This window comes from Peromyscus maniculatus, chromosome 21 (genome assembly GCF_049852395.1).
Source record: "Peromyscus maniculatus bairdii isolate BWxNUB_F1_BW_parent chromosome 21, HU_Pman_BW_mat_3.1, whole genome shotgun sequence".
Classification (NCBI taxonomy): domain Eukaryota; kingdom Metazoa; phylum Chordata; class Mammalia; order Rodentia; family Cricetidae; genus Peromyscus; species Peromyscus maniculatus.
In genome coordinates, this window is record NC_134872.1 from 11,377,652 (window position 1) to 11,664,676 (window position 287,025).

Here is a 287,025-nt window from a genome sequence, read left to right on the forward strand (position 1 = left end):
CCTGTGGACCGAAGTCGGTGTCCAGGGAGGCTGATGCTGGGGCTGTGATACAGGAGCCCCTGCCTCTTACTCTAGCCCAGAGAGGGGACCAGAGCCATCAGATGCTCAGAGGCCAGGGCACCCTTGGGCCCTACTCCAACCCTGGAGACCAGGAGACCCTAAGTGTGGCAGAATTTTTCCATACCCAGCCATGGAGGAGAGAAGTAGAGCTGGGGGGTCCTGGACATAGTTAGGATGATCTGTTGTTGAGGAGATTCTGTCTTCTGGATGTCAGCTCAACAGGTTAGTTATCCTTGGAGCCCCAGGGGACAGTGGGCAGGAAGCTGGCAGTGACTGGGAGCACAGAGCAAGCTGTTTAGACAGGGTCGAACAAGTACCGCCATAGATCACTGCAGCTGTAAAACAAACTTAGCCTTGTGCTAATATTTTGGTTTTGTTTCCACTATACACACCTAGAAAAATGTGCGCGTCATCTTGGCTCACGACGGCGGCGGCATGCCTCCGTGTCCCATGCCAGCGCTGCGCCTCCAGCTGAAGGGAAGGAAATCCACAGTGGGCTGTGCACTTGATGACAAGGGCAGGGCTGTGAAGTCAGTCCGGGCACAAGGCCAGCACCCTTGCTGGTGGCCAGGCTGACCTCAGACTCTTCCTCTTCCCCATGTACCACTGCCAGGTGCCCAGGTGGCCCGTTTTGAAAAATGGGGAAACTGAGGCACAAAAAGTTCACTCTTCCTACCTGCCTAGAGCCATGGGGTCCCACGGGCATGGTTGGCATGGAGCTGGTGAGCCACCTCGCTCTGCCCCTGTGGGGGCACTGCCCACCTTATCCCTGCTGGAAGCCAAGGCTCCTGTCACAAGTTCCTCCTCAGTGCGTCGCTCTGTCGTGAGGATACGGGTGTTTTCTCCATCCTTCCTTCCTAAGGGCCAAGGGAGTGGCCCAGGGAGAGGACGCAGGTGTTTCCCTGGCCCCATTCTTGAGGGTCACAGCCTCTGGCCAAGGGTTAACTTTCCGAGTGACTGATCAAGGAGGTAGAGGCTCCCTTCCTTGGTCTACTGGAACAAGACCTTAGGACCTTAAGCGGTGGCCAAAGCTGGGGGTAGCTGTCCTCCAAGATAGCTCCCCGTCCTACTGGTACCTGCCCCCATGCAAATGGAGGTCTCCATTTGGCCAAATGTGTCTGTGACCAATGGCAGGCATGTGCAACTGCCACTTCCAAGATGAGGTTGTGAAACTCCAGGCTGGAGTCTAAGACAGCACTGGGGGCAGATGGCTGGGTGAGGCCTTCCTGCTGGCCTTGGGAGGGAACCTTCCTGCAAGCAGCCTGCCAGCCCACTGGGCCTTCAGGAGATACTACCTGGGTGTCTGGCAAGCACCTGAGCTGAACATGCTGGCCTTAGAACTTATGGGGCAGTTCACTCACCATTTTGAAGGATGTCTGTTTGGGGCAGTACCATGGTTCTAGTTGGTGCCAGGTAGGAGGGTACGAGTGAAGTCCTGAATGAGTGTGTGTTTTTGACGTGAGCATGGCTATGTCAAGGACCCTGTCTTAGTCACCACTGTATTGCTGTGAAGAGACACCATGACCAGGGCAACTTAGAATAGAAAGTATTTAATGGGGGGCTTGCTTACAGTCTCAGAGAGTGAGTTTCCTGGCCATCATGGCAGGGAGCATGGCAGCAGGCAGGCATGGTGCTGGAGCAGTAGCTGATTGCTTACATCTGACCCACAAGCAAGAGGCAGAGAGAGACAGACAGACACACGGGGGTGGGGAGTGATTGGGCCTTGCGTGGACTTTTGAAATCTTAAGGCCCACTCCGGTGACACACTCCTCCAACAAGGCCACACCTCCTAAACCTCCCTAAACAGTCCATCCATTGGGAGCCAAACATTAAAATATATGAACCTATGGGGGGCCTGTTCTCATTTAAACCATGACAGACTCCCATGTCTCAAACCTATGGGAGTGGCAAAACCTTCAGTGTGAGAAGCTCAGAGACATGGCGAAGCCTTCCTCTGGTCTGTGTGCAGAAAATGTCCACTGTAGTTTTCTCCCCGCAGATATTTGCAGCCTGGAGACTGCTCTCCTATAGAGTCTGCTCCAATTGAGGTTAGCTAAACCTGCTTCCTTATTCAGCTGTATATAATAACCCTGCCTCCTGCACCCCATCACCCCCCCCCCATTCCCTGCCTTGCCTGTCACCAGTCTCAGCTCTTTAATGGCCATGGACTGTGAGGGATGAGGAGAGCTTCCAGAAGGATAAAAAAATGTTTGAGGACAGCCGTCATGCATGAACGCATCAGCCATAAGAAGGTTGTGTGCGCTTATAAGCAGGAATCCTAGGGGCAGACTTCATCGGAAGTGACATTTCTGTTCAGTATTTCTGTGAATGTGCTCTGGTGCTGAGACGGGGGCCTGCCCTTGAATGCAAGTGTGAGACAGCGTGGGAGTGTCTGGTGAGGAGGTGTGTGTGTGTGTGTGTGTGTGTGTGTGTGTGTGTGTGTGTGTGATTTGCCTCTGAGTGTGTATAGGATGGGTTTGTTCTTTGTGACATGGTCTCACTCACCCTCTTGCCTCAGCCTCCCAAAGTGCTGGGTTACGGGCCTGTGCCGTCATGCCTGGCTTGCCCGTCTCCTTGAACTTGACCCAGATGTGCTAGGCTGCACATGTGTATTTGCTTAGGGCCAGCCTCAGGTTCTGCGGCCAGTTAGGGCACACTGAAGCTTTGCAGTGGTCTGCCCTCTGAAGAGATTGTCCAGATTCCAGCCTGGAAGTGGAGCTGGAGAAGCCTGTACTTCCTCATCGGTGGTGGTACAGCTCGCTGGGACTCAGGCTGGTCCAGCAGAGCCTGCGTGGGCAGACACAGTTCTAAGAAGCCAGATCACAATCCGTTTTCTGGAAACACCCAGTGTGAGCAGCCCATCTCACAAAGGGGGAGAACAAGATGATGCTGGGACCATGCTCTGGACCAGGCTGAGTGAAGGGACTGGCTGGGCAACCAGCATGTAGGGGGTAGCTTTGCATGTAGAGGCCCCAGGAAACAGCATCCTGCACACTGCTGTGTGCATACAAGGGCCTCAGACTTTGCTAGGCTTTCATGGCAGGGGCTAGAAGCCAGACTGTTTTCCAAGGCTCAGAGGAAAGGGAAAACAGGGGTGTCTTGTGACCCCAGGAATGACTAACCCTTAATTACTGCTTCAGCCTGAGCACTTAGCAAGGCCTCGAGGGATACCATGAGACCAGCAGGCTCCAGTAGAGGCCTGGGCAATGCATTGGGACCATGGGCCCCGCCCTAGAAACAGCTGGCCAAAGGGAAAACTCCTCCAAGCCAGGCTCTTATGTGGGGAGTAAGGGACCCCACCCTAGAGAAGGTTCTGTGGCCTCCTCCCTGGCTCACCCCACTGGGAGCATGCTGGTAGAGCCTCGAGAAGAGTAATAACTCAGAAGCACAGAAGGGTTCTTAGAATTTCCTGCAGAAAAGTTGATTGGCTTCTGAACTTCAGCTGGCTGCAGAGACTTGGAGAAACCACTGTGCACAGCGAGTCTGGGTTTGATTTCTTTCCCTCTGCTTTGCCCATGACCAGCTGACCCAACAAGCGGCTTGTGGTTCCTGGTCTGTGTCTGTGGAGGCTTGCAGCCCCTGGCAGGTAAGAGATGGGGAACAGGAGTTGACAGGTTCCAGTCCTGCTCTGGGGAAGGGCGTCCCCACAGAGAAGCTGAGTGAAGGGTCCACACTCAAGTTCCCATTCTGAGGCTGAGTAAGAATCCTGGGGGAGAGTTCTATAGAGGGTGAGGTTGGCTAGACATGGTGCCCCCAGCTGCATGTCCCTGCGGGGCATCCTGCCTGGACAGCCGTCATGGTGGGAGGTGGGAGCAGGGCTGGCCCAGACCTCAGCTGGCCTGAACCCACAACCCCTGCTCTGGGCCTCCTGGTCTTTTGCCAAGTCACATCTTCCAGGAGCCTCAAGGAGCCGTGAGTATGTGGAGACCCTTGTATGACCACAGGGTGAGGAGATGAAGAGCCCCCCCCCCCCAGCGTCAGCATGCTCAGAGGACACTTAGGGGTGACGTCTCCTCCTATCACCCCCTCCCTCACCTGCTTGCCTCTTTCACTGGACAAGGATATCCACGTACACATGGAGAAGTTTCCCATGGGGCCTCTGGATTGAGGCAGAAAAAAATCCCTAGAAGGGGCCCTTGCTGCCTGCACTAAGCCCCTTCTAGCAGCACTGGACATGAAGCAGGGGTGTGGGTGTGTTGTGCCTGCAGCCTCTGGCCGCGAGACAGGGTTTCACGCAGTCTCTAGTAGCCTGTGAGACCTGAGAGCCAGGGCCAGTTGGCTCTGCAAGCCCTAGCCTCTTGCAGTACAGGAGGGGTGAGGGGTGTTAGCGCAAGCCTGACTCTAGCGCCTCTAGGAGAAACACCTGTTATTTTTAGTCTGCATTGTCAGCTTTGTTGGTGCACAGAGGGTGAGGTGCCGCTGCGATTCCATTTTTAACACACCTTGGAGGAGGCTGTGAGCGGTCCTGATGCCTCTTGCATCCCTGGATATATATAGCTTCTTTTTAATACAGTCAGTGTAGGAGCCCGGGCTGGCCCCGGGGACCCTGGGGTTATAGATATCCAGATGTGCTGGGCTGCTGAGCTTCCCAGCGGCTGCTGGGCTTGCATTCCACAGGGCAGGTAGAATGGGCTCTGAGCGCCCTCGAATGGGAGTTGACAGTGAGCAAAAACCCTGCGAGAGAGATGCTCCTCTGGTGAGGCTATCCCTGCTAGCAGGTATGGTGTGTTGGGGGCTGTCAGGAGATTCAGCAGGGCCCAAGAGCCTCCCAACTCCTGCCTGGAGCTAAACATAGGCTGACACGCTGTCCTTGGAAGCCCTGTGCCTTAGCTCCTGCAAGGTGGAAGGGGCACTAGGCTCAGAATCACTGAATCACTTACTACTGGGCAGAGCAGGATGGCCAGGCAGGAGGATGCATCAACCTGTGAAACTGCATTCACAGCCAGGAGCACTCATGTCCAACGCTCAGGATCCCAATGAAGCGGGATCGTTCAGACCAGTGAGGGGTGCTTACATAAGGCCCCAGAAAGATCAAGTTGAGGTGGCTTAGATGGCCGCAGAATGTTCCAGCTGGGTGCCTTCCTAGCGGCCGCCTCCGCCCACGTGTCCTTCATTCACCCCGTGTAGAGCAAGCTCAGATTCTGTCACCACACGTCCCAGAGGAGGGCTGCATATAGGTCTCGCCTGAGCCAGACACAGAAGTTCCTCCACCCATTCCAGAGAAATCTCAGGGCTGCAGCGTACCGACCTCAGTCTGTGCCGTAATCACCTGGGAGCTCAGTGGCCTGGGCTGCACAGCTAAGGTCAGCTAGTGTTAGTCAGTCGGGTACCTCCCCGCCATGCTCCATGCAGGTTCTCAGGGACCTATACCTACCCCGGATCTTCAGAGGAGGGGCCGGGCCCAGCCAGGCCCTGCGAGTGGGCAGATGAGCACCAGTGCCTGTGGAAGCAGAATCTGGCCTGGCAGAAGGGAGGCTGTGGGTGGGGCGGTCCCCATGCTGCAGGGTGTCAGGAGAAGAGTGTGGCATATGTCACTCGACAGTCTTTCCTCTAAAGTCAAAGGCCCACATCACTCTGCCTAGTTAGCCTGTGGTTACCTCAGAGTACTTCTGGTGGGAATTGACTTCATGTTTACACATAGGAAAGCTTGGTCTTTGACTTGCCCAGACTGCTAACAAACAACTGAAAGCAAGTTCTCAAGACAGTATAGAAACCTACCCAGAGCTGTTAGCTCACGTCAGTCAACAGCCAGGCCCAAATGCATCAGTCAGAACTAGCCCCAGAGGCCTGTGGTCCCATCACCAATGACTGACTGTTCGCTAAAGGAGACACCATCTCCCACCTGGAATGCCAAGAGGTTGGCTGGGAACATGTGAGGACTGGCGCAGAGCAGAATGATCTCACTGCCTGGGCTCCAAAGTGAGCTGTACCCTGCACAGCGGAGCGATCCACCAGGAGCGAGAGATGCTCCCTGCCTACGTGCCAGATCTTTTTCCTCCGTTTCTTTTGTCTTGGTGTGTAGCCCAGGCTGGCCTTGTTCTCACAATCCTCCTCCCTCAGCTTCCCATGTGCTGGGGCTGCAGCCTTTCTGAGTGGAAGAAGCCAGACTCCCCAGGCTACACAAATACAATCCTATTGATGAAATACACTGGAAAAGACATCAGCCCACAGATAGAGGGCAGCCACTAATTGACTGTTGGTTTCTGCTGCATCTCAGCTGAGGCTTTTGTATGAACTGAAACCCAGTGTCACGCAGGTTTTCTGACCCAGAGTTTTCAGTGACTCCAGCATGGGTCCCAGACCCCCCCCCCCTTGACACAGTGGGACTGGTCTGTGAGTGGCCAGGGTAGAGGGTCCATCCCTTTAGGTGGCTCCTTCTGTCTTCTACTGCCTGAGAATCCTAAGAAGCTGAGCCAGTATGAAAACCTGGGGCTCCATCACCATGCCCAATCTCAGGATGTCCACTTCATTTCCTAGATGGGTGGTGGCCCTGGGTGTTTCATGTAGAGAGGTAACAGTGTAGACAGGCCAGGGAGCAGTCTCACTGTGGGGAGAAGCTCCTGTGGAAGTCCAGGCCCTGCCAGCTGGTGGAGACCAAGGTGGAGGAGAGGCCTGGATACTGGTGACTTAGCTGAGCCCCACCTGGATGGGGCAGCCCGGTGTGGTCCCTGCCTGCCTATGAGACTAGGCATGGCCGCAGGAGCCAGGGCATGGGAACTGACAGGCTCTGAAATCATCCCGTTCAATAGCCCCATGGACGGCCCACTTGCCAGGAAAAAAGCAGGTTCTGGACTAGCCCAGGATTAGGATTCTGTGTCTCCTGGATTCCAACAGTGCTGTCCCAGGCCCCTTCAAGGGTCTGAATAGACACCCATAGGTAGTGTATTGGCCCTCCATCTCCTGAGAGTGGAGGTCCAGAGACAGTGGGTGGCCTATAGGCTGTCTACACCACCATATGTCCAGACTTCAAGCAGTCAAGCACAGCAGATACCGAGCTAAGGGTCAGGCCAGCTACTGAGCTATACAAAAACTTTAGTCCCTGGCCCCAAGCTTGGTAGGACAGCCAGCGTGTGTGCTGAGGGGGTACAGCTGGCTGAGGCTGGAGGTCCCCTTTATAGCTGTTGAATCAGCCCCATCACCCAGGGGAAGGGCTGGGTACTTATCTAGTCCCCAGCCCTCCCTACATCCTTCTTGAGTCCGATGTCTGCTCATTAAATCCCTGCAGGCCGCCCCAGAGGGTGAATCCATCTCACTACACCATAAACACTGTCCAGAATCGATGGCAGCTGGGGTAGATGGGGCCTTGGAGGGCTCAGGAGCTGTTGGGAGCCGGCCAGAGTCTGTGTTGTCCTGGCAAGATGCCGGGGCACTTGGCTCAAGGGTATCCCTGCGATGTGCCGGGCCAGGCCTCTCCAAGAGCCGTGGTGGATAGCACAGTGTTCGGAGTCCCTTCCTCCTGGGGTGTGTGGGTCAACGGCTCCCAACACTGGCACCAGTGCCCTCCCCTGGGCCATGGAACACAGAGGTGTGGCCGGCATGGGTGTGTCCCCGTTAATCAAAGTTTCCATTGTTTTAATCTTGTCTGCTACAGAATTTGAAGAGTAAGGAACCGTTCATATCCGTGGACTCCGGCTGTTACAGACAGAGCAGCGCTGTGGACAGCTGACACACGCTAGTTCCACAGTTCTCATCGTCGGAAATGGAAGTTCCAGGACTCAGTGGCGCCCCTGTCACATCCCCCTTCTTCCTCCTCTCACCCCGAGCGACCGCTGCACCAGTCAGCCTCTCTGGTGCCATGACAACACCTGGCACGGGCAGCCTGAGGGAGAGGACTTGCTTTGCCTGCCGCTGCCGAGGGTGCAGTGCATGGTGGTGGGGAGGGTGAGGCAGAACGTAGAGGCTGACACCATGGAAGCCAGCAGGCAGAGGTGAGGGTGCCTGCCTACCACACTTTTCTCCCATCTGCCTTTTGCCCTATCCATGCCCCCAGCCAGTAGGGGACAGTGCCACTGTGTGGAAATGCCCCCTCAGCACACCCACACAATTGAGACTGAGCACCACAAACACTAAGCAATCCACTTTCTGTCTCTGGATTTGTCTCCCGTAGATATTACACACATCAGTCTTGTGACAAAATGCCCGAGACAATCAGCTTACTAAGAGAAAATGTTTACTTGGGCTCACGGTTTCCTGGTCGCTCGGCCCTGTTGCTTTGGGCCCATGGCTCAGTACATCACAATGAAAGCAGCGTGGGAGTGGAAAGTCTCGCTTAACTCATGGCAGATGGGAAGCAAAGAGAGAGGCTGGAAGGGCAAGGGTACCAAAATCCTCTGTGACATGTTCCCAGTGACTTCGCTTCCTCCCAGGAGCCCACTCCTACCACCTCCCAATAGTGATTACACACTGTCAACCAAGTCTTCACAAAAGGGCCTTCTGAGGGATGCTTTTGCTTTTTTGAGGTAGCTTCACTATGTAGCCCAGGCTAGCCTTGAACTTGGACCGATCCGGCCTTAGCTTTCTGTTTTAAAAATATCTATTTACTTATTTATTTGTGTGTGTGTGTCGGGGCATGGATGTACCATTGTGCATGTGTGGAGGTCAGAAAAGAACTTTAAGGAGTAAATTCTCACCCCCCACCCTCTTGTTTCTGCTATGTTCTCCAGGCTAGCCCACAAGCTTTTGGGTGATTCTGCCATCTCAGCCTCCCGCCTTGCTATGGGAGTCCTGGGATGGCAGATATGAACTATCGCGTTCAGATTTCTGTGGGATTCGGAGGTGGGTGGAGCCTCTGGCTTTCAGGCTCAGGTGCTTCTGCCACCACGTCACCATGCCCTCTCCCAGGCCCCTGCCTCAGCTTTCTGAGTGCAGGGATGAACTTGAGCCCCACCCCCACCCCTGGGGCACATTTCAAATCCAAACGACAACCAGAAAGGACCAGCAGGTCTCTGAATCAAGCAGCTCTTTGCAATCAAAGCATCCCTGGTTCAGCCAGGCCTGCAGCCCACTCCATCCCAACTCCCCAAGGCCAGGACTTTTGGGAGCCAGCAGCGGTCCTGGTGTGGTGGCCAGCTACAGAGATACTATTGGTGGCACCTGTGACATCCTGTTGGTGGCACTGGAGGGATTGTGGGGTCAGATAGTACCAATGACAAAGAGAGGGGATGGAGAAAGGAGAGAGAGGAGACCTCATTCAGTGGAGGGTTAGAAGCGGAAGGCAGGACGATTCTTGCCCCACCACACCTGCCTCGGTAGACCTCCAAGATTCTGATCACGTGAGTGCCTCAGTCTCACTGAAGGCACCGCAGGCCTGTTTCATGGGTCACACAGCCCAGTCTGCCCTCACCAAGTAGCGCTGACCTGGACTTGGAGACCCTGTCAAGCTGGGAAGGGATCCCACAGTGATGATTGAGAGGAAGAGCCAGGGGAAGTCACGTGGTATTGGAGCTCCTCCCACAAGGCACCTATGGAAACAAGTTGGTATGGTGTCAGGGTGGGGCAGGTCTGTTTCTGGACCTTCCTGGAATGCTGTCTGGTTTGTGGTTATTGCCCTGTGACTGCGTACTGTATGAAGCTAGTCTAGGTGGGTGTCCCCAGCACGGCTCTGTCTCTCACACAGCACTAGGGGTACTCGGGTCCAAACTCCCTTTTCCTCTGCCATTCCCAGTCCCCATTCCAGCACTCACTATACCAGCTATACAGGAACCCCGCCTAAGCCCCAGCAAGGCTCAGGCCTGGCGCCTTGTAGGGGTAGCCCCTTCCCCGGGTGCCCTGTCCAGGAAGAAGCTGAGTGACCTAGTGCAGGGGGCTGGCAGCCCTGGTGCCGGCACATGTTCTCTGTCAGATTAGATAGCCCTTTCCATTTGCTTGCTGGGCATGAGGCTGGAGGAAGTCAGACTTAAATGCGAGTGCTGAGCCTGTCCAGGAGTGAATTATTCATCAGGAAACATCTCAGGAGATCCATATGGCTTTGGAGCTTTGATTTTCCCATGAATCACTAGATGCCAGCAGGTGACCTGGCAGCTTCCAGCTACAGCATGCCAGGCAGGTTTGGGGATGACTGTACCCCTTAGGTGGTGGACCCCAGGTGAGTGTGACAGATGTCACATTTCACTGCGGGGCTACCTTCTCTCTTTCCCCCGCCGATCCCCTCCTCTTCACTTCCTCTTCTCTTCTCTTCTTCCCTCCTCCTGCTCTCACTCACCCTCTCAGTGGAGAGTGAGTCCAAAGTCCCACACCCGCTAGGCAAGAACTGCCACTGAGTCATATCCCCGGCCTAGCTATCAGAGAGGAGCTATCAGAGGGGACATAGGGCCCCACTTGGCAACCGAGGGGGACCTGAGTGTGAATCTAGAATAATTTGGGAGCTAAGCCTCTGGGCATCTCTGTGGGGCACTGTCATTATTATGCTAATTGATTGTGAAGACCCATCTTCACTGTGTGTGGGGCCATTCCCTGGTAGGAGATCCTGGACTGGATAGAGAATGGGAGCTGAGTAATAGCATGCATTTTTCATTACTGTCTGTTACTAGTTATAGATGTGTGGTAGTTTGAATGTAATTGGCCCTCATAAGCTCATAGGGAGTAGCACTATTAGGAGGTGTGGCTTTGCTGGAGTAGGTATGGCCTTGTTGGAGGAAGTGTGTCATTGTGGGGGCGGGCTTTGAGGGTTCCTATGCTCAAGATGCTGCCTAGTGGCTCAGTCCACTTCCTGTTGCCTTCTGATCAAGATGTAGTAGCACTTTCAGTTCTAGCACATGTCTGCCTGCACACTGCCATGTCCCAGCATGATGATAATGGACTGAACCTCTGAAAACTGTAAGCAAGCCACCCCAATTAAAAGTTTTCCTTTATAAGAGTTGCTGTGGTCATGGTGTCTCTTCACAGCAATAGAAAGTGAGATAGGCCGTAATATGACCAGTTGACGACTGTAACCTGGAATTATGAGTTACACCCTTTCCCCTTAAGCTGACTTTGTCAGGGTATTTTATCACAGCAACAGGGAAAGAAATCAACTGAGGCAGAAGTTGGTACTGAGATGTGGGACCATTGTGATAAACTGGACTGTGTGGCTTTTATGGCATAGGACTGTTTTGTGACTAGAATGTGGAAGAGTTTGGAACTTGGGTAAGAAAAGCTGCTGAATGCTGTGGGCAGAGCGGAGCGGGCCATTCTGATGGGAGCTTGGAAGACGGTAGAGTTAAAAGGAGCAGAGATGGTGGAAGCCTGGCTCAGGAGGTGTCAGGGTTGGTCAAGGACTCTGTCAGGAACTGAACAAGGAGTTGTTTCTGAGACAGGCGGGCCGAAATTGTAGCTTCATTCTGCCTGTGTCTGGAGAACCGGAGTGAAGTTGAATTTAAAAATAATGGATTGATTTGTCTAGCAGAGGGAATTTCAGGATGGCAGACCACTCAGGCTGGTGCTGAGAAAGCAGCTGTGATTGTTAGAGATCAGCACCATTACAGGGACGTCTCCTGTGCTGTGCTGGCACCGTAGGAAACCTCGCCCACCACAGGCTCCATCCTGTTTAGCTCCAAATTTATTTAAAGGGAAAAAAACCTTAGCTGAAAGGTTATCTGTCCTTCAGAAGAAACTGCCGAGGAAAATGTTTCCCTAGGGTCAGCACACACGAGTTGATGGAGCTTGGGGCGGGGGGGGGGGGGGGGAGCAGTTGGAGCAGGTCAACCTCCATCTTGAGATGGTGGCAGAGCTTGCAGCATCATCTATGTGGTAATGGTTTCGCAGGCATGGAAGATGGATATTGAGGTGGTCATGGGAAGCAACTGAGGCCAGTGTGTGACAGGGTTGGAGTCCATGCCAAAAGGCCCAGAGAGGCTATTGAATGAAGCTGTAAAGGTAAAGCCTAGGTGGCAGTGGGGTCCTAGGATATTGGAAATGCTAGGATCATGGGACATGCACTGAGGAGAGCTACAGGAATAGGATAGAGCTGGTCCAGAAGAACCAGTGTGTGCTCAGTACAGCAGAGCTGGAGGGATGAGGGCCGGGGCTACCTAAACCTTTTATAGCCCAGGAGTCCAGTTGACTATATTACAATACCCAGCAATACCCAGATGCCAGACATGGAGCTGCAGAATTTAATGTTTGCTCTGCTGTAGTTTGGTCTTGTTTTGGCCTACCTGTTCTCTCTCTCTCTCTCTCTCTCTCTCTCTCTCTCTCTCTCTCTCTCTCTCTCTCTCTCTCTCTCTTTCTCTAGGGTCTTACTATGTAGTCCTGGTTGGTCTTGAACTTGCTGTGTAGAGCAGGCTAGCCTTGAACTCAGAGGTCTACCCGTCTCTCCTCTCCAGTGATGAAATTAAAGGGTTTAATTGTTCCTACTATAACCTCATTCTTCCCTTTGGGAATAGTATTGTTTACTCTGTGCTATATGTTGAAAGGAGGTAACTTGATTTTATTTTTATAGGACCTCACAGGAGAATTGGATTTTTAAAGTATTGAAATTGCTAAAGACTCTAGGGACCTTTGAAGTTGTACTGAATACATTATAATTTATGAGCTTATAAGGAGTAGTAGGTTAGTTATAGCTTAAAAGTGATGTGTTTGGGTGTTGTCTTAGGGTTTCTATTGCTGTGAAGAGTCACCACGACCATGGCAACTCTTATAAAGAAAACATTTAACTGGGGTGGTGGCTTACAGTTTCAGAGGTTTAGCCGTTATTGTCATGGCAGGGAGCATGGTGGCTGGGAGTGTGGTGGCGTGCAGACAGACATAGTGCTAGAGAATTCTACATCTAAAGGCAGCAGGAAGTTAACTGAGACACCGGGTGATATCTTGAGCATATATGAGACCTCAAAGCCCACCTCCACAGTGACACACTTCCTCCAACGAGACCACACCTACTCCGACAAGGACACGCCTCCTAATAGTGTCACTCCACTCCCTTTGGGGACCATTTTCTTCCAAACCGCCACAGGCGTCAAGTTGACAAGGGGGGAGTTGTGAGGGTCATAGTGTTGAGGTGAGGCAGGCCCCCCAGTGCCGAGGAGCCGCTCTGAGCTGTCCGCAAAGCCCCATAGGCACAAGTCCAGCGCCCGTGTGTGGAGGGCATCTGGGCAGTGAGTGGATCCCAGATTGGTGCTGAGGGCAGGCTGCCTCTTTGGGAAGGAACCTCATCCCTACAGTGCCTGTGCCGTCAAGGAGGCTGGGGCACCTCCAACCTGGTCATCAGCAATGTGCTGCTCTCCTTCATGGCGGACTGAGTGTGTTCTCTCCGGAAATGTGAGTAAATATCCATTCGCTAAAGACAGCGGAATTCACCATCTTCCCAACTTCCTAGGTATCTTACTGCTTGTGGTGGTTCTCAACCTGTGGGCCATGACCCCCTTGGGAGAGTCTAGTGACCCTTTCACGGGGGTCACATATCAGACACCCTGCATATCAGATATTTACATTACAATTCATAACAGAGGCTGGAGAGATGGCCCAGCGGTTAAGAGCACTGGCTATTCTTCCAGAGGTCCTGAGTTCAATTCCCAGTGACCACATGGTGGCTCACAACCATTTGTAATGAGATCCGGCTCCCTCTTCTGGCCTGCAGGTGTACAGACAGACAGAACACTGTATACATAATAAGTAAATAAATCTTTAAAAAAAATTTCCTAACAGTAGCAACCACGGTGCTAGGGTTTATCCTACTCCTCCAGCTCTTCACTATGGCCCTGCTGTGTTATTTTGTGCCCTGTGTGTCCTCTCTTGACAGGCCACGTATGTCCTTCAGGGGCCCTGAGTGCCTCCTCACATGCATACAGGTGGTATCTGTTTAACACAGCTCTGTAAAGTCGGTGACTCCCATATTCTGAGATGTTATGAAAGCAACGGTGAATACTGTGGTAGTCTTAATGCCTTCTATCTGCTGAATGTCTATTTGGGGACCGTCCCCCATCGTATATCCCAGGGAGGGTGCAGGTGTCACCTGGCCCATCAGAGCCTCCATCCTCCCTTTCACAGACTGGGTAGAGGAGGTGCATGTAAGCAAGCTGTCCGAACCCTCTTAGGGTTCTTGCCAATGACACCCAGGTGAGTGGCACCGCCCTTTCCCTGTCCCATAGGGGACCCCACAGGACACCAAAACAATAATAGTACAGACGCGAGAAGATGAGCTGTGTGTGCTGTGAGGGTGGAGCCAGAGAAGTGACCCAAGACCTGTGGAGGATTCCAGAAAATTATTTTCTTTAGACACATAAATTGTATGTGTGCGAAGATGGCGGAGACAAGCAGACGCAGGTAGGCCTGTGGCAGCGGCCCGCGGAGGTGCAGACAGGGACATTTAGACCTGGTGGCAGCTGGCGGAGACATTCAGGCCCAGCGGCGGCCCACAGAGGTGGACAGGCCCTGTGGCAGAGATAAGTAGACGGAGGTGGACAGCCCGGCGCCGGCGGTTGACAGAGACATTCAGGCCCAGCAGCAGCCCACAGAAATAGACAGGCCACGTGGCAGAGACAGGCGGACGCAGGTCGGCGACCCGCGGAGGTGGACGGGCCCGGTGGCAGCGGCTGACAGGGACATACAGGCCCAGCGGCGACCGGCGGAGACATACAGGCCCCGTGGCGGTCCGCAGAGGTGGATGGGCCCGGCAGCAGTGACAAGCAGAGGTAGGTAGGCCCACAGTGGCAGCCGGCAGAGACATACAGGCCCGTTGGGGGCCCGCAGAGGCAGACACACCCAACGGCAGCTGACAGGGACATACAGGCCCAGCAACAGAGACAAGTGGACGCAGGTGGGCCTGTGGCGGTGGGCCACAGGGGTGGACAGGCCCGGGGAAGGAGAGGGGCGGACACAGCTTGGAATGGGGACGCCCCTAGCCCCAACACCTGGGGAAGAGGCTATCTCCGTGGGTCAGAACCAGGGCGAGTCTGGACACTCCGTCTGGGGACAACCCAGGGCCCAACTGCTGATCCTGTGAAACCCAACAACTTGGAGGTGTTGGTGAGACTACCCTGCTCAGCTGAAACCCATCTGGGAGAGGATTCAGATGCCTACAGTTTGAAGTCTGAAGAAACAAGATCAGCTGAGGAGTTGACAAATGAACAAAACGTGACCTGGGAACACAGAAGAAGGCGCTACCCAGCCACTAAACCAGATCACCAGAATCATAAGTATATACTTCACCGACTGAAATCAGCTGTCCCTGAAGAAACAGCCCAATAGCACCAATTTAACCAAGAACCCCTACTAAACCAAGACTAAAAATTAGAACAAGAGAGGCACTCTCAGACACAGACACCACCTGCACCGCACAGAGGAAAAGATGAGTAGACGCCAGTGCAAAAATACAGGCAACAACATAAAGACCTATATGGCAACATCAGAACCTAGTGATTCTACACCTGCAAGACCTAAACATACCATGACAGGAGAAACAGAAGAAATCAACCCTAAAAATGACTTTAAGAAGATGATAGAGGCCCTTAAAGAAGAAATAAAACATTCCCTCAACGAGGAAATAAAAACTTTCCTTAAAGAGGAAATGAAAAACTGCCTTAAAGAGGAAATAAAAACTTTCCTTAAAGAGGAAATGAAAAACTCTCTTAAAGAGGAAATAAAAACTTCCCTTAAAGAGGAAATGAAAAACTCCATTAAAGAGGAAATAAAAAACTCCCTTAAAGAAATGGAAGAAAAAACGAACAAAAAATGGGAAGAAATCAAATCAAGCCAAGAAAAAGCAATTAAACAGATGAAAGAAACATTCCAAGATCTGAAAAATGAATTTGAGACAATAAAGAAAACACATGCTGAGGGAATGCTGGAAATAGAAATCCTGACTAAACGAACAGGAACTACAGAAACAAGCATAACCAACTGATTGCAAGAGATGGAACAGAGAATCTCTGACACTGAAGACACGATAGAGAAAATAGATACGTCAGTCAAAGAAAATACTAAAGACAAAAAAGTCGTAACACAAAACGTCCAGGAAATTTGGGACACCATGAAAAGACCAAACCTAAGAATAATAGGGATAGAAGAAGGAGAAGAATACCAACTCAAAGGCACAGAAAATATATTCAACAAAATCATAGAAGAAAACTTTCCTAACCTAAAGAAAGAAATACCTATGAAGATACAAGAAGCTTATAGAACACCGAATAGGCTGGATCCAAAAAAAAAGTCCCCTCGCCACATAATAATCAAAACACTAAACACACAGAACAAAGAAAAAATATTAAGAGCCGCAAAGGAAAAAGACCAAGTAACATATAAAGGTAAACCCATCAGAATAACACCAGACTACTCAATAGAGACTATGAAAGCTAGAAGATCATGGACAAATCTCATGCAGACACTAAGAGACCACGGATGCCAACCCAGACTATTATACCCAGCAAAACTCTTAATCACCATAGGCGGAGTAAACAAAATATTCCAGGATAAAACCAGATTTAATCAATACCTGTCTACAAACCCAGCCCTACAGAAAGCACTAGAAGGGAAAATTCAACCCAAAGAAGCTAAACACATCCATGAAAAATCAAGCAATAGATAATCCCACACCAACATACACCACAGAAGGACAACACAACACAACCACAAAAAAATAACAGGAATTAACAATCACTGGTCATTAATATCCATCAATATCAATAGTCTCAACTCACCTATACCTGGCAATCTCTGAGCAGGCTTCAGATTTTGACAGTTGATGAAAGATACGACAAGCATTAATGTGTAGGTGAAAAGCTTGGTGAAATTCTGAGTGAAGTTTTAGTTAAAGTTGGTTGAACTTGGGATTGACTGGGAGGCCAAAGATTTAAAAAGCAGAAGATTCTCTCAAGACACAAGTTGTGTGATAATAGTGTGTTTTGTGTGTGTGAATGACAATTTGTAAATGTTGAATTCTAGGCTTCGACAATCATTGTCAGTGCAGATCAAGCTGATGTTGAGAAAGATGCATCACAAGTACAGGCTGGAGGCTGGGGGGCTAGATGGTTTTGAGGAAGAGTTCTTGGTGGACTCTTTCATGGAACAAAGGGAAGCAATGCCTTCTGGGAAATGAGCTAAGTTTTAATCTAGTCTTTAAGATTAAAAGTCGAAAACAAAAATATTAAGGAAAGGAAAACCTAATTGATCTTTGAAGTATTGTTATGTGGAATTGAGTGGGACTTTTGAGGCTTTTCTTCCAGAGAACAAGGACTTGGTTGTCAGGCCTATGTTAGGCCTAAACCTTGGTGCCATGTAGTTGTACTTAAATCATTTCAATGGAAAGTGTCTTAGTGATTGGAACTTCTAGTGCAGTTTGGAGTTCTTCCATTTGAAAAATGTGATATTTGCATGGGATTGTTTGAATTTTGTTTTCTAGTCCCTCCCCATCACCACCCTCATAGTCTGAAGGTAGATTTTTCTTTCGATAAAGGAACAAAAAAAGTGAACATCTTGTTTGTAAATGGGTATCTAGTAGCTAGTGGTAAACTTGAAATGGTAGAATTCTTTAAAGCCTAATTCTAGGTAGCCTTAAGAAAATGTATCTTAATTATTTTTGAACCTGTATTCACCTTGTTTTTTTCAAATATCTTAAGTTATATTTTCTTTTTCAGAGCTGCTTCTTATTTGGGGCTACTTTTTTTTTTTTTTTTTTTAATTGAGGCGTAATTCATAAAAGGGTATATTGTTTTGATGAGACTTTTTACAACTGTGGCTGGATGTCTTTCTTTAGTCTTCCAAGAAGGGCCATTTTACTTTTTTAGAGTTACTTTTTAAAGTCATGAGATCAACAACTTGGACTACTATGCATGTAAGTGCTAATGCAAATTAAAGCCCAAGTTGACCTCCAGCAGCAGTTCATTCTATGTTGACAGTGAGAGAACACTTTGCCTGTTTGGATACTGTTACTCGTGGACTGAAATGCTAAAGAAACCCCTCCCCCTATTTTGTTTTTTGCAAAAATCAAGGTATATTCTAGGGTTTCCTGGTTGACCTCAACAGATAAACTGAGATGATAGTTTTAGTTCAGAATTGATCTGAATGTAGATTTACAGTCTACGTGTACAGCTGGATAAGTGAGATCGCTTTCACAGTTCTGCATGTATCCCATCGGCTCCCCATTAGTCACTGAACTCTTAAAACTGGTATTGTAACATTACCACAATGTTTTGCGCCAATTTTATAAACTTTACAGTGCAATATGTGTTCCTTTTCTGAGGCAAACCAAAGGTATATTTCTCAAGGTTCTGCTGCTATCAGCAGCGTTGATGGAGGATTTTTTTTTCATTTCTAATAGATAGAAATAAACCAGAAAAAAAGAAGAAAAAAAAAGTGGTGGAGGAAAAGGTGAACACAGCAAGAATACTCAAAAGGGCTGAGAGTTGCAAACGCCAAGAATGGCTTTGCATAGTAAATGGAATAGAACAGCTCTGAACTATAGCTTACTTTTCCTGGTTTGGTCTCACAGAATGATTGAATGCTTTTGTACAAAAATCAGAGCCTTAAAAACAAGGATTTGGTGAGATTGTAAAATGGTGTGCCACTTTGGCAAAACAGTTTGGTGGTTGGTCAAAATGCAAAACATTGTTACTCTGTTACTCAACAATTCTACCCTTAGGAATATATCCTCAAACTACTGAAAATGTGCACCTATGAAACATGTACATGAAGGTTTACAGCAGTGTGTTGCTAATAGTAAAAAAGTTAAAACAACTCAAATAGCTATCAAATACTGGAGAGAAATAAAATGTGGCTTATTCATACAATAGAATATTATTAAGACATAAAAATGAATGAGAAACTGACAGATTAAATGACTTTGGTGAACCTTCATAATTTCATTTGTAGATCTTTCCATTTCTAATTTATAAATACATTTGGGGTTATAAATTATAAATGTACTGCCTCCTGTCAACATTGTATACTTCTATTTGATGATTTCTGTGTCAAACATTATATGGAAATGTTTCCAAGTATTTTCTGTATTAACTGTGAATGAATAGAACAAAATAAATTGCCTGTGATGGAAAAATAAAAAAAAAAAAAATAGTACAGACGCACAATGAGCACCGGAAGTGGCCCAGCATCACTGGTCACTAGGGAGGCGTACAGTGAGACTGCAGAGTGCCACCCATTAGGAGTGCCGCTGATAAAACAGACAACTGCAAGAGTTGCGGCAACATGGTGTCCTCGCGGACAGTTGGGGTACTAAGGACATCCCAGGAGGTCCCATAGGAAAGGCTGGGATGAAGAGAGCCGTGCCGCGAGAGAGATGACAGAGACCCAAGTGTGGTAGATGAGACGAAAATCAAAGAATCCAAGAAGAGCGATTCCTAGCACTTGGGGAAATGTCAGCAGCCTGACCATGCTTGGCTGCCCCTCTGAGGTGGCATATTGTGTGGTTAGCTCGTGGAAAGCTTCCTGTCTCCAGGCCCAAGGCCAGGTGCTCGGCACCTTTCTAGTCAACTCTGTGTCAGTCCCAGGAGTGTTTCAGAGGGAATAAAAGAAAAACAACAAATAAATAAATAAATAAATAAATAAATAAATAAATAAATAAATAAAATGGCTCAAATGGATGGAATGCTCATTTCTCTAAGCTAGGCATTCCCAGGCTGCACACAGGCTCTGTGCTCCTCTTAATCCTAGTTTACAATCAACCTCAATAATTGGATGCTAATTCATAGTCCCAGGAGGCATCTCACCTGCCAGGTGTCCCCTCTGTATTCCAGACGACTAAAGAGAGGGAAGGAACATTATTTCCAGAGTGGTCAGTTAGACTGGAGTGCCATCCTGCTTCTGGATGGCTACAAGACTAGCCCAGAAATGGTGAGTGAGTCACTCAGACCTGGGGCGATCCCGGGCTGGTACACTCTGTGTTCTGAGGGCCTCTCTCCTCCCCAGGAGCCAGGTCACGCTGCCACCCTCCAGTGTCTTTGGAACAAAATGAAGAGGACATTACTGATTCTCCCTGAATTCCAGAGCGCTGGGGTGGTGTTGAGGGACTCATGCTGCCCTGACTGGGTCAAGGACCACCGTGTCACTGATTTATCCCAATGTGACTGGGATCACGGAGCAGGGTTTGCTTTGTGGTCCATGTTTTGTCAGGCAGAGTTTTAGCAAGTGTGCAGAATGTAGTGGCTGGGTTTTGGCCCATTTCTTGGGGGGGACATCAGGCCATGCCCTACAGAGAGGGCTCAGGAAGGTGTGTGTGTGTGTGTGGCAGTGGCAAGATGGGGACATGCTTCTGGGACCCTTGGAGGCCTGGGTGGGTCTATTTGATCCTCACCAGAGTACATCTCCAGCCGGGCTTCTCTTCTGAGAGCCTGGCCGGGCTCCTCCCCTCCGGGGAGCTTTGTGCGAGGTTAATGAAGCTCTTGACAGCTCAAGATCTGGAACTAATGTGACAAGGGGTGCTGAGGACAAAGGACAAAGGGGTCTTTAGTGATGTCCTCACCATAATAGCCCTAGCTGGGACTCAGCCCTGCGTCAGCTTCACAAGGATGCACCCCACATCCTTCAGACTGGAGCAGATTGCCGCCCTTACACAGCCTGTGTAGCCTGCTTCAGCTCACCAGGACAGGACCCTGTTTTGACAGCAACAGGCTGGCAAAGCTCGGCTCACTGTCTAGCCAGTGGTCCCCTGGCCCAACCAACCTGCCTCCCTTGGCACTGCCAACTTGGCAGGGCTGCTCTGTGGTCTTGTCTTCCCTCCAAACTGGACAGTGTCAGACCCTGAAGGCTCCATTGGAAACAGCTTTACTGAGCCCGGAGCCATCTCCACGGGTGATGTCCCGGTCAGGGCACAAATGTCAGGGTCTATAGTTCCTAGGAGGGTTGTACTCGGGCACCGCTTCACAATTGCAAAGCATATCCCGTATCACAGGAATCCCTTCTGCTCCCATGTTCTTTTCCTTGTCCTTCCATGGTTATCTTCTGAGAGTCGACCTGTGACCTGCATGAAAGTCACTGAGTCAGGAGCCTTGTGGCACTACAGCCCAATCGTGATACCCATCTGATGTAATCCCTGAAGCTGGCCCCCCTGACCCATGGGGAGGAGGGAGACTTGTGCAAAGATGAAGAAGTCCTGGGCTAGGACAGCTGCCGACACCAGAGACCAGAGGGCCAGCCTCAGCAGGCACCAGCCAACCCCACGGGGACCCCCAAGCAGGGCCAGCAGTGGGCAGGAAGCAGCCTCCCACGCGGCCCTGGTACATGGCCTCTGACGGAAGCTTCCCAGACCTCAAGAAATTTTGCTAGAAGTCTAAGAAAAGTGGTGCTCCTGCCTCCTAAAATCCTGAAAGCATACTGAGTGGTCACCTCAGAGGTCAGAGGGCAGATGTCAGGACCTCTGTTAAGCCTGAAGGAATGGAGAGAGACTATTGCTGGTCCGCAGGGTCCCTGGAACCAGCCCACCTCAGCCAATAGGAGCGGGGCGTCCACCCTAGCAATCCTCCAATGAGGTTACATCAACTTTCGGGAGCGGGGTGCGTTTGTCTCCCTCCAGCCCATCCAACCTGCCTTTGTTAAGGGTTCGTGGCTTGAAAAGTAGGCCGCTCTGGGCTGGTTGGGGAGGGCTTGGACCCCACGCTATGGAGCTGCTGGGCAGACTGGCTGCCTGGCTGGAGGCATTTGATTTTTCTGACTCAGATGTGTATTTATAGCAGACAGCAGCTCCAAGGACGCACTCTCCTCTGTGGCGGGAGCTCTGCGGGAGCATCAGACAGCGCCGTCCTTTCCCTGCTGTGCTGAGAAGATGCCTGCCCAAGGGGGACAGACGGAGGGCTTGGAAATGGGGCCGCTTGGGCCACAGAGGGACAGCAGCCCAGGCGCAGTGGCCAACTGTGTGTCCCACGTGGTCAGCAGGATGCTGCCTCTCTGAGCACCTGCTCACTGTCCCTCTACCTGCAAACCAGTCCTTCGCCACATGGGCCCCGTCTGTCTGTCCTGGGGACAGTGAGTGGAGACCGTGTTGCCCTGTGTAGACAAGGCCAGTCCCTCCCTGGGTGTTCCCCATTAGTGAGATGGGGACTGGTGGCACTTACTCTGTGTTTGTTCCCCTTGTGAGGGTCCTGCTCCTCCTGATGGGAGATGGGTGGGAATGGGCAAGGCTACCGAAGTGCTTGTCTGGGCTCAGTCCCTCAGCTTTAGGGTGACCTCATAGAGCATCCTTCCTCTATGTTCCCCAGTTGTCCCTCTGTGGCTACATAGAGGAGGTAGCTGGAGGAGGGTTGGGAGGCCCCCAGCTGACAGACATTGGCAAGGCAAGGCAATAGTCCTAGTGTCTTGGAGCCTGAGTGCTGAGACAGGAAGCTCATTCCTCCCAGCCCCAGGCCCTAGCCAGCTGTGTTCAAGGAGAAACACCCCATCCCAGGGTGGAGGAGTAGGCCCCTGTCACTGACCCCCAATCCAAGAGGGCATGCCCAAGCATCCCATTCTGTTCCCCACACCTTGCCCTTACTTGGGCCCTGCAGGGCACATCACTGTGGGCTGAGCCACAGAGAATCAGCAGTGAGGTTTCTCAGTGTTCAGCTTTGCCAGAGGAACGGAAGCCCCTGTTCTGTTCTCAGGCCATGGGAGGTTTGGGGGTCCCCTCACCCAGAGAGGCCCGACCTCACAAGGCATAGGGGATTACTGGATGTCTTGGTACACGCCCAAACCGGTGCTGCCTGTGTGTGGGGAACACCACTGCCCCATGGAGATGTTAGGACAGGGACAGGGCCGTCTGCAGCAGCCTTGCAGCCCGTCCTGCGTCCTGCGTAGCTATCTGACAGCCCCTTCATAGAGAGACTTGCAGCCACAGAGTTCTTGGCCACGACCTTCGTGTCTTAGGAAATGTCGGGTTTTGGGCTTATTTTTAGCTGCAGGAATGTGACGTTTGATAGTATTTGGGTTTTTAAGAGGGGCCAACTTCATGATAGAGTTGTGTCCCTTGACCCCATGCCAGCCCCGGAGCAGTCATGACTAAACGTAAGGGTGGCAGTCCCCCCCACCACCACTGGAAAATGCAAGCAATCCTGATCTGTCCTCACAAAAGAAGCTGTGTTCGAGCCCCACGTCTCTGACCAGGAGAAGCCGGATTCTGCTGAGTCCAAACAAGCATGCTTCAGGCTTCTTCTGTGAGTTGTCCACTGCAGGATCTTGTCTCCCCAACCCCGAGGAACTGCTGCTGAATACTTACAGTCTGGTGACTTCAGTCGTGCCCTGGAAGGCAGCAGAAAGACAGGCAGTCAAGGACATCTTTAGGTGTTTGAGGAAGAGAAAACAGACTCTGTAGCCATACAGCAGAAAGGACTTCTGGGGAGGTTTGCAGGACAGTTGGCTCATCTGAGAACTCCCCCAGGGTGCTGAAACTCCATCTCACAACCCTCTCCTCAGGGGACCCTCAGCCCTTCACTCTGGCATGTTTTATGTGTGACTCCCGGGTGCCGCACTCTGGACTTTGCACTGCCCATCTGTCATGCACCTGTCTACCACATGGGTTGACAGCTTGCCTCAGGCCTTCCATTCGATAAGCTCAGCATTTCTTGACCTGGCACCCATCACAGAAACAGGTTCCTAAGAGCTGAACCAAATATAAGTTAGTAAGGAACTAAAGGGGAAAAAGTAAATGCCAAGTGATCAAATAATACAATCAATAGATGGGCAAATGAATTGAACAGACAGACCATGCTTAAAAGAAGAAATACCAATAGCTAATAAATACACCAAAAAGCTTTCATCCTTAGCCACCAGGGAAATGCAAATTAAAACCACTCAGCAAGTTGACCTCACCCATCAAAATGGCTGCTGTTCAGAAAAGTAAGAACAACAGTACTGATTAGAGGTGGAGAGAAAGAGAGCCCTGCACACTGCTTTGGGACGTGTAAAAGAGGCAGCCACTACAGAAATCTGCAAGGAAGTTCTCCAAAAATAGAACTACCAGACAGCCCGGCTATACCACTCCTGGGGCCCTTCCTCAAAAAAAAAAAAAAAAGTCAACAAAGTCAGCATTCAGTAAAGGAAACCCCCAGAACACCTGTGTTTATCATGGCGCCATTCACAACAGCCACGCTACAGAACCAGCCTAACTGCCCACCGTGGAGGGATGACCAGGAAAATGCATGTAACACACAGTGAAGTATTAGTCAGCCATGAAGGAGAATGAAGTCATTGTACTTGCAGGAAAAATGGGCGGAACTGGAAGTCATCATGCTAAGTGAAATGATCCAGACCGATGAAGACAAACATCTCATCTCTTCTGTCACGTGTGGAACCCAGACTAAAAATAAACACATGAAAGTGGAAGGTGGATAGTTAAGAAGAAAGGGGCCACTGGGAGAAGGGGGCAGGAGAGGGGTGGTTATGGGCAGAGTGGGTGATACATGTGTGTAGAGATGTCACAATGAAACTCATTATTTTCTACAATTAATATATGCTAATAAAACATCCCAAAATGAACTAATATAGCCCCTGCTGCTATGGCTTGAACGTTTAAAGCTTCTGTTGTCACCGTGTTTAAAGATGGAACATCCCCAACAGAGAGATACATCTACAATACAACCTCAGGGAACATTGCGGAAGAGGGGCCAGAGCGATTTAAGAGCCAGATGATCAAGAAATTGACCGTGAGACTGTGTTTCCTAGTAATCTCAGAAGCTACATCCATAGTCCACCAACATGGCTGCCTAAACATGAGCTGAGCAAGGACAACAACAATAGACATGCCCAAATAGACAGGGGGATGACCATGAGTCCTCAACCCTATTCAAAAACTACAGGCAACCAAGGAATGCCTAGAGTGGGAGAAACAGTCTTCCCTGGGGAAGAGCACACCCATTGGTTATCCAACGCCAGATAGTCAGCTTTGAAAACATACATATAAGTGACATTATTCAGACTGAGCAGGTTGTCTTTGGGAATACATTGAATGTACATATACATAGATGCATGCAATCACAATGAATGAAAAATAGGCCATGAATTTGAAAGAGAGCAAGGAGGTATACATGGGAGGGTTTAGAAGGAGGAAAGGGAAGGGAGAAATGATGAATTATATTACGTTTTCGACAAATAATAAAAGAGACAGAGTAACCATTCCACACCCAAGCTGAAAGCCAACTTGGGTCGAGGGAAGGCTCTGCTACAGTCTGAGGGGACAGGGATCACTGGCTAAGGATGCATGCCCTATCTCGGGAGGCTTTACAGATTCTAATAAAGCATGGAAGGTCAAAAGCCTGACGTAAGAATATTTGATGTCAGTGGTTCTCAACCTGTGGGTTGCGACCCCCATAGGAGTCCCATGTCAAATATTTACATTACGATTCATAAGAGTAGCAAAATTACAGTTATGACGTAGCAATGAAAATCATTTTATGGTTGGGGGGGGGTCACCACAACATGAGGAAGTGTATTAAAGGGCCTCAGCGTTAGGAAGGTTGAGAACCACTCTAGACTAGTCTCTTGCTCAGGGATAGGGAAGGAAAGGGAGGCCACAGTCTAGTCTGTGTACTAGAGTGCAGCGGAAGGAGCCTGAGCCGGGCTTCTCCTCCTCGTTTGGTTGCAAATCCATTTTCTGGGCTGACTGGAGAAGCTGGAGGTTAAATAACACTTTTGGCCTGTGAGCCAAATGAAACCTCTGGGAGAGGTGTAGGGTCAGTGCAGACTCGGCAAGCTCACACCCAGTGTGAAATGAGCTCTGCTCTTGACATTCAGCAGGGCTTGGTCTCAGACATGTCAGTCAATGTGTCCGTGGTCTGTCTCAACCTGTGGACACGACCTCACGTCAGAAGTGACGGCGCAGAGTGTCCGGGTCTTGACCTCACTCCGGTTACAAACGCCAGCAGCCTGCGTACTATGGAGGCTGCATTTCATCTCCTCCTGGCCACAGAACTTGGCACCGTGCTTGGGCCTCCAGTACTGCCCACAGCCCAGACCTGAAGCCAGCCAGCCTGTGGTCTGTTCTGCTTGAGAAGAAAGAGAATGTAAACAGCTTGATCCTTAAAATGCAAAAGTAATGCCCCAGCCCGGGAGCTGTGGTAGGCAGGGGATTGGACAGCAGGAGAAGGGAAAGAGGAGGGCGGGAGAGGGGAGGGCGGGAGAGGGGAGGGTAGAGCCACCCTCACTCAGGGACCCCAGGGAAGGCAGGATGGGAAGAGCAGAGCCGTATGAATTCAAGGAGACTAGGGTCTGGAGCATGGTTCAGGGGACCTTGGGAAAGGCAGGAGATGGGAAAGCAGAGTCATCCTCACTGAGGATCCTGGGACTGGGGTCTGGAGTCCTTATGCACCTGGCTGGCCAGGACAGCCCCATTCTTGTCTTCCCTCTCAAGGCGTTCAAAAGCAACAAAGGGGAAGCTGAAGCGTAGGCCTCACTGTCTGGAAACTGAGGCACTGAACTACCCTGATGGCAAACAAGGGCAGCTACTCTAGGGACCAAGGGAAAACCACTGGGAAGTGAGTTCACGGAGCAGCTGGGGGGCATCTAGAGAGCATCTAGAATGTGTCACAAACCACCAGGATCCCAGCATGGTGGCCAATGGGGAGCCAGGGGCATGGCAGAGCAGAAAGCCCAGGAGGGGACACAGAGCACACAGAGTAGGTAGGGTGGGTCCTAGGAGACCCCTCACACCTGATATGAGTGGGAACATCTGGGAAGCTACATAGAAAGGAACAGTGAGCCACAGTACCATCACACACAGCAGCAAGCCACGGCGACATCACACACAGCAGAATGCTTCCAGCCGCTCAAATACTTCATAGCTAAAAATGGAAGCTCAAAAGCATTCTCTAAAACCCAGAACATTCTTTGAAACTTCAGAATGTAAAAGGGCTTTTTGGATTATGCCATAAAACCTAGAGGCTCTTGAGTGGCTAATAAATTTGACCATGGCGGGGTGGCGGGGGTGGGGTGGGGTGGGGGTGGGAGCAGGGACCCGTTTCTGCCTGGTCAGCTTTGGTCATTAGTCAGAAGACAGACTGGGCTATGTCCTCATCTCACAGGCCAAGGCCTGTGATATGCAGAACTTCAGAATCAAGGAGAGGGAGAGAGAGATTGGGCCGAGAAGATGGTTCGTTCAGTAAAGTGCTTTATACAGCATGGAGATCTGGGGTTGATCCCCAGGTCCCGAGGAAGCTGGGTGTGGTGGTGTGTGCCTATAGCTCCAGTGATGGTGAGGCAGAGACAGGAGGATCCCTGAAGCTGATTGGCCATCCAGCCTAAACGGCAAAGCTCCGAGTCAGTGAGAGAACCTGTCTCAACCTGAGGAAGATGCTGATGTCAACATCTGGCCTCCTTCTTCCTCGGCCCACAAAGATGTTGTTACAGAACACATACGAAAATGTTCAGGAACCCAGCCTGATGACACAAGCCTGTTACGCAAGGCAAGGCAGGAGCATCATAGGTTCAAGGTCTGTCTAGGCTATAGAGTGAGTTCAAAGCCTGCCTGGTCAGTTTAGTGAGACCTTGTCTCAAAAATGAGAAGGGAAAGGGGCCTGGGGAAGTAGATCAGTGGTAGAGCGTTGGGTTCAGTCACCAGTCATCAGAGAACTAACTACCACAACCTAGGAAGAGGCCAGCTCAGGCCAGCCCATCTGACACCAAGTTAACCTAACTTTCATGGTGTGAAAAGGCATTCTTCAAGTCTGAGAGATTACTATCTTGCTCTTAGCCCAGCTGTCTGGGTCACTGGGCAGGGACAGTTCCAGCACGGTCACTGGTTAGTCTTGGTGGCCTGTGGACCCTGACCTGTCATGTCTGCCGCAGCATCTGGACCATCCAGGGCCACGGTCCCCCAGGAGTCATGGCTTATGTAACAGTGATAAAGCATTTCTACAGGCTAAACGCAGAAGGGAAGCAGCAGATGGCACAGGGCAGGACACCACTGGCCTGGCAGCTGGGGCAGGTGGGCACTGGCTCTGGGAGGACCAGAGCCTCAAGGGCATAGAGCTGTCGGGGCGCTAAGGGGGATTAGGTGTAGCCAGCCTCTGCGAAGTTCCCCGACCTTCGCTTGTGTGAGTGCTCTCCTGACCCAGGCAGCACAGGGCCCCTCTTTTGGAAGAGGAGTGTGGCAGCTGGGTGGAGAATGGGTTTTGGCTCTGCAGATGTTTATTTCCTGCCTGGAGACGGAGTCACATTTTACAGTTTAACCGAGTTACTCTCGTGTTTGAATTTATGAGAGGCGACAAATTCCCCACTTGCCACCTTAACAGCATCCCTCGGGCTTTGCTACCCTGCCCACAGACAAATTAAAGCCAGCTCAGACTTAAAGGTTGGAGGGTTTTGTTTTGTTTTGTTTTGTTTTCATTTGTCTGCTCTTCTGGGCCATTTTGGGAAGAAAAAGGGAAAATAACAAAATCATAAGTAATGGGGCAATCATCTCTGGCCACACTTAGTTTGGAATCTCAGAAATGCTGGGAGCTCCGTGCTGTGACCTTACCCGGTGACGAGGCCACCTTCCTTCTGGAAATGCCGTGGCTTTCGGGTGAGAAGCTGCTGTTCGCTCACACCCCTTCCCCCGATACACCCTTGAAGAAAAAGAAAGCTGCAGGAGCACAGTCCCCGGGCTCCCAGAGAATCTGAGCTCAGTTGGCTGCTGCTGCCCGGTTCCCACAGCCCCAAGAGCCCTCACACCATCACGTCACCCAGAAATAGCGCAGGATGCCACAGCAGCCGAGGTGGGCGTCTGCTGTGGGTCTCTGACACGGAGCAGGGTGGTGAGTGTGACGAAGGGCAGGCTGTTCTGTAGGTAGGACTTGCATCACTGAGTGACATGTGGGAAGGCATGATTCTTGCTTGCTTGCATGACTCTTTGGAGAAGTTGAAAAGACCTGTCTGCTCACCCAGACAGAGAGGGCACTGATGCACCAAAGACAGAACTCCATTTGAGCCCCAGCTTGGTGAGCCCGTGAGTTTCTTGGGGTTATTTATGGGAGCAGGGGGACTCAGGCAGCTAGATACACAAGGGGTGTGGTCCCACGCCAGTCCATTGTCTACTCTTACGTGGCAATCGTTATCAGAGGAGAGGAAGGGCCCTGTGAAGATCTGCTGAAGGATGTGAGCCCCAGTGGTGAGCCTCCCTCTTCCTCCCACAAGGGAATTTTAATACACGCTATCTCCTGGGGTCGCATGCCGGTGATCACAGCTGCTCTGCTCCAAGAAGGCAATGGTCACATCCACCTAGAGGGGACAGCTACACCACTCTGCTTAAACCCTTAAATTCCAAGGACTGGCATTGCTGGGGCTGCTGCCCAAGAAGTCAACTGGCTGGACCTGCAATGGGAAATTTTCATTGTGGGGGAGAGGATGAGATGATCTCTCTCCTCCCACATCCCGAACGTCCACCCAAAGCAGAGGGACAGTGATGGAGCAAAAGTGATGAGGGCTGGTACTGGGTTTGGTGGAGCCCATGCTTACAATGCTGCAACATCCAGGCCGAAACCTGGAATACTGATGCTGGATTGAGGGCTCTGGGGCAAGCGGAAGTGCTGAGGTGAGGCAGCCAGGACAGTGGAAGTCAACAGAACAGCTTCATTCTGTCCCAGTGAGGCAGGCTGCCCACAGGGGTGCACAGTGGGTCACCACTAGATGCCTCCTCAAGCTCTGGAGACTGCCCATGACACTGTGAGTGTAGGTTGTGACTTTCTTAGGAGCAGAGGCCAAGCTCTGCCATCTCTGTTTACTAGGTCTTGGCTCCTCAGCAGGCCCTCCTGTTGCATGAATTCTAAAAGGTCTTATAATAAAAACCCGGAGCCAGACATCAGGGTGAAAGCTGAAGGATCAGAGAAGCAGAGCAAGACACAGCTGTCACCTCTTACCTCACCAGCTCCTCAGCCTGACAGAGCCTCTGCAAGAGAGTGAGTTCCTGTCTCCTCCTGCCTTATAGTCCTTTCTCTGCCCAGCCATATCACTTCCTCTCTTAACCTTCCTAGTGCTGAGATTAAAGGTGTGTGATCCCAAGTGCTGGAGTTAAATGTGTATGCCACCACTGCCTGGCTATTTCTCGTTTAGAATGGATTCATCTCCGGTAGCCCAGAGTAGTCTTGAATTTATAGAGATTCAGACGAATCTCTGCCTCTGCCTCCCAAGTGCTAGGATTAAAGGCATGTGACACCACTGCCTGACCTCTGTGGCTAACTCTATGGCCGGCTCTGTCCTCAGATCTTCAGGTAAGCTTTATTTCTTAGATCACAGACATATCACCACACCCTCCTAGTAGAGGCACTGGCTGTTTGTATTTGGAGGGGTTGGCTGCGTTTGGAGAAGGTGGCTCTGGTCCTGGTCACACAACGAGAGCAGCCGAATCTGGATGCCGCTATCTGACCATCATCACTCTTCTGAGTGTTGCTGGTCAGGGTGAGAAAGATCTAGAACACACAGTGCTTCTCTGGGCCATAGAAATACTACAGGACCCAGCATACACCGGACTAGACTGGGAAACTGGGGGACAGACGGCAGGTGAAAATCCCTCGTCTTTTAAGTTTAGGTTGAAGTTCAGAAAACCCTCAGAATACATGTGAAGAAAACCAGCCAAAGTTCACCACAGTCAAAGCTTCAAAACTCGATGGTGCAAAGCTCCAGTATCCAGGCAAACCCAGCTCCCTGGGGCCTGGGTGATAATCCACCGACTGGGACCCCCCACGGCAGCAGGCTGGCATCCTGAAGATGCTGAGAGAGAGGAAGCCCCCGCCTTCCCATGACCCTCCTGACCTTCCAGAACAGAGAGGAAGGAAGCTATTTACAAGACAGGCAGCAGGACTTGTCCACAGTCAACCTGCATGGTGGGAATGTGTGGAAAACCCCTAGGAGGAGAAAAGGTCTCTCACACACGGGAGAGTGCACGGGACACCAGCAGAGGCCGCAAGAAGATGGTCTCCTCCTTCAGCTTACACGTCAGGAGCCTTAGAAAATAAAATCTTTCTGTATTTTACTTTATTTTGTTTTTGAGACAGAGTCTCAATATGTAACCCTGGCCAGCCTGGAACTTGCTATGTAGACCAGGATGGCCTCAAGTTCACAGAGATTTGCATGCCTCTCCCTTCCAAATGCTGGGATTAAAGGCATGTGCCACTATAATATCCAGCTTGAAAATGAAAATTCTAGCAGTGCATTGTGGGATTTTCCACACATGGAGGCATGATACATGTACGTGGCTGCAGTAAGAAATCACATGGCCTATGCCACTGCAGAGGTCCTGCATTGTCCATGAACTCTGACGACCTTGACTCCAGGCAGACCATGTGAGCAAAGAATATGTATTGTGAAGCCTGGGGTCCCACTGAACACTGATGCAGGCGACATGGCTGTGGGCCGTCACAGGGTGCAGTTCATAGGATGGGAGTCAAACAGGAACCAGCACATGAGAAGAACTCAAGACAGATGTTTCTTTCTGAGGCTGGGGGTCATCTGTGAGTGGTACAAGGATCCTCCCAGGAAGATGGAATGTTCTACACCAAGACAAGTTATGGCTTACAGGGCTGTGTCTGTTACTGGCAGTTTTGTGAAAAGAACAAAGTCGGGGGCCGACACTTCCCACCTCCATGGCTTACTGTGACGCTACAGTAATCAGGACAGTGTGTGTGGGGTTGTGGAGAGAACAGATACACAGATCAGAGGGACAGAATAGCAAGCCCAGAAATAGATCCCTGCAGTTAGAGCTGGCGGATCTCTGAGAAAGGCACACAGGCAGCACATGAGGAAGACACCTTTTCCACAAATGGCACTGGAAGAGCCGGACATGAGAAGAGTGAGAGGAGACATTCGGAATGAGCCCTTCCCCACATTATCTCTGAGTGGACCACTGACTCAGACAAAAAAGCGCAAAACTACGAAACGCGAGGTGGCCTGCGTGGTTGTGTGCTCTGTGAGGGCTGCTAGAAAGATGGATGATGAGGCAGGCAGGCAGTTCGGAGGTCACTGCCCAGCTCACTACTCACTTGATCAGTACACTCAATAAGCTATTCTACAGTAAAACACAAAAGCAAACAGAAGTGTGTGTGTGTGTGTGTGTGTGTGTGTGTGTGTCTGTCTGTCTGTCTGTCTGTCTGTCTGTCTGTCTGTCTGTCGGGGGAGGCAGGCCAGGAGAATGAGAAGATGAGCCAAGAATGAGAGAAGGTATTTCTAAAAGAAATATCTGATCAAAGATTGTCATCCAAAACACGAGAAGAACTCTTAACACTCAGAAGGAAAAACAAAGACCGGAACGCAAAGGCTGGTAAAAGAATCCCATCAGAGAACGCAGACCAGAGTCCAGCGGTGCATGGGGAGACGCTCGACGTCACATGCCATCAGGGAAATGCAAATCAAAGTAAAGCACTGTGTCTCTGCTAGGACGGCCTCAACAAGGGACCATGCCAATGCTGCGTGCAGGCAGGACGCGGCTCCGCAGGTGCTCTTCTTTATGACTGGTGGGGATGGAAGTGGCCCCACCGTGGAAGACAGCTTGGATTTGTTGTTTTTACAAAGCTAAATCTGTGCCTACCATCCAGCTCTGCACTCCTGTTCCTTAGGAACGACCCAGAGGAACTAAAACTTTGTGTCCACACAAGTGACCCCTGTATCAGTGTTTATAACATTTGTAATTGCCAAAATCTGGAAGTGACCCAGGTCTATGGCATATCCATACAATGGAATGCTATTCAGCACTAAAATTCAATGAGCTATCAAGCTATATGTAGGTTTGTGCTGCTGTCACATAATATCACACAAGGAGGGACTTGTAAGCAATAATGTTGTATTTCTTACAGTACTAGTGGCTGGATGTCCAAGACCAAGGAAGGAACCTGCAGGTTCTGTGTCTGATGGGAACTGTTTCCAGTGCAACCCTATGACTTGGATATTCAGATTATACTGCCTCCACCCCCTGGACTTCACCCTTTGGACTCATCACCTCCCTAAACACTCATCACCTAACTCCCAACTCCAGCACTTTGGGGTAAAGATTTGAGCATCTGGGTTTGCAGAGACACATTCAGAGGAAATATAGGTACATATGATGGTTTGAAGGAGACAGTCTGAAAAGGCTGCATGACGTTGCCTGATTCCAACACCTTAGAAAGGGCTTCCCAGGGCCTGGGGTGGTGAATGGGAGCTCAGATAGCTCAGAGCGCTTAGTGTTTAATGAAAATGCTGTGTGATACTGCAATGGTGGCACATTCAACCTCAGCCAAAACTTACGGGGGACATGTTATGGAATACTAGTTGAAGATATGTTACATTTGTTTACACTGTGGAACATTTGCTTAATGATGCAAAGATGTGTTGCATTCTTTTATGTTACATTTGTTCAATTCTGTGAAGCTGTGTTACTTTGGCTGTCTAAAACATCTGATTGGTCCAATAAAGAGCTGAATGGTCAATAGCTAGGCAGGAGAAAGAATAGGCGGGGCTGGCAGGCAGAGAGAATAAATAAGAGGAAAAATCTGGGAAGAGAAGATTGGGGGGGCGCAAAAAGAGAAGAATGAGGACTCTAGGGTCCAGCCACCCAGCTACACAGCAAGCCACAGAGTAAGAAGTAAAGAAAGGGATATACAAAGGAAAAAGCACAGAGGCAAAAGATAGCTGGGATAATTTAAGTTAAGAAAAGTTGGCTAGAAACAAACCAAGCTAAGGCCGGACATTCATAGGAAAGAATAAGACTCCGTGTATTAATTTGGGAGCTGGGTGGCAGGCCCCAAAGAGCCAAAAGAGAAAAAGAAAGAAAGAAAGAATGAGAGAGAGAGAGAGAGAAAGAAAGAAAGAAAGAAAGAAAGAAAAACAAACAAAACAAAACAAAAAAACCAACAACAGGCACACAGTACCCAAGGTGACTTCTAGCAGGCCGATGGACTGTACTGGGCCACTGGGGTGAAGAGTACCAGTAATGGCTAACTTGTGGGACAGGAAATATGTGGGAAAATTCTCAAATTCCCATTTAGTTTTGTAGTGAACTTAAAACTCCTGTGAGGGAGGGTGTGGAGGTCAGTTTTATACCCAGCTAAGATGCCACTGCAGCAGAAGGCAATGAACACTCCAGGCAAAAACTCCAGGGGGCATTATCATTACTAAGAGCTGAAGGGTCCCTCCAGCTAACTCAGCACTGAACTTTAAGTTGTCAATAGCTCCCCTGGGAAACTTTGAGTCCATTTGGCTCTAAGGCCAGAACAAAAATGACTGAAACTAGTTTATAAAAATGTGGTAAGTATATGACCATAAAGAAGTCACAACAAAACCAGCAGAAGTTTTGAGTAGATGGGAAAAGGGGCGACTTAAAAAAAAAAAAGGAAAGTAACTAAGTGCACTTCAAGTAGACTTGACCGTGAGAGGTGAGGAACCAAAAGCAGTGAGTGGTGAAGGGGATGCAGTGGCCAGACCCCATGTCACTCACAGAGCACTGCTCAAGCAGATCCTGCTCAAACATCGAACACAATGTTACACAAATTAAAGAAAAAACTAATCACTAAACATTTAAACTCAAGTTGGGCAGTGATGGTGCACACCTTTAACCCCAGCACTCAGGAGGCAGAGGCAGGAGGATCTCTGTGAGTTTGAGGCCAGCCTGGGCTACAGAGCGAGTTCTAGGACAGCCACCAAAACTACACAAAGAAACCCTGTCTTGAACCCAGCTCCTTCCCCCAAAGAAAAGAAAATTTAAACTCAAAGAAATATTATGGAAGCTATTCTTTTTTTTTTTTTTTTTTTTTTTAATATTTATTTATTATGTATACAGTGTTCTGCCTGTATGCCAGAAGAGAGCACCAGATCTCATTATAAATGGTTGTGAGCCACCATATGGGTGCTAGGAATTGAACTCATGACCTCTGGAAGAGCAGCCAGTGCTCTTAACCTCTGAGCCATCTCTCCAGCCCCGGAAGCTATTCTTAAAATGGACATTTGGTACATAAAATATGATGGGGTGGGAAATATTGCCAGTGCACTTACACCCCTTTTATGATGGTTTTTAAAATTATATATCCAAAAGTTACAGTGGTTAAGACTGGTAGCCAGAAACTGTAGCAAAAAGCCACTTCCATTTTGTGATTGCTTAATTCCATTCCCAGAGGAGCATAACAAAATAGAATTTGGGAGTTGTTTTCGTCTTCACTGGAGATTACATTTCTTAGGCCAATGTGAGGTTGGATGGTTAATGTTAGAATTTCCTGCAGGAGGCATTTCAATGTTTTTCAGGTCCTAAGCCTGTGGATTTGACTGTGAGCTACACCAAATCTAAGGCATGACTTTCCCAAATCCAGATGTGGTCTTTGGGCATTCATTATCTTTTTCTTTGCTGTTGTTGTCTGTCTTTTGAGACAGGGCCTTTCTATGTAACCCAGACTGGCCTGGATCTTGCAACCCTCCTGCCTCAGTGCCCTGAGGGCTGGGATTACAGGGATTATCCACTCTGGCATTCACTAGCTGAAGAACGTAAACACCTGAAATAGAATCCCGTGCGTACAGGATGTATCCATTTGCAAGAAATCATTAGCAAGGAGAATTCCATATTCATTAGCTGTGGTTTTGAAAACTTAATAGGGGCTCTCCATGCAGAAAGTGTGTTGAATGGAAATAATTAACTAATAAGGCGATGGCCATGCTGCAAGCTGTATTTGTCAGTGTGTTATGTGTGCGGTGTGTGTTCATGTGTGTACAGGTAGACATGTGTATGTAGGCACATTTGTATATGTATGCATGTACACGTGGAAGTCAGAGGACAAGCTCAGGTATCATTCCGCAGGTATTGCACTGGCCTGGACCATGGCCAAGGAGACTCAGGGATCCACCTGTTTCTGGCTCTCTAGGACTGGGATTATAGCACTCCCAGCCATGCCTAGTTTTTCTATGTGGGTTCCAGGAGCCAGATTCACTTGTCAGACGAGCACTGTACCAACAGCATGAATTTTTTTTTAAAATGATCAGGATTTCCCACCAAATGTCCTCCAGGTTGACAGGTACTTTGAGTGGAGGGACCTTATTTTCCCCTTCCTGTGAAAGCCTGTCATTCAAGATACAGAGGGCATTTAGTCTAGCCTTCTCACCTCTGGCATCCATTTTTAGGCCTTGGCATAACCAAGTGGGCAGGACTTGGGTGTGTTCTGCTGAGAACAGAGGCGCCAGGCCATCTGGTGGACATTAGTCTATGGGCTTCTAGGTCGAGGTAGCTTTCACATCATTTTGGTACAAACAGAAAATACAGTATTCGATTACAAAATAACTTAGGAAAATGAATGTGGTCAGAATAAAGTTGCATACAGATCAAAAAGTTTAAAAATATAAAAAACACACTGGAAGAAAACAGGAAGTTTTCTTTATAAAAAAAAAAAGCCATTGAAAGGTATATAATGTTCCCGTCAACTCTCTTTTTGTAAAGTAAAAATATTCTTATGGCACTCACGTTAATTGTGGTTGAGAAGGACACATGAATGCATTCAATGAGTGATTTTTAAAATCAGAATAAAATATGCAGGGGTCAAAGAAATGGCACGTTGCTGAGAAACAGAATTGCAAGATGGCACACTGGGTCAGGGCCGCGCTGACGGTGTAGGCTGTAGGGCGCCTCTGTGTGTTTGCACACATGGCCATTACAAGCACCTGTCGACTATTTGCTGTTCCCTCTGAGGAGGTGGCAGGGAGTGCGCTTCACTGGACCCCCATCTGAGTTCCTGGCTGGCCTGAGCATCATCCAGCCTTTGTGTGCAATTCTGCCCTAATTGCCTGGGGCCTCCAGGAGGAACTGGAGTACACAGGGTTAGTGAAGGTTCACTGGGAGGAGAGTGGGGGTGGAACACCTGACTCTCCCTCTGCAGCTGTGGAGAAGTCTTCCGTGCTGGGGAGACTTCCCGGTGGTGCAACTGCTTTGGCGGTCCCCCACGCTCCGGTAAGTAACCCCTTACCCGTGCTTTGTAAGCAAGCCTGATAAACTCATTGGTTCCCAAACTGGATTTTGGTGGAACCAGACTTTGGTTTGCAGTCAGGGCCTTCAAGGGAGAGGGAGGGTGGGTAAGTCCAGAGCATCTGAAGAGGGGGGATGAGGGGCGGTTGTTTCAGAGGGCATCATGGACCGGGCAGAACCCTAAACCAAAAATGTTTTGATTGGCTAGTTGATTGGGGTCCTCCAGTTAAGGGGTGTTGAAGGCTGGCACCAGCTCTCTGTTTGACCTTCATGGGGTGGAGTGCTGGGCTCCGCTTCGGAGAGTCCAAGGTTGAATTCCCTCATATTCTGCCAAGTTTCTCTAGATGCTCGTGAAATAATGCTATCTATCCACGCTCCTGGAAAGGCAAAGATGACTGATGAATGTCAGGGATATGGTTTCAGAGATACCTTGTGTCCTCATGTGGGTGGTGGTGTGAGGCTGTGGGAGCCACTGGGTGAACTTAGACCCTTGTGTCATTACCAAGAGAATCATGCTGTTCTGGAAGCCATGGCGGCACCTAAAGTGCTGGCTATGTGGAGCACTGTGAAGGTTCACTGATGCCCATAGGTTGATCAGAAGGGCCTGTTCGCCTTGAGCCAACTGTGGGCTCTTCCCAGGGATCAGCCAGCAAACCCTGAGTAGGAAGAAGGCTCCAGAAGGGCTCACAGCCCCCGCTCTGCCCCCGGCAGCAGACCGCATCAGGAGGCAGCCCCAGTCAGTTGTGGGCAGAAATGACCAACCCTCCAGTGCCTGGGTCCCTGCCTCTGCATTGATTCCCATCTGCCGCGAGCATATTCCCCTGGGCTCCAGCCATTGCACATTTTTGTGTCTATTTGTTTTAACACCCTCCCCTAACACACCCAGCAAGTCGGGATTGCCTCTCACTCCTCTGTCCTAAAACAGCGCTGGGCGCCGCTTCTGTTCCGCAGCCAGAACTGCTCAGGAAGTGTTATTCCCGGACACTGGGCTTTGGCATGGTTTTTGTTTCAAACAGTATGTCATTATAGCTGCTTTCCCAGCAGCCATGGATGTGTGTGTGCACCTCTGGTCAAGCGCTGCTCAGAGTTGCCATGTTTTTGTCCATCCCGGGATCAGGACGGGGTGGGTGCCTGGGCCCGAGCTCCCATTCTGACCTGCCACTGCGGTTACGGAACATTCTGTCCCGGGATGTCTGAGTCCATGGCCAATGCTCAGAGAGGCTGAGTGACCAGCTCCGACTCGAGTCAGATGTGTTCAGCAAAGAGCCCAGAAAGGACAGCTAACTCCTCCATAACCCCCTCCCTCGCTGCAGCAGAGCCGTGAGCTGCAGTGGGGCAGGACTCTGCATGGTCCAGCGATCCTAAGGGTTGAGCTAAGATGTGGGATGTAATTCTGCTCCTACTGAAGAAAAAAAAAATTATCCTTTTGGCATATGCTTTACATATTTATTATGGGAAAACAAAAATCATATGAAAAAAGAAGGGAAATTGACTACCCCGCCTCCTAAGTTCATGAGGGGCCCCAAGCAGCCATCCTGAGCCGTGTGTGCACACTCACTTGGCGGATGGCGCCTCTCGCTGCACATGGCTTCACATAGCCTTTATGCCGTCCGCAGTTCTCAAGTCAGCGAGTGTCGGTCTCCCGAATCTTTCTCCTAGCTGCACAGAATGCCCTGTTCTTAAGTAACGTTTTGTTGTTGGCTGTTTGGGCCCTCAGACGTTGGCTGTCATAAACCGCCGTGAAAACAGCGCTGAAGATGTATTTGGGGTGTGTGTCTCAGATTACAGCCTCAGGGTAAATTGTAAGTCGTAGGTATTTTAAGGCTCCTCGTAGACACTCGGAGGGAACAAGTGACAACACCGCCAGTGTCCTCAGCCTCCCACTTCAAATGACAGTCTTTTTAGTATTTGTTCCTCTGTTTTTGCTCCTTAATATATTCATTTACAGTATTGGTGACGTCATTGCTCTCAAAGTTAGCCAAGACGTTAAGTCCCCGTTTCCCACACTTGTTGCAAACCTTTGCCCTCGGCTCCGCTCCACCCCCCTGCTCACTACTCCATCTTGTTGATGCGTCTGTTTCCTTCCGTTGTGATCTGTGTCTTTTGTCCTTGGCGCTTACGTCCGCCCTGGCGTGCAGCTTCCCCCCATGTTCACACCTCTCTCTGCCTTTGCCTTCCCATGCTGTTCATACCCATTTCTGTGCATGGTGGGAGGGGAACCCCACAGCAGGTGTCGGTTGGTGTGTGTGTGTGTGTGTGTGTGTGTGTGTGTGTGTGTGTGTGTGTGCAAATGACTTTCAAAAGCCAGGCTTCCGGGAGATCAGCCACGCTCTCGGTGTGTGGAGAATGGCCCGGCTGTGGTTTATGCGTATCTGCCGGTATCCTGGATGTGAGGCTGGCCCTGGCCCAACCGTCCATGGCTACATGATTCCTCTTTGGCTGTGAACCTTCTTACTAGTAAGAGCAACTGCTGTACTGCTGACTTCTGGGGGCAATTCTGAGGGCTGAATGAGTGAAGCCACAAGAAGTTCTTACTGTGGCCTCTGCAGCAGGGTGAATGTGACTCGGGTGTCATTATGTGGGATGCAACCTGAGCTCTGAGAAGCTATGTGGTTGATTAATTGCATATAACCAGGAGTTAGTATCTTGTAAGTTCTCTTCAAACGTTCTCCAAGCCATTGGCTCCACTTAGTCTATGCCAGACACCACTCGGGACAATAGCACACGTCATTCATCCTTCAATAACCACGGCTCTTCTGAGACCCAGCCCTTGAGCAGCATCCCAAGCTGTGGGCAAGCAACGCCTTGGGCTGGACACTGCCTGGTCCTCCTGGTGGGAAGATGATTGACAAGGTACTGTTCTGAGAAAGGAGAAGCCTAGAAGGAAACCGAAGGCCTCCAGAGACTACTAAATGCACAAACGTCCTTCCGATGCCAACTTGGCTCTGAAGCCTGGGGTGGTAATGGACCAAGGCTTTAAGCAACTACAACATACTCATGCAGCTTTCTCAGGAGCTTCCAGACAGGGCCACATCCAGGGGCTTTGAAGCAAGCATATCCCCTTGGCTGAGGCGGATGTATTTTTAAGAACTTTCAAGAGGGGCTAGAAAAATGGTTCAGTGGTTAAGAGCACTTTCCGCTCTTCCAAAGGACCCAAGTTCAGTTCCTAGCCCCCACCTCAGGAGGTTCACAACTGTCTGTAGCTCCAGCTCCAGGAGAACTGATGCCATCTTCTGGTCTCTGCGGGCACTGGTGCACGTGTGCCCATACCACCCCCAGCCCCACCCAGTCCTGCAACATCTATGATATGGAGGCTGAAGCGAGAGGATCTCTGTCTCCAGACCAGCTTGGGCTATGTAGCAAACTCCCTCCCAACCCCATCTCAAACAAAACAAGCTGCCAGGTGGTTAGCTTTTGCTGGGTTTGCCATCTTGAAGAAGAGAGGGTGTACCCCCCTCCCTTTCAGCGTGGCCCATGCCCTTGAAGGAGAGCTGCGTCACTCAGTCTGATGCCTACCAAACTATCCCAGGTAATGTCTAAGCAGCTACCTGGACAACGGAAATAACCAGGACAGCTGGCTGCCCACAGACCCCCCCCCCCAATCTGGCTGGCTTTGGGGCTCTCAAAAGGTACAAGTGCAAGGTGAATGGCTGCTTCTCCTTCCCTCCTGGGCCCCTCTCCCTGCCTTGTCCTTGCTAGCTCACTGTATGTCTCGTCAGCTCTCCCTGGGAAGCGAACTTAAAAGTCCCACCTCTTATTATGTCTGCCCCACAGCCCTGTGGGCATCAGTAGACTTCCTGCCCAAGGTGCAGGGCTAGATGAGGTTGAAGCAACTCCCAGTTAGAGACCACACTTTCCAGGGTTGGGGAAGGCGGTCTTGCTAATAGGGTGCGAAGACCATGGGGTCCCCACTTCTGCTTATCAGAGGAGCCGTCCACCTCCACCTTCCAGTCAAGTTTCATCCGTATGTTTCCACACGCTCTGCAAGGGCAAGGGTGTACTTCATTCCCCAGATGCACTATATTACCATCAGCCATCCTGGAGGTGGGGCCACTGCCTCGGGCCAGCCAAGCCGGTGCTCATTTGTTGAGTGAGTGCATTATGAGTTGTAAAGGCAGGGCGGAGAGTAGTGGGTGTGATTATCATTGCTATTGGAGAGAGAGGGGACTCCCTTACGGCTGGGCATTCGCTTCTGAACTCTCTAGGGGCTTTGAATGGAGGAAGCCTTGGGGGAGGGAACACTTGTCACTTTTATCTATGCTGGTCCATGTTTGATCTGACAATAACATATTCAGAAAATTAAATTCTTTATAACTAAAGAAACAACAAAAAAAGATGCCCTGCCCCAGGGGAAGAGAGATGACTCAATGATTAAGAGCACTGACTGATGTTCATAGAGGACCGGGGTTCAATTCCCAGGTTGTCCGGTGTCTGATCACACCATGATAAAAAGAAAAAAAAAGATGCCCGAACCCCCACTGCCCCTGCATACACCAAAATGTCTAGAGTCCTGACTGACCGTCCGAGAGCTTGAAAGATGAGAAGGGAGCCTAGGTGGACTCCTGGTGAAATCCAGCCTGGTGACGAGCTGCTACTCATCCAGCTTCATGGAGAATGCAGAGGACGGCCTGGGTAGAAATTTATTGCTGATGTCTTTCTCCCTCAGTCTTCTGGGGCCAGATGCAGACCATGTGCTCAGCTGAGTTCATCTCTAGGCAGAGATACTAAAGGGGATCCGCTGACCGCTGAGGGAATGATGCAATCTCAGGCCAGCCTGTCTCAGGTGATGACATTCTACCTGCCCCTCACTGAAAATGGCCAAGGCAGCAGCCCTACAGTGTAGGCTAGTGGGGGGGGGGGGAGGGGAGGCAAGGTGTGCCTGGGCTGGTCTCCAACAGGGACAGGGAGCCAAGCAGGGGTGCTAGGTAAGCATGCCAGGCAGGAGTGAGGAGTGGGCACCGAGGCAGAGCCCCGAAAAACTCTGTTGTGTCCAGTGTGGCAGCTTTGAATCCCGCGGCAAGGAGACTGAAATTATGTAGGCACAAACCCAGGCGTGGGAATCAGACAGCCCGTTCATTCAATTACCTGACAAACACTTACGTGCCCCGTGCATTGGAAAGGGTGTTCATCGCTTTCTTTGGTCGTCAGGGCTGTTTTGATGGGAGACTGGGCTGGGCTGCAATAAGGCAGACATCCTCTTAGCTGGAAGCTAAGACATCAGGGTATGAAGCTCCCTCCTGAGGGACAGTGCAGAGTCACAGGCAAGCCACACGATCCAGGAGCCGTTGAATCCATGCTGACGGAGCACATCAAGGCCGTGCTCTGCATTAGGTCAGGGAAGGACGGTTTCTCACCCACTGAGGAAACTAGTCAACTCGTGTCCTCTGTCTTCAGAGAGTTTGGGGCCCAAGGAGATTGCTCTGGGACAGAGAATATTTTAATGAGATGATCCGACTTCACTAACAACTCTGATAGCAAGGATCATTCTCAATCCTTTTGAAATGACCGAAAATAACCCAAAGATAAACTATACAATGACGGCTCTTGAGACCTGGAGTCTGATCATGAAGGGCAGCCATTGCTGAGAGCTGGGGACAGGCAAGTGACTCCTGAAGAGTTCACAGGCTGCAGTTCAGGGAAGGAATACAGATACAGGCCAATCTTAGATTTTTTTCCTGGAACACAGGGCCTCCACACCACTGTCAGGGATGCAGGTGTGACCTAAAGATTCTGTGCTCAGCTATATGACCTCTTGAAGATAAAACAGGACACTTTCTGCACGAAGCCACTCAGAGCCATGCTGTCCATGTACACCCACCAGCGACACCCTCAGATAACAGAGCTGGTGTAGGGCCCCAGAGTGGAATCTGATCCTGGGGCCTTGGGGGTGTCAGCGTCTGAGAACTGAGGAGAGTGTGAGAACTCAGGTGAAGTGAATGGCTGCAGGGACAGGGGAAAGACACCTCCCTAACTGTCACCTGCTGCCCCTCAAGTGGGCTCTCTCCTGGAGGTGAAGGCCACACTGGCAGGGAGGCCACAGGGCATGAGGCTCTATAGACCCTGAACATCATACCCAGTGGCTTTTCTTGTGCACAGCGCAGGTCTCGAATCAAATAGAAGAGTTACTCAGACATTTTGTCCTGGAGCCCATCCATGTGCAACTGACCAGTCCAGGGCGAGCATCATGGGGGCCGGGGTGTGTGATGATCGCCAGCCTAGTGACTGTGAAGCTTGGGCAGGGCAGTTTCCTCTCTGATCCTGGCATCCTCAGGCCCACTCTCAGGACTACCCACGGGAATGCCATCACCAAATGCAGAAGGTGATCACATGGCCGTGTCCAGAGTCCTTACAGGCCAGCGACAGAAAGCACAGACTATAAAGCTCAGTCTGTCTACAGGGTGCACATGTCCCAAAGGACCGAAGAACCCCTCTGACAAGCATGCCAGGGACATAAGTGGGTCATCTGGCTGCAGGTGACAAGCTGCAGGGACAGACCTGGACAGCGTCACGCTCGGCGGCGGCGTGTCCAGAGGCTGTGCAGCCAGGTGTAGCGGCCACTGCACCCAGCTGCTCAGAGAGCCCTGGGCTCCCTCCAGCAGACGAAGGCAAGCTGCGGCTTCTGTCCGTTCTGGTGAGCAGGAGCTGTTGTGATGGGCAAGCACAGTATTTTTAGACTGAAGCTCTTTGCCACGTGGTCTGGTGTCTGAACGGCAGCTCCGGGCGTGAGGAGCAAGTTGTGAACAGTCATGCAGGTCCACGCTCCCACAAACTGAGAGGTCTTTTAAGGAAATCCCTCCCCATTGCGGGGCTGAGTCATCTGGCTTCCATCTCTGGCTCCTTAAATAACCGGAATCTCAAATTAGCCACGAGGAAAAAAAAAAAAAAAAGTCATGAAAACCTTTATTATGAAAAGGAAGACAAAACCCAAGAGCTGACACACAGGGCAGAGAATGCTCCATTTGTCAGCGTTAATCTCGCTTCCTGCCCTTTCCGGTTTCCTCTCTTCCTGGAAGGTGGCTTGGAGCTGGAGCGGAGTGAGGAAACTCAGAGAAGGTGGCTCTCAGCAACGTGCTGCGGCCGCTGCCCCAGGAATCCTCAAGTAAAAAAGTCTCTTAAACACTGGCTGGCAGGAGATGCAAATGGGAGGTATTTTTAGGGCATATTAAGGCACACGGGGCTGTAATTTGCAGACTGAAGCCTGCCCCTCCCCTCCTCGCTAAAAGCCAGGAGAGAGGTGGCTCCTGCTTTAAAAAACCCTGCTTTGGAAGAGACTTGGCTGTTCCCCACAGGAGGAAAGTATACTCATTGTGCAGGCAAACAATACCACGAGCGACAAGACAAAGCAGTAAGGAGGCAAAACATCACTCCCGGGCTTGCCTAGGAATGTTACCCATTCACAAGGGTGAGCTGGGTGTGGTCCAGCACCAACTCCCAGAGAAACTACCAAAGTCAAAGCAATTGAGAGAAGCTGAAAGACCACTGAGCATACATGGATCTTTGCCACGACTCATGGGGATTACTCTGTGAGCATCTCCGAGAAAGCCAGAAAAACCATGGCAAAGTCTGAAGAGGGTGCCAGCCCCAGAGGTTCTTCCAGGGATGACCTTGGCCTTGGGGTACGGGAGGAGACAGATGGACCTGAGATAGAGAAGAAATCCAGAAACAGGCCAAGGACACTAGAATCTGCCTAGGACAAAGGAGATGCAGCGCGTCTCTGGGGCAAATCTGGTCTTGGTGTCCTTGGGGTGTGCTGTGGGCATCCTTGAGGAGGAGGTGAGAATAACCCATTCCCCCTCACACCTGGGAGTCAGCCTCCGGTGGACAGGGGAGCTAACAGGAGACATGAACTCATATCAGTGTTGGGAGACGGTGGCCGCCTTACCTGGATGCGGGGAACAGTGCTCTCACCGTGACTCAAAAACAAGACAGGTCCGAGAACACGAGGGCAAAACCTTTTGAACAGTTAAGAAAGCCACAAGTAGCCAGGCCTTTAATACCAGCCCTGGGCATGGGGCGAGAGGGTCAGAGGCAGGTGGATCTCTGTGAGAGCTGGAGGCCAGCTTGGTCTACAACAGTGAGTTCCAGGACAGCCAAGGCTATGAAGAGAGAGCCTGTCCAGCGAAATAAAAAAGCAACAACTAAAACACCAGGAGAGAATATCTGTGTGTGACACACACAACACATGAGGAACTCATAGAAATCGGGGGCAGAGAGCAAGAGGGAAATGTACAGAAATGGCAAAAACAAAAAGAGACAGAAGAGATATTGAAATGAGCCCTCATCAGGGAGATGTCCTCTCATGTTAATACTCAGAGGACAGAGGCGGGACACCAGAAGGAAAAGTCATTCTTCATCTAGCTGGTGCTCAACGCTCTGGAACAGAACACTTGACTTGTGGGCTGTGGGAAGCAGGCCCTCCTACAGCTCTGGGGCCCGAGTCTTGAGCTGCCATGGCTTGTGTGACTTCCTGGGATGTCCCAGCCCATCTTCTCAGGTCACTTTCCCATTGACTCTGTCATTCGCTCTGTGGCCCTGCAGCACAGGTCCTAGTGAGGGCAATAAGGGCAAGAGAACGAGCAGACAATCGCGCTGGCACTGGAGAAGAATCGAGTCTGTGTCAACTCACGGACAATAGGACTGCGGATGCTAATGCAGAAAAACCCTAAATACTTCCAAAAATGCACTCCAGTTTCTCCAGGACCGTAAAAGTGAGTGGACGTAGCAAAGCTGAAGAACAGAGGCCAGGCTGGGTGTGGTGGCACAGGCTTGTCATCCCAGCACTCAGGGGATGGAGGCTGGAAGGTCAAGGGTTCAAGATCATCCTCGGCTACATAGGGAGCTTGAGGGCAGCATGGACTTTATGAGATGGACTCAAAAAACAGTAAAAGAAAAAAGTGTAAGTTCAATATGCAAAATCACTTCCTTTTCTATCCACTAGCAAGAAACAATTAGAGCCGGGCGGTGGTGGCGCACGCCTTTAATCCTAGCACTCGGGAGGCAGAGGCAGGTGGATCTCTGTGAGTTCGAGGCCAGCCTGAGCTACAGAGTGAGTTCCAGGAAAGGCTCTAAAGCTACACAGAGAAACCCTGTCTTGAACTATGCCCCCCTCAAAAGAAACAATTAGAAATGAGTTCTAAGGCTATCATTTACAATACCAACAAATACATAGGATCCCCAGGTTAAACTTCACTAAAAGATGCACAGAGCTTCAAAGGCTGGTACTGTCTGCAGCCTTTTTCATGGCTTCCTGGCTATCTCTGAGGCTCTCACAGAGTAACAGCCATAATCACAGCCAAGATTCATGTGTGTGATGCTCAGTGGCCTTTTTTGGCTTTTCTCCTATGAAACTGAAGGGTCAAACTGTCCCTCTGTGCCACACTGGTAGTTGGTACTGGACTACACCCTGAAAACTTCGAAACACAGCCAAGAAAAATTAAAGGCAATCTAAGTCGTTGGGGAGTGCTGTGGTATTTTTGTCCATGGTCTTCCAACATTCATGTGTTGCAATCTTAATCCCCAAGGTGATAGAATTAGGAAACTGGCATCTGGGAAGGAGATTTGAACTTGAGAATGGAGCTGTCATGATTGGGATTAGTGGCTCTATAGAAGAGACCAGAGAGAGCCACGCATCTCCTTTCTACTGCACAAGGGCAGAGCAGGAAATCTGTCTGTGAATCAGAGAATGGGCAGTCACTGAACACCGGGTCTGTAGCCACATTGATCTTAGACCTCCAGGCTCCTGAACGGAGGGGTGCTCATTTCTATCTGTAAGTCACTCCACTGCATTCTTCCATTGTGCCTCTCCACAGCAGCCCATGAAGTAAGGCTCTGGGTGGGCGGGTAGCCAAGCAGAGAAAGATCCTGACTGTGATTCTGGGCTATCTCCAGGGCTTGTTCCTGAAATGCAAGGTTGGTTTAACATTTGAACACGAACACGAGTCGCCTTGATTCAGTATTTTAATAGAATGAAGCAGAAACATCCTGACATCATTCCAAAGGCAGAAGAAAACAAGCTATAAAATTCAGTAAGTATTTATGGCGGGGGAGGGGGGACTCTTAGGAAGTTAAGGATAGGAAGAGCCTTCCTGTGTCTCATAGGGGACATCTTCATTAAAAAAACAAAGAACAAAAAACAAAAACAAAAACACCCATGTTATAGTAACCATGAAGAGACTGAGACAGAAATATACCAGAGCATCATGGACTGGAAGACTCAGAAGTAGCAGTGTCAAGTTTAGTCTTCCTGAAAAGGCTCCAAGCCCAATTGTCCTAATCAAAATCCCAGCAGGACACTGTCCACTGGAACAAGAGCTAATGAAATAGAAAGGCCTCGGGACAGCCCCGGCAGGCCTACAAGATTTAGCAGTTTCATTTGCGTGAGGATATAGGACTCAAGACTGTGTAGTGTTGCCGTGAAGAGAAACAGATCAATGAGACAGAATGGGGAGTCCAGGAATAGACCGAGGGCCGTGAGAAAGCCGAAGGATGGCTTCCCTTGGCTGGAGGCCTGACTTGAATGGAGTTTTCTGGGGTAACAGCTGCTCTAACTCTAGACTGGGGTTCTGATTCCAGTTTCTATTTGTCAGACATTACCCAGCTGACTTTAGATGCTTATGTTTACTGTATGCAAATTGCACATTAATGAAACAAATTAATGATTGGTGAGAAGAGGGTCTGGCAACGGGGTGGACAGGGCTGGGTATTGTTGGGAAACGGGATTGGATGGAGGAGCCGGCTTTTCTGGTAAACGAACTGTGAGGAGAGAGCATCTATGGCCGAGCCCTGCTGCTCTCTAGGAACAGGTCTCCTCGTAGAGCTCAAGCCCTCTTGTCTCATAGAACACGAGATTGACACGCTGCTGGGCATTTCCCCTTTCAGCATGGCAGGGGTTTGAGTCACCTGCTCCTGGCTCTCCCTCATCTCCAGCCCTAAGGTGATGATGGCTGAACCGGGGCACCCCTACCTCCCACACTCTTGAATCTTGCTGAAGTTCTGATTATGAACTTTATTACAAGAACTCCTCTCCCCTACAGTGTCTATCTCATATCCTGCAGTCGATACAAGGGAGGGGTACCCCTTCTCCCCTCATGTCTCCCTCCTTTCTTCCTTTCTCCGCTAACACCCACCTACCCACCCAGCATGTGGTAGGTTCTGGGGCTGGAGGTCTGGATCCTCAAGGAGGGGCTGCCTTAGAGGAGTAGAGTAGAGGGCATACCTGATGCCCTTATTCAAGTCCACCTATGGGATACTGGCAAGCAGGGCTTGAGAAAGCCATCTGTATGGTGTACCCAGGCAGCTGCCACTTGGGAGATAGGGAGGGTTCACAGAGCTCCCTGTCAGCACAGACCAAATGCAACGAAGATATTACTTACCAGACAGTCAAGGAAGGAAATCTGTTTTTCCATTTTGGGAAATAGTCAAAGATTTTATATTCCACCAAAAATAGAAGTGGAATTCTTGAAAGCAAAAATAGGTGGGCTGATGTATGTATGTATGGGACTCAAACAGATATGCACAGACTGTAAATGCTCTCATCTCTCTGGAATGTGGCCCTGGAACCAGCCAGCTGGAGGGAAGCTGGCCCTGCTCCTGGGCCTGCACACGCTGCGCTGCACTGCGGCTCTCCAAATCCTCTCCCAGGCAGGCCTGGCTGTCTTCTCCTTGCCATGGGGATTTCGGGGGTTCTCCCTCACTCCCACCTGTGATGTGACAGCGAATCAAGTGGGACCCTCCCCGGCATAGTCTTGCTGAAGTTCTGATTAGTAACTCTATTGCATGCGCCCATGGTGGGCGGCATTGGACAGGTGGATATTTTCCCCTTTAGATCCAGGTGTTATAAACACTGACTGACACATCCCACCACAGGTGAGAAGGGCCTCTGGGACTCAGTTGAGGATGAAAGAATGACTTTTCATTTAGAAGTCTGGTTTGATGTTTAGATTTTATTTTCAATCTACTTTTTAAAATAGATGACTTCCCTTTGAGACAATTGTAACTTCTCTGATGAGGAATCTGAAACCCGAGGAAGAACTCATGTCCAGTGAATGAGTGACCTATTTTCACCACATCCAGAGCTGCCTGCAATGACTTCTTAGAAAATGGGGCTTGACAGGCCTCTCCTAGGCCTAGCCATAGCATCATCGGGGTACAGCAAATGGGCAGACAGTGCTTGGCAGCCAGTCTGCAGGTCCAGCTGCAGCTCCAAGGATTTTCCATCACTCTCATGCCTCCACAGTAGCCCATGAAGCAAGGTTCTGGGTGGGTAGCCAAGCAGAGAGGTTCCTCATGGGAATTCTAGGCTATCTCCAAGGCTAGTTCCAAGCTGGCTTACTCCTGAATGCAAAGTTGGCTTAACATTTGAACTTCAGCAATAGCTGGACCTGAGTAGACTTAAGGCACTTTTGAAAATGGATCATTATCTCTTTTTTTTTGAAATAGAGTTTCTCTGTGTAGCTCTAGCTGTCCTGGAACTCACGTGGTAGACCAGGCTGTGAACTCAGAGATCTGCCTGCCTCTGCCTTCCAAGTGCTGGGATTAAAGGTGTGTACCACTCCTGCCTAGCAGATCATTAGTTTTTATTTCTTACATATATAAAATATCTCCACAGAAATTTGTGAGAGCAACTGAAGAATATTTAAATAAATGTAGAGATAAGCAAGAGCTGGGTGGTGGTGGCACATGCTTTTAATCCCAGCACTTGGGAGGCAGAGGCAGGTGGATCTCTGTGAGTTTGAGGCCAGCCTGGTCTACAGAGCAAGTTCTGGGACAGCCAGGGCTACACACAGAAACCCTGTCTCAAAAAAAGAAAGGAAAGGAAAGGAAAAGAAAGGAAAAGAGAAGAAAGAGAAAAACATGAATTAGCATCTTTAACATTCTGAGAATATTCATTCTTTACAAATTCACATATAACTAAGAAGTGATTTTTTTTTTTTTTGCAACACTGGAGGTTGAACCTAGAGACTCAAGCATGCCCTAGGTTCTGCAGAGGCATGTCAGAGCCTCTGGGACTGTAATTACAGAGGGTTGTGATCCGCCATGTGGGTGCTGGGGTTGGAACCTGGGTCCTCTGGAACAGTAGCCAGTGTTGTTCAGTGCTGAGCCATCTCTCTGGCTTCCTAATATGTAATTAAAAAACATTTACAAAAGTTTCACTTATGTGTATGAGTGCTTTACCCGCATGTATATCTATGTACCACATACATGTAGGTGAAAAGGAGGTATCAGATCCCTTGAGAATGGATCTGATGGTTGTGAGCCTCCCTGTAGGTGTTGGGAATGGAACCCGAGTCCTCTCTAAGAGTAGCCAGTAGCCAGTACTCTTAACCACTGAACCATCTATTCTGGACTCTAATTTTAGATTTTGATATATGGTCTAAGTTGCTCATGCTGGCCTTAAACTATCTTAGACAGGCCTTGATTGCAATCCCCCTGCCTCAGTCTCCTAACCATGAGGCCTGGTGATAATTTTAGCAGGCATTTTGATGAACCTGGAAGATCAAAAAAAAAAAAAAAAAACACCCAAGCCTGTGGGGCTGGGGCACACTGTTGGGGATATGATTCCAGTCCTGGGTAAGGGTGGCAGATTGGCACAAGTTCAAAGCTAGCTCAGTCTAAAGCAACTTCCAGGCCAACCAGTGATACATAGTTAAGCTCCATCTCAAAACAAGCCAAGTCCTCACAAAATATAAAATACCACCAACCGCCAAGAAAATGTTAAAAAAAAATTAACAACTAGATGATGATGCTGTAGTCAAAACATTTACTATGAGCCTCAGTGTCTAAGGAGGCAACTAATGGTACAGAGACAGACAGGTGACCACATCCAAGAAAAGTAGCTGGCGGGGGAGGGACGGCGCTGCAACCACCGCCACATGGGGGCCCTTGATTTACTATGAAGGTACCAATGCAATAAATGATGGGCTAACTGGACACGAAATAGAAACAGGCTGAATCTGAACTTCCACCTCACACAGTCAGAGAAAAAGTTGCACTTTTGCTAGAAAGTCGAGGATGGTAAGGACACATCAAGAAGCTAATAGTAGCCTATCTTTATGATCACACAAGTAGCTGAGATTTCCTAGCCAAGACACAAAAGACACTAACCACAAGGAAAAAGACAGATAAATTGGATCACATTGAAATTAAGAACGCCTATTTATCAGAGGCCATTAAGATTATGGAAAAGAGTGAGAGAGGATATTTATAACACAACTGGCAAGCGTCTGTGTCCAGACAGACAAGAATGGAGTAAGGAAAAAACCAACCTCGTAGCCCTTCACCAAGAAGTGTTCACATGTGGCGAGTTAGCCTATCAACATGCTCTGCCCCACGGCTGTCAGAGAAGTAACCGCAATAGATGATGGGCAGGTCACAATGCAATGAACAGTGGCCAGAAGTCTGCTTTTTTTGCTGGTAGAAAACGTGGGAAACTGGCACTGCCTATGAGAGCAGAGAGGGTTCCTGATGCTTGTGTTTCAAAGCTGGAGCACGAGAATGTATGTCTGGAGGCATGGATGGGAGCACTCATAGAAGGATTAGATGTAACAGCAAAAAGAGGCAGCAGATGAAGCCTCCTGGTAGCAGCTGAATACATTGTGGAAACTTAATGTGAAGTGGCTACCTGGTAACAAGGAGGTGTTGTACTAGGAAAGGTGGCTTGCACAGGATTAAATGTGAGAAGCAAGGCACCAAAAAGCGTTTGCTGTGTGGTGCCGCTCATGTAAGGGTAAAAAGGGCATCAATAATCCATGGGGTGGAAGGTTATCAGGGCAAGGTTATCTTGGGGACACAGAGGCGGGAGTGCTTGTGAGTACACACTGGATCCCCGAGTGGCGGTCATGTCTGCTCCTTGCCTTGGGCAGTTTTCACAGGTGTGAACACTTCAGGCTAATTCGTCAACACATGCATATTATTCTGTATTTTATGTCTGAACAAGAATGTACAAAAAATACACAGACTATACTTCTATAGCACCATCTGTAGCCTGTGTATGTACAACGTGGTTTGCACAGGACGGTTGGTTGAACCCTGAAGTTCTAGGTTAAAAACCACCGACAAGGAGCTTGCACATACTGTGGTGTGTGTCCCAATAGGCTTTACACACCAACTGAGAGCATCTGCTGTCCCTCAGGCCGACTTGAGAACAGCTCTCAGAGGGGGCAAAGCAGCAGCACAGGTTCCCACTGCCCTCTTCAGTTGCCAGTTAGTGTCTCAAGAAAGACTGTTAACCTGGCTATTAAAACAACGAAAAAAGGCCAGGGTGGTGGTGCATGCCTTTAATCCCAGCACTCAGGAATCAAAAGCGGGCCAGTCTCCATGAGTTCAAGGCCAGCCTTTTCTACATAGTGAGTTCCAGGCCAGTCAGGTCTACAAACTGAGACCCTGTCCTAAAAACAAACAGACAAATAAACAACAAACAGACCTAAAATCTTCCTGTCTGGTTCAGGTCCTTTATTTTAAAGTTGTGTAAAAAACCAAATTTTGCACCTAATTCAACAACGGCACCATCACTGTTTTAAACCACTACTTTACTCAGTTTACCCTACGAAGAATTTGTGGTGTCTGTTAGGTCACTTCTCTTATAGTTACTGTTTGGAGATGCAGGTTCCTTACAGTGATTGTCCTTTAGTTTGCAAGGCAGTGTGTCTTACTCCAGCAGAAATGTAAAACAATAACAACAACAACAAAAAAAAAAACATATAATAAGCCAGCCTCACCGGTAATAGAGAAATGCAAACTTGACCTCACCTGGAACTGGTTCTCAGTCATAGTATAAAGTTTGTTTCTAATTCCATTTCCTCTCGAGTGGACAAATGTCCTAGCATCACTTTATTGGTCATCTTTTGGCCTCTAACACCTTGTCATCTATCGACATATGTGTGTGCCTATTTTCTTTGGTCACTTCATCCACCTCTGCACGAAGGTCTTTACCAAAACTGAGTAGCACACCATGCTCATGGAAGTGCAAATCCTTGGCCTTAGTTTCTTCTTTAGAAGCGCCTTAGCTATTCTAGATCCTCAGCCTCCCATTATGTATCGTAGAACGGTCAAGCTGCATGGAACCCATGGTAGACTATTTAAAAGGATCCCAGTGCCTCTGATAGTGACATCTGCTACTGACACAATGTATGGATATACATTTAGTTGCTCTTTCATTGATTTTTAAAAATCCTTTTTCTTCTCAAAGATCATATACTGTTTAGGTTTATTCTTAAGTCATACTTTTGTAGTTACTATAAAGTGATGTTTTTCTGAATATCTATTTGCTGGGGGTGGGGCTGGAAGGACGGCTCAGTGGATAAAAGCAATTGCTGATCTTGCAGAGGACTGAAGTTCAGTCGCTAGCATTCACCTGGGTCACTCACAACTTCCTTATTTAGGCACTGCTGCACTCATGTGTGCATATCCACACAGAGACAGACACATAAGTAAATTAGACTTTAAAAATTATATTTACTTTTTGTTTTGTTTTGTTTTTTTTAACAGGGTTTCTCTGTGTAGCCCTGGTTGTCCTGAAACTCACTCTGTAGACCAGGCAGGCCCCGAACTCAGACATCCACCTGCCTCTGTCTCCTGAGTGCTGGAATTAAAGGTGTGTGCCACCACTGTCTGGCTAGATTTATTAATTTTATGTGTATTTTGCCTGCATGTATGCGTGTTCACCACGTGCATGTGCAGGTCAGAAGAAGGCACTGGATCCCCTGGAACTAGAGTTACAAATGTCTGTGACCCACCATGTGGGTGCAGGGACTCATACCCAGGTCCTTTGCAAGAGCAACAGGTGCTCTTAGCCACTGAGCCACCTCTCAAGCCCTCTAAAATTAAGTCTTAAATTACGTACTTGCTGTTGATTCATAGAAAACCATTTTTGGGTGGTGCATGCCAACTTGAAACTCTGCAATCTTGTCTTTTCTTTAGTTCACCTGTAGATGAAAACTTCTGCATATGTGGCCATATCCATTTCTTCCTTTTTTTCCCCTTGGTTTTTCAAAGCAGGATTTCTCTGTGTAGTTTTGCTGCCTGTCCTGGATCTCACTCTGTAGACTAGGCTGGTCTTGAACTCACAGAGATCCACCTGGCTCTGTCTCCCGAGTGCTGGGATTAAAGTCATATGCCACCACCACCCAGCCTTCCATTTCTTCCTTTACATATTTCCTTCCATGTCTGTTTTGCTGGGTTGACCAGACCCTGGGAGTTGCAGTTTTGGGAAGAATAACATTTCTAGCTTGTGGCTAATACAGAGAATAGTCTTGGCATTTTGAGTTTGTTTCAGGTGTTTTCATAGACAGCTTTTGTGATGGTTCATCTCGGTTGTCAGTTTGGATGGGAATCAAGGAGAGATATTCCTCTGAGTGGGTGTGTAAGGGTATTTCTTGGAAGGATTCGAGGGAGGAAGATCTTTCTCAAGTGTGAGCACCTTTTTTTTTTTTTTTTTTTTTTTTTCGAGACAGGGTTTCTCTGTGTAGCTTTGCGCCTTTCCTGGATCTCGCTCTGTAGTCCAGGCTGGCCTCGAACTCACAAAGATCCACCTGCCTCTGCCTCCCAAGTGCTGGGATTAAAGGCGTGAGCCACCACCGCCCAGCTTGTGTGAGCACCTTCTAATGGCAGCCCAGATACAAGGAGGTCAGAGGGAAAGCTATTGCTTTTTTGCCTGATTACCATTGCTCCTGGAGATGTTGCTGTTGCTATCCTTTGCTTTTTACCAGAGCTCAGCTTCTTCTGCCTTCCAATGTGGACTTAAGACCAGTGGCTCTCCAGGAATCCTTCAGGCCTTCAGTGCCAAACTGAGACCTCTGAGTCATACAGCCTCGTGGACTAAGCATCTAGCAGGTTCGCAGACTCTCCAGTGTGCAACCAGTCATTGCTGGACTACCCGGTGTGTAGTAAGTCAATCTAATAAATGGCCTTTGTAACTGTCTTGTTTTTTGTTCATCTTGACGCAATCTAGAATTACTTGGAAAGAGGGAGTCTCCATAGAATTGTCACAACCAGACTGGCCTGTGAGCATGTCTGTGGGGCATTATCGTGATATAGGATGGCCCACTGTCAGAGGCACCATTCCTAGGCAGGCGGTCCTGGGCTGTATAAAAATGGAAGCTGTACAGAAACACAGAGCAAGCCAGCAAGCAGCATTCCATCATGGTTTCCGCTTCGATTCCTGCCTTGATTTCCCTTAATGATGGACTGTATACCTGGAAGTATAAGCTGAAATAAACCCTTTCTTCTCCTAAGTTGCTTTTGGTCATGGTGTTTATCATAAAAAAAACCAGAAAGCAAACCCAGACAGTAATATCTATTTATTCTACCAGTTTGTTTCTTTAGGGCAGTGGTTCTCAGCCTTCCTAATGCTGCGACCCTTTAGTACAGTTCCTTATGTTGTGGTGACCCCCCAATCATAAAATTATTTTTGTTGCTACTTCATAACTGTAATTTTGCTGCTGTTATGAATTGTAATGTAAATTTCTGTGTTTCCCAATGATCTTAGGTCAAATGTCAAATGTCAAAGGCTCGTTTGAGGTTGTGACCCACAGGCTGAGAATTGCTGCTTTAGAGAATCCTAATATAGCCTTCCTCAGACCTCTCTTTTATTCTTAATTTTCAAAGAGTAGTTCTTGCTGTGAGATGACCCTTCTGTGCTCTGTGAATATGTATCACTCGCATTGTTTACTAATAAAGCTGTTTGGCCTATAGCAAGCAGGATAAAGTTAGGTGGGACAATCAAACTAAGGACTGGGATGAAGAAGGGTGGAGTCGGGAGAGATGCCAGTGAGCTGCCCAAGAAGCAAGATGCCAGAGGACCAGTAAAGTCACGGGGCATGTGGCAATACACTGATTAATAAAAATGAGTTAATTTAAATGTAAGCACTACTTAGTAATAAGTCTGAGCTATCGGCCAAGCATTTTGTAATATAAGCTTTTGTGTGTTTATTTAGGACCAGGTGGTCAGGACAGAAAAGCTTTGCCTCCATTTACAAGTTCTCCAAATAGAAATGATGCTAGATTTTATTAGAAGCCTTTTATTATCTTTTTCTCCTTCTTGAGACAGGGTTTCATTCTGTAGCCCAAGCTATCCTCAGCCTTGCAGTGATCCTCCTGCCTCAGCCTGCTTAGTGCTAGAATTACAGGCCTGATCCACCAAAGGTGGCTTCTCAAAATCCCTTTCTGCAGCTACTGAGATTATTATACAATGCTGCCCCATGTTTTGATGTGATTAGTAAATGTAAAAGTGTTAACACAAAGTCATGTTCTTGGGGAAAAAATGTAACTTGGACATGACGTTGTTACTTTATTTGTGACTGGAGTTTAGTTTGCTGAGTTCTGTAATCATTCTGTAACTCTTCTCTGGTTCTGTAATCATTTTGGATTTTTATCAGTGAAGCTAGTCTATACTTTGTCATTCTTCTTAGGTTTTGAGGTCAGAGTGTGAGTCAGTGGTAGAATGCTCCATGGGAGCCAGGGTTTGATCTCCAGCACCACAAAAATACAACTTAAGAAAATGGGCCATGAGATTTGAAGTTCTCCCTTTGTAGTTGATAGTGTCCCCAATACGCTGCTGAGTCTTCAAGGTCACTATACCCTCCTGTTTTCAAGTCCAGTGGGTTTTCATCTTTCCTTCTATTGGCTCCTGTCTCTGGGGTCCTCCTTTGTACTGGCTTCTCTTTTCTCCTCTCTCCGCTCTCTTCAGGTGACTGGTGACCTCTTCCACTCTCTTGGGTCTTAAATGGATGGCCTCATTCTGATTCTGCTACCTACCTTCCTGACGGCGTTATATGAGCACCTGACAGACTTGCACACTCAAGGGAGCCCAGAAGGACCTTGGAGTCTGTCTACCCCCCTGCTGCAACACACACCGCCATCTCCTGCAGCACCAGCTGGCAGTCCTTAGTGAGTTCGGCTCCTCCCCCTCAGGCTGTGGCATCAATCTATCGTTCTTAGTCTTACTGAGATCTCCTTCCCAAAACAACTCTTTCTAGTTCCGCCTGACCTAACCTCTCTGCATCTAACCTGGGAGGGACCTTGTGTTAGCACTGAAGCTGGTACTCATCAGCCAGCATTCCTTACTGCTGCTGCTGCCTTTACTTGCTCTCTTCCCTAGAAGCACCACATACTTCGATGGTGTGATGGTGGCTGATCTAACTCCCAGCTATAAAGGTAGCTCCTACTTGGCTTTTTTTTTTTTTTTTTTTTTTTTTTTTTTTTTTTTTTTTTTTTTTTTTTTATGTAAAGGGACAGATGGAGAATATTTTAAGCCTTGTAGACCACATAAGCCTGTGGCATATTTTCATTCCCCATTACAATGCTAATTGTAAAATTATTTCTTAGGTTGCGAAGTAGACAAAAGCAGGCCACAGATCTGTTTATCCCCTGCAGCTTACTCACTCAATATATTTCACCTCCTGGTAGTTGAGGGAGGGTGTAAGATCTAAGGGGGCCAATCAAAATGATGCCACAGGAATACTGACAGCAGTTCTCCTAATTCCTGGGGTGAAAAATACTCTTTCCTCCACCTTGGGTACCCTCATCACCATCTTCACTCACACTAAAGGAGCAGCTCAAATGCCCCAGGCCTCCTGTGTCTTTCAATAGACTGTATTTCTGGGATCCCATGACTCACATCTGTATCCACTATGCTTCTTAAGACTCCACCATCCAGTCTTTCTGGTCACCAGCGATGGGCCAGGTTATCAGGTGGATACACATCTCTCCTACAGATGGAAGGTGAACAATCTGTCCAGTCTCACAGCTATGTGGCATAATGGGTTTGCACAGTTCAGGCCCAACATACATGCTCCTGACACTGGACCATTTCCTGGGTAAGCCATTTGTCAGGCATCCTGACATGATCTACTTCTAGACTATGAAAGTGAAGATGTCTTCCTAATCAGTTGACCCACTCATGCATAGGACACCACCAGACACCCGAGAGGCCATCAGAAGGCCATGTTCTTGCCTCTGTTTATGTGCCCTGTTATCCTCCCTTCAAGCTACTTTTATGGCAGTGCACACAGCAGAGAAATAGACTATCCTAGCTACTCCTGGATGAGACTGGCATAGGTCTGTTTTTGCTATAACAGTCCCCAACGAACCAAAGGTCTGTCAAAGTGATGGCCTCTGATTGAACGTAGTTCCTTTGTCCACATCTCTGGCTCTCATATTTATATGTCAGTCCAGCCGCTACAATTTAGTCAGTAAGTCACAGGAAAACAGGTGATGCGTGCAGTGGCTGGGAAGGTCCTGTGTGCTGGAACTTGCTCTCTTGCAGGTAGACCACAGCCATTATGAGAAGCAACCAACATGAGCCAGCTTACTAACAGTGGGTAGGTAACACATGGCCTGTGGGGGTGAGATCGCCCATGAAGCAGAGATGAACCAAACCAGCTGCACACAGCATAAGCTGCTGTTTGCCAGATTCACCAACCATGCCTGTCTAAGTGATTAAGCTGTGATACCCAGAAACAGACACACTGTCCTTATGCACAAATTTGCATGTTAAGGTTGAAGTCCTAGTAGGCATTCCAAGAACGATGATTTCTACTTATTTGCCCACAAGGACCCCTGTAGAGACTGCCTGGTGCCAAGCCTTTAGGAAGGCTGAAGAACTCATTGGAGGGTTGGTCCGAGGGACAGGCTCTTCTGTTATCCTAAGTGATGGGAGCGGACGTTGACACGCTGCAGCACCGCTTCTGCGGTCAGTTTATGCTCCAGATTCTGGACCTCTTCAGGCCCCATTCTGGCATAGCACCTTAGGATGAGATCGTCAGCTGAGAGGCCATACAGAATGCTGACTACATCCTAGCAGCGCTTTACCTGCGCTCATCTTTTACTAGTCCTCCTTTTTTTTTTTTAATTTTTATTTTTAAACAAACGAGGAAACAGGCAGAGCGAGTAAATGAGATGTCTGGTATGTCTTAAGAAGTGGCAGAGCCTGAACTTGACCCTGGGGGTCTAAGTTAAAAACCTACTACCATTCCTAGTTCCTTAGACTCTCCCAGTGACCAACACTAGACACGCTGATTCACAAAATCACGTCCCTGGTTCTCTGCTTACTTATCTTCAACGTCTACGGAGGGGGTGTGGGACCAGGGCCATCTCTCAAAAGTGGAGGAAGGCCCAGGGATGCTTCCTGCAGGATTCCGTGGTACCACGCACTAGATGCAGTGGGTCTTCAAGCGGGGGCAGTCACTGCCGCGCTTCAGTGGCTCCTTTCAGAGGAGGAGCCTCCTCCGAGGCTCCCTGCCCAGTTCCCAGCTTCTTCAGAATCTCAGGGTTCTTGGTCCTACCCCCCCGCCCCCCCCCCACACACACCTGTCCACTCAGTTCCCATCTGGGGCTCCCGCTCACTCGGGTCTCCCCAGTGCAAGTTCTAGAATCCCGCCCCCGTCGATCTTCTCAGTGCGCGACCGAGGCTCCCTTCCCCTTCGAGTCTCCTTAGCGACAACAAGATCTGTTTTGGGTTCTAACTGCTAAGCCCTCGCGGTGGCCGCCGTAGGCAGCAAGCTGGGACGCCGCTTCGGGCCCCCCACCCCACCCCACCCCCGGAGGCGCGGGCGGGCGCGCGCACGTCGGCGTCGGGCGCTGACTCCACCCCTGCCTGCGCGCGCGCGCGCGGCTGCGGCGGCTGGGGCGGGGCGAGCCGAGGGGGCGGAGCCGCCGGCGCCGAGGCTGAGGCAGAGGCTGAGGCAGCGGCTGAGGCTGAGGTGGCTGAGGCTGAAGGCGGCGGCGAGGAGGGGCTCCTGGCCGGGGCCGCGGGGCCAGCCGAGCCCGCCGCAGCGCCGAGAGCCAGACGCCGGCAGCCCGCGGGCGCAGCGTGACCCGAGGGTAAGGCGGCGGGGACGCGGGCGGCCGCGTTTATGTAAGCGCGGGGCAGGTGGCTGAGGCCGCGCAGCGCCGGCGGGTGCGGACCTGACCACCGACCCCAGACCCTATGGACCCCGGCCCCGGGGCCCCGCGGCGGGCTGCGGGGTGGCTGGCGCATCCCGGGCGGTGCGGGGAGGGCGGGCCGCGTCCTCTCGGATGCGCTGCGCTGCGCTGCGGGAGGAGGCTGCGCCCAAGACGGCTTGTCCGCTCCTGGAGGCGCCGCGTCCGCGTGGGATGCGCTGTGCCGCGGTGAGCCGAGAGTGCGCCTCCCGGACAGGAGGCTGTGCCCGCGGAGGGGACCCTCTACTCCAGGGAGGGGACCTGTGCCCGTCAGAGAGGAGGCTGCGCCCGGGGAGGTGAACCATGTGCCGAGCGGAGGGGACCTGAGCTCCGGGGAGGGGATCCTGTACCCCGGGAGGGGACCTTTGCCCAGCAGAGGGGAGGCTGCGCCCCGGAATGGGGGACCCTGTGCCCTGCAGGGGGAAAGCTGCGCCCCGGGATGGGGACTTTGTATCCTAGAGAGGGGACCTGTTCCCAGCAGAAGGGAGGAGACACCTTGTGTCACTCTGAAGCTTCGTCCGGGGATGGGGACCCTGTGTCCTGCAGAAGGGACCATGTGCTTGGCAGAGGAGAGGCTGCGTCCAGAGAGTGGGTCCTGTGTCCTCTGGTCCAGAGGGGACCTGTGCGGAGCAGAAGGGAGGCTGAGCCCCGGGAGGTGGGAACCCCGTGCGTGCTCCAAGGAGAGGAAGATGTACTAGGGGATGGGGACTTGGTGCCCTGCAGGAGGGACCATGTGCTTGGCGGAGGGGAGACTGTGCCCAGAGGAGGGGGACCGAGTGCTCCACAGAGGTGAGAATGCGTCACCGGGAGGGAACCCTGTAACCTGCAGATGGTACTCTGTGCTCCGAGGAGGGAGACCCTAACTCTATACCCCACATAGGGGAGGCTGTGCCCTATGGAGAGCACCTTGTGCCCTGCAAAGGAGACACTGCGCTCCCAGGGAGTGGACACTGTGACCCGGGTAAGGGGAGGCTGCTTTTTGGTGGTCCGTGTCCCTCCCGAGGGCTCGGAGCTCCACACAGGGCGCTGTGCGCCTAGGTGACGAAGTTCCGAATGCCCCGATTGCCTGGCGTCTGCTGCTGTGGGAGTCATCTGGGACATTAGGGGCCGGAGGTGAATTTTGACGCGCTCGTATAGGTAGTAGGAAAATCACTGTGTGGTGACCGTGTGCTAGAGAAGGTGTCAGATGGGGCTGTGGACGCTAGAATGTAGTGGCACAGGAATTGCCTGTCGGCGACCAGAAATGTATTCCGTTCGGTATTTATGAGGGGAGTATCCGCACCGCTGTGTCTGTTTGGACGTTCATGTTTTCAGTTAGCGGGTTTGGGTTGTTACTTCTGATGAGGGCATCTTTTTCCTTCTTTTGAAAACCATTATTGCATTCCATTCTGGAAGTATAATGGAAAGTGGCCTGATAACAAACTTGTTTTTTTTTACTGTTAGGTGCTGTAATTAAGATGACCAAACAGTAGGTTTTGCTTTTTTTTTTTAAACTGAGAATAGAAATAATGTATTAAGCCTCATTGTACCTTTGAAAGGAAGCTATGTCTTCCAAAACTGTCTCAAGAGCAGTTTCTAAGCTGTAAAAGCCAGCTGTTTCTTCCTTTCTCAGGGATGAAACTTCTTTACCCTTTTTGCTTGAGAGGGTTCCCTGGAGAGAAAAACAGAAGAAAAAGGAGGCAGAAGGTTGGTTGGTACAGCTCCTTTTGGAATGAGAGAATTAATGGTCCCTTGGTACAGGTTCCTCCCAGGGGCAGATTCACAGCATGAGCACCCCACAACAGGCGCTTGATAAATATTGGATGAGACACACTGGGCTGGGTGCTGTGATCCCACAGTGGTGGAGAGGTGGAATTCACAGGCTTGGAAAGGAATGCATTCTCCATGCCTGTTAGATGTCAAGGGGTTTCAGAAACTGGGCACATTCAGTTACTTTTGCGTCAGCTGTGGAGCTCCGGTTGGAAGGATCCAAGGAGACCTTTCTGCAAGGACAATGGTGAAGAGAGAAATGAATGACGTATATCTTCCATGATGTGTTCATCCAGTCATTGCTGGTAGGCCAAGGCAGGAAGATTAGCTACCAAGAAATAACATCATCCTGAAAACACATCTTGGCTCATAGGCAAATTCACTTCATGAGTTTATGTGCCATAAAGCGTTTAGACTGCTTTAGAATTTTTTGGAATAAAAAATCATTTAAACCCATCTTGTCCTGTGAATGAACAGTTTCCAACTGGTCATGTGCTAGATCTTCTCTCTGGAGTCACAGTGCTGAACTCTACAGGCATAGTACAAAAACCCACTGACAGTTTGCCTTATTAATCACTTTAATAGTATTAACATTTTGAGATAAAATTATAATATTTGCAAAAGTGTTAAACTTTAGCTTTTAGGTTTAAAAACTTAAGTATGCATATAATATATTCAGGAAGGCAAGCAATTCATGTGTACATAATATATCCAAAAGACTGAACCTCATTCTGCTCTGTACCCCACTGCTCAGTTATATAATAACTATATATTGTATATGAAATTATACATATATAATTTTTAATGTCATTTTTTTCTGGTACTGGAGAGTGAACCAAGAGCCTGGCACATGCTAGGCAAGTGTTTTACCACTGAGGTATATCTCAGCCTTGAGAAATGGTCTCACTAAGTTGCCTAGGCTGGACTTGAACTCATTCTCTGTGTAGCCCAGATAAGCCTCAGATTTTCAGTCCTCCTGTCTTAGGCTCCCCAGTATCTGGAATTATGGACCTGTGTCAACTTTTGAAATAACAGTGTTTTAAAGTTTCCATTAACGGCATAACAGCAGGATTCTTATTTGTCATGGGCACAAAGGAGGACCTGCTTATAATTTTTTAATCCCAAATTCCTTTATCAGTAAGTTGTATTTAAGAACTGGATTTTATTGCCTTGAGTGCTGTGACTAGCCATGTAAGTATATAGGACCATAGAATATTGTTTAAATAGCTAGGAGGTTATCTAGAAGCGACTTTTGGAGACTGTAGTCAGTGAAGTTATACAAATGTTAGAGAAATGATTAAACTTAGTATGAAAGCTTGGAGAGGTTCAGTTCTACTGGGAAACTTGACGGTTTTCTGTGTCACTTTCTAGCGCAAGAGTTTCCAAAGTCCACAGTTTGGTGTGAGGGAAATGGTTAGGCTTAAAACCCTTTATTTAATATGTTTATAGTATATTAAGTAGGATAAATAACTAGCAACAATTTCACTTAAAAATTATCCACTAAATCAGTGGTTCTCAACCTTCCTAATGCTGCAACCCTCATATTGTAATGACCCCCTCAATATAAAATTATTTTTGTTGCTACTTCATAACTGTAATTTTGCTACTGTTATGAATTGTAATGTAAACATATGATATGCAGGATATCTGATATGTGACCCCCTGTGAAAGGGTGGACCCCTGAAGGGGTCATGACCCACAGGTTGAGAACCATTGCACTAGATTCATAACAATTTCTTCCTTGGGGCTGGAGAGATGGTTCAGTGGTTAAGAGCACTAACTGCTCTTCCAAGGATTTGGGTTCAATTCCCAGCACCCACATGGCACCTAACAACTGTCTATAACTCCAAGATCTGACACCCTCACACAGAAACATGCAGGAAAAACCACCGATACATGTAAATAAATTAAAAAAAAAAAGATTCCTTCCTTATCCCTTAGTGACTATCTTTCTCAAGGAATGGATGAAGAAGGTAACCAGGTCAGCAGAGATCTTTACCTTGCTTTCCACTGCAGTTAGGATCATTAATATCAAGAAGTTGTTGTTGCTTTCTTTTAAACAATTTGATAATACTGCCTGTTGTTCTTCCCAGTGTTTATCCTTATGTGGTGCTCTAGAAATATGTATGCCCATGACTTTGGTGCTAGGCATGATGGGTTGAGTTCAGATGAAGCAGGAAGTGAATGAAAGTAGCTTGAAGGTGCCTGGGATTTATGTTAAAGAATGGAGTGGAAGCTTTTGGCTCTAGATGAGTGATTTTCAAACCGGATGCTGTTTCTTTCTCATTGGTAGTATCTGTGTTCCAGGTTGCTGTCTAAGGGAACCTGATGCGGCTAGTTTTGCTCACCTGTTGTTCTTATTATGGGCACAGCAGAGTGATAAACAAGACTGGACTCTAAAGTCTGTGTACCCTGAAGGGCAAAGAAGACGGGGTAGGTGGAAGGAGACAGAATAGGTGTTGTGTGGGGATGTGTTTGGCCACAGCCTGATGCAGCCTTCCAGGCAGAGGGGACTCTGGGGTAAAGGCCTTGACATGTGTTGTTAACATCAGGGAGCCATTGTGGTCAGAAAGGGAGGGAGAGTGGCAGGAAATGAGGCTGGAGAGGTGGGGAGGGCTGCTTCTTGCTGGAGGGTAGAGGCTGTGGTTAGGGATTTAAATTTTAATCCCAGAGTGATGGGAGGTCTTAGGACGATGGCTGGCCGGCCTGCTCTTCCCCCTCCCCCTTTCCCTTTTAGAGAGTTTTGAACATGATAGGGAAGGACAAGATCTCGTTTATCTTTCAAAAGAATCATTCTGGCTTGTGGATTTTTAGGAGCTTGTCATGTGCCAGGCTGTTCCAGATACTTCGTGTATGTAGAGTCAACCAACTGACAGCCCACAAGGTGAACATTATTACTGTTCAACGTTTTTATTAATTTATTTTATTTATGTGTGTGTGTGTGTGTGTGTGTAGACAATATGGAAGTCAGAGGACAGCTTCTCAGATGGTCAGTCCTGTGAGCAAGTACCTCTACCTGCTGAACTGTCTTTCCAGCTCCTTGCTGTTATTCCTGTGTTATACATGGGGCTACCAAAGCAGGAAGCAGTGAGGTGCTTGTTCAAGGTCACATGGTCAGTGGCACAGACAGATCCTCTATAGCATGTTGCACTCATCCCCCTCACTCCATTGCTGTAGGCAAGAGTGACAGTGGAGACCAGTGAGGAGGCCCTGGGTAGAAGCCCAATCAATCACCAGGTTGGGGCCCCAGCAGGAGGGAGAGGTGGATTCACCACTGTGTAAAATGCTTTGTCTGTGAGGTGCACCATTGTTTTTATATTCCTGACAGAGGGAGATGTGCCAGTGAGAGGACGACAGCACTTTCTTACCACTTAGCATTCATTTATACTCATTGAAAGGGCTGACTTCGAGCAAAGACGATTACGGTGCTTTTGTGCTTTCATAAAAAAGGATACTGTTGTTTAGATCTGAGTCTTCTGACTTTTAGCTTGGGGTAGTGCCATGTTGAGTAGAGTAGGAAGCCTGGGGAGGTTGTGTGTTTAGGGTAGGGATTAGGACTTGAGATTTGGAAAATGAAGCCTAAGACCTTGCTCAGCAATCATACCACACACGATCCTGGAGGTCAATGTGCCACCGCTTAGCTATTTAATTTTTCTGTGCTTCAGTTTTTCATCCTTAGTTCAGGGAGAATAGAATTTGTATCTTGACCAGGCTTGGTGGTGTAGACCTTTAATCCCAACATGAAAGAGGCAGTTCAGGGCCAAACAGGACTACATAGTGAGATCCTGTCTCAACAACAACAATAACAACAGAAAGGAAGGAAGGAAGGAAGGAAGGAAGGAAGGAAGGAAGGAAGGAAGGAAGGAAGAAAGGAAGGAAGGAAGAAAGGAAGGAAGGAAGGGAGAGAGAGAGAGAGAGAGAGAGAGAGAGAGAGAGAGAGAGAGAGAGAGAGAGAGAGAGAAAGAAAACAACAGAAAGAGAGAGAGAAGGAAAGAAAAAGAAAACAACTGTGTCAAATGGTTGTTGAGTCAATATGCTGAGCTAATGAAGAAAGCCTGAAATAGTACCTGACTAGCAGTATTTAAGAGTTTGCTTAGCTTATTGTTTTTATGATTAGTCATCTGAATGAGAGATTTGTGTAGAAATGGAAATTCAAGGACAGGCTCAGGAAAAGATTGGGCCAGGTATGCAAATTTAGGTGTCTTTTTTAGTATAGCTGCTCTTTTGTATCATCAGCTGGACAGTGAATATGGATGCAAAAGAACAGAGGTAGGTCCTGGTAGGGACTCTTGGCAAGGGGTCCACAGGGGAGGGGACACTGGACTGTGCTATTGAAGTGGAGGCTACTGAAGAAGAAGGCAAGCAGGAAGGTCCAGTGGCCAGGAATCCAGTGATCAGGTAAGTACTTTTCAGTCTTAGGCGTCTGGAAAAATATTTCCTTGGATTTGATGAGAGACAAGCCATCAGTGACTTTGGTGGGGTTTTATAGCAGTGGGGAGAAGGGACATTTGGGGCATTAGATGTAGATGACTCTCCAAGGAAGTTCTGTTTAAAGGAGAGCAGACTGATGGAATTCAAAATGCAATGGTCTAGGCTCCTGTATATCTTGTTTTAGATGATGATGGTAGCATGTTCTTAACCTGATTGGAATGAACATTGCAGGAAGCAAGTCCTTGAAAAAGTTCCCGGGGCTGAAGGAGAGAGGATGTTCCTCCTCAGCAGTGGGGCAGCTATTGCATCTGGGCATCTTCAGTTCATTCAAAAGTATTTGGGGCCGGGCAGTGGTGGCGCACGCCTTTAATCCCAGCACTCGGGAGGCAGAGCCAGGCAGATCTCTGTGAGTTCGAGGCTAGCCGGTCTACAGAGCCAGATCCAGGACAGGCATCAAAACTACACAGAGAAACCCTGTCTTGAAAAAAGCAAAACAAAACAAAAAAAGTGTTTGGAAGACATGCTAGCCTGGATTAGGAGAATGGTATAGGATTTAGAATATTGTTCTCACAAGCAAACATGCCCTGTGGTCTTTTTGTGGAGAGGTTTATATGAAATGGGATTTTTCTTTATTAAAAAGTTCCCTTGTCTTTAAAGTGTCCTCAGAGGAAGGAGAGCTAACATCCTTATTTTCCAAATGTGTAGCCCTGGTAAGAGGACCTGACATCTGAAAGCTCTAAAAGAAAGCTTGCATTTGGAATGTCCCCCAACCCCAGAGGAAGGTGGCTTTGAAGGGTGCCAACATTTACATTGATGTTCACCCTGTTTAGCAAAATTCCCATTAGGAGTTTGATGACATGCCTTGCTTGCATGAGCTTGACTTGTATTCTTTGTGGCTGTTTGAATACTTAATGGTATGAGGTTAGAAGCACCCTTATTTTCAGTGTGATGCTCAGAAGCTTTCCCCGTATAGGGCAGAACTCACTGTTGTTACCTGAGAAGCAGGGACTTCCATGCTCAGGCAGGCTTTGCTGGGAACCTGCTTTATGTGTATGGCTGTGGAAGACATCAGGGACAGGAAGAAGGAGAGCTTACATTTCAGGGAAAGAGAGTAAGTAAGGCACAACAGATGTTGTCCTTTGAAGTTATTATATCTGTGACTTGCTAGAAAGATGTGTGACTGAAGTCCACATGCAATATGAGTTTTGTCATTTGGAAAGCTGGAGGGCAGTGGGGCCATGGAGGGCAAGAGGACCTTTCCTGTGAAGGTATGATGAAAAGATAGTTGGGGAACACCTGCTTGGTAGAGCTGTAGAGACTCAGTTTTTCCTACTATCCCCTCATAACATCATCCTCAGAGGGTGGTGAGATTTCACACTGCAAGCAATCAGCTCTGCACCAGATATCAGCAGTGTCCTGTGATCCTGTCCAGTTGGATACTGTCTGCCCGGAGCATGATAGATCCCTAGACTAAGGGCTCTGTCTTTAAGATGACCTCCACTTCAGGCCCAGTTTTTTGTCTGGACCTCTGGAACTTCTGCTTGACCAGTGACAAGTCAGGGTTCTCACAGCCCCTCCTCAGAGTGGTCCCCAGAAAGGAACCATTTTATTCACGTTCACATTTTATTATAAAGGTTATTTGGAAGCACATAAACACACAACCTATGAAGAAGTGCCAAGTGTATTCTGGAAGGGTACTGCACATAGAAGCTTTGACCCTAGGGCACTGTGTAGCATGTGGGTGAGTTCTTGTTCAGCTTCTCATAAGCTGCCACATGCTGAGCTGTCCAGAAGCTCCAACCATGTCTTATAGCCACTATCTCCTTTCCCTGATGCCTGTTCATGGCACAGGTCACTCTGATAGCCTGTGTGGGAGCCCAGCTGGGTTTGTCTGGTCAGCCTTCTTGGTCCTCCTCCACCTTTTAAAAATATTTTTATTGTTTTTTTTGTTGTTGTTGTTGTTGAGATTTCATGTTTTTTTTTTTTTTTGTTTCCTTGTTTTTGAGACAGGGTCTCACTATGTAGTTCAGGCTGGCCTTGAGCTCACAGAAATACACCTGCCTCAGCTTCCTGAGTGCTGGGATTAAAGGCATGCACCACATGCTAGTTAGGGTTACTATTGCTGTAATAAAATATCATGACTAAAAGTAACTTGAGGAGAAAAGGGTTTATTTGGCTTACACTTCCATATCACTATTCATCATCAAAGGAAGTCAGAACAGGAGCTCAAACAGGACAGGAGCTGATGAAGAGTCCATGGAGGGGTGCTGCTTACTGCGCGCGCACATGCGTGCGCACAGGCCTCTGAATGCACACACATCATTAGAGATGAGGATGAATTTGGGAATTGGTTATCTCATTTCACCATGGGTTCTCTGGATTGAACTCAGGTCATCAAGGTTGTGTAGCAAGTGCTTTCACCCTCTGAGCCCTCTCACTAGGCATTTCTTGACTTTGTGTAGCATTTTCTATTCTATTCTGAAATGGGTCTGATTTGTTGTCAGACATGGTAGGTCAGGGAACTGTTAGGGAAGCTCTTGCAACTCTGAGTGGTGATACAGAGGACCAGAAGAGTCTTCAATGACGGACACTTTATATCAGATCACTCACTAGTGTATGATGTGTAGTGTTTGTTTGTACTTGCTTACTCTTTGAGATACATCACACGTTATCTGTAAGTCACAAACTTTCTAAGTTTTAAATTGGTAGAACTAGTATGCTCACTTGCACTTGGGTCAGTTACTCCTTACAGCAGTCCCTTATGGGAGATCCCATGGCTGATATTTTTCAGATCAGTCATAAAACTTATGTAAAGAGGCTCGGTGACTTCTTGGGAGAGTTGGATATTATTTAGCTAACAGTTACTAAGCTCTTACTGTGTGTCATGCATGGTTAATCTTGTTTGATCCTCATGTTGATCTTGAGAGGACACTGTTATGTGGGATGGCCACCACCCCTTTTCATTGCTGGGAACTTGCTCTTAGGGCTTACCTGAGTGGCTGCCTGCCCAATCTCCCTTTTTCCACTATGTGTCCTTTCAGTTTGTTCTTGACTAGCAGCCAAGTATGAGTTCTTAATACAAGGCACATCACGTCACTCTCCTGCTTGAAATACTGCACCTGTTCCATCTCAGGTGCTCCCAGCAGTCCCTTCTGTCTCCTACCTCCAGTCTGCCCTTAGTCTCTAGCCAGTCCTCACATATTTTTGCACACATTCATATGATGTACCCCTCCTTTCATCCACACACAACTACCTGGCAGGAACGGAAGCCCCTGGAAGGCAGGACTATTGCTCTAAATGTCCTGAGGCCCAGAACAATGGCTGGCAGATGGCAGGTACTTTTAAATCCTTGCTGAATGAGAGAGTGACTTTTTCTTATTCCTTCTGTAGGTGGTAAGTGATAGAGCCTGAATTGAGGAAGTTGTCTGCCTCTGCAAACGTATGCTTTTCTGCCTTACACACTGCCCCCCACAGCCTACTGTACTTGCTGAATCAGTCAAGTATTTATGCCCATATGTCTGTGTTATCTCCAGACTTCCTTGCTTTTCTTTGTAGAATAGAAACATTTACAAAACATTCAAAATTGTTATAAAATCACAAAGTACAATATAGTAAATTAATCTGTTGAAAACAGGGTGCTCACATCCTGAAAAAAAAAAAAAAGTTGTGCCTCGACAACATCCTCTTACACTCTTGGGCGGCATGTGGTTGAAATGCATTCCCTTAAGTGATAACAGCATTTGAAAGTCGGATGCTCCGGGAGGTTTCAGAAAAAAGCAGCCAGACAGAATGAAAAATCTATGTGATTCAACTGTGGAGGCTTACAGGAATTAAAATTGGTTGAAAAGCAAGCAGGAGAGTGCTCCAGAATTTAGGGACTTGTCAGGGGTAGTCCCAGCTTGGTTCTGAATCTGCCCCTGCTTCCTTGAATGTGAAATGAAGATGCTAAAGTGGTGGCTTCTAAGGTTCATTGGTTGTCCAGCAACTATTGATTGCAGAATTCCTGTGCAGGTGTAGTTAATAGCACATAGCATGCCCCTCAAGTCCTGGCTGCTAAGGTCCATACAGGGCTCACACTTGGTACACAGCTATCCCTTGGGTCAATGACTGTTGAGAGGGTGCGGTATGGGAAGAGGGGTCTGAAGAGTTGAACAGATTTGGGGCAGGATTGAAGGAGGTGAGATAAGGGACTCTGGTTTTGTGAGGAAACACCAGACTTCAGGGGGCCAGCGTTGGTAAAGCCTTTTGCACTTCATTTGGTACAGAGGGACTAGGTTGTCTATTGTCTTGAAACTAGCAGTTCTATGGGTTTGGAGTTCATCATGACTGATAAAGATAATCAATTAAGATTTAATTGCCCCTTCTCCTAACATTATAAAGTTGTTAACACGTCTACCATTTGGGGGTAGAAAACAAGTCTGAAAGTCAACAGGTTTCCTATGCCTTTGCTTATGGGCAGTGAATATAAATACAGGCTTATATTGTTGTTGTTAAAAAGTACAACCCAATTACACTAATTTCATGATAGCTAGCCTACTTTGGGTGAGTTGGTTCTATTGAGAAAAGGGATTTACTAGAGGTTGTTAGGGAGCCTGACCTTAGAGCCTTTCCAATCTGATGCCTCTTACGCTTCGTGTCTCTTTTTCTGTACCAGGCACCTGCTTCCTCAGATTTTTCTCTCTTGAGGTAGAATCTTGTGGGGGTGTTGGATTGGCAGAGCCCATCACCTATATGTATCCTGGCTGCATGAGAGCAGATGGGATTCTGTGTGCTGTCTCAGAGGGAGCACTCATTACCTAGGTGGCCCCTGACACGATACCCCCCTCCCCCAAACACACACCTCACACAAGAATGGGAAAAAGCCCTTAGTGTTAATTTACACATACTCTAGGCCTGAGTACAAATGGCCTGAAACCCATCTGTTTGAAGGTAAAGGCCCCAAGAGACTCATGTACTTGGGCCACAGTTCAAGGTGCAATGACCTAATTGTTCATGTCCATACTGTTCTAGATAGGAGGAAAATTACTTACATCAAATGCGTGTTTATTAGCCTCCATGAATACAGATTGATTTCTTTCTGGGGAAATATCCACCCAAGATAACAATACAGCCAATTGTTATTCTGGAACTGAATTTATCATTTTGTATTTGGGTTATTATTATTTTTTTCCCCATGTAACATAGTGTTCTTTTGTGGAATACCCCAGGGGATTATTTTTCCTTTCATAATACATTGAAAATTTATTTTCATTAAATGCTATCCAAACTTTTGCAGAGACTCATGCAGTAATTTTTTTTGTTGTTGTTTAAATTTCCAGTTCCAAGAAGGTAGTGGCATAATCAGTGAATGGTAAGTAACGGCTTCAGTTAGAAACTGGTTTGAGAATGAAGCTGCAGTATCTTTGTTCCATAAGATGTGGAATTCAGAGGAGTGAATCATAAGGATTTCAGAGCTACACTTGGGATCGCAGAGTTCAACCTAGATTTCACCATTGCTGAAACTCTATGAAAAGAATTGGCTTGCAAAACATCTCAGTTGGCTTTTGGAAGTGCTCCGAGGAAAACCTCTGTCTGGATTCTGCTAACCAGCTGTCCTCTGGCATTTATGCCATAGAGCTACCAGGAACAGAGACATTGACTTCTTCTCTTGGGATTTTCCCCCTGTGTATTTCTTGGTACCTCATAGTAGATGATTATCGCCCACATGCAGATGACTGAGTGACATATTTGATCATTTCACAGAAAAGCTTTCTGTTCTTTAATTTTATCCCCTCTGGTGAAAATGTATAAGGACAGTGATTATATTTCCACAGAAAAAGCTGGTGCTGTGTAACCTGCAGGGCACTGCCAAATGTCTGCCTCTTGTGCATGCCTCGTGTGTAGTTCCCATTCTGCTTGCCTGAAGTTTTCCCTGTGTTGGTCTGCTGTGGATACACATCGGATGGGCATGAAGGGCACACTCTTACCAGGTTTAGGATTGTTTATCCCTAAAGACCCTGGCTGGAGCAAAGCAAGGTTTTCCTTTTTCTCAGCAGCAGTTTTGAGCACTGAGATTCACTAGACTATGCTAGCTGTGTGTGAAGGCAGGACAGGGCAGCACTGTGCCGACATAAGGTCAGCCCTGCACCTTATCACAGTCTATCCAAGAATTGATCCAGGAATTTTCTTGATCTTATTGACTGCAGAAGGAAGCAATACATAATGCAAATAGGATCCAGTTATGTCTGAAGATTCATTTTCAGAGTGCTCTGGAAAGATGAGGCAGAAAATAAAATTGCTTATTTTAGTTCAAGGATTTTCTTGCAGGTCTGGGTTATGGCAATATCACCATAGTCCAGTTTTGGAGCTTTCCCATTTCCCAAAGTGTTCTCCATGTCTGTTTTCAGTTATTTTCGTTGTAGCTTGTACTGGCTGGCTTTGTGTCAACTTGGCACAAGCTAGTCATCAGAGACAAAGGCACATCAGTTGAGAAAATGTCTCCATAAGATCCAGCTACAAGGTATTTTCTTAGTTAGTGATCATTGGGGAAGGGCCTGACCCATTGTGGGTGGTGATATCCCTGGGCTGGTGGTTCTGGGTTCTATAAGAAAGCAGGCTGAGCAAGCCATGGGGAGCAAGCCAGTAAGCAGCACCCCTGCATGGCCTATGCATCAGTTCCTGCCTCCAGGTTCCTGCCCTGCTTGAGTTCCTGTCCTGATTTCTTTTGGTGATGAACAGTGATGGGGAAATGTAAGCTCAATAAGCCCTTTCCTCCCCAACTTGCTTTTTGGTTATAGTGTTTCTTCAAAGCAATAGAAACCTTAACTAAGACACAGCCCCTGCCATAGACCATCTACATGCAGTCTCTAGATGATTCCCTTTTGCCAACCCTTCATCTGAGTGAAACCAGGTCCTAGGCAGACTTCTATGCAGGGTATAGTTCATTTACATGCATCTAAGGCTCACCCGCCCTGCAGGCTTGCAGTAGTCTGCTCTTTTGTTGTGTGGATGTAACACATCCCAGTTATCCCTTACCAGAGATGGCTTTAGGTTGTTGCCACTTTGTAACTATTACAAATAACGCTACTTCAAACATTAGTAAAATGTCTTTGTGTGTGTTTCCTATTTCTGTCAGGTGGATTGGTTTTTCATTACCTTCTACTGGGCTAGAGAGATGGCTCAGCTGTTAAAGGCTAGGCTTACAACCATTGCCTTTTACTGAGGAGTTCTCTACACTGTTTAAAACCTTGGTTGTTTCCAGCATGAATTATCTGAATTATCTTGACTATAATGTTGAGCAGAAGCTATGTGGATTTCTCAAGATTCCAGTCTTATGTCATATCCTTAGTAGTGTGTGTGTGTGTGTGTGTGTGTGTGTGTGTGTGTGTGTGTGTTTTACTCAATCATCAAAAGAGAAAATCAACTGTACCCTTCAAGCCATGGAATCCCTAAATAAAATCCACATTCAGCCTATAAAAACACATAGGTGCTTACCTTTGACCTAGCTTTACTTCTAGGAATCTCCCTCAAGACACACATCCAATAATATGAAAACATGTGTAGAATGACCTAGATAGTCATATGCATGAGAGGCTTGAAGAACAGGATAATCTCTGTGGACTGTCTTGCAGCAATTTCCAGGACGTGCTGAGTACGAATGTTTGGTGAATTTCCTTCATGTTGGAACACCTGCTGGCTAGAAGCTTGTACAGGAAGAGGTGGAATGGAAGAGTGTGGTCACAGCAGGATGTAGAAGTGATATAAAAGAAGGGAAAGGTGTCACTACATTGTTACAGTATACTTTATACTGTATATCAGTGTACAGTATACTGATACAGCCTGGCCCTTGGAGATGTAGATATTTCATGTACCACTGAAGTAGGTAATTAGGATACATGGTGACCCTATATAGGATACAAGTAGAGACCTAAGTAGAGCAAGTGAGAGAAAACAGTGTATTGACTAGATTCTGTGAGGGTAAAGCTAGAAGAACCAAATGAAATGCTGTTCTGTCCTGATAGATTTATTTCAGAAGGGTCAAGAGCTAAATGTGGGACGCTGTACTGTGTATAGGATTTCGAACATGGGCAGATCATAGTGGATAACAGAAGCCAGGGTTTCCCTTGCTACAGGAGCTTTCAGATAAGGGCAAGAAGGGCTGGAATGGGGAGTTGTATTGGAATTGAGTGGGCTTTAATAGTACAAGGCAATGCAGGTGCATGCGATCTCACGCGGGTCCTCTGGGAAGGCCCAGAAGTAATGTCTGTTAGTATCAATGAATGTATCCACATACCCTGTGCTGTTGCTCATAAAAGACATCTCTGAGATGTTTGTTGGTGCCTGGAAGAGTGGAATAGCTCAGGAGCCAACCTGAACAAAGAAAGGGAATCATGATTAATTAGTTGATAGAATAAAGTACAGGCCGCTCTCCACTCATATAGACGGCTGAGCAGATAAGCATGTTAAACATGGGAGAATGGACAGCTCTTCCTCATGGAAGAATGCCAGGCAGTGTGGAAGGAACAAGGGCCTAGAAGCCATGGCAGGTGAACACCAGGGTCACAGTGCTAGGGGTTCCAGAGATCGGTGCTAAGATTAGTGGGAAAAAGTGGAGGAGAAAGGGGTTATTTGCCTTGAAACAGAGCATCTTTACCCCAAGTTGTTTATTTATTAAAAAGGGGAAAACAGTAACTTAAGAGTGGAGAAGGCAACAGATAGTGCCTCACCAGGGGTGACCTGACCTGCAATGGGCTTGCCTACCTCATGCGGTCCTCTGGTGTCCCTGCACAAACAGGTTCATTATCTAATCAGGAAAGAACTCAGACTGCTCCCTCAAGGGTCACCTGTCAGTGCTCAGGCTGTGCTCTTACAGAGTATCCAGTTGAGGAGAAAGGGAAGGCTGGGGACCCTGGCTTTGCTTAGAGGGCATAGAGAAGCCACAGTAGTGAGATACAAGGTGGAGTGTTGGGTGGGATCCTGGAGAGATAGGGTTAGTGGGAAGCTGCCACCTGTCAGTAAAGTCTAATGTAGCTAATGGTACCACACCAGAGTTCATTTCCCAGGTTGACAGTTTCCTACCCAGTCTTTCCCAGTGCTCACAGCTTGAATACCTATGCTTAGAGTTTCAGGGGAGGGGAAGTGAAGGGGGTATGGGAACCCTTTGTATGTTTATTTTCAATCTTCGTGTAAATCTAAAATTTCAAAATAAAAAGTTTAGAAAGAATGCACAGGGAGAGCACACCCGGAGCAATGGTGATCTAAGTTGTGAAGGGGAAGCCAGCCTCTGCCCTCTTGTCTACACAGTTTGTATTCCTTTGCTGCTGAGAGAGGCTCAGGTCGCTTTCAGTGAGACATCTTCATTCCTCCTGGAAATCCCGGTTGCCTCTTTAGCTGTAGTGTACAGCACTTTGCAGATGTCCCTCCACATATGGGTGAGCACTGGTTCCCAGGGGCAGGAGTGCTTCTCTCCAACCTCAGGAAAAAGTGAGCCCTCAGCTGACCATAATACTAGAGGTGCTGTTGAGTATTTGCTTCCCGATGTGGAATGAGTGTTTCCTACATTAGCTTCCTGCCTTCCTTGATCTTAGGCTTTGCTTGCCTTCCTTCCCTTCCTTCCCTTCCTTCCTTCCTTCCTTCCTTCCTTCCTTCCTTCCTTCCTTCCTTCCTTCCTTCCTCCCTCCCTCCCTCCCTCCCTCCCTTCTTTCTTCCCCAAAGAGAATATTTTTTTTTACATAGTTAAATATGTTGGTCTTTTCCTTTATGTCTTTTGGGGTATTATATCTCATCTAAGAACATTTTCTCTGTGTTATTACTCATTTTCTTCTAGTAGTTGTTTTGCCTTTCACATTTAGCTGATTCATATGAAGTTAATTTTTTGTAGCTTGAGGTTGGCCTAATATGTTGGCCTCCATTTTTGAGTGGTCTGCCTCATGCCCGCAGGTCAAGCATCATCACAGCAGAAGACTCATCAGTTATCCTCCAAGGCTTGTTATTGTGTGGATTTTGTATGTGATTATAGCCACAGCTTGCAGTTATATCACATGGTGTTTACATAAAGCATCATATTGGGAACACATGGTCTACTTATGGCATTATGATATCTAATGCCTAGTTGTAGAGTTATTAATTGTCTAGAGTCTTGGATACCCTGTGGCTTGTACTGCATAGATGGCTCATAGTGATGATGAGCAGGCAGCTTCTTTGACCCTTTCCTCTCACCCAAGTCCCCTCATGCTGCCATTAAATGGGAGATTAAATTGTAGATGTTCTGTACATATTATCTGTGACAAGTTACTGTCTTTTCCCAGTTTGCTGAGGACTCTAAAGAGTCATCTTTGTCATGAACAGCAGTAGAACTTACAATCTGCATCCTCTGTATCTGCTGAGATGGTCATGGCTTCCCTCTGCAATGTCTAAATACAGAAAAGTTCATTGTGGGCTTCTTGGCATCCTGCACTCTGAGGAAAACCTACTTCTAACACATTGCAAACTCACATTTTCTATTTACTAACGTCTTCAAGAGGAAACTTCCCACTTCCAGCCCCTGAGCTTTTCCTGTTTTTTGAGATGTGGTTTACAGACTGCACAGTATACCTAGTGGTGTAAATATTTAGCACCTTGCTCTCAAGGTAGGTGAAAAAGCCTGATTTGGAGCATTTACCACTTTTGTTAGTTTATATTTTATCTCAGCATATCCATGTGCTGTCAGCTGGTTGACAGACTGCTGCAAGTGTGGCATTGTTGGGAAGCAGGTGATAGCTTTCCTGTTAGTGTTCTCATGTGACCATGCCCTGAAATAACTCTGTGCTATTAGGTCAGTGTGTCTACCTCTTGAGGTGGCTGGTGCTGACCTGTGTCGCCATGGTGTCTTTACTCTTGGCTTGAATACCTGCCATGTTCATCTTTAAGTAGTTCTTATGTCCTGAGCATGTGGACCATGACTGCTCTGTGATACTTTGTTGGTTTGCACAACATGGGTTGTGATAGCAGCTCTGCTTAAATGTGGGGAGTGCCATTGGCTTACGTTCACCCAGCTTCTCATCTTTAGCACAAAGTAGGTCTTGCTCCATTTGTTTGTCTACCCTGTCATTGAACAGATTTTTTTTTGAATTCCTACTGTGTTCCTGTTATCACACATTTTGGAAGTATGGTAGTACATACAAAAACCAGCCAGCCTTGTCCTCATGAAGCATCTGTCATTTCGCTGCCACATCTATAGACTGTCCCTGACAATTTTCTCCTTATGTAGACCTCTACTTAATTTTGCCCCTGGTATTATTTTAAGTCAACTTGATTTCTTCCACTGCTTGAGTTTTGAAATTCCCTGCTTTGATGTTAGTTGACATTCACCTTAGCCACTTGTATGATTGTTTCTGCTTCTACTAAATTCTTATGGTTAAAAGGCAAAGAATTGAATTGTGATTTTACATTAGAAAAGGTTAATGCTTAAAGGACTATAAGAGTACAGTAATTGGAAACTTGGTGAAATAGTACTTTTTATGGCATTAACTGTCACCACTGAGTGAGCAATGGTGGGCCTGGTCTATGTCAGTCAATCCTAGAGCGGGCAGGAGGTGGTGTGGGCCTCTGACTTGAATTTCCTCTGGTGAATGTGTCTGGGTGGCTCTGAGGACTGGGAGCCTGGTCATCTACCCATTCACAGTATGTTTAGCATGCTGGGTACAGTGATGAGCTGTGGGTGAGAAGGTGGATACTCTGAGTGGTGAGCTTTGTGAGGAGGAGGCACTGGTGAACCCAGATGGTGCTTGGATGGTGATGGGCTGAGCATTTGGATGTAAGCCAGGAGACCCTGGAGGACCATCTGCTCATCATTCTGCATACTGGGTTGGGTTTCTGCTGTTCTAATCCTTTGCAAATTAATTCATCTTTAGTTTAAACATCATTATTTTATTTTAATAAGAAAATGGCTCTACTTTATTTATTTGGAACAATTCACAAGACTCTAGAGATCAGCTTCCTTCTCAGATTTCTTGGAGAAAGGTTCAGAGGAGCAGAGTGTGATAGGGAAGGCCTGTAGTTACTGTGACCAATGGCAAAAGGCCTGGAATACAGCAGGCCTGTGCTGAGATCCCATACAGTCTAATTCTCTTCCCTTGATCCTTACAATGACATCTTCCCCAGTGCTCTGTTGGAGTGGACAGTTCTCCCATCCTTTTATTTGTGTGGTGACTGACCTTTCTCATCTTTCTACAATAACTGGTTGGTTTGATGGATTCAAAACATGAACATAAGAAGAACATGTTTGGGGAGTATACAAAGTTTCTATTTTTAGTACAGTTATACCTTGGAATTTAGTCCTTAAAGGTAACAATTATGAGAGCAAGTCTTAGTCTGGAAGTTGATCACTGTTATTTCATCTTGTCACCCTCCTCTGCCTATTCCTCTCTCCTTCTCTCCCCCCACTTCCCTTCTCTTTTTCTCTCCCTTCCCTTCCCTTTTCTGTTTTTTCCTCCCTCTTCTATAGCAGCAATTAACTAGGCAATTCCACACAGTTTATCTGGTAATTAAAAGAGGTTTATTTCAGGGGTAACTTACAACCAATAAGGGGTCGATTACAGGATCTGGGGGAAATGAGGTGCAGTCCAGCATAGTTCTCTAGAGAACTCTGACTTGGCCTGCAGTCCAGCCTCCAGGACCAGGAGGAACTAAGAGAGCAAGCATGTACGCAACTCAGGTCTTAAGGAGTCTCTTCTCAGCCACACCCCAGGGGCAGATCATAGGCAGGTGTGGCAGTTACTTGTTGCCACACTAGGGGCAGTGCTTCGAGGTCAAAGCTGGAACAGCTACCCACTACACCTTTCCCTCTCCTTAGTTCCCCTTCTTCTTTCTCCTCTCCTCTCCTCCCCTCCCCTCCCCTCCCCTCCCCTCCCCTCCCCTCCCCTCTCCCCTCTCCCCTCCCCTCTCCCCTCCCCTCCCCTCCCCTCCCCTCTCCCTTCTCCCCTCCCCTCTTCTCTCCTCTCCTCTCCCCTCCCCTCTCCTCTCTCCTCTCCTCTCCTCTCCTCTCCTCTCTCCCCTCCCCTCCCCTCTCCTCTCTCCTCTCTCCTCTCTCCTCTCTCCTCTCTCCTCTCCTCTCTCCTCTCCTCTCTCCTCTCCTCTTCAGATGATGCCTTGCTTTGTAGCCTGGCTGGTCTTGAACTCTTGATCTTTCTGCTTTAGCCTTGTAAATGCTGGCATTACCTGTATATACCACTATACCTGGTCTGAATGTTACCTTTAAAAATCAGAACTTAGGAGCCCTTGTCTAAAGTAAAATTTCCTCTATTGCTGTGTTCTATTAGATTATTAAAGAGGGACATGATGTATTTACCCCTGTAAGTCACCTTGTTATGCCTGATACTAATAGCACATGACACAGGAAAAACACAGCTTCCTATAAATATTGAAGCAGTGCCTAAAACTAGGGACTGTTCCAAATCCCAGTTGATACGAGGGACATGGTCACTGAAGCTGTTTTTAGCATCATGCTTGAATCTAACCCTTTACCTGAATAATTACTTAAGAAATTATTTTAATAATAAAAGTCTCCATTCCTGTAAAACAAGAGTTGTAATCCTGTACTTCTTTTAATTCTTTTTTTTGTGATGTATATGTATGTGTGCATATATATGTGAATGTATGAAGACCAGAGGTCATTGTTGAATGTCTTTTTCAATCACTTTCTACCTATTTTAAAATTTTATTACTATTCTTTTCCCCTCTCTCTCCCTCCCCCCCTCTTTCCCCACTCTCCATTTGTGTGTGTGCACACTTGTGTATGTGTACACATATTCGAGAGCACAAGTGCAAGCACATAGTCACCTGTGCCGTGGCAGGCATGTAGAGGTCAGAGAACAACTTTTTGGAATTCTGGGGATTCAACTCAGGCTTTTTCAAGGCAATTTCCTTTACCTGCTGAGCCACCTCACTGGCTTTCCACCTTATTTTCTGAACAGGATATCTCACTGAATTTGGAACTTTCTGATTCTGCTAGGCTTGTTGAAGGCAGGTTTTCACATCTTCCCTGCACTGGGATTGCAGACACCCCCACCACCCCAGCCCCCTTGTGGTTGACGGGGACTGAATTCAGGTTCTCTTACTTGCATGACAAGCACTTTACTGACTGAGCCATCTACCCGGGCCCTCTTTCTTTATTTTCTTGAACATAGAGCCTAGGTCCTAAAGATGTCCACATTGCTGTTCTTCCTAGTGTTCTGACGTTAAAGAAAGCTTAATCTCACTTCTGCAGCCGATAGGTGCTCTGTTAGTAGCCAGTGGATCAGAATAGTTTTGGTGTCTCAGATCACACCCCAAAGCCGACACAATTGGAACAATGAGAACCAGGAAACCAAAGGCTCTAAAATCAGCCACCAAGCAGGCAGTCTCTGAGGAAGGAAGCAGCCCCACCACTGCCCGTGCTGCCTGGGGCTTCACTTAGTCACTTGTCCTCGGCTGGGAGCCAGACCCTGGCTGGTGCGTACCAGGGTGTTCCGAAGTTTGCCTGTTGTTCTGGGCTTCCCTCTGTATTTCCAGTCAACTCTCAAGGCTAGGAGAACCCTTGAAGACTCACATAAGGTGTCAGGCCTCCTTACTGGTATTGGGTATGACCACCTAAATCTGCTTATGGCTCTGCCTGCAGGCTTCCTGAAACATCCATCTCATCCTGGAGATAGCACAAGATACAGGCATTGGTGGGTGCTGAGTCCTCTGATCATGTTGTTACTCCTTGCTTGTACAATGGTGTTTCAATCCTGCCTCTGTGTTTCTGGAAATAGGATTGTCCTGCTTTGGTAAAGATTCAGGTGTTAGAAATTTCTGGAACTTCTGAAATCTGTTGTTGCACATGCACAGGCCTTCTTGTTATCTGTCTTCTGCCTTTTGGCCAGGCCTCTCTGCAGAAGAGGCCCTTCCACTGCTGGCCTGGAAGAGCTGCAACCTCTGGTCTCAGGGCTCCTTACCAGAGGAATGGGGGCTTGATGTGGTGCAGTCCGGAACCCTGGAAGCCACTGCTGCCTAGGCTCCTTCCACATACCAGATCCCTGGTCCCTAGACAGAGAAGGGCCTGGGGGGGCTTTGAGTTCACCTGGTTCTCCCCTCCAGCCATCTTTCACAGCCAGCTCGTCTGGCATGCCTCTGCCAAGTGGGGTAGAGGAAAAGTCCTTGTTGGGGTGGAAATAGTTCGTGATGTAGATGTATCTCAAGCAATTCCACAAATGATGAAAGATAGCCACTGTGAAGAAGGAGGAAAATGAAGACCTTAGAACAGGACAAGGGTCATCTAAGAGAAGAAACTTACTGTCTTGCACTGAGGCAAGCTTCTATTCCCACATGCTGGTGGTAAGTAGCTCTCCTAACTTACTTAGATGTCTACCTCCCTGGCTCAGGTTTCAATCTCCCCCTAACTCTGAAGTAGCTCTTCTAATCCTTAACAACCTAACATTTGTCAAAGTATCTCAGGAGGCCCTGCTTTTGACCTGTGCCAGCCTAGGACCTTCTTGGCTTAGTCTTCTCTGTGCTCCAGGCTCCTCTACTTTTCTCTCTTGGGTGCTCCTGCTCCCGTCCTGAACCCCTCACAGCCTCCTGGTCAGCTGCCTTCCTTTGTCACCCTCCACTCATGCCCCAGGGATGCATTTTGGCTATCTCCTAAATCTGTCAGCCCCTGGGTCCCATTACTGACAGGAGAGCATCCTGGGGCCAGGACACCATTCTGCCAGCTCTACTCTGGTGCATCAAAGTGTGGTTTTTCATCTCCAGCATGGGTCCCTTGGTCTGGTAATGGCTAGTCTTTCAATAGCATGATTGGGAAGCAGACCAGAGGGAAGCAGGGAAGAGTGTCATTTTCATGAGGAAAGCAAAAGCATTTTGGGAACCCAAGGGGAGGAAAGGCGTCTGGAGTTGCTTTGCTTTTATCTTAGCCTCCTTAGGAGTGATGGCACCAAAGGAAAACTGAGAAGGGTTCAGAGAAGGGGTGGGGGCCCTCTGGGGCCTTGGGAGGAGTCTTCTCTCCTTTGCTCTTCGAGTTTAGTTTCTATGTAGGATGATCTGCTGCAAGCTAGAGCGGAGGGAAGGTTCCTTGGGCTTTCTTCATTGCCCTCTAGGCAGGAGCTGAGAGACCCCAGTGCTCTAAAGAGAAGGGGCCATGGTGCTGTCCTCGGTTAATGGGAACAAAGGCAAGCAGAGAAACCAGCTCTTCTGGGCACTGTCATGCAGATGAGAGGGGTCAGACTCATCTGAGGACTGCACCTTCCCAGCCTGAGAACTAGTCAGGGATACCCACAACCCTGGTGACATGATATGAGGTGACTTGGGTCTTTTTCAAGGGAAAAACCTCTCTTCCTTGGGGCAGGATAAATTCGAAGCTGTATTTGGAAAGGCCACTGTGGCACCACCACCTGTGGAGTTTCTGTGACAGGAGGGTTGGTGCTAGTGGGGACTAGAGATATGCCTGTGAGCTTGTGTGTCACTTGGACCTGGCTTGATTAGACACAGCTCAGAGGGCATGACTTCCGCTTTGACAGCTGAGAAGTGCTACCATTGGATGCAGGGCCATGCTGGTCACTAGTGCCCTCCCTTCTCAAGCTCCATGGTTCCTGGTGGCTTGCTGGGATCTCTTCTCACCTGCTTTTCCAGGCGCATAGCATCTGCAACCATGCTTCATTTTCACAGCACTTGCCACCAACACCCACTTAGTTGCTAGAGATCTGGCGCATGCCCCAGGATTTCTGCTTCCTTTTATCATTCTGTGTGCTCACCGTCTCTGCAGCCTCCTTACCAAGATGTCCACTTCTCCAGGACTTGCTACCGCAGAGTAGTTGGCAGCCTAACCCACATCTCTCTTTTGCTTCCGTGGAAGTCTCCTGACTGAGCCCCACAGTTCTTCCATGCTATTGGTACTCTGCTCACAGTTGTCAGAGGTCACTGTCCTAGCCCTGTGCCTGCAGTCCTCAGAGACATCCTGGTACCTCTGGAATAAAAAACTCATTAGCTCCAAGGTGTGTTGGACCTGGCTTCCATCTGCCAGTTCCTCAGACAACCCTCCCCATGTCCACTGCAGCCTGTGGCCTCCTCATACAGCTCTCCCCATCTGCTTGGGTCCTCCTCTCAGCCATGGGAAGTGGGTCCCAGAACCCGACTGCTTGGTAGAATCCTCACCTTACTTTGTGATTGTTAACCTGCTGGGCTTCAGTTTCTCAATGTGTAAAGCAAGATGTTAGTCCCTCATTCCTGTGGTGATTAAATTATTGGGCAGTGTGTTTGAGGCAGGGTCTGGTGAGCCGGATATGCTAAGGAGTCAGAAGCTGCCATTAAGGTGGTATTGTTTATGTCCCATCTGTCAGCATACTTAAGTGCCTTCCCAAGCCCAGTTCAAGCTTCTCTCTAGGGTAGAGGCTTTACCAGTGTAGGCCGGGTGCTGGCCTAGCTTCTCCCTAACCCTCACTGCCTCTATCTTAGAATTAGCACTTGAGGTTTTTATGCCAACTACATGTTCCCTGTAGAGCAGAAATATCCTTGCTATAGGTGCATATTTCCCCTAAGAAGATAATGTCTCAGTAGCTGTTTTTCCAGCCTCTGATGGGGTGGGGTGGGGTGGGGTGGGGTGGAGCACTAACTGATAGGTGACGGATCCTCAGGATTGTGGGTGGTGACCTGACAGACATGTTCACTCCTGCCTTCCCATTCAGGAATCCTCATGGTTGTAGGTTCAGCATTGCTCCTCACAGCAGTGTAGGACTGGTAACTGAAAAATGTGATTTCCAGTGGGACAGCAGTCTTATTTGATTATATCTAATAAGTTACAATTAGTTGTATTTTTATGTTTAGTGTGAGTCTATTAAAGTCACTTTAAAACATTTTAAAATTTATGTTTGTATATGTTTGGGGGGGGAGGGGTAGGGTGGGTGAGCACATGTATGTTCAGAAATCAGAGGACAATTTAAGGGAGTCACTGGGGGCCCTGGCAATTGAACTCAGGTGTCAGGTTTGGTGGCAAGCAACATTTCCTACTGAGCTGGCTCCCTAGCCCCCAGTGTTTTTGTTTTTATTTTATTTTTTAAAGTTTAGGTACATTGGGGGCCTTTTTAAAAAAACATGCCATTTCTGCTAGATGCAGATCAATTAAGGTACCTAAATCTAAGTGTGTGTGTGTGTGTGTGTGTGTGTGTGTGTGTGTGTGTGTGTGTGTGTGTTAACCATCATACCTGGTATTGCTGAGAATGCCTCCTGACCTGCCTGCCTTAAGCTGTGATGGTCACAGTACCCAAGTCCTCAAGTATCTCTGTAGGATGTGAACCTGATGCTACCAGAAGGCTGTTGCATCAGCTTAAGTTCCCCAGTCTGTTTGAGTAGTCTGTTGCCCTGTCTAGAGATACTGACTTATACACAAAATAGTCTAAATGTGAATTTGCAGAGATAAAAGCATGCATAAAACAATGTAACATTTTTGTAAACATAGTGCAAGTAAGCTTCTAGTCTTTTTAAAGAATAAAAAAGTGTGTGTGTGTGTGTGTGTGTGTGTGTGTGTGTGTGTGTGTGTGTGTTATACTTGTGAGTCCAGATATCCATGGAGTCCAGAAGAGGGCATTGCATCTCCTGAAGCTGGAGTTACAGGCTGTTGAGCTGTCTGACATAGATGCTGGGAACCGAACTCAGGTCCTCTGTAAGAACAGTTGAGTGTTTTTATCTACTGAGCTGTTTCTCTAGCCTGTATTTCCTTTCTAAATACTTGGTTTGCCTTTTTAGTCTTTCCTGTTAAAGATTTTAAAAGCTACATTTAAAAGTTTACCTTTAACTTATAAAAGCTATTTGGCCTACCCAGATGCCAAAGGTAGCTCCTGAAGGTCATGTGGGAACAGGTTGGAATGGTAGCTTCAGGCTCATGTTGAGTATTGGAGCACACATGATAGACCTGCTGACTGATGGAGTGTGGAGCTGATCCAGCTGTCCTTGAGCCAGGTGGTTGGTCAATTTTTGTCCCCAAAACTCTTTGGTTCTTGAGAGAACTCTACATCAGTGGCTATAAGGGTGACCTAGGAGGATGCCAGAATGCCCATACTTCTCTGCCAAGACACTGAAGTTCCAATAGCAACCCATCATTTTGTGACTTTGTAAGTTTAAAGAGTGAAAGATAAAAGGGAAGGGCATGTCTTGAGTCCGAGGGTAGAGTTGCAGTCATCTAAGTTTCTAAACAGTGCTCTAGCTCACCAGGAAGCTGCCTTTTCTCTTCGCTCTTGGTATTGGTCCTAGGATCTGGAGACTTCAACCTCTCTAGTGAGATCCTCTTTTCTGATCATTTCTGTAGGTTTTTGTATTGTCAGCTGCTTATGTGCTATCCCTAAGATGGGCATGTCCAGGCTATAGCCCCGAGTTAACCATGAGCCTCAGAGCCAGCACAGCAAGCAGTTTGAGAGGGCTAGGTACAGGGAGGAAGCTACTGCAAGTATGGAGCCCAATGCTGGGCAGTGATTTTGCAGCCAATCAGGGGCTACTAGGGGTCAGGATGAGGGTAGGCTTAGGCTCCGAGCAGGTCTTCTCCAGCAGTATCAGTAGAGTCAGCAGCCGTAATGCCAAGTCAGGCTCAGCCACCATGGTCACATGCTCCACACTGCTCTATGGTGCTGGTATGTGCCGGTGCTGCTTGGAGATTCTAGTCAAGGAATTGGGAGTCTGCTCTGGGTCCTGTCCAGTGAGGACTTGCAGTTGTGTTGTTTATGGTCAGCTTAGACAGGGTATGCAGGGTCTATGTGATGGGAGAGAGCCTAGCCCTACCCCACCCTCTTGCCCACTGGACCTCCTAAGCTGTCTTGCCCTGTCTACATACTGGCTCCCTTGCTGCTCTATGGCTTGTAACTGCCTATTTATGGTCCCTGCCCAGTCCTCTCTTTTATAGCTCCATGATCTTCAAAGGAATGCTCAGAGGATGCCCAGGACCTAGTCTTTGCAGACTAGGGTACATTGTTGAAATCTTGCCCTTGGAGCATGTGAAGAACTTTTGTATTAAAGCCTTAACATGATGCAGACTTCCGTAGTATCCCCAAGTTGCAGCTAAAACACTTTCCTAATGCTTTTGAAATGGTATGTTACTTATCCTGTTTGGCGTTTGGAGAATACCTGTTTCCTGCCATCAGCCATCCTTTTGCTTTTGGAAATTTGGTGCATATTTCCATTTTCTCTTCCAGCAGAGCATGTGACTTTCCAGGCATCATTCTGTATCAGAACCACAGTCATTCTTCACATTGAGTACCAGGGATGCAGGCAGGCTTTTTTTTTCCCCCTGACTGTTCACAGGGAATAGATGCAAGTACAGTGGCGAGCATGTTTTAGCAGATGTGGGCTTATGCTATAGTGAGCTCTTTGGACTTTTTTTTTTTTAATTGCCAATAAGAATTTTAAATGTTATCTTCCTTATTTTGATTAATATTTACTTGTTATCAGTACAGAATTTAAGAATTAAAAAAATTTCTGGAAATATTTACTAATGGTTTAAACTTCCTTTTTCCCCCCACTCTGTGCATGCAGCCAGCTCTGCTTATAGGCTTATGTGGTCACATCCAGTTGAAAAGCCTTTTTCTCAGCATATTTGAGGGCTGTTATCAGAAGAGGTAATGTACCTAAACATGCTCCATACAAAGTACAAATAAGATGTAAGGAACACGAGCTTCCTGGAGAAATTACAGGGGCCAGGGCTAGACAGGAGATGCTCAAGGTGAGCCTTGGGCACCTGCCGGAGGCAGAAAGTGAAGAAGCACTCAGATACAGCAACCCCACAGTGATGGGAAGATTGGGACAACCTGGGAGCACCTGGAGGAGATGCCAGTGACCACTGCTGGAGCAGTTTCAGCAACAAAAGTGGTATTGGGTGATAGTCCACAGTATAAAGTAGACGTCCATGAGTCTTCGTGAACATAAATCAGTGGCTGGTAAATAAATGAAGAGAAGAGCTCCCTTTCTAGGAGAACCCACAGACTCTGCTGTGATCGTGTCCTGAAAAGAGAAGGGGTACACAGAGGCTCATGGCTGCCTGGGCATGGTGGGGCAGGGCTGCTTTCTTCCTAAGGGCACAGGGCTGAAGGGACAATGAAGGTCTACACAGAGAGAACCTTGGAAAATATACATCCACCTGATGGGCCCGGGCATTACCACAGTGATGGGTTGGGCTGGCAGTATGTAGTTGGATGATGTCATGAAATATCCCTTGGTTTGTGTGATCTTCCTTCTGACAACCCTTTTCACTCCCAAGAAAACATAGAGCACATTTCAGTTGAGGGTCAAAAACCAAAAAAAAATACTTGATTCTTTAGTCTGAGGAACTCAGTCAGGAGGAGCCTGAAAAGACAAGAGGACAAATGTCAGGTCTTTGGATGGGAGGAGGACCTGAAGGAATGTCTGAGGAAATATGACTAAAGTATGGATTTCAGCTAATAATTAATATTGATTTATTAGTTGTAAGAAGTATAATATTATTAGATACATGATAGAAGAATCTGGGTGTGAGCTGTGTGGATACTTCATGTTTTGCTCAATTTAAAATGGTTCTAAATATGAAATATTTCACACAAAATGTGTTTAAGAAAACACTAATAATTCTTTAAATGTTCCTCTTGTGTCTGTACTTTTTGCCTCAAATGAAAAGCATCTCATCCTGATTTCTATATTGTTGATTTTTTTTTGTTTGTTTACCTAAACAGTGTATCTTTAGATCTTGAATACTGAATAGTAGTGGTAAGCACACTCTCAAGGAGCACATGAATACATGCAATGAACTAGAAAATACAACTTATTACATGAAGCCCCAGAGGCTTTGCTTGCAGGTCCTCCTGGGAGTGATGTGTTTACTAGTTTGTACAGTTTTATGCATTTTCCAAAAGTGAGAACAGTTCCTTCATGTGGGACCATTACTGTCGTTTTCCATGTGAGCTTCCCTTCTCTTTTCTTTTTGAGCTGCTGGCTTTGGGTGGCTTTGGACAACCCTCAGTAATATTGGATGGTATTGAGTGGCCTTGGTATTTTTATTGGTCTTGGGTACCTTTGGATGTGTAGATTATGAGTCTTATATCATGAGTAGCTTTGGAAAGTCTTGGATATCTATATAATGGCCTTAGGCAGTCTTGGCTATCTTTGGATGGCCTTGGGTGACCTTGGGTATCTTGGATGGTATTGGGCAGTCATAGGTATTCTTAGATAGCATTGGGAAGTCATAGGTATCCTTGGGTGGCCTTGGATGGCCTTGGATGGCCTTGAGTAGCCTTGGAAAGCTCTGAATATCTATGGCTGTCTTTAGGAGGTTGTTGAAGTTTGAATATGAAATATACCCTGCAGACTTACGTTTTGAACCCTTGGTCCATTGCTAGTGGTGTTATTTTGGGAAATTCTGGAGACTTTAAGAAGTGGGGCCTAAATGGTAGAAGTTGGGTCACTGATAGTGGGCCTTTGAAGGTTATAGTTAGCCCCTGTCCTGGTCTGCTGTGTTGTGAACAGCCTCTGCCGCATGTTTTCACCACAAAGAACTGAGCAGCTTTGCCATGTCTTCCTGAAATCTTCTGAAACTGTGAACCAAACCAAATCTTTCTTCCCTTGTTTATGCCAGGTACTTTGGTCACAGTAACACAAAAGTAACTAATATAGAACTTTGGTACCATTTCTGTCATTGTCAATGATAACATGGGATATCATTTCTGTCACTAAACCTGACCATGTGGGCCTTAGGCCTTTGGAACTGGTTTATAGAAATCCTATACAGGAGTAGGACCACCAGAGGAGATGGTTGCTCAAGTACAGTTAACTGACTTCCCATCCTAGGATAGACTTTGACTCCAGGAAAAACACAGGAAATCAGGTCATGAGTAGAGACAGGCCCTTCATAGCTTGGAGATCAGTAGTGAGGAAGGGGCCTGGGAGAACCAAGAAAACCCACAAGGAGAGGATTCTCAGAGATTAGCAAAGTTGATAGGTCTGTTGTGGCAGAACGGGACAAAGTGTCCTAGTTTCATTTTCTGTTACTGTGATAAAATACAGCTAAAACTAGTGAAGGAGAGCTCACAGTTCTAGGTTACAGTCCATCAGAGCAGGGAAATCAAAATGGCAGGAACCTAAAGCTGTTGGTCACATCAAAGTCAAAAGCAGAAAGAGAATGAATGCATGTATGCTTAGTACCCAGCTCACTTCTCCTCTCTTACACAGCCTAGAACCCCAACCTAGGGAATGTGTTACCCACTTTTGATGTGCCTTCCCTCATCAATTAACATAATCATACATAATCAAGACAGTCCCCTCCAGACATGCTCACAGGCCACCATGATCTAACTTCCTTGAGACTCTTCTAAGGTGATCGTAGATTGTGTTGACATTTAAACTAACCATCACACAAGGTATTGCAGGGGCAGTGTGAAGGACTCTAAGCAGGGACATTTCAGGAGTGGCAAGGGGAACTTTGGGGAAAGGGAACTTTGTCTAGCATCTCATGGTTAGACACCAGGGTTATAGATGCTCTTACTGTTGTCCTGTTAAGCTTACCTCTAGTCTGTCCAGGGGCCTCACACAAGGTGCTGTCTCCACATGCTCCTGCGGGTCTTAGGAGATGACTACTGTCTGCCAGGGGATCTAAGCTTCAGTGATATGAATAGAAAGTCTATTTTTCCCAAATGAAGTCCTAACATTCTGAGTGCAGTGTTGTAGATTGAGTTGTGGAAGCTTCTTGTAGCAGGGCTAGGGTGGAGGTGAGTGAAGCTTGCTGGATATTTGGCTTTCCTTCCTAAGTGGCCTTCCTGTTAGTCTTCGATGCATCATTGATCCTTTGCATTTTAATGTTTGGCTGTTTGGCTTATGTCTTAGAAGGACTTGAGTTTCATTTTAGAATGATAAGAGAAATGAAAGACCTGCTTTCTGTTTTCCTCAACTGCTCCTGATTGGCCCCATCTCTTCTGCTCTGTCATGGAGGTTCTCAGATCACAATTAATTAATTGCATTTAAATGAGGCAACCCCTAAGAGCTAGTCCCAAGGAAATATTGAGCTATTTTGATCACTGGAAAGATAAAAGCATTCTAAAATTGTATCTTTATGCTCTCTATTAAATTTGTTTCATACAAGTATAGACTGTGTCCCCCCTCACCCACTGGGGATGTGTTCTGAGATCCCATGGGTGCCTGAAACTGTGAATACTGCCGAACCTTGTAGGTACTATGTTTCTCCTAACCATACACACCTGTGATAACATTTAACTAATAAATCAGGCCCAGTACAAATTAACAGCATTACACTGAACAATTATATTATACCGTGAAAGCTACCATGCTGTCTCTTAGGACATCTTATTGTACAGCACCTTCTCTCATAGCGGTGGTGTGAGATGAGACAGAGCTTACATGATGCAAAGAGGTGAGGTGTGTGTTATGGGCAAGTGACAGATTGTTGGGCTAGTCGGTGTCACTTGAACTGTGGCACTGTAACAGTCTGTCTGATAACCAAGATGGCTACTGGGTGGTTAACAGGAAGATGGCATCTCTATATATACTAGACATGGGGATGATTCACCTCCTAGGTGGGGTAAAGCCACACAACATGAGATTTGTGTTACTCAAAAATGCTCACAATTAACTGGACTTTCTGAATATGGTGGTACTGTGGTTGACATTAGGTAATGAAACCATGCAAAATCAAACTGCAAATAAGGAAGAAGTGAGTGAGGCACTGAGTCTATTTCTCTTTGTATGTACCTCTTATCAAGAGCTGGCTTTCTTTATGAAAATGGATTGGAGCTTGTGGGCAGACAGTAGACTGGAAATGTGATTCACTTATCTGCAGAAGTGCCAGGAAACCTTTGAGTTTGAGCTTACTGTGTGCATTTCTTTTTACAGTATGCCCATGCCTAAGAATTTTGGCTGAAATCAGCTCTTTGCTCTTTCCGTCTATTTTGATAGTGATACTGTCGTCTTGTTCTCTGATGTGACTGTAGAGGCCTATCAGCAATCTGGTGGAGAAATTCTTCTGTGAAGTGTCATTTCATGGGTCAGGACTGTTTGTTTCTCGCTTGTTGGAGTTATCAATAGAATTTAAAACTTTCAAAGCTGTTTTCTTTTCCATAGCAGTATTAATTCCTTTCTTTCTCGTTATTGCAATTGTATCCTGGAACAGGCTTATTAAATTCCATGGGGGGGGGGGCGGGTTATAGGTTCCTTTCTCTGCTTGCCTGTGTTGCCTGCTGAGTTTAAAGCCTTTTTATGATCCCTAACAAAGCTCTCTGTGTTCCATGTCGGTTGAGGTTGCATTCAACACTGCAACCTACACTAGTGTGCGAGTGTGAGTGCGGTCTGCCACTGACTCTGGTTGTAAGTGTTCATCAGGGATTATTGAAGCAGGTGGGAGGAAGTACACAGACCCAGTGCTGCCGTGCTTGCACAGATAGTGTGCTGCTTACAATCCCAAAGGCACTGGGAGTTGTAGGCCTATGCATGCTTGCTTCCCTCTCAACTGTCCTAATGATGAATGACTTAGAGACTAATCAACAAATTATTAAAAACAATTTCCCAGCCACTCTGAACAAGTTTGGCCTACTTTACAACCACAAAGCTTTTGTGCTATGTATGACAGACATCAATCAGTTTGTCTGGAGGAATTGTGTATTAATGGAAATGATACATGGGGCCAATGGTATGATAGGCCTGTGAGCATCAGAATGCTGAAGTAATGATGGGGGGAAATGTGTTTTCCTTCTTTATTTTAAATTCTAATGAAGGTATCTAGAAGTCTAAGTACCTGTCTTTTTCAGGACTCACAAACACCAGCAATTTAACATGTATCATATGGTAGCGGTTTGTTTTTTTTTTTTTGAGACAGAGTTTCTCCATTGATGTAGCCCTGGCCATCCTGGAACTCCTATAGACCAGGCTGGCCTTGAACTCAGAGATCCACCTGCCTGAGTGCTGGGATTAAAGGTGCGCAGCACCACCACCCAGCTCAGATGGAAGCTTGGGGTTTGTTTGTTTTCTGTGACACAGTTGTCACTAGAGGTGCTTGAATACGCTTGAGAAGCAGAAAGGTAAAGAAGGATTATGAGACAGAAGGTAAGATAGGCCGTGGGTGGGTAATTTGTTTCTTCTTTTGACTTATTCTTCACCACCCCCACTTCCCCAAAAGTAGAAAAGTGGGCAGCACCAAAGAACCCGAGCCAGGAAGGAACAGCACCAAGCACACGGACACAGATTCATTAATGATGACAAAGAGGTCCTGATGTACCAACCGGCCAGGCAAGATGGGTCAAGGTCAAAAGAAAACAAAGACGTAAATGATGAAGAGAGGAAGGCAGTGTGTCTTTGTTGGCAGACTACCCAAAACCCTACAGCAGACCTTTCTGCTGGAACCCTGCCCTTCCCCCTGCCCAGCCTGGCTGGTGGCTGCTATATCAGATGGCTCTAGGGAACCACGATAAAAATAACTCAGCTGATAAAAGGATTTCCCAAGACAAGAGTACAAAATTAATATTCAAACACCAATAATATTTTCATGCCAAAATGAGCCAGCTGTGAGATGTTGTGTAAGAGATAACTGCATCAACAAAGCGAGTAATAAAAGCAAAGCTCATAGAACAAAAAGTGTTTAAAATCTAAGGTGCAAGGGACGATGCAGAAGCCACCCTGTTCCTGGTTAAAGTGTCCCAGCGTCATCAAAATGTCAGTTCTAAGTCCATATTGACTAATTAATTTTTTGTTTTAAAAATAATTACTTTTGTCAGGTGCTGGTGGTGTATATTTTTAATCCCACTCTGGAGGCAGAGGCAGGAGAATCTCTGAGTTTGAGGCCTGCCTGCTCTGTAGAGCAAGTTCCAGGACAGCCAGAGCTACATAGAGAAACTCTGTGTCAAAAAACAAAACAAAATAATACTAATACTAATAATAATAAATCACTTTTTTATATCAAGAACTTGCAAATAAAAAACATCACACAGAAACTAACCAGACCCAAAGTATGACCATCTCAGTGAAAGTGCTTGGTTTTTTTGTGATAAGGTCTCACACCGTGTAGCCAAGGATGACCTTGAACTCTTGAACTCTTCTGCCTCCAAAGTGCTGGGATTATAGGCGTTCACCACCATTCTGTAACGAGAGGGCTTCAGACATGCTAGGCAAGCACTTTTCCAACTGAGTTACCTCTCTGGGCTCTAAGTCAGTTTCTAAACTTAATGTAGCACCAGTACAAATATGAAAAGAAGAAGAGTCAGTTTTGTTTTGTTTTTTTTCAGGAGAGTGGAGAGGTGGTTCATGCAGTTGATTCTAAAATTGAGTAGAAAGCTAAACAGACAGGAATACCTAAAAAACTCAGAGAAAAGGAGCTCAGAATAGATGACGGCCCTACCAGTGTCACTACACACCACATGCCAAAAATCACTCCTACCTTAGGTAACATATCCAACAGTGGTTCTCTAGAATAGATAGATGGCCGAGTGGTACCATAGCCATCCTGTATTGTGTTAGTAAACCCTTAGTGAATGTACCATGGTAAAAACTCTAAGGACACATTTATCTCTGTCAAGAGAAGCCTGCCTAAAGTGTGATGTTGGTACACTCATGGACAGGTGAATTAAACAAGTTCGTTGAAAGCCCAAATGCAGGTGGAAATCTAATAGATAATAAAGGAATACCTCAACTTGCTGGGCCAAGGGTGGCCATTTTAATTAATGCTCTTGATGCAACCACCCACCATAGATTTATTTCTTATACTGCATATCAGAAGCTCAGAATGGTTCAGAGAGTCAAGTATTAAAAAAAGTTACATGAAAATGTTGGGAAATGGGAAAGAAAGCCTTTTCAAAAGTATAGCTCAATTTAGGTTTAACAAAATGAAAGATGGGTGAATTTGAGTACATTAAGGATGTTGCATCAAAAACTTTTGCCATGTTTTTTAAATCGAATGGCAGAAGATCAGAATCCTATAGGAAAATAGACAAAAGACATGTAAACATGCTGTTAAGGATCTGTCTTCGTTGCCAACTGGGCTGGATATGGAATCACCTAAGAGTTCCACCTTTGGGAGCGTCTGATAATGTATTCCTAGAGAAGTTTAACTGAGAAGAGAAGGCCCACGCTGAATGTGTTTAGCACCATCTCATGGGCTGGGATCTCATATTAAGATGGGAAAAAGAAAGACAGCTAAGAACCAGTATGAATCTCCGTGTATTTTCTGACTACAGACAGTGTGACCAGCCACCTCACATTCCTGCTGCCACAGCTAGAGCTATTCTTGCCTTTATGCCTTCTTTGCCTTCACGAATTATGAGCCAAAATAAATGCTTCCTTCCTTAAGTTGCTTATATCAGAACAAAGAGAAAAGTAACTAATACACACATATGTGAAAAGGACTCAGGAACTTCACTAGGACACTATCCCTCACATGTCTGGGTGACAAGTGTTCTGATGCATGTATTTTGTTAATTTATCAATGAGGGCATCATCAAATGATGTAGATACTTTACTGAAGTGATTTGTGAACAAAGAGGAGGGGGCAGGTTCTTTTCTGGTTAGAAGAAAGCGTGGATGCTCATGAAGTTTACTTTGGAGTTTTCTGTAAGTATACTTTGAAATGGTCTCTGTAACCAGAGCAACAGTAACTGTCCCTGAATGACTTAGCATGTGGGTACCAATTGTGTGAGTAGTGGACATTTGGGAACCAAATTCTCACCTAGCAGCAGCACATACAAGCTGCCAGATGCTTCCACACCTTCCTTGCTTACTGTTCACTCTACCCTGGATGACTCTGAGTTGTTTCTCCTTTGCCCCGACTCCTATGCCTCATTCTTAAACTTGGAGTTAAGATTCAAAGTTTCTACTATGTTACTTTTCCTTAGGGTGCCTCTGTCATTACAGGCTTTTTAATGTTCATAGCTTAGGTGTAGAATCAGTTTGAAGGGTACTATTGCATCTGGGAAGGCTGCGTGGTTGTGGTCCTCGTCAAGCCACCAGAAGTTTGGAGACCTGTACATGTCCTGTAAAGATGGCAGGGAAGTAGGCATTGCTCAGGTTCTGCTCGTTTGAATAAGGAGCAAGAGGGTCCAGTCATTTGCTGAAGCTCCTGCTATAAGAGAGCTGGGGCTAGATCATGTGCCTGAGTGCATGCACGAACCTCTCGTCTGCACTGCTGTGTCTTGGTATGACTATGACTATGTACACTCATATTTCCTGATCATTGCTAATTTGTCATGAATTCTTTCATTTATGTGTCATGAACAATTTCCTGCTTTGCAGAGTACTTTTTTTTTCTCTGCCTTATCCCTCTGTTCTTTCCTGTTTCAGCTTTCTACTCCTACTAGTCCCCCTTTTCCTTCTATGGCATGTGTATTCTGTTCCCCTTGCCCCACTCCCTTAAAACCTTTTACTGTCTCATAGTCCCCTTTCTAGTTTTGTGATCTATACCCATGCTTGCACCTTCGTGTAAACGTGAGGCTAGGATTTACATATGAGAGGACACATGTGTAGATGAATGTTTTGTCTGCGGGTATGTATGCACACCACATGTGTGCCTGGTGCCCATGGAGGTCAGAGGAGTGTGTCAGATCCTCTGGAACTGGAGTTATGGATGGTTGTTGGCCACTGTGTCAGTCCTGGGAATTGAACCTGGGCCCTCTGCAAGGACAGTAAGTGCTCTTAACATCTGAGCCATTGCTTCAGTCCCAACACATGTGGTATTTGTCTTTCTAAGCTTGAGTTACTTAATAATACCAAGTCCATTTTCCTGAAAAATTTATTTTTCTTTACAGCTAAAATTCCATTGTGTCTATATACCATTTAAAAAATTTCTCTGTTGATGGACATCTAGGTTGATTTCATGATTTAGCTGTTGTGAATAGTGTTTCAGTAAACACTAAAGTACGAGTATCTCTTGGATATGTTGATTAGAGGCTTTTGGGTAAATACCCAGAAGTGGTATATCTAGGTCATATTATAATTCTATTTTTAGATTTTTTTCTTTTTTGAGAAATCCCCATACTGATTTCCATATTGGCTACATTAGTTTATACTCCCAAAAGCAGTAGATAAGGATTTCTCTATCCCACATCCTCAACATTTGTTGTTATTTGTAAAGACTGCCTTTTTTGTTCCTGGATTTTAGCAGTATTGTAATATTATAATATTCACCTTTCCTCCTTCTTTTTTGAGATAGAGTCTCACTCTGTAGCTCAGGATGGCCTGGAACTCACTCGTTCAGGCACCTAAAACTTACAGTGATCCTCCATTCTCTGCCTTCCAAGTGCTGAGGTTATAGGCTTGTGCCACCACACCTGTCTGTAGGACTCATCGTTACGTGTCCCCCAGAAGCTGGTCTGTGGCTTGCATGCCTAGTACATTGTGGCGCCTTTAGATAGAGACTTATTAGGGTGTGACCTACCCTCCAGGCAAGACGGCAAACACAATTTTTGAGCTGTTAGTACATTTTGGTTTTCCCAGGTTTGGGATTAAGACCAGTGATTGACGTGCTTCTTAGTTGATTAAGTTGTAGTTAGCAGAAAAGCCACCGCAAACTGGGTTTAAGCAACAATTTGCTCCTGAAATTTCCCTTTGTAATTCACCATAGACCGTTCTGTTGATGTCTTCAGCCCACTGTGAGGAGGTTGCCTCCTCCTTCCCTGTCCTCGTAGACATTCCACAGAAAGCTCTATTTCAGTCAGAAGTCTCTGTGAGCATGTGTCTGCAGCCCATGCCCTCTCTCAGAAAGCTCGGACTTCCTTTATTAGCCTAACTTTCTGCTTTGTGAGCTGATGTGGAAAGAAAAGCTCAGACTAGTTTGTTTTACGTGTATTTTCACTTCCAAACTTTGAAAAGAAAATGTGAGATTCCTTCCTGTGCGCTGTTGGCTTCCTGGTGGTGCAGTCTGACCGAGAAGCTGGCGTCAGCTGAACGGCAGCTTGACTGGCCAGTGGCCCCAGGAAGCAAGCCTGAAGTCGTTACTGCTTATCCTGTGATGGAATTCCGATTTCCTTGTTGCCAGCCAGTTTGGAAAGCAGCACACACCAAGGCAAAGGATCGTGGTGTTTTCCAGGCCTCAGGCAGGTTCCAGAGAGGGCTGGGTGCGGTGCCTGTGAGGACCTGCTGGTGGCAACCTTGGCAGGATTTGCTCACTTTCTCTCTTGTTTGTTTACTTATTCCTCCTGGCAGTTGGACCAAATAACTGCTACTGACAGAAACTTTTAATTCTTGGGGATTATATTCTTCATGACGGCAGTTTGAGGAAGAATCCTAACTTCTTTAAGCACACACCAATCCCCTTGGAGGCCCCAGTATTTAAAGAGCTGTTGGTATCTAGTGTTTTTAGTCACTGTTGCTGTCAAGATTAATTTTGTCCTGACTAGGTCATTGTTGTTGTTGTTTCTCCTTATTTAAGAGATTAATAGTAAATCAAATCTCACAGGCTGTGTTGTGAAAAGAAAGATTCCCATGCTGCTTCCTTAAATCACTTAGACTGTCTCTCCCAGTCCCTATTCTTACAGGTCCACAAGCATCTGCCTCCTCCCTCTCATGTGCACCCCCACTCTGTGTTTGTCTCTAGAGTATATGTGCTCCATGAGTGTGTGTTCTATGAGCATGTGCCTCGGTCATCAGAATGCTTAGCTCTGCCTCATATTCCTCCCGAGACAATGACCCTGTGTCTGGGGCTCCATCTCTTCTTGCTTTCCCATCTTTGCGTTTCCCATCAGCAGTGATTTGAAACAATTGCTGGCTTACCTCCATTGCTGGGAATTGTCACACACATAGGAAAGTGCACAGGCCTTAGCTTGCAGTTTAGTGAAGTGCTGCAAAGCAAACTTCTCTATTTACTTCCACTCAGGTTTACTTCCACTCAGGCCAAGTCCTGACCCCTAAAACCTCCAACAGGCCGTTGCTGGCCCTGCCAGGGTTCACCAGACCCTGATCTTGGCCTGTAGCTTCACTTATCTGGGTTTTGTTTTGGTGGTTGTGAGCACAGGCGTGCGTGCGTGCGTGCGTGCGTGCGTGCGCGCGCGTGCGTGCATGCGTGTGTGTGTGTGTGTGTGTGTGTGTGTGTGTGTGTGTGTGTATGTCTGTGTCTGCTTGTACAGAGATAGATATCAGCTGTCTACCTTAATCACTTCCACCTTATGTTTTGAGGCAGAGTCTCTCCCTGAATGTGAAGCTTGCCTATTCAGCTAGAGTGGACCCAGGGATCCTTCTGTCTCCTCTCCAATGCTGGGATTGCAGGTAGCATTGTGCCTGGCTCTTTATGTATGTTCTTGGTGATCAAACTTAAGTCCTCATGATTGCACAGGAAGCATTTTAGCATCTGAGTCATCTTTATAGTCCCATCCTTGTCTGTTTTTAACTTTTCTATAAAATTTATTTATTTAGAGTAGTTTTATTTTCACCGAAAAATTAAACAGAATGTCCAGAGAATCCCTGTCTTAGGCTCTTTTCCTGTTGCTATGACCAAATACCTGACAAGAACCAACTTAAAGAGGGAAAGGTTTATTTTGGTTTATAGTTTAAGAGGATACAGTACATCTTGATTGATAGGTATAAATGGAGATGGAGTTTTCTGTCCTGACTGCCCCATCCCCCAAATAAACACACAGAAGTTTATATTAATTACAAAATTCTCAGCTGAATAGCTCAGGCTTATCACTAACTAGCTCTTACATTTAAATTAACCCATTTCTACTAATCTGTGTATTGCCACGTGGTCCGCGGCTTTACGGTCCTCTGGCAGCTTGCTTCTTGGGCAACTGGCTTGCGTCTCTCTTGACTCCGCCCCTCCTCATCTGAGTCCTCTGATTGTTAAGTTCCACCTAACCTTATCCTGCCTGGCTCTTGGTCAGTCAGCTTCTTTATTAAACCAATCAGAGCATAATTTACACAGTGTACAGGAGGATCGTTCCACAGCAGATAGGGAGGTGACTGGTTACACTGCATCCCCAAAAGGGAGAAGGGACGTAACAGAGTGGGGCTGGGCTATGAAACCTGCTTCCAGTGACTCACTTCCTCTAGTAAGACTCCACTTCCTAAAAGTACCACAGTCTTCCAAGCAGTGCTTCCAGCTGTGGACCACGTGGTCAAACACATTAGCCTATAGAAGACATTTCACATTCAAAATATGACTGTCTCTATGTACCCCTGTACCTAACATGTGGAGTCTCCTTCACTGTCTATGTTCCACCAGAAGGTACTAGATGTCATATTATGATATACATTGTAATATATCATGTATAACAATCATATGTATCATGTTATTATAGTCTGTATCTCTCTATCTATATACCCATACACACCTCCACACACTTCCCAGTTCATTACTCCCTCCCCATTGCAGGCCATAGAAACTAGTTTCCCTTCCCAGACTCATTTTCCCTGGCCTTTAGAGACCACAGATACATTTTATGATGTATTTTCATCCTCTGCAGGTCATGAGGCAGGGGAATCCTAATCTATTCTCTGAAGTAAAGAAGACTGAATCACTGGAGCGGAGGGCTTTGCTGATTCTTGCTAGGCTACTAGAAGTCATGGCTAGGAAGGCTCCAGAAAACCTCAAGACAGAGTTGGGAATGTATGAAGGATTCTAGTGGTAGTGTCTGGAGAGGGTGGGGGAGCACTAGAGCATCCCTTACTAACTACATCTCTTCATGTAGCCCCTAATAAGCCAGTCATGTAATTAAGCCTTCCCTGTGTTCTGTGGGCCTTTCAAGCACACAGTCACAACTGAGGATGAAGTCTTGGGAAATTGGGCAAACCAACTTGGAAGCTGAGCCTGGCATCTAAGGGGCCATCTTAGGAACTGAGCCGGTGATCTGTGGTATCTAGTGGTCTGCCCTGTAGATTGTATTAGAACTGAAGTAGTAGGCATGACTGATGTAGTTGATTGCTTGCTGGTGAGAACCTCTCTACATTGTGGTGTCAGAAGCATGCTATCTTAATGGGGGAACTGAAAGAAAGTTGTTTCCTCCTGTTTATTGCAGTTGATGAACTTCACTGATACATCATCACCACCTGCATTTACAGCAGTCCTCTCTTGGTATTAGACACTCGGTAGGCTAGGCAATGCATAATGACATGTATCCATCTTTATTGTGTCATGGGGAATAGTTCCACTGCCCTAAAAATCTCTGTGTTTTGGTTTCTTCTCCTCAGTATTGAGGGATAAGGTACATCTGTGTTCCTGCTTTTGCAGCAGCTCATTCACACTGCTATGTCAGTCTTTCTGTTTGACTATAGATAGCCTTTATTCACTCATCCTGTTGAGTATGGATATTAAGTTTCTGGTTTGGGCAAGTAGGCCTCACAGAGTAAATGACAATGAGATATGTTGCTTAAACATGTTTGATAGTGGAAGAGCCTACAATTAATAATTACCCCAGTATGACGCGTGTGACCCAGGAGTCCTAGTCAAGTTAGGTCATGATCCCAAGTTAAGGTCCCAAAGGCCAAGAGTATCCTCAGGGGGACAAAGAATGCATTGTGAGTTGTGGACCCTGTGTTTGTGGGTAATGCAACCAGGAGGTCAATGTGTAGCCCTGTGGCTGTGGGAGGAAGGCCACAGTTAGAGGAAGGTGCCTATATGTTTCATTCTTCTTTGGAATCTACCTTCTTTTCTTGGGTGTCTTCTCTGGGGTTATTTGAGGGTGAAATATGTTAGTAAATTTTAAAATAATTTGTATTTTATTACAAATACCATTTGTAAAATGATAATTTTTATCTTTATCTGTAACTTTGTCTGGTTTTGAAAAGGTGCTGAAGAAGTGTCTGGGAGCTTCTCTTTGGGAATAACTAGCAAGTTGCCCAACAGTTGAGCCTAACAGAGGCTCTGGACTGTGTCCATGGGGTTCCCCAATATGTGTCCCCGTTTGAGGAGCTCTCATGCTGAGTTAACCAAACTTTAGCCTTCTGATCCTTTTCCCAGAAAGTGGGAAGCTCAGTTACAGCTTGGTTACTGCCTACATTTCTTAGATTTCAGCTTGGAAGTCCCAGTTGGCTTCTACTGTGTAAGTAGTAATCTCCTGTCATGAATGCCACATAGAAAACTAACACTCAATTGATTTAAAGTATTCTTAGTACTTGCTAAAGCAATTCCTTCCTAAATCAGGGAACACTATGTGATCAGGCATGTCTGTGTCCTAAAGTCTGGGCAACAGCACATGGGCACTGGAGCAGTGGGACAACAGTCTGCCTCCCAGGCAAATTTTGTGTTTGCAGTAGGCACAAGAGCTGAGGCTTGAGCTCAGTGTGTTGTTGTTATTGTTATTTTTAAAAATCTTATGTGTATGGTCATTTTGTCTATATGCAAGTCTATGTACCACTTGTGTGCCCAGGGAGCCCAGAGGAGGGCTAGAGTTATAGATGGTTTTGAGCTACCATGTAGGTGCTGGGAACTGAACCTGAGGCACATATTGGGGTCCCCTGGAAGACCAGCTAGAGCTCTTAACTGCTTAGCCATCTCTCCAGCCCTAGTATAATTTTTAAGGCTTGGTTGAACTAAAACAAAAGGTAAAACTGTTCAACTTCATCTAACTGGTAGATCAGGAATATATCTAGGCTTTGTACTTGGCAGCCTGTTTTTGTTAGTAGTGTTGAAGTTGCCCTCTCCCCATGGGTAGCTGGCATTTATTCAGCATTTGCTCCATTTAGGAGTTATACACACCTCCACACAGGCCATCTACCCACACTGTGTAGCTCTTGTGGTAGGCACCACAGCTAATCTCTCCCACTGGAGGAAGGCTCCAGAGGCTGTGGGTTAAAATATGGGCCCAAGGCCATGAAGCTGGGGAGCTAGGTTCTCAAACAGGCCAGCTTCTAGTTCTGGGCATGAGGGTCATTCTGTCCTATGCTGAGACCAGTGTGCTAGCTGTTGGGGAGAATGAGTCAGTGTATTTTTATTCAGCTCAACAGAGACCAAAAAAAAAAAACACAAAACAAAACAAAAAAAACAGTGTGCTGTTCTGGGGGCACATTTCCCAAGCTCACTTATCTCCTCACAAGCTGGCTTTGTGGGCCCCTTGCCTTATAAAGGCCTAGGAAATCTTAGGATGACCAAATGTCTAATGGAAAGCTGTGTTGTGTGACTTTTCCTGTGGAGACGTGAACAAACGTCTACTCACTGCAGATAAGGCACTGATGACACACCAAAAAAAAAAAAAAAAAACTATTTCAACCAAGTCTAGCCTGGTGAACTAGTGCGTTTATTGAGGTTACTCACAGGAGCATGGGTGAGGGGTTACTTGCAGGAGTCTGGATGACTCAAAGACAACTGTATCACCAAAAAGCCCCCCTGAGACCCACTATTCCTAGAACTCTGTGGGCAACTTGTAGACAACTCCAATGGAAGTCTTTCCCTGGCAACAGTTTACTCTTTGCATAGCCCTGGGAACAGGGCTTGCCACTCTTACAACTCTCTGAGCTTCCTAAATTTCCTTAGGTTCCTGGTCTAATAAGCCCCTCCTCCATCCAGGCAGTGTTTTGATTAGAAATAGCAGCTATACAACACAGTGTTTGAATTAGTTTGCTCCTTCATCTCAGAGACATACAAACAGGGTGTTTAGGGTATTTGATCTCATCTCTTGGTGATCAAAGGTAGGTGACTCCACTTCAGCCCTAGTGAAGATCCAAGAGCCTGTCCTTTATTTGTTTAGGTCCCCCACTGCATGGGGCCAGCAAAGTCCTGAACTTAGGTGGATTCATCTTGGCACTGGATGGTCACAGTAATTGGCAGTATTGTGTTGCCTCTAGTTGATTGGTCCACCAAACTCATCCTCTCCAGACAAGCTGGAGTAAGAAGCCCGGTTAGAACTCATCATCTGGTTATAGATACTGTCCTGTGCCCTGTGTTGTGAGCAAACCAGAGTCAAGCTCCTCACCTCCATTGATGTACATTTCCCTCCTTTTGCACTTTGGCTTTTGAATTTTATATGTCGGCTGTGTAAATTTTGTAGTTTAGATGTCTTTTAAATTTTTATTAATTATGTATCAATAATTTTTCAGTTGTTTTCAGAAGTTTTTTGTTTTCATCTGTAACATGTGGTGCATTCATTTGCTGTAAAATCCAGTACAGTGGTCCTGCATCTCTGTTCCATACTGTGTGGTTGTGTACAGTTGTGAGCCTAATAGCCTCTGCCCAGTTAAATATTAGAGACACCTACTTAGCATTTAAAAGGGGGTTGTTATTTTTTCTTTCCAGGCTAGCAGCTGAAAAGATACTCATTTGTGTATTAACGCATTTCGTCTTTACCTAAGGAACTGTTGAAGAGTGTTACCCTTGAGCAGAATGGCTGTCGTCTTCCATTAGATCAGCTGTGCCTGCCTGCTTGCAAGAGGCCATCTCCATTGTTGTTGGCTGTGGGTGTTCCTTCAGAGATGGAGGAGGTGGAGAGAGTCATTGGGCCTTCACCAGAGAGTCCTGATACTCCTTGTAGCCATTTGTATGCAGTTGCACATAGCCTCAGGGGCTTAAGAGGTGGTAGAATATTTAGTCTGGGGGAGATTAGCAGGAGACTCCATATCTGTTTCTGGGAAACCATCATCCATGCTGGATGGGGACTTTTCAGTAAGGCAGCTTTGGGATCACCCATGCTCTTTGCAAGCAATAAACTCATTGATTCGCCTGGTTGAAATTTGGTAGGATTGTTCTTCATTGGTCATTGAGACCTTAAAAGAAGGGGTAAATATTGTTAACATCTTCCAAGGGGAGGTATTCTTGCAATAGAGCTAAATACTACATTTTCAATAGGAGGAAGTCAAATTCTTGTATGAGGTTGGGTTGTTCAGGACTAAGAATATAGGTGCTTTGGGGAGATGCCAATTAAAATGCCATCAATAACTGGGGTGTTCTTTGAGAGGTGTGACACTTGCCTAGCAAAAATGGGGCTCTATTTTATCTCAGCACCTCATGAAAGGGGGCAATGGGAGAAGATATCATTCCCTACATCTGTCACTGTCCCCAGGAGAAAAGTTGTCAGGGTCAGTGACAGGATCATCTATTTATTTGAGCTTGTCTTATCCTATTGAGGCCTCTTTGGGCTCAGTTGCACATAATGGTCCTAAGATGTGAGACACTGAAGAGTCATCAAAGATCAACCTGCAACAGGGGCTCGAAGTTCATTGTCTCTTATTAGTGAAAATTAAAGACAACTCTCCTGTGCATATGCAAAACAGGAGCAAGCTTTATTAAGATTTATAAAGATTTAAGTGGGAAACAGAGAGAAAGTAGTAATTTAAAGAAAAATAAAGGAAACAGAGTAGGAAGTACTTCTAAGAGAGGGGAAGAAAGGCTTAACTTCTTGTCTGTAGTGTTTGTGGGAATATGGCAGAAACCAGACATAGGCTCAGGTAACTACTGTGAAATTATTTCGCTCTGGGCTATCATGGACCAAGCCAATGGCAGACCCACATAATTTGTGCATGTCCTCCTGGCCCAACCAGGGAGATGATTATGCCCTGTTCATGTGCTGTCTACCCAGTCAGAGATGACTGAAAACCCCTGTCCACTTCTGACATGTGTTTTTGTTAGTTACTTGCTCATCTTGACTCGTAGCTGTTAGTCAGTGGGCCAGTGTTAACCACCCTCTTACCCTGAAGTGTCTCAAATGCTGTTAATTACACTAAACTTTCTTAGTTCTCACATTTATGTGAACGAACAGCTTGCAGCTCTTTCATGGCATAAGATTTATTCTGTCGCAATCACCAAGCTCTAGCTGCAGTCTTTCTTGATTCATATTTAGCTTTTCATCTAAAGGTGATCTGGGGTGGTCCTGTAGGTGGAAGCTTCATGTTAGAAGACATCCTTCCTTCCAGTCCAGTCTACTACAGTTAGCTATGTTAGAATCAAGGCTGTAAGTAGGGATAGCAATGCCTTACAGCTGTTCCTTTGCCATCATTGGCTCTAAGCCCATCCTGTGTCTAATCTCTCTAGTCTGGTTATCTTATACCTAGCTACATGCCCTCTTATTTTTCTTACTGTTTCATGCTTTGCTTTTAAACCCCCAATCTTCCTTTTAACTCCAGCCCCTGCTGTCACTGCAGCTAGCCTATGTAAACAACTTGTAGTTGTCACCATAGGCCCTTTCCCTTTACAGCCCACAGAGTGCTCTCTCCTGGATTACTGTGTCAGGATTGTTCCTAAGATTGACTTTGCCCCAGACCTTTGATCTCTATCTGGCCAGCCTGGGAAGGGCCTACAACCTGTGCTTAGAGGAGCTCTGTCCCGCAGGGTGTCTCCCTTTGCTTCCACTATGGAGTCTTTTAGGGAAAACTTCCTGCATTTCTGGTTTCTTTTAAGATATTTTCCCCATCACATCCATTTGCTCTTTACACCATGATGTGGTCTGTAGAAAGTTCCCTCTTCTTCATGGAACTGTTACATTTTACCTTTTTCTTGTACAGTGAAAAATTCTTCTTGAAAAGTTCTTCTGATTTCAAATGTAGTCAGGCAGCAACTTCTTGGTCAGAGGCTGTATGATTGCAGAACCTAAGATTATATGAGAGCTGAAAAATCTCTATTGCCTTGTAGTTATAGTAATGCTGTAATGTACTTGTTACTCAAGTGTGTGGTGGTATGGGTGTCTGCAGACCTATCCTGCTGCCGTTGCCTGAAAGTACAGCACATACAGTTGGACATCATTGACTGTGGTTTTAGTTTATGTATTTGTTTAACTATATCTTGTTGCTATTTCAGAGTGTATTCTGTCATCCAAACAAAGAAAACTTACTAGAAAGGAGTATGCCATGTTGTACCTGGAACAGCCTCATTCTACTGCGTCTCTCATTACATCATTTCTTCTTATGCTTGATGTAGTCTCATTTTGTTCATCACAGCTCTTGGAGCAATGGCCACATGTACACACCATGCAGCTTCAGTGTGTGGTGAGCTGTGCCATCTAGACTTAGATGTAGATGCAGAGTTTGCACCATGATGATACCACCCAACCATTCATTGCTCACAATATGTCCCATCATCTTCTAAGGATGAGAGCACATTATTCTGTGCTGTGTTGTACAGAGTGTGCTAAGTGTCGGGTCCAAAGGAAACTCTACTCTTCAAATGTTGGCGCCCCTTCCCTCTAACAAAGGATCCAGTCCCTTCTCACTGTCAGAAGGGACGAACGGCTATCTGTGGTACTATTCGTGTCCAGGCTGGGCCCCAGGCTCCCTCAGTGTGTTAGGTGCCTAGATCTTCTCACCTTTTCCCCTACCATAAACTCCCCTAGCTCATGGGCTTCTCTCCCCCAGCTTCTCATTGTCCTTTTAACTCTGCTATTTCAGCTACGCTCTCTCTTTTCCCCCTCTCTCCTGGTCCTCTTCTCTCTTTGTCTTCTTCTCTTTCTCCCCATTCCCTCTTCTGGTGAGGCCCAGTCTGCTGGCTATGTTCAGTCTACTGCTTTCTCTCTCTGTTCTGGACTCTTCCAGATGCCTCTGGCTGTTCTCTCCCTCATATCTTCAATAAAAACCTTCCCATTAACCATACCTTGCAGCGGCCATGTACTCAGTCTGCACACTAAGCTATTCAACAAGTCCTTTCTGTTAATGAGTCTCTATTTAGTCATTAAAAACCCAAAGTGATACCAGCAAGTAGTAAAATCCACATCTGTTGCATGACTTTTTTGGGAGAGTCTGTTTCTTTTTACCCCAAATAAGTCAATGATAGACCAAAGAAACCACTCAAGTCTAGCCTGGTGTGTCAGTTAGCTTATTGGGGTTGCTTATAGGAACATGGATGACTAGAGCATCAAAAAATCCCACGCCAGCATGTGTGATGTCTCATGAAAGCTGCCTCATTGGAGTTCCCAGGCAACTACACCACTGGTGTCTGCTCCCTACAAGCAACTTATTCATATAACCCTGGAGTGGGACATGGGAATCTTGCGAGTTTCTTAATTGTTTCATGGACCTCCTGAGCCCTGTCTTCCTTCTGGGAAAGAATGTGTGAATCCTGAGGAAGCAGCTACACAACAGCATTCCAGTAACAAACAGTTATAAAAATTAAGTTTAAGAAGATTTGTTGGGACTGGAGAGGGTGGTTTAGATTACTTGTTTTTGCAGAGGACCTGGGTTTGTTTCCCAGTACCCGCATGGCAGGTTATAACTGTCTGTAACTGCAGTTCCATGGGATCTGATACTCTTTTCTGACCTCTGCAGGTATCAGGCCATGCACATGGTGTATAAACATACATGCAGACAAAACACTTGTACACATAAAATACATAAATCCAAAACATTTTTAACAGGTTTGTTCCCTAGTTTTGTTCCACATTTTTAAAAGGTAGTTTGAAGCTGGGGGTGGGGGTTGGTGGTAGTACACACCTTTAGTCCTAGCACTCCAGAGGCAGAGACAGGTGGGTCTCTGAGTTCGGGGCCAGCCTGGTCTACAGAGCAAGTTCCAGGACAGCCAGAGCAATATAGAGAGACTCTGTCTCAAAACAAAAAAACAAAAACCAAAAACCCAAACAAAAAGCCAGTGTGATATAGATCTAGACAGACAACCTGGGACGCCCTGTCTAGCCAGCTTAGCCTAATCAATGAGTTCCAGGTCAATGAGAGACCCTGTCTCAAAAAACCAAGATTGATGGTGTCTGAGGAATAACACCCAAGGTTGACCCCTGAGCTCCTCATGCATGTGCCCCTTTGTGTTTTTTCTCTGAAGTTTTTCTCATGGTCACTGTGGTTAGTATTTCTGTGGCTGAATCCTGTGGGCAGTTGTCAGTCTCCAGATCTCCACTGTTATGAGTTATGATTTTAGATTTATATTGACAAAGTCTGAAATACTTGTAGGCTGCTTCTCATCTATATTTAGGCTCTCTGCGCCTTTTCTACAGTTTTTTTTTTAATCTAAAATTTTACTATAAGAGAAGCAACATTTGCAGCATTCTTATAACGTAAATATATTTTGCTTTAGAACCAAATAGAATGAAGTGTAATTCTGAAGCACAGAGCTCTTGCCAATCAAAGAAGGTTCACATGGAAACTCTGTCTTGTAGGTTTCCATGCTGCTTCTGGCAGCTTCTGTTGCCATGGCTTCTCTATCTTATGATGTCTGTTCCTTGGGTTCTATTTTTGTTTTGCTGGAGCCCCTCCTTAATCGGCTGCTTTGTGGAATCATGACTGACAGGCTTCTTGAGTTCTTACCCAGTGTTCAAACATGTAATTATTGTGTTCTAACAGTTGATTGATCCTCTGACTGGATCTGGAATTCAGGGTTTGTATCACTTTCCCTCTGAACTTAGTACTCTCTATTATTTCCAGCGTCTGATGTGGCAGATGAGAAATTGGATATCAAGCTTGTTCTATTGCAGGGGAATCTCTTCCCATCCCTGCACACTGACATTTTGATTTCTTCTCACCCCCATCACCCAACTGACTTCTTTTTTTTTTAGACCTTGGTATCAGTGGTTAGATCTGCCTTGGAAATCCTTTGACTTTCTAATTTTAAGGTTTCCACATCCATCTCATGTCTAACTGCTTGAGAAGACCCCTTTCCCTCCGTGGTCTCACGCCACAGTTTGCTCTGTCAGGTCACCCTGCTTCTGTCTGCTCGTGCTTTCGGGACTTTGGCAAGTTTTCTTATTCATCATCAAGTTCCTTTTGTAATTGTCAGCCCCACCATGGTTCACTTAATGCCATAAAGGACGCTTTCTGACATTGTGACCATCAAGTGGACTGAATGGGAAGGAAATGAAAACTTCATCAACACTTGAATCAAAAGCCTTTTAGATCACTCCTGGAGAATGCAGGGTTCCATACCTCAGCCCCTTCCACAGGGGTTGATCTTGCTCTCTAGTGGAAACAGCTCAGTGTTGTTGAGGGACTGGGAAGAAATTAGATGAAGCCAGTTCCAGCGAGCTAATCGGTAGCTTGTATGTAAGACATGGTGTGCCTTTACACGTCATTTTTCATTATATAAGTACTTTTCATAAACTGGAAAATGGATGGGTGATTTTCTTATACTTGTCTGGATCATCACAAGTAGAATTCCCTGTCATCTTTCTTAGTCAGCACAATTCCCAGCAGATAAGATGTCACAACCTTAGCAAGTTAGAGAAATTATAAACATCTGTTTTATAGGAAAAAAGATGAAAGTGGCCTTCCAGATGGAGAAGTTATTGAATAATTATGGTTCAAAGGCTCTGTAAAATAACTTGTGCAAACCTAATATGGAAATGATTATACAAAAGCAAGTCTGTGATTATAATAGCTAGGTATACCTGGGTGGTGGTGGCGCACACCTTTAATCCAAACACTTGGGAGGCAGAGGCAGGCAGATCTCTGTGAGTTCAAGGCCAGCCTGGTCTACAAAGTGAGTTCCAGGTCAGCCAGCACTGTTACACAGAGAAACCCTGTCTCAAAAAACAAAACAAAAGCTAGTTATAGTTACTAGTGGATGTCTAGATAAATTAAACCTGGTTTTGATAAGCAGACATCCTTTGCGTGAGCTTCACAGCTAGCTTTACATGAGAGCCATACTTCTTGTAATGAATTAGACTTGTGTAAAGTCACTTCATAGGTTATTACCCTTGGCTAACTTTAGTTGTGTTAAGAGAGAGGCTATGAAGTTTCATTGTTTGCACTACAGGGAACCTGGGTTTGGGATATGTTCAATGCCCTTGGACTTACTTTGTACTACACTGCATGTCAGTGTGCAGGTCTGAGCTTTGGTGGTATGGAACTTTTGAGTTCATTTTCTTCCTTTCTCATACAGACTCGAGATGATACTCAGAGTCATGTGAATGCTGGAACTGTCACTGAATGCTCTGTCACTGAGCTGTGTTCCCACTCTTTAAGCCAGGTTAAGTGCACCACTCTGTGACTACAGTTTTCACAGCTTCCAGAAGCTCACCGGTGAACTACCTTTTAACCAAGAACACCTGCTCTTGCTAGAATAGAATAACAGAACTATCCTGAGGTCTTCCAGGGACCAGAGTCAGATGTCTCGCTCCTGCCTCCCCTCAGCTCTGTTGTAATGACTTAATGTCTCCTAGGACAGCCCCCAGGTACTCTGCTGTGCCTTTCAGCTTTGTTGTCCTCCCCCAGAGGAGGGATATGAGGAGGCTTGGGTATACTTAGCCTTCATTTTTATTATTAACAAGAGCATTATCTTCATTATATCAACTTAGTTATTTATCTTCTGTGCTTTTCTCCTTCCTTCCTCCTCCCTCTTTCTTGCTTCCTTTTGAAAACTGTCAGATTTATTGTATGTTAGAAAGTTATGTCAACACCAATTTGAATTTTTAAGGGCTCCCTTGATGAATACTTGAGTAGAAATATCACGCTAACACACCTCCTTAATTTATTTCTGAATGTTAAAGCTAACTGTGTGTTCCTGGTGGGCATGCATCCAGCTTGCTGTGATGTTCTGTCTTTTATGTATTGCTGGATTAAAATTTCTCATGACTCTTGTGTTTATGTTCATAAGAGACACTGGCTACTGATTTGTGGTATCTGGAGCAGGGTTACACTGGCCTCGTGAAGACTGGGACATAGTCCTGTTTACTTGCTGGAAGGGCTTATGTGAAACTTTTCCCCCCCCATTTGTTGGTGTCTCCACACATAGCTTCTTTCTTTTTCAGTCTTCTATGCTATGTATTCTCATTAGGATCACATTACTTCTGCAGTGTCTCCCCTAAGACTTTCTTTGGTGGCAAATTGTCCCAGAGCAGTTTGTCTGAAACACCTTTATTTGTCCTCATTGTGAAAAGATTGTGTTGGCTACATATATTTAGAATCTTGTACGCTCCCCAATCCCCAATGCATCTTTACGGCTTTTACTGCTTTGTCTCAGTTCCCTGTTCCTGGTCCAGGTTTGTAGTTACTTGTGTTTTCTCTGCCTTCTAGAATTTGAATTGAGAGTGCTTACTGCCCCCCCCCCCGCCCCTCCCTGCCCCCCAGGTATCCTGTGCTAGAGTTTTGGTCCCAAGGAAAGTGCTATGAGAAGGTGATAGCACCTTTAGGAAGTGGGGCCTTACAGCCGTGTCTTAGGTTACTGGGGAGGGGATTATAGAAGGCTCATTCTTTCCTTGCCCTCTGTTAGCATCCTTGCTATGAGGTGAGTGGTTTTGCTCTCCCATGTACTCCTGTGATAATGACGCCTCATCATTGCTTCAGGGCAGTCAGTCAGGAGCTAGAGCCTCCACAACAGAGCCTCAGGTATTTGTTATCATAACAAAAAGGTGACTAAGATGGTAGGCACCTATTCTGTTAGACCTTAGGCCCCCAGTGTCTTGTGTTTTCTGTATACTTCTACAGTGCATTCTAGATCATACCTCCCGTTCTCCTCTGTTTACTTTTTCCTCTTTTAGGTCTGATACATTGTTAAAACCTGTCCATCAAATTTACAATTATAGTCATTGTATTTTTTATTTCTGGAAGGTTGGTTTTTTTTTCCCTCCCTCAAGTCCAGTTGGTCATTCTGTTTTCATATTTTCACCTGTTTCTATGAACCATTATTTTATGTCTGCTGAGGCTCTGCCTTGAATGTCTTGCTGCTGCTGTTCTTCCTCATACCTATTTTCCTAGTAAGGTCTGTTCTCCTTTGACAGTGTCTTGTGTGAATCTTGGTGGCTTTCAGTGACGATGAGTTTTCCCAAAGAAGTTGTGCTTTTTCTTCTGCCAAGTGTCAGTGTACTCCTGAAGTTTGGCACTGTAGGTACAGCGGAATCTTCTTGGGTATCTAGTCACATAATTTATGGCCTCTGATCTGTGGGGTTAGAGTGATTTTGTATACATCAGCGATGCTTGTTGAAGGCCCCAGCATAGCTGAGCCTGGCTTACTCTGACCCCGGACCTGACGTCTGTCTTGTCTCTGGGATACTTCCTCAAGCAGGTTTTGACAGGTGGTGTAGATAGACACAGCTGCAGTACCCTGTTTGCCCTTCCATATCACGGGGTGTTCTTCACATGAGCACAGCCCCTCAACAGCCCTGGAGAAGTGCTGCTGCTACTCTGTTTTATAGAGGAGGAGGAAATCAAGAATTCTTCGGTGCTTGGCCGGGGTTGGACTCTGGAGCTGGGTTGGTGGGAGGGCAGTTTCAGTGCTTGGTTGGCCTCATGCAAACACAGTCCTCACCTGCCTCCTTCTGTGAGCTTTTCTCTGGCCCTCTGTGCCCTCTGTGGTCTGTGATTAAAAACTTCAGTGCATCCTGGAGGAGCAAGATGCAGATCTGAGAATTCCTTTCAGTAGTAATGTAATGAATGATAGGTCTTTCCCGGGTAGGCAGCTGACCTCCATGTTTAGATGTTAGATACAGTGTTGCACATGTAAAATGATACTTCTTATATTGATTTACCAAATACTTCAAAAGTATAACATTACTTATATAAAAAGATCACATTCTTAGGATTTTAGTCAAGAGAATTGGTTGGTAGGCTTGAGTCTTGTTAAGAGAAGTTGGTGGAACCTCGGGTATTGGGAGGTCAAGTTGTGAGTATATCGGCAGGAAGTTGTGTTTTGTGGTTTGTGGTGTGAAGTTGTGGTGTGTGGAGGTGAAGTTGTGGTGTGTGGAGGTGAAGTTGTGGTGTATAGAGGTGAAGTTGTGGTGTGTGGAGGTGAAGTTGAGGTGTGTGGAGGTGAAGTTGTGGTGTATAGAGGTGAAGTTGTGGTTTGTGGTGTGAAGTTGTGGTTTGAGGAGATGTGGTGAGGGAGTGTGGAGCTGAAGCTGGTGTGCAGAGGAAGTGATGTTTTGGGTATGTGGAGGTGAAGTTGGTGGGGGGAAGTAAAGTTGGTGGGTGTGTGGAGATGGTTATATGGAGGTGAAGTTGTAGGTATGTAGAAGTAAAGCTGGTGGCTGTTCTTATTACAGTCCTTACATTCTTTACTGGACTTTAAATTTATTGCTTGTTTTGCTACCCACCAACCCAAGACTGGTTTATTGGCCCTCCTGGCCACCATCAGGATTTCTGACCACCTTTTTTCCTGCTCTACTTGACTAAAAACAGGTCTCAGATTTTGTTTTATGCTTTCTGTTATAGAAAACTCATTGAATTTACAATTCTACTTGTTTAATTCTTCTTTTTCACACCCCTTCTTGTGTATGTCTATTGAGTTTCTTCATAGAAGTTCTTAGCCATGGTATTTTCCTCCTCCTCCTCATTATCATCCCGTGTATGATGGGAGGTGTGTGCGTGTGCTGTGGCACACATGTGGAGGTCAGAGGACAACTTTGGAGAGTCCTTTCCTCCAACCACCTTTCTGTGGCCTGCAGGGATCAAACTCAGGTTTGCCATCTCTCTGGGCTTTATTTGTTCTTTTAAACAATACATTCCAAGTGGCGGTGGCATATGCCTTTAATCTCAGCACTTGGGAGGCAGAGCCAGGCGGATCTCTGTGAGTTCAAGGCCAGCCTGGTCTACAGAGTGAGATCCAGGACAGGCACCAAAACTACACAGAGAAACCCTGTCTCGGGGGAAAAAAAACAAAACAAAACCAAACAAACAAAAAAAACAAAAATAAACAAACAAACAAAAAAAGACAAAAAAACAAACTAATCCATTCCAAGTTTCCTTGGAGTGAGTTGACAGGTCCATTTAACAAAGTTGTGTCTGCTGGTATATCACTCAGTGTTGTCTGGAGAAATAGAGCTAGTGGGGTGTATTCTTGCTTCTGTTTTTAATTTTCTTCATCCTTCTATGTCATGCAACAGAAAGTGAACAAGCCAAAGAAAGAGATTGATAGGTATAATCAGGGAGGCTGGGAATCCCCTAGCCTGTCTCTGTGAGCTGAACCCCTGAGAAAGCTGCAGTGTAATTCAGTCTGAGTTGGGAAGACTGAAATTGGGGAACAGTGTTATGAATCCTAGCTCTAGGCCCAGAGATGACCTGGGTCAACCATGCAGGGAGGTAGAAGGGGGCAGAGTCCTCTTACCTCTGCTTTGGTTCTGCCCAGACTTCCAGTGAGTCAGGTGATGCTTGGCACATAGAGGACAGTCTACTGACGTCCACATGCCAACATCTGTGAAAACCCTCACAGACACATCCAGAAGCAGTGTGTCATCTGGGGGCCTGAGGTCACTGGTGCTAACACAGCATCAGGAGGGTGTGTGACGTCCTGTTGGTGCGGCAGGAATCTGTTACTCGGTGTGTCTGCATGTGCTCCACCCTGACTTCAACCCCTTGCCTTCACTGGTTTGTCAGCTGTAACTGGGTGAAAGTACCTTCCCTCTCAAGTTATAAAAATAATTCCCTAAAGGCAAGAAAAAAACTGCAGTGAATATGATGTAGCTGATCATCCCTTTTAGTGACAAAGAAAACCTCACCCCCAGTAACCCTTCATCAATAATGTAGAAAGTCCTCAAGGCCCACCCAGTAAGATGATATTTATTCCTTCCCAGGGCCCAAACAAACCGAGTCTGCCAGGGTGTGAGCACCTGACCATGACAGAGGCCCTCCTCGTGGAGCCTGAGCCCCCGCGCCTTTAGTGTGCTTGGATATATCTGGCCCAGGGGTGGACAGTTCTCCCAAGAGGGTGGACCTGAGGAGAAAGTTGTCAGCCAGCTTCTCTCTCACTCACCACCTCCACTCCGTGCCTCAGCGTGAGGCCAGCACCCACGCTGGCTTGCTGGCTTGCTCCTTGCTTCTTGGGCTCTGTCTGTCTCTGTTGTTTTTCTGTTTATCTCTTTCCGTGTCTTTCTTTCCTCTGGCTCCAGCTCTGGAAATACAGAGCTCATCCGTGGTATTAGGATCATTAGATTCCTCTCAAATTGATCATAAAGCAGTCAGATAGGGGGAAACCCCATTTGTTTAATGAGCCCTTTTTAATATTTGCAACAGGCTTTAATTTCACATGGAGCATTAGATTGCCGGAAGCTTGAAATAGTATTTTCTCTCAGGTCATAAAAGTATTTCCAAAAATGCTCACTAATTCACTTAAGAAATACAAGATGAGGACTGGGCCTGTAGTTCAATTGATAGAGTGCTTAAGTGCCCAACATATATGAAGCTCTGTGATTGATTCCCAGTACCACATAAACCAGGCTTGGTGCACACACCTGTAATCTCCGTTCTCAAAATATGGAGGCAAAAGGATCAGAAATTTAAAGTCATTTGTGGCTGCATACTAAATTTGAGGCCAGTGTGGGCTGTATGAGATCCTGTCTACGGGGGTTTGGGTGGGTGGGGGTGTTGTTAAAAAATGTCATGGAGGCAGAATTGACAAAAGAAACCCTACACATATTTGAAAGTGAACAGTATTATCACGATTGAGATCCCGAGACCCAGGGAAGATGGTGATACCTCCAGATCTGCCCTAGCCTTTGCTGACCCTTGTTTGTCCCTGCTAGGCAGCCAGGCTTTGTGGGCCATGTAGTGCCCCTGCATTTCCCAGGAGACTTGTGTAGGTGGAGCTTTGTATATGCTGTGAGCCCTTTTATTTTCATAGTCTGTCCTTAGGATGTTATAAGGAAAATAGGTCGCCACTTGCTAAGAACATAAAATTTGTTTACTGTAGTCAGTAAAGCAAATGACAAAATACTTTTCCTTTGGTATGTTCAGTAAAATATAGAGAATCAAGGAAAAACCAGCCGATGCTTGGAGTCTGAGTGGTCATGCCAGTGTCATTAAAGGATGCTGGCTTAATTGGGTCTTCAGAACTGAGATGAATCAGATTTCTTGACTATGATACAAACTTATACTCCAATTAAAACTTAAGTCTGTGTCAGAGGGGGAAAAAAGGTTAAATTAAACCCAAACTGGCACGAAATCTTAGAACAGAATATACTTTTGTCCTGTTTCAGAACATCCTTCGGTGGACTAGTGAGCTAGCTCAGCTGCTAGTGTCCCTCCATAAAAGACTGTCATTCTTAGGTTTGACCATGTGTATGAACTAGCAGGGCCCTTGTCCTGGGCTGTATGCTAGGTGTGGTGTCCTGTCCTTATTGAGATGCAAATGGCCATGGACTGTAGTTCACTGGCTTCCTACTTTAAAGCAATCCAGGAAGCTTCTAAAATTTCTCTTTCCTTTTGATTTTCTCGCATTGCTTATTGAAAATACCACCTGTTCCTTTTGAACCACGATCCCAGGAGTGGTTGCCAACTTTGGGCTTTCTTTTCTGCTGGGTGCTGGTCACTGATTCCTCTGACAGAGTCTCCTGGTACTTCCAGCTAGTACTTCCAGCTTCCAGCTCACACTCTTCAGGCACAGTTCTTGTTGCTGACTGGGCTGGTGGTCTTCCTGAAAACAGACAGGATCTCTCTCTCTCCTATACCTGCTTGGGGGCCTTCTACCTTACCCTTCCTCTTATAGTACCCGGACAGTCCCATGTCAGCCGAGGTAGCATCTGTGTCCTTTCTCTGTCTCCCTGGGTGACAACCCCTCTTCTCTGGACCTGTGGACCTTCAGTCCTCCTCTGATGGCTGCCAGTTCTGAGGACCATGTTAGCATTCCACATGAAGCTGTTCTCATATAGTAGGGAGGTTGCTTCTTGGTCACAGTGTCCTTCTAGGGCCTGGCGATTCTATCTTTGTTGCTTATCAGCTGAGCTTGTTGTGCCTATATAGTCCTGGGGTAACAGCTATCTGGAAACACCGTGGCTCTGCCAGTGAGCTCACTGTTTAGCCCCACGCTCATATAATGGTGTTGGTTTCATGGCTTTGCAAGGTAGAAAATCAGAGTATTTAGTGTTTGGCAGAGCAAAGTCCTTACTTCCGTAGTCTGATTAAATTATAATGATAAATATCACTTTAAGAGAAAATGTAATTGTTTCATTTAATCAATATGATTATTACTGGCACAGCCAATCTATCAAGTGCTAGAGTGATAAATTCATGCTAATACAATTTGTACTGTATTGCTGTTGGTATCAGCCTCCCCTGGCATCAGTGTCTAAGTCACCTTCCAGCTTGGTGAGCCTGGAGCTACTTGTCAGAGAAGGGCCTTCTGAGACTTCAAAGAGCCACCAAGAGGAGCTCCAGAAGTGGCGGGAGCACTGGTTCCTGGGAGTGTCCGTCAGTGCATCTGTCTCTGCCTCCACCCTGAGGGTTGCCTGTTCTCTCAGTCACACACACATACCTGTACGGGCCTAAGAGTCACAACTCTGCCTACTACATGTGTATGTGCTTGTCTGCACCCTAGTCCCTGTCTCCCTCCTCGGTGTCTCTTTTCCCTTCTGAGGAATATGGAGTCTCCAGCTGCCTTCATGCTGGCTCACATCCCTCATCCCTGACCTGCACGAGGGGTCCTCTATTCTTTTCTATGCTATAGGTGGTCATCTGTGGCAGTATCCAACAAGTGGCCATTAGCTAGCCCTGTAGCAGCTGCAGGTAGTGCTCTGTAAACCAGTTGTTGTTGGAGACATTTTTCTAATACTTGTTAATACCAGCTTAAACTAGATGGACATTGGCACTCAGTCTGCTCCATGTTGCTTTTTGATGGCACCATCCCTCACACACTGGTAGATTCCTTCTACACTATACTTTGAAATTCTGTCTTGGCTTTTTTTTCCATTTTATTTTATTTTACAATACCATTCAGTTCTACATATCAGCCATGGATTCCCTTGTTCTCCCTCCTCCTGCCCCCCTTCTCTTCCCCCCAGCCCACCCACCATTCCCACCTCCTCCAGAGCAAAGCCTCCCCCAAGGACTGAGATCGACCTGGTAGACTCAGTCCAGGCAGGTCCAGTCCCTTCCTCCCAGACTGAGCCAAGCGTCCCTGCATAAGCCCTAGGTTTCAAACAGCCAACTCATGCACTGAGCACAGGACCTGGTACCACTGCCTAGATGCCTCCCAAACAGATCAAGCCAATCAACTGTCTCACCTATTCAGAGGGCCTGATCCAGTTGGGGGCCCCTCAGCCTTTGATTCATAGTTCATGTGTTTCCCTGTCTTGGCTTTATCCTCAGTTTTCCATGTAAGCATGCACCCGTGAGCTTATGGTTTGGCTTGCCTGGGAGGAAACTTTAGGCGGTAGCGTCATCATGTCTCTCTCATGTTTCTCCTATGCGGTTAACCTGGTAGATCACTATAACTGACTTTTACATCTGTGCCGCCACACCTTAACCCACCTTGTTGGGTTGAATTTGCTTAGCTCTTATTTAGAGCTTGTACATCTGTTTGCATGGGACTGACTAGTCCTTTCCCTTTTCATTATCTTGACAGATGTGGTAAACTTTCTGGAGTAGTCGTCTAGGAATGAAGTTTGTTGTTTTCTGATTCTTTCACATATGTAGTTTAGTCAGGTATTCTGTTTCTTCTGAAGTCTTTGTAAGTCTGTCATTTTCTTGGGATTTGTTAATTTTACTTAACTTTTAAAAATTTTGGAGGTGAAATTATATGTTTAATGTTGCCATAATTTGAAGTAATAATTTTATTTTACTAGCACTTGGTGCCTGACAATGTATCTTAAAATATATGGCACATAAAACAGCGCCGTGTTTATGGTCATCATAACTGGGATCTTGTGCCCAGGCATGGGGAGGTGAAGAAGGAGCAGTTCTGGGCACGGAGCCCAGATGCCTCTGTGCTGGGTTGGATGGCTCTGTGACCCCCAGTCTTGGGTCAGTAAAGCATCTGTGAGGAAGCTGTTGACTTTGGAGGTGTAGTGTGGGGCTGTGGGAGACACAGCAGGGAGACTTGTAGGCAGTCTTTCCCTCCCTTTCCCCATCAGGGGGCCTACAGCAGTGCCCTGGTGGTGGGCAGCCCTTGGGAGAGTTAGGAACTGTATTGCACAACACACACTTCAGTTTTGCTCCTAGGGAGGATCTACTTAAAAGCCTAGTCACCTCCAAACATAGCTCCCCAGATGTCTAGGAGCAGCTCTGTAGGGGAAGGTCCTGAGTCTATTATGTGGTAAAGTACCCTTAACAGTTTACTAGTTGAAAACACACTGAGGAGAAATGGGCTACAGATACTGTTTCACAGTCAGTCTGCAGAAGCAGGGCCGAGGTGAGGGCTGGGCACATGATTCCTGTGTCTGTAATCTCACACACGTGTATTTGCATGCATAATGGATGTATGCATTTTATTTTAAAGAGAACAGGTTTTACCTGAGACCTCCTTCCTTTCTCACCCTGGTGTTCTGTTGGGCCAGCAAGATTTACGTGTGGTTGTAACACGTGCACTGACTGGTGGTGGGCAGGTGAACCAAGGCCTGACTGGTGACTGTGGATCCCCTTTAAAAATTCCTAAGAACTTGTTTAAAATGGCATAAGCTTGCATGTAGGAAGAAGACTTTTAAAATTCGGAGTATCGAGTCAACGCCACATGCCTGTAAGCAATCTCAGCTCTGGGGAGGTGGATGCAAGATCTCAGGTTCAAGGCCAGCCTACAAACAAGAATATGGTTAGAGTTCATTTCTAAACTAGTGAAAAGCCTTTAACCTTGAGTTAAATAAGTACCGAATAATTGAATCTTTTATTTCAGATTGGGGTTTGTCAAGCTGGACATGGAGGACTCCAGGTGTGACGACTAAAGGAACACACCAGCCCAGTGCAGCATCACCCTTGCTGTTCTAGTGCCGCCGAGCGTGATCTCACTTTCCTTGTCCTGAAGGAGTTTGGCCTCAGGATTTGAGCCAAAATAAAAACTAAACAAATTTCAAGGTAAGTAAAACCCTTTTAAAATCTCATAAAATCTGACAGAAGATGACTTTTGTGCCAGGTGTGGTGGCAGAGGTCTGAATTCCAAGCCCTCAGGAGGCTGAGGCAGGAAGATTAAGAGTTCAAGGGCAGCCTGGGATACATAGCAAAGCCCTGTCTTTAAAAAAAAAAAAAAGAAAGAAAGAAACAAAGTTTAATTAAGTCCTTTGGCTTGCCTTTGAAATGCATTTCACTGAATAATTCCCAGCACAGATTGCTACCCTGAGTTCACTCTGGTCTTTCTGTGTCCACAGTCATCTTTGGACCTCATGTCCCTTCAGCTGTCCTTGGGGCTGACTCTGACTTCATCACTGTTAATAAAGTCAGTCAGTGCTTTGTGCCTGGCACTAGGAGAGGTCTTATGAAGGCCTTTTACCATTCCTTACTGTTCTCTTGAATTCTTCTGGTGTTTAGTTTTTGATTATCAGTTAAGTTAGCATCTGTTTCTGTTGGGGTGCCGAAACCCCCAAAATACTAGTATGAAGAGTAATTCAGCTGTGGCCACATTCTAGAATGTGAAGGCTAAAACTTTCTTCTTGGTATGGAGGTAAGGAAAGATGGGAGGACTATGGTAGGCAGAGGGTGCTCTGTGGCTGTAGCCCCGCATGCCGGTGGCTTCACTGCTTCCTCACTTGCAGGCTGGTGTTGAGGAACACCCCTGAGACACTGCACCTGTGTGGCAGCTCCGGTGTGGGCCATCTGCTGAGCACTCCTGCACTGCCAGCGGAGAGCCTTGGGTAGCCATTCGGGTCAAGGGAGTAGGTGAAGTTCCCGGGGGTGTACATGTGAGCAAAGCAGAACAACTTGCAGCCCCTGGAGATCAGTGGGCTTGCTTCTGACCACTGGGTTTTGAATTTGTGCAAAGAAATGTCCCATCTGTCATTTCTGTGCCTACAAATGTTCTAGAAAGAAACTGAGAACTTTAAAGGAAACCCTGGGTTGTTTTGTTTTGTTTTGTTTTGTTTTGTTTTTTGTTGTAGTTGTTTTTACATCTGATGCTGATTTGTGTGTTGGGGGGTCATGGGCAGGCAGGAGGTAGGAAAAACAAAGTCACAGTTACCTTCACCATTGATGTGCCAGGGGGTAGAATTTTATTTTTGCTGATGATCCATCTTTTAGCTCCATTAGCAATGGGAAGTTAGTTTCTCTGTAACCAGAGTTTTCTGAGAGACACTGAGCATCCCAGAGCTGAAGTGGATCTGAAAAGATCTAAACGTTCATGCTGCTACTTTGAGCTCAACTAATGACCACCTATTTTTAACATGCTGCACAATTAAAGCATTGCATTAATTCTGTCATGTATGTGAAACAGCAAGATTCCTATATAATGTAAGCATGCTCTAGAGGAATGAGTTATTTATATCCCTTGCACAAATAAATTGTTCTTAAAGAGATGCAAGAAAATCAGGTCACAAGGAGCTAGGTAAAGCATGTGCTGAGAAAGCAAAGCGAAAGGCTGGAATAATACAGTATCAGCATTGTGGAGTGTGTCTCCTCCTACTGGTTCTTTGTGACTAAATGCTAGCAGCAGTGTAGAAGTTGTATATTGCTTTTAATTCAGGTGATGGGAGCTAATTTGGGCAGCAGTTTGGTGTGTTGATTTTTTTTTTTTAACCAGATTTGAAGAAAATAAATATGTAAGCTTTTGGCTAAAATAGTCTTTCTCTTGCTTACCACATCTACTTCATAACAGGTACCCTTCTCAGATAGGCATGGCACTGTGCTGGGGGCTTTGCATCTAGTGCTGGCAGGCAGGCTGTGCTACTTCGGTAAGAAGTGGATTACTTCTGGCAGGGGTGTCAAGTACTGGGGTTCCCTGACAAGGTAGTGCGGTGCAGTCTTGTGTTCTTTCCGCAGGGGTTGCGTTGCTGGAAGAAAAAGAAAGAAAGAAAGAAAACGCATGATAAAGATATGCAAACAGCATTGTGCTTGTGTGTAAAACACAGATAGGTCTTGGCATATCTCACTGTAGACAGCTTTTAGAGTGTGTATTAGTCAGGCTTCTCTAGAAGAACAGAACTGATAGAATAAACCCCTATATATTAAAGGGATTTCTTAGAGTGGTTTATAGGCTGTAGTCTTGCTTGTCAGACAATTGCTGTCTCCTCACAGAAAGGCCAAGAATCTGGTAGGTGTTCAGTCCATGAGGCTGGATGTCCAGCAGTCTCAATCTGGTGCTGGAGTCCCAGAGGATTACTAGAGAGCTCAGTGCTGGTCTTCAGTGTATCCTGAAGAATCCTAAAGAAGTGGGCTCTAATACCAGCAAAGGAATACCTCAGCAACAGGAGAGATGAACAGTGAGGGTGAGGACAAGCAGGCAGAAAGCCAACGTGGCCTCCTTCCATGCCCTTTTATGTGAGCTGCCATCAGAAGGTGTGGCCCAGAGTGAGAGTGGGTCTTCCCACCTCAAATGATCCAATCCAGGAGATCCCTCACAGGCATGCTCAATTGCTTGGAAATTAGTTCATTTCAGATGTAGTTAAGTTGACAACCAAGATTGGCCATCACACTACAACACATAGTTCTGTTTGGGGAGGGTCCTTCTCATTTCCTGAAGCCCAGGAAGATCTGCGTCACTAATGACCAAACCCCTGTACCACCATCTGCTGCCACTACTGGGTTCCACTCCCACTGCCTGCTGTCACTGTTCCAACTATCTACCTGAGTGGTACATGGTCCACAGTTCTCTTGAGGACCTGGCCCATGCCAAGAACAGGAACATCTCCAGGGAGTGGTGTTTTGAAGGACTCCAGGGACTAATAATACAGGGGCTGCCAGGGCAGTAATCTGGAAGGTGAATGGAAACTCATCCATGAGCTGGGAGGAGTGTACTCCAGAGCCCTAAGGTACAAAGCTCTTATGCACGGGACCCTTCAGATCTTGCCCTAGGAACCTGTTTACAGGCTGCTTGATTATTTCCTTCAAATTATTCTTTATAGGAATTGGAAGGCTGATAAGGTGGCTCAGTAGGCAAAAAATGCTTGCTGCCAAACCTGACAATCTGAGTTTGAGTACCGGTAGTCCTCTGATGTGTGTGTGTGTGTGTGTGTGTGTGTGTGTGTGTGTGTGTGTGTGTGTGTGTTGTATATGCCCGTACGAGTGCTTGTGTGTGTATGTATGTGTGTGCGCATGTGCATGTACATATACACACAAACACATGCACATAAATAAATAATTGTAATTTGTTTTAAAGAAACTGGGAGCTGGTTAGATGGCTCAGTGGTAAAGAGCTATGGCTGATCTTCCAGAGGACTTGAGTTCAATTCCCAGCACTCACATGGTGGCTTATATCTATGAACTCCAGTTCCAGGGCATCCAATGTCCTCTTTGGCCTCAATAGGCACTAGGCTCACACATGGTGCATAGACATATATGCAGACAAGATACCCATACATGCAAAAATAAATTTAAAAAGAAACCGTGAGTGTGAATAAAGGATTTCTCTGAGTTCTGGGAACCTCTCTGAGTAAGGAGGGGTTGTGAGAACTCTGACTGGGAACTGGCCTGTCAGAAGTTCCAGAGGCCTGGACTTGACTGAAATGAGGCTGTCCTGGGGACAGAACCCTCAGCCATTGGAACTGACATACTTCATGTAGACAGTGAGAGGGCCGCACTGGCTGCTCAAGAGCTGGTTACTTGCTTACTAGTGGGAAGAAACCATCCTTTTGGCACAGGAATAAACTTGGTTGTGAGAGTTCCACAAGAGAATGGTGCATTTTCTTCTAGCCTTATTAATTCACCCTCGTTTGCAGGAGGCCTTCATGTACCACAGCGGATCGGAAGAGCTGTGAAGGACGGAAAATCCATTGCTGTCTGTACTGCTGCTTTATGGGGAGCTGGGATAGCTGGTTTCCCAGAAGTCCCTGTCATCCCAGAGTTTTAAAGTCACCTATTTGCCATTCTTTCTGTAACTAGGAGCAAACACAAGCCACATCCTTACCAGGCTTCCCATGATGGAACCATACTATCTCCTTAAACTTCCTGTGTCTACCAGCCACCTGAGTAAAAACCTGGACCTGTGCCTGTTGCTCCTGGGACCCACTGTGGGACTATGAGTACCATGGGGCACCACCCATTCCAGGCAGAGACAGCGGCAGGTCATCTCATGAGAGACTCAGGAACTGAATAAAAATAACAGCCAGTGGAGGCAGAGAAAAGAATAGGTCATTCTGGGAACCCTGGGATATCAGAGGAAAGAGCAAACTGACTAACCTGGAGCAGGTAGTTCCTAATGAGAAAGACTGGAAGAGGCAGGCTCACTGCAGCCACCAGACAGTGGGGGGGGGGGGCTCCAGGAAAGGAAGACAGGGAACCAGAAAGGCCTTCTGGACCTAATGAGTTGTTGGCCACAGCTCTGAGTTTATTAAACACACTGGAAAATGTAATAGGTGATGGAAGCCAGTGGCAGGTGTGGCATGACCCCGGGGGGAGGCGGGGGGATGGAGGGGCCTAAGCTCTGTAGGCCTTCATGGGTGACCAAATGGAAACTGCTCCCCCATGCTGTCTCATGGCACTCAGTGATAGAGTTAGAATGGAGCTGAACACTACCCTAAGGATCCAGGTACCCACAACTCCTCTCCAAGCCCCATTATAGCATGGAATCATATAGCAAGGGCAGTTGCTGACCCATGGCAAGTTCCACAGAGGCCCTTTTATATAGGACTGGAGCCAGGAGGGGTGCAGTCCTCCCACCCCATGTTGAAAAGGAGCTGAGGCTAACCTCCTTGACCTGCCTACAGATGGACTGCTGAACAGCCTTGCCACCTTCTCTATGGAAATGCTGCTGTGGTTCCTGTTGCCAGGCTCTGCTTTCTATCATGCTATATCCCCTGATGATACATAGACAGGCTCTGTAGTCTGTGACTGTGATCTCAAAAATGCACAGGGACCCTCTGAAATGTATTGTCCTAAATGCTCTTTCCTTAGAGGGCCTGAGCTGAGAAAATAGCACACTCCCTGGATTCAGGGAAGAAATATGGAGTTGCTACTTTTGAGTACACTGTTGGTTTTTGGTAGTTGTCACTCTAGGAGTTGGTTCTAAAGAGTTCCTTTCTACACCCCGTGTCCATTCATTCATTTACCATCAAGTGTGCCTGCCCTGTGGATGGGCCTGATTGCAGGCAGAGTTGGGTAGGACCATGGGGCCTACCTGGGAACAGAGAGCCCTGGGCCACCACAGACTGCTGCTCTGCAAGGAGGGATGCGACCATGGTGTGGCCTCTGATTGGGAGCCAGTGCTACCTAGAAGGAGGCATGTAGGGCACAGGTCACCCTGGATTCTGTCCTTGGGACCTTTTGACAGGTGGCAAGGCTACTCTGTGCTGAAGAGGAAGGGGGTGCAGCCTTATCTGTGGCTGGGTGCCGTATTTGTAGTTGTGGAATGATTGAGGCAGTGATCTGAGATTATTTTCATTTTAAAAGTTTATAAGTTGTCTGAGTACAATTTGTTTTTAAAGAACACTAAGTTTCTAAGTGGTTGGATTCACAGTCTGTCCGTTAGGGCTCTTAAGCTTTCAAGATTGTCCATGGAGGTGTAGTGAGGATGTCAAGATTCTGCTTCTAGTGTAGTTGGGCAGTAGCAGGCTCTTGGAAGCTGGCTGTCATTTCCTCTTCACTAAATAGCTGCAGTACCCTTGGGGCTGGAATGTGAAGGGGTCTACAGATTTAGGAGAGTCTGAACGTACTGATTGGTTCCAGCAGAGTCCATGGGCAGGGGGAGATCATCAGTGTGTCTTTACCACATTGCTGCATGGCACTGAAAAACTTTCTCCTGAGAAACAACCGACAAAACTTGGAATACTGAAGGCCCTGGATGACTCTTTCACCAGGGAGATGCCCACTGCGACCATTGCACCCCTTTTCTTGGTGTCCAGCCTGAAGCAAACTTTATGTGGTCTTTCTGTGACTCCCTAGAGTTGTCAGGCTTTTGTGGCCAGTGATGGTCAAGGCCCCTGGACCACACAGAGAAAGAGTGACTGTACAAAGAACAAGGTCAGGGCCAGGTGCAGAGTGGAGCAGAGCCTCTCAAGTATGCGTGCCTTCTGGTGGTCTTAAGCAGAGATGCGAGCCGTAGGACAGAGTTGGCAAGGCTTTGCCAGCAACATGAAGTGGAACCCAGTGCAGGAGTCTGAGCTGGCACTTAACAGTCAGGTTGTAGGAGGTGGACACCTAGGTAGGAGCAGCATGAAGTAAGAAGGGCACCAGGCAACCTAGAAGCCAGACAGCATGGGCCAGGGCAGGGGCTGTGTAAGTGCACCTGGTAGGACACAAGTCTAAGGAGATTTCAAAAGATTTTTGAACTATTCCCAAAAAATGTGCCGCCAAGGGAGAGACGCCTTCCTCTTGTCCTCTGCAGTCAACCTCTGTCCTAATAGATATCCTGGCTCATCCTGGCCTCAGCATACCCTGTCTGAAGGAAATGTCCATAATATCCAGCATGTGTAGCACCCAGACCGGGTCCAAGTTTCCGCTCCAAACGGCACCCACTTGGTGTCATCTGGCCGAGCCTCAGAGCTGCTCTCGTGAGTGGTCTCTTCTGGACAGCAGGTGGTGCTGTAGGATCACTGCTGGAGAGCAGTGCGCCAAGCAGAGCTGTTTGTGAGTCAGTGCCAGGGGCATAGCAAGTAGACTTGAGTTACACTCCCTCTATTTCAACATGAAAAGTATAAACTTGCTACCCTAAAGAAGGGGGGGTGTGTTGCTGCTGCTTCTTGTTTCAGGAATTGTGGTGTATTAAAGGGTAAACTCAGAGCAAGTGTGTTGTTGCTGTATGTAGTTGGACAGTGTTGTTACGTGTAGAGCCTGAGTCCCAAGGTTGGCACGCTGCTTGTGACTGCACCTCAGCTAGTGTAGGGCCTCAGCAGCTGCTGGGCCTACATCGGCTATGCCCCTAGTGCCGCATCGGCCCTGACAGCTTGGGAACCACTGAAGCTGAGGCATACCTGCCAGTACTGAGCACTCCCAGGTAAGCCCAGGATTTGTCCCGGGGCTGCCTTCTGTGATTAACAGATGAAGATTCAAGGAAGTAAATAAGTGAGCTCTTGTGTATGAGCCTGGCCCATTGGAAGTGGAGGAGCCTTTGGTTAGAGTACTAGCTCTAGCATGTGCTGTAACCATGGTGATGCAATCACTGCTATAGATTGTAGACTGTACAACTCCTTAAACAAGCATGGCATGAATGGCTGCAAAGCATTTGATGGATGTCTGGTTTCTCTTCTACAGCCATTCCAAAGCCTCCTTACTGAAATTTGGTGATATTTAAATGAGCTGGTACATGTATAGGGACTGATAGTATGGGTGGGGGCCATTAAGACACTCACAGTTCCCTGAGGAACTCCCTGCTCTGCCTCCACCTCACCTCTTCATCCTTCCTCCCATCTAGCCTCCCACAGTGCTTCTTCAGGCCCTGCCTGGCCCTTGCTCATCTAGGCCAGTCTGTGCTTGTAATCCAGCGCACCTTGGTAGGTGAATGCCAACCCCTTATCTCCAGTGTTGACTCTCCTCTTGATTTCCAGACTGAGACCCTGCCTAGCTGTGTCCTCCTGTGGGTCTACAGACACCCAGATCCTACTCCTTTGCCCTGTGGTCTCCCTCTCTATTCTCCTTTGCACTTCTCTTGGATCCCACACTCCTATCCAGGAAGCCCTTGGCTGTCCTTCTGAACATCATGGGATGCTTGCTTCCCGCATCTTAAACTGCTGTCCCTGAGTCGTGACTTAGGTCCCTGCATTAAGCCTTACCCCTGACTGCTCCCTCTCAGCCTCCAGCATTCCTAAAACAAGGTCAGAACCAGATGAAAACTCTTGGTGACAGTCCCATGTCAGTCCCCTCTATAGAGTGGCTGCCACTTTGCCTAGGAAGTCCCACATGCTGAGCCCACGGGCCCCTTCCTTCATCTCTGGTTAGCTGCTTGGCAGTTAGGCTGGTGCCTGGTTGCCCCTGGGCATTGCCTGCGGAATATGCATGCTTGGTGCTCATGGCCAACTCCCTCACCAGCCTGAGGTTCATTTTCCTACTGTCTTGTCAGAGTTGAGAAGCCTTACCCCATGCTGACCACTCCAGGCATCTCTCTACTACCCACAGGGCATGCTGTGTCATTTGTCAGATGTTCCCTGTGCGTCCTTCTTGTCCTTGTTTGAACATAGGTTTCAGGAAAGTAGCCATGTGTTTTTGTCTCCTGTTGTTTCTGGAGCACCGAGGACATCCTGTGCTTAGTAGAATCCAATAAATATGAGTTAGATAAGGGGAGTGTTTCTCTGATTTTCTTACTAGCAAATACCTCTGAGGTATTTCAATATTATATTGGAGAGGGGCTAGAGAAATGGTGGAGTGGTTACAGAGGACCCAGTGCTGTCCCCAGCATCTATATGGGTGGCTCACAACCATCCAGATCCAGGGTATTTCATATCTCCCTTTGATCCCCAGGGGCACCAGGCATACACACACACACACACACACACACACACACACACACACACACACACACACACACACACCAAATTTAAACATTTTTTCAAATATTATATTGAAGAATGTTACATTTTCTCACATGTTGGTTTTATGTAAATATCCAATGATATTTACTGACTCAGAGTTTATAACTCAATAAACTTCCCCCTTTATTCTTTTGTTTTGTTTTTGTTTTTTTGAGACAAGTTTTCTCTGTGTAGTCCTGGCTATCCTGGAACTTGCTCTGTAGACCAAGCTGGCCTCAAATTCATAGAGATCTGCCTGCTTCTGCCTCCCAAGTGCTGATATTACAGGCATGTGCCAGCACACCTGGCTTGAAGTGTTTTTTAATTTACACCCGGCCTGTGATTGTCAGGGAAGCTACTTCTGGCTCACTAGATTACTACATTCTGCAGCAGTTTTTATTTTTTTATTTTTTTATTTTCATGAATCAGACTACTGTTTTAATGTTCCTCTTAACTAATCCTAAAGATAGAAGAAATTGGAAGGCAAAAAAAGAAGAAAATGGTTTGTACAGAGTTAGGACATGTATTCTACTCTGGAGACTATGGGATGACTCCGTGTTAATTAACATGTGCTAACCACACCAGTGCCACCAGAGCTCTCATTCCGTGCGCCTTGTTAAAGTGCTAGAGTCAGAAATCACACCAACTCTCAAGAAGGCCTAAGATACGCCAGCTGTGGACGGGGAGATTGCGCACTGGTTTGTACTATCTGATGAGATCCAAATGGCTGCTGTGAAGACGAGTGCACACGGCACCGGTTTTGCCCACCATTGCCTGGATGTCAAGCCTCTCTTGTTGAATACAGCAAGTGACTCCATATAACTAAGTGGGGCCCAAGAGCCTTTCCAGTTCCTTATTACAGTAACCGAGGGACGCTTACTTTCCGTTTAAGAGATTGTCTTCTCTGTGGTTTGGTGTTCATCCTCACAGTTGCTCTTGACTCCGTGGTGAGAGCTGTACACCTGATCTTGACTGTGGCTTTGGATGTCCAGTGGATATCCAAACACAGGCAAGTGGCCACAGCTAGGACTTTTGTCCCGGTGACTCGAGAGAAGAAACTATAAGGCCTGCCACCTAAGTTGGAGATCGTGTGACCAGATGTTTTTCAAAACAGGTCATCTGCTCCCAAGGTCAAGTATCCTGGAGGCACAGTAAAAAACACAGCAGCAGCAGAAGAGGAGTCCCCCAACTCCAGCTCAGGAGCCTCTGAGCTGTGGCCAGCAATCTTCCTAGCATCATTCCACAGGCTCATTCCTTAGAGCTGTGGGATAGGTCTGGACCACTCTGGTGCTGGTGTCCACGCCTATGGGATCACCTGGGCCCTCGGTGGTGCCTCTAGGATTTATACTGTCTTATTCCTGGCAGCCCCTCCCACTCTTGCCGATTGCCTGCAGGAGGCCTAGTGAGGTGGCAGGCTGGATACACAGCCCTCTTGGACTAACACTGGAGACTTGTCAGTGTTGCTACCAAAACTAATCCCTAATCTCTGAAAGGATTCCTTTGTTTCCTATACATGGGAACCTTAAAGGTGCTTCCCCCATACCTAGTCTTTGTATTTGTACACTATTAGTACCCAGAGGAGGATTGTCTTCTGTTCCCAAGTGTCCAAGCCTCCAACAGCCCCAGGGAGTGTAAACACAGTATAAAAGGCATTAAGACTGAATAATTGCTTGTAGGTATCAGGCTTGGTTCTAACTGCTCTTGCCTACTAATAACCCCTCTTTATATCTATGGAGTGTCTACCTCCAGTCATGAATTAAAAATGTTTGGGAAAATTGCATCTGGGCTGAACATGTATAGACTTTTCCTTTCTGTTTCTAAACAATAGAGTGTGACAAGTATTCATATAATATTTGCATTGTACTGGGTATGAAAAGTACTTGTGAGGCGACGTAAAGTCTGTGGGAAGATGAGTGCACAGGTCATGCAGAAACTGTGCCACTTATATCAGGGACCTGAACATCTACAGATTCTGGTATGGGGGCATGTGTCTTGGATCAATCCTCTGAAGATACTGAGATACAGTAGCCCTAGAATGATGGGTAAGAGTCCTGAGAGGTGGGAGTTTCATGGGTGGGAAGAGGCTATGCTGAAGCCAGAGCCCAGGTAAGTGAGTTCCAGGCTGGGTTCTCCTGTCGCTGACACTAAAACATGTGCTAACGTGGTTTGTGCAGGACCTAATCAGGAAAGGAAAGTGTGATAAGGAGACTCTCTGCCAACCTACCTAGGCTTGGGAGAATCAGCTCTGTGGTAACCCCTGTGGGTCTGATCCCCAGCAGTCCAGGGAGTAGGAACAGTGCCGGCTTCTGCCTGCGTGAGCTGATTCCTACAGCTCCCTCTCAGGAGCTGAGCTCTGTGTCCTCCAGTGTCTGAGCTTCCCCTGGAAGCATGCTCCTCTCCTCTGCTGCCCATCTCAGGCCTGTCCTGAGATCCTGCATCCCTTCTTCCCTGCCAGCCTTCCGTCACTCCTTTTCTCTGCTTTACAGCTATGACTGCCACCAGCCATCTCTTTTCACCCTACCCTTCTGCCATTCCACTGTAGGATATACATGTGGATTCTGTGTGGCTCTCAGGACAAGTTCTAAAGTGTTGCTTCAGCTGGAAGAGCCCTTTCAAATCAAGCCCTGCTTGTCATCCATGATACTAACTCACTGTTGTGCCACCACAGGACACCGCAGTTTCAGCCTCACCTTCCCAAGGGCTCTTGGTTCTTGCCTTTCTTAGCAGATACTTCCAGCCTCCCCTCATCTTATAGGTGTCTTCTGAGGCCTTCCTGCCTGCTATGTTGAGAGCGTGGATCATGCATAAGCTAAGACTCCGCCATGCATGTTTATGAGCTGTACTTATCTGCCAGCATCAGAGGTATCTCCAGGACAGCTGCTTCCTCCCTGGGCCTATTGTCTGTAGCACCCATCCCTGGCCTGGGCCTGATGTAGCAGGGTGGAGACTTGAGATAAGAGTACAGTGAGACCACATATCTTGCCTAGATTTTTAAAACACTTCAATCAATGTACTACTGATACAGTATTTCTGTTCTCTGATAAATACGCCTTCAGAATGGAAAGAACATGTGGAAAAATGGATTTTTGTCACTGAAAGTTGGCAAAGTAACAGACATGCTGAATGGAGTTGTAACCACATGTGTCTGGGTATTCTGTGGTAAGCTCACTCATGCTAGAATGAATAGCGGATCAAGATAGGAAGTTCTGTTGATAGTAGTAACCTAAAGAAGTATTAGCAGCTGGCCATAGCCTACTTACAGATTTTAAGAAAATTTTAAAAGATAAAAACAAAACAAAAAAAGTGCAGCAGAGACATATAGCCCTGAGACCTTACTTCTGGCCCTTTACAGAAGAAGCATGTAGAATGGATCTAAAGGATTAAAAAATAAAGTATGTAATTGAAGGTATACAAAATTTGCCCATATTTCTTGCTGACCAGAGTACTGTCCTAGGCTAGGCTGGCTCTGTGTGTTAGTCCGCTAAGCATGATGGAAAACACAAAGGGGCTAGTGTCTAATCCAGTCCTTCAGCACCCATCATCAGTGCTCATACTCTACACCATTGAGGGAACCAAGTCAGCCCTGGTCCCAAACACATGAACGAAGAGGAGAGGGGATACCTGAGAGACTGTGTGTTGAGGCGGTCTTGTCCGGGGACTTTGTTGGGCCAGCCTCACCACTCACTGTCGTGTTCATGACTTCTCTCACCTCCCTTGTTCACCTTGTCGGCATTGTGCTTTGCAGTAGCCTATTTCCCCCCTGTTCTTTTATTTCACAGACTCTCCTTTATTGGTGCTTTTATTCACAATTGTAGGAATTTTTGTTGAAACAGAACTTTGACGTTTGTTACAGGAGAGTGTTTTCCCAGAAAGGTCTGTAGCTACAGCACTTCTCTCCTTTCTACCCAGTTCTTTGTGCTGGAATTGAGGGGGGGGGAGTTTAACTGTCACATGTCACTTTCTGGGTGGTGTGTGGGGAAGTCATTGTGCGTTTGGGTCCCATTCAGCCCAGTTCTGCCTAATTCTGAGGCTTGATGAATTAGCCTGAGACAGAGGAGCAGTCAGTCACTCGTATCCTGCCGGCAGGGGTGGCTGTCGCCTCAGCCTCAGCTCTGCACATTGCAATGATCCTCCGTGTTATTGCTGAGTGACCAAGGGACGCAGAATGAGCTTGGGACTAGCAGGGACTGGCAGCCACTCATCAGTCCACATGGCATCGCCGGGCTTGGGGACTTTGACCACAGGCGCCTTCTTCAGCATCGTGGGGCGTCGGTATAAAAGGAGGCGCAAGAAGCGCTCGGAGAGGAAAGGTAATTACTCGGACATATAGGTGGAGTTTGCATGCCACACAGGAGCGTCTTCTGGGGTGGGCTGCCTTGTGGCTTAACCTTGTTGCTGCTGCTGCGTCTCTGCTTCACTGCTGATTTTAATGCCTCTCTTTGGCTGATACTTTGTGGAATTTGGTAGGGCATGCTGACAAAGGAAGCTTTGAAAATGTGTTTGTTAGTGTGAGCAGAGGTCCTTTTAGCTTCTGTCTGCAGGGTGCTTTTTGGAAAGATGTTTGTGAAGCTGTGGAAGTTTGAAGCTTTAGCATTACAAGACTTTTCTCTAGAGATGATTCATAATGACTGCCTTTTGCTGCCGCTCTTCATTAGTGCCTTTTTTGCTCTAAATTTGCTCATTTTACCGAGAGGGCAAGACTGTAGCTGTCACTGTGGAAATATTTTCCTTCTGTAGAAGCAGAGGATAAATCCCCCACAATCAGCACCTGGCTTATTTCAGTACTTAATTCCACTCAATGTTTTAAGAAATTAAAATTCATAGTTTTTTTTAAAGATTCAAAAGTTGTCTATTACTATAAAAATTACAAACTATTGGCTTTTGGAGGGAAAACCTTCCACAAAAGCTATCAACAGTTACTGTCTTTCGTGTAATTGGAAATATTAGGAAATGTCCCAGTGAAACAACGCTTCTAGCCTGAAACAGCTGTCTGTGTTGCAAGGCTCACTGCCCCTGCCTCTGCTTTCCTAGACATTGCCTCAGTGCTACCACCCCACAGGACTAGGGCATGACCTGTCACCATGGCAAGCTCTGTGGCTAGCAGTGATAATTCCTCAGGAAATCAAATGAGCTCTAGTTTTTAAAGGATGAAAAAGAAATTAATTTCAGAGCCAGCAGTTTGCCCAGTATAGTGAAGACTGGCGTACTTAATAGAATGTTGGGGGTAGGAACACATCATGGTCCCTACATGCTTGTAGGTGCTGTACCTGTGCCCTTGAGGGCACGTGATGTTTTTACTATTATGTGTGTAGAACAAAGAGAGGCTCAAAAAAGCCCATTTAATTACCCACTCACTCTCATCTTGGAAGAATCCAATCCTGCTAGCCTTTGTATCTTCAGTTAAGTTTTCAAAGGTTGGAAGTCATAGTGCCAGTCAGAAACACAAAAGCAAAACTATGGAGGCATTGGTCCAATAGCCCAGTTTAGAAATGCCACTTGTTCTGCAGACCCTCAGCACAAGCCACCTAGCTGGGAGAATGTTGGGACATCCAAGCCTTATTCTGACCTCATTCTTTGGACTCACTGCAGTCCCAGCTCAGGGCACCTCCTTAAGTCTTCTGGAGCTGTGTCCGCTGCAGGAAAAGCTCTGCTGTGAGGCTGCCTTCTTCAGGCTAGCATCTTAAAGAGCAGAGTATCACATGGTAGCAGCTCGGCCTGTACAGTATGGGACTTTGCTCCTGGCCATGCTTCTAAATAAGCTCATTGTCAGTTACTGAACAGCGTGACTGTGTGTGGTGGCACTTACTCTTGGTGGTTTATAATATGTCTTTGAAACTGACAGAAACCCCTCTAAAACAATGGAAACTGTTAAGATGGTATATCCAATTACACCAAAGTTATTTAAGATGGAAAGTGTGAGCTTCTGAAATACCTTATAGAGCATGTGTAAAGAATTCTGCTTTTGCTAAGACTGGGATAATGCATGCCTTTTAAAATTTAGTTCTGTGTTGAAACTATGGTGGCAAGCTGCTGTTGAACTGTGACAACAATACAGTTTCAGTGACTTTTCCCTCTCTCCTGCATTTCCCAAGTGGCTACTGTGCACGCCCCCCACCACCACCACCACACACACACACACAGGACAAACATTGGTTAGCTTGTGTGCAGCTTTGGAGGATCCACCAACACAACAGAAAGTCCTATGGGAAGGAAAGCTGTTTAGTCTTGGTGCTGACCAGGCAAATGATGCTGGCCAAGGCCTGAGAGGAGTCTTTGGCATAGTCAGACTGTGAGGCACATTAGAGCCTATTCAGGAGTCAGTCCCCAGCAACCATATAAGGTGACTGGTGGGGTGAGCTGAAATTCAGAAGTGCTCCTTAGCTGTGTTCACCGCCACCGCCGCCGCCGCCGCCGCCGCCGCCGCCGCCGCCGCCGCCACCACCACCACCACCACCACCTTGTATGAGTAAGGTCCCATGTCTGTGCCCAGTCCTTCTGCTTTCCCATTGAGTCTTTTGTTTGTCCCAAATGTGAGAGCATCTTTGGTCTGTTCCCACTTCTGCACATGTCTGAAGACTGTTGTCAGGTGCTTTGACCATAGGCTACCCTCCTCTGCCTTGTTTCCAGGGTGGAGAGGCAAATGGGCTTGGACATGTTGTGGAAATGAGGCTCTAGCTCAGTAGAGACATGCACTCTCTGAGTACTGTTGGAAAATAACCCTGAGACTCAGAGCAATCTTCCCTGCTCGGTGTGAAGAGGACAGCTGGTCATGGTGATCCGAAGCTTCTGTCATGAAGTTAGTCTCAGCTCTAGTCTGTGCACAGGGCTCTTTGAGAGATGAAGAAAGAACAAGGCAAGTGTTGGGATGTAGGATGAAGTGGCACTGACCCATCTGCACATCTACCCACCTGTCTAACAAGTACTCATCAGGAACTTCTGCATGCTGGCGTCAGAGGTTTGGACATTCACAGCACAGATGTAGAAACAGGACTTCAGTAGTATAGTATCAGTGCTGGTCCTGACTCTCAGGCATGGGGTTTGCTCTGAATGGACCATATGAACTTGTGTGACTGGGGAAGTGGTTTCTGTGATCTGTAGCTGCTACGCTGTTTGTACAGGTGGGAAGGACATTCCCTAGGCTCTAGTGACAGTAGAAGACACGTAATCTGTGATGTCAGCTATGAGAGGGCCTCAAGTGTAGAAAGTCGCCACTGACCCCCTTCAAACAGCACCCACTTGTGGGTAGATAGCTCAGGTTTTCTAGCACGTGCTGTGGTAGATATGGAGTATGTCTCATTACATTTATGCTGATGGCACAGGTGAGGACCTTGATGCCAGGGCAAGAGGTCCTCTCAGAGAGGACGCATTCCACGGCAGCAGCACATCCCAGTCGAGCAGCCGAAGTCCTGAATCACACTTGGAATGTTAGAGAAATTGGATCCAAGATAAATCTCAGCAATGCCAGTTCCCAGTGTAAACGTTAATATTGAAAATACAGTTTTAGAAACATTTTCAGTGGCTTTGCTCCATTTAGTTGTCCCAGTGGGAAAAAAAGCTAATTAAATATAAGCAGAATATTCTAGATTTTATACCTCTAATTTTCATACTTGCTAAGATTTTTCTGGAGATAGCTTTAACTTATTATGGGGTTTTAAACTATATATTAAGTATTTTATACTCTATTTCATCATTTGGTTTTGGTAAATGTTCTTCCTAGAGAGAATGGTCTGGATTTGATTTTCTCAATTAATTCATAGATGGAACTCTGGCTTATTACCCCATTTTGGTCATTATGTTCTTTTTTTTTTTTTTTTTGTTTTTTTTGTTTTTTCGAGACAGGGTTTCTCTGTGTAGCTTTGCGCCTTTCCTGGAGCTCACTTGGTAGCCCAGGCTGGCCTCGAACTCACAGAGATCCGCCTGGCTCTGCCTCCCGAGTGCTGGGATTAAAGGCGTGCGCCACCACGCCCGGCATGTTCTTTTTTTTTTAATATTTATTTATTTATTATGTATACGGAAGAGGGCACCAGATCTCATTACGGGTGGTTGTGAGCCACCATGTGGGTGCTGGGAATTGAACTCAGTACCTCTGGAAGAGCAGTCGGTGCTCTTAACCTCTGAGCCATCTCTCCAGCCCCGGTCATTATGTTCTTAAATATAAGCTCCATGTTACATATGTGTCTGGAAGATAGCCAAAACCAAGTTGATCTGTGACTTGAATGTATTTATTTATGGATTATTTTAATTTTCCTGAGATAAACAGCCAGACTTTAGGGATCTTCAGGTCATGTGGCAGGCATAGCCAGGCTGTGTCTGCTAACCATGGTTAGCACTGTCCAGGATTCTATCACTGTCAGTTTCCTGACTCACCAAGAACAGTCACAGACCAAGGACATGAAGAAGCATGATGGTACGCTCTGTGTTGGCCTGGCTTCTTGCTGGAATTTGTTTAGAATTGACAGGAATATGCACTGTATACAGGCCATACCACTGCTCAATGACAAGGACCCACTCAGTGTGGCCTTCACTGCCCCTATGAGGAAGGTGTGTCACTGCTCAAGCTAGGTCAGAGGGCCTGCGGGCCTTAGCAAGACTCAGCCCGACTGTTCCCCAGCATCACCACCAACTGCCCTCCTGTATAACTCAGGCTGTTATTGGTATCTGGTAGAGAGGGACCTGAGCAGAGAATTTATGTCCCTCAGCAAAGGAGAGTAAAAGTAAAAGTGGAACACACTGCTTAATCTTGACTGTGTCAAGCAACTGCCTTTCCCATTGATCCTTTCACCTTATAAACCCTTCTAGATCATGGACCTCAGTTTGCAGCCATACATTGGCAAGTATAGACTCAGTGCAAAGGAAGCAGACAGGAAGCAGACGTGACTGATGTGGTCCTCTAAGGCACCTTGGTTCTGTGAGCATAGATGTGATCAGGAATGGGGGCATGCTGATTAGATACCCACCTTTGTGTACCTTGGGAAATACTTCGATATGTGCCACCATATATTGAACCAGAGACTAAAAGCTCTGAGCACTTTGTGGGGTTTATAGGCTTTTGTCAGGGCAGGTATTGCTGATGAGGCCAGCTATCTGGGAGGATCTGGGTCACCTAGAGGAGATGCTGGCTCTGGGCTTTTGAGGCCATTAGTACCTACAGTTCCATCTTGACAACAAGCCTGTGTGTCACTTCCTGGGGAGGGAAGTCATGCGAATAGATGATTTGCTGAATAAAGAGGAACTGGTGGAACATGGGGACTCTAGTCCTCACCATGGCTACCCATACTTGCCCTGTCTGTATGGGGCCATTGACTCTGCTGCTGCCTGACAGTCTTGGTAAACTCAGCTGGTGCTCAGCCACACAGCCCCAGTTATGTGTATCTCAGCACAGTAGATGTGTATTTACCTAGCCACAGTGGCTAGTCCACAAGTGAACACATTGCTGTCCAGTTGGCACATTTCAGCAAAAATTTCAAAATAGAAATAATCGGTGGAAGTGCATGTTTTTCTCTTTTGGTAAAGAATGGTGTGTGGCCGTTTTAATGGCTAGCCAATACTAGAAACATTAAGCACCATCCAATATGCAGCTAAGCATCCCAGGAGTTCCTTGGCCCTCCTGGCACTCTATGGGTTACTTTGAGGAAATAACTGGAGCAGTCACATGACAGTGTGAAGAGTTGGGGATCACGACTGTGGCTGTGTGTGCAGGCTAGAAATGTACCTCCATATCTAGCACAGCTATTGCAAGGAGGTGGACAGAGCTGTGAAGGGCAGAGCTCAGCCCTCACTCAGCCCATCTTCACTGGGCTATGCTTCTTATGGGCTGGCAGGCATGGGTGGGTGCTGGAAGAGAGTTAAGGAGATGAAGCTGCTTCACCTATGTGGGCTTCAGCGTTGGAAGGAGGGAAACAGTCTACAAGTGATAGACCCACTGTGCCAGGAATGGGAGTAGCACCTGGATGGGTTAATGATTGACGTCTCTCTGAGCAAGTGTTTGACCTGGCCTTGTTCAGAGAGGAGGCAGGAACTCTGCAGTAATCTGGAAAAGAGTGCTGCAGATCATGATCGGGAGAAATCACATCTAGGATTCTAAGGGAACCTAGTATTTCAGAAAAACCCAGTGAAAAGAGCCAGAAGCCATTGGTGGGAGGTGCTTAAAGACCAGGTAGACAGATCCAGGATGTTAGATGATGTAGTTGATTAGAGACTGGCAAGTGGAAGCATGGTCAGGGGAGCAGGAAGAATGGTTTATTCCCACTTCTTGGGGCAGAAAGAGGGTACTTATTGAGAGTGTTCATCAAAATAGCTTTCATCCTTGCTGGAATGAACCTGGTTTGTATCCAGCTGAAACATAAGGTGCCAGCACATTCCTGGCACTGATTGTGAGTAGGGAATGATACAGCAAAATAGGTCAGGGTTGCTCAGAGTCTTCATGGCAATTGTGACTCAAGATGAATGCATTAAGTCTAGCTGAGTGCCTCTAGCCTGGGACAAGAGCACAGTTAACAGAGCCCGGGAGGAGAAGCTCAGGTGGGGCATGCAGGGATGTGTACGCCTTAGGGCTGTGCCTCTGGTTTACAAAGAGACCACCAGGACTACTACTGTGAGGACAGAGGCAGGTGGCCGAAAAAAATCTAAGCTCAACTTTGAGAAAACTGGTTGTGCAATATATGGCATGAGAAGGAAACACCCGGGTGGGCTATAGATGTTCTGCCTTAAGCATGTGCTACATGCAAGAGGTGGGACCCCTAAGATAACACAGGTCTATATACATTTGTGTTGGTACAATTTCTACCCAAGTGAGCACTTTACTCAAGGTCCCTTGGAGAGCCCAGCCCTTGCCAGGTCACTCCTTTCTCAGCATCCTCCCCTGCACTTGCCTCTGCCAGGCTTTACCCACTAATACCTGAGCACTGTGCGTGCAGTTGGCATGTGACTGACCCATCAGTGACTCTCGTGCTCCCTGTGTGTAAGTATTGCATGATACTTTGCTTTTAGTGAAGTAGAGGGAACTAGGCCCACACCCTGCAGTGTTGTTACTTCTCTTGCTATGTTTTGTATTATCTTCGCCGTTTGTCTCTATCCTTACTCGATGTAACCTGCACTGGGTCCTCCTGAGCTGATGCCTTTGGTGGTGTTCTCTGCTGCTGCCCTTAGGCTTTCTTTCCTGATCCGTGGGCTACTCTTATTAACACTCTACCTAGCGTGATGAATGCTGTGCCTGGCTGTCCCAAGTATAATTTCCCCACTTGCATTATACTGTAAAAACATGCTTGCTTAAATGCTATGTCCAGTTCTTATTTGCTGACACAACCTGACTTCTCCTCCTTCATATGTACAGACTCTGCAGGAGTTAAACAAGCATCAGGATACGTGGGTGGTTTTCTAGAAAGAAAAGTACTTCCTTGAAAATAGTATCAGTTGAATATTTTTGGAAACCTTAGTGGTGTTATTTTGCTAGGTAGTATCAAAAGCAAAATCCCAGTCATGAAGTGCTTTGCATTTTCTGACACACTTGATTAACTTGGTGAATTTTAGTTTCCTCTAGGTGGTATAAGACGTTTTTAATTTCAGGAACCACTTTAAATAATCAACTCATCATGCAGATGTTTTGTTTTGTTTTGTTGCAGTGGCTATAAAATTATCCTAGAGCTTACTGCTTGCCTATGTAAAGACTAAACACAAATATTTCAGAACTCTGGCTTCAAATGTTTGTTTCATAGCTATTTAAGATAAAACCAATAATAGTCATAAAGAACATGTAAAGGTATTCTTAAAATCTGTATTTTCTTGAGGGAAAATAGAAATTGATTAAATCCATAATAATTATTAGTGAGTTTATGTTTGCCATTTACCTTTTGTATGTGGTACATACATGTGTATATGTGCACACGCATGTAGAGTCAAGATCCATGGTGAGTGTCTTCCTCTGTTACTTTCCACTGTATTTTTTTGAGACAGGGTCACCCACTGAACCTGGAACTCATCAGTTTGGCTTGGCTAGCTTGCCGGGGAGCTCCAGGGATCTCCCTGTCTCCACTCTCCTGGCACTGAAGTTAGGACACTGTCTGCTGCACCCAGATTTTTATGTGATTGCTGGGGATCTAAACTTGAGACCTCATGCTTGCCCAGAAGAGTGTGTTCTTTACCAACAGAAGTGTTCCCTAGCTCACCTGTTTGCCAGTTATCTTCATCTATAAATGTTTTAGTATACTTAGATAACATTTTTACCAGCTCAGTGGAAAAGAGTCAGGTTCTGGTGTGTCTTTGATATAAGCAAGTCATGTAGTCATGTTCTTTCTCTTTTAGTCTAGAGTAGCTCTGTTAAAGGGGGAGAAGGAGGAAGGCCTTCAGCCTCGTCACCATGGGGAGATGAAGGCTGCCTCGGAGGTTAATGGGGATGTTAATAGAAGTCTTTGTGCTTTTGTTTTGCAGCATAAGATTCTACTAAAAGATACATAACAAGAATCATTTATCCCCACCTAATTTAAAAATAAAATATTGCCAATTTAATCACGGTATTGTTTGTTAAGTAAGAAAGGACAGTGCAGATGAATGGCCCATGTTTCAAGGGAAAGCTCATTTAGGTGTTCCTGGTTAAAGCATCATCTTTGCCAAGCATTGTTTTTGCATGTGCTATGTTTTAATGCTTGGCTTTTCATTCCATCACTCGGTCTGTGAGCTGAGGCCCTTCAGATGCAGGAGCTCTTGTATCCAGCCTGGAATGCTCCCCACAGTTTACTGCTTTAGTTCAGAGTGGCGTGGTTATTCTAAACTTGTCTTTTTCTGCACTGCCATAAGAATCACTTTGACTAGTGCTGCTAAAGAAGCAAAGTCAGATTGGTAGCCAGGGCCCCATTAATGAGTTAAATGCAGGTCTCTGCTCTTCTGATGTGGAGTCAAAAGGTCTTCACACTTGCTGCCTCTCAGTGTTAGCTTACCTCTTCCTGCCCTTGGAGGCATCTTGAAAAATGAAGCAATTATTTTGAATGTTGCTATCAAATAAAGCCCATTTCTGGAATTTTCTTCCTTTGGGATTTTTGATGGGGTTTTAATTCTTGTTCATAGTTCAGACCACAAGAGCTTCTTTTCAGGCTGTAAGAAAGAGCCACATGAAATGCTGTAAAGCGCTTTGGCATCTCACTCTGCTTTGTTTTATAACCTTTGGTGCAAAGGTTGGCATTTGTAGGTGCTGGCTTCTGCTCTGCGGGGATTTCTAGCTCTTGTTCTTACCACACAGGTCCCCCACCTGCCACCAGGCATAGCACAATTATTTTCTACTGTGAGACATTTTCCATGTTCTTTACAGAATTTCAGCGAGAGCAGGACGATCAGGCAGACTGTGCAAGCCGGGTGGTCCTCACCAGGCCACGCTCTCCTGTGCCTTAGGACCTGGCACTACAGCAGACATCTGAGTAAAGCCAGCTCCCACTCACACTGACTGTTGCTTAGTTATGTAAAGAGTGAAGTTAGACTAATTGTGTGCGTTCTGCCCATCTTGGAATTAAACTGTCCTCTGAGATAATGTAGATCCCTGTGCAGTGTGAGAACCAGTACTTATGAGGATGACGGCCTTTGTTTCTCTGGGATAAAGGCCCACAGTGCAATTGCCAGGTCATGTGGCAGTTTCATGTTTACCTACTGCACTCCTGGTTCCTTTATATTCCCTTCCGTCTCATGCCTTTTCCATCCCTGCGCTTGCCAGCAGGCACAGGTGTAGTTTCTCTAGTCCGTGGAGCACCTGAGCTGAGACGTACTCTTCATTGTACAACAGTGCTTAGTTCTCTGAAGCTACATTGTCCTCGTGGCCAGGCATGGTGGACATGTTTTCATGTGCTTGATTCCCGCCCATGTGTCGTTTGTGGCAAATGGCTTCTTTCTGACTTTTGCCCACTTTCTTATTGGATATTTGTTTTACTGTTGACCCTCTTATCGACCCTCCTTGCTGAGTACGTGGTTTTCAGTCTGTTTCTCCTAATGTGTACTTACGCGGGGCCTATAAGAGCAGTTTATTTCTAAAGTTCAGTTTATCAACTTTCCCTTTCCTGGCTTGCATTTGTACTGTCAGGTCTGACAGTTCTGCCTGGCCCTAGATTCCAAGCGTTTCTCTTAAGGTTTTCCCACAAGTCTTATGGTTCTGTGTTTTGCATGTATGTCCCTGACCCATTTTGAGATCATGTTTGGATGCAGTATGGGGCTGTGCCGAGGTCCTGTTTAGCCTCCACCTCTCCTGGTTCCCCTTTGTGTTAAAGACTGTTCTTCCGCTGGCCGCTCTTGCACCCTTGTCCAGGCTGCTCTGAGCTCTGTTCTGTCCTGCGCTCTGCTGTCTGTCCCTTGCTGACTCTGCCCTGGCTTCTCTGGATGTGCATCTACCCAAAGGGCTGAGATTGTTATGCCTTCTTCGATTTCTCTTTTCCCAGGGGTGAAGTCTGTGTTAATTTCATTTCCTGACCACTCTGCATGGCTGTCATCCATGTGTTGGCATCTGTGGACTGTCTGTTCTCACTGTTGGTGTCCTCCTGATTCTCTGGGTGAGAGGTGTTTTGTATGGTTTTTTAACTGGAACCTACCTGTTCATGTGATGTCACTAGACTCAGGATCTTGCCCCGTTCTGCTTAAGCTTACTCTTCCAAACTCTGTAAGAGGAAGGGCACGGCGCCTTACTACAAGTGGGGGGCAAGTTCCAGCACCCTGCTGGGCCTCACTGCTGCTTCCCCCCTAAGGAAGTGTCTTAGTAACAATAGGGTGACGATGGTTGTGATAAAACACCAGGACCAAAAGCAACACGGGAGGAAAGGATTTATTTCACTCACAGTTCCATATAACAGTTCATCATCAAAAGCAGAGAGGTGAGGACCTCAAACAGGGCAGGAACTTGGAGACAGGAGCTGATGCAGAGACCATGGAGAGGTGCTGCTTACTGGCTTGTTCCCCCATGGCTTGCTCAGCCTGCTTTCTTATAGTACCCAGGACCACCAGTTCAGGGGTGGCCCCACCCACAATGGGCTGGGCCCTCCCTCATCAATCACTATTTAAGAAAATGCCCTACAGACCTGCTTACAGCCCAGTCTTATGGAGGCATTTCTATATTGAAGCTCCCTCCTCTCTGACAACTCTAGCTTATGTCAAGTTGACATAAAACCAGCCAGCACAGAAGCCCTCTTGCTGCCCCTTCTAGGGGTTCCAGTGGCAGCATTAGGTGGCCTTTTGCTGGCAGGTAGCTAACAGAGTTGTCTCAGCTTAGTGGGAGTGAACTGTGACTCCCCTCTTGGGCTTGTTCCATTACACCCCTGCCTGGAACTCCAGGCTCCTTAGAGCCCTACATGGATGGGGTCGGGCTGGGCTCTTTTATGAGCTTTGGTTGAGTAGACAGCGTTGTTTTTTAGTTTTCCTTCTCACCAGAGATAGCTACTTTTATCAGGGTTTTGTTTTCTTGGTTGATTGGTTGATTTTGTTTGCTTTGTTTTGATCTCTGCCCTTTGGTTTAGACAGTTTCCAACTTCTTCCACTCCAAGTCAGGTTAATGAGGCTTAAGGAAATTTCAGAGCTTCTGGGTAACACCTTGGCTTCTAGGGCACAGCATGTATAACCTGATCTGGTTGTCTTCTTTTATTCTGAAATCTGGGGCTCTCAACTGTACATCACAGAACAGGAAGAAAAGGTAAAATATATTTTCTGCATCTTCTACACACTGTATTTTGAGCATATTCTTATTATCTTTTCTTGTCCCCTCCCATTCCCACTGATGATCATCCTCTTCTCAACTAGCTCTGTTTCTACCTTTTTTTTTTTTTTTTTTTTTTTTTTTGGTGTGTGTGACCCAAAGAGTTTCATTAGGATTGTTTACAGGAACATGAATTCCTTACCAGTGGCTATAACACTGAAGAAAATCTCTCTCCCTCAACCACCAACTGTTAACTGCCTGTAAATCCTTAGGGGAGGGGGAGACCCCCTCATGAATCCCCCATCCTGTCTTGTGCATGTAATCACAGCTGCTGTGAGTTCAAGAGTGTAACAACCATATCATGCCTGAAGCCAGCTTTCCACTCTATTCCCTACCTGACTCCAGCTCTTACTCCTTTTTCAGTAATGTTCCCTGAGCCGTGTGTGTGTGTGTGTGTGTGTGTGTGTGTGTGTGTGTGTGTGTGTGTGTGTGTGTGTGTGTGTGTGTGTTGGGGGTGATGTAGATGTTCCACCCATGACTAAGCAGTCAACAGTCATTTTTTTCTTGGTACTTGGAACAGTTATAAATCTCTGCAGTTCCACTGATCATTGCAAAAAGAAGCCTCTGTGCCCTCTGCCTGCCTTATGCCTCCTCTAAGCAAACAAGAGCTTTCTGTCAAATTTCCATTTTACCACATAGTCTGGGTTTCTCTGAGGTGTCTGTTCCCTGTCCTGTTATTTTCTGTCTTTGCAGTAGTATAGTCCAACCTCTGATCAAAACTTGTCTGAATGAACAACTACATCCCTGTTTCCTGAGTTTACCCCTTCCTTCCTAAAGGTGCCTGCCCCCTGCAGTGTTCCCTCACTTGATACCTCACCAATCCCCCTCTTTCTCTTCAAACTTTCCACGGTGGTTTGGACTGCTGAGATGGCTCAGCAAATAAAGGTGCTTGCTGCACAAGCCGGAGGACCTGAGTTCATTTCTGGATAACGGTGGGAGGAGAGAACCAGCTCTACAAAGCTGCCCTCTGACCTCCACACACACACTAAAAAACTTTACGTAGTGAGGACACTGAGTCATACAATGCAGAGCTGTATAAAATACACACCATTGCATAGTGGACCCACATGTCCACCCCTGCAGAGTCACCAGCCCAGGACTGTTTCTCTCTCTCTTCTTTCCAAACCACACTGAACTACTTTGAAGTAAGTCCTAGACATCATCATTTCATCTGTGAACACTTCAGTATGTACCTCTAACAGATAACTACTGTTTTCACACCCATGACTGTCAGCAAATGTTCCTTAGCATATTCAGCTGTCTGGACAGTACTAACATTTGCATTCCTCAATTGCAAAATCTATGTGATTCATTTTAGGTTCTTATGGTAACCAGTGCTGCTTTAAGCATAATAGATACTCAAACTATATCTTAAAATAATGAATTAATATAAAGTGATAATGCTTTATAGCTCCCTGGAAAACTTTCTTTTTAAGATTTATTTTATTTTTATTTTATATGTGAGGGTATTTTGCCTGTTGTGTATGTATGTCTATATACCATGTGCATGTAGTGCCGTGGAGACCACAGGATATGTATCATATCCCCTGGGACTGGAGTTACAGTCAGTTTGGAGCTTCCATGTGGGTACAGGGAATCAAACCTAGGCCCCCTGAATATCATTCAGTGCATGTAACCATTGAGCCATCTCTCAACCCCTTGTAAACCTTGAACAAATGATTCTATGTAGAAACTCCATCCTGCAAATGCTATATGAGATAATACGTCCTACCTAGCATATTTAATCACCATTTTCCTAAAACAAGGAATTTACTTTATTGATATTGGTAAAACAAATTTGTTTACAAAGGAATATTGGTTTCAAAATTTGCAAATCTTCTTTCTCTTATTTCCAATTTATCAGAAATATTTGGGAAGATTCAACATTGAATTTGTTGAAAATTTTCTTTAGATCTTTTCTTGGTTTCTCCTGCTAATGAAATAGCAGTTGTGTGTGGTGAAGGAATCGTGTTAGATTAAATTGCATTGGATTTAAGCTACTGTACACATTTTGCTTTCCTGTGATGTGCTGCTGGGGTACGTGGAAGTGTGGGTAAAATACTTAGGATGTCTAGTTGTGTGACATCACTTTATCACCATTCATAGACCTACTAGGGCAGAGAGAGGCTAGATGGCAAACAGCTGGAGCTTGTTGTCTGTGATCAGCCATGACACAGCTGTTGACAGCAGGCTCTTATGGGGTAGATTTACCACCTTGTCGCTGGTCCAGAACCCTTTGCTCCCTGGAGTAGACCATGAAGTTCCTGGATCCTAGCCCTAGGCTTCCTTTTTGGTGACCCCTTTCTCGTTTCCACTGTCTCTCCACATAAGGCAGCTAAGTCAGGTGTCCTGGAGTATGCTGAAGGAGATGAAAGAGACTGAAAAGATTCCTTCCCAAATGACAAGCCTGATACTTTTTATGATTTTTTTTTTAATTGCAGTGAGGTGCTGATCAGCACACAAAGAGGCCATACCTCATTTTGCTAGGATCACACACTAAACATTGTTTCTTGCTGTCTTTCAGACAGAAGTGGTCTCCGCCAGTCAAGAAACCCTCAAAAGCATTTTACCATGGATATAGAAGATGAAGAGAATATGAGTAAGATCTAGGCCTATTACATAGTGCCCAAGTAGTTCATGCCCCATTAAAACATTAGTGCTTTTGTAAATTTGATTAATAAGACCAGTTTGATGTTTCCTAAGATGTGGGCTATCAATATTCACTGTGGACATTTTCCTTACAGCCACCTAGCTAGAGTTTTCATTCCTCATTATCATCATGGGACCATCCTTTTTATTCCAGAAATATGCCTCTAGATGCCTGTCTCATAATGCTGTGTGGCTTCATGTGAAGTTGTGGTTCTTGTAATAAAGCTCTGAACTTTCACCAGTATAAACTCAAGAAAACCTTTTTGATTGACTCAGATACCTGGTCACTGGGATAAGAGTTCATAAAGCTCCCTTCAGACACAGTTGCTGCTCCTGCACTGGAGGGAAGGGAGTCCACATGATCTTAGTCTCGGAAGACTGGAATGCGATTGGTGCTAGTGTGAACCAAACCCTCCCTGGGGCTCTTGCTGCTCTCCACATGTCTTCCACAGGGCTGCGGGGATGGGGCCTCAGGCACACCGACGTTTTCCTCCCTTGCCGTTCTCTGTGAGCCACCAGTCACTGCTGCCCACCTCAGTCCCAGAGAGGAGCAGGTCTAAAGGGGAAGGTGCCTGGAAGAAGGCACTTGTCCACCTAAGGTGCTCTGTCTGTCCAAAGGAAGAACATGCAGCTGCACCGCACAACCACACTTTCCTGGGGGTGGTATGATGGTGAGAACCAGACTCAGCACGCTCTCTGTGGCTCAGCCCAGGGGCAGGGACTGTTGCTCTGCAGTTCTTGGACAACCAGAGCCTAAGAGCACTGTGTGAGGCGAGTCTGTACCCCACTGCTGTGTTGGATCTGGGGTGGGCTGCGCAGCAGACATCCTCTACCCTGAGAATGACCACTGGCTGGCACGAAGCAGCTGCCCGGTGCCATTTTGAGTAGTGTAGCTGGCATGCTTTCGCCTCTGCTGATGAGAGCTGCTTACAGCTCACTGGTCGCTTCTCCTCAGTTCTGCTCTGGAGCTGTTTTAAGCTGTGGTTTTGCTGGCAGAGCCACCCATCCGTCTCAGTGTTGTCAGGTTTTAACCTCTACATTTCAGACCGTATCGCCAGTGCTGTGCCAACCCAGTAACCCCTACCCCAGGGAATACGTAAAGGTGTCCCCAGAACTACCTGCCGGCTGGGGACTGTGGCTTGTGTCTCTAGCTGTGGCCATCGCCTTTGAGCTTTGGGTAATTTAACTAAGGAAGGGTCCTCCTGAATAATATTCCTGTAAAAAAAAACTTTCGGGTCTAGTGCCAACTTAAATGTCAGGCCTCTATCGCTTGTGATTTTAAAAGCAGTTAAAGTTCTACTGTGATGCTCTTCATATTCTAAATGCAGCAGTGTGGTGTGCAGAGAGTGCCTGCTTCAGCAGAGAGTAGGCCCTGTCTCTAATTGGAGTGTTTTATTTTTGTTTGCTCAGGAGCATTTTTTGATAACATGTGATTGGTACCTTTTCTTCTGAAGTGAGTACGAGTTGAGAATGATTTCAACTGTCACAAAAAGTGTATTTTTTTTTCTTATAATCTTAACTGTTAACTTAGTTCTGAGGGTGTGTGGCTGTTCGTCATCATTAATGTTTGGCTAACTGTGTGCCAGAGTGCCTTGTTGATGATGTTTGTTTCTGTGCTGGTAATGCTGTTGACTGCTGAACTTGAACTGTGAGCAGAATATAGTATGTGACTCTCTCCCTTTATTAATCTCTCTATCCGTCTTTGCTCTGCCTTTTCACCTTTTGTTCCCTGAGTACCGAAAGGAGTAACCTACCGGTCTTTTGCTGGAGGATGTTATAAATGAAAATTTAGTGCCCATTCCATTAGCTTTGTCAGCTGGGAGAAGTGGTGTGTGTGTCAGGAGTATTCTGGGAGGAGGTGTCTGTTGAGAGACCCCCTCCCCCGCACTGCACACGAGATTTTTCCATGGACTGAGTTTATTTTGGTAGTCTTTGCTGCCTCAGCTCAATAGTGATGACCCTGGGCATCTGTGATCCTTAACTCCAGAGACTGGCAGCAACAACCAAGACGTTCATCACATTAACCCTGCCCACAGGCTCACTGAGGAACATTTTCAGTGTTTTCAGAAAATCTGTAGGTGTATTGCATAGTGGAAACAGACCCCTGAAGCTGCCATATTGAGGAGTATTTTCATCAGTTAAGATTTACTTTGGATTTTAGGAGCTAGTGGTTGGAGATCTAAGTAAACACTGCACAGGTGCCCTGCACGGGACTGCAAAACCAAATGATAAAAGAGGAATTAGGTTTTCTAGTTTTGGAAAGCTTAATAAACCTAACGGGAGGACTGAACACTCCCCACTTTGAAAAAGTAATTTTTCTTTTTGCTTGGTGGGAGCTTGAGACAAGGTCATGGCTGTGTGTCGCCTCGTTTGTCCTCTAACTCTCTGCTCCCTTCTGAGTCATAGAATAACAGTATGCACCACCATGCCTGACATGTATTTCCTATTTAAATATCAAAATCATCTTTTATTTTGCCATATAAAGTATATTTAAAAGGAACGATCACCAAGTTATCCTGGAAGCCTGCCAGCTGTCTTTAGAAAGTTGGGTTTGCTGGCATGTTTTGAAATTAGGGAACACAGCTTGCCTGCTGCTCCAGTTCTCTATCTCCTTCTTATGTATTTTTCTAGCATAAAATGTATTAAAGATTCTGAAGCAAATAGTGCTGAAATATAGTAAGAAATCTTAAATGTATACATTATTCTTCAAAAGTAAATTCTATAAAGTCATAATACTTTGCCTAATTATATAAGCAGTTTTCTATGATTGATTCATAAACTAAACCAAATAATCACGTGTTGATTAGATGTTTGGAACCTCAAGAGCCAAAGAAGTTGTGAAGAGACATTTCTAAATGGCACCTTCTCTCTGGAGAAGTGCTTCAGTTTAAAAACTGTGTCAGTTAAGGTCAGTGTCCTTGCAGAGGAAGAGCATGCAGAGATCAATGCCTGTGTGCTGGTAGATTTAGAGGCCACTTCATTAGCCTTAGTGTGAGTCTTTACGGATTAACTTAACATCTAATATCTTGGTAAGCTAGAAAGATTTAGGATGTCTTTGGTAGAGAAAATAAGTTAAAAAATTTTATCCTCTAATGCAGAAGAAAATGATAAACTAACTAGAAGAGGCAATAGGTGTTAGTTTAAAACAACAACAACAACAAAGTGCATTCCAGCCCTGAACAGTTATGCCTTTGGTCAATGTGCAGTTCCTCATATTTGCATTGAGGAAGAAAATATACACACACACACATCACTTACCCAGCTACAAAGAGATAAAGGAATCTATAAATTTTGCATTTACAAGATCCTGCAACGAAGGCGTTGTAAGTTACTCTTTCTGGGCACCACAGGTTCCAGCAGCACTGATGTTAAGGAAAACCGCAATCTGGACAACATGCCCCCCAAGGACAGCAGCACACCTGGGCCTGTCGAGGGTCTTCCACTCTCCAACGGGGGTGGTGGTAGCACCAGCAGGAAGCGGCCCCTGGAGGAGGGCAGCAATGGCCACTCCAAGTACCGCCTGAAGAAGCGGAGGAAAACACCGGGGCCTGTTCTGCCCAAGAACGCCCTGATGCAGCTGAATGAGATCAAACCTGGCTTACAGTACATGCTGCTATCCCAGACAGGACCTGTGCATGCGCCTCTGTTTGTCATGTCTGTGGAGGTGAATGGGCAGATCTTTGAGGGCTCTGGCCCTACAAAGAAAAAGGCAAAACTCCATGCCGCTGAGAAGGCCTTGAGGTCTTTTGTCCAGTTTCCCAACGCCTCTGAGGCACACCTGGCCATGGGAAGGACTCTCTCTGTGAACACAGACTTCACATCTGACCAGGCCGACTTCCCCGACACACTCTTCAATGGCTTCGAGACTCCAGACAAGTCAGAGCCACCCTTCTACGTAGGCTCCAATGGGGATGACTCCTTCAGCTCAAGTGGAGATGTTAGCCTGTCAGCCTCCCCAGTGCCTGCCAGCCTCACCCAGCCTCCTCTGCCCATCCCACCGCCATTCCCACCCCCAAGTGGGAAGAATCCTGTGATGATCTTGAATGAGCTGCGCCCAGGGCTGAAGTATGACTTCCTCTCTGAGAGCGGGGAGAGCCATGCCAAGAGCTTTGTCATGTCGGTGGTGGTAGATGGCCAGTTCTTTGAGGGCTCAGGGAGGAACAAGAAACTTGCCAAGGCCCGGGCTGCACAGTCTGCCTTGGCTACTGTCTTCAATTTGCACTTGGACCAAACACCTTCTCGCCAGCCTGTCCTCAGTGAGGGTCTCCAATTGCACTTGCCACAGGTGAGGAAGAATGGGTGCTTGCACGTGAGTGGCCATTTCCCCCGCTGACGTTTTGAGCAGCCTTTAGTCTTCAGTATTGCTCCTTATGTTACTGAGCCCTTAGCAGGAGCAGTTGCTGGTAAATCTGACGATGGAGTGTCTTTGCCTCAGTTCCCATGGTTACTTGGTCACTGAGCATCTGGATTTAATCTCCTCTGATTTATGCTTACTAGGGTCATGACAGTGCAGAGCAGGGATACCTCAGGGCCCTCACCAGCACAACTACAATTGCCTTTCCATTTAATTTTACCCCAAAGGGACCCTCACCCCACGGCAATCCTTTATTGGGAATGGGACAGGGAGCCCAAATGATGGAATTTTGTCCTTTGTTCAGTAGGGCATCCCTTGAAACACTGCACAGAGAAAGCATGTCCATAAGGGCTGCTGTTCAGGCTACAGCTGAAGGCCCCTGGTGAAGTCAGAGTGATGGGGCACTAGCCCTGAGCAGTAGGGAACATATGTGGCAGAGAAGGGGGTGTGGCAAGAAGGAGTCCTTTCATAAACACTCTAGAAAGTGCCAGTTGCTAGGAATCTCTATATGCCAGATTTCCTATGTGGCATTTGTATGGGCTTCTCTCTGCTCTAGTTGAATGTGGACAGCAACTCAAGTTTGTGCTTCTCACAGAAAATTCCCAGTAAAGAAAGGAAATGTTAGGGTAGCTCAGGATGGGCCTCTGAAAGAGAAAGAAGGAAGAGGGACCTTCAGTCCTCATCAAATCCCAGATCGCTGACTGTGTCTGGATTCTTGGAATCCCAGACTTCACTGATCTGTTTTTTCAGTCTTCTATCTTAATTCCTTTTTGTCAAACCGCTCTTTAGTGTGGAAGCAATTGGCCAGAATTAGTGAATTAAAAGTTAGCAAACGTGGTGCTAGGAAGACTTGCATTCTCCTGGGACTCAGATGTGGCCCTTTCTCTCTGGCTTGTGATGCAGCTAGAGTTGGGGTGATCATAGTTCTTGGTTTTAATTTACTATTTTTTTAATGGAAAGGTCTCAATGTATAGCTTTGTCTGGCCTGGAACTTGCTATGTAGACCAGGCTGGTCTCGAACTCACCAAGATCCACCTGCCTCTGCCCCCCAAGTGCTGGAATTAAACCCAAATGTTGGTTTTAAAAGAAGACTTGTTCTACTTTGCCTAAAGCAGCCAAGTATAGCTCAGTCTAGAGGAACAGACTTGGTGTTTTACTGACTTTCTGTGACACGTGCTTGTCTCTCAATTAGTCCCTTGTTAACATCCCTCCAAGAATGACCAACTAGTCTATTGGTTATTTACAGACTAATGGTACTAGATCCCAAGTGACTTTTATTTCCAGGCTTAGATTTACTAAAACCTTTTGGCCTAATTTTAACATACCATCTGATGTGGCTTGTCTTCCCTTAATGTTAACAGTGGTAGCCAGACCGCAGAAACTATATCAGATGCCATGGATCCCACAGAGGGATAGCAGATAAGATAGTCTGAGAACAGGTGGCCTCAGCCCTGTTTTCTTTTTGTTATTGTTGTTTTGTTTGTTTTAAGTCAGGATCTCTCCATGTTGCCCTGGTGCTCCTGGAACTCTCTATGTAGAGTAGGCTGGCCTCAAACTTACAGAGATCTTCCTGCCTCTGGGAGTGCTGAGATTAAAGGCATGTGTCCCATCACGCCTGGCTAGCCCCTGCCTTCTTGGGTGGCTGCCTCAATGGCTTTGTATAGAAAGGACTGAGCTCCTGACCTGGGCAGGCAAGTGGCATTTGTCAGGATCTAGTCATGCTGAGGTAGCTGGGCCCCTCCTTGCCTCTTTATGTTGTTTCCCTCTGGGTCCTGAGATGTCAAACACCAATTTCTAGACGTCTAGTTTAGAACCACTTAGAGTCCGGGGAACAACAGAGCTGTATCCTCACATCTCTGATCAGTGGCACAGCCAGCACTACCCCCTTTGAAGCCCCAGGGTAGCTCAGAAATTTATGAACCACAGAGGATGAAGACAGTAAGGTCTTTTCAGAGTAGACTTCCAGGACCAATCTCAGTGGTTACATGCAGGAGTCTAAGGTGGGAACACTCAGGACCTGCATTCCAGGATGGATGTAAATTCTTGCTTTTTCCCTGAAATATCTCTTAATGGGCTTGGGCCAAGCATCCCTGGCCTGAGGACTATCTGCCTTCCTGATATTTAAGGGTGGGGTGGGGCTATAAAGTCAGACAGTGTTGGCCATACCACAACTGTGGCACTCTATTTTAGCAGGCTTGACAGTCTGGTGTTGCCAAACTGTAAAGCAGGTCCTCACCCTTGTGTGTCATTGAAGGTGAGTAGTTGGAATGTAGGATCTTTTTTTCTTTTTCTTCTTTTTTTTCTGAGGCACGGTCTCCCTGTGTAGCTCTGGCTGTCCTGGAACTCACTATAGAGGCCAGGCTGGGTGTGAACTCATACAGATCTGCCTTTCTTTGCCTCCCAAGTGCTGGGATTAAAGGAGTAGGCCATTACTCCTAGCTGCATTTAGAATCTTAATACTTTTGTTGTATTCAGTCCCAGCCACACAGGGAAAGGTCCATAAGCTCTTTTCAGAGAGTCGGAGCTACTTGTGTTCTTCAGTTGCCTGTGTCTCACAGTATACATTCCATAGGCACCGGCTCAGGTGTCAGGGACTCACACTTCTACAGGGAAGTCACTTGGAGCTGTGCCTGCCCTTTATGAAATTAAAACTTTTAAAATGTACATTTGAAAAATTCCTTCTTTCACAATGTCATATATATTTCTCTGATCATTTCCTCCCTCCCAGTGTCCTCTCTTATCCCTCCCGATCCCGACTGAACACCTTCCCAACAAGCCCTCTGTCTTAGTGAGGGTTTCTATTACTATGAAGAGACACCATGACTATGACAACAACAACTCTTACAAAGGAAAACATTTCATGGAGGTGGCAGCTTACAGTTTCAGAGGTTTAGTCCATTATCATAATGCAGGGAGCATGGCAATGTGCAGGCAGACACGGTGCTGGCTACATCTTGCTGTGCAGGCAACAGGAAATGGTCTCTCACTGGATATAGCTTGAGCAAAGGAGACCTCAAAGCCCAACCCCACAGTAACACACTTCCTCTGACAAGGCCACACCTACTCCAACAAGGCCACACCTCCTAATAATGCCAACTCCCTTTGGGGGCCATTTTCTTTGAAACCACCACATCCCCCTCCTACTTACCTGTTTGTTTGTTTTTTTCTTTTTGTGTGTGACCCACTGTATCTAATTAGGGTTGCTTGCATGAGCATGGGTAAGGGGTTATTTACTTGCACAAGAGCAATTTACCAGTAACTACACCACTTAGGAAAATGATTCCCTCTTCCCCAGATACCATTAACTTCCTATAGTTCTTTAGGGAGGGCTGGAGCCTCAGAACCTCTCCCTCCCTCATTATTATAGCTTTAATCTAGAATCACCTGGGAAAGCAGTCTTAATGAAGGATTGCCTATATTAGGATGACCTGGGGCACTGGGGGTGGTGAATATCTTGATTATATTAACTAATGGGGGGAGAAGACCCACCTGATGTGGGTGGCATCTGTCCCCCAGCAGGGATCCCTAGATTATCTAAGAACAGAAAAAGCAAACTGAGCACTAGAATGCATTAATTCATTGCTCTCGGCTCTTGACTGTGGTTCTAAGATGACCAGTTCTCTGAAGCTCCTGCTGCTGTGACTTCCCTGTCATAATGGACCGTAACCTGTGAACTAAATAAACCTTTCTCCTTTAAGCTGCATTATGCTAGGGTATTTTATCACAGCAACAAGAAAAGAAATTAATGCGTTCATCCATCCATAATAAAATGTTGATAGAACCAGCCTTATTCAGGCCTTGTGCAGGTAACCACTAATGAATGCTCTTCCTGAGGCAAGGGAGTGGTTGCAGAAGCCATATCATGTCTAGAAGACAGTGTTTCTCGGCACTTCTTCACATCCTCCGTCTCCTACATTTTTACTTCTATCCCTTTTCCACAGTGTTCCCTTTAGCCTTACAGGGGATAATTTAGATGTCCTGTTTCGGGCTGAACATTTAACAGTTACATTCAACATTCACTTTTACTTGTTATCAGTCTCTACACTCACCGATGCAGGCTGCACAAAGACATGTTTCCCTAAGACTAAGAGCAGCACTGGTCGTTGAGTATAAACATAAGTATTTACAGGGCAGTTTGAGAGCATGTCCATTTAGCAAAACACCAATGGTAGCTTGCTCTCTAAGTCCATGAGCTCCCCACCTGTGGGCTTTGGAACAGGTTTACAGTGCCAGGCATGAATTTTCTTCTGTAGAGTGGGCCTCCAATTCAATTGTAAAGTGGTTGGTTACCCCCCATAACAGTCATGCCACAATTGCAGTAGTGCACCCATGTTGCCAGGCAGTTAGTATTATAGCACACAGGATCCATGGCTAGGTAAAAGCACCGATGACTTTTCTCCCTGCCACACACAACCCCCCATGCTCACACATACTTGTTTGCTGGGTGTGCCTGTATGAGTTCTCAAGAGTAGAAGTGAGACTGTAAGGTTCACCTTTGTAGCAGACAGCATGTGCTGACACCGAGAGAGACTGGTTCCTCCACAGGTGTCCTCTGGCCCTAAACGTGGTCTCTGCTCTTCACCCAGGTATTGGCGGATGCTGTCTCACGCCTGGTCCTGGGTAAGTTCAGTGACCTGACAGACAACTTTTCCTCCCCCCACGCACGAAGAAAAGTGCTTTCTGGAGTAGTGATGACCACAGGTAAGCATCTGGCACTCTGTTCAGCCTGTCTGCCTTCTGGTTGAAAAGCACAAATGCTCTCAGTCTTGTGACACCAACAGAAAATTGCCTTTTCTTCTTTCTGTCTTTATGCATCTGCTATATACAAATATAAGAATTGTCCTCAGAAGCCCTTTTCCTCCTTAGGGCTGAAAACATAGCTTAGTCAGTAGAGCACAGTTTAGCAGTCAGGATTCCTGAGTGGGGATCCCCAGCAATCTTCCACCCCTAAAGAAAACTTACATAAAACAAAACTCTTTTCCTCCAAAATAGTCAACTTTTTTTTTTTTTTCCTGAGACAAGGTTTCTCTGTGTAAACAGCTCTGGCTGTCCTAGAACTTGCTTTGTAAACTAGACCGGCCCTGAACTCGCAGAGATCCGTCTGCCTCTGCCTCCCAAAATATTCAACTTTTAAAACAGGATTTATTGTGTCTGTATGTTTTGCTTATATGTATATAAGTGTACCACATATATACAGTGCCCTCGGGGGCCCGAAGAGGGCATCAGATTTTCTTGAAACTGGAGTTACAGATGTTTCTAGCTGTGGGTGCTGGGTCCTCTGGAAGAGCAGCCAGTGCTCTTGACTGCCGAGCCGTCCCTCCAGCCCCCAAAATGTCCTGCTTTTGAACCTGTCTTGTCTTTTGGAGAGAGCATACTTATTACCATGTGGCATCATTATGACCTGGCATGCTCTGGGAACGGTATATTACTGACTCTGGCTTCTGTTGAAGCTGAGACCCTTTCTGCTTCGTTAGTGTCACTGCTGCCACATCAGTGTGGGGCAACGCTTGTGAAATCAGAAAATCCTTGGGAAGTTGGTAAAGTCGACTCAGAGGTGTCTATGAGGGCATTTTCAGAGAGTAACAAGGACAGAAGACCTGCCTAGATGTGTCTGGCAGCATCCCATAGGCCAGTGGTTCAGAAAGGGTTTTAAAATGGATAGGGAAAGCCCATTAATCTAAACATATTCATTCTCTGTCTATCTATCTATCTATCTATCTATCTATCTATCTATCTATCTATCTATCTATCTATCTATCTATCCATCCCCTCCCTCTCCCTCATACCTACACCCCACACACACATAATCGTACTCATAAACACACCCCTTTTCTGGTCACCATCATATATGAACTGCTCTGCTACATTCTCCCCACCACAATGGACTGAAACCACAGAAACTCAGCCCAAAAAAAAAGAAAGGAAAAAAAATCCCCTCCTTTAGTTCTCTCAGGATGACAAATGAAAATTGGTGCCATCTGTGACACCAAGTGGGATTGTTGCTGTGACTGACAGACTATATTGTTCAAAAAAGCCTTTTGGAAGTGACTTATGGGAGGAATTTTAGAAAGTTTGGAGATGTGAGCCAAAGAAGCCCTAGAATGTGTAAGCTCAGCTTAATGGGTGATTCCGTGGAGCTCAGAAGACCCAGAGCGCCTAAGAATGAGGACAGACACAAGGTTCCAGATGGGAACCCAGAGTGTGCTGGAAACTGGACTGTAGGCCATTTGTGTTACATTGTGGCAAAGAGCTCAACTATGGCTTGCCATTTGCTGCCAGTTGCCGCGTTCTTCCCATTTGCAAAGCGAAGTTTATTGCCATTATGTGTTGGGAATATGTAAAATGTGCTTTTTTCACAGGGACTCACATCTAAGATTTTGCCTTGAGCCTCAGTAGACTTTGGATTTGAACAGTGTTGGGACTTTAAGATTTTATGACATTCTTAGAGGTACACTAAATGCATTTTTCAGTTACATCCTTTTGGACCAAGGATGAAATGTTTTAAGAGGTTTGATTGTCAGGTTGACAAGGGGTGGACTTAGGATGGCTAATCTTAATTGTCAACCTGATTGATTTGAGAAATGCTTAGGTGTGTCTGTGAGGGCATTTCTGGAGGGGACTAAGCCTGAATGTGGATGGCACTATCCTTTAGGTGAGAGGCCCAGGTGAATAGAAAGGGAAAGAGGAGAAGGCCCATGAGTGCAGGCATTCTCTCTGCTTTTTGCCACTATGAGTTAAGCTATTCTGTTCCACTTTGCCATGATGGACTAAAACCTCTAATTGTGAGTCAAAATTAATATTCCTTATTTAAATTATTCTCTCAAGAATTCTGTTACAGAAAATAGAAAAGACTAACAACGCCAATCACCTCAAGGCCTAACCTTTTGTATCTTTTTTTTTTGGACAGGGTTTCTGTGTAGCCCTGACTGTCCTGGAACTCACTCTGTAGACCAGGCTGGCCTTGAATTTACAGAGATCCACCTACCTCTGCCTCCCAAGTGCTGAGATTAAAGGCATATGCCGCCACCACCTGGCAGCCTTTTGTATATTTTCCTGACCATTTGCTCTTAGCCAAAATGTGTGTTTGAAACCAGTGAGCTGGGCACATAGGTTTTGTGCTCTCACTGGTTAAATGGCCTCAGGCAGGTTATTAATCCCTGTGAGCTTCAGTTCTTTCATTCAAAATGGAAACAAAGCTCCTCAGAGGACACCATGAGGACACACGGTGAGGATGAGTGGTTCACACTCCTGGCACAGTGCCTCCCCCATAGCCTGTGTCTTAGTTCCTTTTCCTGGGGCTATGATCAAATACCCTGATAAAGCAACCTAGAGTTATTTCAGCTCATAGTTGGAGAAGTCCATCATGGTGGGGAAGTCACTTGGCAGGAGCTTGAGGCAGCTGATCACATTGCATCTGCAGTCAAGAAATAGAGATGAATCATTTGTTCAGTTCCCCTTTCTCCTTTTTATACAGTCTGGGACCCCAGCTTAGGGAATGGTGCTGCCCACAGTGGTCTTCCCATCTCAATCTAATCAAGAAAATCTCTCATAGGTATGCCCAAAGGCCAACGTTGTTTAGATAAGCCCTTACAGATGTGCCCAGAGACATATTTCCTGGGTGATTTCTAGAATCTGTCAAATTGACAGTTAACGCTCACCCTCACAACATGTAGCGTATATCTATTTCAGTCACTGAGTCTGCTCTAAGGCCGTACTCTGGATTGGTTTGTTGATGCTGTTGGATTTTTTGTTTGTTTTCTATTGTCATTCTAGGGATGTATCTCAAAGCCTTACCCATGCTAGTTGTATATTCTACCACTGAGACACACCCCCCTCCATATTCAGGTCTTTGTAGCATGTCTGGGTCAGTGATCTATTTCACAGGATTTAATCATGATTTCCTCTTGCTGGAAGGTCACATTATGTGGTTAAGTGTGAAAATTACTAATGAAGATGTGGGAGCTGATTCCATTTTCTTTCTTGGTACTCTTCAGCCTATAAGTCACTCCTCCTAGCCTCTTTAATATTTTACTTTAGGGGCTAATTCCAGGCACTGTGTATAATACTTCTTACCTATAGTCAAGGGGGATGTTCAAACACTCATGCATGCCAGGGGAAGTGACCACATGAAGTTTAGGGTGTAGACTACAGGGTGAGGAAGGAATGGTACAGAACAAAGCCTCAGGCAGAGGCTGTTTCAAGTTCAGGTTTCTCAGGTAGGAATCAGAAGACACGAAGGCATGTGAAAACAGGCTCAAGTGTTCAGCTGAACCTGGGTGGTCCAGTTGCTGAGAGCACGTGTCAAAACAGGCCAGTGTCATTCATTGCCAGTCACTCTCCTGTCTTTCAGGTACAGACGTCAAAGATGCCAAGGTGATAAGTGTTTCGACAGGGACGAAATGCATCAACGGTGAATATATGAGTGACCGTGGCCTCGCACTAAATGACTGCCATGCAGAGATAATCTCCCGAAGGTCCCTGCTCAGGTTTCTTTATGCACAGCTTGAGCTTTATTTAAAGTAAGTCTAGGAATAAACAAGTGAAGGAGCTATTTTAAAAATACTTTCTGTCAGAAAGCATTGTATAGCCTTTACTTGTTTGTGTAAGCACTGAGGAATCCTCAGGACTATAACCATGTGAGGAATATGAAGGCCGAGCATTGCTGTCCTGTGATGCTGTCTGAGCAGGTCCCACTCTCCCATGATGCTCAGTATGAACTAGAGTGAACTAACTCATAAGCGTGTGCACACACACACACACACACACACACACACACATTCACACATGCAAGCATACCTATATAAAACACATACTGAGAATCATAACATACTCATAAATTTCAAGTCCATATTTAAGATGGTGGTTTTGGGCTCATGCATTGTGAAAATAAACATGCCTTCATAAACTGCCTGGTAAAGAAGGTCATTTTCATTTTAGTAACTGGGCATGGTCAGAACTGACCTTGTACTGGACTGCTCTTCTTGACAATGCCATTTCTTCCATGTGGTCTTTTTGCCTTGCAATCTCACCTGAGAAGAAATGGTCACTCACGGTTGATGACACGTTGATCACTAAATGGACCTGGACTATGGATTACTATAAACATGTATAACAGTGATTCTAGTTCAGGCTAGACATAGTAGTGCACAACTGTAAATCCTAGTAGTGGGGGAGCTGAGGCAGCAGAAGCCCAGGTTTGAGGCCAACTTGGTATATATAGCAAGATACCATCTCCAGAAAACTCACCTCTTCCCTAACTGAAAGCACTGGCCTCTGATGTCCTTCTGGACCGCTGTCGACCTCTGTTGGTTACACACACCTTTAATTGTCACTCTCATAACTTCTCCCTTGCAGTAACAAAGAAGACCAGAAAAAGTCCATCTTTCAGAAGTCAGAACGGGGTGGGTTTCGGCTAAAGGATACTGTACAGTTCCACCTGTACATCAGCACCTCACCCTGTGGAGACGCCAGAATATTCTCCCCCCATGAGCCAGTGCTAGAGGGTATGACGCCAGAATCTCACCAGCTGACAGGTTTTTAAGAAACATAATATAATGTAGTGTTAGAACACATCCACATCAATGTTCTTATTTTTCTTTTCTCTCTTTTTTTTTTTTTTAAATTTCAGCCTTAGGCATGGATTTGATAAGAGTACAGATTCTTTCTTCCAAATTAATCATTTACTTAGTAAATTTTAATGAAAAATGCTAATTCTAAAAAAAAGGTGCTAATTTTGGTTAGGTAAACAATCTCTAAGTGATCCCTGTATTTCCAGTGAGTGCTGACTAATGAGCATGTGACTGAAGCTTGAGGCTTGTGCTACAGAAGCAGGTGGACAAAGGCAACCGAGGCCCCTAGTAGTGCCTGCTTTTATAACAGTCTGGATGTACATTCCTACTCTCATGCCTAAGCACCATGAATTGCAAATGGGTTTCCCTTGGTTATAAAAACAGTAATACTCATTGTAAAAAAATTACTACTTTTCAAAAATAATAAAAAATTCAAGTCACTCATATTCATATAACTCACTGCTAATCATTGGGAATATCTTCATATACTCCCATTGACTGATTTCTGTGTTTTTCTGTTTTTGAAATGATAAAATACAAAAGTTAATATATAACAAGCACCTAAGTATCTATTACTGAGAATTAGCAAAACTTAGCATTTTTCTCCATTTGTTTCCACTTGTTAATAATAGAAATCATCTCAGCCAAAATGTAAATCACCTTTTTCCATGTTCATAAATTTGGTCTGTATTGTCTTTTCAGTTCAATTTTACGTATTTACTGGAATGCATATTTTGTATGGAATGAATAAATGTTTGCATAAATATCCATAAATTATACTTTAAATTTTAGTACATTAGATGTGCTTTTCAGTAAGTTAGCTGTTTTATTATCTGTGGGGTTTGAACCCTCTCTTTCTTTTAGAACCAGCTGATAGACATCCAAATCGGAAAGCAAGGGGACAGCTACGGACAAAAATAGAGTCTGGTGAAGGGACAATCCCTGTGCGCTCCAACGCCAGCATCCAGACCTGGGACGGGGTGCTGCAGGGGGAACGGCTGCTCACCATGTCCTGCAGTGACAAGATAGCACGGTAAGGCCGCAGGGGCCTGTCCCCACCGTGCACGCGCGGTTCTTATAAGCCTTTCCTGATTCCCTGTTTCCAAGAGTTCTCTAAAGACTAAGGTTCCTCCCGGGTGCTTCTAGGGTTATCTGAAGGAGACAAGGGAGACCATGACACAGGGCACTCCAGTTTCCCCACACCACTTGCTTCAGAACATTCATCTTGCCTTTTAGTACGTTTTTTTTCCACATAGGTATCAGGGTTAAGCTGATTATGTTGGGCATTCTGAAGGCTATTTTACACAATCTGCTCCCAGAGGAAAACACATAAGCATCTCCTTGTCAGCAAGGAACACAGTGTCCATGGTCATTGTGCCCATCAGTTAGCCCTGTGGTAATTGACCTTTACCAACTAGAGCAATGTGAGCCATCCCAGGCCAAGGCTAGTGTTCCATGAACACACTGCTCTAGTTACCTGCCGCGTGCCTGGGAAGCAGCTTCTCCCGGGAGCTTAGATCCAGGTCAGATTTTAGAAATCCATTTCTTCAGATGCCAGTACAAGTTCCAGTGGCTATTCTGTTTTCATGTTTCAGCTAATGTATTTCAGCAGATGATGGAAAGCATTCAAAAGTACAGATGCATATAAAATTAAACCTCTTTCTACAGACACACCCCTGTGGCACCAGGGTAAGCAGTTCTGGACTGGCCCACCAGAAGGTTTGGAATTGACATAGGCACAGTGCATGTGTGTCTTTTTCTCCCCTTCACATCAGATGGGTCATGTGCCCAATCATATGTCCTGACGAGGCTTAGGGAGGCACATCTCACAGTGTGGCATGAAACCTAGTCATCGCTTATGAGCCACTTATCTTTTCAACTGCTGTGAGCTCTTTGTATTGATTTTCTCTAAAATGGGTTTCACAGGGGAGCTGTAAGACTCAGAGCTGGATTAATCATACACATGCCTTAGCCCATTCTCCCCAAGCACTAGTTGAGTCACTCATAGCCAAAGGGGGGCGGGGGAGAAAAGAAAAAATCCATAGGACCGGAAGTGTTTAAGATTTTGGAGGTTTTGAATTTTGAAATACTCTACCAATTGAGCATACCTAACTGAAAACCCAAAGCCCAGTCTTCAAACTCTGCAAGGCTTTAGTGATAAGCTACCTGTGCCTGCCTGCTATATCATGTGTACTCTTTATTTATTTTTTTATTTGGTTTTTTGAGACAGGGTTTCTCTGACATGTTTACTCTTTATGTGTTTTTCTGGTCTGTCCTTCAGGTGCTTCTCCCACTCAACTCCAAGCCCCGTGTGTGTGTGTGTGTGTGTGTGTGTGTGTGTGTGTGTGTGTGTGTGTGTGTGTGTGTGTGTGAGAGAGAGAGAGAGAGAGAGAGAGAGAGAGAGAGAGAGAGAGAGAGAGAGAGAGAGAGAGAGAGAGCATGCTTGCACTTTGAGACCTACTCAGTGCTGTATGGGGGTCAGCAATTTTTGTTTTGTTTTGTTTTTTTTGAGACAGGGTTTCTCTGTGTAGCTTTGGTGCCTGTCCTGGATCTCACTCTGTAGCCCAGGCTGGCCTCGAACTCACAGAGATCCGCCTGGCTCTGCCTCCCGAGTGCTGAGATTAAAGGCACTGCCTGGCAGTTACTATCACTTTTGAAATCAAAAATGGTATAAAAGTGATAGTAACTGCCAGGCAGTAGTGGCACATGCCATTTTGCTCTTCCATCTGATATGTGCATAGTTGAGTGGAGTGTTGACATTTCCTAACATTATTGTGTTGCTGTCTATTTCTTCCTTCAGATCTATCTGTCATGGTTTAATTTATATATTCAGAAGTTCTGCGGCTTGCTGTCTAATATGCATAGGTTGTTGCTGTTGTTGTTGTACATATTTGTGTGTCTATTTAGCAGGTGGGGTGTGTGGAAGCCAGAGGACTGCTTGGCAGAAGCTGGTTTTCTCCTTCCACTATGTGGGTCCCAGGGATCAAACTCAGTTCTCTAGTCCCCTTACCACTGAGCCACTTTGCTGGCCCACAGATGTGTTGCCTTGCTGGTAAATTGAGTCCTTTATCATCATATACTATCTTTTGTCTCTTCTGGTTTTTTTAATCTATGCTGTCTAATTATTCCCACTCATTTGGTTTTCTTTTGCATGAAATACCTCTTCTCATCTTTTCACTTTCAGCATACCTGTGTCCTTAGATCTGAAGTAAATTTTCTAATATACAATCTGCCCTAATATGTTATTAATCCATTTGTCAATCTTGTCCTTTGGCTGGGAGATTAGTCTGCTAATACTTGAAGTTTTCTTGGTAGGGAAGGCTTACCTTGTTATTGCTGTGTGGCATATAGTTTTATTTCTCCCTGACTTACTCTCTTCCCATCTTTCTTTTGAAATGTCCTCATAGGAGTCTCATTTCTTTTTGTATATTTTCTACAGATCTTCCTTTGTGGCTATAATTCGGTTTTTTAGATTTTTTAAAAAATTGTGTACATGTGTGTGGTCGGGGGCTGTGCAGGTGTGTGTGAAGGCCAGAGGTGTTGAATACCACTGAAGCTGGAGTTACAGGCAATTGTGAGCCTCCTGATGTGGATGCTGGGAACCACACTCAAGTTCTCTTGAAGAACCTCCTCCTAAATGCTGAGTCATCTCTCCATCCTTGCAGTTACAATTCTGATTGCATAAAACATCTTAAAATTATAGCATTCTGTTTTAAACTGATAATGATGTAACTTCAAATACATATGAAAACTCTTCTTTCTAGCTCCACTCCCTCGTACTTTGTCAATATCACAGATTATGTCTTTGTATATTTTATACCCACTGACATAGATCTATATTCAAATTTATTTAAATTCAGTTAATCAAAACTGTAAGCCAGGTATGGTAGTGCACATTCAATCCCGCACTCAGAAGGCTGAAGCAGGAGAATCTGTGTTCAAGCCAGCTGAACTATTGAGTCTGTTGATTCTATTCTATTAATATCGACTGTTCTGATGCTTCAGGTTGAAGAACTCCAGTCTGTGTTTCTATTTCTTCAAAGGTCTAGTAGTGATGGACTCTGCCCACTGGTATCAGGGTGATCCCTGAGAAAGTCATAATTTCCCCTTCATTTATGAAGGCACTTCCCACTCCTTTCTGGTTCATAACATTTTTACTGAGAAACTCTAAATGAGCACTAACTTTTCACTGCTATTTCTTAAGATTGTTTGTCTTGACTTAGTTTGATTGAAATGGACTCACTGTCATTTTCCTTGTATTTATGATCAATTCAGTTCTTTGCCCTTGAATCTGTGTGGTCTTTATCTTTCCTTGGGGATTCAGGCAGTGTTTCTTCAAATAAACTCATTGCCTTTCTCTTTCTCTCCCAGAATTCCCAGGACTTTCATGTTGTTCTGCTCACTGGTATTCATAAGTCTCATAGCCTATATTCGTTTATACTCTTTGTATTTTTCTACTCTCCTCTACTGATGATGTTGATGGCCTGTCTTTAAGTTTATTGTCTCTTTATCCCATTGATCCCACAGCCATGTTTTTCAGTTCAGTTGTTTCTTCAGGATATCTCTGCATTGATGTAGTTCCCTCTGTGTTGATAATCTCATTTTATTCATGCAGTCTTTTCATAGTGTGAGTGCCTGTGTTCTCTTTTAGCTTATTAGGCATCCATATGTCAGTTACTTTAAATTATTTGCCAGGACACTCATAGATCTGTATTTCTTTAAGATTGGGTTCTGGAAACTTATTATTGGTCCTTTAGTCCATGCTTCTGTTTTTATTTTGCTACCTTTTACTTATCTACTTAGCTGGGATTGAGCATTTAAAATAAGAAGCACCTCTCCCAGCCTCTGTATATTGGCTTTGTGCAAGGAAGTTCTTCCTAATAAGTTCTTGCTTTTCTGAATTCTTAGTCCACTTGTGTTGCCAGCAGAATTGGGTCCTAACCAGGTGCTTGTCTGTTTTTAGTAGCTTTTAAACTCTAGTCCTACCCATCACTGCTTTTCTTAGTTAGGGTTTCTATTGCTGTGAAGAAAAACCATGACCATGCAAGTCTTATAAGGAAAACATTTAATTTGGGTGGCTCACTTACTTATAGTTTAAGAGGTTTAGTCCATTGTCATCATGGCAGGACATAGCAGCATTCAGGCAGACATGGTACTGGAGAAGGAGCTGAAGGTTCTACATGTTGATCCACAGGCAACAAGAAGTGAACTGAGTGTCACACTGTGTGTAGCTTAAGCATAAGAGATCTCAACACCCACCCCACAGTGACATACACCAACAAGGCCACGCCTACTCAAGCAAGGCCGCACTTACTTTAACAAGGCCACACCTCCTAATAGTGCCACTCCCTTTTCAAACCATCACATTCTAGTCCCTGGCTCCCAAAGGCATGTAGCCATATAATACAAAAATCCATTCAGTTCAACTTCAAAAGTTCCCATAGTCTATAATAGTCATAAACATATTTTAAAATCTAAAGATCAAAACCAACAAGCAGATCACATACTTCTAACATATAATGGCACAGGATAAATATCGGTGTTCCAAAATGTAGGGAAGGGAGCATAGTGAGGAAATACTGTACCAAAGAAACACTGAAAACCAGCTGAGCAAATTTCAGACTCTGCATCTCCATCTCTGATATCAAAACGCTTTTCAGATCTCCAACTCCTTTCAGTTTTGTTGACTACAACACACTTTTATCTCTTGGGCTGGTTCCAATCCCTGTTAGCAGCTTTCTTTGACAAGTATCTCATGGCTCTGGCATCTCCAACATCTTGGGGTCTCCAAGGAAATCCAGGGTTTAACTTCACAGCTTCATGTGATGGCCTCTCTAGGCCATCACCCCTGACACATGCCTGGCCTCAGCAGCTTTCCTTACTTGTGGAAGAATATTCCATAACCCCTTTCTTCAATCTTTGAAACTAGAGCCATGGAGCTGAAGCTGCCAAGTTCCGCTGCTTACTGGAACTGAAACATGGACCCCTTGTTCAATTACATCTTCACCAGCTTTTTTTTTTTTTCCAATGGTTTCCTTCACCGCCTAAGCTTAACTGTTCTGGAACTTGCTCCGTAGACCAGGCTGGCCTCAGACTCAGAGATCCGCCTGTCTCTGCCTCTGGAGTGCTAGGATAAAAGGTATGCATCACTAAACCTGGCTCTAAGATTTTTTTTAAAATTCCTTTTCACAAGTTGGAAACTCAGCTGTGTGGGATCTTACCCTAAGGGCACCACTCCCTTTATTCCATTTCTTAATATGTTCATCTCCTTGAACACATGAGTTAGCTCTGTTCCACTTCCTGGTGCTCCTTTTCTCCTCAAGTTGTACATTTTGTATTTTTCCTTTCTCAGCTTGCTCCTTTTTATTATAGATCTTCATTAGAGTTAACACTAATAACCACAGGACTGAGTCTGTACTAGGCTGTCTTGAGATTTTCTCTGCCAACAGAATTAATCCAGATCTCTTCACTTTAGCCTCAGGCAGACTTTTCAGACAAGAGCCAAATGCAGCCACTCTCTTCACTAAAATATCACAAGAATGATCTCTAGGTAACATACTAAAATTCTCCTCTGAAACCTCTTGAGCCAGGCCCCCACAGTTCAGATCTTCCATGCTCCTACTAGTATGGCCCATCAAGCAGTTCGTAAAGCATTCCACTGCTTTCCTAAACCCAAAGTAACAAAGTCCAAATTCCTCAAACAAAAGCGTAGTCAGACCTTTCACAGTGATACCCAACTCCTGGTACCAACTTCTGTCCTAGGTTTTCTATTGCTGTGAAGAGACACCATGACCATGGCAACTCTTATAAAGGAAAACATTTAATTGGGGTGGCTTACATTTTCAGAGAATTAGTCCATTATCATCATGGTGCAGCATGGTGGCACACAGGCAGACATGGTGCTGGAGAAGGAGCTGAGAGTTCTACATCTTGACCTGTAGACAGCAACAAGTGAACTCTGACATTGGGCGTAGCTTGAGCATTGGAGACCTCAATGCCTACCCCAAGTGACACACTTACTCCAACAAGGCCACATATCCTAATAGTAACACTCCCTTTGGGGGCCATTTTCTTTCAAACCACCATACTGATTAATCAGCCAACCAGTCCTCCCAGCATACTTCAGATAGGCAAAATGCTGGTTCATGACCTGCCTTGTTTCCATTCCAAGGTATAAGTATTTTCCCAGCGTTCTACACTTTCCTTGTAGGCAGAGGCCACGAACAGGTATGCCACACTTTCTTGTCCCTTCACTACAGTCTCTGCTCAGTTTTATAGTGGGCTGGATTATGTAGATTCTTAGTTAAACACAACTTCTAACTTTCCCACACCACTAAAAATGAAAGCCATATAGTACGAAAAGAGTTCTGAAGAAAGAAAAAGAAGGGTTCTGACTGTCAACCAACATCAACTTAGAGTCTAGATTGGGAGTGACCTTGATGCTTTGCAGAACAAAGGCACTGGTGTGAAGGGTTTGTTGCGTGAGGGGAATCCACCACTGTGGAGATCTGGATGCATAGGTGCTGGGCAGAGGCCACTAGCACTATAACATTCCAGAAGAGGTGGAGAACTGACATCTGGTATAGGCTGAGGATAGGGAGGAGGCACTAGAGGTCACCTTAGTGTCCGGCTAGCCCAACAGTGAGGGCAGCCCCAGAAGGGTTGCCCTTAGAACAATGAGAGGCCCCGTGAAGAGCCCTGAGCATCTTCCTGGGACTGCTATGTCTTTGGCCTCTGCTGCCTGAGGATGCAAGAAAAAACAGATCTAAGTACAGAGAGGAGGCTTTTTTGGCACATTCACTTGCTCAGAACAGGTGGTAGGTAAGCAAGGGCTGCTTTATGGATGGGGAAGGGGGCTTCTGCAGAAGCTCCTGGAAGAGCCACACTCTGAGCAAAGTTGTTTTGAAGGGCACAGGTGGCTTTCTCTGAAGGTTAATTGTAACATGGGAGCAGAGAAGAAGGGGACCCACTGAGCAAACTGCTGTCCTGAACAGGCTGCTTGTCTGAGCAAGGGCTGTGGAAGGAGGCTATGGTTGGATCAATGTAGTGCTCTTGTGTGTCTTCTGGTCCCTGTCCTTGGTATGCTCAGGCTGTGCAGTAGATTCAGGTGGGAGAGATCAGGTGACAGCACTCTTTAGCCCATTCTCAAAGAATAACCTAAAGAAAACAAAAACAAGCCACAGACCAGGCCAAGAAGCGTGAGTACTTATTGTCTTTTGGTGACAAATGGGTCCTCTTCCAGAGGCCTGCGCAGGGAGACTCCTCATCTAGTGCTCTGGCCCAGGTGGACGTGGAAACTGGGCAGGCATTTGTAGGTGTGTGGTTAGAGTGTACATGAAGATAACTTGGTGAATGCTTTGCCATGTGGAATCTTGTTATATCTGGGATGTCCTTGCATGGTGGTCTGTGGTCCGAGAAAGTGGGCATGGCTATTCTCTGTAAGATTGATTGTCTTTGAGTAGAGCTGGCTGAGGAGCTGTTTTCTGCCCAGTGCCTTGGAGCTCTAGAAGCTCCTGGGATCCCCAAGGAAGTGTGTGCTTAGAATTAATGAGTCCTAACAGATGCTGGTTTCTGCAAGATCACAGCATTACTGCCCAGGGGACTGAGTTCTGCTTAAGTCGTCTAAATCAGCAGGCTTCTCATCTGCATCAGAAAGGAGCCCTTGGGCTTCCAGAGCTGAATCATTTCAGATGTTCTGTAAGGATGGGGAAAGCTGTTTTAATTTCCTTTTTAGAGGATAGAAAGAATACATCCTAGGAATGACTAGTTGTCCATTCAGCATGTTGACCTTCTTTGTGGGGGCTGGGGGTGGTCACAGAGACTAGAAGTATAAGTTAAGTGAAGGGCTGGTGAGGGAGCTCAGTGGATGGTACACGTGTGTCCCAGTCCTCTAGACTGCAGCAGGAAGTCAGGAGCCTCACGGGCTCCAGGGGAGCTGGTAAGAGAGATCTGGCCTATTTGACCTGTGCTCTTTTCTGGGAACCTGTTTGGGTGTTCCTGGGAGGGAGTGGGCGAGACCAATCAATGTCTTCCCAGGACTGTGCCAGCTGCTGCAGGGAGAGACTGAGGCCCAAACCTCTTGTTCCTTCCAGAGAGGGTACAATCTCGAGGCAAAGGTGGCATCACTTGACCCTGGCCTAGCTGTGGTGTTATATAGAAGTCAGAGACTAGATCTATTCTTTTTGTTTTTTGAATTTATTATTTATTTATTTATCCTGCCTCCCGATCCCACCTCAAAATCAAACAAAATAAAAATTAAGAGAAAATGAGGGGAAAAAAGAGAAAAAAAAAAGGAAAAAGGGGAAAATCTTGTCATGGAAGCTGCATGGAAGTTATGGTGAGTCACGCAGTAAACCCTTTTATCCATATATTTTACATGTAGGTATTTATCAAAAAGAATAGTCGGTCCATTTCAAAGGTCTGTGGTCTCTACTGCACCATTGATGCTGGGCCCTCACTGGGACTCTTCCTAGACATCCCATTGCCCCTGTGTCATGGAGACCCTGCAGCCCGTGGTCCACAGAACTGCGCCCCCACTCCGTGCTCCAGCAGATCACAGATGGGGTGGATGCTGGGGTGGGCCAACACATAACCCTGATTCTGGGCCTGAGTAGTTGCAGGGTTGGCCAGCCGGTTCTTCCCTGTCTTTGCCACCAGGGTGGGCTCTCCAGCATTGCCCTGGCTAGTTCACCCTTTGCAGCGATGAGCGAGGGGTGGGGCCAGTTCTCTGGCTTTCGCATCCTCAGGGGCAGTTCTCCTACTCTACACCTTCAGGGCCAGCTCTGCTGTGTTACCAGGCAAGGTGTAGGGGCCACTTACCAGCTGCAGCCCTTATGACCTCAGGGCTAGCTCTCCCACCTGCCTCGGGCATCGATGGATGGGTGGGGAGGGCATCTCCCCACTACGTGCTGCCACTAGACAGATAAGTAGTGAGGACAGCTCTCCCGTGCTCACAACCCGGGCCTGGCTTACCCACACCTCTCCTATCGTTAAAGCTGTGACAGGAAGAGAGAGATAAAGGTAATGCTAGGTGTGGCCTTGAGTGAAAAAAAAAAAGGAGGACGTGACTGCTCCTAGGTATGGTGGAGGTTTATTGTAGATATGAGGGAGAGCACAGCCAGAACAGAAGCATCTGGAAGGGTCCAGACTGAACATAGCCAGCCGACTGAATGGAGCCGCCTTGAGGAGAGGGGTGAGGGAAGAGTAGAAAAGGAGAGGGGAACGAGGAACAGCGGCCAAGAGGCCAAGAGGCCAAAGAAGACAGCCAAAAATGGACCACGTAGCCAAAATGGCTGGGCGATATAGGAAAGAGAAGATGGGAGAAGGGCAGCCCAGCCCAGTCTGTGGGCTGGAGAAGTTTAAGGTAGTGGGCAAGGTGTGTTAGCCGGGGACTCTATAACAAGTAGGGACTGAGGGATGCTGGGAGAACCTGGCAGCCGGTGTCTGCTCTGATATGTTAGTAGGCATCTCAGCCCTTTGAGATGGCAGGGTTGGAGACCCAGGTTGGAGAGCTAACAGCCCTGAGCAGCTGGAGGCAGGTGGCTAAAGCTTGCCGTGAGAGCAGGTCTGCACAAGCGAGGCTCAGCCCCTGCTTGTGTGGAGCCCTCCACACCGCTTACTGGCTGTGACCACAGAGCACCTTCTACTCCCTTGCAGGTCAGAGGCCGAAGTACAGCAGGTGTCACCTGGGTATGCGGTGCCCATCCAGTGACAGTAGGCCTAGGGCACGTTCAGGGTTGGCCGTAGCCCTCTTACAGCCAGGAGTTCTCCTCTTCCCACATCTGCTGAGGCTTGTAGCATCTGGCCCATTTCCCTGACGCACGGCCACTCACTTGGACTCTTTCTTTTGGCACATGTGCCTCAGGAGCCTTCTCTCCGTGAGTCCCTTCCCCGTACTGATGACTTTCCTTTCTAAAATGCAGTGCTAGTCAGTCTGTCTCTGGAGACACCTGTGTCAAATGGGATTCAGTTACCTCCATGTCTCCAGTCCTCCAGAACCTGCTTAGTAGGGTCTCACCCTTTCCCTTTGTGGCGCCTGGCCCCTCGGATCAACCCCACCCTCTGGCCTGGCGTGTCCCTCCATGGTTACCTCCACCTGTCCCAAATCCCTTGTCCCAGAGGCTGGAGTATGCCATCCTCCTGCATCCCCTCTCTTTGGGGCTGAGCTTCAGGATCAGCTCCAGGAGCCTTCAGTTGGCACCTCCTCTTGAGTGGGCAGCCTCTCTTACCCCTTTTCTCAGAGAAGCCTGTACTTGGCCTCACATTGGTTGTACCTCAGTTCATGCGCCTTCATTTATTGTTTGCCTTTTTGCTGCTACATCATTCGTTACTTAGGCTGTATCTTCTCCTGTCCTCTCCCATCTGCTTAGTGCCAGCCACATGTGACACACACAAAAGTTGCTTGGTATGCAGTGGCTTCCAGGTTGCTCAGCTGTTCTTGTCTGTGGGGTGTCAGAGTGTTGCTGCTGCAGACGTCAATCAGTGGTGTGCTAACTGCCAGCTCATTGTACTGTCTCTGTCTCCAGTGCATGCACCACAATTGTCACACCTCCACTCCCACCCTGGGGCACCATCCTCTGAGGAGCTGGCTCTGGGGAGCTCCACATGAGACTGTAGCCCTGGCTCAGGGCACCTTGTTTTCTGATTGAACAGCCATTTTATTAGAAGAAGGAAAAGTATATGTATTTGCCCTTGTGAAATTTCCCTCAGGTTTTTCACAAGAAACATGTGGCTTCTTAATACCTTCTAAGAGATAACCTCCAGAAAGTATATTGTAATGGGAAAACATAATAGCTATGCTAGTTCGTTTTTCTCAACTTGAAACAAACCTAGACATAGCTGTAAAGAGGGAATCTTAATTGAGAAAATGCCACCATAAAATTGACCTGTAGGCAACTCATAGGGCATTGTTTTGATTAATGATTGATGTGGGAGGGCCCAGCCTAAAGGGGATGGTGCCACCCCTGGACAGGTGGTCCTAGATGGTGTAAGAAAGCAGGCTGAGCATAGTGCAGTGGTGCACACCTTTAATCCCAGCACTCAGGAGGCAGAGGTAGGTGATCTCTGTGACGTCGAGGCCAGGCTGGTCTACAGAGCGAGTTCCAGGACAGCCAGGGCTGTTACACAGAGGAACCCTGTTTCAAAAAAACAAAAAAGAAAGAAGCAGGCTGAGCAGGCTCTGTGGAGCAAGCCAGTAAGCAGCATTTCTCCATGACTAATGCTTCAGTTCCTGCCTCCAGGTTCCTGCCTTGAGTTCCTGTCCCGACTTACCTCAGTGATGGAGTGTGACTGACCTGAGAGTTTTGAAATGAAATAAACCTTTTTCTCCCTGAGGTGCTTTTAGTTGTGGTGTTTTATCATAGCAATAGAAACCCTAAAACTATGGCCCAAAGTTATTTCACTGTGTAAGATAATTTTTATTTGAGCTGCTGAGTCAGTGATTTTCACTGCCATGGTCTTCACCTTTTACAATCCCAACAGCATTAGCCATGTATCTCTCTGCTGTGTCTATATGTGGTGCCATACCTGTGTCTACTGAGATGTGCTTCCTTCTCCTTGCAGCTGGAACGTGGTGGGCATCCAGGGGTCCCTGCTCAGCATTTTCGTAGAGCCCATCTACTTCTCCAGCATCATCTTGGGCAGCCTGTACCATGGGGACCACCTCTCCAGGGCCATGTACCAGCGGATCTCCAACATAGAGGACCTGCCGCCACTCTACACCCTCAACAAGCCCCTGCTCAGCGGCAAGTACCCTTGCATCACCTCCTCCCTCAGTGCCCTGAGCTCACGGTATCTGGGTCCTACACATCACCCCACCTGGAGCCAGCATATGGCTGCCAGGAAGCAGCAAAGCCATTAAAAAGGGTACAAGACCTTGTCTCTGAGCCTCTTGACCTGGTCTCCTGGGCCTTTTAAGGCAATCTTTCTATGAGATAAATGCCTTTCCACAGTTGTGAACCTTGGTATTCACTACAGAAGTTGCAGGAGCCTGACACCTCTGTGCTTTCTCATGTACTTCGTATTCATTCCTGCCCCAGTGGCAAAGACTTAGGCAGTCTTCCCAAGACCAACCAGGGTGGGCCTTGGCAACCTTCCATCCTCACCCAGATGCTGTCCAAGTGCTGCTGACACCCTCCCACCCAGCTCCCTCTGAACTGTGGTAGGTGTGGCAGCTATGCTGACCACACACGCCTCTCCTTCACTGGTGCCTTCCCCTGCCCTTTATTACTGGTTTCTTTTCTTTTTTAGAGTGTCAGTGGCTAACAGTAGAGTGAACAGGAGCTTTTGAATTCAAAGGTCCTAACTTCTAAGCCCACCCTTATTTAAAAGGACACAGTTAAGGTATTTTTACTCTTTTAAAAAAAATAACATTTTACTTACTTCTGTAAGCTCAAAACTAAAACCATATCCTAAACTTTAAAAAAAAAATGCTTCTTTTTGGGGTGCATGTGTTCTCTGCCTCAGTGCCTGGCTGCTAGCATGTCTTTAACTGCAAGAAAGCAGTGTGGACTTTTATTTGATAGCATGTCTGTCAGAGCATATGAAGTAAGCGGAGAGGGAAAAGATGACAGTTACCTGGCATCAAATATTGCAGTTCCCTAGCCATTTTTTCCTTATTCTTTTTTTTAACTCATGAAACCTGAAGTTAAGTTGAACTTGGAATAGTAAGACCCTTTTAGTATTGTTAGTGCATGAACTTCTCAGGAGTCAGGAAATTTTCAGTGCGATACATTTGGAGGAAGGTTACTTTCTTAGCTGATGCTATAACAAGGTATCTGAGCAAAGATGGTTGATAAAGAGATACTTCTTTAGCTCACAGTTTTGGAGACTGAAAGGCCAAGATCAGGGGGCCTCATTTGTTCAGTGTCTAGCTCACATGGGACAGGAAGGCATCACAACAGAGAGAGTATGCATGCAGAGCCCATGGTGGGGCTGGAGAGATGGCTCAGCAGTAAGAACACTCAGTTCAGTTCCCAGCACCCACATGGTAACTCACTGCCTCCCATAACTCCAGCTCCAGCAGGCCTGAGGCCTCTTCTGTCCTCCACAGGCGCACACACAACCACAGCACAGTCTCCTCTCTCCTCCTCTTCCCCTCCTCTCTCTCTCTCTCTCTCTCTCTCTCTCTCTCTCTCTCTCTCTCTCTCTCTCTCTCTCTCTCTCTGTCTCTCTCTGTCTCTCTCTCTCTCACACACACACACACACACACACACATACACACACTTGAAAGAGGGACAGAGAACAAAGAAATGAACCCTAAAGCAAGGTAAGGGTCAGCATCCCTGTTTATAAAAACTTGCTCTCCAGGAACTGACCAGGGTCCTTCCTGTGAGAACATTAATCCCTTATGAGGGTGTGTGCCCAGTGGCCTAACCTCTTTGGCCTCAGCGCACTAAGTACAAGCTTCTGTACAAGTACAAGAGAATACAGTCCAACCAGGTCCAAAAGGTGGTGAGTGCTCATCCCTAGTTGCCACTGTCTTGTATTCATTCATAGAATGTGAATGTGAGATACAGGGCGCACAGATGCCCCAAAATAGCTGAATAGACTTTCTAAGCAACATTCCATCAAACTGAAATCTGAAATGGACCTCATTTATAAAAGTCAGATGTGCTTTATGTATATGAAATTCATATATATGTATATATATGAATGACAAATATCTGCCGGATAGAATATAAAGTTATTATTGTAGTCCACATTTTTGAGAGTACAGAATATGTAAAAGAAAATGTTGTTTACCTCTTCTCCATATCGTCTCTACTCTCCAAGGCCTCTCCTGACCCTTCATTTTTGGAGTCCCTGCCCCTGGCCTCCCTACCTTCCCAGAGACCACACCTGCAATTCAGCTGAGCGAGGCTGACTCTGCAGGTGGCAAAAGGGAGCCTGGGTCACAACCCTCCGTTGACTTTGCCTTCTTGGTAGCCTGTGGGCCTCAGCTTCTTCTTTTGCCCAGTGATTGGGATGGACCAGGTACCTTTTCTGGTCCTTCTGGATGAGAAGTACAGGGGTGCTGCCCAGTCTCGGGAAGCAGAGTGTGACTCGGCTGAGCCACTGGACAGCAGCAGAGTCATTGCAAGGTGGGAGCCACTTGAGATGTTTCACTTTGGAAACAGTGCAGTGTGCCGCTTCTGCTTTGCTTTGGTAAGGACACCTTCAGATTAGGGTGCCTGAAGTAAGGTGACCCAGGACCCGAGGAGGAGAGGCTCCCACAGTCCATAGCAAAGTCAGATCCCTGAAGAGTTAAAGATGGAAACAGATACCCCAGTGGGTGTCACCAGAAACAAAAGCAATCAGAGAACTTGATAGCATCTTGAATTTGTGAGGTCACGCTCTTAGGAAATCCCCATCATAGCAGAGCCTTGCAGTTCTCTGGGATGTTATCTTACATCTAACAAGTGGCTTGAACAAAGGGACAGTTGGGACATCAGTTGATTTCTGTCAGCCCCTTTCTGAGCTGAGCAGATGTGGTGTAAAGTACATGTGTTTGTTATAGTTGGTGTTGCGTTTGGAGACCTTGCCTCCGCCAGTTTCATCTGCGAGAATGAAGGCCATTGTACCAGTGAATTGTCATGTCTTTACGGAGGGAGAGAAGTCAATACACACATAACACAGGATGATTAAACTCACCAAGACAAGGTGACCTAAAAATTCACAAATCAAGTTAAAAAAGTCTGGCACCAGGCAGCTTCTTTTTTGGTTTTATTTTGCTTGTTTTTAATGCTGTCACATTTGAAATAAGAATTAAGTTTTATTTCTCCATGAAAGTGTATCACTGAGAACTCCCTGGTGCACTGTGGGCATTGGTTTTGGCATGAAGCCATACACACTATTAGTGATGGTTTGTATTGCAGGCATGTGCTGCCACACTTGGCTTTTCACGTGAATTCTGGGGATCTGAACTCAGGTCCGTATCCTCATGTCTTTACCTGCTGAGCCATCCCCAGGCTCCCTTCACAGTGATTGGACACAGAAGCCGCTCTGGCTTCCTCAGCAGCTCTTTCCTGTTAGCTGCATATCCAGCACTTGCATGTTTCAGGGCAGCCTGGAGTCAGCTCCTGTCCAATAGGCTCCCTGACTTTGATCCTTCATTGACCAAGACCATTGTCCAAGGCTCATGGAGACACAGAGGGAAGTCCAGCGGTAATAACTGTCCCTACGTGAGGGCTCTGGGGCTGGGTGACAGGCTGCTAGGATGGTGTGGGGTGGACTGGGCTCCCTCAATGCTAGTTTTCAGGGCAGTATTGCCACAAGAATGAATGAACAAGGGGGCTAGGCAGGTGATTTCTAGGAGTGGAGTCTGTATGTGAGGAGCTCGGGGAGGCGGTTGGACTGCCACGCCGTGGGGAAGATGTACTCCTCCCTGCAGGAGAGCAGTGGCTGTTCATTCTGGTGGACTCACAAGCAGCAACCAAGCCACTTTCTGTAAAGAAAGTAAGAGTGGCAGTCCACAGCTGCACTGCTTCCAGCTTAAGGAATTGGTTGTTGGTGGACACAGCGATAGAGCATCCTAGCAGCCTGTCACCCAGCCCCAGAGCCCTCACGTAGGGACAATTATTACCGCAGGACTTCCCTCTTGTGTCTCCATGAGACTTGAACAATGGTCTTGGCCAGTGGAGGATCAAAGTCAGGGAGCCTATTGGATGGGAGCTGACACCAGGCTGCCCTGAAACATGCAGAGGCTCCCTCCCTCCCATAACTAGTGGCTCTCTGGGCCATCATGGGCAGGTACCAAGTACATAGCTTCTCTTCAAGTTCATGCCTTGGGCTAAGGAAGGAGCTCAGTGATAGAGCATTTGTCTTCCACACAAAGTCCCTTGTTTCAGTTCCCCTGGAAGGAAGGGGAGGGATATTCAGTTATTTACAGAATAAAGACTAGGACTGTCTTAGTTAGGGTTTCTATTGCTGTGAGGAAACACCATGACCATAATAACTCTTATAAAGGAAAACATTTAGTTAAGTGGCTTACAGTTTCAGAGGTTTCGTGCATTATCATCATAGTGCGACATGGTGGTGTGCAGGCAGACATGGTGCTGGAGAAGGAGCTGAGTGACCTACATCTTGACTTGCAGGCAACAGGAAGTAGTCTGAGATACTGGGTGTGGTTTGGACACATATGAGACCTTAAAACTCACCTCCACAGTAACATGCTTCCTCCACCACCACCGTACCCACTTCAACAAAGCCACACCTAGTAGTGCTACTCCCTTCGGGGGCCATTTTTCTTTCAAACCACTGTAAGTGCATTTCCCTTAATCTACTAATAAGGACTAATAATAATTTCTAAAACATGAACCCATAGAAATCGTTAATGTCTGTATTGGTCATTATGTGTAGAATTCATTTCCTATCACCCTATTTTGTGAAGAACCTATTAGAATGTGCCTTTGAAGTGAAAATAAGAAAAACTGTCAATGCCAGCTCTCCTGATTTTTAAGTTGAATCTGTTATTGGGCCAATTCACAGTTTCTCTGCAGTTTTGTGTTAAAAGTTCTTATTTAGCACACTTAATTTACAACAACTGGGGACTCTCATTACCAGCCAAGTCATTCCTGTTTTTATTGGTTTCTGCACGGTGGCCTATGATCAACTCATTACCCTAGTTCTCACTTTGCAGCCCCAGAGAGGTAAGTTGCTCATGGGTGTCCGTCCTCATGATGTGTCAGCCCTGGGGACTTGAAATGTACTCGGGTGACCATTTTGAGCCTTCTGCTCAGATAAAGCATGTGGTTAGATTGGAACCTTGGGCTAGCTATTTTCTTTTTGCCTTATTTGCTCTGTTTTTGTTCAAGATGGCAATTTACTTAGGTTAAAATATAGGAGGGGGGACTTGCACTTTCAGAGTTCTACTTCTTAGTTAATTGACCATTTAACTTTAATGTGGAATGTTCCAGCTCTAGTGCATAGGATTCACTCAGCACTGGCCCTTCACTGTGGCTTTGTCACATAGAACAGTGCAGCAGAAAAGGAAGAATCCTTATGGTCAGAGATTCCCACAAATTGCAGCTAAGTGGACATTCATTCTCCTCCCTTCAGAAAAGGGACTGTCGTGATACTTTCCATTCAGTGCTTGGCTAGCTCAGCAGCAAACTCAGGAAGAAGCAGTTGCAGATCCCAAGATGAATCAGAAGCAAGGATCCACAGAGACACTGAAGAGGGTGCTGTTCTCAGAGGAAGTGATGTGACTCAATAAATAGCCCAAGATGCTGAGTTGTCTACAAGGCTGCAGCCTTGAACAAGTTCGTTTTCCTTCACACATGTCAGGAAGCTGTCTTAGCTGTTACGGTGTGGTAGGCTCAGCACGCACCCTTCCTGGCAAGAACCCTGCCAGCACCTCGTTCACTCACAGCAGTGCTGACAGCTGGCTGTGGGGTAGCACTGAGCCAGCTGTACATGGTAGCATCTGTGATGCTTTCCCTCTGAGCAGTGTCCATTCTTGTGATGTCTAACCACCCTTTTTTGTGGGTGGTCAAGTATGGGACCAAACTCCATGTTCTGAAAAGTTGTAGAGAGCAGTAAGGGTACCTCTCCTTTGCTTTTCTATCTCACCCTTACTTTGTTGACTTGTCTGACTATGTTAAGCTCATCCTGACCTAGAACTCTTGATCCTCCTGCCTCAGTCTCCTGAGTGCTGGGATTACATTACCACATTGGGATACATTACCATATTGAGCTGCAAGGCTGCTGTAGTTTTCTTTTTTTTTTTTTTTCTTTCTTTTTTTTTCTTTGTTTTGAGACAGGGTTTCTTTGTGTAACAGCGCTGGCTGCCCTGGATCTCGCTCTGTTGACCAGGCTGACCTTAAACTTAAACTCACAAAGATCCGCCTGCCTCTGCCTCCCAAGTGCTGGGATTAAAGGTGTGCACCACCACCGTCCAGCCATAGTTTTCTTTTCTTTTCTTTTCTTTTTTAAGATTTATTTATTTATTATGTATACAATATACTGCCTGCATGTGTCTCTGCAGGCCAGAAGAGGGCGCCACATCTCATTACAGATGGTTGTGAGCCACCATGTGGTTGCTGGGAATTGAACTCAGGACCTCTGGAAGAGCAGCCAGTGCTCTTAACCTCTGAGCCACCTCTCCAGCCCCATAGTTTTCTTTTAATACCTTTCTCAGTCATAAAATGAGTTAAGATGCAGCTCTCTCCCAATTTTTTTCTAGAAGAGTTTGTTTAGAGTTCATACTAATGTTTCCTTAAATGTTTGGTTGAATTCAAAGTAAAGCCATTTTGTGGAGGTTTCTTTATGAGGAAATTACAAATTAATAATTTATTTTTATTTTATGTGCATTGGTGTTTTGCCTGCATGTATATCTGTGTGAGGGTGTTGGATCCCCTGGACTGAAGTTACAGAAAGTTGTGAACTGCCATGTAGGTGCTGGGACTTGAACCCAGATCCTTTGGAAGAGCAGCCAGTGCTCCCAACCACTGAGCCATCTCTCCAGCCACAGAAAATTACAAATTAAATGTCTGTTACTTCTTCACTCTTTGTCTTTGAGTAAGCTTGGTGGTTTATATCTTCCAGAAATTTGTGCATTTCATCTGATTTGTGAATTGTGAGTATAAATGTATCCCTGATATTCTTACCATTTTAATCTCTGTGGCGTCTCTAGTGGCATTGTATCCCATCCTTGTGTTGGTGATTGTACTGGCTAGTTTTTTGTCAACTTGACACAAGCTAGAGTTATCAGGGAGGAGGGATCCTCAATTAGAAAATACTTTCATAAAATAGGGTTGTAGGCAAGCCTGTAAGGCATTTTCTTAATTCGTGATTAATGGGGGAGGGTCCAGCTCATTGTGGGTAAGTCATCCCTGGGCTATTGGTCCTGGGTTCTATCAGAAAGCAGACTGAACAAGCTATGATGAACAAGCCAGTAAGCAGCACTCCTCCATGGCCTCTGCATCAGCTCCTGCCTCGAGGTTCCTGCCCTGTTTGAGTTCCTGTCCTGACTTCCTTCAGTGATGAACAGTGATGTGGAAGAGTGAGCCAGATAAAGCCTTGCCTCCCCAACTTGCTTTGGTCATGGTGTTCCATCACAGAAGTAGAAACCCTGAGACAATGGTTTGCATTGGCTTTTTCCAGTCAGCCTAACTAACAGTATCAATTCTTCTGATCATCTCTAAAAAACAACTTCTGCTTTCATTGATTTTCCCCTATTATTTTGTTTTGTATTTTAATTACTTCTGTTTCTTCATTGTTTTCATTTTTCTGTGCACACAGTGTGTTACTTGCTCTTTCTCTAGTTCTTCAAGATGCTAGCAGAGATCGTTCTTTTACTGCTTTTATAGCATTTATAAATATCATTATGTTGTGTTTTCATTTTCACTTATTTCAAAACTCCTTGACTATAGGTTATTTGCAAGTGTGCTGTTTACTTTCAGAATGTTAGAGGGGTTTGCAAAAATGTTTGTGTTACCAATTTCAAATGGACCTCCATTTTATAATCTAGGTCCTTTTAAATTTCTTAAGACTTCTTTTGCAGTACAGCAATGTTCTTTCTATATTGGGCTGGTGAGATGGCCCAGTGGTTAAAGACACTTGCTGTCCAGCCTGATAACCTGAGTTGGGTCCCCTGGGTACACATGGTAGAAGGAGAGGGACCGTTTGCCACAGGCTATCCTCCGACTACCACAGTCTGTTCTGTTCTGTACATGTGTGTACAAAATAAATATATATACTGGTTTTTCAGACAGGGTTTCTCTGGCTATCCTGGAGCTTGGCTCTGTAGACCAGGCTGGCCTTGAACTCAGATATCAGAATGCCTCTGCTCCCTGAGTGCAGGGATTAAATGTAACACTGCCACCCTACATAAGTATATTTTAAAAATCCATCTTTATAAATGTTCTGTGAGAACCAGAAAAGAATGCATATCCGTTGTTTTTTAGGTAGAATAATCTATAAATGTCAACTTGACCAAGCTGACTGACTTGGTCATATCTTTCATGTCCTTACTGATCCACTTCGCTTTTCATGAGAGGATATTGACTCTCTCTTCACTAGAATTGTAGATTGCCTGTTTCTCCTAATTTAAGTGTTTACTTCATATATTTTTCAGCTCTGTGATAAATGAATAGAATTTTAGGATTGTTGACTTCTTTTAATAAATCAATCTCCTTTATCATTGTAAGATAACATTTATTCTCTGGAAATGTCCTTTGTTCTGTAATCTGCTTTATGACCTCAGCTTTCCTCTGATTGTTGATAGTATGTATATCTTTTTTGTTTGTTTGGTTTTGGTTTTGGTTTTGGTTTTTCGAGACAGGGTTTCTCTATGTAGTTTGGTGCCTGTCCTGGATCTCGCTCTGTAGACCAGGCTGGCCTCGAACTCACAGAGATCCGCCTGGCTCTGCCTCCCGAGTGCTGGGATCAAAGGCGTGCGCCACCACCACCCGGCTTAGTATGTATATCTTTTAAATATCTTTTTGTTTTAAACACAATAATCCCTTCCTTTTAGCTGAGGTCTTTAAACCATTTACTTTTATTACAATTATTATTAACTGTCATTTTTGCTACTTATTTTCTATTTAATCCTAATGTTCGTGGTTGCCCCTTTCCATTTTTCTTACCGTAATATTGATTGTGTTTGATGATTATATTTTAGCTCCCTTTTACTTTTTTAGCTGTTACTTTTTGTTTTGTAGATTTAATAATTTTAAAGGGTTTATAATGTACATCCTTAATGTATCACAGTCTGCCTTCAAGTGATACTATCCCACTTCACACACAGTGACATCCCCCTGACTCTGACAACAGACGCTCCCATTTCTCCTCCCCCAGCCTTTGTGGTATCATAACAATTTAATTTTTCGTGTGCTAAAAATCCCGCATTATTACTTTGATTTCAAATTTCTATTATCTTTTAAAGGTATTTAAATGAAGGACTCCCTCCCTCCCCCCTACCTCTCTCTCTCCCTGTTTTCCTTTGTGTGGATCTGGATTCCCATTTGCTATCATCTTCCCCCTTGACTTAAAGAACTCTCTTACCTTCCTTTTAAGAGTCTCCTGAAGATGAATTAACTATTCAGCGTCAGTATGTCTGAAAGTGTATTTTGCTTTCATCTTTAGAAATAGATTTTGCTGAGCTAGTGTATCTCTCTGGGATGGGAGGGCTTTATGCTTCTTTAGAACTCAAAGGCCATTGCCCTGTCTTCTTATCTGCACGGTCCAGCCCGTCTTGGCTCCTCTGTTTGTCTTCTCTTACTGTGCTTAAGATTTTTCACTCTGTGCTGATGTTGAGCAGTTTATTGTGACATGCTTTGATGTAGTTTCTTCATATTTCTTATGCATGGGGTTTGCTGAATGTCTTAGTTCTGTGGTTGGCTGTTTCATAGAATGTGGAAAGATTTTATTCATATTTCTTTATATATATATTTCCGTGCCCCATCTCTTTCAGGAATTCCAGTTACACATAGATTTGGTTCTTTCATGTTCTCTCTCTCTCTCTCTCTCTCTCTCTCTCTCTCTCTCTCTCTCTGTGTGTGTGTGTGTGTGTGTGTGTGTGTGTGTGTGTTTCATTCTGAGTAGCTCTGTCATTATGTCTGATGGTTCACTGGTATTTTCTTCTGCACTTTGTGATTAAGTCCATCATGGATACTCTTTTCTCCGACACTGGTTCCTCTCTAGAAGTTTGGTCCAGGGCTTTGTCTCTGTCTTGTGTGTACTTGCTAGGAACCTTTCCCCCCAGTCCTCTCAGAAGCCTTTTAGTTTTGCAGAACTAGCATACTGTGGTGAGTTTTCCTGCTCAGGGATACTCTGCAGTCTTTAGATTACCTCTGCATTTCTGTCCCTGTGCCACTCTGTCCTGGGAAGTCCGGCTGTAGAAGGGTCATAGCATCTGCATGTCTTGTATCTTAAGGCACAACATAAAACTTAAATGTGTGTGTTCAATATCCTTAGCCAGATCTCTCTCTATGTCTCTGTCTCTCTGTCTCTCTCTAACTAACTCTCTCTCTCTCTCTCTCTCTCTCTCTCTCTCTCTCTCTCTCTCTCTCTCTTTCTTGGTTTTTCAAGACAGGTTTCTCCTTGTAGCCCTGGCTGTCCTGGAACTCACTCTGTGGACCAGGCTCGTCATGTACTCACAGAAATTCTCCTGCCTTTGTCCCCTGAGTGCTGGGAATGAAGGCATGTGCCGCCACCGCCTACCAGATATCTTCCTAAAACCTTTCACTCTTCGAAGCAAGCCTGTGGTTGGTTACGGTGAAATCATTTAAGTATGAGAGTGCACCTGTGCTTACTTGCTAAGTACTAGGTTTCTGTGCGTGCCGGAGTGCTGTGCTATGAAACTGAGTAGCCCGGTACCTGGCATTTCAGTGGCAAGGCTATATACTGTCTTTGAGAAGCCCTGCTAGTTCTGCTTTGTAGAACCGGAGGCCGCTTGCCCATCTGTCCCTTGCTAGGTGTCTAGCTCTGTTGGTCTAGCTCTGAGGCAAGCTTGGTAGGAAACCCTGTGGATTCGGGGATCTGTCAGACTCTGTAGTCTTGCCCCTCACAGACAAGCATACATTTATGTATCGATTCTGACTTCTTAGCCCTGTTTTCCCTGGGCCACCGAGAGACAGCTGCACACTGGGAGGCTTGGCCTCCTCCTTGTGGCAGTCATATGCCTTGTCCTGGTAGGATAGGCATCCTCCGCTCTGACCCGTGTGCTGTGCCGTCTACCTCCTTCTTCCTGGCGGGAAGCGAGGGCTTCACGTCACTTCCGTGTCTGCTCTGTTCCAGGCATCAGCAACGCAGAGGCACGGCAGCCGGGGAAGGCACCCAACTTCAGTGTCAACTGGACAGTGGGCGACTCTGCCATCGAGGTCATCAACGCCACCACGGGGAAGGACGAGTTAGGGCGCCCGTCCCGCCTGTGTAAGCACGCGTTGTACTGTCGCTGGATGCGCGTGCACGGCAAGGTACTGAGGCGCCCTCACTGGGGGTCGGCCGGCCCACCTTCCCCAGCGTGTCCGTCTCCATTCCTCCCATCCCTCCTGGTTCTCATCGTCATGTCATCATTGCAACTTCCCAACAAGACCATTTGAAAACTGATTTCTCACGATTGTTGTTAGCTTAAAAGCATGGCCCTGGCCCCACAAGCCCGAGAGCGGCCTCCAAGGCAGCTTTCCCCCACCCCGCTCACTCCTGCCGAGTCTTAGCTGCCGTCCTGGCCCTGGGGGAGGAGACTGCTGGTGCCACTGTGCCTCGAGACTCATGAAAAGGAAGGGCAGTCGCTGAGCACTGCCATGCTGCCTTCTGCCCCCTTCATCAAGGGTCAGAAACTTAATTTAGCTGCAGAGCCTTTTTCCCCAAGTTAAACTTCACATCATAGGGCCGGGTAGCACTCGTTCTTGTCTAAGTCAGGGATATGTCTTCTTATGATGAGGGCAGCTAAGAGCCCTCATGTGGGGCTCAGACAAATTCTCACCCCCTCGTGGGGAAAGACATGTCATCATGGCAACCCAAGGGCTTTGCAGGGCACCTCCAGTCTCTGCCATGTGGCAAGGCGTGCATCACCTAGGTGTTCTTTTTCATAGTTACAGGGGACAGGTGGAACTTGTGCCCTGGGATTTGCCAGAAGCACAGGTCCTGCAGCCATCTGTCGGCCTGCAGGCCGCTGTTTAGAGATGAAACTGAGCTTCAGGCTGGGCCTCTCATGGGTACTCTTCCGTCTAGGAGAGCACCTTCTTCTGTTTGCTTTTTCACGAACCCACACAGTCCTGAGCATCGTTTTTTTTTTTTTTTTTTTTTTTTTTAACATTACCTAGGTTTCTCTCTCTTCCGTTACTGTTCCAGTAGTGGCTTTACATGTGCATGTATCCTTCTACAGGTTCCCCCCCACCTGCTGCGCACCAAGATCACTAAGCCCACTACATACCACGAGTCCAAGCTGGCAGCGAAGGAGTACCAGGCTGCCAAGGCACGTCTGTTCACTGCCTTCATCAAGGCGGGGCTGGGCGCCTGGGTGGAGAAGCCCACAGAGCAGGACCAGTTCTCCTTCACTCCCTGAGGCAGGCGGGTGTGGAGTACAGAGTGCAAGGCCGTGGGGTCCTCCTCCAGAGCCTTGCATCTGAACTGGGACCGGTGTGCACCTTGGGGAGGGCGTGGGGAGTCTGGGGGAATCACTGGACATCGAGCGCCATCCCCAGCAGCTCTCACCCCAACAGGGCAGCATGGGGATGTAGGGTGCCGGGCACCTCACATGTGAATGGGGATCAGGTGCACAGTGGGGGTGCATGGGGGGGCACAGGGGCCCGTCACCACCCCTTGCCACACATTTCCCCTCTTGAGCTACCCAGTGACTGCTTTATATCTCAGTTTACATTAGACATTGAGTTCTACTGAGTAGGGCTTCCTAAGTATAGGAAAATAGAAATTACTTTGTGTGAGATTCTTGAATAAATAATTTATTCAGAGCTAGGAATGAGATTTATAAAATAAGAAGTAATTATGTCAGGTCACTTTTATGCCACATTATTTTAATTGCAAAAAAAAAAGAAAAAAGAAAGAAAGAAAGCGTTTCTCTGTGGAAGAGCACGAGAATAGAAAAGTAGGAAGAGAATCACCACACTCATATCTATGCGTGGCTGCTCCTCTCCGGTCCTTCACAGTTAGGTCCTCACAGTAAGTGTTAACAGCTCTCCTGGGGTGACCCAGCATGATATGGTGTGACCCTGGCACACACTGGCCCTGCAGCAGGGATGCTGTGTCCTGCAGAGTCATGATTTAGGATCTGCTGCCTCTAGAAACTTCCATGCCCCTGGTTAGGCTCAGATCATGGAGAACTCGATTTGCTTCTGAAGATCAAATACATCCATAGCCTGTATTGGCTGGTCATCATTTGGGGGTTTTAACCGTGTAGGTTTTGTGACCTAGAAGAACTCAATAGGGCTGCTATGCACACAGAGCACACAGCCTGCCTTCTGCTCCTTCCATGGGATCTGGTGGGTCAGAACCATGACTACGCAGAAAGCTTCACAGGATGGAGAGAGTTATTTAAGCAGGTACCATTCTTGGAGCATGCCAGGTAAGGCATATTATTAAGTTATTCCTTCCAGCTTTATCAGACACGTGTCTGAAAAACAAAGCATTCAGGTTGAAGCTGGTGAGACAGTGTGAGGCTGGAACGCTGCAGACCAGACGTTGGTGTCTCGACAGGCAGGTCTGGGTGCTATTGGCATCTTGGGGCTCAGCCCCCAAGATGCTTCTCAGCACCCGTTAGGCACAGGGTGGCCCCCAGGGCCCCGGAGTGGACCACCTGGACCTCCTGTGCTCAGACTTGCCCCAGGTGCCTTGTTGCTTCCACTCAGGATTAAGGAGGAGTAGAGGGAGGAGGGGCTGTGGCTGTCGGCTCTGTGCCAGCCGGGTCCAGCAAATTGCTCTGAAGAGCCTCAGGGCCATGAGCGGAGAAGATGCAGACTCATCCCACAGCACACATCCACTACAGCTGCATCCAGAGCACGGACAGCTGGGTGGCGCTGTGCTGTCCCCCCAGGTGTTTGTGTCCTTGACACACTGAGAAAAACCAGGACAAAAGCATAGCCACTGTCGGTCCCACCAGATCCCCAGCAGACCTCAAGAGGCCGTGCGTTGTCACTTACATGAGACCTACCGTGTCCTTGCGGGTATCTCACATGGTTCTCATCCTGTGGGGCTTGATCCTCATGGCATGAAGGTCCTACCAGAACTCCCTAGTGACATGTGTCATTACAGACATCTCCAGTCACCACCTGCCCTCCTGACAAAGGTGAGCCCTCCCAGGATCACAGAGCCCTGTGGGCCATGGCAGGGCCTTGTTTGAATACAAGGCACTGGGGTTCACTAGAGAAAGGGTCTCATGTTGTCATAGTATCAGCACCTTCCCCACAGGCTCCTGCACTTTCCGGAAAGAAAAACACCACGTTGGTGTGTTCTTACTCTTGTTTTTAAATGTTTTTTTTCTAGTGGAGATGGGGAGATGGACTTAGTTGGGTTTTGTGTTTGTTTTTAAGTACATTTTCGTTATAAAGTATAGCAAAAGTATATCCCATATACACTAAGAACCATGCATTACATCTGGCTTTCCGTGTCACATAACAAGAGTGCCCAACCGGGAGGTGAATGGTACAACATATAGCACACCTAAAACCACAGGGGCCTGGCCTGCCTGGACTTGACCTGGGTGGAGAGAGGAAGACAGCCTGGAGGGCCCCTGTAGTGAGAAAGAGGCAGCGTGGGGCATGCATCACCTTCCCCTGCTCCCAGGTTGTGGCAGCTCAAACAGCCCATCTGTGGCCAGAGAGAAAGGAAACAGAAATGTTAACTTAAGATCCTAAGCTCTTTGAGCCCCTTCCGGAAGGTCATAGACACCATGATGGTAGTCCATGTCCAGGACCTAGACATCGCACACTCAGCAGAAAACTTGACACACCAAGAACATGATGGAAATCATTTGGATACTTCAGCAGGTAAAGGTTAGGAGGTTCTCCGTTCTGGGTACTTCGCTACACCTGAAGTATTAATTCCACAAAGCATATCCCTCAGGACTATTCAGGCCCAGCTTTGACCGGGCTGTAGCTACTCATTAGGAGGGTCAATGTCACAAGGGAGTCTCAGATGGGCTAGCATGATTGTGTAGGGCCAGGGCTCTCCACTTAGATCTACGCAGGGTGGGTGTGGTGTCCATACCGTTAACCCTGATCCATTCATCGTATCAGGAGGAAGCACCTCCTCTCCCAGCAAGGGACACCAAAGAACTACAGCTTTGGATTGGAATCTGAGTCTTTGACCATTCTTCCCATTTTGAATTTTTTTTAATAATTAGAAATCAGTTTAAGTGTGCAAACCATCATCTCATAAGGCGTTGCTGTCTGTTTATTCTGTGCCCAGCTCATCTTACCTCCAGGCTGTAGTTGCTGCTTGTTTTTTCAGCCTACGTCTCCCCTTTAGTTTCAGACAGGTGCACCAAGGGTGGGCAACCCCCAGAGGGTCAGGAATGTGGGGTGAGCTGCATCACCCCGTGCTGAGAGTAAGTACACACAATGCAGGAGCAGCTTGTCACTTCCAAAACACTTTACTCCCGAAATGTCAGCTCTGTCCAGTTGTAACTTTGATCCAGAAAGAGAAAGAAAATGAGCTGAAATTCGCAGCTCTAAGTTGTCAAGATTAGGGAACGTCTCCGAAGATTCCTCCATATTGTCAGCCCCAGACTACATCATGAGAAGGCAGAGTGTATGTGTTCAGTGTGTACAGCTTGTATGTGTCCTTGTCTCTCGGCATATCTATCATGTGACAGTCTCCCCAAGGCTGAAGAGGTGGTTACACACGATCTGCAGCTGTGAACTGCTCCACACTGGGGCTCCCGAGTTCATGTGTCATTAGGGAATGGGGATTGGGAAGCCTCTGACCTGCCAGGGACCATGAGCAACTTAGTCACATAGGTCTGACCAGTCATGACTGGCTCTCAGTGCACTTTTCTTTCAGTTCCTGGGGAAATGTTCACGTCTCTGTGGTAGTGCCTGTACTTTCTGTTTGCTGTTTGAAGGACAAGTGCCCAGCCTCAGAAGCACTTAACTGTAGCCACAGCAGGAGCTGATGGTACATAGGAACTGATGGGCCATTCTTCTGAATGGAACACAGTAGGTTAAAAGCACAGTTTGCAGAATGTTAATGGGATAAGCCCCTAAAAGCTGTTTGCTTTTCCAGGCTTTGAGTTATATACTTTTAATTTGATTTTTAGAATTTGGACACTTTACATGAATGTAATTCAGCCAAGAAACATGTTGCTAAGCTACAATCCTCAGTGTTCTCTGTATGTATATTTATGTATAGACCACATGTTACAGCCTGCATGAGCTTCCTCTCACACCGAGCCCAGCCGGAACTGAGCATGAGATGTTGTCACATGTAGACAAAGGACTGAGATGTTCTTAATAAAGACTAAGACGTTTCACTATGACTTCTTGTGGAGAGTTTCCTTGTCACTTTTGTCCTTGCCTCCATCGGCAGGTCTGGAGTCGAAACCTCGTGATCGTAATTTGAAAGGTATGAATAACTGCCGCCTGAGAGCTGTGGGTCTTGAGTGTGTCTGGTATTACCTCCTGTACATCGCACCAAGCAGTCAGTGCGTTTATCCACCTGGAGACTCCCTCGGTCCCTTGCTCCTGGCTTCTCTGCCTTCCTGGAGAGATTTTGGCTGTGCTCCAGTATACAGGGTCCTCTGGAAGGAAGGGCATTCAGATTCAGGGAGAGTTGCCTACAAGATTATAGAAAGGGTGGTCTTGAGAGAATGTGCATGTATTAGGTAAGGGAGCACATGGCTAAGTCTATAAGGAAGGGACTATGATTGTGGAGTTTGGAATGGCTTTGATTTTAGTTTCCTGTTGAAAACACCTATTTGGTTGATATTTCCACAGTTAAATATAAAATTAATGTAAAGATGTTTTAAAGAGTCATATGCACCATATATCTTCTAAAAGCAGCACAGTTAGAGACATGACCCCCTTCTCTGTTTTGGAACTGATCAGGTAGTAAAACCAATTCAGGTGAGAGTTTGACATACTCTGCTTAGTTAAGCACATTTGCCTTTGAATGTCTATCTCAGGCTGAAAACAGGGAAGCCAAAATAGAGGCAAAAACAACGAACTGTTAACCTGTGTGACCTAGAAAATGTCAGCTACCTTTATATGGCCTCCTCTCCAGGGTCAGAGGGCCACTTGGCTGGGTCTCAGGCAGTTTGCTTCTTTGCTCCTGTCTTTTTACTTTCTGTCAGTGAACTGAATGTTCTTTAAAGTATTGCAGATATCGATTCTGATGTGACAGCTACCTGGCTGAGCTGTTTAGCAACCTGTTTACCTCTCTAGTTGGCGGTTGAAGCTGGGAGAATGGATCCTAAAAATGAGGCGGACTGAAGTCTCAGGCAATAGCCGCCTTTACCCGGATCATCAGTTTGTACGCTGGGGGTTAAGAATGGTCGCAGAAGCAAAGTGAGTTCAAGCTGTCTGTTATCACAAGGACAAACTGCATGTGGCAAAAACAGGTTTTCCTATCTAGAGGCATGTAAACAAGTAACAATAGCCAGCTGTGATGGATATCTGACGTAAACTCACTTCTGTCTGCTGCACCTGGGAGGAGCATGAAAACACATGCCAAGAACAATTCCGTATTTTTGAAGAAACAAGTCTCAAGGCTGTCTTGTTTTCTTAGAATTTTACAAGTACTCAGAATTCCCCTCACACAGCTTGCACTGTGTTTCAATAGCAGCCCGTCCCTTTCTTTTCTGTAAGTATGAAGGAGCATTCGATGGCGACACTAGGCAAATAAGAGAAGGACTGCGATACAGTTAGTCAGAGCACTTCCTCACTCACGTGGGAGAGGCCCAGTTCCATCCCTGGTGCCATGGAAACTCTGGAGGGAAGAGAGAGCATGTCTGTGCAGACAAACAAGCTTGGAGCCATAGGAACAAGAACGCAAGTCTTTTCTCACCTCAGTGCATAACCTGAACACTACCTGCATGTTTCATGAGGGTGTTTCAAATTAAGACTCATTTTCTTTCCGTATAAAAAGAGCCACATGTTTAAAATCCTGACTTCACTGTCTCCAGTAACTTCTCTTCCAGGCTGTCCACTATACTTCATTTCTTGTGGTTTTCTTTTCCAATATCCCTGGAAAAGCTTGCTAACACTTTTGTTTCTATCGGAAAAGTAGGTCAGTTGTTTTTTTTGTTTTTTTTTTCCTGGCAGAAACTAGGTCTAACTTGGTTCACTGCTGTGAAAAGAAGGATTAGGTTACATGGAGGACATTTGCCATAAATAGAATGCGCTAACTCGGCAGCCGCATGCTGGCACTGAAAGTACATTTAAAATGTTGATGTAGAGAAAACGTTTTTATCAATTTGAAGTTGGGGGAAGCACTGAATTTGCATCACAGTGCCCCAGACCCCTTATGAATATATTAGGCTTAACAAGGTGACAGAGAATCATGGGTAAATGGCAGCCCCTTGATAAGTTGTGTCATAAACACCATGACTCAGGGTGACAGAGTGACAGATTCTTCTGCCAGCCAAGTGGTTTATAATCCTTTGCTTTAAAACACTTGAATAGAAACCTCATTGACTTGACAGCTGATGAAGTATTAAACCATTCTCACAACTTTTAAATTTCAAACCACTGGATTTGGGGGATATTACTTAGAAATTCAGAATACAGTCAAGATTGTTGCTGTGATTTTTTTTAATTTATTCAGTTTTCTAACATACCCACAATGACAAAACTAGAATATCACTGAGGCTAAACCCTGCCCCAGTGGGACAGGAGCCTCCTGATCCTTGGATGTCGGTGGGAAAGATCTGATTAACCCATTAGGAGGTACTGGGCAAATGAGATTAAGTTACCACCTCACTACATGTGTTTTTTAAAATCTGTAATGTGTGAAAATCACATAACTCCAGGGTATCATCAACAAAACCTTTGGCCAGAGTAAATCTAAGTTTTCATTCATAAGAAGTTATTTGGTAGTAGGGAAATTAGTATGATCACCGCTTTGAGGAGGAAAAAACATTATTTGGGGTCAAATTCTCTGTCAAGATGAGAAATCCATTCAAGAAAGACAACTTTCTGAAGGGCCAAGAGCCTGTTCTGCTAAGTGGAGGGTGGAGTGGGGTGACATGCGTCCTAAATCGGACCTCAGCAGAACTCAGTCAGTCTGGAGCTGTTTCCTAAATCATAGCCAGATGCAGGGAGAGCCAGAGCAATGGTCCAGAGGCTGGAAACCTGGGGGGAGGTGTCAGGAAGTGAGAGGGCTCCGGGAGAGGTGTGTGCGCTAGAGCAGGGCTGTACAGGAAGGGAGAGCTGAGACAATGTGGAGTCGCTACAATGGTAGACACTTAAAAGAGAAATGCAAGGGTTGAGGGATAATGAACAAGACCAAAGTCCCTGCCTGTGAGCCAGTCCTGAGCCTGCCCAGGACCTCCCCAGTGTGGGTGGGGGGCATAAGATTTGTAACCCGGTGGTCTGCAAAGTGGTCGCCCACAGCAAATCCTACTGCTCTAAAGACCCCAAAGCGCACCCTGAACCAGCAGGTCATTGCTGAGTGTTTGCTGAACTGCATGTCTTCTGAAGCCAGAGACCCTCTGCTGTGAATACATCCTGTTGTCCCTCCATGTCCGTCCATCTCCTTGAAGTGCAGGACATGAGATTCTCCTCAGCAAAAATAAAGTGGAGAAGTTGTGCGAGAGAACGAGGATGCGGGAGCTTACGTGGACATGGGATGTTTTTAAGCAAAGTCAGATGAGGGCAGCCTTCAAACTTGTTTTTGTTTGTTGTTTGTTTTCACCTGAACGAATCAGCTTAATGTGGACGCCTGGGTAGTCCAGTGAGATAGGGAATCCATTCCAGACATGGATTTGCCTTTCTTACAGTGCATTGTTGCACATTCTAGAACTTTTCCTCTAAACATCACTTCAAACTAATCCTGGGCAGTAATTTTTTTTTTTCAGAAAACCATTAAAATGATATAGTTGAAAGTTGTCTTTTTTCCTTGCACATGTCAGATTTCCTGGTATTTAGCTGTTAGAGAGCTAAAATGCTGTCAGCTGAGTATTGTCACCTGGCAGGCAGGGCACAGGCGTCAGCCCTGTCACTTCGCCCTTCATCTTTCTCTGAGTAGATGGGTAGCCTATTTGAGGCTATGCTGCACATGCCTACCAGCTCCCATCACCTGCCTCCTGTGAACGGAAGGGAAGGTAATTTCTTTGGAGCTACCTGTCTGTCTGTGCTTCCACTGAAGCTGTGGACATAGCTGATGTCTAGTGACAAGGAGGGTGACCCAGATACTCATGATGATCAGAGCCCCATATTAGAACGTTGCTGTTGTGATTTTTTTGTTTTCAGCTTTGCACTAACTGTCTCCGGTAGCCACCATGAGAGACCACAGTGTGCTCCCAGCCCCATAGCAGGCCCTCTCACCTGGCCATCCTGATGGCCTGGGAGCCCATGTCAGGCTTTTGCCCGGGAATGTAGCTGTAGGGCTCATTGTATCACTGGAAGATTATGAGGCTCCTGAAGAGCAGAACTTCAGAGCATTGGAACAGTTTGGTGAAAAGGGACCTGGTACTATGTCTGTCTCTCAGGGAAGATGGACCATAGAAGGGCCTTGGTCTAAGAATCAAGAGAATTAGGTGGAAATCTTTGCTCCCCAATCTTAGTCAACTCTCTACAAGACAGAATAAAGACCAGGCAGCTAACTCTTACTTATCTGGGGTCAGGTTGGAACCTGTACTCATGGCTGAGTGGGATCTGGATTGGAAAGAAGTTGATAGCACACAGTGGGACCTTGTGACATGGAAACTATAGAAATGAGACCAAGCCACATAATGAACAAGACAGGCAGTATTAATAATGGTGGGGTGGGGTGGAGCTTCAGATTGAGAGCAGAGGGCTATGACCTAAGACATGATCAGGTCATTCCATTCAACAGAGGGAACAGCTGTCAGTTTTGGTCCTCTGGAGTGGACTAGGGTTTTTGGCAATCGTCCATGGGCATGGTTTCAAAAGATGTTTTTCTTGTTGTACGCAGGTACTTTTGCTTGGGAACTGTTGAGCTCCAGCTGGCTTTATCATCTTCAGAACTGTTCTGACTTCATTTTTTGTCTGGGTCTTAAGATAAGGGTGAGGGACTGTGGGTGCTAGAGTTGTAAAGAAAGTGTGTGGCAGGACAGAAGAAACATTCACTTTAACCGGCAGCAGGCCAAGCTCATGGTGTGTTAGTCTTCAGCAGAACACTCAAGTGACAAGTTTACATGCAAAACTGAATAGAGACTAGCCTGAATCAAAACAGCAGAGGACAGACACAGTGTGCCCTTTTTTCTATCATAGTCACCCATCAGATAGCCTTAAGTAGTTGCGTGCGTGCGTGCGTGCGTGCGTGTGTGTGTGTGTGTGTGTGTGTGTGTGTGTGTTGTTGTTTTTTGTTTTTGCAAAAGCAGCCTTCAACATCCCACAAAGAAGTTAAGCAACTGTTACTCTAACCCATGTCAAGGTGTTATCGGAGCTGGTGGGAAGCACATTGTGCATGGTTTAGCCATGTGACCTCCCAAATCTTAGGTCTGCTATGAGCAGGTGAAGCCAGGGGGTTCAGTGACTTTCGTTCTAAAGTAACAACTCTATTGATTTTGCCCTCTCTGTGGTCATCTTGAACCCCACTGATTATAGGTAGTTTTAGTCCTAAGGGACTGGACTGTGCACATTCTGGCCTTGGAGCCTGATCTGGTGTTTGATGACAAGGCTGTCCAACATATGATTTTAGCTGGATAACAGGTTAAAGGGCCAGAGTTGAGTTGTGGTGGTCCCTTCCTGTCTCAGTGAAACAAACAGCAGCAGTCAGAAAGATGGACAGGCAGCATCTGAAGAGCAGAGGAGCGTGCTGAGCGGCTGTGTGCCTGGAGGAACAGTGCTGTGTGTGCCTTCGCTGCCAGCCACTCACATCCAGGGCCTCTCCACCCTGGAAACTCCTGAGAATCAGAGGAAGGGGGGTCCTCCAAGGAAAACAACCACATAGGAGGAGAGCTGGAGGGTGGTGATATTTTATTTGTGCTGAAATGTGCTATTTTATTTTTATGTTAATAAATAAAGTTGCCCTAGAGACCAGAGGTCAGCGAGCCAGAAACAGAAGTCAGGCAGTGACTTAATCCGATCACATGGCAGGCAGAGTCTCTGTGGTCAAGGACACAGCCAAGCGTGGTAACACACGCCTTTAATCCCAATACCAACCATAGACACCTGGAGGTCTGTATAGACAGGCAGTGACAAGGAAGTCATGTGGCTGGGCTTAGAGCCAATGAGAAAACAGAACAGAAAGTCAATAAAAAGACAGGTTAGACGGAAAGAAGCTCCTTCTGCGGAAGTGACTGCGGCGAGGTGGTAAGATAAGGTAGTCGTGGCTCTTCGCTAGTTCTCTGATCTCTATGGCTATTACCTCGGTATTTGACTCTGTGTTTCTTATTTAATAAGACTGTTTAGAAATTCGCCCACACTGGAGTGAGCTGGTAAAGCAAGTAAACAGGTGCACCACTGTGATGTATGTGGAAGGAGAAGTACATCCTGGGAAGGGACAGAGCCCTGCTGATCACTGGTAATTGTCAGCGGATCCCTGACAAAGGCACAAAGACAGCTCTACAGAGCAAAGATGAACTCTCCGACAAACGGTGCTGAAGCAACCGGACACCCACATATAAAACGGGATCTAGACATGCCATCAACCCATCACAGAAGTTACTAAGTGTAAAATGGGAAACTATCAAACTCCTAGGAGAAAACCCTAGACTCTGATTGGGGATGACTTCAGACCCGAGTTTGATCCTTGGAACCCACATGGTGGAGGGAGAGACCTGGGCAGTGCTTCTCAGGTGGAGACTTGAGAGGGAAAGTCAGTTTTCTTCATGTCCTCTCACCGGCCTCGAATTGACTTCCTCTCATTAGTTACTGTCTCCCTGGCTTTGGGTAGCAGTATAAATGGTAGATCCTGGTAACAATAGCAGGGTTTTTGTTTTGTTTTGTTTGTCTTTTTTTTTGTTGTTGTTGTTGTTTTTCTAGTTTTTCAGGACAGGGTTTCTCTGTGTAGCTTTATGCCTTTCCTGGAACTCACTCTGTAGCCCAGGCTGGCCTCGAACTCACAGAGATCTGCCTGGCTCTGCCTCCTGAGTGCTGGGACTACAGGCGTGCACCATCACCACCCGGCCCAGCAGCTTTATTTATATTTGCCTGAAACTGAAGGGGCCAACAAGCCCTTCAGTAGGCAAATGGGTGACTAAACCAGCGCATCCAGGAAAGGACATAAATTAGTGCTGAAGAGACACACGCTTTCCAGCCCTGAGAAGGCGAGGGAGGAGAAGCTGTGACAGGCAGATCTCAAAAGGCTGCATGCTGCAGAACTATGATATTTTGGGAGAAGGGAAGCTATAGAAACAGCAAAAAGATCTGTGGGAGCCCAGACATGGAGATAGGGCGGGATGGCAAGGCAAAGCACACAATAGGGCATGAAACTGTCACTTTAACCCCTGGCCATGGCATGGTAGTGCTGGCCAGAGCAAACGAAAGCAACATTTTATATATATATATATATGAATTTATTTAGTTTTGCAACAAAACTCAGGGATGGAATTCCCAGTTTGTTTCTGCCTTGCCCACAGCAATGTTAGAACTTCAAAAAAGATGAAACAAAAGCCCAGAAAGCCTACATGTGAACAGACAGTCATGAGGCCATATTGCCAAACCTGGAGTCAAGTCTCTAGGGGCCAGGGCTGCCCTCTCCATCCCCAAGGTGCTGTCTCCTATTGAGATTCTAAACCCTGGGCCCCCATCAGTCTCCCTTCTTGTCCAGTGCTTTGGGACACTGTCTCCTAGTTGTCTGTCACTTGATTGATGTGTGGAGTCTAAAAGCGTGAGTTTAAAAAAGGAACCACATTCCTGGGCCTACTAAGACCAAGAACAGAACACAAAGATCCAGGGAGAAAGGTGAGCAATGGCTCCACCTCGTGGAGAGATAGTAACATGCACAAGACCTTCCACAATCCTTGGGGCTCTCGCCCTTGGTTTTGATAGGGTGTTCAGATCTTGCACTTTTCCCCTGACAGCATTTTACTGATTATTTACTCTGTGGTGAGAGGATGACATGACCTGTGCTGCTCTGATGCTACATAGGAAGAAAGATGGTGTGAAAAAAATAATCTCTCGGCCAAATTTGAGCAACAAAAAGAAGGGTAGCTAGGCTGGAGAGATGGCTCAGCAATTGGGGGCACTTGTGCTCCTGCAGAGGACCCAGGTTCAGTTCCCAGCACCCACACAGTGGCTCACAATTGTCTGTAACTCTGGTTCCAGGGGAATCAGGCGCCCTCTTCTGGCCTATGTAGATATCAGATTCATATGTGGTGCACATACACACATGTAGCCAAAACGCTCCTACACGTTTATATGAAGAAAAGACTTGGGTACTAAATTTTGATCTTAGAAAATCCTATAAGTAACTTTTTTGTTATAACCAGCTTAAAACATTTATATCTTTTGTCCTGTGATTTATAAGTAGGTGATAGTTTACAACACATAACTTGTTTATATCTTTAGTTATAACAAAAGTGTAATCCTTAGGCTGATAAAGAGTAATAGCCTAGGAATCATAAGCTATGCTATTAGCACTTTTTAAAATCAATTGCTACTTCTTTTTTTTTAATTTTCTCTCTCTCTCTCTCCTCTCTCTCTCTCTTTTTGTAAGACTAATTTATTATGTATACAATGTTCTGTCTGCAGGCCAGAAGAGGGCACCAGATCTCATTACAGATGGTTGTGAGCCACCGTGTGGTTGCTGGGAATTGAACTCAGGACCCCAGGAAGAGCAGCCAGTGCTCTTAACCTCTGAGCCATCTCTCCAGCCCCCAATTGTTACTTCTTCTTTTTTTTTTTTTAACCTATTTAAGGCCTATTTAAAATAAAGGAAAGAAAATTTAAATTAGTTTTTTTTTTAATTTCAAGATTCTAATAATGTCTCAATACTTAAGTATGAACTCTTTGGAGTTCAGCATGTATGTGCACTTGGCACAGAGTCTCACTTGTAAATCTTTTAATAGACATCAACTGTACACCAGAGAGAATGGATACCATCCCAGATGACAGGCACCACAGCCAGACACTAAAAACATCTCTAGGGTATGAGTAGCCTAAATTCTGTCTCTAAATCTTGCAAAGTTTTTCTTACAAAATCATTTTTCTAATTTTCAAATTGTATTGTGTGTGTGTGTGTCTGTGAGAGGGAGGGAGGGAGGGAGGGAGGGAGGGAGGGAGGGAGGGAGGGAGGGAGGGAGGTCAGGACACACACCACAGCATGTACATGTGGGGGTCAGAAGACAACTTTGTGGAGTTGTTTTTTCCCTGCTTTAATGTGGGTTTGGGGATCAAGCTTGCGTCATCATAGCTCAGTAAGTATTTTACCTGTTGATAGTTCTTGTAGTGATCCTCATCCCTAGGGCCTCACTGCAAAGCTGTTCTGTATGATGCTTAGAGCAGTTTTCCCTGCAGTGCGGTGCCGTTGTTGTCCCTTCTCGGAAGACCTTAGTACCAGTGGCTTTAGCAGGACTGTCCTCAGCTGTCCCTCCACCTGTCCTCTCCGGACAGGCTGTAAGGAGAAATGGCTTTCTGAGGAGTGGAAGACAGGGAGACAGGAGAGAGCCTGGGTGCTTCACACTGGTCAAGTTTGCCCTTCAGGGAGTCAGCTGCCCCAGCTGCAGCCCTGGCTCTTGTGTTTGTTTGTTTGTTTTTGGTTGGTTGGTTTTGGTTGGTTGGTTGTTTTTTTTTTTTTTTTTTTTTTTTTTTGAGACAGGGTTTCTCTGTGTAGCTTTGCGCCTGTCCTGGAACTCACTCTGTAGACCAGGCTGGCCTTGAACTCACAGAGGTCCGCCTGGCTCTGCCTCCCAAGTGCTGGGATTAAAGGCGTGTGCCACCACCACCTGGCAGCCCTGGCTCTTCAACAGCACTTGGGCCAGACATCCAGGAGGGGCACCTGACCTCCCAGACCAAATGGTCCGTAGCACAGCCAAGCTAGGGAACCATGGAGGTAGGCAACCTATGTGCAGATGTGAATTGTTGGGGAATATTATTTTAAGGTGTGTTACTTTGTGTATGTTGCATTGGTTTAATTCTGTGAAGCTGTGTTGCTGTGCCTGTCTAAAACACCTGATGGTCTAATAAAGATCTGAATGGCCAATGGCGAGGCAGGAGAAAGGATTGGCGGGGCTGGCAGGCAGAAAGAATTAATAGAAGAAGCAAGCTGGGAGAGGAGAGATCTAGGAGCAAGAGAAGGAGGAGGACACCAGGGACCAGCCACACAACCAGCAACAGAGTAAGAAAGAAAGGCATACAAAAATAGAGAACGGGAAAATCCCAGAGGCAAAAGGTAGACAGGTTAATTCAAGTTAAGAAAAGCTGGCCAGAAGCAAGCCAAGCTAAGGCCAGGCATTTATAATTAAGAGTAAGCCTCCGTGTGTGATTTATTTGGGAGCTGGGCGGCGGCGGCGGCGGGCCCCCAAAGAGACAAAGAGTAAGAAAACAACCACCAACAGTGGATGGAAGGTGGCCAGTGGCCAGAGGGTGCTGTGGCCTCTGCTGCTGGGTAAGGTGTCCGTGTTGGTGTATACCTGGATGACAGTCAAGGTGTTAGGTTTAGAGGAGTGTGAACCGCTCTCTTCACATCCTCTGTAACTCTTGCCCACACCATCCTCTCCCCCCAGCCCCAGCCCCAGCCCTCGACAACCCAGGACAAAGCCATCTGATACAGGGGTGCAGAGCTTTAGTGCTGGGGAGGACTGAGTTCCTGGGCGGGGCCTTGGGACCCACGCTTCAGTCTGTGTTGGATGGTAAATGCATCCTAGGGTCAGCAGGCCCAGGTCTGTCCCCAAACCAGTGTCACCACCCCTTCACCTCACCTCTGACTCTCCCCTGCGTGGGTCGATGCCCAGGTCTTACCTCAGCCTCCACAAGAGGCTCCCAGATACCTCTCACCTGTGTCTTCCCAGTCCTCCTTCCCTGTTGGGAAAATTCCTGTAGGTCTTTCAAGGGACTTCAGGCAGGGACTCCTCAGTGTGTGGCTGTCACTGATTCTGTAAGGAGCAGGAACACTGAGCTCGGGGTGGGGGTTGGGGGAGACTATGATTAGCACCTTGTGTCCTTTCATAATGCCTGAGGCTCTGAGAAGTCCCTTACAAGGGCTTGTCTCATCCGGTGTCACACTGGGCTGTGACATCAGTTTGTTCCTTTCCCTGGCACTAGGAAGCTCTGCCCAGTGGGGCCAGGTGACCTGATGTGACTGTAAGACCCTGAAGCTTGCCGGGTGGTGGTGGCACACGCCTTTAATCCCAGCACTCGGGAGGCAGAGGCAGGCGGATCTCTGTGAGTTCGAGGCCAGCCTGGTCTAGAGTGAGATCCAGGACAGGCACCAAAACTACACAGAGAAACCCTGTCTCAAAACAAAACAAAACAAAAACCTGATGCTTCTCAAAACCCCTGACCTGTCACCCGCTGACCCTTGACTTCTGGGCACAGGCGTTTTTGAGGACGGCGGGTCAGGAGGCCGAAGTGAACTTGAGCATCCAGCCCTCAGCAGCAGCAGCAGCAGCAGCAGCAGCAGCAGCAGCAGCAGCAGCAGCAGCAGAGCTCAGTGCTGATGGGAAGATTCACTGACCGCAGCAGGCTGCCAGCCCTCCATGGGTTCGTGGCAGGGGAGTGCTGAGAGCAGACACATGTTATTTACAGAAACCTGAATGTGCAGCGGAGCCCCACTTCTCCTCACTAATGGCCAGTGAGGCTAATGGGGTGCACAAGCCGGCCTGCAGCAGCTGTGCGCTCTTCCCTGAGGTACTTTAAGGCATGCTGTCGCTGGCAGCAGCTCACCTTTCTGCTCTGCTTAGAGGAGACATAGCCCCTCCTCACCTGTCCGGAACCCCCTTCTGTTCTCCGGTCGGGGGAGGGTCTAACCTCCGTGCACACCTGTGCATGATGATCTTGTCAATGACCCTGTGTGTGTGTGTGGGGGGGGGGGGGGTCAATGTCCTCTGACTGCATGGGGAAGGTGGCCGGTCCAGGGATGGGCTCATTCAGTTTACCCGCATCTCGGCACACCCAGTGCCTTCCCCAGAGAGCAGCAAGGTTCTTAAAATAAGCCAGAAATGCTAAAAGCAAGCTTGAGCATCCGCATCTCCCAGCAGGGACTCTGCGGATCTCCTGGCTGTTCTTTTGGCTTTGGGATTTACTGAGATAGGGCCTCTCGTAGCCAAGCTGGCCTTGAAGTGGCTTTGTAGCCTAGGGTAACCTGGAACTCCTGATCCTCCCGTCTCCACTCACTGAGGTTACAGGCATAAGGCTAACGCTGTCCTCTTTCTACCTACCTCACATTGAATCATAGTTCTACGATTCCCCTTCAAGCCAAATACCTTTTCACGGGCCTCATGATGATGCCAAGCAAGGGCACTGCCTGGCACATGTGGAAACCAGTACCTGGACCCCAGGTTTGGGTAAAGCCAAGGGTTTTATTGTAGACTGGTCAACAAGGAGATAGTAGACAACTCAGGGCTATCTCCCAGTGAGGCGAGAGTGAAGGCCCAGGGCACCGAGAAATAGAGCGCGGGTTGGTTGTTGTGGCCCGGTCTGTCCCACCCAGGGCACCAGGTGGAAACTGTGAACCCTTTGGAAACAACAGAGAGTTTCCATTCTCTTTATTCCGGTCTATTCTGCCACCTTGTTTCAAATCTGAGTCCTGAGACACTGTCCTCTTTTTTCAGGGTTGATTAGTCTTAAAAAAAAAAAAAAACTGGCTTGAGTTATTCAACAAGAACCCTTGTGGCTGCAACAATCTTAAAAATAGGAAGCAAGGGCTGGAGATGCTCTTGCAAAAACCCTAGTCCCAGCTCCTACATCATAAACCGCCTGTAATTCTGTCTCCAGGGACCTGAGGCCTTTGTCTAGTCTCTATGGGTACTACTACATATTCTCTCTCTCTCTCTCTCTCTCTCTCTCTCTCTCTCTCTCTCTCTCTCTCTCTCTCTCTCTCTCTCTTCTCTCTCTCTCTCTCTCTCTCTCTCTCTCACACACACACACACACACACACACAAATAAAGTATCTTTTAAAAATGAGGGGCTGCTGTTTTATAACCCAAGTTCAGTCTTTTAGTCACGCTCTCCAATACCGCTTATTGTCTTACGACGAGACGCACAGTAATCTGAGCTAGATGTGGTGGTGTGCACCTGTAACTCCAGCACTTGGGAGGCTACCGCAGGAGGATCACCACAAGTTCAAGGCTAACTTGGAGTATATAGAATGAGTCTGTCTGAAAAAGAAAAAAGAACAAGTCCAGTAACTTGCCAAAACACCTTTCCATAATTGCCCCTGCGGTCAGTTTTTAAATATCACACATTAATAGCTTCTTTGTGGTGATTTCCTTCTAGTTGAGATTTTTCAATGACACTTGACTTATTCCTTGAGAATTTCATACAGTGCATTTTGATCATATCCATCCACCATGACCTTCCCACAACTCCTCCTCCCAGTGCCCTTCATGTCATCCCCCAACTTCCGGTCCCCACTTCGTTATTGTTGTTGTTAATAACCCTGAGTCCAGTTAGTGCTGTCCTCAGGCTGAGTCCAGCCACTGGGCCACGGGAAATGTCTCAGCAGCCACATTCCCATAGGAGAGATGCTCTCCGTCCCTCCCTCTGCAACCATCAACTGCTGAAGGTCCCGCCCCCATTTGTATTGTAAGTTCTTGGACTGGCTCGATCTTGTGCAAGGAGCCATGGCAGCTGTGAGCTGATGTGTGCAGCAGCCAGAAGTCTTCATTTCACTTGCCTCTTCAGCTGTCGGCATTTACGCTCCGCCCACTCTTCAGCCATGCTCTCTCAGCCTTTGACGGGCTAATTTAATACAGATGCGTCACGCACAGATGGGCACTCACAGTTACTCACACTTGGCACCTGGACCAGATAGAAGTCTCTGCATTAGCTACTTCTTTTTAGAAACCTTTCTGACCAAAACTAAAAGCACCCAAATCTATGGGCATAATAAGCATAAATATTCAGAAAGCAGTTTGACAGCATGACCATTTAACATAGCAATAACAGTGATTAACATAGCAATAAGAGATTTTCCTCCAGAACATAGGATCTCTCTAGTCACGGGCTTTTGACCCAGAACCAGGCATGACATCTCTCCTGTGGAGCAGGCCTCATAGCCAATCAGTAGAGGTTGATCTCTCTATGCCCTGCATCCGAGATGAGTGGTGTCTTCAGCAATAGGGTCTTACCATCTGGTTATGGTGGACAATTAAGAGCAGTGGTAATACCCTGCTCTTAATTTAATTTTTTAAATTAAGAAATATAATTTTTTAGTTAGCGTACAAGCCAGGCTGAAGTCCCAGGGACAGGATCGCTGGGTCACGGGACATTTACATCTTTAATGATTTTTACTATGCTTTTCCAAAAACTAATGATCTCTAAAGCAACCTTCAAGCACGGGGTTGTGCTGTAGGTAGTTCCAAAGCAATCAAGACTTTTAGACCATCAACAGTTCATCAGCTAGCCAGGCATGCTGGCAAACATCTTTAGTCCCTGCACTCGGGAGGCAGAGAGAGGTGGAGTTCTGTGAGTTTGAGGCCAGCATGCCTGGTCTACATAGGGAGTTCCAGGGTTCCAGACCAGGCCATTCGTGACTACATAGCAATACTCTTTCTCAAAAAAAGAAGAGGAAGAAAACAAAAAGTTTAACTAAAACCACCACCTGAGACACCTTGGGCAAGTTAAAAGGTTTCCATTTTCACACGGGAAACAGATGAGTGTGGAGTGGACGAGAAAGCTCACAGCTGGGTGCTGTGCCATTCACTGTTCAGCCCTGCTCTTTCCACCATAGGGTGATTATCCTGCACCCTACGTCCATCAGGTCTGTTCCTGGGAAACATCTTGTGGGTTCCGTGTCTAGAGGAATCTCTCTGCTGTTATCTGTGAAGGATGGTGAGGCTGGAGACACAAAGCCAGGCTGACGGTCACTGCCCCGTGGTAGAATGGCCTGGAGACAAATCCATGCTCTGGCCCCTGCCCTGTGGTATCAGGAAGTCGCTGGTCTGCTTCTCTGTGGCTCTGGTCACCTTTGGTCCCCCAGCTTACTTCCCTGCAGCCCTCCAGGGTTGAGTCACATCTCACCTCTTGGGATTCCTCAGCCTTCTGGACATGAAGAGTAATGTCTAGAAAGTTTCCACCCAACATCTCTTGAACAGAACTTTCCTACGGTCTGTCCTCTCTAGAGTGTTCATTAGATAGCATCGGCCTGCGTGCTCTGGCCTCTCTTGCCTCTCCGTCTTTGGCTTTCTGGGATGTGCCCTGTGGCATCCTCAGCTCACCAGCTATCCTTAGATGCTGAATTTTCTGATTGGTTATTTGAATTGCTCCTGCCCCGTTAGATTTTCCATTCTGGGGGGTGCCTGCTGCAGTACCCTCTGTTACTTCTGTAGACATGGCCATCAAGGTCCCCTAGGTCTGTTACGATCGCTCACTTTCTGCAGTGCTGTGGGTGTGGGTCTGCACCGTGCTGTTCTACTGATTCCCATACATGCGGCCCCCTGATCTGGATGGAATTGGGTTCACAAAAGTGGATTCTGCAAGGCATATGAGAGTGGATTCCTCCACAGGATTTGTGGGGTTTTTTTTTCTGCCATGACCTGAGGCAGTCCACTTGGGAATTTATTGATTTGGGGAGGAGGGGCAGGTGGGAGCATTTTTTATTCTACTTCAAAAGGCCCTGTGGTTGGAAGTTCTCCCAGAGGGGATTTAGTTCAGTGGTAGAGTGCCTCCCTAGCACCAGAGGAGGGGGGTTGCAAGCAAGTCTCTCTCTTTTTGTCCCTCGGCCCAGAGGTGGGGTTCACACCCTAAGTACCCTGTCCCTTTTCTGTGCCCCAAGTTTCCCCCATTCACTGTCCCCTAGAGCCCTGCCACACCCAGGCTGACTTTGTCCCCTGCCACTCTTCTGGGACTCGTGAAGCCCAGGATCCTATGAGGGACCTACCCTGCCTGTTTGCGGAACCTTTTTTCCATAGTCCCTGCTACAGGGAACCCTTCGGGCCCTCCCAGCACAGCTTTGTGTCCAAAATGGTTTCCAAATGGCCCTCCTGGGGGTTCCCAGGTATGGAGGTCTCTGTGGGGAGCCCCAGCTCCATGGCATCCCCATCTCTACAGTTTAGTCACTGGAACTTCCAGACCCTTTGAAGTTCATTTCCTACTCTGTGTCCAAGACACAGGACATGTGGCCTGGCTCGCTCTTTTTAGCTGTCTGGATCTGTAGCTGTGTGCCCCTGGGGACTTGGTTAGAGTTCCCCACTGTGTCCCTGGACTGGGCCTTCCACAGCCTTGGACCCGATGACAGAAGCATCAGCGACTCCCCAGCCCTGGCCTGCGTCTCCACCAGACCTCTGTCTCTCTCAGCCTCATCACCCTCCGCTAAGGCACTAAAGCCACCTGGGTGTTTTTGTTCATCTTAGCCACTCCCTGAGGCCATGGAGGGTCAGAGAGGGTGGTACAGCCCCCCTCCTACCCCATCCCGGACCTGCCACTCCTACAGGATGGATGTGGGTGTCTTTTTCTGAAGGTCCGTGGCCTTGTTTGGGGCTTCCTCTACACACCTGCTTGCCTTTCTCAAGGACAGGTGGGTCCCTATGGCCCCAGGCTGCTGTGAAGCCACCAAAGCGCCATCCTGGCCCCACAGCTCAGGGCAGGCAGGCGCCACTAAAAATAAACAAATATCACCTTTAATCCCAGCACTCGGGAGGCAGAGGCAGGCAGATCTCTGTGAGTTCAAGGCCAGCCTGGTCTCCAAAGCGAGTTCCAGGAAAGGCGCAAAGCTACACAGAGAAACCCTGTCTCGAAAAACCAAAAAAAAAAAAAAAAAAGAACAAATATGTGCTGGAGAGGTGGGGGGAAAAACAGAGTGGAGCGTTGTGCTAGGGAGAGAGGAGAAACTGGAGACATGACGGGGGAGGGAGAGGGCTGGGTTTTACATGCTGTCACCACCCAGTAAGGATGGTGGACAACAGCCAGGACCTTATGCAGACACAGCCCCTGGACCTGGACCTTGGGATCCTCTGGGCAACGATAGAGGCCTGAGATGAGGAAAGGTTCTCTTTCTAGATTGGACTCCCCTTGAAAGACCACCATGGTCTGTGATACTGTCAGAAGCCATGTTGGTGTTAGTGGTCCATGCTGCCGGCCCCGTCCTCAATGGAGCCTGTGATCCATATGGACATATGTCATCTGTATTGCTACCCGATGCCCCGGGTGATGTCCTCAGGCTTTTCTTCCTTGGGGAGCCATGCTGATGTGAGTGACATGTGTAACCACCTGAGACCATGTTGAGGCTCATGGTCCATGCAGCCACTGAGGACCATGAGTGGGTCAGTGGTCCTGATACAGCCAAGGGCCTTGTCAATGTCTGCGGCCCATGTTACCCAGGCAGATGCCTGTGGTCGGGACTGCCACCTGAAGCCAAGTTCATGTCCGTGGGTGCAGGAGAGCTAGCCCCATCCCTCACGGGAGAGCTGCCGCTACCCCTCACTGGGCCACAGCACCCCAGTGCAGGAAAAGCCAGCCTGTCCAGCTCTGTGCACCAAACGGCTTTCCTCAGCTGATAGCTTCTGGCGTGGACGTAGGTGGAGAAAGACTCATCCCCCCTTGTGGGACTAGCCACTAGGAATTTGACCATGCTCCAGTGAATATATGGACAACACAAAATGGACTTGTGTTTTTTTGGGGGGTGGTCACAGAGGAAGGGGGCAGACGTGGGAAGATTAGGAGGTAAGTGCCTTTGGGGCACATGACGTTAGATTCCCAAATAATAAAAAACATAATAATAAAAGAGCAGACAGGTGCATGTTCTAGAAGTGACGGATTGGAGGTGCTGCTGCCCCCAGACCCCGAGGGTTTGCAGGGCTCTTGTGTTCCATTTGAGGTGGGGAGAGCTGATGGTGCCATGTGTCCTGCTGCCCTGCCCTCTGTGGAGCAGGAAGGCGGCCATCTACAAGATACGTGAGCCCTTCCTTGTCCTGAAAAGGCCTTTCCTTAGAGCCAGGGGTTGAATTTGTCACAGGCCATTTATTGCAGCCTCCAGCCTCCATTAGTTAGCTGATGTGGCGGCAAGGAGTAATGGCTGGCACAGCAGAGACAGACGGCACTGGAACCAGCCAAGGTGTGATTCAATATGGTCCCCAAATGTGTTTCCTGCCCATTGTCTCCCTCCACGTCTCCCTAACACTAGCAACCAGGTCATTGCATTCAGACTGCCTTGGCTTACTTCTGGAGAGCAGCAGGCTCCAGTCCGGCCAGGGTCGTGCCTGTTCAGCCTTCCCCACAGGCCCCCGCCCTCCCAGTGGACCCCACAGAGGGTAGACAAGGAGGGAGAGCAGCGGCCTTAGTTGTCCAGCCCAGCCCTGGACAGCAGGTCTCAGAAACATCTCTTTGTTCCACTTGGGTACATATCCTATCACAGACTGGCCGTACATGACCTGTGACTCTCCTTATCATGCAGGTTCCAGGTCCAGGGGACTGGCTACTCTGTTCTCTAGGGCAAGCTGGCTCTGAGTAAGCTATCTGGGGTCAGCCCTGACTTCTGGAGTCAGGAGTGACGTGCAGGCAATGTGAGGGATCGGGGCTCCGTGGTTTTTCAAACTCCACTACTGAACTTGGCCCTAACCCCTAGTACATCTGAGCATGATTCTCTTTGGAAATGGGGCTGTTACAGGGGTGAGTAAGGTAAACTGAGGTCACCAGGGCAAACCAAATCCGACACGACTATATCCTCATGAAGGAGGCTGGACTAAGGGATGGCTCTGTGGGGATAGGGAGAAGACGCCAGCTACAAGCCGAGGACTGCATTGAGGGGATGGAACTGCAGTCCATGATCCTGGAGTTCCAGTTCCAGGTGTAATTTTTGTCTGAGGCTTGTATCTGTCATCTGTCACGTGTGTCTGTCCCTCCAGAGCCCCTGTTGGTTTCCCGTTGTTCCGGAGCTTATCTTGGTTCTGTGACTGAGTATACTGCGTCCCTTCCCTGCCAAGTCCTCCTTCAAAAGCAGGGCAGCAAGGATCCCTACATAAGCCCCTGATGGGGAATGGATGACCCAAGCAGAAGGTGGACACAGCCCCTGAGGTCTTGAAGTGACTCCTTCTGGAACCACAAGGGCAGGGGTTCTGTGGAGGGCTTGGCTTGCTGTCTGGTGTGGATCTGAGGACAGTGTGACGTTTAGCTCTTGATGAGGCTGGGCATGCGCTCACTCCCGGTGCCCTTTCCTGTGAAGTTGGCAGTGTCAGGGGAAGTGGTGGGATATTTAGACTTAGGTCCAGCTGGGGGCGGTCCTCCGGTCTCAGTGCTGTTCACAGAAAGGTTAGGTGGTCCTGGGGGAGCCTCTGTCACCCTCCGAGAGGGTCCTAAGAGTCATAGCTCAGTCCCACCCAGCTCCCAGCCTCTGTGTGTTGGCATGATCTTCCTATTCACTTTGGCATGGCTAGCTCCCATGAGCCATTGCAGCCAAGGTGAGACCCCATGGAGCTGGCACAGTGACATTTCCAAAGCTGTGAGCTAAATAAACCTCTGCTCAAAATGGATGAGCACAACTCCTCAGAGGCTGTGGAGTCTCAGTCCCAGATGCTCTGGGCAGTGGTGTGTCTGATTTATAGCCTCGGGTGTCCCAATTAGCTGCTGCCTCGGAACAAATGGCCCTGTGGTTTCACCAGGGATGGCCACTTGTCATCTGCATGGTCTCTGCACCGAGACCCCAAGTGGGCTGGTTTATGCTGTGATGCCTGCTTGGATGGTACTGCTGGTACTGGTGCATTGTGGGTACATCCGCTGTTCTACAGTGTCCTTCTGTTCTGGGCAGATCCCAAGTGTGGCTACAGGTGGCACCAAAGACCATATGGTCCTGTTGTTCTTTCTGACCACTGGCCTTCCTCCCAGCTTGTGACTTATAAATAGAACTCAGCCTCCAAGGTCCACCTCATCCTCAGCATTGCCCTGTTTATTTGGGGTGGGAAGCCTTGCCTCCCTGCTGCGTGTGGGATACGGTGTACTAGGACCCTTATTTTCCCTCCTGGCAGTGAACTTTGAGATGGCAGAGCCTGGGCCATCAAATGCCCATATATGGTCAGTGCCTGGAGACTGCCAGATGACAGGCATCTTAGGGCAAAGGCTTCCAGACACAGTACAGACTCAGAGGCCACAAAGGACCCCCTAACCGGACTGATTCAGGTGACAGCTCAGGCCAGTGTGGCTGCTGTGTTCATTTTCCTACATGTGCGAGCGGGGAAGAGTGGGCGATGGGCGAGCTGTAAGCTCATAGCTGGTTCACTGCAAAATACACACCGCAAGCTGCATAAAACGTGAGGGCTGAGCGCAGACTGGTGCCCAGCAGGACATGTCTGTGTGTCCAGCCCTTGTGATGATGGCGACGAGGACACCAGCCACACCTGCCATGTTGGTGTCATCTGTACCAGTGTGGGGGTCGGGCTCCCCTGTTAAGAAATCCCTGGCAAAGGGGGGCACCGTGGCAGTGTGGCAGAAGGGGGCTGTGGCATGTACCCTGGCACAAGCAGCCGCTGTAGTTCACGCCTGAGTAGCAATTGTGAGCATCCCCTACCCCAGTAAAAAACACTGACCCAAATGACCCCATCAGCTCTCCGCTGTGGCCTGGCTCCTCCTGGGCCTGGTCGGCTCCCGGTCTTCGGTTGAATGTGCTCATTTAGAGCCGTTCCAGTTCAGGGTGAACTGCAACCTACCTTTGTATGGAATTGAGCTGCAGGCTCACCAATACTCCTGCGACCACTGCCACAGCAACCAGTCCGGCGACCAGTAGATTGCTTCAAGACCTCCAGGCTACCCAGCTTTGCCCAGAGATGCTGCCATGTCCCCTGGCTCAGAGAGCAACCAATTCCATTGTTTTTTTGCTTAAATCAACGGATACAGCCATGTTTCATGCAGGCCATGCAGACCCTCTTAGTTGCTCTCTGTCAGAGCTACATGGCATGTCCTTGATACATGGTACCCAGTCCTTACACCACCCTCCTCCGATGACCTGGCCCAGCACATCACTCCATTGCCCCAGCTTGTGCCCCTAGGTTCTGGTCACTGTGGAGCAGGAGGCTCTGTCCTGGTACCAGATGTTCCTTGCTGCTGCTGCCTCTGTTTCCAGGAGATGAGCTAGCCACCCCTTTAGACAGCAGGAAGCCCACAAAGGCTGTACTGCCATCTCCTTGGAGTCCAGAAGATGGGATCTCCAGACTTTCTATAGTTGGAGAATGCTTTCCCCCAAGAGTCCTATCAAACAGTCCAACAAAGAGAACCAGGTTGTGGTGGACAGTGACAAGGCCCCCATGGCCACATCCAAACCCCAGGTACCAGGGCACTCTGCTCTGTCCTGCCACACCTGGCTAGTTTGTCTTCTGCAGATCAACAAGGGTCTAACTGCACGCTGCCAGGTGGGCGGGCCCTCATTCTCCCAAAAGGCACAGTCGTCTACATGGCGCAGCTCCTGACCTAAGGGAGCGAAGTACTTAAAGAGCATCATTTCTGTGATTATAGCTTTCTTGAAAAAGTATTTTATTAATACATTTGGATGTACAAATGGAAAAGAATAAATACGTGATTCTACCTGGTGAGCTGAGTGAGCCACAAGACCTTGTCTGTGCTCAGGGTCTACCTCGGTGCTTGGGAAGGAGACCTGGGCAGCAGCTGAGTGGGGGGGCTCTCAGTGCACAGCACTGGGGGAGGGGGTGTACTGATGAGTACAGGTCGAGGACCCGAGGGTGCCCTGGTCAAGGCTGTGCTGACCCCGCCTCCTGTGGTACAGCATGAGGCCTAGGAAGGGGTTTCATGAAGCAGTGTGTGTCTCGGATGTGGCCTTCCGAAGGTCATTTCTGTCACTTCTCAAGTCTGAGTGCAACGAGCGGGGACCCATGTGAGGCGAGGAAGTCCCTAGCACTCCAGGGCTGTCCTCAAGGTCCCAGCGTGCTGGTGAGAACAGTGCCCAAGCCGTCCACTGCAGGAGGAAATGAGCTGGGGCACCAGGCAGATGGAGGGTGAGGCAAAACCTGGCATCTGCTCACACTGGGCATGTGTGAGTCAACCTCAGGAGACAGTTATACCAACATCTCAGGAGCCAGCATCCACACCCGAGGGTGCCGCCACTCACTGGCCATCCTCAACTCGCTCAGGATGTGGCTGAAGGGCCTGTCAGGGCTGACAAATGTCCCTCACATTTCTGGACTAGCACACATGTGACATCTGTGATGGGGACGTGGGTCTCAAGTCCTGAAAGAAGACACAACTGTGAACCCTGAAGGGGGCGGAGCCTACACAGGTAGATGTCGTCCCGTGAACACAAAGGAACACGGCTTTAGGTGTGTTGCCACCCAAGTGGAGGCCTCCTCTGGGACCCTGTGACCGAGTGCCTGGCAGGTGGAAGAGAGGTGGGCTCAGTATGCAATCTTCCAGTGTGTGGGCTGCTCACATGCTTTCTCCTGGTCTCCACAAAACCGGTTGTACGTTGTCTTGGGGTCCAACCCCAAAATCTCTCTCTCTTCATGAATCCGAAAAGAAAATGTGGAGACTGAGGTGCCAATAAAAAACCTGCAGAGTGATGATATGATAGTATACATAAGTGACCCCAAAAACTCTACAAGGGAACTCCTACAGCTGATAAACTCCTTCAGTAAAGTGTCAGGATACAAGATCAACTCAAAAAAATCAGTAGCCTTCCTATACACAAATGATAAAAGGGCTGAGAAAGAAGTCAGAGAAACATCACCCTTTACAATAGCCACAAATAATATAAAATACCTTGGGATAACACTAACTAAACAAGTGAAGGACCTTTTTGATAAGAACTTTAAATCTCTAAAGAAAGAAATTGAAGAAGATATCAGAAAATGGAAGGATCTCCCATGCTCATGGATAGGTAGGATTAACATAGTAAAAATGGCAATCTTACCAAAAGCAATCTACAGATTCAATGCAATCCCCATCAAAATTCCAACACAATTCTTCACAGACTTGGAAAGAAAAATACTCAACTTTATATGGAAAAACAAAAGACCCAGGATAGCTAAAAGAATCCTATACGATAAAGCAACCCTTGGAGGCATCACCATCCCTGACCTCAAACTCTACTATAGAGCTATAGTAATAAAAACAGCTTGGTACTGGTATAAAAACCGACATACGGACCAATGGAATCGAATTGAAGACCCTGACATTAATCCATGCACATATGAACACCTGGTTTTTGACAAAGGAGCCAAAACTATACAATGGAAAAAAGAAAGTATCTTCAACAAATGGTGCTGGCATAACTGGATGTCAATATGTAAAAGATTACAAATAGATCCATATCTGTCACCATGCACAAAACTCAAGTCCAAGTGGATCAAAGACCTAAACATAAATCCAGTTACACTAAACTTAATAGAAAATAGGAAGCACTCTTGAACGCATTGGCACCGGAGACCATTTGCTAAATAAAACACCAACAGCACAGACCCTGAGCACAACAATTAATAAATGGGACCTCTCAAAACTGAGAAGCTTTTGCAGGGCAAAAGACACAGTCAATAAGACAAAAAGACAGCCAACAGAATGGGAAAAGATCTTCACCAACCCCACATCTGACAGAGGATTGATCTCCACAATATATAAAGAACTCAAGAAACTAGACATCAAAGTACTGAACAGTCCAATTAAAAAATGGGCTAAAGAGCTAAACAGAGAATTCTCAAAACAAGAACTACAAATGGCTGAAAGACATTTAAAGAAATGCTCAACATCCTTAATCATCAGAGAAATGCAAATCAAAAAAACTCTGAGATACCACATTACACCTGTTAGAATGGCTACGATCAAAAACACCAATGACAGTCAATGTTGGAGAGGATGTGGAGCAAAGGGAACACTCCTCCACTGTTGGTGGGAATGTAAACTTGTACAACTACTGTGGAAATCAGTATGGCGGTTTCTCAGAAAATTAGGAATCGAACTACCTCAAGACCCAGCCATCCCACTCTTGGGCATATACCCAAGGAATGCTGATTCATACCATAAAGATACATGCTCAGCCATGTTCATAGCAGCACTATTTGTAATAGCCAGAACCTGGAAACAACCTAGATGCCCATCAACGGAAGAATGGATGAAAAAAATGTGGTACATATACACAATGGAGTACTACTCAGCAGAGAAAAACAATGAAAGCATGAAATTTGCAGGCAAATGGATGGAACTAGAAAAAATCATCCTGAGTGAGGTAACCCAAACCCAGAAAGACAGTCATGGCATGTACTCACTCATAGGTGGATTCTAGATATAAAATAAAGAACAATCAGACCACAACCCATAGAACCATAGAGGCTATATATATAGCATGGAGGTCCCTAGGACGACTGTGGCTTATAATAAATTTCAGTTTTACTCAATTATTGGAAAAAAATAGCCAAATGAATGGAAACACATGAACTATGAACCAAAGGCTGAGGGGCCCCCAGCTGGATCAGGCCCTCTGAATAGGTGAGACAGTTGATTGGCTTGATCAGTTTGGGAGGCAACTAGGCAGTGGGACCAAGTCCTGTGCTCATTGCATGAGTTGGCTGTTTGAAACCTGGAGCTTATGCAGGGACACTTGGCTCAGTCTGGGAGGAAGGGACTGGACCTGCCTGGACTGAGTCTACCAGGTTGATCGCAGTCCTCAGGGGAGGACTTGTCCTGGAGGAGGTGGGAATGGAGGGTGGGCTGGGGGTAAGGGGAGGAGGTGGGAGGGGGGAGAATAGGGGAACCCATGGCTGATATGTAGAACTGAATGGTATTGTAAAATAAAATATATATATAAATAAATTAATTAAAAAAAAGAAAGAAAAAAAAAACCTGTAGAGTAACGAGAGGTTACCTGGGACCAGCAATGGATTTATCAGTCACACACATACATGCACGCACGCACGCACCTGCATGGGTCATCCCACGCTTCAGCACCCACTCTGCCTTGCAGACACTCGTGTGTCTCTCTACTACAGACAGAGACCTCCACCTTGCTACACAACACCAAGGGCTCTGCGTCCATCCTGACACACTGGCTGTGGCAGGGACTAGCTACATGCACGCTGTCATAGCTAAGGGAGCCCCTTTTCCAGGGTCCTTCAGATTCCTGGGGTGACAGAGAGATGCTGCCAGCCCTGACTCCTGTACCCTGGTCCTCGGATGGCACCTGGTGACCAACTGATCCAAGAGAAGTTCTGGAGTGCTACATTACATGACTATCCTGGAACTCTGGGGCCTTAGGTGCACCCCACCTGTGGAGGCAAGTATGGGGTGCGCTGCGCTGATGACAATCAGCTGTATGAAGTGCCTTCTGAACTGGGAACTGCAGTCATTCCTGAGACACAGCTTGTGTCTAGTGGATCCTGGGAAGCACCCCAGACAGAGAGAAAGAGCAAGCTCAGAGCCTCCTCAGAGAGCATTGACAGGGAAGAGACAGAACGGCCTGGCTCCCCGTCATGCACACTGCACAAGCCATGCCTGCAAGCGGAGAGCAGCCAGTCCACCGAGATCAAGAACGAGGCCCTCACCTGCCTACCCCTGGTGCTGGGACGGTGTCAGCGGGAACCGCAGAGGCCAGCACACGGCAGAAAAGCAGCGGTCACGGAGAGAAAAGCGGCAGGGCAAGATGGGCACACACTAGCCTTCCTGCGCTAAGTGTGCCCGCTCCGAGCACCTCCGCATCTGGAGCCACAAGGAAAGGCACACATTCTGCCTCGATTCCCATTCTCCTCGGGGCATTCGAATCTGAGCCCACCCGGAGGGGCCTGCAGCTGACGTACAGAGGGCGGCAGGGCCAGCAGCCCTCATGGTCTCCCAGAGCGCTGAGACAGAGGCCTTTGGCCACAGGCAGCTCTGGGTGGCTTCAGCAGCACAAACATGCCAAGGAGGCCAAGCAGCCTGGGCAGGGTACATCCCTCGGGCAGACAGGAGCAGAAGGGGTCTGGGTACACTCCACAGAGAATGTGTGCAGGAAAGACCTGAAGGGTCCACACCCACTGTTCATAGGAGCCAAGGAGACACTGGGCTGGCTGGTACAGTTTAGGGAGTAATGAATCAAAAGGGGGCCGGAGAAGATGGACGGCCACAGCCACTGCTCAACTGCTGAGTACTGGGGCAACAGGAACCCCTGAAAGGAGCGAGAGCCCCCGGGCAAGCTGGACAGGAACCCCTGAAAAGAGCGAGAGCCCCTGGGCAAGCTGGACAGGCACCTGGCATGAGCGCAGATCCACTGATCGATGATGGCCACACCTCCGTCCTTGTATAGCTCCAGCTCCTCCCAAGTGGGCTCAAACCTCACCATTTCTGGAAGTAGCTTCCTCAGTTCTTCCTGCTCTGCGAGGCAAAAGAGAGGCTGCTGACCCCCCAGAATGAGGAGGTGCACTGTGGAGGGTCATCACGAATGCCTACACCTGCCCAGCATCTAACTGGCGGTAAGAGGCCTAGCAAAGCACAGGCTTAGAACTGCCTACCCTTCCTGATGGCATCTGTGGCCACGAACACCTTGTCCAGCTGGTGAGTCTTCATGAGGCTGCGGATCTTCTTCACGGCCCCCTCCAGGCTGGGCACGTCCTCCCTGTGGCCCCAGATGAAGTCCTTTCTTCTCAGGTGGACTCCGAGGTAGGGGCCGCCGAGCGCCGAGCCCAGTTTGACCTACAAAAGGCAGGGATGTGGGGGAAAAGATGAGGAGAGCTCACCCAGGTGTCCTGGGAAGCAGAGGGATAAACATGTCCTCGAAAGCATCCCTCCAGCCTAACTGAGTCTCACACAGAATCTCCTGGGGGAAATGGATGTCCTGGTAAGACCACAAAGGAATCAATCATCACAAATGCTTTATCTGAGTGAAATAAAAACCATAAATGGGGCTGGAGAGATGGCTCAGAGGTTAAGAGCACTGGCTGCTCTTCTAAAGGTCCTGAGTTCAATTCCCAGCAACCACATGGTGGCTCACAACCATCTGTAATGAGATCTGGTGCCCTCTTGTGGCCTGCAGTCATACATGCAGACAGAAACACTGTATACATAATAAATCTTAAAAAATAAATAAATAAAAATAAGCAAATAATAATAATTTTAAAAAAAACCATAAATGAACCACCAGGAAAAAAATGAAAAAAAAAAAAAAAAGCTATTTAATACTTTCTTCTATGTAAGGCCACCTAAGTGCAGACCACCCACAAGCCAAACAGGTACGGTGGAGTCCTGACATCCACTGACGACATAGAGGGGGTGCCAACCATGCCAGTCGAAGGAAAAATGACACAGGAAACGCAGCTTTGAGGGGAAAGGACAACACAGGACCAACGGACTGAAGGAGCTTGTTGTAGACTATTATTTTAAGATGTGTTATGTTTGTTTGTGCTGTGGAACATTTTTCTAATGATGCAAAGATGTGTCGCATTCTTTGATGTTGCATTTGTTTAACTCTGTGAAGCTGTGTTACTTTGCCTGTCTAAAACACCTGATGGTCTAATAAAGCGCTGAACAGCCAATAGCGAGGCAGGAGAAAGGATAGGTGGGGCTGGCAGGCAGAGAGAATAAAAGGAGAAATCTAGAAGAAGATGAGGATCTAGGAACAAGAAAAGAAGAAAGAACAAGAAAACAAGGAGAAGAGGATGCTAGGGGCCAGCCGCACAGCCACCCAGCCACCCAGCCACCCAGCCACACAGCCACCCAGCCACCCAGCCACCCACACAGCCACCTGCACCGCCAGCCACGGAGTAAGAGTGAAAATAAGATATACAGAAGTAAGAAAAGGAAAACGCCCAGGGGCAAAAAGATAAATGGGATCATTTAAAGTTAAGAAAAACTGGCTACAAATAAGCCAAGCTAAGGCCGGGCATTTATAATTAAGAATAAGCCTCGGTGTGTGATTTATTTGGGAGCTGGGTGGCGGGTCCCCCCAAAAGTGCCAAGAGAGCAAAAACAACCAACTACAGGAGCTCTGGGACAGGCAGGCTGGCCTGCTTCCTTTCTGCTGTGCGGAGGCCACAGAAAATGCTGACGGCTCATCTTTCAATGCCTACTTCTGCTTAAGGTGCCCCCCCCCTTCCTTCTTTTCCTTTTTTTTTTTTTAAATATTTTTTATTTTTGAGACAAGGTTTCTCTACTTAGCCCAGGCTGGCCTGGAGCTCACAGCCTTCCTGCTTCCACCTCTGAAGACTGGGGTCATAGGCATGTGCCACCATGCTGGGCAGAATCTGCAGACTTTATATATATACTATTTTATGTTAACAATAATGTTCCCACTCAATAAAAAGAAATCTGTGTAAGTCCTGTCCATAACTCTGCATCAAGACAAGGATTCAGAGGAGCTTGCTCCGCAGCTCTCCTGAAGGTCAGATAGTGGATGTCACTCACGTCTGGAATAAAATAGCCAGAGGACAGGCATGCTAGCCTAAGAGCTGAGCCCATCCCTAGTTCCTTCTGGCCAAGAGCAGCACAGTTACCTTCATCCGCGTCCAGTCTTCCTCCGGGACCATCTTATCGGCGGCATCGGTGGAGTTGAGGTGCTGGCTCCTGAACTCGTCTCCCACAGCCCGCAAGTGCTTTGCAAATACCATGCTGCGCCGGGTCTGCACGAACAGGGCTGAGCTGAGTGTCACGGGGCCTTCGGATGAAGGAGCAGTCACAACTTCACTATCTAGCGCCGGCCCCTCCCTCCCGCAGGCTGCCACTGACAAGGCTCCTCAGCCCTCCTGGCTGGGTCCTTCTGTGCCAACTGCAGGGCCTCTGGTTAACCCCTGAGCACTCAGGCAGCAGTGGTGTCACCCACAGAGATGGGGACAGGCCCATGGAGGGCCACTTCAGGGAGGGGCCCCCTCCCCCAGGCAGCCCAGAGCAGGGCCTGTCTAGGCTGCAAGGCTGGCCTGCACCATCTGCTCTTGGCCAGCAAAGCCATGCAGCCTCATCACCTCCGTGTCTGCCCAGCTCCTGGCTTCTGCCTGATTCAGGCTTCACTTTTCCTAAACTGAACCAAACTGGATGACTGGGTCTCTGTTGCCAGCCAAATGCTTTAGCAGCGGGGTTCCTGTTCCCGGCCCGACACCGGCGTGGGTCAGCCAGTGTCCCCTCCATGCAGAAAGGGTTCGTGGTGTTGGGACTCACTGCACCAAGTGTCCCCTTTCCCAATCCAAAGGGGAAATGTCACGGGTGTAGCCACCCAGAGGTGCAGAGAGGACAAGGCACGGGCTGCATGCCACCCACGGCAAGACCGCCATGTTGACGGCACAGAGCATGGCTCAGCAGAGCATCGTTGAGTCACTCAGTACCACAGCTTGAGTCAGACTGCTCCCTGTTTCACAGCCATGGTCGCACAGCCCAGGGTTTCAGTCAGCAAGGGTCAAAGTTGCTGTTGAATGTGAAGTTTTCAAAACATGAACACATGCAGAGGCCACTGTGAGGTACTCACATCCCAGTACTCTCTGCCTCCATAGTGATCATGAAGCAGGTTTTCAGCTCGGTCCAACATCACAGACCTGCATTTAAATAAGGGAAAAAAATAAAAGATTTCAACCATCTAAGAATTAAAAATGTTTATATTTGCACTTTCCAAGAATGGGAAAGCCTTGGGCCCCAACAGTGAAAGTCTGTTGGAGACCCTAAATGGGAGCATCCAGCAAGTCCTTGCAGAGCTGTGAGCTGGGGGGAAGAGGACATTAGCACTGAAAGAACACACTGCCAGAGTCCACACTGCCGGTGGGTGTGCCAAGGGTCTGTCGCCTATCACACAGGAGAGCAAGGCACGTGGCCGTGGGTTCCACAAGGCACAAGAACGTGCTCACTCCTGTTACAGAGGAAGAGGGCCACCCCGGGGGGTCTCCACGTCTCAAGCTCACACTACCATCTTCCCCGACAGGACCAGGGACTGAGGAAGCGAGCCTGTCACCACCAAAGCCTTTCCTCTCACCAGATTTCAGCTGTAAGGGGAACGTGGAAGCTGAAACTCACACTGGGACCCAGAGGACTTAAGGACACTGAGATGACACAGGGTGGAGCAGAAACCCAGAAGCCTTTCCACAATAGGCTGTGGAAATTTACCTGTGCGCAAAAACATCAATTTTACAGAGAAAATAAGGGTAAAATATTTAAACTTGGGGCTTTACAGACTAACATTTCAAAAGATTCCCAGTCAGAAACCTTACTCTCCCATGTCATAGAGTCTGGGGCTTTGCATGGGCACCAGCTTTATACCAACGGCTCAGATGACCCCCATGAAAAGTGCACCCACCACAGCCATTTCAGTTCTGGGCACAACCCTACATTTCTATTTCCTCAATGTGTGCACCAAGGATTCTCTACAAAAATGCTCCAGTCTGTAGCAGCTCAGACCAAGATGGGCGGGTTCCATGAACTCACTTCGATTGGTGCTGAGGCTAAAACTGTGGGATGGCCATGAGTCCTAACAGTGCCCAAGGTGCTCAGCTAAGGGAGGGCATGGACAAGCAGCCACGTGGAGAATGCCTAGATGGCATCCACCTGTGTTTAAGACGCAGCCACACATGCGAAGAGGAGTCTGGCGGAAGGGCATTCCTAGAGGGAAATGGGAAAGTGGGTGGCTGCCTCTGACTTCCAAACGGCCCTGTCTTCTGATCATAAAATAGACAGCGATACGTGTACAGTTAGGCAAACTGGTCCAAAGGACACTGGCCCCCTACATCCCCAGGGACTTCCCAAGAGGCCTGGTTAGCATCACTGCCCAACATACATTCCTGCCTACCTCCTGGCCCATGCCTGGCACTGAGTCCCACACACATGGAGCCTAATGTCTCACAGCCTGATGATACTTTGTTGCCGAACGAGCATGGGCTTGAGCACATCCCTTAAGCTGTCCATCACTGAAGGGTGTTGGCTTGGGGTCGCCACGGAGGCCTCTGGCAGGTGTGAGGACAGACAGACAGTGTTACTGAAGAGGCTGGAGAGATGCCTTTGCTGAGCCACAGATCTGTGATCTACAAGCTTAAGTCAAGCCCTCAGCAGTGACCTGATTCTCCTGCCCAGGACAGTGCTGGTCAGCTACCTGCCACCCTGTGGTGGGGACCTGGGGGTGGGGCATACCTGTTCTGCCCAAAGCTGCCAGTGCTCATTTCCTGTGGGCTTCCCGCCAGGCCCTGCTGATTCAGGGGCAGTGTGGACAGTCTCATCCTGATCAAATACGCTGCTGCCTCGCCTTCTCTGTAGTCCATCTCCTCAGTTTTCAATGGACACTGGTCGGACTTCTAGATCTTATAATAATAATTGGCTAGTGTTTTCCATACCTCGCTTCGCAGCTATCCCCACCCCAAGATCCTGGGGCTGTGCTCTGACAGTTCTCCTGCCCAGGTCATCGGCCCACCTGGAGTTGGGTGTTCTGGTACTGCAGTGGGCGGCAGTCTCACCTCCTCTGCCCACACGGCACCCCCACACACACTGCTCCTGAATCACAGCCGTCTATTCTCAGTCCCTCTCTGGACTCAGCTCCATTCTAGCCCCTCAACGGGAGAGGAGAAACTGACCCTAACATCATGCACCTCACAGGAACAGGCTGTTGGGTTTTGTTTGTAAATCCAGGCACTGGGATACATAAGGCCTGGTCTTGAGACAAGACAGCGTTAATGCTGAACCCCACCAGGCATGAAACGAGGGCCAGGTCCATCCCTCCACCACATCGGGGGAGCATCTGCTTCTGTATGGGACCAGAGCCAGTCACGACATGCTCGGCGGTGGCAGGGGGGCTGCGGCGTCCAGGCCCACTGCGGCTGGCTGCTCCGAGCAGGCCAAGGCTAAGCAAGTGGACTCTGTGGACAGAATCATGGCCAAAGGCTCCAGAAGCCTTGGAGGAGACACGGAGCCTGACAGGAGGAGTGTGGCCTCGAGTGCCCTGACTAGCACGATGCTCACAGCTAGCTGCTGGAGACATTGAGGGAACTGAAGGGACAGGCAGGGCTTGAGACTCAAGGATGCCTGCGGCACGTTCCTGGGACGTGGCACTCAGGCACTTCCTCAAAGACTCATGCCCGCCCGTGCCCCATTCCTGGGTGGACCCCTTCCTTATGCCTGTTACCAAGGGGAGGAGGAGCAGCTGCCCTCACCTACTGCAACCTCCTAATTCCAGAAACAGGGTGTGCTTTACGACCCCCAACCCTCAGGAGAGAAAGGACTAAGACAGCACGAGGTACTACTTCCAAAGCCCCAGTGCTCAAGCCCTGAAGACGCCACTTTCCAGCCAAGCCCGCCCGGATCCCTGCAACTGTTCACGCGACCTCCACCGGACACACCACTGCCGTTTCACACACACCCCCGTACATACTCCCAGCCAGCCTAGGATCCTCATGGCTCCCCAAAGAGGAATGCAAAGGGAAGCCACGAGTGTGTCCTGCCTCCAACGTCCACAGCTGCCACTCAGGGCCCAGGAGGTGGGTGACAGTCTAAGGGTAAAGTGGCTTCACTGAGCAAGGGGTCCGGGAGAGTGCACACCCACGACGCCAGAGCACAGCAGACAACCCTGGGCTGGATTCTCTCTAGGGTTCTTCTTCCAGCACACACAGTCTCCTGCAGCCCAGTCCCACGGCTGTGGAGGTGGGCACCCCACAGACTGATGGAGTGCAGGGAGGGGCTTGGGGAGGCATCAGGATGGTGACACCCGAAGCCGTCACAGTGGAGGGCCCGGGCACTTACCGAGCAGACGTGTTCTTCAAAAGCACAGGGGCTACGATGGAAGCGGAGCCCTGGACCGACAGGCAGGAGACATTCAGACCCCGCGTTTCCTCATAGCCCCAAAACCAGCCTCTGGAAAAGAGAGCCCAGCCCGTCTGTCAGCCTGCGTGCTCTCCCCCAGGAACAGATGAGGGGCGTGCAGACGCAGAAGCACAGTCCTGCTGATACCACCCCCTCGCTCTGTGGCTCGCAGGCTAGCACTATGGACAACCAGGTTCTTGTAAGAACTATGAGAAAACCCACAGAACTCAACATTCCCCAGTCACTGACAGGAGATGGGCAGTGGAGAAGGTGATAACAGAAGTCATGGCTCAGCCAGACAGCCATGTTCTCCAAATAACTCTTCTTCCAAGAGGACTCTCGTACATCGCACATGGAGGGTGCTAGGTGACAGCCAGGACTTTGGGGCTAAGACCACCATTCCCATGCCAAGCTCAAGTGTACATAAAAGGTGAGGGGAACTGGGGCGTGGTGCATGACTATTCACTCAGAGCTTCGGAGGCTAATACAGGAAGATTTGAAGTCAGAGGCCGCACTGAGATACACAGAAGAATTAGAGAGATGTAGCTCAAATGGTGTAGGGCCTGCTTAGCATGCACAGGACCCTAGGTTCAACCCCCAGACCACAAAAAACCCTAGGAGGTGAGCTACACCAGAATGGACCAGGGCTCGGGGGCGGGCCCTCGGGACAGTCTCTGTGAACCCTGTGGGGCCCGGACCACGGCGCTACCTGTAATACTCATGCTTGTCCTGTGAATAGAGCAGAGGGTCGATGCAGGGTCGCTCGTCCACCTTCTCTTCCCAGGTGCCCTCCTTCCAGCCCTCCGCGTAACCTTGCAGGACATACACCTGGTCGATAAAGGGCCCGCCGGACTCTGAAAGAGACCCCAGAGGACGTGCCACACGACAGGGACCACAGCTGCACGTACAGCTGTGCACCACACACGGACGGCTTTCGTGACTTAGCTAAGGCCTTCTTAGTCCACAGAGCCTTGGGAAAGCTTCCAAAGCAGAGAGCGAAGGAATCAATGGCGTGAGCATGTGGCCTGGGGGGACAGAAGGGGGCGCACTGAGGTCTCTTTGGCCTCTCTGTCACCTGCTTTTCCCCACTGTCCCCTAACACACTGGAGCGGGCCAACTTCACCCCTTCTCCTGTTGCTGCCTTGGTCTGTTACCCCAGCGTACATTGACACGACTGGTAAGTTCCCCTCCAAACCTTGTTCCCAGCCTCAAGACTCCCAGCATTTCCTATCACTCCGTGTACTTCACCATTAACCCCCAGCGAGAGGAGTCCCAGGAAGGTTTGTGTTCTCCTTACCGGTTACCACCGCCAGAACCACCAGCCATACCCAAAGTACCAAAAAGAGTGTGTCTGGAAGACGACCCCAGTTATGGCAAGTGGCAAAAAAATCAATCGCTATGTCTTCAGATTCACACTGCATGAGGCCTGCATATGGCTGATGGACCTGGGGCCCAAGATGAGCAGCTCCCCCACACCAATCATGCATCCAGCGCTGGGCTGGGCCCAGCACAGCTTTATCCCGGTAGTCCCGCACCCATGGCACAGGTACCATCTTCCGTGGGCTTCCCCAGGCCTAGTCCAGCTGGAGGGACGGAGGTTTGGCGGCAGCAAGGAGAATCAGCCCTGCGCCTCCAGATGCCATTCTAAACAGCAGGGGTCCTGTCTATACCTTTCCCACAGTGAGAACTCACTGCCCTTACCCCACAGAGAGGCATGGGCAGCTTCTCCGGGCACTCGAGACTGAGGCTTAGGCAAAGGTCAGGCTATCTTAGGTGAGTCTGGCACCCTAAAAAGCCAATCCCAGCTCTTGTTTTCCAGGACCCACAAACAAGTTTGGGAGCTGGGCTAGGAAAGGGTATATTCTAAGCATGCATTTACTGACTCTGCATCTTCAGCCTGAATGAAAAAGGAAAAATACTGCCTGCGCTCCCATGTTCCCAGGACTGACTACAATGCATAACACGTTTGATAGTGATGAGATCTAGGGAGAGAACCACCACGTCCTGGAAATACATCCCGAGGCAGCAGTTCTGAGCAGGGGGCAGAGGTCATGGAGGAGTAAGGATCTGATTGATGTACACCACTGGCACCAGCCAGCGCAGCAGAAGAAAGGATCTGTCTTCCCACCAAAGCCACAGTCAACTCTAAATACCTCTGTACCCAGGAAAGCTTGATGCCTCTCACCAAGTGGAAGCAGGGGGAAGCCAAGCAACAGGCCTCTTCACAGATCCCTCACCAGCGTGGCGCAACCCACGCAGGTGTGCATCTCAGGTAAGATGGCCTTTCCGCTGCTTTCAAATCAACACTCTGACCACGCCTGCCATGGCTGTTCAGGCCCACTTCCCCGGAGAAACCACGGAAACAAGCGCTACAGCAGGGCTATGTGGAAAGTGCCCGCCGGACGTCTACATCAGAAAAGCCTCCCAGCTTGATGCCCGGCCTCACCTGCAATGAACTGCTCATACTCAATGACGGGGATGTTTTTATTGAGACTTGGAAGATCAAAAAACTCGGACCAGGGAATCCGGACCTGATGGATGTCAGGGCTTTGCCAGTGGTACAGACGGCCCCATGGGGGCAGGACAAGCACCCACTCCTCAGTCTTCAGCAGTGTCTTCAGCAAGGATGCAACTCGGATATAGACATCCCTGCGGAGATTGAAGCCTTCTGGGGGGTTGACATCATACAGGAGGTACCTGAGCAGGGAGCAAGACACAGGCTCTGAGTTGTGAGGGCCCTTCACAGAGCACCCATTCCCAGCTTGCAGAGACGGCAGCTGCTGTGTGACAATGACCTGCAGATCTCACGAGTGCAAACAGCAGACAAGCACTGTCTGACAATTCTCAATGTCAGTGGAACCTCGGAGGCCAAGCCTGAGAATCAGTACTGCAGTTGCCATTTCCAGGCTGTCTAGTCCAAAGACCCTTTCATCCTCTGAACAATTACTGAGACCCACAAAGGGCTGTTGTTTATTCAGGGATGCCAAACCTTGGACAATGAGGCGTGATGTTGACATCAATTAATATGGTGAGCTGCATTCACAGCTATCCTGAGATGTGTGTGGCCAATGCGCACAGGTTGGACAGGTCTGGTTTATGAATTAGACCTAATGACAGTTCCTGTGTGGAAGCTAAGGCTAGAAGTATTCATTCATTCACTCGAAAAGAACAACACTCTCATTATGTTAACACAGATTATCTTAAATGAAGAATGAGCATCTTCACAATTAAAAGAGTGAAGAGGACGGTAGTAATGTTTTTAATTTTTGAAAATCTATTTTGAGTCTGGCCATACCTGGGTGCTCCAGGTGTCTTTGCATTAAGCCCACTGGGGTATCACAGGCCTGGTTGGCTGGTGGAAGAACTCCCCAGTACGTTAATGACACTTGAGAAAGTCAAATAACGATGTAGGTTCTAAAACTTTAGGCCCTCGCCAAAGCAAGATTCAATCCCAGGCAGGCTTCACGCACACCCGTCACTGGCTTTGCTTGAACCGGACCGCTCCTGGGTTACTCTAGTTTGGGAAATACAAGCCGCGGAGGAAGACGACAGTAACTTCTGTCCTACCGCTGGCGCTCAAGATGGGCCTCGGAAGAGGACGCCGGAGCCGACCGTGGGCCAGCCAGCGTGACCAAAGCCGGGCTCCACCTACGCTCCTGGACCTCCTGGTAGAGATCTCTCGGAAGCAGACGGCCAGCTCAGACCCTTATCAAGGCCAGGGCGACCTTCGCCAAACAAGCTTCACTTAATACAGTCTGCGTGCGCAGCCCCGGCCCCGCTGCCCCGCTGCCCCCGCCCTACTGCTGACCCTGTCCCAGATGCCCGGCCCGGCATGGCGTGGACACGCTTACCGTCTGCGGGACGCCGCCCCCGACAGGATGTCCGCCGCCGACTGGCCAGGCCAGAACTCCTCTCCTGAAGCCGAGACCGGCCGCCAGAATCCCACTGCCAGCAGCATGCAGACGACGCCGAGCGCCGCCATGGCCCCGGCGGCCACGCACTTCCGGCTACCGTACCCCCGCCCCCCCGGAAGCGCGCCTTGTCTGCCCCGCGGAGCGCGTCTCCAGTAGCTACGGCAACGCGGCTAAGGCCCACCATGCGCACGCGCCTCACGTCGTCCTGGGGTGGGTGGGTAGGTATGGGCGTGGCTGGGAGGGTGTGGTCTGGGGAGGGGCGGGGCCCGAGCGCAGGGCTGCTTCCCGCGCAGTCCTTGGTTGCGGTCTTCCTGCGTTCGCTGAGCTGCACCGGGCGGGCCTGGCCGGGCGGAGTTGCAGGGTCAGCATTGTACGGTGCGCAGGATGGCCCGAGAGCAGGGAGAGCTTGCTTGGGTCTCACCCGGTACCTATTGAGCTGCACGATGCCAGGCATTCTGGTCGCTGGGTGTTGTACGGTCCCTTAGTACCGGGTGTGGGCGGAACTGGCCATAGGCACTGGGTATGCAGGACGCTAGGTGAGTGACCTTTCGAAGCAAGAAGGAGGACCGAGCACTGGCCTCCAGGAAAGGAGACGGACGCCAGACCCGACCGAGAGCGCTCTCCGTTCCGCGGAGGCCTCTGACGCTGGGCGCGTGGAGCAGCATTGGGGTCAGAGGACCAGAAATGATGGACATAGTGAGGTGACAGCTCTGAGCTTTCCTGGAAATGCCTGGTTCGTCATTGAGTGACTCTGTGGCTTTGCTGTTTAAGCGGCATCCCCGTGGAAGTATCTAGAACTAAGTGTGATAAGTAGAGCTTCATCAAAAAGTAAAAGCCCGGCGGTGGTGGCGCACGCCTTTAATCCCAGCACTCGGGAGACAGAGGTAGGCGTATCTCTGTGGGTTCGAGGCCAGCCTGGGCTACCAAGTGAGTTCCAGGAAAAGGCGCAAAGCTACACAGAGAAACCCTGTCTCAGGGAAAAAAAAAAAAGTAAAACCTAGTCTTTGAAAGTCAGGGGTAGGAAAATGAAAAGACAGAGACTAGGAGAAAGCATTCAGAATATAATTATTACCTAACAGAGGACTTGTGTCCAGTCATAGAAAGATCTTTAAAGTAAGTATCAGGAGTACTTCAAGAAGATGTAGGTGACACAATGCAAGAAGAGGAAGAGGAAGAGGAGGAGGAGGAGGAGGAGGAGGAGGAGGAGGAGGAGGAGGAGGAGGAGGAGGAAGAAGAAGAAGAAGAAGAAGAAGAAGAAGAAGAAGAAGAAGAAGAAGAAGACAGTATACATATGATGATATGATGGATGGACATGGGGAAGGCTGTTTCATGTCCATAGGTCTTGGAGAAGTGGATATTAAAATGCTGGGATGACAACATGATGAGCTTGTGAAGTTGTGGGACAACGGATTCCCACATACTGCTGATAGGAATCAGCTTGTCAGTTTTTCTGTCCTGGCTGACCCTGGCTGGAGTTGCCCCAAGAGCTGTAGTAGGGGAGGTAGTCCAGGGGTGGAGGGAAATTCCTCAGAGCATCCCAAGAGTGAGTGCCAAGTGGTGAGTTCTGAGCATTCAGTGGGGTCATCCCCATTCAGTAATCTGCAGCACAAACTCCCAAGGCAGAGAGGGTGGTGTATAGGATGGTCTCCCTGGTGCTTCCTGAGGGGTGGGGGAGAGGGCGTGGCTGTGGACTTCGTGTGGAACGGAGCAAGTTTCTTTCAGTGTTTTGGGCTCTGTAGCTTGGGTCTAAGCTGGCAGAGAAAGCTGCAGCTGGCCCGTCCATAGTGGTCAGAGCATCTATGCTTCTGGGTCAGGACACAGGGAGAAGGAGGTGCCTGGAGTCCTACAGCTTTTCATGAAGCTAAAACTACACCGGCAGTCTAACCATCCATCCATCCATCCTTGCATTTACCTAGGAAACATGGACGCTCGCTCGTACACTTGTGAAAGGCCATGGCAGCCTCTGTAGCTACCATGAGCTTCTGCCTTAGCAGTTGTAGACCTGACTGGTACTCCCGGCACCCCAGGACTCTCCAGGATGGCCCTCCACACTGCTGGATTGCTGAGGCTAGTTGCAGGCTGTCCCTCCTCTGTGGGTGAGCTACCTCTTGTTCAACCCTTTAAGAACTAGCAGTTCTCTCCCAGACAAGATGCAAGGCCTTCGTGCCGTGGGTTGGGGAATGGGACATTTAAGCACTATGGGGGAGAATGCTTGCCACGGATAGACTCGTTCACGCAGCTTCTAAAGTGGTTCGGAGGCAGGCGAGCATAGGAAATAGTTTAGTAACATGGGACAGTAAACTCTTGGGGCTTCGTTGGGGTTATGCACACCCCATCTCTTGTAATAATGCATTCGGCAGCCCACCTCCTTTACCTGTATATACTGTTCGAACAACGCACCTAGCAACTGCAGAACTCCACAGGCATCAATACCTGGCTGCACACACATCCCACTCTGAACAATGGGATAAGTTTCTCTCGATGACCACCCCGCTCCCAACAGTTTCTGATTGCGGTGGTTTGAATGAGAATGGACTCCACAGGTTCATTTATTGTAATACTCGGTCCACAGTTGGTGGAACTGTGAAGGATTACGAAGGGTGGCCTTGTTGAAGAAGGTGTGTCACTGGGGGCGGGCTTTGAGGTTTGAGAGCCTATGCCATTCGTCATTGGCTCTAGCTCTCAACTGCTCCCGCACCATGGCTTCCGGCCTGCTGCCCTGCTCCCCCGCCATGATAGTCATGGAATCAAACACTGTGAAACCATCAGCCCCAAACAGACTCATTCTTTTATGCTTCCTCATCCATGGTGTCTTATCACAGCAACAGAAGAGGAACTAAGACACCATTTAAATGTATTTCCAGTACACTCTGGTGTGAGGAAGCTAAGAGGACCCATCTGGACTGAACTGGATTTGAAGGCATGGACATCATTTTGCTTTAAATGCTTTTCTTGTTATTTTTGTAAACTGACGTGTGTGCTGGTATTGTGTTCCCCGAAATATTGTGCATGCTAATAAACTTATCAGAGAACAGAACAGCCACAATATTAAACATAGAGGATAGGCAGTGGTAGCACACGCCTTTAATCCTAGTATTCCAGAGGCAAGAGATCTGTCTGGATCTCTGTGTGTTCAAGGATACAGCCAAGCATGGTGACTCATGCCTTTAATCCCAGGGAGTGATGGCAGAAAACAGAAAGATACATAAGGCGTGAAGACCAGAAACTAGAAGCATTTGGCTGGTTAAGCTTTCAGGCTTTCGAGAAGCAGTTCAGCTGAGATCCATTTGGATAAGGACTCAGAGGCTTCCAGTCTGAGAAAACAGGATCAGCTGAGGAACTGGTGAGGCAAGATAGCTGTGGCTTGTTCTGCTTCTCTGATCTTCCAGCGTTCACCCCAATAACTGGCCTCAGGTTTGATTTTATTAATAAGACTCTTGAAGATTCATGCTACAGACATGGGCTTTTATTTCAGTTCCTAGACTAAGAGGCCAAGCACCTGGAAATACCCAGCTGCCAGTAATAGCTCCACATCAAGGTTTTCCTGCCTGGGCCTGCTCACTGCACAGGGGCACCTGATTCTGAGGGCAGACAGCTGCTCTAATAATCTGAGCAGGGGCTGTGGGATGCACGTTCCTGCCGCCTGGCACTGGTGTGTTGGGAATGACCCACATGGAAGCCAGTTTTTCTTGAGAGCCACAAAAGTGCCCCCAGACCAGGACTCAGAGCCTGGCTGAGTATGGTAGGTAAGCAGGCCAGGGTGGCAATGGTTCTGGCTCTAACACATGGGGATCCGTCCCGGCTCACTGGTTCTACCCAAGGACCCGTTCCTGTTCCTTACAGCAGGTGGCTCTGGGGACCCCTTGTGAAAAACAGCCCTGTGCCCACAGCCTGGAGGCCATGGGCCCCACATCACCACCGGCAGGTCCGAGTCCATTCCAAAGTCCCGTGATTCTGGGACAGATGGCCTGGCCCTGCCTTGCCCATTCAGGGGTCCTCCATGTGCCTGTGACTGTTTCTTCCCAGAACAGAGGAGGTGTGCAGAGGCTCTCCATGTTGGTGTGTGCCTCCATTTCCTCTCTTGCTTTGTGCTCCCAGCCTCTTTGGCCTTGGGGAGTTCATGATTGTGCCCCCTGGATTATTATGCCCTTGAGAAATCTGAGTTTTCATTAAGACAAAAAGCCCAGGTGTTGGGGGGGAAACTGAGGTCCCCTTTTGAGTTCTTAGTCTCTCGAATACAAGTTTTAAAATGGACCGGGAAGAAGATTGAGAATTTTTTTTTTAATTGGGGTTTGATAGAAAAATAACAGGGAAGGTGAAGCTTAAAATCTTGGCTGCTGCCCAGAGGAGGGGGGTGGGGAAGAGGAAGAGAGGAAGCTGTCCCGTCTGCTCTGGAGATTGGCAAGCAGCTGCGTGCTGGAAAGGGGGTTGGAGCTGGAGAAAGAGGGGAGCGGGGAGCCTAGGGTCTTAGGGAAAGCACGCTTAGGCTTTTGAAAAAGGGATAAGGAAAAGAAAAAGCATGCTCAGTTTGCTTAGTCCCAGGCCGTGAATCTGAGTTCAGAGGTCAGCCCATTGCCAACTGCTGTGTCCCAGGGCAAAGGACTGCCCTAGGGACACAGGGTTAGAAACAGAAAAACAAAAAAAACTTGTAAGAAAGGAGGAAGAACTCCTGATGCTGGGCGCAGGCCAGTGAGCCAAGGAAGGACCTCCGAGAGCCCTGAGCCATACGGCCTGTGCTGGCTAGTAGAGCCTTTTATTATTTAGTGGTTGATGGGGGTGGGCCTGGCCTGTTGTGGGTGGTGCCATCCCTGGGCTAGTGGTCCTGGGTTCTATAAGAAAGCAGGCTGAGCCAGGTGATGGTGGCACACGCCTTTAATCCCAGCACCGGGGAGGCAGAGGCAGGCGGATCTCTGTGAGTTCGAGGCCAGCCTGGTCTACAGAGTGAGTTCCAGGAAAGGCTCCAAAGCTACACAGAGAAACCCTGTCTTGAAAACAAAACAAAACAAAACAAAACAAAACAAAACGAAAAAAGAAAGCAGGCTGAGCAAGCCAGGGGGAGCAAGCCAGTATGTAGCACCCCTCCATGGCCTCTGCTTCAGCTCCTGTTTGAGTTCCTGTCCTAACTTCCTTCAGTGATAAATAGTGATATGGAAGTGTAAGCCAAATAAACCCTGTCCTCCCCAAGTTACTTTTGGTCATGGTGTTTGATCACATTTGTACCGCTCCCTTGTCTGCATTTGGTTTTTGTTGTTGTTGTTGTTTGTTTGTTTGTTTGTTTTTTGCACATGCTTAGTGCCTTAGATGAAGGCCAGGTGAGGAAGGGCATCCACATTCACTCTGCAAACTAGCTATTTTCATATGTGAACCTTGATGGTTTAGTACCTAGTCCTTACCCCTATTGTGGGGGAACTAGAGATAAACCTCAACCAGACACACTTGAGGTCGGGGTTCCATCCCAGGGCTGCACAAGACAGGGTGTGGTGGAGCATGTATGTAACCCTAGCACTTTGGAGATCGAGGCAGGAGGATCAGAAGTTCAAGATCACCCTTGGCTGTTTAATGAGTTACAGACCAGCCTGGGATACATGAGACCCTGTCTCAAACAAAACGGAACCCACCTAACAAAGAAAAGAAGAGAGAGAGGGAGGGAGGGAGGGAGGGAGGGAGGGAGGGAGGGAGGGAGGGAGGGAGGGAGGGAGGGAGGGAGAGGAAAGAAAGAAAGAAAGAAAGAAAGAAAGAAAGAAAGAAAGAAAGAAAGAAAGAAAGAAAGAAAGAAAGAAAGAAAGAAAGAAAGAAAAAGAAAGAGCCCTAGGGAGGACTAGCTGGAAGCGGCTTTCTTTTATCTCTGTCTGTAGTAACGCTGGTGAAGGTACCTTCTAGATGCCTGGAGAGCGGGAACTCATTGAATGAATTATTGCTGTTCCTCACCTCAGCGATGCAGCCACAAGAGGGCAAGAGAGCTCTTCTCTGGAAGCTTCCGCTGCTATTCAAGGGGAGTTGGGAAATACTTGTGGGCCCCTCCGGCACAGTGGGAAGAGTGGGTGGTCAGACCAGGGCTGAGTCCAGAACTTAATAAAAGGGGTCCAGGCCACCCAGTCTTGTCCCTAGAGAACCCCGAGAGCAGGCCTTGGTCCTCCATGCAGCTGGCGCCTGACCTCTCAGGCTTCCCATAAAGACAGGACTGAGAGCCTCACCAGAGAGGGAGGGACGCCCCACTTGGCCCTCAGCCTAGGCAAGTACATCTTGTAGGTCACAGGGACGCTCTTAGAAATGCCCAAAGTTTCACACGCCCCTTGGGACTCTAGACTTCGTCTGTCTCCCACAGACATCACAAATGTCAGTATAAGCACCCCATTCCCCCACCCCTGAGAGAACAGAGCCTCTAGGTGGGGAATACATAGGAACAGGTCCTGGGCTTGCTGCCCCCAGCAGCAGTGAGATGCTCTTTTGGAGTAGTCCCCTGTGGTAGCTGGGACGCCACCGTGCAGGGATGGGGGTGGAGGTGGGGACGTGGGACTCCACAGAAAGAGGCTGCCCGCCTGCTGTGCTTAGAGAAGCCCTGCAAGTTGTTACCATGTTGAAGCCATGTGCACAGACATCCAAGAGGAACTATATGAGTGGGCTGAGAGGTATGCAGTCGGGGCCAAATTAGTAGCCACCAGGGGCCAACCACAAGAAGGTAAGGGCAGAGGGGTGGGGAAGGCATCTTAGGAACTTCATTGTAATACTTTCAGAGACCACACCACAGTTATGATGAAGGTCAAAGGTTGAGCTGCTGCCCATGGAAGACAGGGAAGCTTCCCCCAGCCAGTGAAGGGGGCTTGGTGATGGGGGGGACGGACTGGCCACAGACCAAGAGTCCAGATGCTGGGAACCGGTGTCTGGGGGCATAGACACGCACACACCAGCCCTGCTTTTCTGTTTATCAAGCCAGTTACCAGGATCCACGGGTTGAAGTTTGGGGCCTTCGTGTGGAATTCCACCCCCTCACTCATCATAACTCCGGGGTAATAAAATCCTGGCTTTGTCGCTGGAAATGTGCTGGGAGGTGGCTGCTTTGTGAGTCACCAGCCGGGCAGGGAGTTCCGGGTTTTGTATCTATGGCTACAGGCCATGCTCAGAAGGGTTTCTCAAAAGGAGCTTGGGACTGCCTGCCAAGGGAGCCCTCAGAGATGGCCCAGTGTGCTCTGTGGCTGGGGAGGTGCCCGTGAAACCATGCCATCAGATGCCCAAGGTGTGACCATGCATGGGGGTTCCCTTGGAGCGGGGGAGGGGGTCAAAGTGCAGCATGGAATGTAGATCTTATGCTTCAGGGTAGGCCCCCGAGAGCTGGACTATAATTAACAGTTATGCCATGGACCCAGGGGTTCCCCTGCACTTGGGGCTCCCCCTTAGCCTGAAGGCCTCTGCCTCAGCCCAGCTGGAGAAAGCTATGGGACACTGTTCCCCACAGGGGAAATCTAGCCTTCCCGTGGGTAGTCTCCAGGAGCTAGAGGGCTAGAGAACATTTTCCTGGGGAAGCCTGGAGTTGCTCAGGGCTGTGAGAACCCACCCCGCGGGCCTATCTGGGTTCCAAACACGGGCAAATGTCACCAAGTGCGTAAGTTGCTTTATTTAAACAAGCTGGCAGCTGTGTTTGGAGGACCGGCTCAAGGACTGTCTTCTCCCCCTCGATGGCAATGTGGGGAGATGCCGACAGGCAGGCTGGGTGGAGGCCCGGCTTCCTTAGAATGAGGCTTAGCAGAGCTTTTCTGATTCATAAGGAACCCCCAGTTCCACGGTAGCATCACCGTTGCACGCAACCCGGGGGGGGGGGGGGGGGGCTCCATAGCTGGAGGCTACATGCAGGTCTAGCAAAGACTGCAGAGCCTGCAGCGACCTGACAGCCTGAGTTCCTCTCTCTAAAAGATCCAGGGAGGGGGCTGGGCTTTAGAGACGGCTTGAAGACTAGCACCGGGGAACACAAACATAGGAAGACATCCACGTGCCACTGTCCCCAGAGTTCCAGAACCGACACTCAAAACTTTCACGGGCCGGAGCCAACGTAGAAAGCATGCCTGGCTGGGAACTCTGAAGGGCCGGGCTCTGCGTTTGTCCTAGTGTGTAACTAGGATCTCGGTGTCATCTAAGCAACAACCTCCCTACCTCACAGCGCCGAACATGAAACAGGCTGCGGATGGAGAAATGCGGTGTTTGTCTGGTCTGTGGGCAGATGCCGTGGAGCCCTCGGCAGGAGCTGCAGGACTAACACAGCCGTTGCTGGCATTCGCAGGGTGGGGCTCTAAGGACTGGTGTCCAGAGGTGAGCTGTCCACCTGGTTGTGCAACCGCAAGCGTGTCTGTAGTCTGACCCACGGCAGGGGTTGGCTCAGATACCACTCCGTGCCGCATGGAGCTGACTTGACGTCGTCTGCTGATTCTGGACCAGTACAAGTCTAAGCGATGGAAAGGATGGTTATGCCCCTGTGTTCCCTGGATCTCCTAAAAATGGCCAGCTTTGGGCCTTAGCAGGAGCTTTATCCCACCCAGAATGTAGACCTGTGCCTGGTGTGTGTGTGTGTGTGTGTCTTAGAGATTCCCACAGGCCAGAAAATGCCCTTCGTTTACTCTCAGGGCTGTGTGAAGTGGGATTTATGTTCTCCTTCCAAGTACAGCCAGTGTCCCAACATTTATTGGAAAACTTTTGTTTGTTTGTTTCAGATAGTGTCTCATGTATCCCAAGCTGGCCTCCAACTCCTCATGTAGCTGAGGGTGACCTCGAATGTCTGATCCTCCCACCCCTACCTTGAAGTGCTGGGGTTACGGGGACATGCCACCATACCCGGAGATTGAACCCAGGGCTTTGTGCATGCGAGGCAGGCACCCTACCCACTGAGCTGTACCTTTGCTCCCCCACCCCCACAGTGCCTTTGAAGTGTAACAGCGGAGCTGGTAATTGTCTCGGGTTCATTCCCTCTCACGAACCAAGAGTTAAACAACTGGAAAAGACAACAGCAAGTCACAGAGAAGGGAAGAGTAACCGCCTCATACATTCGGCATGGGAGACGCCTAAGGCTGGATGTCTATTAAACAGACCGTGGCTTGGGTGTTTTATAGGACCCATGGGTCCTCCCCTTCCCCCTGTTGGTCCTGTTTAGATACCCACCCCCATGCCTTCCTGATGGTTTTCCTCCAAATGAGTCCTAGGAACAAGAAACCGCCATCTCAGGAAACCCACTTCCACTCCCCTAGTCTACCTGTCTCTTTCCAACGCCACTTTATGGTGCCACCACATGCCGTCTTCAGCACACGGTGGGGTCCCCTGGGCACTTGGTTCTGCGTCTGGCCTCTGTGGTCTCCTGCATGGCGACACAGCAACTGTACAGCAAGTCCCTTCTGCTCTTTAAGCCTTCCCTGCTGACCTCCCACCTCCCCCTCCCGTCTAGAACCAGTCACCGAGTTTCAGAACCTGTCCTCCCAGGAGTTGTTAGGGCTGTGCCGACCCCGGGGGACGACTTGGACGTTGGCTTCGAGATGCTACGGAGTCTTCAGAAGTGGCTCCATCTTGCCCTTAACTTAGGTCTTTGGCATGGTTCTTATTTTCATGCTGGATCTGCCCATGCCATGGTTACGTTGTCTCCATAACAGAGATTATTCCTAGGAGTTAGGCATGTCACACGTAAAACCTCACAACCTGGCACCCCTCTAAGGGTGAAGGTCTGATGACTTTCTTGGCACCCCTGACATTAGACAGAGAGCTTTCCTGTTTCTGTTTTGTTATTGTTATCTCCTTTACTCAACTTTCCCTGATATGTGAAACTACAAAACAAGTTTAATCTTTCCCTGAGTGCTAGGCTGAGCCAGCGGCTCTGGTCCCGGTGTTCAAGAGAATGCGGTTCCTCAGGGCTGAGCTATTGATGCAGCGGCCCAGGGGCCTCGCAAAGGAGGCCTCCGCAGTGAGCCCTCAATGGACACATACATAGTTTGGGTCCAGCATCCGCCTGAGGTTCAGGGGAAAGGAGCAGCCTTTGCTCCCCTTGGTGGTTAGCTGTAGAGCTTTTAGGGCTCAGCCTGCATGGATAATGCCAGATCTTCCAGGGCACATAGTAGAGCTGAGGCTAACACTGGGCTTTGGCCATTTTCTTGGGTCCCCCATCCATAACTAGTGTATTAATCAGGGTTCCTGAGTGGATAAAATATACATATGTAGCTAGAGTTTCCCTGCCTGACCCACAGTCAGGACAAATCTTTGTCACCCACCAGTCCCACAGCCGTTCAGACCCAACCAAGTAAACACAGAGACTTATATTGCTTACAAACTGTGTGGCCGTGGCAGGCTTCTTGCTAACTGTTCTTATAGCTTAAATTAATCCATTTACATAAATCTATACCTTGCCACGTGGCTGGTGGCTTACCAGTGTCTTCACATGCTGCTGGTCATGGCGGTTGTTGGCAGTGTCTCCCTGCCTCAGCCTTCCGCTTCCCAGAATTCTCCTCTCTCCTTGTCCCACCTACTTCCTGCCTAGCCACTGGCCAATCAGTGTTTTATTTGACATACAGACCATCCCACAGCATACATACATACATACATACATATGCATATATAAACATGGCCTTCATACATGCATATATATACACCTGCACATGTGTATAGGAATAAATACATCATCCACCTTATACACAATAAAAATAATTTTAAAAGAAAATGTAAAGTGTTTTATATATATATATACACACACACAAGGGTGTGTGTGTGTGTGTGTGTGTGTGTGTGTGTGTGTGTGTGTGTGTGTGTGTGTTTCTGGCCTCAAAGGGACCTTAGCACAAGATTGTCATCTCCTGTGGGCAATATTTCCTAAGGGCTTAGGACCAAAACGCCAAGTCAAGAAGACAGACTGCCAGTTCACACCACGGTGGAATGTATGTTAAATGTGGAATACTGAAACACCAAGATGGCAGCAGCATGTCAGTGCCCAGGCGGAGCTGACACTACTGTAGGGTGGCCATGCCTCTGTGCTCTCAGGGGCTTTGGGCTGCCACAGAAAGTAGTGAACGCAAAGACTTGGGCCAGAACGTTCTGAAGTTGAGAGGCAAATAGCCAAAGGGGAGAGAAATGAAACCTGGGGCCTCTGCTGCTTTTCTTCCCCTCCTTGCTGCTTTCTCCATCTCCCCATCCCTGTCTGTTCCCCCTCCTGCACACGTGGGCATGCACTGCTCAGGAAGGCGGCCTCATGAGAAGCTGGCAGAAGATCCTTCCATTGACAAAGCAGATGAGCTGCATGGAGTGCAGGAGGCCGAGGATGCTAGACGGGACCATCTAACCAGGCCCTGTTAGCCCAAGCTGGGGCTGGAATCCAGACTTTATACCACCTTGTAGGGTAGAGCTCTGTGCCCAGGTGCCCAGCAGCAGAGTTGGGGACACAGGGCTGTGTGGTCCCCACCCCCTCTCTGAACTACAGCACCAGGTCTGAGTGAGATTTCCCACAGCTGGGGTTCCGGGAGCCACACACAGTTCCCAGGGATGGAATGTCAATTCATCATCTAACCGACGGGCTTCACAAACTGTGGTTTTTCCATCTTAGACTCCAGAAGCCAGAAGATAGGCTTCGAGCTTAGCAAACACCGGGCGGGTGGCTGGGGCTGGCCAGTGCCTGGAGCTGCTCTGCTCCAACACCCCACTGCTCTCCCACTCCCGATACCTCACCCCACCTGGTGCCCTGGGGTCAGGACAGCTGCCCAGCATCCCATCAGTTACGATCAGATCCCATCCTCCCTCATCTGGCCACCTGAGGGCTGGCTCTGGTCCCAGAGAGTCACCCACTACACATCTGCCCCCTTTGAATTCAACTCCCCTGCCTTTTGCTGTTCTCTGTGCCTGCCATGCCCCCCCTTCCCGCACCCCACATCCTTCTCTGCCATCACAGAGGTAGTCCCTTAAGCCACCCCTTACTCAGAAAAAGCATACCAGCTCTTCACAGAAAACTGTCGCCTCATCAGCCCTGGCGACAGTCTCTAAATGCTAGTAGCCTCCTAGCCCAAGAGTATGTGGTCCCCACTGGCCAGCTTGGAGGGAAAGCAGCTGTGGCTTTCGTCAGAGGAAGCAGGCGTGAGGGGAAGGTTCAGCTGGGCCCGGAGCTCTTAAGGCCAGTGGCTTTTCTTTCTCTTCTTGTAAGCCTGGAGCATTCCCCAGATGTCTCCCATCCTGGGGCCTGGCCAGAGGTGGATCAGCTGTTGTCTGCTCAGCACCTGGCACTGGTCCAGCCTCCAGCATCCTGCCTCATGTGGTACAGGAGGGGGTCCTACCCAGCCTGCTGTGCGTCACAAGGGACAAACTGAGGGAAAGGCTTGGGCCTGAGAGGTTGTCCATGTAATCCCCCTGTGGGTGTAATTTGGTTTCCATGCCATTGTATCGGACAGTTTCATCTCTACAGCACTTTGTGTTTCTTCCCACTTCAGGAGACAACCCCACACCTCCACCCCGGGAGCTTGTGTTCAGGGCCTCTGGAGGTCCAGACCTGCGGTCAACCTGGTTTTCACTCATCCTGGGGTTCCCAAGCTCCTGGAAAAGTCTCCAGTTGTTCAGCTTCAGGGACATTGCAGCAGCTAGTGCCTGCAGCCAGGGGAGGCTGGGAGAGGCAGGCTCTCTGTACGTAAAGATGTCCCAGCAGCTGCAGGTGTGTGAGAAGTGGCCACCACACCTGCTATACTCACGGGCTAGGAGACGGCTCTGGTGGCCACCAGCCTTTGATGTGTCCATACACAGGACCAGCCGCTGGGTTCTCATGGGGGCTCAAGTGTGGGGGTCTCAACAGTGTCCAGGTGAGGCCAACTCAGCAGATTTGGAGGCCCTAAGAACTGTGTGGGTGAAGCCGCTTCCACTTGGAGACCATGAAGCCCTGGGGCCCCAGGGAAGGGCCCTACATATGCCCCACTGGGGCAATGCTTAGGGGAGCTATGGGCAGACCTCACCTCCTCTCAGAGACCCCAGGTCTACAGATCCATCGGTGTGCAAGGCCAGCCTGGGAACGCCTCAGACACAAAACACCAATCTGTAAGAGCTGCAGCTTAGGCTGTCTCAGCCTTGGGAGCCCAGCCGGACTGCAGGACAAGGAGTCTTCAGTACTGTCAGCCTTCAGATCCCATGGAGTTGGACCCACTGGGTTCGGGCTCACTGGGGACCTGCAGCCCCTTTCTTCTTTCCTGTTCCTTCCTTTGGGGATAGGACTGTCTGTCTGTCTGTCTGTCCCGGGCCTGTGCCACCGTAATTTATAAGACAAGGATAGTATCTCCGATGTCGCAGCTAGAGGGATCTTCCTCAGGGTGAAGGTACCTTGAGCCTCCTCCATTTCTGGTAATATGGTTCCTTCCATGAGATCTGGCTGACTTTATGTATTTGGTTTGTTGTTGTTGTTGTTGTTTACAACTTTTGGAGACAGGGTTTCTCTGTGTAGCCCTGACTATCCTGGAACTTGCTCGGCAGACCAGGCTGCCCTCCAACTCAGAGATCCACCTGCCTCTTCTTCCCAGGTGCTGGGATCAAAGGTGTGCACCCAACTGACTTGAAAGTTGACTCAGGACCAGTGAAGACACGAGGTTGCAGAGATGGAGTAGATGTGATGCCATTCAAGCCAGCCAGTTGTCTGAAGAACGCCAGCAACCCTTGCCAGGCTGAATTACGTCTCTTCGTTGTGCTCACTGGGGACAGCTCCTGTGACTTCTCTAGACTGCTGTGACCTGGACAGTGCTGAGCAGTCAGGCATCCCCTGCTGGGTCTGTTTCATGATTAATCCCAGATGCTTCGGGTGCTGGCTCACCTGTCAGGCCAGTGTCTGTGACCACCTCTGACTGTGGCTCTTGACTGCCTAGTGAATGTGTTGTCTGCAGAAATCTCTCCCTCTGTGAGGAGCTCTTCCTGTGGGAGTAATGGCTTCTGTGAACCAGGTGGTACACATCCCTCCCCGACAGGGCCTCACCTGTCGCTGAGTTCTGGATAGAAGTGTTGTGCACTGAACTATGGCAGAGTTCAAGAACACACACACTCACCCAGCATATGCCTATAAACTCTTTTTGAGAACACACAGACACATGTACACATAAAGCACACATTTCCCTGTTTGAGAACACACATATGCATGCCTACATCATGGACATAACACATTTCCCTGTTTGAGAACACACATATTTATGCCTACATCATGGACATACACACTTCCCTCTTTGAGAACACATGAATGTACTTCCATCTACAGACTGTCGTGTCTGTTTTATTTTTAAACCAGTGGGGTCCCACTGATGCCTCCAAGCCCTCGGGACTCACTGCCCCACCCGCCTGCCCTCCTTCAGCAGCTGCACCTCTGTCCCCAGCTCCCACAGGTTTGCTGACCTGCTATTGTGTGAGTGTGAAATGCTCCCCCATGGGCTTGAGTTCTGAACTCTTGTTCCCCAGCTGATGACGTTATTTGGGATTGTGGCCTTTAGAAAGTGGAGCCTAGCTGTGGAAGTGGGTCACTGCGGAGGGGGGGGCGGGGTCTTGAGGGCTCTAGCCCTACCTCTCTATGGGCTTAGCCTTCTGCTTCCAAACCCACTGAGATGTGAGGAACAAGCCACCTTGCAAGCTCCTGCCACCCAGGAGGTGGCTGCCTGGTGCCATGCCTTTTCTGCTATGATGGACCTAGCCAAAACAAACCTTTCTTCCCTTAAGTGGTGCCTTCGCCTGTATTTTGTCCTAGCAAGGAAAGGGTAACCAATACATCTGCTCACAGCATCAACGCAACCATCTCAGGGCCCTGGGCTTCTCCCTGGATACAGCATCCCTGCAGGCCACGCTTTTTTTTTCTTCCGATTTCTGGTAGCCTTGCCCACTGGACTCCCTTCCTGACTATGTGGGAAGAAGGAGGGGGACTTTCTCTAAAACCAAGGCCAGGTCTCTCATGGAGAGGGGACACCTTGGGGAGGAGGGGTGAGGGGCAGTATCGGCTGGGTAACAGAGCAGGCTGAAGGACCCTCCTACCTCCCAGGGTCTCAGGGCACCTGCATGGAAAGCCTTTTCTGCACTCAGTGGAACCCAGGCCACCATCCTCAGAGGCCACGAAGGCTCAGGGACCTGCCGCTCTGCGGTTGCTTTCGCTTCCTCCCAGCTCAGGCCTGGGGCTCAGCTCGGCCAGCACTGGCTGCTGTGACCCACTTCTGACTGTTGCCGTGTCTTTGAGCAGTCATTGCAAATTATTCTATTTATGAATATGTTGGCCTGAAAACAGTTCTATGAGGAGAGTGGCCTCCCCGACAGGCCATGTCCCCCGCCCCCAATCATCCAAGACAAAGCTCAGGGGATTGGCAGGATATGCCTCGGGCATTGAGAGAGCAAGCGGGAAAACCCTGTCCTGGGGGGGGGGGCAGCCAGGCAGCCTGACAACCCATCCCCGTTCCTTGGGCTGCAGCTACAGATGCCCATGTATACAAAGGACCATTGTGCTTGCCTATCACGTGCCCTCGAGCCTGGTCTTGGCTGTTCTGAGACATGAGGAAATGTGGGAACCATGTCCCTCAGGCTGCATTTGACATTTGACATTCACTGCAGGGGAAGTGTCTGGGCTGCGTGTTTGGGGCGGGGGGCGCTCACCAGACTAGCCACTGAATTGGGTTTAGGAACAGGCAACCCTCACATGCCAGGAGCCTAAGACTGGCCCTGGTGCCAGAACACACAGTGTTGCCCTTCACTGCCTTCCACTGGGAACAGGCAGGGCTGGCCTTAGGAGGTTGGTGGGTGAAGGAGACAAAAGAAATATGGGCAGAGTTCATGAGCGCGCGCGCGCACACACACACATACACACACACACACACACACACATACACACACATACACACACACACACACACACACACACGCACACACACACACAGACACACACACACACGAGTGTATATATAAACACAAACGAACACACCGGCACACATACCCCAGGAACACACAAGTGCATGCACAAAAATCCCAGGCACATGTGGGAGCACATGCGAACACTTCAGCAACATACAGAAGTGCTGTCTACAGAATTCTGGGATTTGCACATTTGTCTCTGAGAACATTTGCACGCATGCACATGGAAAGCCAGCCCTGCTGAGAGCTGCCATATCAGAGAGGACATAGGCTTGACGTGGACATGACTCGGGGAGCTGCCTGCCCTTCCCCATAGCCACCCTTTTGACCAGCTCAGCTCCTTCTCCCTAAGGAGACGTCTGTAACGGTTTAGAGGCCCCACAAGAGGACAGCCCCACGGCTGCTGCTGAGAACAGCGAGGCGGGCGGGTGGGGGGGGGGGCTGCCCGTGGTTCATCAGTACCATGGACGTCGTGGCCCTGGGAGTGCGTTGTTGGAACTGTACTCCCAAACCACAATTACGCAGCTGAGAGCTGGATCCTGAGTGTTTACAGTGTGCTGAGGCCATGGAAGGAGACCACTGTAAACACTGGAGGATTGCGAAATCACGGTTCCGAGTGGCTGGCTGCAACATGAAGCGGACCTGTGTTCTCAGGGACGGCCTGTAGCAGACCAGCAGGCACGAGCTCTCGGAAGGCAGAGCAGAAGACACCTGCTGGCCCACGGCTCACTGTGGTTGGGAGGCTCAAAGGGATCTTAGGTTCACAGTGAGCAATGGGTGGCTGGTCTCTATTCCCCTATCTCTGATGTCTGTGGGTACTAGCCACTCGGACCTCAGCAGCCCTCTCCAGCTCTCTCTGCGCATGCCGGTGAGGAGAGGAGAGTGCCTCTCTGCTCAGCCATGTGGCCTGAAAGGCACGGACTCTTCATACCTATGGACATTCGCAAAGATCCACTATGGGCTCCCTCTTAGAGAGGGGTCTTTGTAGATGTGGTCAGTGAGGCTCTGTGCTGATGGTACTGTCCAGGCAGGACCTACATGACACCACTGTGTTCCTGTAAAGGAGATGGGAAGAAATCAGACCAAGAAATAGCATAGCCTCAAAGGCAGAGCTTAAAGTGGTGTGACCCCAATATTGGACCCCAGGACCTTCTGGGCTCTGAAAGAGGGGGGTAGATATAACCTGTGACAGCAGAACTCAGGCCTGGCTTGTAGACCAGAGGGAAAAACCTTGGAGACTCCCCTCCACAGCGTGACACTTTCTCATGACAGCCCTGGGGACACTAGACCAACCATTCCTCTTCCTCAAGGCCACTTAGTGGTCAGTGAAGACACTCCCAGTGTGCTGGGCCTCTCAGTGACAGGGATGGAAGGGGCTGGCCCTGGATGAGGACACCACCAGATGCCAGTGAGACACTGGCCTGGGTGATGGCGATTCTCTAAGAACACGTGTGTGCATGTGCATATATCTGCGCACACATGCGCAGTCAGCAACCCATGCACGTGCCTACCTATAGCCATGTGTCCACTGACCTGTGCACACTCACGCAATCCTTCTCCTGTGTGCCCACTGTCAGGAACTCTCTGCCTGCATACAGGTGAAGGAGAGGAAGAGACATTACAGGCTGTAATGATTTGTGTGAACTCTCAACTTGACAGACTCTAGAGCCACCTAGAGACAGGCCTCTGGGCATGCTGGTAGGGGAACTATGTTAATTGGACTGGGAAGGCCTGCCCACTGTGGGTGGCACCACTCCCTGGCTGGGATCCTGGACTTCGTACACAGAGAAAGGGAGCTGAGTACCGGCCGCCGTCACTCTGCTTCCTGGCTGTGGATGCAATGTGGGCAGCTGGTTCTAGCTCCTGATGTCTGCACTCCCACCATGGTGTGTACCCTTGAAGTGTCAGCAGAATTAACCCTTTCTCCCTTTGTTGATTTGTCATGGTATCTTATTGCCACAATGGGGGTGGGAATGCAAACTAAGTCATGGGCCACGTGACGATATGAGCATAAGTGTGCTGGGGGATATCCAGCAGATTGGAGATAGCCAGGTGAGGGAGGGCCGTGCTTAGCCACGTCAGTGTGAGGATGACAGAAATCATCTGGACATCTGAGTTCTGGGTCCTTCCTAAAGTAGAGGAGGAAGAAAACATGTCTTCAGAGCTCAGCGGGTGGCTGCGGGGACAGAGGTTTTCTTCTCACAGCCCACTGACCCCGATTCATAGTTGGGCACCCTGACCTTTCCCAGAGCCAGCAGAGAGATGGGAGACTAAACAACCATGTCCACTTCTCATTTCCCGAAAAAACTCTTTTGGCCAAAATAAATAGATGTCCATCAGCTGCTGGTCTGCTCTGGACGCTGGGTCTTGCTCAGGGCAGGAGGCTCCAATTTCTGGAGGGTGGAGCAAGACAGCTCAAACTCCAGGGAGGCTGATGGCTAGGTCCCCTGGGAAACCCATGCAGCTGGGATGGTTTGCTCCTGAGCCTGGCCAGCAGTAAGATCCAGGTCACTCTAAGAACATTATGCCCATGAGGCTCAAACCCTGAAGCCCAGAAGCTACATGAGGGCATTTGCATCCATCACAGCCTTCATTCCAAGGCTCATTGTCTCTGTCAACTGATCGCCATACAAGCTAGGTGAGCAGGTAGGGCCAAGTTGAGATCCTAGACGCCAGTGTCCAGAGGCAGTCAGGAGCTGTAGCTCACCCTGAAGTATGTGGGAGCAGTGTGCAGGTCTCTGCTCCAGGGACTCTGCATCCAACCAGCCTACAACGGAGACCCCAGCCTTGCTCACTCTGAACCCCAGCCCTACCTCTGCCCTGTGTGATGGCGTTGCGTGAGGTCCTTTTTTGGACTATCGGGGTGGGGCTAGGAAGAACACAGGACTCGTGGCGGAGCCTAGAGGTGACCACACTCAAAACTGTGGGGATGCCAGTCCCCGCCCCCGCCCCCCCCCCCCCCCAGGCATGAAGGATGACTCTATTCAAGTCCTTAGAGATTTGTGGTTACTCACAGCAGAAAGAAATGGGGTGCTGAAGATGACTGAGGAGGCAAGCACCACAGAGGATGTGTCCACTGTGGCTAGAGAGTTGGCAGATAGGTCAGGATACCCAGCCAGAAGCAAGGTCCAGGGGAAGGTTTCACATGTCCACTTGGCAGGCCCCTGGATCTCTGGGAACTGGTTGGATATTACTTTCACCCATGTGTCAGATGTTTGGAAGACGCTTGAATTTGATAGGGTGATGACTTAGGGGCCATTTTCCTCTCCAATACTGTGGACCTCATTCAATCGGGAAGGCTGGGTGGGGTAGGACCGCCATTCCAGTCAATAATACTGGGACAGATGGGCTACACACACACACACACACACACACACACACACACACACACACACACACACACGTCAATCTTAGCTGAAAATTAACTCTATATGGGTTACAGACCTAAATGTAAAATGCAAAACTAATACTCACCTAGACTGTCACACAGTAGAAGTCTCAAGTGGCTTTGGAGCGGTGATGGCTTTTTAGACACAGCCCAGAAGGCATTGCTTCCACCAGGGAGATGGTTGGCCAGGTCTTGTTAACATTAAAAGCTTCTGTTCTGGGGCTGGAGATATGGTTATCGCAGAGGACCTGAGTGTGGTCCCCAGCATCCCTATGATGGATGTGCTCTTTAGTTTTCTGTCAACTCGACACAAGCTAGAGTCATCTCGGAAGAGAGAACCTTGATTGAGAAGATGCCTCCATCAGCTTGACCTGGAGGAAAGTCAATGGGGCATTTTCTTGATTAATGATGGGTGCGGGAGGACCCAGATCACTGTGGCCCCCAGCAGGCAGTCCTGGGGTGTATAAGAAAACAAGCTGAGCAAGCCTTGGGGAACAAGCCAGTAAGCAGCATTCCTCATGGCCTCTGCTTCAGTTCCTGCCCTGAGCTCCAGCCCTGGTCTCTCTAATGATGGAGTGTGACCTGAAAATGTCAGATAGGATTTCCCTATCTTTCCTTTCCTCCAGATTGCTTCTGGTCAGTATTTTATTACAGAAATGGGAAGCAAATTAGAACAGCGGTTCATAACCACTTGTAACTCTGGCTCCAGGGGATCTAGCATCCTCTTCTGGCCTCCAAGGGCAGCCACATGCAGGCATGCATACACAGCCACAGCCACATATACATGTATATAAATAAAAACAAAACATAAATCTAAACAAAACTTCTATTCCACGGAAGACGTTGGTGAGAGAATAAGTAGCCAAGGCAGGCTTGGAGAAAAAAAAAATCTTTGCCAATGACACACGATACCCCAAATATGCCAAGAACTGTTAAGACCCAACAATAAGAAAATGAATCACATGATTTTAAAAAGGTCCCGAAGGCCCGAACACTTCCTCCTCAGTAGTGCGGAGGCTTCACATGAGAAGAGGAAAAGGGGGTCCATTTTCAGTAACATCAGGGTAATGCAAATAAGTCAGTGAGATATCACTTTCCATAATCAGAGGTGCCAAGTGCCCTACACCGATGTCACCAAGAGCTGGCCAGGCTGGCGAGCAAAGGAGTGCTCTCTCTCCCTCGTCACTGGCGAGGAGACCAAATGGAACAGCAACCATGGAAGACAGCTGGGCAGGTTCCTGAAAGCTCACCAGACTTCCCAGACACCCCAGAAATACACTCTGGGTAGGTATCCACAGGACCTGAAGAGGTGTTCCTGGGCAACCTCAGCGTGGATGTGCGCATCAGCCAAGTTCCTACCTGCCAAGCTGGGCAGTAACAGAGCTGCCCTGTAATTAGTGAATGGCTGAACTCATGGGCACACCCAGCTAGCAACACTCATTCAGCGCTGGAAAGAAATGTGCCACCAAGCCTCGAGAAGTCAGGGGAGCCCTAAATGCACGCCTTTAAGTGAACCAGCCCGAAAGGCTTCGGGGGCTGTAGGATTCTCACAGTGTGACACTCTGTAAATGGCAAGACTTGGGACAGTGAGAAGATCTGGGGATGCTGGGGTTCTGGAGGTGGGGTGGGAGTGTGTGGATAGTACACAAAGGATTCTAGGGCCAGGGACTTGGTATATGACACAGCAATGGCAGATAGATGCCATTCAACGTTTGTGCAGACACACAGACTGTGTGCCAGCCAGCAAGGGTGAGCCTGCTGCTTCCAGCCACAGTGCTGTTAGGCTCTGTGGTGCCGTGGGGGTGGGGCTGGGGCTGTGCAGCAGGCTCCCGGGCTTACACCGCCTCTGCTGGTTGCCAGGCCTGTCTCCCATGCCCCGGAGAGCTGAGTTGGTCCCCACCCACCTCTAGGTGTTTTCCGAATGTAAAGATCCTGCCCACACAGACCTAGGATGCCCCGGCAAGGGCTGCACGCGGTGTGAAAAATCTCCAGAGTCTGACCGCAGCGTTCCTGACTGTGCCTGATGGAAACGCCGCAGTCAGGAGGGCTCCTGCGGAAGCCCAGCCACTGATCTCCAGGTCCAGACTGTGGTCCAAGATCTCATTCCTGCCCAGAGCCCCAGATACCCGGGCTGTTCTTTGGCCTTCCTTTAGCAGCTGCTCATATCTCAGCGCTGCACCAAATGAGGCTGTACAAATGGCACCCCACGTGCCTACGGGAGTGGTAGAGCCGGACCTGCGCTCACTTTGCCTGTCTCTCACTCAGCTGTAAGGATGTGATGTTCAAGTCAGAGAGAGAGAGAGAGAGAAACAGGTCCACAGTGCCTCTCCACCCTGGAGTGGTTTGGGGAGGGTGTTGTCCCCATCCCCATTTGGTCTTAACATCAGTTGTGTGGGCCAGGCGGTGGTGGCGCACCCCTTTAATCTCAGCACTCGGGAGGCAGAGCCAGGCAGATCTCTGTGAGTTCGAGGCCAGCCTGGACTACCAAGTGAATTCCAGGAAAGGCGCAAAGCTACACAGAGAAACCCTGTCTCAAAAAAACCAAAAAAAAAACCCAAACAAACAAACAAAAAAAAATCAGTTGTGTGGACTTCTATGAGTCCTGGGACAGTCTCCCTACAGTCCAACTCAGTATAGGGTTCTCCATCCTCCATGTCTGTGGAGCCTTTTGTGTCCCCAAGTCAGATCACTCACCTGTGACATCATTGGTGTCTCAGATGCAGGAAAAAAAGGAAGAAGCGTGCAGAATGTGAATGTCCCCAATGCCAGTGATGCTGAGACAACCACCTCCAGCCTGTTCAGTTTGGGATCACAGGTTCCAGTCTGAGCCACCCTCTACCTCACTAAAGGTCAGACTAGAGAGGGCCCATCTCCACTGGGAGTAATGCCCTGGAGAGGAGGCATGCAGGTCTCCACAGCCTTCAAGGGGATGTATCCCCTCTCCAGGATGCTAGAGCCACATGCCTGGGATGAAGGGACTTGAAAATGCCTGAGAGCAACAGCCTGTGAGCCCAGAGCTCCTTCCCTCCTAAGACACTAAGCCCGTGTCCATGTCCCTGGTCCCCAGGCCTCACCAACAGCCCCTGCTTCATTCAGCCTTCTCTACAAGGAGAAACCGTCTCTGCTCAGTACTCCAGCAGCAGGGGGCCCTATACCAGACACTGTGCCCCCACTGTCCCCAAAGCCACCTTCCCATCTCTAGCTTACCTAGTATGGGGATTAATCTTCCCACAGTGGCTGGACTGGGGCTGATTCCAATGCCCAAACCCTAGGGGACCAATGTGAGCACTCCTGTGTCCTCACCCTGGACTCCTACCTTCCAAGAATAGCTGACCCAGGCTCTCTCTGCCTTAGACTATCATGGCCCTAGTGTGCGGGAGGAGAGGCTGGGCCCTACAGCAATCCCCCACCCCCTCTGTCTTTCAGCCTCCCAGGTCTTGCCCTGCTCTCCTCTGCTTCCTGCTCTGGGATCCAGCAGGCCACACTTACGCCCTGGCTTTCTTCCATGCTGAATAACAGGATCCCATTTAGAGGTGGCTGCCCACTGCCTCCCGGGGTCATTCGGATGGGAGGTGGCCCCAAGTCCCACGGATTCCAGACAGCAGGGTTTTCATGACTCATTTCTGAGTCGGGTCAGGGTCAAAGGGCACAGCCAGACACGTATCCTCTGGGGCACAGGGCAGACAAAAGGGAGCTGGGTGTGAGGGAGGGGCCACCTGCACCAGGAGGGGAGAGGGAAGGTGTGAGAGCTTCGGAGCGTGAACAAGGGTGATTGTGTGTGTTGAAGTTGGTCAGCATGGCATCTGGCCTGGCATCTGTGGCCAACAGTTGCCCTGCTGTGTGCCCCAGCCCCCAGCCTCAGGGAGCCATGCTGGGCAGTCAGCAGGAAGGAAACAGGCATCAAGGCCCTGACCAGCCCGTCTGGCTGTCCTGGCGCCCTCCTTGGGACCCTGGCGCCGGTCCGTCCGAAGGCCAGCTGAGGCTATTCTTGGTGCTGTTGCTTGGTCCTGACCAGGAGCTCCTTATAGGGCTGTGTCCAGCCTTGAGGTGCCCTCAGAGTACCAGGGTCAACTTGCCCTCTGCCAGCTGAGGACATGGGCGTCTGCTTCTACCAAGGCCACGCCCACTCCTGCTTCTTAGGAATGTCCCTTGGATTTCTGTAAAGTTGAGGACACTTTGGCCTGGGCAGTGTGGGGAGGAGGGACAGAGCTCAGAGTCTTGTGACCTCATTCTAGAGGCCCAAGTCCTTGCCATACTCGGAGCCAGTGGTGAGGGATTATTTTTAGACGTTCCTAACCTAATAGCTGGCATGTGCCCAAATAATACACAAGGTTTGGTAGCACAAAAAGAAAACTTTTTGGTGAGTCACTCGGTGGAGAGAAAGCACCCCAGGTGTGCATCAGCTTGTACTTCCCGAGACTGATGTGGGTGTTTCCTCCTGGTCCGCTGCCGGTGCCAGTGCGCCTGACTCATCCAGATGCGTGGTTGCTGGTCATCCCTGTCCTCTTCAGAGGGCAGCGGGGGCGTGAGCACATGTTAGCAATGGGAGCCGTGACTCTGGCCAGCTGTCCCCTCTCTGTACCATTGCTCACCTGCAGATGCACAACGTTAAACAGCGCAGAAGAACAGGGTGGGAGGGGCCTGGCGCTCCCCAGCCCTGCTGACTGCTGGACAGCACCATGTGCCGTCCTGTGATGACAAGAAAGTGGAGAGGAGGCAGGCTGGGCCGTGCCACACCAGGCTTCTGCCTTCCAGGGCCTTCTCCTCTGAAGAGATGTCTGCAGAGGTGTGAGGAAAGCACCCAGCTCCACCCACTAGCTTGGCCAAGGTCTAAGTGAAAGACCTTGTCCACGAGGACCCAGAACACAGTGATGACAGGAATGGCTGGTTCCCCACTTGTCACAGTGTCTTTCCTTGGTGTCCTTCAGCTGTGGTTCTTGAGCCTGGATGGAGGGCTCACAGGAGGAGGAGGAGGAGTTCCGATACCTTGGGTGTGGCCAGGCCCCCTACATTGTGTGAGGACCTTAAAGTCTTCTCTGTATCCATAACAAGGTTGTCACCTGAAGTGAGGGCTCAGGAACAGCTGCAGACACCCCCAGCTGCCATTTTAAACAGCTGTTCCTTAAGACAGTGTAAAGCAGTGGTTTTCAACCTTCCTAATGCTGTGACCCTTGAACACAATTCCACATGCTGTGGTGACCCCCCCACACCATAAAATTATCTTGTTGCTACTTCATATAACTGTAATTTTGCTACTGCTAGGAATCATAATGTAAATATCTGATGTGTGACCCCTCAAAGGGGTCATGACCCACAGGTTGAGAATTGCTGATGTAGAGGGAGAAGATAAAGGACTGCTTCCTTTCACTTATGCCCTCTCGGACACACCTCCTTCCATCGTGTAGAGCTGAACTTCTGAGGACATGGTGCTGGTGGATCTGGAAGGCACCCAGCCTGGGACCCACAGCTGCCCCAGGCATCCCAAGGCGGACTGATGAGGGCTGTCCCAGGACGAAGCTCTCCTGTCTGGCCACCCTGGCTGCACCCTTTCTCTCATCTGGGTTAGTCTGAATTCACTGTCCCCGAACCAGCTGCTTCCTTAATGTTTCTGTTTTCCCCTTTCCACTAAAATCCGCACCGCACGGCATCTGAGGTGCCTTGGGCTGTCTGTCTAGCAACAGCGCTGTATTTGGGCTGGAGAGATGGCTCAGAGGTTAAGAGCACCGACTGCTCTTCCAGAGGTCCTGAGGTCAATTCCCAGCACCCACATGGTGGCTCCCAACCATCTGTAATGAGATCTGGTGCCCTCTTCTGTATACATAATAAATAAATAAATCTTAAAAAAAAAAAAGAAAAAAAAAAAAGACACCCTCCTTCACATTATGGTCCTCCCGACCCATCAGTTACCATCTGAGTTCTCCCTGCTCCCTCCTCGGTGCATGGTGCTCACCAGGGGAAGCCCAAGCTCGAAGCCATTCCCTCAGACTGCTTCCTTAGCGCCCCGAGACATCACTGTCCACAGTGCTCACCGTAGCCCCTTACTCATGTGAGCCTTGGCCACTCTGTGCCCAACTCACTCTGACGGCTCTCTGCTCAGTACAGCCACTCTCTTTTAGGGTGCCACCTTCCGGCTCATGGAGCCACTCCCCAGACCTCCCATCCTGACCCCAGGACTCCACCCCAGGTTGTCTTTCTTCTTCTTCATGAGTCATATACACATGGTGTCCTAGGGTTTCTATTGCTGTGATGAAACACCGTGAGCAAAGCAAGTCGGGGAGGCAAGGCTTTATCTGGTTCACTCTTCTACATCACTGTTCACCACTGAAGGAAGTCAGGACAGGAACTCAAGCAGGGCAGGAACCTGGAGGCAGGAGCTGATGCAGAGGCCATGGAGGGGTGCTGCTTACTGGCTTGCTCCCCATGGTTTGCTCAGTCTGCTTTCTTACAGAACCTCAACCCAGGCATGGCCCCACCCACCATGAGCCGGGCCCTCCCCATGAATCACTAATTAAGAAAATGCCCTTGAGCGGTCTTACAGAGGCATTTTCTCAGTCGAGGTGGTTCCCTCCTTTCAGATAACTCTAGCTTGTGTCAAGTTGACATTAAAACTAGCCAGCACACATGGTGAACTTCGCCTCTTTATCTTGACAACCCGCACCGTTTGAGCCTCTGTGGGAGCACAGATTCCGGGAAGAGTGAGATCTCATTCTCCATCGGCTTCATTCACCGATGGAGCCTGAATATCACAACTGCACCCGGCATACAGTAGGCACTCAATAAATCTCTCTGCAGTGAGTGAGGTGCTTACGGCCACAGTGAGTGCATCAGGCCTCCCTCCAAACCCAGCTGCTGGGGATGGACTCAGCCGCTGGCTCACCCTGACTCCAGTCCCACACAATGTTTCACCCTGAGACCCACGGGCAACCCGTAGACAAGCTGGGTTTTGGACACAGCCGCTCCCTGTCCCCACTGACCCTGATGGCCATGGAAATAAAGGTACTGCCCGCTGTGCTTTGCCATCCAAGTCATCTTAGATTAAGAACGTTCCTGAAGGTCCCAGCCTCACACTGTTCATTGTTTCAATGTATCTCTAGGGTATGACACCATGCAGCCCCACACCCTTGGGGAGCCTGGGTATTGCCCATCAGGCAGTGTGTGGATCTGCAGGCCTGGACTGTCAGCTAGGTGAAGGCTGTCGGTAAGAAGCTGGACAAACACATCTCCTAGGGTAACTAGGGCGGAGGTAACACAGTCTGCACCAGGGAGGCTACCTGCAGAAACTTTGCAAGACACTCCCTGTTTCCCAGGGGGGTCCCTGTGGGGGCTCTCAGGAGCACACCCACCTGCTTGCTGAGCTGACACACCTGTGGTCTGTCCTGGTTGCCCAAACCCTATTCCCTGGAGGCTGCTGTCCTGGGTGTAAATGGGGTCTCCAGATCTTCTTCATGTGATCTCTGCCAGAAAATTCCATACGTTCTTTCCCAGGACCTGGGCTGGCATCAGATGAAGGGGTGAGGCATGCTGGTCCTGCTTTTCCACCATTGTCTCTGCTGGGAGATGTGGACTCTGCATCCGCATCATCTTTCCCGGAGCCACCCAATGGCTCACCCCAAAGGGCCCCCTAAAACCCGCACTGCCTTACCCCGTTTACTTAGTCCCTGGACACCTGCTTCAAGATTAGGGACACGATAGGTACTGAGGGGCTCATCCTCTAGGAGCCACGTCTGAGAGCCAGGCGGTTGAACATGGACCTAAATTTGGTCTCTCCAGAGAGTCCAGTGTGACTGGGAAGCTGCCCCCTACCCCGACCAGCACATCTCTGCACCAGTGTCCTCCAAGGTTGCCTTCTCTGAGCTCTGCTGTATGACTCTTTGCCAAACAGCCCTGGCCTCCCCAACCTGTGCCACAATGCAGCCCCCCTTCTCCGGCCGCAGTCTGCCAGCTCAGCCCTGACGCTGCTGGCTAAGGGACTGAGGGGAGAGCCGGGAAGCATGGGAGATGGGCCCTGCTGTAGTCTACCCACACAGAGGGCACATTCCTAGGTCCCCCACAACTTGCACCAAGGATGCATCTTGATGGACATCTGGCTCCTCTAACCTACTCCTACTGTCCTAGATAGGAGATGCCCTACTGACCAGAGCCAGGAGCATGTGGCTGAGTGCCTCTCTGCCATATTCAGGGATGGGGGGGGGACATTGCACCCCACATTCTCAGCTGACTCTACCTAGCTGCAGAACACTGCATTTCCATGGGCTGTTGGTTCCTGTGGGTTGGCGTCTTGTGGGTTATGATCCTTGTGGGGTTTTGTCTCCATGGGCTGTGGTTCCCATTCATTGTGGTCTCCATGGCCTGTGGTCCTGTGGGCTGTCGTCTGTAGAGCTATGCTGTGGCCCATCTGTTGCCAGGCCTTTCTCCCACTGTTCTTTTGGTTTTGAGTTCATCTGTGTCTCAACCTTGGCCTTGGCTCGGCTCACCTGCCTGCCACCTGCAGCTGGCCATGTCTGGTACATTTTGAGATGTCACAGCCTCTGTCTCCACCCCCGGGGCTCTGACCAGCTCATTCCTGGGCTCCAGGCCCACCCTCTGGAGTCAGAGTTGAGATTAGGTAAGGCGAGCTGAAGTTGTCCTCTGTGACTCCCAGCAGCCATGGCCACCTTGCTGGTGCTTTTGAATCACCCACTTGCGTCAGCCACATCAGGGTTGCCCCTTCACCCCAAGGCCACAGCAGCCATGACTTGGTGGGAGCTGGCTGGCATTGAAAGGGGCTCTGTCTTCCACAAGAGCTTCACTCCGGACAGACACACAGGGCCTTTGTTCTCTCCCAGAGCCTCAGAAGGCCATCCGCAGCTGTGGCTCTCGGAGATGTCTGGCTTTCTCTTTTTGCAGGACTTGTCTCTCCAGGCCACAGAACTGGTTGACTGACCACGCTGTACCCAGCCCCTTCCAGGCTCTCTTCACCTGCCTTGTATGCTGGGCAGGTATTTTTTTTTTTTTTTATCAATTTGACACATGCTAGAGTTACCTGGAGGACTCTCAACTGAGAAAATGCCTCCATTAGATTGCCCTGTAGGGACATCTGTAGGGCATTTTCTTGATTGATGATTGGTGTGGGATGCCCAGCTAACTGTGGGTGTTACTGCCTCTGGGCAGGCGGTCCTGGATTGTATGAAAAAAAATCACGCTGAGCAAGCCACAAGGAGCAAGCCAGTAATTAGCATTCCTCCATGGGCTCTGCTTCAGTTCCTGCATCCAGGTTCCTGACTTGAGAGTTCCTGCTCCGACTTCCCCCAGTGGTGGACTATAAGCTATAATTTCAAATGAACCCTCTCCTCCCCAAGTTTCTTTCGCCATGGTGTTTACCACAGCAATAAAGAGCAAACTAGCATACTTTCCCCTCTGGCCACTGTCCTGGACCAGCCCAGCAGGCTTGTCTGACACCTGCAGCATCCACAGACAGCATCTTCTGGCTCGGATGAGGCACACAGACCCATGGAACCACATGGAAGATACTGCTTCAAAAGCGCTCTGGCTGCTAGAGAGGCCCACCTGAGTTTGGGATGATTCTTATGCCTCCCATCAGTATCCACTGATTTGCTTCAGGATAACTTGTGCTTTGTAATAAACGTCATACTTAACATTAACACTCACAGAAAATTCAAGTGTCCTTGGCAGAAAAGAGGAACTGTGGGAGAGAGCCACTGAGGTAGAAAGAGAGTGCAGGAGCTGGGTGGTGGTGGTGCACGCCTTTAATCCCAGCACTCGGGAGGCAGAGGCAGGCGGATCTTTGTGAGTTCGAGGCCAGCCTGGTTTACAGAGTGAGTTCCAGGAAAGGCGCAAAGCTACACAGAGAAACCCTGTCTGAAAAAACAGAGAGAGAGAGAGAGAGAGAGAGAGAGAGAGAGAGAGAGAGAGAGAGAGAAAGTGCAGGGGAGATGGGGATGCTACCAGGATACCTGCTGTCAGAAGGATGGGGTCAGGAGGTGCCTAGAGGCACCTGTCTGACTGTGACCAGAGGCAGGCAGGGACAGGGTCCAGGTGTAGGCTGTTGCCAACACCCGGTGTGTTGGACTGGGCCAGGTGGTGGTAGACATGTACACAGAAGGCTGAGCTTAAGGGCTGCAAATGGACACGAGGGTGTCTGGCATGTGTGGAGCTCCAGTATGCATCTCAGGACCTGTGCAGGTATAGAACACTAGGAAAGAGGTCCTAGGGAAGGCACACATTCCTACCAGGCAGATCCCTGGGATTGGAAGTCAAGTGGAACTCAGTCCTAGAGTGTGGCAAGGCTCCCTTCTCTCCTAGCCTTTCAGGAAGCTTTCTTGCCACCTATGAGACGAGACAGTTACACCGGATTTATTGGGCATGGAGGAGAGGGTAGAGGGGGAAGGAGTGAGGGATGAGAAAAGAGGAGAAGGGGAGATGGAGGGGAAGAGAAGGTCGTGTTTCTATACCGTCTCACTGAGGGCTTGCTGCAGAGGGGAACCCACACTCACCCTGGGCATACCCTACCTGGTGCCCTGGGGGCCTTGAAGCTGCGGCTCTCCCGGTGAGGCTTCCAGGTGGGCATCAGCTGCCTAGTGGGTAGTCAGCCAATGGGCACTCATGGCGGGTGGGCCACTGGGACAAGCACATAGCACAGACAGCCTAAGAATGGTTAACCTGAGGAGAGCCACTTGTGGAGAGCTGGTGGGTGTCAGGGAAACGGAAATGTAGAACCTATCTCTTGGCAAAAGACAAAGACCTTTTAGTATCCAGAGCCCACAGTGTGATGTGAAGGACCCAGGAGAGGCACTCACACCTGGAAGGAAGGACATTCCTGATATTGGAGGTGGGGGCTGCTTCAGGACCCGCCTGTTTTGGTGGTTGAGGAATAATTGCTTCATTGTTGTGAAACTCCAGCGTGGAGGAAGGACTTTCAGGTTCAGCTAATAATTGTGGCTTGCAGCTCTCTGCATTACAAAATCCTTTTGGATTCATTTTCAATTGCCTCTGTCCATGGGTACACAGCCCTCCTTCACCAGGTCAGCCAACTCCATGAAATCAGAGACAGTCTCCCTAAACACACGCTGTCTGAGAGAGAACTTCCAATTTAGAAAAGTGTTTAAAAGATTGCAGCATGTCCTTCCAGCCTTGATGGTGGGCGTCCTGAATAACCACAGGACATTTGTCAAAACCAGAAAATTAGAGGTGAACAGTCTGCCCTCAGCAAACCGCAGCCTCTTAGAAGCCTGGCATCCCTGGTGTTTCAGGATGGGGCTCCCCGGCTCCTTCCTTGGGTGGCTTTTTCTGTCTTTCTTGAATCCTGCCACCTTTGAGTGGCATTCCGGGAAGCTCACACCCCTCAATGCAGCCTTGGCTGATGGTTTCTCACAGGTAGCCTCCATGTCTGAGCTTTTAAAGGAGGAAGCAAGCGAGGGGGCAAGGTGCCTCCAGTCACCTCATGCTGGGGGAACCCAGCTCCCTATTAACCCAGGTGGCCTGGACTGTCATTGCCTTCCTCTACTTTGGTCATCGAGAGTGAGGCAGAGTCCCATGGCTCAGGAACACAGTGAACCTCATCCGAAGGCCCTAAAGCCGCAGGAGAATGAGGTGTGTCTTAGAGGCTGCTCCGGGATAATGTTTCTTGCTGACAAATCTTTTCCACCTCACATGTACTACTGGGGTGTCGGGATGCACGTGCGTATCAGTCCCAAGTCCTCCTGCTGAGGAAGAGGTACTTTATGCTCCAGTACCAGCCCGCGTCCCAGTCATCTTGTTGGAAGGTGTTTATATGGGGATCTACTTTCTTCTTTGAGCGTTTGCCCATTAGCTTGTTAGAGCCACATTTGGAAAGCCAGTGAGTTTTGGGGAAACGGAAATGCAGAATTCACATCCAGTCAAAACACAAAGAAAGGCCCTGTGGCACCCAGAACCTGTGGTGTGACGAGCAGGACCCAGGAGAGGCGTTTTGAGTGGTACAGTCCTCGTTCTTGTGGGACAATGCTATGGATTTGAACACATGGCAGATCTGTGCCACCACAGACAGGATCCAAAGACACTGCCCATGTCACCTTCTCTTCCTCCCTGTCCCCATCGGCCTCTAGCATCCACTAGTCTGTCATCACTGAGTCTTTTCTGAGTGTCCTTTCACTCAGCAAATTGCTTCTGAGTCACCGGGCTTCGAGTCTTTTTTCTACTGCTGAGTCACGTCTGCTGACAGATGGAACACAGCTTGCCTAACGGTTTGTCCTGCTGTACTGTCTAGTGCTGTGATGAGCCCCGTAACCAAAGGCAACTTGGGGAGTAAGTGGTTTATCTGTCTTACAGATTAAACTAGTCTATCCATCATAAGGGGAAGCTGAGGCAGGAACCAAAGCAGAAGCCATGGAGGAACACTGATTACTGGCTTTCTCAGCCTGCTTTCTTTTTATTTATTTATTTATTTATTTATTTATTTATTTATTTATTTATTTATTTATTTATTTATTTTGTTTGTTTGTTTGTTTGTTTGTTTGTTTCAAGACAGGGTCTCACTATGTAGCTCTGGTTGTCCTGGAGTTCACTATGTAGACCAGGCTGGCCTCAGACTCACAGAGATCCACTTGCCTCTGCCTCCCAAGGGCTGGGATTAAAAATGAGCGCCACTATGCCCCGCCTCAGCCTGCTTTCTTAAACAACCAGGACCACCTACCCAGGGAGGGGGTGGTACCACTCACAGTGGACTGGGCCCTCCCACTTAGATCATTAACCAAGGAAACACCCCACAGGTTTGCATTTTCTCACTTGAGAGTCAAATGACTCTATCTTGTATAGGGTTGACAAAAAATAAAACAAAACAACAAACAAACGAACAAAACCCCCACAGTCTGATACCCAAAGACTTTGATATTTTCATTTATCACCATGACAAAGAAAGCTGCAGTGAGTGACCATGAGCACTCTGGGTACAGACATGGGCAAATTCACACTGATACCTACATCTCTTTGGGATAAACACTGTACGGATTGTGGGGTGTATGGGGCTGCACGTCTCCATCTGATGATGACCTAGCAGAGACCACTTTGGGAGGAACCATTCCCTGTGCTTGTAAGAGGCCGCCCAGCTGGAATTCTGGAGCCGGTATGCCAAACACCAGATTGTGGGGTATTCAGTGGTCACTTGGTCTCTCACTTGGGAGTCTGGAGTCTAGAATTATGGTGTCACAGAGTAGGTCCTGGGCACTTCTCTCCTTGGCTTGTAGATGACATCTTCTTGTGTCCTTAGGTGGCTGTCCCCCTGTACACCTGTGCCTTGGTCTCTTCATGTAAGGACAGAGTTATGATGGATCAGGGCCCATGATGATCCCTTCATTTTGCCTTAATGATCTTTTTCATCACCCCATTTCTGAATTCAGTGTCATCCTGGGGTCCTGAGAGTTAGGACGTTGAGATTTGGGCTTTTAGGAGAAAGTGCTCAGCCATTATAGTGCCCTTCCTTCTGCCCATGTTCATTTTGCTATAGGAGTTTGTGGCTCGTGGATTCAGCTGAGCTTGCAGTATCTGGTTACTATGTATGCCTACTATCTTTGGTGCCCTTTCAATTCTCCCAGCTGTCCCTAGACATATCTGTAGGTGGACTTTTCTGTCTCACCAGCCAATTCCCAAATAACCACACAGAGACTTAATATTAATTATAAATGCTCAGTCGATAGCTTAGGCTTTTTTTTAGCTAGCTCTTATAACTTAAAATTTCCCATTTCTTTAATCTATGTGCTTCTCTGAGGCTCATTTACCTCATGTATGTACTTCCCATCCTGCTCACTCTGCATCTCCTCAGGCTCCACCCATCTTCTCCCCAGCATTCTCTTTGCCTCCAAAATCCTGCCTAGCCATCGACCAGTCAGCTTTTCATTAACAATGAGAACAACACATGTCCATTCCTGGTTGTGTCCCTGATATAGGCAAGGATCAACAGCTTGGCCTAGGGGAACCTCCTCTGATGGAAATCTGGTCTCAGATGCAACCCAACTGAGGACTCATATCCTCCTTCAGGCATGCAACAGATGGTGCCTATGCCTACCCAATACCTCATTGTCCCAAGGGGCCAAGGTGAGGTCTGGGTTTCCCTTCAGTACTGTAGGGGTCATTGGGGAAAGCTTCTGGAATTCTTCTCTACTTTCTAGAATGACTCTGGGGGTGGTGGTTTGAAAGAAAATGGCCACCAAAGGGAGTGGCAATATTAGGAGGTGTGACCTTGTTGAAGTGGGTGTGGCCTTATTGGAGGAAGTGTGTCACTGTGGGGATGGGTTTTGAGGTCTCCTATGCTCAAGATGTTGCCCAGTGTCACAGACCACTTCCTGTTGCCTGCGAGATGTAGGACTCCCAGCTACTTCTTCAGCACCATGTCTACCTGCATGCTGCCATGTCCCACCATGATGATAATGGACTGAACCTCTGAACTGTAAGCCTCCTCAATTAAATGTTTTTCTTTATAAGAGTTGCCATGGTCATGGTGTCTCTTCACAGCAATAGGAACCCTAACTAAGACATGGGGCTTCTGGAGGAAGCATCTGTGCCCTAAACTACCACCATTGCTCATCTCCCTCAACCCCCTATAAGTGCTACCCATCCCCAGGCAACTTTTCCAGCAGCTTGGCATGTCTATTCCTGCCTCTTTCCAGACCTCACATTTTTCCATGGTTCCTATGGTACCAATTTTCCTTCTGTTCATCTATTTCCTTTGCAGTGAGGTGGAAGCCATGTGCCTCCCAGCCGTTCAAGGAATCTGGTGAGATGTCAGGGCCACAGCTGCCTGCCCTGTGGGCACTTGCACATCCAGTTGCCATCTATTGGGGGACTGAAACCTCAGATGAGACTCCCTGTGGTGTCTGGTAAGGTGAGTCCCTGAGAATTGCTCCATGCTCCTGTTGCCAGTCACTGATTGCCCAGGAGTGCCTGAGGTACCTGGTGCAGTGGTTAAGCTCAAGAACTCAACTCAATGAGCTCTAGAGAGACGGGTCTCTGGGCATGCCTGTTGGGGATTGTCTTGATTAGGTTAATTCAAGTGGGAAGACCCACTCACTGTGGGTGGTACAATTCCCTAGGCAGCGATTCTAAACTCTAAAATGGAGAAACTGGGATGAGCACACACATTCATTGCACATCCATTTTTTTGACTGTGGATATAATGTGACCACCCCACCTCCTATTTCTGTGACTCCCCAGCATGATGGACTACAGTCTCAAACTGTAAGCCAAAAATCAGCCCTCCCTCCCTTAAGGTGAGTTTATGAGCCCCATGACCTGTGGTGGTAAGGAGGGTGGTTTTGAACTTCAGATTTTAAACCAAACAGACTTTTCCTCCTTAATGTTATAGTCTTACAAGTTCAAATGTTATAGTCTTACAAGTTCAAATGTTATAGTCTTACAAGTTCAAAGGCCTTAGAGAATGTCAGTACTATAACAAAATCAAATAAAAATACAATGGGATTTTCAAGTTAATATCATTAGAGATATCCACTTTTAAAAGTGCGGGTTATAGCAAGCAGTTTTCAAATGAAGAATAGAAGGAGGTGTCTTTCCAGCCACTGTCATGGCCAACCCAAGGGAAGGAGGTCATTTGGAAGAACACATCCTGTCTGGATGCTCATAACAACCAGAAACACAGTGGTCACCAGAGAACTCGGCAAACACCAGCCCTCCAAAACCCGTGTTCCAATTTGACATTTTAGGTAACTGATGCTGTTTTTTAGGAGAAACCTGTAAGATTTATTAAGGAAGGGGGCTGTGGTTGGAGATTTTAACATTTTCTCAAGTTGATAGGTTTTCTTTTTCTTTTCTTCAATTGATAATGACTTTTTTTTTTTTATGTGCATTGGCGTTTTGTCTGCGTGTATGTCTGTGTGAGTGTGTCAGAACCTCTGGAACTATAGTTGCAGACAGTTATGAGCAGCTATGTGGGTGCTGGGAATTGAACCTGGGTCCTCTGGAAGAGCAGTCAATGCTCTTAAACGCTAAGCCATCTCTCCAGCCCAGTAGATTTCTCTTAAAGGGCAGTTTCAGGTTTACAGAAACCCAGGCCATTCCAATGACTCCACTTGTCACCGTCTTGCCCATTCATAGAAGGCACAGCACTGAGTAGATACGGATCGGTTCTTATTAACGACTCCATGGATTGCCCTCAGATTTGCCCTCTATCCGGCACTCTGTGGGGCTGGACAAACGTATAATGACATGTGACCCGTAGTTTGGCTCTGTTGAGTAGGTTAATGATCAAACAGGGCCTTGTAAGGATTTAAAGTGTAACAGTTATAACCTTTGTTATATTTTTTCCTTCTGAAAATATTAGCCTTGGAAGGAAGCGTGTTCACAAGCAGCCACTGTTCACTCTCCAGGCATTCGTCCACAGCGCAGTCTGTCTATCCCTATCTTATCTGAGTTTACAGACACGTCGTCCAGAACTTCCTCCTCTGGGGGAAGCTGATACCCAAATGGAATCTTTGACTCAGAACGCCATTAGCTCCATAGGAGCACGCTGGCGCTACAGGCTGGAGTTCCCAGGGAGGGCGAGGGAGATTGTCGGGGCTTTTCCTGTACACACATCCACGTGCTTGCTCACTCCCTCACTCACTCCCTCACTCACTCACTCTCTCACTTCTGCCAAGAAGCTGTCATCTTTCGGATGGAGGTGTCAACTTTGCCGCCACCGCCTCCCTTCAGGAAACAAGGCAGGCTTTGTGGAAACCAACTGGAGTTGCACAGAGGCTGGGCAAATGGGACCAGGTGGCCCTCCTACCCTCTATATCTTCTTCAGGTCCCAGGACAGAAAGGAGAGGGCGCGGGGCGGGGGGGGGGTGGGGTGCGGGGCGGGGGGGGTGGGGTGGTGGGGGGGGTGAAAGAGGAGGGAAAATGTTTTCATCCTCTTTGGAGGGAACAGCTTGCCCAGTTATCCTTGAAAGATTTTTAGTCCCATCGCTTGAGAGGTAGAGGCAGGAGGAGAAGAAATTCAAGCCAACCTCGGGTACCCAGGGAGTTCGAGGCCACCCTGGACTACATGAGCTCCTGTCTTAAAAACAAAAGTAAAACAAAACAAAAAGCAAAAAACTTATTCTGGTGGATATGCCAATTTTTTTAAATTTTATTTATTTATTTTATGTGCATTGGTGTTTTGCCATCAGTGTTGGGTCCCCTGGAACTGGAGTTACAGACAGTTGTGAGCTGCCGTGTGGGTGCTAGGAATTGAACCCGGGTCCTCTAGAAGAGCAGTCAGTGCTCTTAACCGATGAGCCGTCTCTTCAACCCTGGATATGCCAATTTTTAATAGTGTGCAAATTTTTCTAAGTCAAAGTCCCTATACTACTGAGACCCGTTCCACTATGGTATGCTGGACGCCTTCCTTCCACAGAGATTCTCCCCCCCTACACACGCTAGCTCAGGAGAACAGATTTCACAGAGAATTTACACTCTTCTTTGTTCCTGGCTCCTCAGGTTTGAAGTGGCCTCTCTGCAGAGGACCTGTGCTTTGCTCTCAGGGCACCAAGGGAAAAGGCTGACTTGTGGTTCACTGTCCCCCACCATGAGCTCCGTGCTGGCTCCCCAGGCTGGGTAAGATGTTGGATCAAGTGGACCTGGGATCAAATGATCCAGTGGGATTCTGGGGATTGCCAAGGGATGGTGGGTGGCTTGTCTGCCTGAACATGGCTTCACTGGCTGCATCAGCACCAGCCTTCCCTATAGACAGACACCCTCTGGAGGTGGGAGAAAAAAAGCTCCTGAAATAGCCTTTAAGATGGTACTGTGCCGGGCGGTGGTGGCGCACGCCTTTAATCCCAGCACTCGGGAGACAGAGGCAGGCGGATCTCCGTGAGTTCGAGGCCAGCCTGGTCTACAGAGCTAGTCCAGGATGGGCTCCAAAGCTACAGAGAAGCCCTGTCTCGAAAAGCAAAACAAACAAAACGAAACAAAAAGATGGTACTGTAAGCGGAGCTGGGGAAATGGCTCAGCGGATGAGAGCACTGGCCTCTAGAGGACACGGGTTCAATTCCCAGCACCCACATGGTGGCTCACTATTGTCTGTAACTCCAGGGGATCCACGGCACCAGGCATGCATGTGGTGCACATGTATATGCATGCAGGCAAAATATCCATACATGCAAAATAAAATAAATAAATCTTTCATACCTGGGATGCAACTTCGGTTAAAACTCAACTGTGTACACACACACACACACACACACCTCGGCCAACTGTATCTGGGCTTCTATCAGCAAATTTGTAAACTGGCCTTTGAAAACCCAACTCCCTTCCCAGCAGGTCCCAATATATCAATCTTTCCCATCTGTTCTTGCAGGCCCCATAACAGCAAGCCTAGGAATTTGCCTGTGTGTGTCGAAAATCCTAAGAATTTCTAGATAAGTCCTCCAGATTAAAGGTGAGCTTAGTGTGGATGCGAGTCCTGGTTGCTTTCTCTTTGAGGTGTGCGGGCCTTGGCTGTTCTTCTTGTGTGTGGATAGTGTGGTGATGTGGGTGACGTGGTTCTCCTGAGGCTGGCTGCATTCTTCCTGCTCGGGTCTGTGGAGATGCTCAGCAAACACTGGGTTTTTATTTACAGTATATGAGGTTAGGGCTTGTGCAGTATATCTCAATAACGTGGTTGTTTTTAAAAAGTGAGTGTGGCAGAGACACTGGATAAAGTAAGCATGCAGAAGCTAACCATTCATTTAGACCCGAAGCAAACATTTAGAAAATGCCACCATTTCAACAACCTTGAAAACCACCAAATAGCTAGTAAGCAATCACAAAAGAACATCCCACAGCACTTCCCCTTTTCTTTTTTTAAAAAGGAAGGTTTTAACTTTTACATATCTTTAAAGCCAGCTTGGTATATTTGGGAATTTGGGCGTAGCTTCTCTTACTACTTCCTGCTGGAGGGGGGCGCAGTATCTTATGGGGATACAAAGAAAATTTTAGGTTCATGGAGTAGTCCGTGAGACTGTATCGTCTGAGCCAGTTGCCTTGAAATGATTCTGGATGTTGGATCATCTGGGCCATGGTGTCATCGGAGACCTTTCAGGGGGTCTTGGCTGGTCAAACCTGATGTATCTTAATCTGGAACAAATCCATAGCCTCTGGCTTTCTGTAGAGACAAAAACAGAGCCTCTTTTCCAAAGCAACATATCCTTACATCTAAATTGTGAAGTCAAGGTACCTTTAAAATATACATTTTGGCATAACTCAACAGCCTTTGCAATCAAATGTTTTTCTTCAGCTACAAATATCAAAGAGAACATAATCCAGATTCTCTGTGTGATAGCCATCTTTATGTGGCTTATTTTTTATATTACTTTTACTTTCTCTTTAAAGACTTTATTTTTTTAAACTTTCTATTTCTTTATATAACTGTCTATGTTCCTTTTCCTCTCTCTTCCAAGCCTATGTACATTTTTACACACATTGTAAAGCATTTAAAGTCTTGTTCCATCTGAATCTGTCTTATTGCGAACTTATTGCTTTAAACTGTAGCCTTCTAAGCCTGAAATGGCTCTGTGGTTGCTGGCTCCACCCCCTTCAATTTCCCAACTTGGCGGTGGTACGTTTTCCACCAGCTCTGGGAGCCATCAAGTCTCAGAAATAGTGGGTCTACACTTTTATCCAAGCAGCGTGTAGCCCAGAAACCTCTTTTTTTGTTTTGTACTAGCAAAGGCTAAATCCGCCACGCAGCTTAATGTTCCATTTGCAGAGGCCTCATTTCCGCCTTACTGCAGGTTAAGCGCACACGCCAGGAACCCGCCAGTAACTCAAACCGGCAGCTGCCGCTCATTTGAGAGAGACAATTAGGAACTGTTTTTAGCTCCGTTTTAGAATCTTTTTTCTCAGGTTTTAGGTGGAAACTCTTGCCCCACATTGGGCGCCATTTGTTGCTAGAGTTTTCCTGCCTTGCCCACGGTCAGGACAAATCTCTGTCACCCGCCAATCCCACAGCCGCTCAGACCCAACCAAGTAAACACAGAGACTTATATTGTTTACAAACTGTATGGCCGTGGCAGGCTTCTTGCTAACTGTGCTTATAGCTTAAATTAGTCCATTTCCATAAATCTATACCTTGCCACGTGGCTGGTGGCCCACCGGCATCTTCACATGCTGCTGGTCATGGCGGCGGCTGCAGTCAGTCCTTCTGCCTTCCTGTCCTTTTATTTCTCCTCTCTGTTAGTCCCGCCTATCCTTCCTGCCTAGCCACAGCCGATCAGGTTTTATTTATTGATCAATCAGAACAACTTGACATACAGACCATCCCCCAGCAGAGCCAAGTGCAGACCATCTCAGACACCTGCACTCAGGCCCATGGTCCTAATCATCCTCTATGCGGACCTGCTGGGTAACGCCACAAAGAACCCAAGAAGGGCTCCCACAGGACATACAGAACATCCCACAGCATCCGTGTGTGTGTGTGTGTGTGTGTGTGTGTGTGTGTGTGTGTGTGTGCATGAACATGTGGAATGCTATAGTAGGATTTCAATGTCTTCCTCCATCACTGTCTGCCATATTGCCTTCGAGACAGGGTCTCTCACCAAACTGGAAGGTCACCGTTGAGCTAGGCTGGCCAGCCAGTGAGCTTCCAGGACCCACCTATTTTGTCCCCCCAGTGCTGGGGTCACAGACAAATGCAGCCTGGCTTGTTAATGTGGGGGCCAGGAATCTGACCTCAGGCTCTCATGTCTGCAGAGCAAACACACTTACCCATTGGCCTATCCCCCCCCCCTCACAAAAGGTTTTGAAGACTGTAAAATATTTATTAATGTTTATGAAGGAAGTCTTATTAAACGAAGGATGTCATATTTTCAGGCACTAAGAGGCAAATTACAAGTCATTAAAAAAAATAGATCTACAGGTCAACAAAGCTCCCTGGGTTTCATGCAGGTAGAGACGGCACATGGGCAGGAACTGATGATGGAGAGACAAGAGTAAAGGGAGACCCTCTTGGTCACCCAAGCAAGGAAAAGGGTAGCCTCATCACCAGATGCTAAATCAGTGCACAGCTCCAGCCACCAGAGAGGTGATATCACTCAGCAGAGGTTCATTCACCAACAGACTCCGTGGAAGGGCCAAGGAAATCTCTACAGCGTATGCAGCCCCATTAGTAGATAGAAGGAGCTACATACACATCACACCATGCAGAACCAGTTCCCAGGCTGTGAAAGATGAAGTAATGATGTGTCCAGAAGGGAGCATGAGGATTGATATCTGGCATGCAGAACCTGGGACCTGCGGTGAACAGGACAGTGTCACTGTCCATGTAAAACAGAGGCTAGGAAAGTGGTGCCCATGTGGTCTCATGGTCAGGGGAGGGGAAGTGAGTGACTTGTTATAGAGGGGGATCAATTGGGACCCCAACTAGCAGAGTGGAGACTGGTAACATCCCCAAGACAGGTGAATGCATGTCGGCTTATCTAGACAATGGATATTGCAGAGCTGTGAGAAGGAAGGTCCCTGTGATGGTGCAAGGCATGTGATTGATGCAGGGGCTCCTGGGCAGATGCTGGAGAATGCTGGAGACTCACATGGTGCTATGGTGAGAAAGGCAGCATCATTTCCCAACTCATGGGCTCCATTTGTGCTACGGACCAGCCCAGCTCAATCCCCTGCTGTGTGTTGCTGATCCTGCCATTGGGAGGACAGCTGGGTAGAAGCTACGCATGGTTCAGCCAGCAGTCCAACCAACCACACCTCCCACCATGTCCATAGCAGGGTTGGGGTTCAGAGTGATGAAGACTCATCGTCCCCTTTCTTTCCTCTACTACCTACATGAGTGTGTGTTCCCACAGCTCTCCGAGGCTCCTGGGCCTTAGCCCAGGACCATCTGATTTCAGCCCGTGTCCAGCTCATGAGCCCAGGATAGGAATCTGAAGGCCTCTAGGCCAAAGCCTCACCCCTGTGCTAGGAGCATCACTGGTGTGCCCCGCCGAGAGCCTGGTGGGTCTCTCTGAGGACGTCTGTCCATGGCCTCAACTCTTCCTGCTGTGTTAGTGAAGTTAGTAAATCCCAGGAAGCAAGCTTCATGAAACTGCCGGGAACAAGCTCTACAGGCTGTGTGTGTGTGTGTGTGTGTGTGTGTGTGTGTGTGTGTGTGTGTGTGCACGTGCTCACACACATGTGACTCCAGGGGCCTTCCAGCTGCCAGGACTCATCCATCTTCCCTAATGAGCCTCTTGGGAACTCGAGGGCCCTGGAGGGAAGAGACACGATCAGCCTTGTTCTTCCAAAGCTTCGGATAACCAGCTGTGAGCAAAGCTCTGGCTCTTGCTTCTGTTCATTTCTACATTATTCAAGGATATGGCTCCTGAACTTGAAAATGCATGCGTATGTACACACACATATCTCCATGTACATACTATGGATATGTGCTCAATACACACACACACATACACACACACACACACAGAGTCTCATCATATATACACATACAGCATGCATGAGTGCATAAACATGGGTTGTAGCATGAACATACATGAGTTTCTACCTGTGTACACATGTGTGTTTACATGCATACTTTGTCTGTCCATGGCATATGTCTTTATCTGTCTAGACTCCTAGACAGCAAGCAGGGCCTGGCTTGCTCCAGAATAGTTTTAGCACTGGCAAGCAGGGACCCATGCTAACCCCAGTCTGGGCTAAGGCTTCCATCACACCTTTAGTCCCCTTCTCCCTAGCTCCTGAGGAGGCCCCAGGCTAGCATTCCCCTGACCCAGGTCCTGGGGACAAGGAGGCCTGCCCAAGCCTCCCCTCAGGCCCTAGAGGAACCACGACTGACTTTGTTTCTTCAGCCCCATCTAATCTCTACAGATGCGATTTGCCTGGTGATGAATGAGCAGATAAGTGCTTTAAAAGGTCATGGAATTTAAGGGCAGGCTTTTATCTGATGTGGAGACACCAAGAAGCAGGCTGGGGAGCTGAAGCTCTTGGAGCCTAGGGGACAACTGGCCAGCGAATGAACCGTGTCCTAGAAAGAAGGCAGACCCGCTTCTCCCAAGTTCTGACTGGGTGGCTCCAGAGTGTAGATGCCTGAAGGGCCTGGGCAGGGTGGGAGCTTGGGTAGACAGCCAGCCCTGGGGGCTGTCCTCGGTCCTACTGCAGCCCACCATGGTTTGTCTTTGTGGCCACGTCAAGTCCAGAGTCCTATATGAAAAGCCCATGCCCAGGACAGGCAGCAGACCCAAAGGCCAGAGATCGCTGGGAATTCTGCAAAGAGGAGATCCAGGAGAGGCAAGCGAAGGGCCTCAGGACACCTGAGGTCCAGCAGGGATGGGAACACAAATAGCCGTTAGATGGAGAGCCATGAAAGTGGTGGATGAGAACTGGCCAGCGTGTGTCAGAGAAGCTGAGACATCCCATGGGCACCTGCCCAGCTGCCCCTGCAGATCAGGACCAGGCCTAGTGGTCTAAGATGGGCACCTCCATCTCCTTCCGTGGAAGTCCTAAGTAAGAGACCCTTGTTTGTGGGTGTATCTGTCTATGGGTGGCCCTGATAGGTGGGTCTCTTCTCCCACAGCTTCCAGGGGTTAACCTGAGCCCACAGAGTCTGAGGAAAGGAGAGCCTGGGCAGCGTGCACCACCCACCCTTCCTGTGGGGTAGAGGGCTTATCTGCCCCTCCCAGGACCACTTCCTTCCTCCCACACAGATAATGGGAGCCCATCCCTGGAAAGTCTGACTGCATGGCCCCAACCTGACCTCTTTCCATACATTAGGAGGCTTCACACCCTGCTAGATGCAGGCACCTGGGACCTACTTCCTGCCCGAGGCTGGCTGGAGGCCATGGGCTTGCCTCGGAGGCAGCAACTTGAGCTGAGACTGTGCCACAGCCCAGATCCCCTTCTCCAGCTCAGCTCCAGCTGCTGGGGAACTGTAGGCCCTGGGGCTGATCAAAGAGGGCTGTGTGGAGGGTGCTTGAGAGATGAAAGCCAGAGGTCTGTGTCTCCAGGGGCTCCACAGAGGAAGGCACCTCCCAGCCCAGCTGCAGAGACTGGACAATTGCTGTGGGATGCCTTTCTGTGTGCTGTGAATATGGGTTGCTCTGATGGTTGATAAATAAACCTGTTTGATCTATGGTAAGTCAGGTTATAGCTAGGCGGGAAACTGAAGAGAGAGACGAGAAGAAGAAAGGCAGAGAGGGGAGATGCCATCCCACCGTGCAGTGAGCAGCATGTAATGGCACACAGGTAAAGCCACAGAACACATGGCAACATATAGATGAATAGAAATGGGCTGAGTTTAGTTATAAGAACTAGCTAGCAAGAAAATTGAGGCCATAGGCCATGGCCATGGAATTTGTACTTGATATAAGCCTCTGTGTGTTTACTTGGGTCTGAGCGGCTGCAGGACCAGGCAGGACACAGAAAAACTTCCAGCTATAGACAATTGACTATACCTAACACCTACACTCTGCTAGTGCTCATTGCCCTCAGAGACCAACTGTCAAGTCCAGTGTGCTCCACCAGCTCTGTGCCTGCCTCCTCTGCCTCTCATGGCCCGCGGCCTCCCTCAGCCCAAGTTCACACATCCCTCCTCCTTGCCTCTTCCCACAAATGGCAGAGAGCTGCAGTGGCGAACACTTTGCTCGGGTGCCTCGGCCTCTATGTTTAAGTCACAGAGGGGAGGTGACTGCCAGGCTTCCTGGTCCCTGAGGTCCTGTCCCTGCACTGAGCTCCATTTCTTTATCTGTTAATATAAACAGGATTCACTATTGCCTGCTATGTTGAGTAATGTAACACACACACACACACACACACACACACATACACACGACACACACACAGTATACACAGGGCGTGTACACATAGACACAAACATACCACACATGGCATCCATGCACACATACCAAGCATGCACACACATGACAAAGCACACATGCATTGTACAGGTGAAAGCATGCACACATCAGTGCTGTTGTGGGTTGGGCAATGTCATGTGCTGGAGTCATGACACTGGCATTGTGAATGTGACCTTCTCAGGAGATGGGGTCTTTCCAGAGGCAGTCTACTTCAGATAAGGTCTTTGGGATGGGCTCCATGCACATGACTGTGTCCTTATGAAAAATGCCACATAATAATGGATGCAGAGACCAGGGTGTCCTGAAACTCATGGAACAGCAAGATGGCGGGCAGTTGGAGAAGTGGGCAGCAGGAGGACCAGAGCAGAGGTTGGTCCAGCCTGTTTGCATCCTCCTCCCAGGCTTCTGACCTGAGAGGCTGAGATGCAGAATCTCTGTTGCATAAACCTGTTTGTGATGCTTTACCATGATGGAGCCAGCACACTGACACACCAGTACATGTGTGTGCATGCACACACACCTGACTGTCACACATGTACACACACCCAATATCACACATGTACACACACCCAATATCACATGGGCACACACATGCATACACACCCAATATCACACAGGCACATACATGCACACACATACACAATATCACACAGGCACATACACCCAATATCACTCATGCACACACACCCAATATCATACAGGCACACACATGCATACACACCCAATATCACACAGGCACACACATGCTCACATACCCAATATCACACAGGCACACACATGTTCACACATACCGGGTTGACACACTGATTTAGAGATGAGGCTCTAGAGGTGATTTAATTAAAGTGGGGTCATCAGAATAGACCTTGATCCAAAATGTCAATGTCCTTATGAGAAGGTACCAGAACACAGACACACAGAGGGAAAGTACACTGTCTGCAATCCCCAGAGGAAGGCAGAATCCAATCTGCAATAGCTTTCGCTCAGTCTCCCGGGGGCGGGGCAATAAGTACTGGTTGGTTACTTAAGTCCCTGCCTGAGAGTCTTTGCCATTACAGCCTTAGGATGCTCAGAGCCTCCACGTCATTTGGGGGCTGACCTGACCCCGATGCCATGCCTGAATTAGGTGTTGCAAGAAAAGAACTAAACACTGACCAAAATGCTTCATAAAGTTGAAGAGAACCACTACCTAGAAAAGACACTATACACCTAACTGGAGTAACTTAGCTCAGGAGTGCCTGCCAGCTTCACTAACTACTGAAAAAGAAATGTGATTGATTCACAATAGTAGCAGAATAAAAGAATACGTATATTACATATGATTATATATAACATATATAATCCTACATAATCACATATAATCCTATGAGCTTTCAATAAATGTGGAAAAGTCATCAAACACACACCCACTGTCACAGATAATTACTCTCTTTAGGTTAGAGATAAAATAAAAATTTTCCACAGGGCGGTGGTGGCGCATGCTTTTAGTCCCAGCACTTGGGAGGCAGAGGTAGGTGGCTCTCTGTGAGTTCAAAGCCAGCCTAGTCTACAGAGCGAGTTCCAGGACAGCCAAGCCTATACAGAGAAACCTTACTTCAAATTAAATAAACAAACAAACAAACAAACAAATAAATAAAATAAAATAAAAACGTTTCCAATCTTGTTTGGCTTGCTTATGGAAAACCTGCGGCTAAAATTAGGTTTATTGGTGAAATGCTGAATGCTTTCATCCCCCTCCCCCTTTGACTTATGAGTAAGGAAGGATGCCTGCTCTGGCTTAGCAGTGTACTGGAAACGATAGCCAATGCAGTATGGCAAGACAGAGAAATGTATGTCTGATATTAAGGTGTACTTGCCACTGAGGTCCTGATTTTTACTCTGGCTTCACTGGTACTTTTCTTTCTGTTGCTGTGTTAAAACACCATGACCAAAAGCAACTTGGGGAAGGGTTTATTTGGCTTAAATTTCCAGGTTATGATCCATCCCTGGGGGGAAGGCAAGGCTGGAACTCAAATGGCCAATCACATCCTCACTCAAGAGCAGAGAAAACCCTGTACATGCAAGATGCCTGCTCCCACCTGCTTACGCTCAACTAGCTTCCTTCACTCTGACTCAGTTGGGGGGCCCAGCTTCCGAAATGATGTTACCTACTTTTAGGTTGAGTCTTTTCTATCCCAATTAACAATCAAGACATGCCCCCCACCCCCACCTCCCACCCGGACATATCCATAGGCCAACCCAATCTAGACAATTTCTTAATTGCAGCTCTTCTCCGGTGATTCTAGGACAGCAGTCCTCAACCTTCCTTATACTGTGACCCTTTAATACAGTTCTTCAAGTCATGGTGAGCCCCAACCATAAAATTATTTTCGTTGCTACTCCATAACTGTAATTTTGCTGCTGTTCTGAATTGTACTGTAAATATCTGGCACGAAGTGTATCTGATATGCAACCCCTGAGAAAGGGTTGTTCATCTCCCAAAAGGTCGCCATCCACAGGTTGAGAACGGCTGCTGTAGGGAGAGGGAGCAAAAGAAATGGGCCCAGGCCAGGTGGTGCACACCTTTAATCCCAGCACTCGGGCGGCAGATGCAGGCGGATCTCTGTGAGTTCGAGGCCAGCCTGGGCTACAAAGCAAGATCCAGGACAGGCTCCAAAGCTACACAGAAAAACCCTTTCTCAAACAAACAAACAAACAAACAAACAAACAAACAAACAAACAAACAAAAACCAAAAACCAAAAAAGAAAAGAAGAAAATAGGCCCAAATGCAAAGAATTAGCAAGGAAGGGGGAAGATTCAGAACAGTCCCTCTCTGTTCCTGTAACTTTAACTTTCTTTTTCATCTGAAGTTATTTTAAAACAGAGCTCTCTCTCTCTCTCTCTCTCTCTCTCTCTCTCTCTCTCTCTCTCTCTCTCTCTCTCTCCCCCCCCCCCCCCCCCCGTGTGTGTGTGTGTGTGTGTGTGTGTGTGTGTGTGTGTGTGTGTGTGTGTCTTGGGTTAAGCTGAGTAAGAAACAGCCATTTCCTTCAAAGGGAAGTAGCCATATGTTCATAATCACAGCAAGGAGGCCCTGAGTCCAAGTTCACGGAGCTGTTTGCCGGCAGTGTGCTGAGGCTGCATATTTTCAAAGCTGACCTTAGCCCCCTCGAGGAGGGGGGCCACTCCTCTCTTCCTAATCAGATGTTCTTTATGGTGAAGCATGCTTGGGTTTTGGCTTTTGGTCTCTGTTAATGATGCCTTCTGGGTGAGCCTGTGTGTTCCTCAGCCGGCACCCCTCTCTCCTTAAGAGACGGTCACTGTCCCTTGTCACATACTCTCTACCCAGGGGACCCAGAACCCCCACGATGAGCTCTGTCTGGGCACTAGAGGTCTGATTCACAAGCAAGTAGACTCTCCTGCCACATAGGGAAGGAATGCTCGGTACCACAGTGTACAGTGGCTTCCCAGCCTTCAATCCTGGGATCAGGACGCCTGGGAAGGAGGTATGAAAAGAGACCTGTTTCAGATAGACAGAAGAGCTGGCCAAGGACATCCTTTCCTAAGACCCCAGGACTCCCATAGAGACCTATGGAAACTGAGACCCCTGCTATAATGGTTAGTTTTGTCAACTTGACATAAGCTAGGGTCATCAGAGAGAAGGGAGCCTCAGTTGAGAAAATGCCTCCATGAGATCAAGCTGTAGGCAAGCCTGTAGGGCATTTTCTTAATTAGTGATTGATGGGGGAGCATCCAGACCATTGTGAATGAGGGTTCTAGAAGAAAGCAGACTGAGCAAGCCATAGGGAGCAAACCAGTAGGCAGCACCCCTCCATGGCCTCTGCATCAGCTCCTGCCTCCAGGATCCTGCCCCTGTCCTGACTTCCATCAATGGTGAACAGTTATATGGAACCATGAGTGAAATAAATCCTTTCTTCCCCAAGTTACTTTTAGACCAGGCTGGCCTTGAACTCACAGAGATCCACCTGCATCTGTCTCCCTGAGTGCTGGGATTAAAGGCGTGAGCCACCACTGTCCGGCCCCCAAGTTAACTTTTGGTTGTGATGTTTCATCACAGCAATAGTAACCTAACTAAGACAAATTGATACCAATGGGGTATTGCTGTGACAGACCTGACCATGTTGTTTTTGGTAGGATTGTGGAAGGACTTTGGACCTTGGATCTAAAAAAGTCATTGAGGATTCAAAACTTGATGAGCTTTTCTATGGGAGCTTGGGAGGTAAGAATGAGACCAGTGCAGACAATGGCGGCCTGGCTTGGGAGGTTCTGGAGGGAAGTTTGAGTCACTTAAAGGCTCTATCAGGGACATTTGCTGTTTTGGGTTGAGAGTCTTTGGTTCTGTTTAGCTGGGGCTGAAGCATCTTCTGTGATTAAAAAGAAACCAGAACCTTTGCTTTACTGGGATACTCAATGCTGGGCAGCTGGAGCTAAGAAATTAGTGGTGTGATTAAGAAGAGACCATAATGGGGCTGGAGAGATGGATCAGCAGTTAAGAGCATTGGCTGCTCTTCCAGAGGACCCATGTTCAATTCCCAGCACCCACATGGCAGCTCAGAACTGTCTGTAACTCCAGTTCCAGAGGATCTGACACCTTCACACAAACATACCTGCAGGCAAAACACCAGTGCACATAAAATAAAAAAAATTTTCAAAGGATGAATAGAACAGCATCACAGACTGGAATTCCATAAGCCAAGATCTGCCCATGGTCCTATCTTCCTGACAGTTAAACTCCTCTTTTGAAGAGGTGGGGAGCATCTGTGTGCTCAGGCAGGCTTGTCTCAACTGTCCCCAGTCAGGCCAGGCCTGGATGCATTCCTGTAGCTGGGAGCCTTAGTCATGGGACCAAGTGCAAGGACAATGCCACACGCAGGTCTTGTGGGAGTCTGGTCCTTGCCTCCCTGCACCTTGGCTGGCTTTTACTGTCCTGGTCACCTTAGAGGAATTTAACCAAGAAGGCTCAGTGCAGGTCACATGGTAGGCACCCAAGTCATACTGGAAGGCTCCTGTTGCCAACATTCTGATAGCAAGGATCCACTTAGTGAGACTCAGGGGGTCCAGGAAAGAGGTGAGCAAGGCATGGGAGTCTTTTCTCTGGCTTGGCCTCTCCATGAGACCACTGCCCTGCAGGGTTCAGGTTATGGATCACAGGTGCCTCTCTTAAAGGCCTCCTGCACGTCCAAATGTAAGACATTGTCACTGATTTGACAGGTGGCCTGGTATTGCCACTTAACTTCTGAACTGTCACTTGACCTTCGAGTCTCTCTGTGACCCCCTAACTGGGGCTCCAGAGCAGAGCTGGGTCTTACCCCTTTGATAGCAGGGACGGGGCTGGATGCCACTGGGGCCCCAACCCACTGCCCTGCTGAGGGATGCACTCTTGGCACCTCCGTTGGTCAGAGCGGGAGACCCCTGAATGCTCTTGGCCCCAGATTCTCTTGGCTTCTTGAGACTGCGGGGGTGGGGGCAGTGAAAGGGTACCGACTCCTTAGGCTTTGGGGACGGAACTGGGGTGAGGTGGCATCCTCGTCACTGGCCCATGGTTCTGCACACCTCTCTCAAGATGCCGGGCCCTTCATTGTATCTTCTTCATGGCTGCTCCCAATACCTATGGCTTCTGGTTGCAGCCCCAGACAATGAATGCGTGGTGGAAGATTCTGGTGGGGCATGACCAGCTGGTCTCCCTCCAAAGGTGAAATGGCACCCCTCAAAGACACCCATGATGGTTGGTTCTGATTATCTACTCGACACAACCTATGATCACTTGGGAAGAGAGTCTCAACGAGGGATTTCCTAGATCAGGTCTGTGGCCGTGTCTGCAGGGGATTTGTCTTGATTGTGTTCATTGATATGGGAAGGTCCCCCCACTGTGGGCAGCGTCATTCCCTGAGTTTGGCCCCTGGACTACAGAGGGTTAAGAAAGCTATCTGAGTACTGAGCATGCTTGCATTCATTTCTCTCTGCTTTTGGCTCCGGATGTGACAGGATTAGCTGCTTCAGGCCCCCGCCTTGACTTCTAACCTGGAATTGTGAGCTGAACTGAGTCCTTCTCCTCCTGTTGCTTTTACTGGGGCATTTTCTCATAGCGGTGGAAACGAAAGGCCACCAGGGAAGCCATGGAGCATCTGGCTTGGGACAATTCTCCCTGCCCCTGGTCTTTTTTGGCAACGGGGAGGTGGGTGCCAGATCTCCCTAGGATGGGAACATTACATGCAGCAGCCATAACCCTTGGGTCCTGGCCTGACATTGGGACGCAGGACACGGTGGAGGGTATGAAGGGGCCTGCTCCCTATAAGAAGGGAGGACCACCCTATAAGAAGGTGAGGATGTGGGCGGCAGATAGCCCCCTGTGGGAGCATCCTGCTGGGGGCCAAGGAAGCTGCCCTGCAGGAGGCCTGGGGTCCCTAGCAGAGGTGGAAATGGGAACGTCCTCATGGGTTAAGTGTTACCCACAGGATGGTTCACACTGAATCCATAGCAGTGGTCGGTGTACTCCTTGACATGCCCCATCCTTCCCTAGGTGCCCTGCCTCGGTTTCAAGTGAAGCTGCCAGTTTGATTTTTTTTTTTTTATTATTCATCACATTTCTTTGAAATTATTATTATTTTTTTCTTGAGAATCCAGACCTGAGCCTGGATGTAGAGAAAAGCCCTGGCCCCTCCTCCCATTTGCACCCTGCTCCCTGTGGCTCCTAAATCGGAGAAAACTGAAAGTGTTTTGTTTCAGAAATCACCATGGTGACCCCAGCCAGGCAGGCAGCCCTGCTGTGGAACTGCAAGGTCAGATCCTTGATGGCCTCTGTTGAACTCATGCCTGGCCCACAGAGGTAGTACCTCACAGGCACCAGAGGCCGTTGAGTGTTTGAAGCACATGATGCCTGGGTCTGGGGTGGGAGTTGAACTTTCAGCAGCTGAGCATTCCCTGCAACAGGGTGCAGGATCCATCCGAAGACCCCTGCATTGGTGCCAGGTCCCCCATTCCTGAGCATACTCACACCAAGGCTGAAATCTGGGCAAGTGTTGTTTGTTTGTTTGTTTGTTTGTGTTGTTGTTGTTGTTGTTATTGATGTTCTGTTTCAAGGAAGTCCAGTGTCTTTGTTTGCTAATGGGAACAATGGCCAAGACATGCTCAGCCTTCTCAGTCAGCTGGAGGGGCGTGTACTCTGGTTCCTCGCGTGCCCCGCAGACTTCCTGTGAGGAACATTTTCTCCCTCAGAAAGACTTGAGAAACACTCCCTGATGTCCTATCACATCTCTCCATTCTCTCTAGATGTAGGCGAACTGCCAAGGCTGGTGTGCTCTGTCGGTCTGCCTCTCAGGGACTTCTTCCTGGAGCCCTGAAAGGCAGAGCCTGGGTGGTGAAGGCCTGACTCAGCAAGCTGTGGGCCCCGAGGTGCTGGCGGCGGTCCCTGCCTGAGTCAGTCTTCCTGCGATGCCTTGAGGGGCCTGAGGTGAAGTTAGAGCTCCTCCCTCATCTTTCAGCTGCAGCTTTTGGGGTTGAGAATAGAGTCTACTTTAGATGGCATTTTCTTTATGAGATCCAGGAAGATGGTGGCAGAAGAAAGTGGGGTCAAGATACCCCTCGGGGGCGTGGCAACCGCTTCTCCCAGCCTGTGCACTGGGCATGGTACCTGTCTTGGCTGCTGCCTGGAAACTTGTGATCGGTCTTATGCTAACCTTCCTTCACTTCAGGTCTGCATGTCCCTCAGCCAGGAGCCCATCCCTCTCTACAGAGGAGTGTCACCTTGGCAAAGACAGGCATTGTGTTGGTTATGTGTCCGTGATGGCCAAGGCCTTGGTGACAGCTGGGGTCCCAGAACATGGGGACAGGGGGACTTCCTCCCTCCTACTCCACTTTTTCCGAAGGATTAGACTGCGTGGCTCTACCCCTGCCTGTTGGCATGCGGCTCACACGCACGGCTTGGCACATGCATACATACTTGTCCAGGGCCGATCATGGGAGCCCAGGGACGGTGACTCTGCTCTGTGGCCTCTCATCTCCAAGGACACACACTTGTACTTTCCCAACAGTCACGGGGCAGCTGAAAAATTTGGACTAGCTGTCTCCACTGTGAGCCAGATCCAGGGACATTTAGTTACCTATATAAGCCCCACATGACACAGGTACACAGACACCCCGAGGTGTCTCCTCAGCAGTGCCCATCAGGAGGCATCTCCAGGTCATCTTTCTTCCTCAGGCCTCTGCCAAGACCATGGATGGTAGTTCTAGAAAAGGGTCTGATGGAGCAGAAAATGAAGAGTCCCCAGAGCAGAATAGCAATCCACAACCTGGACTGGGACCCAGCCATGGGGCAGCAGTCTTCACATGGGCATCTATTCACCATGCACACACACATGTGCACACGCCTCCACACACATGCACATAGGCAGTCACACACAACGTGCCCACACCTGTCTGTGCATACACATAACATGCACACACAAGCATGTGTGTCTGGGATGAGTAGCTGGGACATGGTGCCCGTGGGATGGGTGCAGAGGGTGTGGAGCTGCAGAGAAAGTACCTCAGCTGGGCTCAGCTGGAAGAGAGAGCTTAGAGCAGAAGCCTCCAAAGGTTTTACAGATGTGTGGCATGGGCAAGGGGTTCCCACAGAGCTGGGATGTGGGCAGGGAGCCAGGGTGGTGGTTAGTCTCCCAGGCCATCTTGCCCAACCCTACAGTACAGTTGCAGAAGGACCTCGCTGTGTCCTTCCCCCACCGGCTGGGTGTGAGTCACCCCCGAGGGCCACTCTGTTCCCAGGCCCCACTGACCCTCCTCTGAGCCTGGAGTGCCGCCAACTGCCTCTAACCTTGCTTCCAGCCTCCTCTCCCCAACCCAGCACCACTGACCTCCCCACACCCACACAATCCCCTGCTGGCCCTACAGGAGCCGGTGAGGCATCCAGAGGATCAGGGATGAGTGGGTCTGACTTTTCTCCTCCTTCCTCCATGACCTTTCCTCCACACTTGGAAGCACACTCCAGGGCCTGTGGGCTGTAACGGCCCTTGACCGGAGGGAGCCACCTTAGGACACAAGAAGGGGCATGCAGGACCAAGCATTCTTCCTGAAAACGGCCAGGTGAGCCTCAGCTCTCACCCACCCTAGTCCTGAGGTCTCCCATGTGAGAACCGACCCCGATCTCAATAGTTATCTTTCTGCTTGGTTGAGCCTTGACCCAGAAGGACAAGGAGTTAAGTGGACAGAGGATGAAAGGTTGATGCTGGTTATTCCTCTGTCACCAGCAACCAGCTCCTTGAGGTTTCCTGGGAAGCTGTAATCTATGTTCTATTAGCCAATTGTCATGTGTTGTTGGAACTCACTGAGAGGCTGACTCCAGAAGTGGGTTGTGTCCCGTCATCCATCCCCCATCCCTCGTCCCCCCCATCCCCCGCCCCCCCATCGCCCCCGCCCTGTGTGTGTGCGCTCCTATTCACACCCAAGCATGTTTGTCTCCAAGTATCCTCCAAGGTCCCTCATCTGCAGATGGCCCCACTAACTGTGTGGCTCGGAGGGAAGAAAGAAGCAAAACAGCCCAAGAGTAAAACATGGTGCCCTAGAGGACAGCTGGAAGGTGAACCATCTCCAACCAAGGTGACCGTGGTTGATCCCATGGCATGAACGTGCCTGCCGGGCAGCTGTGGGAAGCTCAGTCATGGGGAGAGGGCACAGTCAGGTCCCACTGATGTCCTGACATCCCCAGTCAGCTTTCTGCTGGATGTTGTGAGTGTTCGATTTAATGACGTCACCTCTATCTGTCACCATCCATCTTTTCACGTGGAAGCCTCACCTGAGAGAACTCTGCTCAACTTAGAGTTCTGTGGGGGACTCCAGCCGTCTGCCCTAATGGGGGCCCAATCCATTTCTGCTGAATATTTTGAGAGCCAAATTTGATGATTTTTGCATTCTCCCTCCCCCCCCCCTTACTTTACCTTGCTTATATTTAATAAACTTATCCTTGAAAACTGAAAATACAGCTGTCATAGATCCTTCTCTGGACCCTACAGAGCAGGAGCCAAGTCTCAGATGAGTGAAAGCTGCCAAGCAGAAGGGACCCCAGGCACAGAACTCTGGTGTTTACTCGAAGATAAGGTCCCGTGGGATAAAAAGATACAAGCTGGTGGACAGCAGGCCTCTGCCCCAAACGAGGAGGAATGTCCTGCTCCCAGGTTCCTGTAGACCCTCAACTCCAGGAATCTATCTTGACATATGAGCGTTGGGAAAAATGGCCTTTGCTCTAGCCCCAAATGCTTGACAAGATGCTGAATACAGAAGTTTTCTCCTTCTCTACCACTGCTTCCTCACCCCACCTAGGGTGGTATAGTCCCTTCCATATGAGTACTTGACGTGTGTGTGTGTGTGTGTGTGTGTGTGTGTGTGTGTGTGTGTGATTGCTGCCTTTTCCCTCCACAAGAGGAAAAGGCAACCTAACTCTCAATGAGTGTGTGGCACATTGGCCCTCCCTCTCCTGCTCACAGCGGTAATTGCCTTCAATCATGGGGTTCCATGTGGCCTAGCTTCTGTTCTCACTGCTGTTAGGGGCACTGCTCAAAGGCCGGAGCAAATTGCAACTTCGAGATTATCACAGGAAGGAAATCCCTGATTTCCTCTGTCTCAGACAAGGCTGGCCCTGTTGCCCAGGTTAGAGTAATCCTCCTGCCTCAGCCTCCACAGTGCTGGGAGTTCAGGTGTGCGCTTCTTAAGACTTCCTTCTTAAACAGCCCTCTTTGCTCTCAGGCAGTTCTACCCCAAACTTCAAACCCTCCTACCCAGCTTTTGCACCTATCTCCTGGTTAGAGAGCTTGGCTGGTCACCTCCCCGTCCCTTCAGACCTCCCTGACCCACCTCTCTCTATAAGAACGTTGGACAGCTTCTCTTGGAATGATGAAAGCATGCGTGGGCGGGTAACTGTGTCAGCCCATCTGGATGACACTGCCACTCTCATAGGCTCTCCATGGAAGGAACAAAGCCAGGTCCGGCCACGGACTCTGGAACGTCCGTCGTCCGTCCCCCCCCCCCCCCGACCCCCCCCACTGGGCTTACCCCAGCTGCTTCACTGGCTGTCGCTGAGTAGGAATTGCTGGAGTCTGCTCACCCCATCAGGGTTCAGAGGGCTGTATGAGTCATATCCCGGCCACTTCCTTCTGGGTATATTTCCCAAATATCCAGAGTTTCACTCCCAACAGCCAAGAAATTTCCATCTGTTCAGAACATACAATTAAAAATAAATGCAAGCCAGAGGAAGGTATGACTCAGCAGGGTCCCCGAGAGCCACTGGGCAGCCAGCAGCCAAGCTGGCCAAGCTCTGGCTCCACCCCCTTCCTTCTTAACTCACTCTGCAAATGCTGACCCGGCTCCCACTGTGTGTCAGGCTGTGTGTGGACTGGCTTGTACAGGTAAGGCAGTGTGCACTCCAGCGGTCTGGCTATGACAGGCCAAGCGGTGGGGCCCAGGGTGAGAAAAAGGCGACAGCTACCTTTCAAGTCCCGGTTTGAGTCTCCAGTGTCCCCATAGACTCAGGCCCTGAAAGCTGGTTCCCGTTGGTGATGCTATTTGGGGTGGAAACATTTGGAGGTGGAACTATGAAGTTCAGAAAGTAGGCCCCTGGCCCCTACTGTCTACCTCCTGCCTATTATAAGGTGAGCCATGGCCACCACACATTCTCTCTTCTATGGTGCTCCACCTGAGCACAAGGGGACCATAGACTGAAACTCTGAAACCAAGAGCAAAATACACCCTCCGTTAAGTGGTTTCCGTCCAGTATTTGGTTACGGTGTAAGAAACTAACACAAAGCCCACACTTAGAGAAAGAGAGGAGACAGAGACAGAGATAAGACAGATGAGACAGAGAGAGACAGAGACATAGAGAGAGATAGACAGAGACAGACAGACACATGGAGACAGAGGTAGAGATAGCAATAGACAGAGGGGAGAGAGAGACAGGGAAGAGAGACCAGAGACATAGAGAGACAGAGACATAGAGAGACAGAGACACAGAGAGACGGAGACAGACAGCAGCATGGAGTGAAACAGAAACAGAAACCAGGAGGCAATGACAGAAAGGGGGCTGGAGAGATGGCTCAGTGGTTAGGAGCACTTTCTGTTTTTTCAGAGGACCAGAGTTCAGTTCCCAGCACCCATGTCAGGCTGCTTCCAACTGCCTGTAACTCCAACTCCAGGGGATCCAACACCTCTGGCCTCCATGGGCACCTGCACTCAAATGCACATGCCCCACAATGCACACACATATACACAGTTAAAAATACCTTTTCAAAAGACAGAATGATAGAGACAGACAGAGACAGGGAGACAAAGACAGAGATAGAGAGGTGGAGAGGGACACACACACACACACACACACACACACACACACACACACACACACACACGGAGAGAGCAAGAGGGACGGAACCTCTTGAGACATCCCTGGATCAGCCTCCTTGTTGTTACATAGGTGTTATTCTGTTTGCCGGCCCGAGCCTGGGCCACTTTGAGGCAGAGACCACCTTTTGTCCTACGTCAAGGTGTTTCCAACCAAGGTCCGTGCGAATGATGCGGCTGTGAATGGTCCTGCTGTCTGTCAGCAGTGTGCAAGATCCTAGGTCCTTACATCTGAACCTTGGAATGGTGATTTTCCCTTTGGTCTTGCTGCTAGGAGGTATCTCATGGTGTAATTTTCATTTCTGGGGTGAGGGGCATCTGGGAGGTTGAGCCTTTCCTAGGATGCTACGCTGGGCCCTGACTAGCTAAGCCTGCATCTTGGATCTACGTCTTACTGACCTGAACAATCTCCATGAACTTTACACAAACCAGCTGTCCATTCTGGGAATGACGTGTTCCCCGCCATCACTCTGATTTTTCATCTTCTTGGTAGGTAGGATTCTCTGATAACTGAAAGTCTTACTTTTTCCCCCTAGGATTCTAGGACAGACCCCAGGGCCTCATGCATTTATTCCCACACACGGAGCTGCCTTCAGCCCGAGTTCTTGTTTTTCACATGGTCTGATGTGTCCCAGGTCTGATGAAAAGCTCGTGATTATACCTTTCCTTTGTCACATTAAAGAATTCTTATTTACATGTATTCATTCTGTATATACATGTGTATGTGCACGTGAGCACAGGCCACGGCACACACGTGGAGGTCAGTTTCCTCTTTCCTTTATGTAGGTTGGCAGATCCTATAGGCAGTATAGGATCCTCAGGCTTGCTTTGTCCATTGAGGCATCTAGCGATGCCCATTCCTCCTCTGTTACCTTGTAAACTCCTCACCTTTAGACTGGCAACGAGTCTGGAGAAGGAGGAGGTAGTGCTTGGGTTCATGTTCTCCCTACAGATGTTCAACCGACTTAGCACCTCGTCAGCCAACTGGCCACTGTGATGTCTTACAGCCCACCTTCCTTACACGTTGCCCAGCAGCTGGGCACCCTCCTTTGACAGGTCGGGTACACCTTTGCACACCTGTCATTTCCTCCTTTCTGAATGTTCATTCACCTTTGTTTCCTATTTCAAAGTCCAGCTGTCAATCTTGGATGTCCAGTGTGTCATCTGTCTTGTGTAATTCCCAGCACTGGGGTGACGGCTGGTTCCTCGTTTCCCAGTCCTTTTTCCTCTCTTTTATGATTCTCTTTCAAGTTTTCTCAATGTCGTCATTACTCCACATTCCCACACAGTTCGCTTGCTATCCGCCTTTTATTGTTCTATTAAGACACGACGGGCTTCCTTGACTTTTAAGAGTTACTGCTTTCTTGTCTGACAATGCCAGGAACTTGGAACATTAATTCTGTTCCTGCACTGGGTAGACGGATGCCCTATGCCCTCGTTTTAATTCCCAAAGCCTACAAAATTATCCCAGGGGCCGCCCAAACCCATGCACTGAAGCTCATTGTGCTGGATAGTTTTATGTCAGCTTGACACAGCTAGAGTCATCTGAAAGGAGGGAACCTCAACTGGGAAAAGGCCTCATAAGATCCAGACGTAGGGCATTTTTTTTTTTAGTTATTGATGGCAGAGGGCCCAGATCATTCTGGGTGGTTCCATCCCTGGGCTGGTGGTCCTGGGTTCTATAAGAAAGCAGACTGAACAAGCCATGGGAAGCAAGCCAATAAGCAGCACCCCTCCCTGGCCTCTGCATCAGCTCCTGCCTTGAGGTTCCAGCCCTGTTTGAGTTCCTGTCCTGACTTCTTTCAGTGATGAACAGACATATGGAAGTATAAGATAAATAAACCCTTTCCTCCCCAACTTGCTTTTTGGCCATGGCGTTTCATCACAGCCATAGAAACCCAAAGATAGGCAGGCACTTGTTCATCTTGACCTGGAAGATTTCGGCGTGAGGAGGTCTCTGTAGGTGTCCCTGGTTTGGAGCGGAGGATGTGGTGATAAGGAATGGGGGTAGCCTTCTCAAGCAAAAGCCGGATGACAGCCACAATGAAACCAGGACCACGATGACGGTGGGACTCGAAAGAGTCTTGGGGTGACTCTCCCAGGGTCTCTACAGAGGCCGTGAATAGTGACCCCAGTTATTCACATGGGCTCACCCTACAGAAGCCTGAGGGAAAGGTTGGAGCCACTAAACACACCCAGCAATGGAGAAGGAGAGCACACTCCCCACTTGTTCTGTTACTAGCTCATGAATTTCATTTCATTTCATTCAGACAGGGCGTCTTGGGGCTTCTGTTGCTGTGAAGAGACACATTGACCATGGGAAAACATTTCACTGGAGTGACTGACATTTTCAGAAGTTTAGTCCATTATCATCACAGTGTGACAAGGTGGCACACAGGCAGACATGGTGCTGGAGAAGGAGCTGAGAGACCTTACATCTTGACTCGCAGGCAGCAGGAAGCAGTCTCAAACACCGGGTGATGTCTTGAGCATATATGAGTTCTCAAAGCCCACCTCCATAATGACACACTTCCTCCAACAAGGCCACACCTCCTAATAGTGTCACTCCCTTTGGGGGCCATTTTCTTTCAAATCACCACACAGGGTCTCATACAGCTAGGTTGGCCTCAAACTTACTATACAGCCAAGGATGACTTGATCGTCCGATCCTCCTGCCTCTACCTCCCAAGTGCTAGGATTACAGGTGTGCACCACTATGCTTGTTTTATGCTGTGCTGGAGATCAAATGCAGGACTTTGTACAGACTAGGCAAACACTCTAACACACTGGCTCTCAACCTTCCTAATGCTGTGACCCTTTAATACGGTTCCTCAAGTTGTGGTGACCCCCAACCATAAAATAATTTTGTTGCTACTTCATAACTGTGATTTTGCTACTGTTATAAATTGTAAACATCTGATATGCAGGATATCTGATATGTAACCCCTGTGGAAGGGTTGTTCACCCCCAAGGGGTCGCAAGCACAGGCTGAGAACCACTGCTTTAACACCTGGGCTCCCGCTCCAGTCCCAGGCCAAGGTCACCAGTTTTAACCCACATAAGTTTACCTCCTGGACATCTTCAGTGACCTCGGTCAGAACTGCACGCTGTCTGTCCTGCATTGTTCTCTGCTCCCTTCTCCGAGTTTATCTTGTATTCATTTTCACTTAAGTGTGTTTGTGTGAGTGAATGCCACAAGCGTGTGTGAGTACCTGAGGAGGCTGGAAGAGGGCATCTGAGCCCTGGAGTTGGAGTTGGAGTGATTGTGGGCCACCCAGTGTGGGTGCTGGGAATTGAACTCAGGCCCTCTGCAGGAGCAGAACCTTTAACCACCGAGCCATGGCTCCAGCGCCAAGTTTCTTTTGGTTCTTGATTCTCTTGCCTCAGGGGTATCTTTTCGTTGTCCATTGGGAACAAATTATCTTTGCTTTTGTTTGTCTGAAGTAAATAAACCTCTACAAAGTCCACATTGAATTCCATAGTCGCCGAACAAATGAGGACAAAGGGAAAACTTAGCGCAAAGAAAATGTGAATGGATACATTACAAGGAGTGGGGGAAACAAACTATTCCTTCACTGATGTAGTCAGGACCTGTGGATGAATGCTAAGGTTCATGGGTAGAATTTTCACAGAAAGGCAGGACGTATGCATGGCTTCCATATTAACATGCACTATTTCCTGTCTCCAGGAGGTAATGCTTAGCATCCCTCCCGCCTTGATGCAGACTGGACCTAAGGACCCACTTCTCATCAACAGAATGAAGGGGGAAACAATGACTTGTGCAGGAGAAACTGGGAGGGTGCCATCTCACCCGAGAGGCCAGGACCAGTGTTCTCAGTCGTAAGTCACGGTGGGCTCTGGACCGATGTCATGGGAAAGACAGTCAAGACCAGTGTTCTCAGTGGTAAGTCACGGTGGGTTCTGGACCGATGTGATGGGAAAGTCAGTCAAGAGCAGTGTTCTCAGTCCTAAGTCATGGTGGGCTCTGGACCGATGCGATGGAAAAGACAGTCTCCTCTGGTTCCTCCCAGAAGTTCATGCCCCAGTCTAACCCTGAGAGGCACTGGACAGCCCTGGGCTTTGCAGGGCTCTGCCAAGAGCTTTTCAAGAGTATCAAGACCATGAAAGACACCAGAGGCTGAGAAACTGTCCCAGGCTTGAGGAATTGAGGGACACTTTGCAAAATGCAATCAGGTATCCTGGAGCAGAGGACACTGGTAAAGGACTGGGGATTCTGGTGTTATCTGATTGTACCAAATGTAGTGTCTTGGTCTGATGAGGATACCATAGAGAGCCTAGTGAAGGCTACATGGTGACTCTTAGGTAAATATGTACCTTTCTACATAGACAGTTTGATTAACTAATTAAAATCTTACAAAAATCCATCTGGAACTTTCTGTCTATACTTTCTAAAGATCTGGTTCTGCAGTCTTCCTGTTAAAGCTAGCCATGAGGCCCGCCTACTTTGAAAGCGGCAGCTGTCCATTCCTGCCGGAGGATCCGACCGTCTGTAGCAGCCAGCTCTGGGATGCGTGACACATCTTTGTATTTGTTGTGGTCTTGTCTGGGCTCGTTGACATTCAGAGCTGGTTGGCTGGTGACTCACATGGCTGCGCACGCTCCTTCTCCTCCCTCAGACTAGCCTGGGCATGGTCTGATGGTAGTGGCAGAGGCATGGGAGGAAGCAGGTTAACTGCTGGTCTTCTCCAAAGCCTGGAGGTTCTCTGACATCATTTCAACAAAGAGTCATCATGGCAACTTGGCCAGTGTGACTAAGAAGAATCAAATCCCACAAAGATAGGATTCAGGGGTTAAGCCCCAGTCTGTATTCCCAGCTTGCTACCGAGAATTGGCCTGAAGGGCAGGCATCAGAAACATAGCATTTGCTTGCTGCTCTGCTGGGTGGGTGCGGGGCAGCTCTGTCTCTTTTTTTTTTTTTTTTTTTTTTTTTGGTTTTTTGAGACAGGGTTTCTCTGTGTAAGTCCTTCCTGGATCTTGCTCTGTAGACCAAGCTGGCCTCGAACTCACAGAGATCCGCCTGCCTCTGCCTCCCGAGTGCTGGGATTAAAGGCGTGTGTCACCAATGCCCGGTGCAGCTCTGTCTCTTTAGCACCAGACAACATCCCCTCAAAGTGAGGTCTAACCAACATCCCACTTAATAGGGAAGCTGGGTTCCACTCTCGCCCTCCTTTCTTATAGACA

The 287,025-nt window shown here is 48.0% G+C and overlaps 2 protein-coding genes, 2 long non-coding RNA genes and 1 other non-coding gene across 17 annotated transcripts; 1 reads left to right on the top strand and 4 right to left on the bottom strand.

Annotated features, from left to right (window-relative positions):
- Positions 1 to 8,007: 8,007 nt before the first annotated feature.
- LOC121824681 (uncharacterized) lies at positions 8,008 to 23,496 on the bottom strand. Of its 2 annotated transcripts, XR_013046904.1 has the most exons (3): positions 23,171 to 23,431; positions 20,647 to 20,944; positions 8,008 to 9,521 (listed from the first exon to the last, which is right to left on the bottom strand). It is a non-coding gene; the product is annotated as an uncharacterized LOC121824681 (long non-coding RNA). The 2 variants fall into 2 exon arrangements; XR_006066606.2 differs by lacking the exon at positions 8,008 to 9,521 and having other exon boundaries at positions 20,733 to 20,944; positions 23,171 to 23,496.
- Positions 23,497 to 59,453: 35,957 nt separating this feature from the next.
- Adarb1 (adenosine deaminase RNA specific B1) lies at positions 59,454 to 189,113 on the top strand. Of its 11 annotated transcripts, none has more exons than XM_076558558.1 (12): positions 59,462 to 59,650; positions 119,223 to 119,401; positions 146,151 to 146,225; positions 147,686 to 147,728; positions 149,626 to 150,560; positions 155,216 to 155,330; positions 158,980 to 159,148; positions 159,984 to 160,132; positions 161,063 to 161,231; positions 172,760 to 172,941; positions 183,917 to 184,095; positions 185,007 to 189,113. In XM_076558558.1, exons 5-12 carry the CDS (start codon positions 149,670 to 149,672, stop codon positions 185,184 to 185,186), a joined length of 2,034 nt encoding a protein of 677 aa, XP_076414673.1. In that variant the 5' UTR covers positions 59,462 to 59,650; positions 119,223 to 119,401; positions 146,151 to 146,225; positions 147,686 to 147,728; positions 149,626 to 149,669; the 3' UTR covers positions 185,187 to 189,113. The 11 variants fall into 11 exon arrangements, 10 of the variants coding, with proteins under 10 accessions (XP_076414675.1, XP_076414674.1, XP_076414668.1 ...); XM_076558552.1 differs by lacking the exons at positions 59,462 to 59,650; positions 147,686 to 147,728 and adding exons at positions 60,160 to 63,931; positions 64,313 to 64,382 and having other exon boundaries at positions 159,984 to 160,162; XR_013046906.1 differs by lacking the exons at positions 147,686 to 147,728; positions 185,007 to 189,113 and adding an exon at positions 173,447 to 173,539 and having other exon boundaries at positions 59,458 to 59,650; positions 159,984 to 160,162; positions 183,917 to 184,051.
- On the bottom strand, positions 161,968 to 162,073 carry LOC121824900 (small nucleolar RNA U13). The gene has a single exon (XR_006066906.1). It is a non-coding gene; the product is annotated as a small nucleolar RNA U13 (small nucleolar RNA).
- Positions 189,114 to 210,294: 21,181 nt separating the features above from the next.
- Pofut2 (protein O-fucosyltransferase 2) lies at positions 210,295 to 225,564 on the bottom strand. Its single transcript, XM_006989391.4, has 9 exons — positions 225,366 to 225,564; positions 223,961 to 224,211; positions 222,224 to 222,368; positions 221,455 to 221,565; positions 218,210 to 218,276; positions 217,248 to 217,373; positions 215,271 to 215,451; positions 215,010 to 215,133; positions 210,295 to 211,347 (listed from the first exon to the last, which is right to left on the bottom strand). The coding sequence occupies exons 1-9, from the start codon at positions 225,494 to 225,496 to the stop codon at positions 211,194 to 211,196; spliced, it is 1,290 nt and encodes a 429-aa protein (XP_006989453.1). The 5' UTR covers positions 225,497 to 225,564; the 3' UTR covers positions 210,295 to 211,193.
- Positions 225,565 to 232,999: 7,435 nt separating this feature from the next.
- LOC121824705 (uncharacterized) lies at positions 233,000 to 236,717 on the bottom strand. Of its 2 annotated transcripts, XR_006066640.2 has the most exons (5): positions 235,822 to 236,717; positions 234,876 to 235,063; positions 234,664 to 234,765; positions 234,310 to 234,405; positions 233,003 to 233,862 (listed from the first exon to the last, which is right to left on the bottom strand). It is a non-coding gene; the product is annotated as an uncharacterized LOC121824705 (long non-coding RNA). The 2 variants fall into 2 exon arrangements; XR_013046905.1 differs by lacking the exon at positions 235,822 to 236,717 and having other exon boundaries at positions 233,000 to 233,862; positions 234,876 to 235,359.
- Positions 236,718 to 287,025: the final 50,308 nt, after the last annotated feature.

Bases quoted from the DNA above. Each gene is read 5' to 3' on its own strand.
- Pofut2 (XM_006989391.4), bottom strand. From the start codon at position 225,496: ATGGCGGCGCTCGGCGTCGTCTGCATGCTGCTGGCAGTGGGATTCTGG. The intron at 224,212-225,365 runs GTAAGCGTGTCC...CTCCCTGCTCAG, and splicing joins GGGGCGGCGTCCCGCAGACG to GTACCTCCTGTATGATGTCA. The intron at 218,277-221,454 runs GTAAGTGCCCGG...ATTTAAATGCAG, and splicing joins TTGAAGAACACGTCTGCTCG to GTCTGTGATGTTGGACCGAG.
- Adarb1 (XM_076558553.1), top strand. From the start codon at position 146,198: ATGGATATAGAAGATGAAGAGAATATGA. The intron at 159,149-159,983 runs GTAAGTCTAGGA...TCTCCCTTGCAG, and splicing joins CAGCTTGAGCTTTATTTAAA to TAACAAAGAAGACCAGAAAA. The intron at 184,096-185,006 runs GTACTGAGGCGC...ATCCTTCTACAG, and splicing joins GGATGCGCGTGCACGGCAAG to GTTCCCCCCCACCTGCTGCG.